Here is a 288,358-nt window from a genome sequence, read left to right as displayed (position 1 = left end):
AGAACTCTTCTGTCGTCATTGGCTCGTCATCATACATATTTTCAGTCTCGAACTCTGTATTGTTACAATCAACACTAGAGCCTTTGTCGTCATTTTCACTTTCAAAAACAGCATCATCTTCCATGCCATCTAGTTCGTTGCTAATACAACATTTTTTAAATGATTTTATAATCATTTCAGAGGGTATTTCGTTCCAAGCATCTTTAACCCGAGCAATTAATGTAATATCGGGCTTTTTAATGTTGCCTCCCTTTGTAAATGTTAGTCGACTTATCTGCATTTTCTCTTTTTAAAAGTTAAAAGAAATATTCAAAACTGCTCAGTTATTGCGTAGGCTATTTCTTTAAATTTTGACGTGTACGCCTGTTAACAAAAGTATTTCATGAATGAACAATAACTATTATAAAGACTTATACGTACGCAAAAACTATCTGCATTTCTCTTTTCTTGGTGTGTTGGCGAAACTTTTTATTGCTCGATATTGATCGGTTGTTCGGGGGCCGAAAATTCTTTGGTTTAATCAAAACTTACTCTAGTTAAAGTATGAAACTCTGTGATTAGTTCATCACATAATTTAAGTCATGAAATTACTTCAAGTAAGTGACTTATTTGATAAGTCGTCCAATTTGAGTGCGGGAAGAAAACAACTGCATTATATAAAGAAATTTTTGAACTTCTGATTCTTTTAATTTTTTATGGCCTCACGTATAAGTCGACCCTCCCCCCGCTTTAATGTCTTTTTTTTTTTTTTTTGTCCAAAATATCTCGACTTATACGCGGGTATATACGGTAGTTCAAACACTGAAACTAAACAACGTTTCAGTACTTTTTGCAAATACAAAATAACTGTTCAAACATAAAAACTTTTGTCTGCTAAAGAACTAACAGTTCTGCAAATGCACTAAATAAACCGCTTTATAAAGTTTTGCAACCTAAATATACAGTACAAAGTCCGTAAACCGGACTCGTCGGGACTTAGGCGATTCCGGATTAGGAATTTTTCCGGATTATAGATCATCAATTTAAATCTGGTAAGATGGCATGCAGAAACTATACAATTAAAAATATGAAACTGTAATTTATGAAATAAAGAACAATTATGATCTAAAGGGTATCAAAATTTACAAGAAAAAGCTTAATATTTGTTTACTTTATTAAACATGTCTTTCAATGTAAGTTGTTTAAGATACTTCCACAAAAAATTCAAAAAGTTCCTTTTTCTTATGTCATATATGGTGGACTTTCCAATGCCATACTTCTAGCATAATTTTGAGATGGATAGGCCTTAATCTATTTTTTGCAGTAATGTAGATCCTTTGGCAGCTCTAGAATTTAAAACTCTTTTTGACATAATCGAAAGTTCAAGCTTAATTTTTATAAAATTGTTCTAACAGTCTGCAAAAAATAATAAGCCAGATCCAATTAGAAGATTAAGGAACAGCGCAATCTGCAATATTAACTAAAATGCCTTAGATAATTTTAGCCTAGCTTATAGCGTCCTTTATACATTAAACGTGCATGCACAAATGCATTATGCGCATGCGTAAATGCATATGTGCATGCGTAAAAGCAGTATGTGTTTACACATGCGCATAAAGTTTGTAGCTATCATTCCAGATTATGGAAGTCCAGATTAGAGACTTTGTACTGTACTTTAGTACAAGCTCCTGCTTCCATACAGCATTAACCTGATCAACACCGCATTTTTTTAAGAAACTAAAGACCATGCTATGAAAATGAACCAGTATAGTAATACATAAATTAACTGGTAGCTATCAAAATCTTAAACTGCTGCTTCACTCTAATGCACATTATTCCACAACAGCATAACCAAAATGCCTTTTGTTTTTCCTGCAATAATTTTTAAAATAGCACTTATTTTTGAAAACGTTGAAAAAAGGTAAGGGGTTCATTTTTTTTTAAGTGTGCTTACATAACACATTTTTTTTTTTATAGAATATGTGTTCTTTCATGCCAACAATATTTATAAAAACTTGTAGCTTGTGAATAAATTAATGCTCCTCCAAGTCATTTTCACTCACTGGCACTACTAAAACACTGTTTTTAAATTTGAACATGCAATAAAATGCAAGGGAAAAGAAATGATTAAATTTTAGTGTCACCAACACAAAAATAATTAACTAACTAAAAGTGGTAGATTGCATATTACATGATTACCTAAACTTCTATGTACCACTTTAACAAAAAAACTTACCACCAAAATGTGGAACATGAAAACACAGATGAAAAGCAACATTAATTACAGTCAAAAATCTTTAATCCGGACTCATCAGGACTTCGGCGATTCCGAATTAGGGGTTTTTCCGGATTATAGATCATCAGTTTAAATCTGGTAAGACGGCATGCAGAAATTATAAAATTAAAAATATAAAACCGTAATTTATAAAATAAACAGCAATTATGATCTAAAGGGTATCAAAATTTACAAAAAAAAAGCTTTATATTTATTTGTTTATTTTATTAAACATTTTTTTCAATGCGCGCATGCATAAAGCATGTGTTACGCATATTCGAAATTAGAAAATTGCAACCAGAAAACTATTTGATGTGTATTCGTGATATTTATAATGACGAGGAATTTGCTTTAAATCATATCAGAGTTCATCGAGATGAAATACTACATTTAGCAAGGAATTCTAAGCCGAATAAAATGAAAAATCTGCCCTGAAGATAAGGATAGTGCTGACAGATTAACTTCCAGTTCACTGCGCGCCGCGACGCCCCCCCCCCCCGCAGAGCAGCGTGAAATTGATAAACATATTTCAGAATGATTAGAGAATCAAAGGATATACCTTTAACCATTTTTTGCAGGAATTCCACTTTTTGTTTGATGGACCTCGGAACATGCTTTGCTTTGTAGATCCTTTGGTAGCTCCAGAATCGGAAATTCTTTTTGACATAATCGAAAGTTCAAGCTTACTTTTATAAAATTGCTCTAACAGTTTGCAAAAAATAATAAGCCGGATCCAATTAGAAGATTAAGGAACAACGCAATCTGCAACGTTAACTGAAATAGATAATTTTAGCTTAGTTTATACCGTCCGTTATACATTAAACGCGCATGCGTAAACGTATTATGCACATACGCAGACGCATATCCGCAGCATACAAATGTTATGCGCATGTGTTGACGCATGCGCAGAAAGTTTGTAGCTTTGAGGTCCGGATTATAAATCATTTCGGATTATGGACGTCCGGATTAAAGACTTTTGACTGTATACAACAGCTCTAATACTACCAGTTTTCATTACATTCAAAAAGGTTCCACATGCAGTGTTTGTTTGCACCCTAAGAATTTCGGATGATATCTAGAAATAGGATCAATTGGGCAACACACAATCAGAGACAAAATTTGATAAAAGTACTTAACTATGTTCCATTGAAAAGAAAATGTTCATTCAGTATGAGCTTGTTTATGCAGTTTGGAGAGAGTATTTTGAATATGAACTAGGCTCATTTGTGACTACTAGGGGGTAAAAGTACTTGCATAAAAACATACGAAATATACCTACACGATACCTCTTGGCTCTCCAAGATGTTGCATACGTGTCCAGATGGCAACAATGAGCATAATCACAGCAGCTATATCAATTTCAATGCTAAAAGTCACAGGTTTGATATCTTTATTAAAGATAACATTCTGTAGCTGATCTGGAGTATCTGAAGAATGATTATTTGACTGAGTGCAATAAGTCTGTAAACAAATAAAATTTCAATTAGAAATAATTAAAAAATAACACTAATAATCAATAAATTATATTATTAAATGGTCAAGAAATTTTCTTTTGAAAAATGTAATGCAAATGGTTAAATTTGTTAAATATTAACATTCAGCTTAATATGCAATTTTAACTTCTGTTAACTAAACTATTGCTCTAGTAAGGCTGCTCAATTTATCTGTCGCAGTCAACTATTTTCACCCACTAAATGCAGTCTGGAGTTCAACTTGTGCACTAAATTCATTAGTACAAATTCCGAGATCCGGACTTTTTGGGATTCAGGAATTCTGGATTTGGGATTTTTTCCGATATTAGATCATCAGTTTAAATCTGGTAAGATGGCAGGAAGAAATTACAAAATTAAAAATATGAAATCATGATTTATTTAATAATGAAGCATTTATGATCCAAAGAGTATCAAAATTTACAAAAAAAATTTAATATTTGTTTGTTTACTTTATTAAACATTACTTTCAATGTAGGTTGTTTAAGTTGCTTTGTTTTTTGTGCTATTAGCACAAACTTCCTGCCTCTTTAATTCTACAGACAGAATTTCTTGTATAGTTACAAAGTTCCACAGTTCAAGTCCTGTAATTGCTATGTCAAGCATTCCGACAAAGTCGTCAATAGAAATGTTTTCGTTTCCTATTGGAACCTCTCTGTCACTTTCTTCACTATCGGTAGTGGTATTATCTGGATCTAGAACTATACTACGGATTTCGCCATCTGTTAATTGACTGATGATTGGGGTGTCATCACAATAAAACATTTCTCTTATATCATCTTCATTTATTACCGCTTCTCATGTTTCTTTATGAAATCCATTAATTGGAAACTTTCACCTTTGATTTGCAATATCCAAAAAACTTCAAATTCGCAGCTACCATCTTCATCAATACCATGAAATATGGTAGATGGCCATAAATTATGCCAAGCATTTTTAAAAATATCTGGAGATACATCCTCTTGCAGTCTTGCGATGCTTCACACAGCAGATTTTCTGCTAAAATATTTCAAAAATTCTTGAATAGTCTTGCCATTATTCAAGAAATTTAACATAGATTTTAAAAATGCTAATTTATATTTGCATTTCAATTTCAGCACCTGCACTATTCCAATATCCATAGGCATACAATTTGTAGAAAAGAAGAATATGGATACATTATCTTTCCCCAAAACTTTAAATGAAGTGTGATACGAACAGTTGTCTACATTTAGGGCAATTTCTGCATCATTAGGTAAACCAACCGAATTCAAATATGGCCGAGCCTCGATTATGAAATGATTTTCAAACCAATCATTCATTAACACTTCTGTCATCCATGCTGTTTTATTTACATGATATACAGGGTGGTTATAAATAAAGTTCCACTTTGAAATGGTCATAAAAAGGAACACTACAGGACCAAATATTATCAAACTTGGTAAAAAAAAGGTCATAGAAATTTATTTTCCGCGAAAAAAAAAGGTTAAAAAACTCACCACTAGGGGGGGAGAGGCACTGCATGCAATATTGTTAAACAAAATAAGACATGAAGACATCGGTTTAAAATGTGTTAATCGTTTCTGAAACGTGTTACAAAGCATGTTCAAAGTGGCATCAACCATTTTTCGAAAGAAAGTTAAATCGTATTACTGCATTCTCAACAGCAGCTCCTAGCATATGAGAAGGAACATTACGGATATGTCAATGTATCGCATCTTTCAATTAGACCAAATTCTTTAGATTATTTGCATAAATAATTTGCTTCTTCCTACCATTAGCCAATGACAAGCCATTTCGGTTTTTCAACACCCCACAAACAATTTCATTTTAGAAATGATTAAATATGTTTTAAACCAATATCTTCATGTCTTAGGATTGAATTCAGGCTTCAAAAATCACAAATTAGCGATCTGTAAGAAAACGATTTCCAGAAACACTTTTGAGAGCGATTTGCGATCTCGAAATTTCTGATTGCTAATTTATGGTTTTTACGGATGGATTTCTTCGTTACACGGATGGCGCACTCGACTTATATTGCCTTTAAATGGTAATTTTGTTTAGATTAATGTTTTTTAAGGGTATGCAACATGTTAAACCTGTGTAACAAAAGGTTAAGTTAGATTCTAGCCTTTATTTCATTTAACAATATTGCATACAGTGCCATTTCCTCCTGGTGGTGAGTTTTGAAGTTTTTTTTATGGGAAATAAATTCCCATGACCTCCTTTACATGATTACCAAGTTTGATAACATTTGGTCCAGTAGTTTTCCGTTTATGATTATTTGAAAAAGGAACATTAATTACAACCACCCTGTTCTGCTCATTTTAAGCGTCCCAAAGTGTAGCAGAAGAGTAGCGCCATCTTGCGGTCAGTAGAAATTTCATGGAGGCCACCGAAAACACAAAGGAATAGTTTCACACTGAGAAGTTGGCCTTGGTAAAATATAATGCGCAGAAATTTGTTTTGAGTGTGAAATACTGTTCGGCTACGAATAACTCGATTGCATAAAATACTCGAGGTCATGTATTTTTTCCAATTACCAAAAGTTTACACTTGTGCATTTTTGCAGCATTTGTGCATGCTAAAACTGTTGGTCTCGCTTTGAAATCTTCGACACCAGTTGGAGGCTTTTCTGTAGATGTTTCCAAAGTGTTATGCGGTTCCAATCCGTGGCCAGAAAAGACTGATTTCATCAGAGCTGTAAATTTGTTCTGGAGATAGCAACTTTTCACTATTAATGAGTTCAGTGAAAATAGTTCAGCAGCTTCAGTATCAGTTGATGCTTTCTCACCTGAATAATTTAATTGTCTTTTATCATGGCAGTTTTTAAATTTGGTTAACCAGCCTGTCGAATATGTTCATTCATTTTTTAAGTTAATTTCTTCATGAAATATTTTGGCTTGAGCCATTAGCATCAGACCAGTCAATGGTACATCTTTGCTGCAATGCTGTCTCACCCATTCAGTCATCATTTACAGCATTATGAATAATTTTTCAGTTTAATTTGTTAAATTTTTCCTGTTTTCATTGCAAGTAGTGTCGGAATCCACAATATATTCAAACAATTCCTTTTTCTGGTTTCTTATATCATATACATTTGATTTTCTCAAGCCATACTCCTCGAGATTTTAAAACAGATATACCTTTATCCTTTTTTTTTTTTTTTTTCCCCAGCAATTCCACTTTTTGTTTAATGCACATCGAAACATGATTTTACTTTGTAGATCCTGTTGCAGCTCCAGAATTATTTCGACATAATCGAAAGTTCAAACTTTAATTTTCATAAAATAGCTGTAATAATAACAGCCTGCAAAAATAATCAGCTGATCAATTCAGAAAGTTAAGGAACAGCGCAATCTGCTATATTAATTGAAATTCCTTGGAAACAGTAAAGTATAGTTTTAGGTAATAACAAAAAAATATATAATATCAATAAACTACATTTTAAATCAAACAATGAAATAACATAAAAAAGGAAATTCATCTTTGCACTACACAAAGGAAACATCCACTTACCTTATTTCTGAATTAACAAGTCTTCAGTCAAACAAAATTACTTAACAGCATCCAAAAACTTCCTAAAATTACCTGATGTAGAATCTGTATACTGACGTCACCACATAAATTCTCAAAATAAGAGTAAAAAATGTCCTCCATAGTGCCGTCATCGTCCGACGTTCGATCATACACGTTTCCTTCCTACAAACAGGGCACTTAATAATGGCTACTAAGTAAACCTTTATTTGCACACCAGTCAAGTAATGCTCTTTTCCCCTTTCTTTCCAAATTGTACAGAAACTTCAAATTAATCTTACCACATTCAGCCATTTTACCATCTAAACCTCAAAACAAGCAATATACTTCCTAACCAACACACACACACAAGCACTTACGAATTTACCGCAATCATCCTATCGATTATGTCATAATAGGGTTTCCATAACATTCAACTACTCAGGCTACCATAAATGAAACAACAACTTGGCGATAAATGAAACAACAACTTTACGATAATACAAGGAGTACCCTTCTCTTTACTCTAACCAAAACAGCATATTTAGATGAGGCTTTTGTGAAGAAAGCTATGCTAGCAATGTCAGTCTTTATTTCACAAATTTAAAAAACAAAAATGAAATAATCACAGCTATAAAAGATGTGCCTCTCTCACGATACACAGCAGCATGACAAAGTGATGATACAGCGAACAAAATCTATGTACAAGTGAAATATTATTTGGAAGAATGTATACAGTTTTCCCTGCAGTTTGACGAATCCTCCTAATATTACTGACTCGCCACAACTTCTGGTGATCATGAGAGTGGTATTTCCCGGCTTCTCTGTGAAAAAACATACATGATCCAGTTAAAAACTATATTCAGGCAGAGAACATACCAATAAAAATATTTCTTGTAACCACAATCAACAGTGCACAGGCTATGATCGAGAATAATACTGAGTTTATTGGGCTCTGTAAAGCAGGATGATACAATTTTCCATATTTAATTCATACCACTGTGTTATTCATCTAGAAAATCTACTCACAAAAACTCAACCTCAATCACATAATGACTGTTATTGAATGCACAATAAATTTTATATGAGGACAGCCTTTGAATCTTACTTAAACATTTTAAATCTTTTCTCGATGAGCTAGATAGCAAATATGGTTATATAATTTACCATAAAGAAGTAAGATGGCTGAGCAAAGGTAAAGTTTTACAGAGATTTGTTAGAATGCTGTCATAGATTAAAACTTTTCTCAGTTCTTTTCCGTTTCACCTGCGCAAATCTCGCCAAGCAGACTTTGTTGGCGACAACATACAGTATACACATAAAAAATGTTAACAAATGTTAGTTCTAAGAATTTTTTATTTTGAAGGTATAAACACTTTAATATAGTTTAAAATTTTGTAAAAAGCCAATAAGTTTGTAAAAAGATATTAATTTAAGAATTTACTATGCTATCATGGTTCAACATCCTGATTGCCGGTTTGTATCACGTGACCCCAAGTGATCTCATTTCACGTCAACTACACTATAAAAATATAATTCTCTTAATTAATTATCTACATTAATTTCAAGTTAAATCTTAATTTGGAATACAAGTTTAAATGCAAGAATTATTTCAATTCGTACGAATAGCTTACTCAGAAACTATGTAAAACCGCAGTGCTTTACTTCGCTACTGCATTCTCATTAGAATTGATGAATTTAATCCTTGATTTTGCACTTTCTATATTTTCGCCTTCGAATGAGTGGAGTGATTGCATCCTAATTGACTTTAATTAACTGTGAATGGTCTTAGAGCATAAAATTTAATTATCTTTCTAAATATTCTATGTAATTGCATACCAGTATAGAAAGAAACAATCAATCTGGTAAGAAATGGATGCGACTTGTTTTGAAAATGAGGCGTAAAAGGTTACCAGAGAAGATATTCCGTTTGGCATCAGTTGTACTATTATTATTGGTGACTTTATCTTTTGTGCCGGCAAAATGGAAAAGTACCTTTTTCTCATATCCAAAGACAATTATGATCAAAAACTGGATGACATGAAGTGGCTTAGTGACTTCTCATTTTTAACCCATAGCACTGCAAAACTTAATGGCTTGACATCCTGAAACCACCAATTTTCGAAATTTTTTTCCCCTTTTCTTTCCGAAATGCTTTTAATTAAAAACTGATTGATTATTTATCTTTTACTTCTAAATAACACAAAATAACTCCAAAACCATACATTTTTTAGGTCTTAGTGCACCATATCTGCCTTTTAAAATTTGTTTTCAATGAGACAAAATAACTTCACTTATAACAATTATAGCCAGAAATAGTTATTATTAATAGTTTCCCTGATAACTTCCCTTTGGGTACACTTTAAAATTTTTTTGCACTTCGAGCATATTTCATTTTGTGGGCAAGTAAGAATAGTAGATTTTATGCAAGAATTAATTTATTTCATATTACAGTACAAAGTCCGTAATCCGGACGTCCATTATCTGGAATGATCTATAATCCGGACCTCAAAGCCACAAACTTTTTTTTGGTATGCTTTACACATGCATGTAAAGAATGCGCGCGCTTACATTACATGCATTGCACATGCGCATAATGTATGCTTTTTATTTGCTTATGCGCGCATTGAAAGAAATGTTTAATAAAGTAAACAAATAAATATTAAGCTTTTTTTTGTAAAATTTGATACCCTTTAGGTCATAATTGCTCTTAATTTTATAAATTACGGTTTCATATTTTTAATTGTATAATTTCTGCATATCATCTTACCAGATTTAAATTGATAATCTATAATCCGGAATCGCCAAAGTCCCAATGAGTCCAGATTACGAACTTTGTACTGTATTCATTATATATACTTCCACATAATATTAAAATAACTTTAGACAGTTAGTATTACAAAACACTTTTAAACAAATAAACTCTAGATATAATAAATAGCAAATTATCAATAATTTTGAAGCATGTGATATTTTGCAAAACAGGTTGGTAAACGCAGTGGTACTTTGCATTCTTTGCACTGCCATGTAGTATCCTCCCTAATTTGGTGTTGATGTATAAGATAATGTATCATAATGTCACGCATGTCTTTGCCCAAACAAATGCAACAAATGATCTGATGACGTATCAGAATGTCATGTGCATGTCTGCCCAAACAAATGCGCAACATACTGATATGCCAAATGTAGCCATTGCACATCATGACTTCTATCACAAACAACAAAAATATAGAAATAATAAAATTACATATATAAACAGCCTGTGTATATTTATGGCATCTGCTTTGCGGTTTCAGGACATTAACCACTGATCCGCTAGAACATTATATCACTAAAACATATTCTCTAGGGGCTCAGTGGTTGTACTTTAAAATCACTGCTCTTCACAATGGTGTTTGCTGCTTTCATTTAGGGGTGTTTATTATTACCCAGATTTAGATAAAGCGATCTGAAACCACAGAGTTATTTTATTACTAATATATGCACATGCCCAGTAAAAATGTGATTCATTTCCAGAGATTTTTCCCTGACCTCGACATGCTTGCTTCCTATAATAGTACTATGATTTCATAAATTATTTTGTGTGGTTTAAATATATTCTGCTATAATTATAAATAGAAATCATGTAAAAGTTTTATTTAAATTAAAAATATTTTATAAATATTTGGGATGAAATATAAATAAAATAAATATGAATGGGAAACGAAGGATTTGTACCAAAGCCAGAAAGGCCAACCCCTCCCCCATATTAACATAAAAACCAGAAACTTCAAGTGCCAGACGAGACTAAAAAACGTGGACATATCTATGCCAATAAAATGCACATCCTGGCGGATACAATACAAAATGGATGCCTTGTGCTACAAAATGGATCCTGATGTAATTAAATGGATTAGTAATGTGCTTTTCTTCCTTTTTCAACCATCTACCAAAGTAGCACTTATTTTTTTAATTTGAAATAATATTAGTGGTTAATCTTTGGATTAAGGTAACTTGGCAATTTTTTGGCGAAAATTTAGCAACCAACCCTGCTACAGCAACCTGCTAGTTTTTTTTTTTTTTTTTTTTTTTTGGGGGATGTCATTTTGTTTTCACGAAGTAAAGGCTTTTTTTTTTTTTTTTTTTTTACTCAACATTTTTTTTCCAACAATCTGCTAGCCGAATTACGCTTATGCTAGAACTTTCATGGAACAAAAGTGCTTGATCATGACCAAGATTAGGTGCGAAATTGAGAGAAAGTGCATAATCGCCCACTGCTTCCCGCGTTTTTAAGAATTGCACACACACGGTATCCATGTACACGTCGAACTATTTTCACTTAAAAAAAAAAACCCAGAATTGCACAAAAATTGCATTGCGCACACTCTTGACTTTATCCATGTACACTGCTAAAGTCCTAGCTAGTAACCTTTATCGAATTACCAAAATGTCGCCAAACTACCTGTTACTATATTCCAAAGATTAGCCAAATTAGTTTGAACCTACACTACATTTGCCTTATATTAGAATGTTTTCTCAGTTTCTATTAATTTTTCTTATTATATGGAAATACAAAAAAATCAAATAAAATCATACATTTTGGGGAAATTTTTATTTTACAAACATGAAACTGAAGGGGGCACCACAGAAATTTAACAGTAGCCCTTAAGCAAAACCGGCTGGACAACACTACACTATACGGGTAGAGTAGACTTTGAGGTACCCCTTGTATTATGGCGAAGTTGTTGTTTGATTTATCGCCAAGTTGTTGTTTCATTTATGGTAGCCTGAGTAGTTGAATGTTATGGAAACCCTATTGTGAGGTAATTGTGTGCATGATTCTGGGAATTTTTGAATCATGGGATGTTTTGTAAGCGTTTTTGTGGTGTGTGTTGGTTTGATTCTTTAGACAGTAGAATGGCCGAATGTAGTAAGATTAATTTGAAGTTTTTGTACGACTTGGAGCGAAAGGAGAAAAGAGCTTTAATTGACTGGTGTGTAAATGAAGGTTTACTTAGTAGCCATTATAAGTGTCCTGTATGTAGGAAAGATATGCTTCTAGTCGAATGTAAAAACCGTTTAGATGGATTTAAATGGGTTTGTAGGAAGAAAGGTTCAGATGGTCACTATGTGAAGTGTTCGATCAGAAAGAGTACCTGGTTTGAAAAAAGTCATTTGAGTATGATTGATATTTAATTTTTACATGGCTCTGAGTGTACGAAGCGAATTCGAAAATCATAGTAAGTGAATTTGCTTTTGGTAGTGCTTAAATGTATAACATGTTTTTCCTTTCTTATGTTATTTTATTGTTTGGTTTAAAATGTATTTTATTGAGATTATGTAGTTTTTGTGTGCCTATATTGTAGAATTTGGTGCTCCTTTGACTTTTAAAGTGAAAATATATCGATGTGTACATGGAGAAAGTAAAGGGAGTGCGCAATGCAAGTTTGTGCAATTCTGGGATTTTTTTTAAGGTGAAAATATGTCGACGTGTACATGGATAAAGTTAAAAGAGTGCACAAAGCCCTTTTTTGCAATTCGGGAATTTTTTTTAAAGTGAAAATAGGTCGACGTGTACATGGATAAAGTCAAAGGAGTGCGCAATGCCATTTTTTTTTTTTTTTTTTTTTTTTTTTTTTTTTGCAATTCGGGGTTTTTTTTTTTAAGTGAAAGTAAGTCTGTTGGAAAATATAGCTTATTTTTAAACCTTTTACTGCATCATCTTTCCTCCTTGAAATGTTTATTTAGTTTAGACCTTATTTTAATGTAATATAGTAGTTACTTCTACTTCTTTTCTTGCTGCCACTGTTTGCATTGAGAACGGACTGTTTCAACCTAATTGAGATGCAAAAACGAAACATGATGTTACGTCATCTGAAAAGGCGATTCGTGCCGATAGCTGATTGGTTACCGTGAGATGACGTCATTCCTACTTCTGCTATAAGTATCTCGCGTCGCTCTGGCTCAACCCTTCTAGTTCCTGCTTTCCCGGCATTTGAGTGAGCAGTTTCCAGCCCCTTCAAAAGGATGCATGCAGTCTGGTGAATAAAATGCCTTGATTCCGGTTTGTGAGATGCTGGTTCCAGATTAAAGTTCTTCGGTTCCAGAGGCTACCATATGAGTGACTGCCTTGGGCGGCATCCATGTTTCTTCAATGAAGGCGGAATTAAAATACGTGAGCGGCGACTCCTTGTGCAAATGGGGTTAGGCCTGTTTTAAGTGCTTTCAAGAACTTCATTTAAATTTTCAGGTGTTTTTCTTGACCATTGATTATGGACTTATTGAATGAGTAGCCAGCTTTATTTTTAGGCCGCATAGTCACTGTTTAGGACATTTCTTGTTTGTATAGAATGCAGGTGTTTTGGAGTACAGGTAAAAATATTTGATGAATGATGATTATATTATATTTTTCCTAATACTCTAATATTGTTGACATTTATTTTTGTGTTTTTATTCTTTATTATATTGTTAATAAATTGGTTAAGTTCAAAATCTTTTATTGTCTTCAATGTCTGCACAACATATCTCAGGGAGCTTTCATTGCTACTACTGCTAAATGTTTAATTTCTTTAAACTTTAAACTTTGCTTTAGCATCAAAGTCGATGTGTACATGGATACCGAGTTTGTGCAATTGTTTGTCTTGTTATTTTGACTTTGCGTAGCGGCGATTTTTGGCGCAAAAATAGCCACTTCGCAAGCCAAAATAACGAGTCAAAGAATTGTACAAAATCGGTATCCATGTACCACCAAAAATCGCCAAGTTTCGCCAATGGGTACCCTAAACTATACTTTTACCCACTATACAATAAAACTAAAAGAGCTATATCATTTGTATACTAATTAGGTAAATGACCAAAATATAAATATATGGCATTTTTCTTTTATGTAACTTCTAACAATGATTATTTAATGAAAGTGGATTATAACTTTAGACATGACGACTAAATATTTATACACATAAAAAAAATGTAGTACAATTCCATAACACGTCTTGAATCAAATATGGAAGCACTTCCGTAGAGAACCGGGTAAATGTACACATCGCCAACTTTGGCGATAATAGTTCAAAACTGGTAACCCAGTGGATTTATCCTATTCGCTTGTTCGAAGTTTGCAACCATTCCTCTTGCGTTCACTTTGTTGAATCAAGGCCAACTTATACGCAAGGCCTGGCAGTGTGAAAATATTCTTTTGTGTTTTCGGTTGCCTGCGTGATATTTCTACTGACCGCAAGATGGCGCTACACTTTGCGATGTTTACAAAAATCGGAAAAGTACCAAAAATGAATTCTGTCTTGTTATATGCAAAGTTTAAAAATGATTAATCCATAGTAGTCAGAAATTGTTGATTTCTTATTAGTAAAAATATTTTAATTAGAAGAAAAGCATGGAATTTTAAGCTATCTCACTTTTTTTTTCACACATAAACACCAGCTATTTGATCTCGATTTTAATTCCTGCTTTCATCTAGACATGTGCTATTCTGAATTGCGAAAATTTTGCGACCAACTCTGCTACAGCAAACCTCTGTTTTTTTTTTTTTTTTTCGCCGCCATTTTGTCTTCACGAAGTAAAGACATGTTTCTTTTTTTTTTTATTTACTCAACACTTTTTCCAACAATCTACTAGCCGAATTACACTTATGCTAGAAATTTTATGGAACAAAACAGCTTAATCATGACAAATATTAACTGCAAAATTGGGAAAAAGTGCAGAATCGCAAACTCCTTGCCGCCTTTTTCAAAATCACACATACACAGTAACCATGTACACGTCGACTTATTTTTACTTAAAAAAAATCCCAGAATTGCACAAAAATGGCATTGCACACACTCTTGACTTTATCCATCTAAACTGCTATTTTCTCATAAATTACAAAAATTTGCACGAAAATGCAGGAAAATATTGTGAATCTTTAAACTCGGTAAAAAGCACATATATGAAATTACCTGATCGTGAAAAATTATATACCCTATCCAAGGATGAACATTTCTACGTATAATATAAATAAAATATCCAAAAACTTTTACCTCTAAATTATCTATTATAAACGTCACCAACGAATTCATAACAAAACATTAAAAATGGTTACAAATACTTAGTGTCAAATATTTAAATTATTTCCATGCACGTTTACTTCCACTCAAACGTATACCAAATTGCTACAAACATATAATTCACAAAATAACTATCATTTAATTAAAATATTATTAAACCATGTACACATTGACTTATTTTTACTTAAAAAAAACATCCCAGAATTGCACAAAAATGGCATTGCGCACACTCTCCACTATATCCATGTACACTGCTTTTTTCTCATAAATTAGAAAAATTTAACGAAAATGCATGAAAACTTTGTGAATCTTTAAATTCGGTAAAAAGGACATATGAAATTACTTGATCGCGAAAAAGTATATACCCTTTCCAAAGATGAACATTTGCACGTATAAAATAAATAAAATATCCAAAAACTTTTACCTCTAAATTATCTATTATAAACGTCACCAACGAATCTATAAAAAAACATTAAAAATGGTTACAAATACTTAGTCTCAAATATTTAAATTATTTTCATGCACGTTTACTTCCACTGACACGTTTACCAAATTGCTACAAACATATAATTCACAAAATAACTATCATTTAATTAAAATATAATTAAACCATGTACATGTCGACTTATTTTTACTTAAAAAAACATCCCAGAATTGCACACACTCTTCACTGTATCCATGTACACTGCTTTTTTCTCATAAATTAGAAAAATTTCACGAAAATGCATGAAAATTTTGTGAATCTTTAAATTTGGTAAAAAGGACATATATGAAATTACCTGATCGCGAAAAAGTATATACCCTTTCCAAGGATGAACATTTGCACGTATAAAATAAATAAAATATCCAAAAACTTTTCCCTCTAAATTATCTATTATAAACCTCACCTACCAATTTCTAACGCAAACATTAAAAATGGTTCCAAATACTTAAATTCTTTCCACGTACATTTACTTCTACTCAAACGTATTCCAAAATACTACAAACATATAACTCTCAAAATCACGATCATTAAATTAAAATATAATTAAATTAAAAAACACTACTTAAAATATAAATAAGCACATACATTAAATTAATAAAAATTAGCTTACGATCCTAATTACTTTAAACTAAATCATTGCTAATAACAATTTTCCAATAATACCAAATTAATTTATTTACTCCTTACATTTAGAACAAAGCATAAAAATAATATCCTCAAATAATTAAAAATACTAACTTTACCTAATCTTCTACAGAATCTTGAGTGCATGGCGGATCACAAAATGTCCATTTTCACCAGATTTCTTGCACCGCCATTCAAACTATCTGTAATATTCTTCCTTTCAGACAATCTCATTTCATACCCACATGTTGGACATTCATACTTATCCGCAATTAAGCAATTTTTTTCAATTACACATAAACGGAATAAAAATATCCGATTTACTTTATATAGGGACATGGAATCCAAATATTAAACAACACTGTTTCACAGAACATAGAATGAAACTAATGCTGTATGCTGTACAGCAGATATTTTTACAAATTTACACCCTTTTCTGATTAAAGAACAGTGATTCGTCCATTAATGTCACATGACATATCTCATGATCTCTCATTTCCCTCACACAAAATAATGCGTAATCGGAAAAGAGTACTTCTCACATTATTCCCAAAGTCCTAGGTAGTAACCTTTATCGCCTCCAAAATGTTGCCAAACTACCTGTTACCATATTCCAAAGATCAGCCAAAAAAAGTCTTACTGTGGCATAGATTTTGAATGAAACTCACACCCAAAGTTGCTTTTTTGATTAATTTTAATATTACACAGGTGTGTTTCGCTTCACTTTCATTTGTATTCTAAATTTCATTGATGTAAGCATTAAGAAACTGGTAAATGAATTAAGTGCATTGCAGCAATTTACATTTTCAGTGTTAGAGAAACTTCAATTTTTCAAATGAAAATAATGAAATTTTTGATAAAGCTATTGATCAAATCATTGTTATAAATAAAAGAGACACAGACATCATAAAATATATTTTAACAGCACACAAAAAATGATAACTCTCATAATCACAATATATACTTAAGAAAACGTTCAGTTCTATATATCAAGGATAAAATTTGAAAACTTGCAATGGCTGAATATAAATAATATATCCATCACACATGCCCACAATGCTAAGAAGAATGAGGTATATTCTTCTTAGCATTGTGGGCATGTGTGATGGTAACGTTTACTTCCACGATTCCGGATTATAGATCATCAGTTTAAATCTGGTAAGATGGCATGCAGAAATTACAAAATTAAAAATATGAAACCGTAATTTATGAAATAAATAACAATTATGATCTAAAGGATATCAAAATTTACAAAAAGAAAAAGCTTAATATTTATTTGTTTACTTTATTAAACATTTCTTTCAATGTAAGTTATTTAAATTGCTTTGTTTCATGTAATAATACTTTCTCTTTAATTCTATTAAACAGACATAATTTCTTTTTTAGTTACAAAGTTCCGCTGTTGAAGTCCTATAATTGCTGTGTTGAGAATACCAACTAATTAATTTGTCAATCGAAATTTTTTCGTTTTCAATAACCTCTGGGTCACTTTCTTCACTATCGGAAGCGAATTATGATGACGAGGAACTTGATTTAAATCATATCAAAGACGGAGTACATCGAGATGAAATACTACATTTAGTAAGGAATTATAAGCCAAATAAAATAAAAACATCTGCCCTGAAGATAAGGATAGTGCTGACAGATCAACTTCCAATTCATTGCGCGCCGCGGCGTGAAATTGATAAACAGATTTCGGATTTCGAAACATACTTTCGCTTTGTAGATCCTTTACATATTAGTAAATATATATCGGAAATTCTATTTGACATAATTGAAAGTTCGAGCTCACTTTTATAAAATTGCTCGAACAGTCTGCAAAAAATAATAAGCCGGATCCAATTCAAAGATTAAGGAACAACGCAATCTGGAACATTAACTGAATTAGATAATTTTAGCTTAGCTTATACCGTCCGTGACACATCAAACGCGCATACCCACACACATATTCACAGCTGTAAAGGTCTTATGCGCACTCGTAAACGCCTATGCGCATGCGTGAACGCGACGCATGCGCAGAAAGTTTGTAGCCTTGAGGTCCGGATTATGGGTGTCCGAATTAACGACTTTTGACTGTATATGCATTTAAAGTTAGGCAATAAAACAAGCTTATTAAATGCATCACTTAAATATACAGCAGGTAGACATTTTTACACACATACAACATTTATCAGAATGACATGTGTACAAAATTTTATAGCTGGCAGCGTGAGATACTGATATAGTTCATTATCAAGAATAATGTATAGATGAAATAAAATTACTGAATTTCACAAAACAATATTATCACTATTAAGCACACATACACATGAGTGCCATCTTGATACATTACCTACATGACATAAATCCATGAGTAGCATTCCAATTCCAGATTAATCAGAAGAAAGTTCGACACAAAGTTTTGAAAGTATCAGCATTAGATGCACAAAGATTTCAGAATTAAATAAGCAGAATGAAGAATTTCAGAACTGAGTTCAATAAGGTATATACACAATTTTAAACCTATATGTATATAAAGTTAGGCAAAAAAAAAAAAAAAGAAAAAGAAAACAAGCTTATTAAGTATAGCCCTTAAATATACAGCAGCTAGACATAAAATACACTTTTTGTTAATAACGAGCCACGTTAAAAATAGTGGGTGTATAGCAAAATTGTAGCAGAATGCGAGCGCCACCTAGTGATGAATTTCGCGAAAGCCACTGAAAACTGGGAACCGAAATTTCGTTCAGTCTGGCAGGCCTTGAGTATAAGTTGGCCTTGGTTGAATTATCACTGTCGTTGTTAGCATTTGCAGATTTATATTATTCTTCTCTTATTTATTATTATTTTTTCAGAATTTTTTAACAACGAATAGATAGAAATATTTTCGTAGATAGATGCCGGTTCTCAGTTCGGGACGAAAGGAAGAAAATACGGTGGGAGGGGTGAATGCTCATTTGTAACACGGCTGTTTACGTTGTGTTCTTAATTATTAACAGCTGTAAGCATGCAGAACTATGAGGTTTCCAACCCCTAAAATAATTTGTTTTCGTAGGCCACAAAAATATGCATGTGCATTTTAAATAATTAAGTAATGCTTTTATTTTTATTATTGGTTATTGTCATCTAAAATTATGAGAATAAATCAATTTTATGGTGTAAAATTTTAATAAGATAATATATTGTTAATGCTTTTCTAACAATAACCTTTCAGAGGATAGCAGGTGTTACATAAATAGATGATTAAATTCAAATAAAAAATATGATTGATTATTTAAGTTGACAGAATAGTTTAATGCATCACCATCGTCATCAAAATTAGCAAACCACTGCTGGTGTAAGGAATATATTGTTTTCTGTGTTAACTGGAATTTAAGACAAATTTTTTTCTGTTATCACATTTAACCGGGTAATTTCAGTACATTAATACTAATTTATATTTTTTATTCCCATTATAAATGCTTATATATTGCTTATGCTTAATATAGTGTATTTACATGCACTAAAAATTACATTTACAAAATATCACATTTACGGCTCGGCTCATCGTCGAAGAACCGCGAGCTTCGCAAGTAAAAATGCAACGTCGCCAACGGGTTCTTTCCCGAAGCATCAACGGGTTCTCTGCGGATGAAAACCCTCAAATATTTATGAATTAAATTTCTGATAAGCAGTATGATGTAAGATCAATAGGCGAAAATAAGCAGTATTTAAATAGTATCAGCATATATATATATATATATATATATTAATCAGTACAGTCAAAAGTTGTTAATTCGGACACCCATAATCCGGACCTCAAAGCTGAAAACTTTCTGCGCGTGCGCCGCATTGGCACATGTGCACAGGCGTTTTACGCGTGCGCGTAAGACCTTGACTACTGCGCATATGCATGTGCGCAAGTGCAGAATACGTTTTCGCCTGCGCGTTTAATGTATAACGGACGATGTAAGCTAAAATTCTCTAATTATATATTTCAGTTAATGTTAATGATTGCGTTGTTCCTTAAACTTCGAATTGGGTCCCGCTTATTATTTTTTGCAGACTGTAAGAGCAATTTTATAAAAGTAAACTTGAACTTTCGATTATGTCAAATAGAATTTCCGATGCTGGAACTTCCAAAGGATCTACAAAACGAAAGTATGTTTCGATGTCCAACAAACAAAAAGTGGAATTGCTGCAAAAAAATGGATAAAGACATGAAGAATGTGACAGAGAGGTTAGTGAAAACGAAAAAATTTCGATTGACAAGTTAGTCGGTGTTCTCGGCACAGCAATTAACGGGACTTGAACAGCGGAACTTTGTAACTAAACAAGAAATTATGACTGTTTAATAGAATTAAAGAGAAAGTATTATCACATGAAACGAAGCAACTTAAACAACTTACATTGAAAGAAATGTTTAATAAAGTAAACAAATAAATATTAAGCTTTTTTTTTTTTTTTTTTGTAAATTTTGATACCCTTTAGATCATAATTATTCTTTATTTCATAAATTACGGTTTCATATTTTTAATTTTAGAATTTCTGCATGCCATCTTACGAGATTTAAACTGATGATCTATAATCCGGAAAAATCGATAATCCGGAATCGCCGAAGTCCCGACGAGTCCGGTTTAACGACTTTAGACTGTATATGAGTTTTCTTCTGCAAAGGATCCGTTGGTGCCAGTATATATATAATGAATGATAAATGGTTTTACGATATCTACTCAGCATATACAGTCAAAAGTCGTTAATTCGGACACCCATAATCCGGAATGATCTATAATCTGGACCTTAAAAGCTACAAACTTTCTGCGCATGCGTCGCAATCACGCATGGGCACAGGCGTTTACGAGTGCGCGTAAGACCTTTACGGCTGCGAATATGTTTTTGCGCATGCGCGTTTGATGTGTAACGGACTATATAATCTAAGCAAAAATTATTTAATTCAGTTAATGTTGTAGATTGCGTTGTTCCTTAATCTTCGAATTGGATCCGGCTTATTATTTTTTGCGGACTGTTAGAGCAATTTCATAAAAGTAAGCTTGAACTTTCGATTATGTCAAATAGAATTTCCGATATATATTTACTAATATGCAATTTGTATCTACAAAGCGAAAGTATGTTTTGAAATCCGAAATATGTTTATCAATTTCACGCTGCGGATTGGAAGTTGATCTGTCAGCACTATTCCTTATCTTCAGGGCAGATGTTTTTATTTTATTTGTCTTATAATTCCTTACTAAGTGTAGTATTTCATCTCGATGTACTCCGTCTTTGATATGATTTAAATCAAGTTCCTCGTCATTATAATTCGCTTCCGATAGTGAAGAGAGTGACCCACAGGTTATTGAAAAGGAAAACATTTCGATTGACAAATTAGTCAGTATTCTCTACACAGCAATTATAGGATTTGAACAGCAGAACTTTGTAACTAAACAAGAAATTATGTCTGTTTAATAAAATTAAAGAGAAAGTATTATCACATGAAACGAAGCAACTTACATTGAAAGAAATGTTTAATAAAGTAAACAAATAAATATTAAGCTTTTTCTTTTTGTAAATTTTGATACCCTTTAGATCATAATTGTTCTTTATTTCATAAATTACGGTTTCATATTTTTAATTTTGTAATTTCTGCATGCCATCTTACCAGATTTAAACTGATCTATAATCCGGAAAAATCGATAATCCGGAATCGCGGAAGTCTCGACGAGTCTGGATTAACGACTTTTGACTGTATACAGTTGGTACAAAAAGTATTTGCACACATACATTTTTGTTCACAATTCATAAGAAAATGCATTAAGAAATACAAAAATTGGCATTTAAAAATAGAATAAGCTTATTCATTTAAATTAATTACAAAAAATATAATAATATTAATAAAAAATATTTTTTGCAACAATATTAAAATAGCTTATGTCAAAAAAAGTATTTGCACACTCAGCTTTAGCAAATTTGCATTTTTATGCTATTATTTGACAGTCATCCCGTAGTAAATAACATACGTAAGATGACTGTAAAAGAAGGTGTTGTCGAAACATTATCAGTTGATTGTCGATTCAAATTGTAATGGCACCTAAGAAATCTGAATTGCCAATTTCGTTGCGAGAAAAAAAATTTTCTCTACGTGAAAACGGCCTAAGTTATCAAGAAATAGGTAAAAAAGTAAACGTTTGCTTCTCTACTATTTGGTATGTTATAAAATGTTATAAAGAAAGAGGATCTACATCAAATAACTTGCGCTCTGGATGCCCAAAGAAACTTTCACTGCGAATGAAGCGAAAAATCATAAGAGAAGCATAAAAAAATCCATTTGTTAGTGCAATTACTTTAGCCAATGATGTCGCTTCAACATCTGAAGTTCAAATCTGTGCACAAAGTGTTCAAAATGTCCTGCACGATGCACACGTTTATGGGAGATAACCAAAGAAAATCCTCTCATAACCGAACGAAGCAGACTGAAGAGACTTGAATTCATTAAGGAATATATCAATAAGCCAATTTATTTCTGGAAAAATGTCATATTCTCCGACGAGAGTAAGTTCAATATCTTTAAATCAGATGGCAGAAAAGTAGTTTGGAGAAAACCTTGTACTGCTTTTCATACCAAAAATGTGTTACCTACAGTTAAACATGGAGGAGGTTCTGTTATGATTTGGGGGTGCATGGTTGGCAAAGGAGTTGGTAATTTGTGTTTTATTGATGGGAATACGACAGCTCGAACCTACATAGATGTGTTGCGAGATAATTTGCCACAAAGTGCAATAAAATTGGGTATCAGTAATTTGTACTATTTTCAGCAAGACAATGATCTCCTAAGCACACTGCCGGTATAACACGTATGTGGTTGCTTTATAATGTACCCAGAAAACTTGCCACTCCACCACAATCACCAGACTTAAATCCCTTGGAAAATTTGTGGAATTCTTTGGATTTAAAAAGAAGAAAAAGGAAGATTTCAAGCAAATCTGCCCTCAAACAAGTCCTTATTGAAGAGTGGTCGAATACTGACCCTACTGTTACAGAAAATTTAATTAAATCAATGCCAGCAAGATTACAAGCAGTAAAAGATGCTAAAGGCATGCATACTAAATATTAGTTGGAAGCACTTCCACAGAGAACACGGTAAATGTAAACATCGCCAACTTTGGCGATAATAGTTCAAACCTGGTAACCCAGCGGCTTTATCCTATTTGCTTGTTCGAAGTTTGCAACCATTCCTCTTGTGTTCATTTTGTTGAATTATTACCATCGTTGTTCGCATTTGCAGATTTATATTATTCTTCTGTTCTTTATTATTATTTTTTCTGAATTTTTTAACAACGAATAGATAGAAATATTTTCGTAGATAGATGCCGGTTCTCAGTTCGGGACGAAAGGAAGAAAATAGGGTGGGAGGGGTGAATGCTCATTTGTAACACGGCTGTTTACGTTGTGTTCTTAATTATTAACAGCGCTAAGAACTATGAGGTTTCCATCCGCTAAAATAATTTGTTTCCGTAGGCCGCAAACATGTGCATGTGTATTTTAAATAATTAAGTAATGCTTTTATTTTTATTATTAGTCATTGTCATCTAAAATTATGAGCGTAAATCAATTTTTATGGCTTAAAATTTTAACAAGATAATATATTGTTAATGCTTTTCTAACAATAACCTTTCAGAGGATGGCAGGTGTGATGTAAATAGTTGATTAAATTGAAATAAAAAATATTATTGATTATCTAAGATGACAGAATAGTTTGATGCATCAAAATTGTTATTGTTTTTTGTGTTAACTGGAATTTAAGACAATTTTTTTTCGTTTATCACGTTTAACCGGTTAATTTCAGTATATTAATACTAATTTATATTTTTTAAATGAATTTTTATTTCCGCTATAAATTTTTATATATCGTCTTATGTTTAATATATTCTTTTCTGTGCTAACTTGAATTTAATACAAATTTATTTTCGTATATCACGTTTAACCAGTTAGTTTTACATCTACATGCTTATTATCTCTGAATTTTTACTACCATATGTTTAATATATTGCTTTGCCTGCTAATTTCAACTTACATGCACTAAAAATCACGTTTACGGCTCGGCTTGGCAAGTAAAAATGCAAACGGCGCCAACGGGTTCTCTGCGGATGAAAACCCTATTAGTTATTTGAAATTTGCTTATATATTTTATTTCTTTTGTATTCATGCAGGTGTGCAAATACTTTTTTGATAGGAGATATTTTAATTCTGTTACAAACAAGCATTGTTATTTATATTATTGTAATTTTTCTGTTTGTTTTGGATGATTAAACTTATTCTGATTTGGCAATACCAATTTTTTATTTCTTAATGCTTCTTTTTATGAATTGCAAACAAAAATGTACTAGGTGTGCAAAAACTTTTTTTACCCACAGAACATTCACATTACAGAATAAAAATTCAAGAAAGAAATTTACCTGTTTCTTTTTATTGAGTAGGCGCCTATTATTGTCTTTAAAATCGCTATTACTAACATCTGGAAGATCTGAAATTTGACTGATTAAGTTTTCAACATTACGACCAGTCGCATTTCGCGACACGTCGCCCAGAATTTCATTTGAATGTGTTTCATTAACAGTTTGTTCGCTAAATCTATCATCGTCTTTAACAGATTCATCGCCCTTCTTCCTCTGTCTAACTTTATTAACCATCATAACATATAATCGGCAATCAGAGCTTTAATCATATTTTGAAATTTAAAAGGATTAAAAATTTTACGCGTCAAAATCACAAATGTAAATAAAAAAAAAAAAAAGATAACAGTTACAGTTAGCACTTCTGTAATTTATAAAAATCGCTTTTTGCATTACATTTTCGTTGATCTTTTAATTTGAACTCTCATTGTGTCAATTTTAAATGGTTTTCATATTTCGATAAAGCTGAGTGAGTAATTATTTGTAATGTGTTTTTGAAACAGCAAAGTGTGGTATAATCAAAACAAATTGATTTTCCCTGATAATATGCAGATAAGGAACAAAAACAAACACTTTTATCACGTTAATAGATATATTATTTATGGATATGACAGTACAGAATGGAAAGTTTTGAAATCATCTGTTGCTATACATATTTAATCAAAGGCATATATATTCATATCAAAGGCATATATATATATATAAAAGTACACCGAAACTTTCAAAGAATTTCATTCAGAGGCTGCCTTATCTGGCAATTATTTGAAGAATAGGGGGAAAAATGCATTTTATTTGACGGCATTGGAAGCATTCCGTTTAATGTTTACTTGATTATGTAAGTAAATCTGTTAGTATTTATTATTTTAGTATCGATGAACAGTGTGTTAGTGAATTGCTTTGTCCTGATCATTTGTGTAACATGCATATCATTACAACCCGCCCAAAAAGCGCGTTTATTTTGAACCGAGATTATGATATTTTATACAGATAAGAATTTGTAAGAATTTAATCTAGTTCTTCATTTGGAACGCATTGCCACTGTTAATTTTTAAGAAAATGCGTTTTTTGATTATATATACAAACGTAATCAGAATTAAATATTATAGACATTTTGAAATATATTTATAATTATTTAAAATGCTCTTGTGTACTGCCTGATATTTCGAATCTGCCAAAACAGGTTGCCTTATTCCAGTTAAAGTAAACAATTTTGATTTGCATGATCTTTTCTTCTTATCCAGTTATATACAAAAGCTAATTAAGTTATCATATTTTTAAATACTCTCTGTCTGTATTTAACATTTTTGACATAAAATATATGGGTTTTCTTCCGCAAAAAAATATTAAAATGTCCACTATAGTTTATGGAAAATGTTATGTTAAAGAACTGTTTTTATTTTTATCCTAAATTTTATTTCAGCAAAAAATGCAAAAAAAATTTTTTTATCATTTTAGAAATGCAAAGTAAATATTTTTATATTCATAACTAGTGACATTCTTTAAATTTAGCTTTATCAATTATTTTTATCATTCCTTTACATTTATGCTTTGGCTGTAAATAGCTGTTTATTAAACTTCTAATCATTAAGTAAAGCACATTGGGTAGTATTATGGCGAAGTTGTTGTTTGATTTATCGCCAAGTTGTTGTTTCATTTATGGTAGCCTGAGTAGTTGAATGTTATGGAAACCCTATTGTGACATAATCGGGTGCATGATTCTGGGAAATTTTGATGTTTTGTAAGCGTTTTTGTGGTGTGTGTTAAAACCGTTTAGATGGATTTGAATGGGTTTGTAGGAAGAAAGATGGTCACTATGTGAAACATTCGATCAGAAAGCGTACCTGGTTTGAAAAAAGTCATTTGAGTATGATTGATATTTTGATTTTTACGGGGCTCTGGGTGTATGAAGCGAACTCGAAAATCAAGGTAAGTGAATATTTGCTTTTGGTAGTGCTTAAATGTATAGCATGTTTAGCTTATCTTTGGAATATGGTAACTGGTAGTTTGGCGACATTTTGGAGGCGATAAAGGTTACTACCTAGGACTTTGGTAATAATGTGAGAAGTACTCAGTTCCGATTACGCATTATTTTGTGTGATGGAAATGAGAGATCATGAAATATGTCATGTGACATTAATTGACGAATTGTAGTTCTTTAATCGGAAAAGGGAGGGAATTTGGAAAACTGTAGTACTATATTATTTTGTATTAAGCTTCATTGTGTGTTGTGTGAAATAGTGGAAGTGTGCTTGCCACGTAATGAAGATTCTGAAGATTAGGTAAGTTAGTATTTTTAATCATTTAATGCATTGTTCTAAATGTAAGGAGTAAATAAATTAATATCGTATTATTGGAAAATTGTTATTAGCAATGATTTAGTTTAAAGTAATTAGGATTATAATCTAATTTTTATTAATTTAATGTATGTGCTTATTTATATTTTAAGTAGTGTTTTTTAATTTAATTATATTTTAATTTAATGATCAGGATTTTGTGAGTTATGTGTTTGTAGTATTTTGGAATACATTTGAGTAGAATACGTTGAGTATTTTCATGCGTTTTTGTGAAATTTTTCTAATTTATGAGAAAAAGCAGTGTACATGGGTATAGTGAAGAGTGTGCGCAATGCCATTTTTGTGCAATTCTGGGATGTTTTTTAAGTATAAATAAGTCGACGTGTACATGCTTTAGTGATATTTTAATTAAATGATAGTTATTTTGTGAATTTTATGTTTGTGCAAATTTGGTATACGTTTCAGTTGAAGTAAACGTGCATGCAAGTAATTTAAATATTTGACACTAAGTATTTGTAAACATTTGTAATGTTTGCGGTATGAATTCGTTGGTGACGTTTATAATATAATAGATAATTTAGAGGTAAAAGTTTTTGGATATTTTATTTATTTTATACGTGGAAATATTCATCTTTGGAAAGGGTATATACTTTTTGCGATCAGGTAATTTCATGTATGTTCTTTTTACCGGATTTAAAGATTCACAAAATTTTCATGCATTTTCGTGAAATTTTTCTAATTTATGATAAAAAAGCAGTGTACATGGATATAGTGAAGAGTGTGCACAATGCCATTTTTGTGCAACTCTGGGATGTTTTTTTAAGTAAAAATAAGTGACGTGTACATGGTTTAGTGATATTTTAATTAAATGATAGTTATTTTGTGAATTTTATGTTTGTAGGAATTTGGTATACGTTTCAGTTGAAGTAAATGTGTATGGAAATAATTTAAATATTTGACACTAAGTATTTGTAACCATTTGTAATGTTTGCAGTATGAATTCGTTGGTGACGTTTATAATATAATAGATAATTTAGAGGTAAACGTTTTTGGATATTTTATTTATTTTATATGTGGAAATGTTCATCCTTGGAAAGGGTATATACTTTTTCGCGATCAGGTAATTTCATAATGTGCTTTTTACCAAGTTTAAAGATTCACAGAATTTTTTTGCATTTTCGTGCAAATTTTTGTAATTTATGAGAAAATAGCAGTGTAGATGGATTTATACTTAAGAGTGTGTGCAATGCCATTTTTGTGCAATTCTGGGATTTTTTTTTTAAGTAAAAATAAGTCGACGTGTAAATGGTTTATGTGTATGTGCTATTCTGAAAATTGCGCAAGGAGTTTGCGATTGTGCACTTTTTCCCAATTTTGCAGTTAATATTTGTCGTGATTAAGCAGTTTTATTACATAAAATTTCTAGCATAAATGTAATTTGGCTAGTAGATTGTTGGAAAAAGTGTTCAGTAAATAAAAAGAAAATAAACATGTCTTTACTTCGTGAAGACAAAGTGGCGGCGAAAAAAAAATAGAGGGTTGCTGTAGCAGAGTTGGTCGCCAAAAAATCGCCAAGTTACCATAATCCAAAGATCAACCGCATGTTTTTCCTTTTTTATGTTACTTTATTGTTTGGTTTAAAATGTATTTTATTGAGATTATGTATTTTGGTACTTTTCCGTTTCGCCGGCGCAAATCTCGCCAAGCAGACTTTATTGGCGACAGCATACAGTATACATATAAAAAATATTTAAAAAATTTTAGTTCTAAGAATTTTTTTTTTTTTTTTTTTTTTTTTTTTTTTTTTTTTTTTTTTTTTAAGGCATAAACATTTTAATATCGCTTAAAATTTTATAAAAATCCGATAAATAAAGACAATAAATTTGTAAAAAGACAATTTAAGAATTTACTATGCTTTCGTGGTTCAACATCCTGATTCGCCGGTTCGTATCACGTGACCCCAAGCGATCTCGTCTCACGTAAACTAATCTACAGAAATCTAATGCTCTCAGTAATTATCTACATTAATTTCAAGTTAAATCTTAATTTGGAACACAATTTTAAATGCAAGTAATATTTCAATGCGTATAAATAGCTTACTCAGAAATTATGTAAAACTGCAGTGCTTTACTTCTCTAATCATTCTCATTAGAATTGATGAATTTAACCCTTGACCTTTTCTATATTTTCGGCTTCGGGTAAGCGCTGTGATTGCATCCTAATTGACTTAATTACCGAAAATGGCCTTAGACGTAAAACTGAACTATCTGATAAAAATTCTATGTAATTATATGCCAGTATTGAAAGAAACAATCAATCTGAAAAAGCTGCGACTTGTTTTGAAAATGAGGCGTAAAAGGTTACCAGCAAGAATATTCCGTTTGGCATCAGTTGTACCATTATTGGCGACTTTATCGCTTGCGCCGGGCTTTATTTGGGCAAAACGGAAAAGTATGTGTATTTTTTGTTTGCCTATATTGTAGACTTTGGTGCTCCTTTGACTTTTTAAGTGAAAATATATCGATGTGTACATGGAGAAAGTAAAGGGAGTGCGCAATGCAAGTTTGTGCAATTCTGGGATTTTTTTTAAAGTGAAAATATGTCGATGTGCACATGGATAAAGTTAAAAGAGTGTGCAATGCCATTTTTTTACAATTCAGGAATTTTTTTTTTAAGTGAAAATAGGTCGACGTGTACATGGATAAAGTCAAAGTAGTGCGCAATGCCTTTTTTTTTTTTTTTTTTTTTTTTTTTTTTGCAATTCGGGGTTTTTTTTTTTTTTTTTAAGTGAAAGTAAGTCGATGTGTACATGGATACCGAGTTTGTGCAATTGTTTGTCTTGTTATTTTGACTTTGCGTAGCGGCGATTTTTGGTGCAAAAATTGCCGCTTCACAAGCCAAAATAACGAGTTAAAGCATTGCACAAAATCAGTATCCATGTACCGGCAAAAATCGCCACATTTCGCCAAGGGGTACCCTAAACTATACTTTTACCAGCACATTAATGCAGCGAATTTTATTTGGGCTAAAGTGCAGAATCGCCCACTTGTTTGTTTGCCGCTTTTTACAAGAGCAAGACGAATTGGATTTTTGTCAATTTGCTTTGACTCTTTAAGTGAAAATAGGTTGATGTGTACATGGATAAAGTCAAGAGAGTACACAATGCCATTTTTGTGCAATTCTGGGATGTTTTCTAAAGTGAAAATAGGTCGATGTGTACATGGATACCGAGTTTGTGCAATTCTTAAAAACATGCCAAGCAGTGGGCGATTGTGCACTTTCAACCTTTGTTTTCTTTATCCGCATTTTTTTAGTTCCTTTTTTGATAGTTGTGTTTTTAAATTTTTTTTCAAAGAACATTTATGAAATAATAGAGAATTGGTTAAAAATTTTGGTACTATTCTGTTATCAGGACCGAATTTATACACGCATATAAGTGCATACACACCTACTTTTCTGAATCCGAACCCAATAACAAAAGAGTACCAAAATGTTTTTTACGTATGTTTTGTCTCAAATTTGGCTTGTTATGTAAAAAAGTATGTTCAAAATCAGTGACATGCTGTAGCTTTTATCGAAGAGGTACAAAGAAACATTGTACAGTCAAAAGTCGTTAATCCGGAATGATCTATAATCCGGACCTCAAAGCTACAAACTTTCTGCGCATGCGTCGCATTCACGCATGCGCACAGGCGTTTAATAGTGCGCGTAAGACCTTTATGGCTGCGAATATGTTTGTGTGCATTTAATGTGTAACGGAGGTAAAATTATCTAATTCAGTTAATGTTGCAGATTGCGTTGTTCCTTAATCTTCGAATTGGATCCAGCTTATTATTTTTTGCAGACTGTTAGAGAAATTTTATAAAAGTAAGGTTGAACTTTCGATTATGTCAAATAGAATTTCCGATGCTGTACCTCTCAAAGGATCGAATATGTTTTGATGTCCATGAAACAAAAAGTGGAATTGCTGGAAAAAAAAATGGATAAAGGCATGAAGAAAGTGACAGAGAATTTAGTGAAAACGAAAAAATTTCGATTGACAAGTTAGTCGGTATTCTCGACATAGCAATTACAGGACTTGAACAGTGGAACTTTGTAACTGAACAAGAAATTATGTCTGTTTATATAGAATTAAAAAGTAGAATTAAAAGTAGAGAGTATTAGCACATAAAACAAAACAACTTAAACAACTTACATTGAAAGAAATTTTAACCCGTAAGAGGGGACGTGTGGTCTGACGAACCGCGCCACATGTTCCTCCCATCACCCCTATTGTATGCTTTGTCCTATTGAATGGATTCTTTCCCCTAGCTTCACGTTTTGTGACCTTCTTTCTGACCCCTTCTTATCGGAATGCTTTGGCAAGTGTATCTGTTGAAATTCTTCTAGAGCAGTCTGTGAGACCTCGGTAGTGAACACATGGCTCTGACATTAGGTCCGCGGAGATTCATTTATCCTTCTGATCCGCATTATGCAGAAGAACTGAAAAAAATTCTAGACGAAGATGGAAGTGATTTTAGTGAAAAAGATGACTGTGAAGAAAATTTCTGTGAAAGTGCCCACTTAACAGACTCTGAATTTTCTGCAGACAGCAATGATTTTTCTGATCTAGAAACAACTAATTCCGTAAAATACTACTATGGAAAAAATCGTTTCAAATGGTTATCCGTTGAACCAAATCGAAAAGTCAGAAGGCCAGCTCACAATATCATAAGACTTCCTGGACTAAGACCGTACGGAAAAATTGATAATTCAGATCCAAAAAATGTATGGCAACTACTTTATACTGACGAACTTTTAAACATAATTGTGAAATGGACAAATCTAATAATTGAAAGAAAAATAAAAAATATATGTGGTCCGATTAAAGGTGAAATTGACTACACCTGTGTTGATGAACTGAGAGCTCTTTTGGGTTCACTTATTTACACATCAGTCTTGAATGAAGATATTGAATGTTTATTTGCCACGGATGGAACTAGCCGCGATATTTTTCGTGCAGTTATGTCAATGAAACGTTTTAAATTTTTACTTTCAAGTTTGTGATTTGATAACCCAGATGATAGGGAAGAACGAAAGAAATCTGATCCGGCAGCACTTATTTCTGAAGTGATGAATTTATTCATTTATAACTCTCAGAAAGCGTACACATTAGGCACTTGCGTCTGCATTGATGAAATGCTTTTTGGATTCAGAGGAAAGAGTCGCTTTAAAATGTATATGCCCCAAAAGCCTGTGAAATATGGATTAAAAGTTATGTGTTTGACTGATGCCCGGAATAATTATGATTACAATGCATATTTTTATTGTGGAAAAGACCCTGATGGAATTAGCGTAGAAAAGAGTTGGAAAAAATTCAGCAAACTAAGTCAAGCTGTTCTGCGTTTGAGCAAACCAATTTTTGATACGAACGTGAATGTAACAGCAGACAATTGGTTTTCCTCCATAGAACTTACCACAGAATTGTTGAAAAATGGACTGACATACGTTGGAACTGTTAAAAATTCAATTCAATTTTCAATTGTCTGTTTCGGCGAAACGCAATATGGAGTTAGCTGGATTCGAAAATCGTTAAAAAAAAGTTCCCCTGAAGAGCCTTAATGAGATTCGAATTGGGCTAATCTATCATTTACAGCTTCTTTGTTTTTGTATTTTTGCTTAAGTCTTTTGTTGCACTTTAATTCTAATGTTTAAAATATGCCTTACTTTGATCAGCATATTGCTTACAATTAGTATTAAATTTTATTTATAAATATTCAAGTGTTTATATTGTTTATTTAATCTTTTATGCAGTCAAAAGTCTTTAATCCAGACTCGTCGGGACTTCCGGATTATAGATCATCAGTTTATGCAGAAATTATAAAATTAAAAATATGAAACAATAATTTATGAAATAAAGAGCAAGTATGATCTAAAAAGTTTCAAAATTAAAAAAAAAAAAAAAAAGCTTAATATTTATTTGTTTACTTTATCAAACATTTCTTTCAATGCACGCATGCGTGAAGCATACATTACGCATAGTCGAAATTAGAAAATTGCAACCAGAAAACTATTTGATGTGTACTCGTGATATTTATAATGACGAGGAATTCGATTTAAATCATATCAAAGACAGAATACATCGAGATGAAATACTATATTTAGTAAGGAATTATAAGCCGAATAAAATAAAAACATCTGCCCTGAAGATAAGGATAGTGCTCACAGATGAACTTCCAGTTCATTGCGTGCCACGACCCCCCCCCCTCCCCGCAGAGCAGCGTGAAATTGATAAACATATTTCAGAATGATTAGAGAATCAAAGGATATACCTTTAACCATTTTTTGCAGCAATTCCACTTTTTGTTTTAATGGACTTCGAAACATGCATTCGCTTTGTAGATCCTTTGGTAGCTCCAGAATCGGAAATTCTTTTTGACATAATCGAAAGTTCAAGTTTACTTTTATAAAATTGCTCTAACAGTCTGCAAAAAATAATAAGCTGGATACAATTCGAAGATTAAGGAACAATGCAATCTGCAACATTAACTGAAATGTATAATTAGATAATTTTAGCTTAGCTTATACTGTCCTTTATATATTAAACATGCATGCGTAAAAGTATTACACGCATACAAGAACGCATGCGCAGAAAGCTTGTAGCTTTGTGGTCCGGATTATAGATCATTCCGTATTATGGGTGTCCGGATTAAGGACTTTTGACTATATTTACACATTCCATTGCACTTTATTTTACTTATATTAATATTGTCAACGGAACCACAGTATTTAAGCAACTTTTTGGCATACGAACTAGGTATTTTCTTTTAACTTTTTTCTAAATTTTGCAGCTCAATGCTCAAAGTTTTTGATTACATAGGTCTTTTTTAGTTTTTTCTCATTTCTTTAATTATATATATATATATATAATTTCTTTAAGTACTTAACACAGCCATAGTGCTTTTGATGAAAGCTAAATTATCCACATTAGAGGTGGCAGGAAATCTCAAATCAGTATGTTTCCATCGACTCAAATTATGCCAGATATTAAATTTTGTAATTTTGGGTGAGAAATTTATGTAGAAATTTAAAAATTTATCTTGAAGCATTTTTGCAGTTTACGCCAAGAATAATTCATTTGCAAACCTCTTAATTTTTAGCAATCTGTTTTCCTTTTCTTTTTTTCACTGTATGGGAGCAGAAAAAAGTCATTTTTCATACTTTCAGATAATTTTAACAAAGTGCATAATGCCCATTTTCAAATTTTGCTTACATATACGCTGTTCCAGAAGATAAGAAAGAAAATTCAAGATAAATTATGTTTAAAGTTTAATTTAAGTAATGCATTGCATAAAAATGACTATAAATATATTTCTGCAATTTAAAGTATAAAAAAATAAATTGAAATTTTTTTAGCTATAAATCTTTAAAATGTGTAATCATAGGCATTCCTCTCCCTTTCAAATTTCATGTTATTCAACCTCTTTGTTTCATAACCTAATTTATTTTTTTAAATAAAGAAGTTTCATTATTTTAAATATGAACTATTAGTGTTTTATATTCATGATGAAAATTAATTACAGATGTTTTTTCTCTAGCAAATCAATAGAAAAATAATTTGTTTTCATGTCAAGTCACCTTTATGTTATTTTACCCCAAATTAGTTTGTAAATCTGTCTGAAAGGGGCAGTGCATATTTAGTGACATAGATAAACTAGTCAAGCTAAGTTTGACTACTTTGAATATGTATTGCTAAATTTTTATCTAAAAATATTTTTTATACATTAAATTGTAGAAATATATTTATAGTCATTTTATGCAATGCATTGCTCAAATTAAACTTTAAATATTAATTTGGTACTTTTCCATTAGCCAGGCACAAATGTCGCCAATTGTGAACCAAATGCGGGCGAAGTTGCCAAGCGAAGCGAATGACAAAACAGTCAACAGAATAAAAGTCAAAAACGTTCAACTTTAAACAAATATTTATTAATAGTAAGCAAAACAAGTTTAACTATAATACTGAAAAGAATGCGTATAATTATTGGTTTTTCCAGAATACGGTGATGTCCTTGAGAATTTGCTCAAATGGATTGTTTACTCCTCGTCCCCACATAAATTTAGCGAGGTGTGACTCCAAATGATGGCAAGAAGCTCGCTGATGTTTTGTATTTCTCCATTTGGCACTGCCCCAAAGTCATTCAATTTTTTTAGTGTTTACACCAGTGTCGGGATCAACAAAATTGCACCTATGATTGACTTTGAAATGCTGAAGACCAGCTTCTTCCATTTTACTTGTACAGTAGCCCTTCCAGGATTTGGAATAGATGATTGACCCTTCTTTGATGTGATTTGTTACCGCATCTAACAGTACTGGTAAAGAACGGTTTGGAACTTTAACTTGAAAGCATTCGTCCATTTCACGGCAAACGCCACCAAATATCCACTGTTGTGGAAGAATTTGATCGGCATTGTTCTTTCGTCTTGTAAATAAGCTCTCGTCTATCTCAACTGTTTCTGAGTGTTCAATGAGCCATAAACCATATTTGGTGTTATTATTGCTTATAACAAATATGCCAAATTTCAAAACATGCCAATATATAAATTCACATATTAGGCAGTTTTGAATTCACATACTGGGCAGTCTTGAATTAAAAACTCTTAAATTTTTGCAAGTATGCTTAGCAATACATCTACTTTAAGCTGGTGGTAAAAATTTTATAGGTTATAATTTAAAAGTTTTTTTTTTCAAAAATTTTATAAAATTATTTAAAAATACAAATTTTAAAAGTTAATCTTAAAAAATGGGGAAATTTTATTTGGAACGAATCTAAATTTCGAAATGTGAAAGTAAGAATCAAGCCAGAGCCTGACTAAGGCAGGGGCATACGGATAAGTTGCCCTGGCCCCCACATCAGAGGGGGGGGCCAAATCGAATAGAAAGTTTATTTTATGTTTCCATCTTTAATGAGCTTCTTTTAAACAAAATATCACGCCAGTGTAAAATCTGTCAGTTTTATGTTAACTTCTTGATTAACTCTTTGAAATCCAGACCCTTCGCTAACCTGTATCCTCAGAATACCGAACCGCCCGAAATACTTTTCCAGTTTCACACCAATTTCCTCCCCTCCCTGTCCTTTAACGCAGAAAATAGATGTGAAGATTTTGAATGTCGTCCTTTGTACTTTCTAACAGATTCCATTAGTCTTTGACTCCGTTCTTTAAAAACCTATTTTGAAGGTTAGACCAACAAGCCTTTCTGGCTTTGTTATGAACATGACCGAGATTTTGTTTACTTCCTTTATTTTTGTAGGAAGGAATAAATTGATTAAAAATAAATTTAATCCTTAAATTTTTAAACTGCACTCTTGTTGTTGTTTCATTGCACACTGTACCAAAAAAAGAATCAACAACAAAATATCACGAGCAACTACAAGATAAGAAAACTCTTAGGACAAGCTGTCTGCAGTAAACTGATACAATGCATTTGGGGAAATTGCACCTGCTATTGCATACCTTAGGGGAAGGGGGAAGAAAACAAGATTGCAATCTCGGCTGTTTTCAGGCGGTTCTGGTTGTCTCAATGTAGGGCTGTGGGAGGCAGATTGGTCGTGAAAGAGTCAATCTATCACATGAACACAAAAAAAAATCTATATTTCATAAATCCATGGCTTTCTAGGGTGGAATTCAGCTAACTTTTCGCAATTACTATGGACAAATTTGGCCAATCAAAAGCCTGTATTTTTACATATCACAAAATGAGATATGCTTACAAAAATACTGGCTTCTGATTGGCATAATTGAGCTATCGTAACTGCAAAAATTAGCTGAATTCCACTCTGTCAGCAAGGATATAAATTTTTCACAGCTAGATGATAAAGTTAGCAATGAGAAAACTTCTTCGTTACTGAAATAGTGAAGCAGATGGGAGCCCCCAAAGAAGTTTTTGCCCTGGGCCCCGATTAGGCTAAGTCGGGCCCTGAATCAAACAAGTTTAATAAAAAAAAAGAAGTGTTAATAAATATATATGAAAGTCAATTAACATTGAGGGGCTAAATTTTTTAGAGCTAATTTTTTTTAAAAACTGCTTGTGTGAATTTTTACGAAACTTGGCAGTTTGGCATAATTTCAGTCATAGAATCGAAATATGGAAAACAATTGGCATGTAATATCAGAAAAATCCGATTTTGTATCCAAGGACCTGTATTAGAACAATGCTATATATGGATGTAATACATATTGTAAGTTGCGCTTTCGAGACATGAAAAATACAATTTGGATTTCGTTAATTGGCCCAGTAGAACAGGAAATATAGAATTGTCTTTTTTTCTGTATGTGTGCAGTGTACATTAATTAGGCAATAGTTGAAGATGCCATTATATGGGAAAGTTTGAGAGGGTAAATTTAAATACAGATATGAAGTGTTTATAATATTCATGGGGTAAATTTTACAATATTTATACTCCTATGGCTGAAACAAGACGAATAGCAGATGGTGAGATCTGGCATGCTGTCAGATGCATTGAAACAGGCACTCAGAGATGTAGCTTGCTTCATTTGCCTTGATCATTCAGTAATTTGTTCTTGAATGTGGAAACAATTCCAAACAATGTAAATAATCATCAGGAAACCTGTGCCTAGCAAACAAAGTGTTACCAGCCCTTCTAAAGGTAAAGTCTATAGTAGCCAAGTAAAATTGATGTGTTTTATCTACAAGTATGGTACAAAGTCCGAGATCCGGAATCGTTAGGACTTCAGTGATTTTGGATTTTGAATTTTTCTAGATATTAGATCATCAGTTTAAATCTAGTAAGATGGCATGTAGAAATTATAAAATTAAAAATATAAATTCATGATCTATGAAATAGTGAAGCATTTATGATCTAAAAAGTATCAAAATTTTCAAAAAAAAAAAAAAAAAAAAAGCTTGATATTTATCTGTTTACTTTATTAAACATTTCTTTCAATGTAAGTTGTTTAAGTTGCTTCATTTTTTGTGCTAGTACTTTCTCTTTAATTCTGCAGACAGACATAATTTCTTAATGTCCATTATTCAAGTCCGGTAATTGCTGCGTCGAGAATTTCAACTATCTTGTTGATCAATTTTTTTTTCATTTTCAATAACCTCTCTGTCACTTTCTTCACTATCAGTAGCAGTATTTTCTGGATCTAGAACCATACTATAGATTTTGCCATCTGTTTATTGATTGATAATTGGGGCATTGCCATCAAAAGATCTGTTATATCATCTTCATTTGTTACTGCTTTTTCACATGTCTTTACGAAATCCATTAATTGGAAAGTTTCACCTTGGTTTATTTGAAAACCTTCAAATTCATGGCTATCATCTTCATTATCCTTACCATGAAATATGGTAGCTGGCTATAAATTATGCCAAGCATTAAGGTATCTGGAGACACATCCTCCCATGATCTTGCTATGTTCCTCGCAGCAAATTTTATGCTAAAATATTTTTTAAATTGTGGAATAGTCTTGCCATTATTCATGAAATTTAACATGTATTTTAAAAATGTTACTTTATATTTGCATTTCAGTGAGTTACTTAATATTTGCATATTCCAACATAAGTAGGCTGAATGATGGATGTACAATTTGGAGGAAATAATAATATGGATACATTATCTTTCACTAAAACTTTAAGTGAAGTATAAGCGAAACAGTTGTCTACAATCAGAACAATTTTTGCATCAGGTAAACCAACCAAATTCAAATGTTGCTGAGCCTCGGGTATGAAATGATTTCCAAACCAATCATCCATGCTGTTTTATTTGTACGATATGTAACAGGGAAAATCTTTAGTCCTTTAAATGCTCGAGGTCATGTATTTTTCTGATTATGAGTTTACACATGTGCTCTCTTGCAGCATTTGCGCATGCTAAAATTGTTAGTCTTGTTTTGGAATCTTTGACACCAGTTGGAGCCTTTTCTGTAGAGGTTGCCAAGATATTTCATGGTACATATTGCCAGAAAAGACTAGTTTCAGCACTGTTGCAGATTTGTTATGGTGATAACTTTTCAGTATTGATGATTTCAATGAATTCATCTGCAAATAGTTCAGCAGCATCAGTATCAGCTGAAGCTTTTTCACCTGAAATTTTGAAATGCCTTATACCATGGTGATTTTTAAATTTGGGTAACTAACCTCTCGAATATGTGCACTCTTTTTAATTTCATTTCTTCATGAAATATTTTGACTTGAGCCATTAGCATTGGACCTTTCAATTGCATGCCCTCGCTGCATCGCTGTCACCCATTCAGTTATCACTTTGATATGATCGTCATTTTAGCATAATGAATAATTTTTGTTATTCATTGCAAGTGAGGTGTCGCAACATACAAAAAAATTCAAGAAGTACCATTTTCTGTTTTCTGATGTCATATGCTGTTGACTTTCCACTGCCATACTCCTCCCATAATTTTGAGACAGATATACCTTTATCCATTTTTTGCAGCAATTCTGCATTTTGTTTAATGCACATTGAAACAGGCTTTCGCTTTGTAGATCCTGTTGCAGCTCCAGAATTAGAAACTCTTTTTGACATAATCAAACGTTCAAACTTTATTTTTTCATAAAATTATTGCAATAGTAATAATCCAAAAAAAATAATAAGCTGGATCAAATCAGAAAGTTACAGAACAGCACAATCTGCTGTATTAACTGAAATTGCTTGGAATCAATAAAGTATTTTAGCCTATGTATTATTGGTGTACATTGTTGGCTATGTATCATGAGATTGGCGAGGAAAGACAAGTTCTGCTAAATTTTGCCTTGCTTCTATCATACACTGAGATAATTAAGCCTGAATTTTATTAGTTATTTATGATACTTGTGTCTATATTTTGCATATGCTTAAGGCTTATTCGAGTCCTGAATAAGTGAATTCCCACATATACTTATGGTTTATCAAGGGCTGGCTAGATATCTATGCAGTCTCTGCAGGTCCTAAGTTCTGCTACCAAGTGCATCCCTATGCTCTAAATTTTTTCCTGCCCCTAAATTTTGGGTCCCAGTGCTTTCCCTAAATTCTGCTGCCTGGTGCGGCCATACAAGCTCTGGCACCAGTTTTGGGTGTATGTGAATAACAAATCAGTTATTCTTAATTTAAATAGCACTAAATGTAATCTTCTGGCCTATGAATATCATTAATAAAATCTATTTTTAGCATGTGGAAAGAAATGTTTTTAAAAAAATTTTTCGTTTTTAATATTTCTCAGTGCATTGAACTTAAATCTGTAATCATCACCAAGCATAATGTCAATATAAAAGGTTACCATACTCTTTGTTATTCAATTACTAATACAAAAAAAATTGTTTAGGCATTGCTGCATGAGTCATTACTCAAGATGTCATGTGTTGATAAACATGCAGTGATGAAAGTAAAATATAATAAATAATGATTCGTCAGGTTGGCATCAGAGATGTAAAATATTAGTATGTGTAAAATCAGTGATGTTTCTTTTCAGTTTGAGATGTATGCCAAGCGGATGCACACCTGCGCAGCCAAATTGTTGATCACACAAATTTATGCTAAAATGATTTTTTTCTTCAATAATGAGGTATTTTATTTAGTACCAAAGTGAAATTGAATCAGGACTCTCCATATGTTTTGCTATTGGGGCGGGAATCAAATGCACATGCATAAAGTATTAAGAAAAAAGAGTTGGTGGTTTCTTTGAAGTCCGGATATTGAACATCTGAATCTCGGACTTTGTACTTTATTACATCTGTGATTGCAGAATCACCTGGTAAGACAGTGTTAGGCAGTATTGTGTGCTCAAGGCTTCACATAAAGGGACTGTATGCTGAGTACCAAAAATGTGTGTTCCACTAACCACCCAATCAAGATAGCCATGATTAAAGTAGTGTCATCAGTGTCTCATTGGACTGTCTCATGTTGATTCAGTGTCTGTTTACAGAGCAACTCCAGATTTCGTGTGAAAAGCATATAAGGCTGTGGAAAGAATAATGCATAATCAGGCCCAGAGCATCATCGAACATCACTCATTCAGAGGTGCATCATCATATTGTGAGCTGGATTTTCAATGAATATCTCGTGCAGCTGTGCATTCTTAAAGATGGTTTTGTAAAGCTTTGTTCAGACGGGGGCGTAAAGGGCATAAGTGGTTAAAGCTGAGCTTCATTGCCAAGGCAACCAGTCTGTGCTACGTCACGAAATCTGGTTTAGTGCTCGTGGCATAGGGTTCAAAGTTTTCAACTTTACGCTGAGTTTGGAATAAGCGTTGACCAATCGGAGTGAAGCTGAAATGAAGTGGCATTCTACAGAAGATTTCGCTGTCACAAAACAAGCAGAGCGAACGCGGGAAGTGAATCAAGCAGGAGAACAGCGCGGGAAAGTTGTAGATACATCCACGCATGCGTAAATTTAGCTTCTTCTATTGGCCACGGCTTATACCCCGTTCTTGCAAGTGTGAACGGAATTCCCATATTTTATGCCCTTATGACTACGCCTCTATGCCCTTTATGTGGACGTCTGAACGCAGCCTATGAGTTGCATAGTACTAGCTCCACCCCATTATGAGACGCTGCTGTACAGCAGTTAGTCCTGATTTCCTCTTTATGGATAATAATGTCCATTTCCATTGTGCCAACATTGTAAAACAAGTATCTGGAGAGTGAGGGCATTTCTTGTTTGAAGTGGCTCCCATATTCTATGACCTTAATCACATTGAAAGTCTGTGGGATGCCCTCAAGTGTGTTGTCTCTTCATGTTAACCTCAGCAGCTAGACTCGAACATTTGTAAACTGCTCTAATGGAGGAACGGCCTTTGCTAGCATTTATCATAGTTGGTCGTCTCATTGAAAGTATGGGCAGTCATTGTAAAGTTTGTGTAAAAATTCAAGATGGTCGCATACCTTATTAATACAAGTTTTGTTTATTTGTGTTTTGCTTTAAACATCAATTTGTTAATTACTTAAATGTGACATCAACATGTAATTTACTAAAATTAAATATTGTTTTCATTTTTGTACAAGTCATTTATGCATAAACATACTTGCTACCTTCATGTGCAATTTGGTGTTAACCAAAACTTTACTTTTCCATTTTTGTTGATGTTACCATTGAATCCTTAGTGTTTTCAAGCCAGTGTATTAATCTTTAATGAAATGACCAGTCTTAACATATTAATTGTAATTCCAGTATTCAACTGTAATTAAGGAAGTTTAAATGGTTATCTTTAATTTTACTTCATTACTACATTTTGCATATTTTAATTCCATTTAATTCTATATTCCCATGAATAAGTCCGCTATATATTTGTTGCTGTCTGGTTTCAACAAATGAACATGTAAATTTAAACCTTTTTAATATGCATTAAATTTTACCTCATTAATATGTATTCTTTAAAAAACAATAGGTATAACAAAATGCTAGATCAGCAGAAATGTGTAATTGTTAAAAATATACCTTTTCAAACAATCAGTCAGCCATTTAATATCAGGTTAGAATTCTGCTTCATATCTCTGATAACTAAAATTGCCCATATTAAGTAATGCCTATAAATATCCTGAGTGTAATATGTTTGTATGATATAAAAAAATCGTAAGTACTAAGTATTTGCACTAGAAACATGAAAAATCAGAATGTCATTTTCTGATCGTCGTTACCAACATGCTTATTATAAAATTGCTGCTGAATAATTTTATGCATAAGGTTAAATTATCTACATTTTCCAAGGTTATGAAAACAAAATTATTTGTTTGTCTTTGCAAATTGTGAAACTCTCAGCTACATCTTTTAAAAATACTTTCAATAAGTATTTTAAAAAGATGTAGCTGAGAAATAAAGATTTTAATTATATTGTGCTCATCCATTTTTCATATATATATTATATTTCCTTTAAGGGATAGTTCTTCAGGTTTTTAGTCTCTTGATGATGAAATCTTAATGTATTTAACTCTCAGTGCAAGGCACAGTAATGTCTTTTACTCTAAAAGTAAAGGACATTGACGGAAAATAATAATGAAAAAAACAGTAAAATCTTGACTATCTAGAAAGTTTGGCAAATGTTAGATGTGTGAATTCCAGATAGTCAACTGTATAAAAAGTGCAGTTTATGGTAGAATAGCCAAATGAATGGGAAAAAAAAAATTATAGTCTAAAATTTTAAAAAAGTCATCTTATTTGTTCTTAGTTTAAATATAAAAAGCTTATATTTAATATTATGTAAGGTTTCTGAGGGGGGGACATGCATTTCAACATGTGAAAATAGGTGTTTTCATAGGCCTTAAACATAAAGTAAAACAACTGATTTGTTTATGAAACACAGCAACTGTGAAAGATGCCAGAGATCCCATCAAGATTGCCCCAATTATTCCAGCAGATGTTTTCTTACTTTATTTAGTTTAATAATTTAGAGCTGCAAGTTATATATACAGCTGTATTAAAATGCTTGTCATAATGTACTATATAATATAATGAAAAAGCCTATAATTTTGTAAATACTTCACTACATGCTGCTCTGTTTAGCACAAGGCCAAGTATTATTTATTTTTCAAAATGCACTGGAAAAATTGATAAATAGCAAGTACCTTATATCCTTTGTCACAAAATCTAAGTTGGCTTATTAAAAATTAATCAGCTGTATATAAAACCAAAGCAAAGATCTTATAGTTGCATTGCAATCTTAATGATTATCCATAATTTGAGCTTTAATCATACTGTTGATGACAGTTTTTGTGTTTTCTGAGTCATAGACCTGTATATGCTTTGTGATGGCTTCACAAGTCTGTCATTGCTTGATTTTTCATTTTAAAAAAAGTTTCTAAATTTTTAAAATATTCTAGTTAATAGAATGCTGGTAAATGAAATGATTCCATAAAAAAGGTAGAAAATAGTGAGTTCCTACAAACTTTAGAAGCAAGCAATGCTTGAAGGTGATCTACTGATGCATAAAATTATTTTGGTTAGCAGTATCAAAGGCATTCATTAATCATGAGTGAGGACCTTGTTAAGCACATCACATAGAAAAATCAGGATGTGAAGAGAAGAGGTCAGGTTTTATCTTACTGAGGTTGAGAAAGAAGCTGTAGCAAAGGTGAAAGATATGACTCGGATATTTTTAATTTCGCAGGATTAATTTTGAAAAGATTAGCTAAAAATAAAATGGAAGAGTTTTTTTTTTTTTTTTTTTTTAATTTTGAGAAATATGATGCTTAAAAATTAAATACCTATTCCTAATACAGCTCTCCTTAAGACACTAGCTAAATTGATCATGCAGTCAGCAATTAAATAAAATTATTGATATGATTAATTTGTACAAGAAACTAAAAATGCTGGAACCAGATCTCAGTACAGTTATTCCTTCTTAAAGCATGATCTGAAGTAAATAAGGCAGAGCATTCTCAAAATAATTCCAGTGAAACAGATATAAGAAATTAGTTTGAGAGTTGCTGTGCACAAAACAAAGAGAGATAAGAAAGATAAGTATGTGTAAACAGAAAATAAAAAGGTGTGCAGAATGATAATACTGTGTAGTAGAACAAATTTGAAAAAGGCTGTTTTTGAGCTGATAGTGTTATCTGTCAAAATAGGAAATTAAGTTTAGGTGCTTATTTTGTCCTCACAAAGACATGGCATTGAAGCATTAAAAGTTTCTTCTGAGAATAAAAAGGTTTTGGTATATGAAAGATTGAAATCTTAATTCAAAACATTTAAGGGGAAAATGTAGAATAAGCAAAAAATGAATGATACATGAAGTGAAAAAGATGAAAGTTAAAAATGCTAATTTCTAATTTTAATGAAAGTTCCAAAAATTTAAATATAGAAAATATGATCAATTTATAAGACATTTCACTAGTCCTCCCCCCTTCTTTTAGAAATGCAAAAAATATTTATGTAAGTAGAAGTGCATTTCAAGCTAAATCATAAGAGTTTGTTGAAATTACAGGCATTAACCAATGTATCAGATGGCTAGCTATAGATATTTGTGTTCAGGCATAGTACTTTTTCAATTAATTTGTTTAGCAGATCTGTGAACTGTGGGTAAATTGTCATTAGAAAAAAGGGCTCTTGTGAAGGTTATGAAGTGAAGAATATTTATAATTTAGATGACATTGAGCTTTACCTTTGAGAAAAAAAGTTTTTTGGTGGTTTCTAATTATCTGTGCACCTACTGAAAAGTCCTGAATTTGTTACTGGCTTTGAAGATAGTTCTCAAACTCATTAGCACCTTTGCAGAGAAATATTTGTTTGAGTATCTTTATAGCTGTTTCAACAATGCATATAAAGTGCTGCATATTCTTTCGTACATTCATTAATAAAATTTAGCACTTACCTTATATACCCATGTAAAAGTCTACAATTTTAAGAAAAAAATCAAATTGCGGAGTAGGAGTTGACTTACACGCAAAAACTGTGGGGGAAAAAAACTGTCGTCGCTGATCGATGACACGTTGGTGAACTTGATTATTAAATATATCATTCATACAGAAAAAAACACAAAATTGTTATTTATTAGAAAAGTCCCCATTTCATTTCATTATCTGGCATCACAGAGCAATTCAGACTGTACAGTATCTGTGAGGCACTCTTTGATTATTATAACCATATCGAATCAGTAACTGTAATCATACAAAATATCTGTCTATTTATCTTGATTGTACGTGTGCTTTTTTACTTTCCCTCCTTTTTCATGGTGTCTGATTTAGCAGATCTACAAAAAGTGGCTGTTTTCAGAGCCACACACTCCCTTCACTATGAGTTGTGTAAAACAATTAAATTTTAAAGAAAACCCCTAAATCTAAAATATCCTGTGTCATAGATTGGCTTCTTTTCCAGAACTGGTAAAAGCTTTAAGTGACTGGATTCTAGATAACAAATGGCAAGGTTATGTAATAATCCTAACTGCGAAACGTCTACGAGCCATGAAACTCATGAAAGATAAAAAATTTGTGCTTGTAAATAACTCTTTTCGTGCATCACAACATTGGAGCACAATGTTTATGAATAGTTATGGACTATGTTTATGCCATCGTGCCAGAATTTCACAGAAATTGCCAACTCAAAGATAATTTAAACTTCCAAAAGTATGTGATTAAAGAAAAATAACTAATTTTGAAGTGTCTCAAATAGGAAACATAGATGAAACCTCCATAACTTTTGATATCTCTGAAAATTTCAGTGTTGATAAAAAAGGTGAAAAAACAATTCATGTAAAAACAACTGGTCATGAGAAAACTCGTTTTACAGTAGTTCTTACCTGTTTAGAAAATGGCAATAAGTTGCCTTCCATGATTATTTTCAAGCGAAAAACATTATCATCGAAAGAGACAGCATTTCTGGCAGGTGTTCTTGTTCACACTTAGAAAAATGGTTGAGTGGACGACACCCTAACTGTTGATTGGTTTTAAAATGTACGATGCAAAAAACCAGGTGCAATTTAAGGAAGCCTTCACTTTGGATTTGGGATATGTTTCGACCGTATTGTTTAGAGGTTGCAAGAAAGCATACAGAAAGTTCAAAAACAATACTTTCTATGACTCCAGGATTGCTGACATCCATTTTACAACTACTGAGTGTCTGCATAAATAAGCCGTTCAAGGTGAACATGCGCTAGTATTGGGCAGAATGGATACAATCCAATTTGACTACTAAAACCAAAGGTGGCAATATTAGAAAGCCGGACATAACTTTAATTGCACGGTGAGTGAAAGACGCTCGGGACAAGATTCCAGCTGAAATAATTTAATCATTCAAAAAGTGTTGCATTTCCCAGTAACTTGGGTGGCACAGAAGATGATGGAATCTATCCAAGTGGACAATACAATAATGACACTATCTTGTAATGAAATTTATGATGACTTGCAAATGACTGAAAAAGAATTTCAGGATTTATTATCAGATTCTGAATTTAAAGGATTTGAATGAAATTCTTTGAAAATTTTGTATGTATTTTAAAATTTTATTATGTGCTAAAATCAGGGTTCATAGGGTCCTTAAGAGTCCTTAAAAGTCTTTATAGATTTTTTGGAATCAATTTTTGGTCCTTAAAAGTCCTTAATTTTGGCCAAAATCAGCAGGAGTTCCTTAATTTTAATTATTTGAAATTTCTGTCTGTCTTTACGACTGCCATTTTGAGTGTGAATTAGCATTTCGGAGGAATATTTTTGGCGATTCACTGACATATATAGTTATCTTTTGAATGGGTTCATGGGTTATAATTTGTTTCTATTTATAATATAAATGATAGTATACTCGAGTTTCTAAGCAAGAGTGAAACATAAGCATTTAGAAATTCATTTTTTCTAATAAAGAGCTCTTAAATAACCTTTCGCTTTGGGGATGTGAATTGTTTTATTAAACAATTCTAAATTTGGCGACTTATCAACATTTTGGCGATTTTAAGATCAGTTTCTGTAGAAAATGTTTAATTACGAGATCTGAGAATTTTTCAACTATTTTTTTTTTTAAACATCGTAACATTGATAAATTTCATTAAAATAATGGTAATACATTGAAATTATATTTAAAAAATAACATTTAAAAAAATTTGATTTTTCGCTGTCATATTATTAAAGTTTCATTTTGGCAACAATATTTTGAATCTGAAAAATAAACAGGGTATAATGCTATAAAGCACAATTTACGAAACAGCTCTTATCAAAAGCAAAATTAGCTATGTAAATAATTAAAAATGTCTTCTTTTTAATTTTTTCATAGTAAGAGTTTTTCCCGTGTAATTATTTCAGAATATTTAAAATTCTCAGAATATGCATCAATTTTCTCTATAAAATTAATTTTACACCTTTTCCTTCCCCCCCCTTTTTTTTTCAAAGTATTTCTGGCTTTTTGCTGTTACAGAATTGGTAGGGATAATTTTTCTTTAGGGGTTTAGGCATTGCAGCCTGGAAAGTTTAGAAGGACTTGAAAGCAAGATTTATAGACCCACGATTCTAGAAGATTCGAGAACTATGTGACAAAATGAAAAATGTCTTCATGGCATCAACATGTAATGAATGTATTTTACAGTATGCGATGAATTTCTTACTTTTTGGAGAACCTCTGGAAGAACAATGGAAACATAATATTTGAATGTTTTATTTTTTGATACTAGAACGTTTTTCTTAACATATTTATCTCCCCTTTATTTTCTCTACTTTTCACTAGACATAAGCATGGAAAATATCAAATCTTATCACAATAGGCAGGCATTATAGAAAGGGATTTTTTTATTAATAAAGAAATTGAAAACTTACAATTTAAAAGATTCATCTAATATGTCTTAATGCATCATAAACGGAGCTGGCACTAGGCATTTTCTCACATGATGCAATTTCAGTGGATCCTAAATTCTGCTGCCTAGTGTCTTTCTAAATTCTGCTTTCAATTTCTACTCTAAATTCTAAAAGTTTTGCCATTTCTAGATTTTGTTGTTGAGTGTGTCACTAAATTCTAAAAATTCTGGCACACCAGCTCTGTAGCTGGCCTTTACTATATTTATTTCATATTTCTTCTGAATGAACCAATTTTTCTATGCATTCTAAATGCATTTAGTGTTTTTAGAATAAAAGAAATCCTTAATTAAATCCAAAAACTCATGAAAAACTCTAAAAACATGAAAATGAAATATGTTGAAGAAAGAAACCGTATACATAAAAAAAAAATTATTTTTTGAAGATATGTGCAGTTTAATGTAAATTACCCAATTGTTTATGATTTCAGCCTTATTATTTTATAATTTCCCATTTCTATTTTCTCATATGATAGAGTTACTGAGCCAGATTAAATTAAAATTAAATTGTATAATCTTTGACCATTAGTCTACATTTCTAGTTTGAATTTGACTGTTCTTGTTTAATTACGTCACCGTGAGCTGTAATTGATTTTGTTAGAATCAGAACATGCCTTTATGTTCTAAGTTCTTTTAATATAAGAAGCTTATTTAAACCTTGTCTTGTAGTTACTTTTAGACATAGCGATAATTTGCTTCACATATGTCGGGGGTTTTGGACTATTTAACTTTTATCAGATCAAGTAAACCCTCATAGGTACATTGTGAAGAGGTTGACAAGTTAGGAGATAAAGCATGCAGAAATTAGCGAGAGCATTGGTTTGCATATCGAGACAAATCTCTGATTGTTAGAAAAGATGCTTAAAGAGAAGGAAATCAATATAAACTAGTCAAAACGTCTGGGAAGGCTTCAAATTGAAATGACGGATAAATATTTTGTTGATTGTTGTTGTTACAAAACATAAATGTTTTGTAGCTTTTGATGTGTATCTTAATATCGTTTAAGCATCAATGCCATAAATTACATGTATTTTAAACTGTGAAATTTTATTAGATTTTGATTTTAATAGGATTTTTTTGTTAAAAAAATTAAATTTAATAATGGCCATGTAAATCCATAATGACTAAGGTTATCTAACTACTTAATTTAATTATTTATACTAACTCTTTACCCTTAAAAATTATCTCTACATATTAAAGCAAGTTATTGCCCTTCTTAATACTCACTATGGTCACAAGATAAAACATAAAAATGTAAAATTCAAGTAAAACTTATTCTTTGCACCTAGCGAGACTTCAAATAATATAAAACAACTTATCACTTCTGGTGCTTTAATGGCTTATTGCAACTTTAAAGTATATTAACTGAGTTACAACCCCTGGAACTCTACACAAAGCTACAACACTAACTGCATCAAACAGAGCCTGACTATCTTTCAACATTTGCCAACCATGCCTACATCAGGCCTTTCAGGTTTGTTCTAATCAGCAGGTCTCTCTGTAGGCAAGCAGCTGTGGTGACAACATTCAGTCTTTTGTTATGAATCATGCTGATTATGATCTTACTTCTCATTTTAACTTATGTGTTTGACATAAAGTCTACCTGTTATTTACTAAACCTCTAGACTGACCAAATATGTGACAAAAGTTAGTAAAATGTAAATGTCACTTATCTTCTTTCAAATAAGTCCGACTGTTGTAAGTGTAAAATATTTGTTACTTGATAAATTACATAAAGTTTATTTTATTCTCAAATGTATTAATGATTATGCTAATTAATCCATGTTTAGTAATAATGCATACTACTTAGGGATCTATTTTATTTTTAGGATGGTATTACAAAAGTGAAATTCAAGCATAGATAATATTTTTAATTGAATTTATTCAGTTCCCATTTGCTCATAGGTCCTTAATTTTTTTCATTAATGGTCCTTAAAAGTCCTTAAAACGTACTTAATTTCCATGTGCAGAAATGTGTACGAACCATGTAAAATGGAAATAAACAAAATTTCACTAAAGTGTGAGTGTAATTTTATCAAGTACATCAGCATGCTGTTTTATCTGAAGCATATGACAAATTTGTTTTTCTGAAAATTTTTCTCAAAAGTTGGGGGTCGACATATTTTATGCAAGTATAAACTTTTCGTATTTTTTTTTTTTTTCACTGTTGTTATTTCCATGTACTCAGTGATCTGTTTTCATTAAAAAAAATCATATAAATTATATATAGAATTATATAAACTTCAGCTTCACACACAATCGTAGCATTGTGCACCTGCCACAATCATGATCACTGAAGAACAGATGAAACTTAAATGTAGACTCCAATGTAATGAAAATAAAAGTAGGCAAACTAACAATTCCATTACAACATGTTATGACAAATACAAATGTTCTCAATACAAAAAGGTATACTAATCGGGAAAATGAACAGAGTTTCAAAAGTAGAAATCTGCATGTATTCCTAAACATATGTGCTATCTGCATACCTGAATTGCCACATAGAAACTTTTTAGTGACTTTATGAGTTGTCACATAAAAACATTTTGGCAGCTTAGTGGGTTACTTTAGCAGTACTTTTCCACAACTGTTGAATATTGGGGGCCAGATAAGCAAAGTACCAGTTTTCCTAATAAAACGCTTCAAAGGTGAGACATGCAATAGAGGGAAGGTTTCTGAAGAGTGTATTACCATTTAACTCTGCTGTAGTGCAGAATGAGAGTTCAAAATGTCATGGTGAAAAAAATGAAAATGCTTGAAAAACTTCAATTTGAAAGTTATAACAATGCAATAAGAATTAGTGCTTAATGACTCTGGAGTTTAATGTATGCACAGTTAATTTTTTTAGAGCAAAAAGTATGAAATGAAGGAAGGCATTTTGCTTCTTACAGATGTAACCATCTTTTTGCAAGGTGTGAGAATAAATGTAGGAAATTATGTTATGCCTTCAAATCAGGGATATTGTTTCACCAAGGCATAATTAGAAGTTTCACTATTATGTACAGAAAGCTTTTTCTATTGCACGTTCTTTCTCGGAATTCTTTTCATGCAAATAGTAAAGAGTTATCAAATCTTTTGTATCCTGAATGCAACCATGCTACTAAATCTATATTCCATTGTTTATATTAACGACTGTTTTAAAAAAGCAGCCTTCACTATTTAAATTTTGTTTTAAAATGTAAGAGTTAGTGGAATTAGTGAGCTGGATAGTCACATGGAGAAAAGTACTTGGAAACTGAGTGCTTTAATTGCACTTGAGGCATCAAAATATTTATGCAGTGATTTAAGCAGCACTTTAAAGCACTCACTTTCAAAAGTGGGAAATAATTCATTAAAAAAAGGTTTTCTTTTGTGTGTGGGTGGGGGATGTAACAGTATAAATAAAGTGATTATGCTCATTTCTTTTTTTTATTCTGTAGCATGTTACTCATATATAAAATTTACATCATCTTAATTTTGTAGGCATTTTATTATGAAGAATCTATAGGGATGATATATCAAGTTCCATGTGTGTCCCTTTTTGGAAGTTACTACTGTATTTCATTAGATACACATGATAGAAAGTCCAATACTTCATGTGTAAGGCTTTTCAAAGTTGAATTCTTCAATATCTTTTGACATAATTACATCAATATTGATTCGTTTTTCAGATAATGGTTTCATTGTTTTTTGATGGTGTAGTGATCAGGACGATTCCATTTGCTGAAAATCTGTCTGGTTAAAGTACATTCTGTGCTCTTGATCTGGCATTAAATGGTTAGCCTTTTCTCATCATAAAAAAGAAATGCATAAATCCTTTATTCCTTTATGCATAAATCAAGACTTTTATGCATAAAGGAAGCTATGAGGGCCAAGGTTATGCCATCAGAATAATGAGAGAATAGAATACACAAAAATAATATTGGGGCAACATAGGAACTTTTTTTTTTTTTTTTTTTTTTTTTTTTTTTTTTTTTTTTTGAAGAAATACATCAACATCAGTGATGATTGCATTGAAAAGTGTTGATTAAATATGCTTTAAAGGGAGAACTTTATATCTAAATTATTTCTATAAAATAAAAGAGTCTTGTGGATGCTTCTCTCATGTAATATCTGTTTTTGTACATTTAGGATGTTTGAAGATGAACATTACATTTACTGTTTTAATAATATAAGCTTATATTGCGGATATATGTTACGGATTTGGTTAAATAACTAATGTTAGTTGAATTATAAATTAAATTGTTTTATTCCCCGTGCAGTGCAGCGCGTGATGAATATTAAAGGAAAGCTAAACCGGAAAATTAAAAATACAAGAGCACGTGCATTTAACATTTAATAAATAAATATCTCTTTTTAATTTCGAGAAAGTTCCAGAAAATTCTTGTGCACGATATAAAAGCTTATAAAAGGAGGAAAACCTCTCAATTCATTTTTATTTTAGTTAGCTTGTTGTTGTTTTAAGAGTTTGTTTTAGAAAACTGCTCTTGTTGACTGCAGCGAATTTGTGGATTAGCTTTCTTTAGCTGTTTTGAATTGAGTTCTCTTGAACATTTGAATAGTTAAAAGATAAATACTGTGAGATATTGTTTGCTTGGATAATAATAAATTTTGTTCATTTTTCATTAGACTTGTGCATTCATTTCATAACGAACCCGTACGCACGCAACAATTTTTGGTGTCAGAAGTGGGATTTGAATGCCATTAACAAGAGCGACAGAAGAACAGTTAAGGCAGTTGATATCAGTCTTTGCCTCGTTTAAGGAAGAACTGAAAGTGGGACAGGAACAGGACCAAGAATCTGTTAAAAAGGAGATGAAAGCCATTCAAGAAAAGATTGAAGCAGGTCAGGAGGAAATGGAAAGAGAAATAACCTGCATAATAGAAAGTAAATTTGAGGCTATGTAAGACAGAATAGGAGCTGTCAAAAGTAAAGTCGGACAAATTGTCGGCTGTGAAGTAACGAGTCAAAGGAAGAGTTTTGGCCGCCCAACAACAAATTGAAGAAAGTGTTTCTTACCTCCAAGGACATATCGAGCAACAAATTGAAGACAAAATTTCTGCTGTCATCGGCAAAGAAGTTCACACTTTAAAGAAATTCGTAGAGACGGCAGGGAGCAGTTCGATGGTTTTAAATTCTTACCCATGCCTGCTCGTTCTTCACTGAAGCTATCTACCTATGATGGGAAGACCTCTTGGCATGTCTATAAGACACAATTTTCAATATTGGCAGAAGTGAATGGATGGGATTCCCAAGCTAAGGCCTGTCATCTCGCCGCTTCACTGAGAGCAGATGCAGCGGATATCCTTCAGACTCTTCCCGAAAACCAAAGAATAGATTTCGAAGCTCTGTCTGGTGCATTGGAGCTGCAGTTTGGAGAGAAATGTATGAAAGACTACAGTAGGCTTCAGTTAAAATCCCGTCAACAGAAGCCTACCGAAACACTCCAGGAACTTGCCACAGATGTTGAAAGGCTATCCCATCTCACCTTTCCGGAGTGCCCGACAGAAACAAGGGAAATCCTGCCCCTGCACCATTTCATCGACGACATCCGGAATTTTGGAATACGGAAAGCTCTGCAAGTGGCAGATGTTAAAGATTTGAAAAGCTCTCTAGTGTACACCATGAAATTCGAGGCTACTCAGCAACCAACTCGTAGAGATCGCTATCCAGTCAGAGCAGTGCGAGTCCACGAGCCAGTGGATCAATTGATGGCTCATTTACATGATTTAGCCAGAGAAGTCAACGCTTTGATACGGAGTAGTAAGGAGAACAAAGTGGCTCTAAGGTGTTGGAAATGTGGTACTGAAAGGCACATACGACAGCATTGCAGAACATTCCAGGGCACGGATAATAAAGTGGATGACTTGATAAGACCAGTGAATGCCTTGAGACGGAATACTGGTGAGAATAAACCAACCCTAAAGTATTGGAGCTTCAGTGTTGAAGGCCACATATGAAGGAACAGCAGAACATCCCAGAGCATGGAAAATAAGAGAGGTGGGTCAAACAGACAGTTAAATGTCATGGGACAGAAAAAGATTGACAAGAAACTAAAGTGCTGGAACTGTGGAACTGAAGGCCACGTGCCAAGAAACTGCAGAACACCCCGGATCACGGAAATTGAGACCATTTCCTAGCAACGATGGAGGAAACAAATGAATGACCATATCGAGGAACGGAGGTGGCAGAAAATGAAAAACCTTGTTTTAAAGCACTCAAGATTTCTACAGTGAGTGGCAACAGCAACGGACTGTCCATCAAGGGGCATATCCATGGAGTTCCTTGCAATATGATCATTGACACAGGAGCTAATGTTACCATCATTCGGAGAGATGTAGCTCAACAGTTTAAAGATAAACTTATTTGGACGCCATCCTGTGTTACCCTTCAGACTGCATCTGGTGATAAGATCAACATAGCTGGGAAGTTAAACGTGAACATCACGTTCGGAAATGCTGCCTACCATTACACAGCATATGTGGCGGATATTACAGATCCATGAATACTCGGATTGGACTTCTTAAGGGAATACAATTTTTCCTTAGACTTCAAAAACAACAAGTTGTTGACTATCCATCCTGAAAAGGGATCATTGCCTGGAAATGCCGACGTCTCATGTAAAGGACCCTACTCAGACAGCTGCCGAAATCATACTAGGGTCAGAGAGAAATGTCAGACTACCAGTTATTCTCCATCCCAGATGCTATTCGGTCGAGACCTTCATCTGCCTTGTGATTGCCTGTTTGTTTACCCTACGGATGCACCTTCATCACCTGAGGAATACAAGTTGTCCAGGCCCGGTTTGAAGTCACGCACTGTTCCGCACAAAAGCGAGTCAACTTGGCGAAGGAGAAAGTGAAGATCAGATATGACAAGAGAGCTACTGGACACAGATTAAACGAAGAAGACAAAGTGTTGTTGTGGAACATGTTTCGACGAAAAGGAGTCGGGTACACAGTCCTAAAAAGGCTAGAGGATTTTGGCTTCCCTGCTCCAGGAACTTAAGCCCACTACAGGTCTACTCCCCCTTTGGGCATGTCGTGGAGGTTCAACCTCCACTATTACCCTCCAGGAGAGCAGCGCACCTGGGGACAGGCCCCAGGCAGCACCGGTCGTCTAATGCTCCTACCAGTCGCTTGGGCGAGCCTGTCGCAGCGGGACATTACCCAGTGACCCCAGGGGAGACCCCCGGGTTACTAGAACCACGCCGCACTAGGACGTGCCAGACTCCGGGGCCGACCAATAAGTGACCTTTCCCAGAGCCTTCAGAACCACCAAGTTCATAAATTTTATACCCCCGTGGCCGAGACTGCCTAGGTACAGATCCTAGCCAGTAGCTTCGCAGAGTTCTCTACGTCGAACCCCGGGGATCTCCTAAAAAGGCTGAATGACGTCATGGTTCAGATCAGTAAGTCTTTGAACTCTAAACCTAAAGTCATTCATTACGACAGGTTAGCTCATTACTATGGCCATAGTACATAGTGTAAATAATTGTAAATAGTGTAAGACCATGGTCCTTTTTGTTTCTAAATGTGTATTTAGTATTTGTTTTGTATTTTGTATTTAATTTGTATTTAGTATTCGATAGCATTTGATTTGTTTAAAGTTAGTTATTGCATTTATTGTTCATGTTGTTTGTTATTGTAATGTAATACTTAGTATTACATTTATGCCTTAGTTGTAAGTTTGGCTTCCTGTCCAGGGATTGTACTGCCTGGGATGTGCAGTCCTTGGGAAGGGGCAGTGTTACGGATTTGGTATTTAAATAGCTAATGTTAGTTGAATTATAAGTTAAATTGTTGTATTCCCCGTGCAGTGCAGCGAGTGATGATTATTAAAGGAAAGCTAAGCCGGAAAATTAAAAATACAAGAGCACGTGCATTTAACATTTAATAAATAAATATCTCTTTTTAATTTCGAGAAAGTTCCAGAAAATTCTTGCGCGCTATTTAAAATTTTATAAAAGGAGGAAAACCTCTCAATTCATTTTTATTTTAGTTAGCATGGTGTTGATTTAAGAGTTTGTTTTAGAAAACTGCTCTTGTTGACTGCAGCGAATTTGTGGATTAGCTTTCTTTAGCTGTTTTGAATTAAGTTCTCTTGAACATTTGAGTAGTTAAAAGATAACTACTGTGAGATATTGTAATACTGCATGAATATCTGAGGAAATTTAAGCATTTTTGCTTGGATAATAATAGATTTTGTTCATTTTTCATCGGACTTGCGCATTCATTTCATAACGAACCCGTATACATGCAACAATATGCTTTAAAAGGAGAACTTTATATCTAAATTATTTCTATAAAATAAAAGAGTCTTGTGGATACTCCTTTTGTGTAATATCTGTTTTTGTACATTTAGGATGTTTGAAAATGAACATTACATTTACTGTTTTAATAATTATACGTAGACTTTCTTAAAAAAAAAAAAAAAAATTATGGGAAAGGTCCCAGTATTATGTATAATATTTTTTTATGATGCTTAAAAGTATTTTTATATATAGTTTATATTTATTTTCTCTGAAAAATATTATTTTAGAAAAGTATAATAACTATGTTCATCTCTAATCCATTTATAGTTTGTTTAACAAACTAAAAGAAGAAGTACTCTTTAAACTTTGAAAATGACTGATGAAAATATTTCCAACTTTTCTAAACACTGTGATTCTTAAGGTAAAATTATCTTTCAAATTTGTTATTTCTGTATTGTTTTAAAAAAATAAAAAAAAAAAAAAAAGTTTGTACTTGAATGCAATAGTACTTTAATTTTCAAGTGCTTATTTTAAGTTTCTATACTGTAACTGTACTGTAATTTTAAATTTCTGTTCTTTACTGTATTTTTAAGATTTAAAGCTAGGCCAAAAAAAAATTAATGGGGATTTTGAATAAAATTGTAGTAATTTCGTGGGTGATCAGGCATTGATTTCTTTTTGGTTCTGATAATTTATTCAAACTGCATACCAAACTAAGATTGCTGTTTTCCTCTCTCTCTCTCTCTCTCTCTCTCTCTTTTTTTTTTTTTTTTTTTTTTTTGAGGGCCTAACTTTAAATTTTACAGTAGCATATTTATAGCTTCCCTTTCAGTTACTACTGCAATACGCATACTAAACTGCAGTTACTACCCAATACGCATACTAAACTGCAATAAAAATTAAGCATATTGCTTGCTTAGATATGTTATCAGGACCATATTCAGAAATGTGTGTATGTATGTATGCATGTATGTGTTCATGTATGCATGAACAAATGTATGTGTGTATACATATACACATATATGCACATACGTACATTTACACAAACATTTTTTAATCCAATCCCAATAACAGAGCAGTACCCTTGTTTATTTCAGGCTATGCTAAATTGGAAGCAGAGAATTTTAATAAATTTTAGGTTCTTTCTGATTATCTGCATTCCTGCCGAAAAGTCACAGAAAAGTATTCATGAGGCAAAGCACTATACTGCCAAAATAGTTATGTGATGACCCACAATACATTTATGTAGCTACTCGGGTATCTGTATAATACACATCTGTTTAATCGGTATGCCGTGTTGAATTGAACGGATGCCAAGTTTGTGCAGTTCTGTGTAATGATATTATGTAAGCAGAAACTAATCGCTAAGTTATAGGAAGAACAAAATTACAAAAGAAGGATTTTTTGAAAAAGGATCTTATTACCAGTCTTTTTCTTTTACTTTTATTAATTGATTGTTCTCATATAGAAATCTTAGTACGCTACCGTTTGAAAATGGCCAACCATTTGTGACTGTTGACCATCTCGCTAATGGACACAATGTGTGTTAAGATAATTTTTTGGGCATTAGGAAGCCTGGTGAAAAATTAGTCACCAACGAATTTATGAATACTCTCCAAAATTGGCAAGGAGTGTGCGACTTTTTGGTGAGGTGCGTATAATCAGAAGGTACCAGATTTTATGCAAGAAAAGTTTGTAATTTACATTCCATTCAATTTTTGTTATTCAGTCTTTTTGTTCAAATGTAGTAAATATGTTTTGTCTAAGTGGCAGAACTAAAATTAGTATTATGTGAATTAAAAATCTTTCAGGGAATTGTCGCTATTATTTCAGAATATAATAAAATTTTGTCTTTGAGTAACATTTATGCCATGTTACATGAGCTCAATATACATTTCTGATGAGAGTTAAATATTCTTTCATTGTTGTTTTCAAAATCTTTATATTTGTGAGAATTTTTATGGTTGAATGTACTTGGTAAAGATTGCTCAAAAAGTATTTAAAAAAAAAAAATATTGGTACTTATCAGTTATACAGGTGGTTATTTTCTTGGTGATTATTTTTTGGTTCCCAAAACTTTTTTAGTGATAAAACTTCTCTTGCAACATTTTGTTAATCCTAGTGCATATTTCTAGTTATTTAGTCTGTAAAAGGATCATCCATGGCTACAGTGGTTTACATTCATATTCTGATCTTTCCGTACATCAGTTTTGCTTGCTACATTTTCTTCATTTCATTAGCTAAGCATTTAATTAATAATGACAAGCAAGTACTTACAAAATTTTCTCTGGTGGAACCAAGAAGTATAGGTAATGTGATGTAATATACGAGTATCTTTCAGGAGTTTGATAAAGTTATCAAGTAACCAAAAGTTCACAGGAAACATTTTATTGCCAAAAAAGGTCAAGAAAATATTAACTGGGATAACTGATAGGTGCTAATACATTCTTATATGAAAAAAATTAGTTTAAAAAGAATTTTTTTTCCTAGGTATAATTTATTGCAAGATGAACAATAGCGATTCTCCTGATCATATTGAATATATTCGTACTGAAGTGGAAGGCAAAGGATGGATTAATGAAGAAATACAAGAACTTAATTCTTCTCTGAAAATCTGTTGTATACCTTTACCAAGAAGGTTTTTTTTGTTTGTTAAATATATTGCTCCTACACTCATATTACTTGTCAGTTTTGCTGCTGATATCTTTAGTGGAGTTGCTGTTTCAGTTAGGCATTATCGTGATGGCCACATTTGGTGGTTTAGCTTAACTGTTGTCTTTATCTCTGCTCCAGCTGTTATGTTTATAGCTCATGCAATATTGCAAACCATCACTAATCCAGATATTCAACTGTCTAAAAAATTATTATGGGTTGTTCTTTATATCTGCACTGGAGGAGGCTTTCTGCTATGGCCCTTGTGGAGGTAAGTCATTTTCTTTATATATGCCAACATTTACTTAAACCTATCTTCGTTTTAAAAAGTTTTACAAAACTAAAAGACATGTTATCCATGTCTAGAAAGTAAACTCAAGATTGTATTATGACAGGAAAAAAATATAAAGATAGTAGTACATTAAAAATTGCATATAATATTTATGCATAGTTGGATCCAAGAGTTTTGAGACTTAGTGTGTTATTTCTTGCTCTGAATAATTTAAAATACTGATAAGCAGTAACTTTTAAAATAATCCTTATATGTGAAAATGTATTGTGGCCAAAGAGTTGCATTCAATAGTTTTTTGAAATTTTCCATGATCAACCATTTAATGTGGCTTTTACTTCATTTATTGATATAAATTAGTGTCCCTATTGGCTTTATTTCATCAACAGATAAAGGGAAAGCTGGATTGGGTAAGTAGTTGGAATAGGGAAGCACTTTAGTGTGATTTCTGGAGAAAAACTTTGCTACCATTTGAGATCAGTGTTAAACTGTATCATGGGAAGGTACTGTTATTTATTTTCCCACATCTGTATCCATTGGAGATATTGGAATATGAAAGCACTTTAGTATGATTTCTGGAGAAAAACTTTGCTACCATTTGGGATCAGTGTTAAACTGTATCATGGGGAAGGTACTGTTATTTATTTTCCCCACATCTCTATCCATTGGAGATTAACAGTTTTCCATAAATGAAGTAATGTGTATAGATAATGCTTGTTCTTTACTCATATTTCCACAGTAATAAATTCTGAGTTGAGAGTGTCGTGAGAGTAGAGGAAAAAAAACCCTCTAGCATGACTTCATGAATATTATAATGTCAAAAAGTTATTTTGATCACACTGAAAAATGTTATTTCCTTGTTAGTAACATACTTTGAATAGGAAGTAAGTTCCACTAAGTTTTATCATCTGTGGTAATTTTATCCACAAAAAAGTTTTCACTATAAGCATTGTCAATTAATGTATCTGAAATTAAAATCCATTTCTGTTCTTTTATATGGAGGTCAAAAAGTAAGAGATATATATGTGTGTTAAGATCCTTTGTCAAGGTATATTGAATGATGACCTACTAAGTAAATTGCCATAATTATTTCCTTAATTGGTGCAGTCTCAGATTGACCAAAATGCTCAATATTCAATAAATTATCTGTACTCTATGAAATACTAATAGACCTTAAACCACAAAACTGCGGATTCATTGTACATCTTTGTAAACATTTTTAAAATCTCTGCCGCTATTTAACACAAGGCCTGAGAAAATTTAATGTTGTAACATTGTTCTTGAAAATGTGTGATCGTTGAATCACGGAACAAAGGTGACTAATTACAGAATAGTACATCTCTATGCGCTGTTCAATTATTTTCCATGGGAAATAGGCTCCTGACTTTAATCTTTATAATTACAACTGCATTTCTTTAAATAATTTTAATTTAAAAATAATCTTTATTAAAGCTCGTAGTAAGCATAAACAATTCTTTAGAACAACAAAATTTAATAATCTTTCTATTGCCATTCCAAAAAATGTTTTAATTTCAGACTTCTTTATCGGAACTTTTAGGGTGCTACTTTGGTAGACGGTTGCACGGATTTTGGTGAGATTTTTTTTGACGAGTAATACGACTTATGGTAAACCCATTGCTGGATAAGTTATTTATGGTAACCAATACTTTGTTGTCATTTTCTTTAAAAAATAACGCGTTTTATTATGCATAAATTCTGTGTTTTAAATATTATTTATGGCTTCTAAATATTAAAAATCAATTTAATTTTGCAATTTCATTTGAAATAAAAATTTTGTTGTTTATAATATTTTATATAATTTTATGTTGTGGGTGATGTAATCAATGACGTCACCTTACTTAAAACGTAATTGGTTTTATTAATATCTATAAATTTAATCTAAAGTTTTAAACATTATTTATGGCTGTTAAATATTAAAATACAATTTAATTTTGCATTTGTTTTAAAAATGATTTTATTGTGAATGATTATTTAAATAATTTTAATTCTATGCGTAATGTAATCAGCTCCTTTATTGGTTACTGAATATTTGTGTATTACCGCACCATTTTAAAATTTTATTATTCATCTCCTCGAATTCTTCAGATTTCAAACAGAATGGATATGTCCGTTTCGAAGATGAATGTTGTTATTAGTAATTACCAAGAATTATTGGTATTGGAATAAAAAAATTGCCCTTGAGACCTTATTTTGGCCAACTTGGCTTTCCTGATCAAAGATTTATTTATAAATTGTTAATAGCATCAGAGGAAATTTATTTTAAATTTTTGGAGAAAACCTCGCTAATTGCTTCTCCAATGAAGTGCAAGAGATGTAAATCACAGATGAAGATCTCTCTCTCTCTTTTTTTTTTTTTTTTTTTCCCCTGGTACTTATCACTATACGGCAGGTAAAATACTTAAAAAAAATGTAAGTACATAATTTTCTTTTACTTTATAATTGTATACTTCAACTTTTATTAAAAAATTAATACAATGTTTTCAAAAATTCCTGAGATATTTATTGCCACATATGTTTTAATGTTAACTAATTAAATCCTATAAAACTTATTTTAAAGTATTTAAGTAATATTTTAATTCTTTTAAACGTTGGTATGATGTTTTTAATTCAATATTCAATTTAAGCAATATTTTAATCCAATTAAACGTTGGCGCAATGTTTTTATAGCGGTTTTTTATTCTGTTATATGAAAGTAATAATTTAACCTTACTTTAGCATTTTATACTCTTAGTAAATGTATTTATTTACATTTACCAGCCATCTTAAAAAACAACGTTTTCAACAAAAAATTAATTCATTATTTTTAACGATATCTATTTTTTTAAAGTTTCTTTACTATATGAGTAAAATAGGTAAAAACAGCATTTTTCAAGATGGCTGATGACTATAAAAACCGCACCAACAATTGCCAAAAATCCATGCAACCATCTACCAAAGTAGCACCCTAATTTGTACTCCACGATCTGTGATTAGGTGACATGGTGTATCAAATCTTGAAATCCACTTAGAATTAAATGCTTTTGCAACTGTGTCTGCTGAAATGTTGTTAAGCGGAATCACTTCCATCCAGTTAGAGTACCGGTCAATGCAAGTAAGACAGTAAGTAATTCCCATTTGATAGCGGTATGGGTCCAGTGAGATCAATATGCACATCACAAAATCTTTCTGAAGGCAGTTGAAAATCACCAAAACTTCGCTTTGTGTGTTCATTAATTTTGCTTTTTTGGCAAGCTTTGCAGGATAGAGTCCAAAGCTGCACATCTTTGCAGATACTTCGCGAAATAAATTTAGATGATATGAGCTTTACAGATGACTTAATGCCAGGATGGGCTGCATTATACATTTGATGAAATATTTTCTTGCAATAACTGTCAGAAATATATGGTCTGATATTATTTGATGAAATTTCACACCACAAAGACTTCCCAGAAGGTAGCGGATGCTGCTTGACTTCAAATTAATTAGTCTTTATAATTGGAACTCCGTTTCTTTAAATAATTTTAATTCAAAAATAATCTTTATTAAAGCTCTTAGCAAGCATAAACAGTTCTTTAGAACAACAAAATTGAGTAATCTTTTCGCTGCCATTCCAAAAACAACAAATAAAACAATATTAACCATTATTTAAAATTTCTGTACAAGTTCAAGCCACAAGTCCTCGTGTACTTTGCCATGCTCAAATAACCTACCTTCCGGTTATTAAAATTTATTTTCTGCTAAATATTTATGTGCTACTAATTTTATACTTTTAAAATAATTTTTGCTATCAAGTTTTTCGTATAAATGATGAACTTAGTCTTTCACTGTACATTTTGTAAACATAGCTTTTCTATTTTTTAATATGTTTTAAAGTATGAAGATATAAACAGCTGTATGTGTTCATTAAATATTTCTTTCCTTTTTTAGTCAGATTGAGCAGCTGTTGCATAGCATTTAAGCAATGTAAAATCTTTGAAGTGTAAAATACTTAATTTATGTGCATATGTATATTTAATTGTAAATTTTAAAAATGTGCAATTTTTTTATTTTAAAATCATTTTAACAATATAAAAAGCAGATTCAAACAAAATTTTGTAGACTACAGAATTACTATATGAAAAATTAAATTTACAAGTGTACCTTGTGTACTCCAGAGTTTAAAAAAAAAAAAAATCCTAAAAATTAGAATGCAGATAAGAACAATCAAAGTAAGCATCTTGCTTTGTTTATTCTTATTTGCACCTAAATTTTCAGCAGTTTATTTTGTAAAATTAATAAATTTGGTTAAATCCTAGCTGCAATTTCATTATATATTTAAATTTTTAAGCTATAATGTCACACAGTTACATTATGTTAATTAAACTGAGATATGATATCTGTCAGTTAACTGTAGTCTGAACTTGAAATTTAGTGAGTGCATAATATTCTGTGTTAATATTTTGTTAAATAAGTTTAGCTTTATAATTTTAAGGAGCATCCTTTCATTCTAGTTATGTGAAGAAGTTAGTTTATGCAATAAGGGCATTTGCTGATGAAGAAAATAGTATGATACATTTGGAAAAGTTCCATAGCATTGGAGCAATAGGTGACAATATGCATAAAATGCTCAAAGCTTTTCTTCAGTCGGCACCTCAGTTATTATTACAACTGTATATCTTACTCTCTTTTCCTAAACAAGATAGCCATACAGGTGGGTAATTTTCTGTTGAATTATCCAAATTATCTTATGAAGGGAAAAGTTTTACATGTTTAAAACTGAAAATACCTGATTTCTAGCTTAAAATGTTATATATAGTTTTATAACATATTTCCTTGTTATAGTTTAAATAAACATCTCAGAGCCAATAATTAGGATAACCATGTGTGATTAACACCACTTTATTATCAAACCCACATAATATAAAAGAGATTTGAAGCTACATTGCTCATGCAAAGTCCAGTCCAACTCTTAACCGAATATTCATTTCGTTGCATGACCTGTAAAACCAAAGAAAGTTTATATTTGGATTAATCATACAGCATGTGATCTAGAGCAAGTTCTCTGTTTGAATAAAAATTATGCGCGACATTTGTTGATGGTCCAGATTCTAATCTGAATTTATCCTCAGCTTTTAAAGGAACTATTTCTTAGTGTTTGTTCCTTTTTTCGTCAATAGATCGCACCTGCAGATATGATTTTGTTTTGTTGTCGAAACTTTCTTGAATTTTCTAGTCTATTGTTTTTACTGGTATCTCGAAGCACAAGTTTATCGTTCATCATTTTTACTCTTGCAGCTGAAGCAGAAGGTTCTGCAGTAAAACTTTTAAAACTAGTACAGTCAAAAGTCGTTAATTCGGACACCCATAATCCAGAATGATCTATAATCCGGACCTCAAAGCTAAAAACTAAAATGCCGCGTTGACACATGCGCATAGGTGTTTACGCGTGCGCATAAGCTTTTTACCACTGTGCATATGTGTGTGCGCAAGAGCAGAATACGTTTTTGTGTGCACGTTTTATGTATAACGGACAGCATAATCTAAAATTATCTAATTATCTATTTCAGCTAATGTTGATGATTGCGTTGTTCCTTAATCTTCGAATTGGAGCCGGATTATTATTTTTTGCAGACTGTAAGAGCAATTTTAGAAAAGTAAACTTGAACTTTCGATTATGTCAAATAGAATTTCCGATTCTGGAGCTCCCAAAGGATCGTACAAAACGAAAGTATGTTTCGATGTCCATCAAACAAAAAGTGAAATTGCTGCAAAAAATGGATAAAGACATGAAGAATGTGACAGAGAGGTTAGTGAAAACGAAAAAATTTCGATTGACAAGTTAGTCGGTATTCTCGACACAACAATTAACGGGACTTGAACAGCGGAACTTTGTAACTGAACAAGAAATTGTGTCTGTTTATAGAATTAAAGAGAAAGTATTATCTTTACGGCTGCCAATATGCGTGTGCGCATGTGCAAAATACGTTTACGAATGCGTGTTTAATGTATAACAGACAGTATAAGCTAAGCTAAAATTATCTAATTCAGTTAATGTTGCAGATTGCGTTGTTCCTTAATCTTCGAATTGGATCTGGCTTATTATTTTTTGCAGACTGTTAGAGCAATTTTATAAAAGTAAGCTTGAACTTCCGATTATGTCATATAGAATTTCTGATATATATTTACTAATATGTAAAGTATCCACAAAACGAAAGTATGTTTCGACAATTAACAATTCGAATTAAACAAAAAGTGGAATTGCTGCAAAAAAGGGATAAAGGCATATCCTTTGTTTATCTAACCATTCCGAAATCTGTTTATCAATTTCACGCTGCTCTGTGTGTTTGGGGGGGGGACCTCGTGGCACGCAATGAACTGGAAGTTGATCTGTCAGCACTATCCTTATCTTCAGCGCAGATGTTTTTATTTTATTTGGCTTATAATTCTTTACTAAATGTAGTATTTCATCTTGATGTACTCCGTCTTTGATACGATTTAAATCAAATTCCTCGTCATTATAATTCGCTTCCGATAGCGAAGAAAGTGACCCAGAGTTTTTTGAAAACGAAAAAAATTTCAATTGACAAATTAGTCGGTATTCTCGACACAGCAATTATAGGACTTGAACAGCGGAACTATGTAACTGAACAAGAAATTATGTCTGTTTATAGAATTAAAGAGAGAGTATTATCACATAAAAAATGAAGCAACTTAACAACTTACATTGAAAGAAATGTTTAATAAAGTAAACAAATAAATATTAAGCTTTTTTTTTTTTAAAATTTTTTTTTAATTGTTCTTTATTTCATAAATTACGGTTTCATATTTTTAATTTTATAATTTCTGCATGCCATCTTACCAGATTTAAACTAATGATCTATAATCCGGAATCGCCGAAGTCCCGACGAGTCCGGATTAATAACTTTTGACTGTATATTAAAGTTATATACATGTATAGCAAACCCTTTCTAAAATGTTTATTCACAGTTTCTGATAATTTTGATTTTCTATGGTTTTCTAAAGAGCTTATAGTTAGCATGTATATTTCTTTGTATTCAAGAAAATACTTTCAGGAGCTTCAAGTGTAGCTGTGAGAAGACTGATAATACTTTATTAGCGTCTCAAATACACAAAATAAAAAAGGAACTTTTTCTACTAAACTGATAGATAATAAAATCATTCGTTTTCATATAGATAGCACATCATGTTTAATCTCTATACATGTTTAATTTCTTATGACAGCGTGTCAACAGTACTTGCTTGCAGAAAATAAAATAAAGTAACGATATTATAGAAAATATTAATACCTTAGTTGGTACTTATCGTACAGTTATTTTCTCAGTTCTTGCACATAAAAGTAGGCTATTTGAAGTATATGTATTTAACTTTGGTTTCTTCATCAAGAATGAATTTATTCAAAGTACTTCATATGAAACTCTGATCAAATTTAAATTCCTATTACTTACTGACTTTCTGTTGTAATTCTGCAAAAGTTGGAAGTTGCTTTCTTAAAGCAATTCTTAAAGATCAGTCTGATTAGTTTGTGTTATGAAAACTCTCTTTAGTCTTATTGTAAAAAATAAAAATAAATAAATAAATAAATAAAAGCCTATTTATAGTCTTAATGCTAACTGCAGTGGAGCAAAAAAATTCAGCATCTGCTAAAACACTTATTCTGTTTCACAAAACTGAATGCAGTACTTTAAATGGAATGAAATTTAATCATTTAAGTATACTTGTTAATGTTTTGAAAAGACGAGCTGTAGATATGGATAAGTTATTTTACTCAGCAAAAAGAAAAAGTATATTATTTTTCACACCTTAACAAACATGTATATACGTAAAAAATATAAATTTAAAGTTAAAATAATTAAAAGATGTGTAAACATATTGGTATTTTCCTTTTAGACCTTTAATTTTTAATTATTAATTTCTTAAGGTACCACATAATTGGTAATTCTTTTTGGACATTCTTCACTTTACTTTTGGTTTTGACTTTTACCCTTGCTTGCATGAATGACGAAACACGAATTGAATGATTGAAGAGTTAGGTTTGGAGGCAACTTCCCCTTGATAAGTCTGTCTTCTACCTGCTCAACGGTCATTCACTTACGCATTTTTAAAAAAAAATTTTTAGATTAATTTTAATTTGCTAAATTGGTGAATTTATTTTTATGGTTTGGTTTTGCACTTGATTTACTTATGCTATCTGAATTTAAATGATATTGTAGATTAGTTCCAAAATTAAATCTTTTATATATTTGCACATTTTTAAATTATTTTAACTTTAAATTTGCTTTTTTTACGTATATACATGTTTGTTAAAATTTAAATTTCATTCCTTGCAGCAATAGCGCAAAGAATTAACTAAAAAACCAATGGAAAAAACACCAAAAACGCATGGAAAAATACTAAAAAGCCAATGGAAAAAACACGAAAAAATGCATTTAAAAATACTAAAAAAAAATTTAAAAAACACCAAAAAATGCATGGAAAGAATACTGAAAAGCGAATGCAAAAAATGCATGGAAAAAATACTAAAAACCAATGGAAAAAACACCCAAAAAATATTAGTTAAAATTTATAATATTTCAAAGACATCATGGCATCATCATCAGACAATAATGGCCTAGTTGTCACTACTGTATTTTTAATACTATTTTTTACATTTTATGGGAGTTAATTGTACTAGAAATTGTGGTAGTGTATTTCATGTCATTTCTTTATCTATAATAATTTAATTACAAATTCATAAAAATTAATGTTGGTAAGTGTTGTTTGATCTTCAAATAATTGTTGTTTGCCGTGTTATTTTTACTTCAATTTGTTACACTCTTCCCTTCAAGCCATATAAGTTGTCCTCAGTTTACAGCTTGCTGTTGTTGACTGCCCTCTGGAAGGAACAGCGCATGCATCAGGTTCAGCTATTATTCTTGGTTACCCCTTCTTCAAACTGAAAGTAGTCTTGCACTTTGTATGGCTACTGCGCAGATACATGGTCGTTACCTGTGGAAGAGAAAGGATTATCATCATATGAAGTTAGCGATCACTGGTGTAAGAAGATGTAAGGACCGTCATGCCTTGGCGTGAATTTAGAAATTTGATGCTTCTCAACATTACTAACGAGGTGAACTGTAACCCACACTTTGTCACTTTGTTTGAAGAGAGAAGCTTTCTTTAATTTCTAATCAGCATAGTGCTTATGATTATTCTGGCTTTACTAACGGGGTGAACTGTAACCCATGCTTTGTCACATTGTTTGAAGAGAGAAGCTTTCTTTAATTTCTAATCAGCATAGTGCTTATGATTATTCTGGCTTCCCTCTGTTCGTTCTATTTTATAAAATTGGCAAATTTCTTTAGATATGGCGTTATCTCAACAACAAAATTATAATTTTCGACTTGTCTGAACGGTGGAGTTATATTTTGCTGTGTTAAGAACAACTTTGATTGCTGATACCTTCTTGCTCCAGAAAAGTATGTTCATTTCCAGCTAACAAGAACAAACAAAGCTTAAGGTCTTTGTTTTTCTTTTCCATATAGCGGATTTCTGCGGATGGTAAACTGGACTTAAGGTTTGCTTAGTTTTCAAAACAAAACAGCACTAATAAATTGTGCTTCTTTGTCACTAATGACGCATCTAGATAGATCACATGGCAGGAAAGCTTCTTCTATTAGTATAATAACACGTTCTTTAGCTGTAACAATGGTTAATGCGAATAGAAGATTGTGCCATGATGAAGGCCCATCTTTTTTCATCTCTTTGATAAATATCCAGGTAGATCTATTGAAAGAGATTCAAATTTTTGATTATAAATTGGTGTTTGCATTAGTCCAGATAGCTTCTGTGGACTGGGTTTGTAACGATTGCAGTCATGGCAATTCTTGATATAATCAGTAATATGTTTATGCTTACTAGTCCAGTAGTACCATTTATTATATATTCCTTTGATTCCTCAATGTCCAGCTAATGGAACAACATGATGCTCATTTAGTATTCTTTCTCATTCATGAAATGCAATTTTTTTTATTGGGCTTCTTTTGTATCTTTGTAGTTCCTACATTAATACTTTTAGTATGCCAACATAAACAGTCAAAAGTCTTTAATCCGGACTCGTCAGGACTTCGGCGATTCTGGATTATCGGTTTTTCCGGATTGTAGATCATCAGTTTAAATCTCAGTAAGATGGCATGCAGAAATTATAAAATTAAAAATATGAAACTGTAATTTGTGAAATAAAGAGCAATTATGATCTGAAGGGTATCAAAATTTACAAAAAAAAAATGCTTAATATTTATTTGTTTACTTTATTAAACATTTCTTTCAACATGCGCATGTGTAAAACATACATTACACATAGTCAAAATTAAAAAATTGCAACCAGAAAACTATTTTATGTGTATTCGTGATATTTATAATGACAAGGAATTTGATTTAAATCATGTCAAAGACAGAGTACATCGAGATAAAATACTACATTTAGTAAGGAAATATAAGCCGAATAAAATAAAAACGTCTACCCTGAAAATAAGGATAGTGCTGACAGATCAACTTCCAGTTCATTGTGCGCCGCGACGTCCCCCCTTTCCCCGCAGAGCAGTGTAAAATTGATAAACAGATTTCGGAATGGTTGGAGAAACAAAGGATATGCCTTTATCCATTTTTTGCAGCAATTCCACTTTTTGTTTGATGGACATCGAAACATGCTTTCGCTTTGTAGATCCTTTGGCAGCTCCAGAATCGGAAATTCTTTTTGGCATAATCGAAAGTTCAAGCTTACATTTACAAAAATAGTCTGCAAAAAATAATAAGCCGGATCCAATTAGAAGATTAAGGAACAACGCAATCTGCAACATTAACTGAAATAGATAATTTTAGCTTAGCTTATACCGTCCGTTATACATTAAACGCGCATGCGCAGAGAGTTTGTAGCTTTGAGGTCTGGATTATATATCATTCCGGATAATGGACGTCCGGGTTAAAGACTTTTGACTGTATAGGTTTTAAAATATTTTTATGTGAATTTAGTGCACATGAAATGTACATATTCAAAAGCAAAACATGAAACAAAATAATAACTCATTATATATCATTTTCTACTGATTGTTTGAAATAACATTTTTTAAAAATGCCATTTTCAGAACATAAACTGTCACAAAATAATTTCAGTAATTTTGAATTAGTCCAAAATACAACAACTTAGGACTGACTATATTTTTATACCTTTTCTGTTCTACTTTCAACAGATTCAAAACAGAATTAAGATTTTGTTTAATATGTATTAACTATATTTGACATTTATTTTCACTTTTTTCATATGGAAACTTTCATAGAAGGAAATACTTGCATTAGAACTGAAAGCAACGTATCCAAATATTTATTTATATAAATTGCTAAAGTAGTGGGTGCTACCACAGAATTACATATTTAAATTGCAGCAGTGTTTGCTTAACAACTTTTTATTTACTATATATGAAATATATGAGAATATAATTATATTTAAAAATTTATCTTTCATAACAGAACCTTAGTATGCAATGGAACTCGTACAGTATGATCACTGTGATCGTACTTCATATAAAAAGATTTAAATTCAACATAATATATAACTGATTTGGAAAATTTCTGAACTTTTCCTTTAGCTGCAAATTTACTTAACATATCTTATACCAATCACACAGTAAAACTTCCAATTTTTTATTTATCTGAATCTTTATTATCTTTTTTAAATGTAGTTTTAGAATAATTGTTAATCTCATAAAAAACAGTAAGATAGTGAATTTTGTCATTTGTTAATGGAACTCAAAGTATGCAAATTGTGCTTCTCTCAAGTAATTTTTAGTAGAATTTTCCTGGTTATTTTTTCTGTGATCTGTATTGTTTTAATGGATTATAGACAACTGTAGTATTTTTTTTTAAATGTAATTACTTTCAGTAGATAATTTTTTTAAATTTAAAATCTGTTAGTAGTATATTCTCAAGTTTATCCATTGATTATATGCACAATAATTATTAATTTTTCCCATCATATTTATAAACACTATGCTAAATAAAAGCTTTTTTCTCCTGCTAGAATTTGAACCCACTTAAGTTTTCAGAAAATTACAAAATGTAATGAAAGTGGTTTAAAAGCATAATTTTTTATTAAAGCCATATTTTATAATTAAAGTCATATTATATATAGTTAAATAATCTGACTTATACAATATAAAGTTACTGTTAAGTGAAAATTATCAGTTTTTACAACTTGTCTGAAGTTATATTGCCGACTTCTAACATTATAAATGTTACACAGAGCTTTATTTATTTATTTCAAAATTTGTTCTTTGTGCAACTAAACAATTTTAATTATTCGTACTAATGCATGATGGTGATCAGAAACCATGACTGATTCTCTTTTCACTTGAATATAATTAAGGATATTTTTGAAAATACTGCATATAACTACATGACTTTTATATATATCATGTCAAATACTTCTAAGAATTTGCATATTTCTTTTATGTTTGAAAAATTATCACTAGAATTTCAGATTTCTCATTTCATAAAATTATATAAATAATTTGCCATTTTAGTTTAACTATCCACGTGTTTCAAATGTCTTTTTAGTTAGTAGCATTTTACCCATCATATTTTTCATTAAAATGTTTGATAATATATTATTCATCTTCAACAGTTGATCATAAAATACTTAGGTTTAATACATTTATATGTCATCTGTGGACATATCAGTTTGTATTATAAAGAGTTTTATATTTTCTTTGAGTAATCTTGCTGTAATTATATAATACGAACATGTAAAAGCAATTCTTTACAAAATACAAATTCTGGAAATTAAAGCCCTTGGAGAAATAGCCAATGTTTCTTGGTTTATAAGTAATAGTACATTGTGTATGGATTTTAAAATCAAGGCCATTAGAAAATACATTTTGAAAAACCATTCATATATTTTACTGCAATATTAAATGTCACCAAAGCGCAATAACTTCAAAGACAAGAGACCACAAGAAAAAACATGCACATCCAGCCAGTATCCTTCTTTTGTAACAATTAGTACCATTTTAAGGTCATGTTGACAAATTTAAATGCCTTTCACAGACATCCACTGTAATAATTACACTTAACTTTTATTGTGTGCAGTGAAGTAGAGACTTTAGCTTGTAAGGTGTTTTTTTTGGGGGGGGAGGGGGGTAGTGGTAATATATCATTAACTATAACTACAGTTAATTACCACTACCCCTAAATTACCTACTTAAATTAATAATTAATGATATATTCTAACTATACTACAGTTAATCAGAATTCATCTTTATTTTTAGAATAAACAGTTTTTACCTTTTTTTTTTTTTTTTTTTTTTTGTTTTGTTTTGTTTTCTTCGTATGGGCTGGGGGGAAAAAACCTTCTTATGTATACTTGTTAGTTTTCAAAACTAGTTCATTTAGTACTATAACATTATTGATCAGTTGTGAAAATGTTAGCAATGATCTCAAGATAAACATATTAAACTCGAAACTTGATTCATAGGACATTTATTAATACAGCATTTTAAAATTATAATCTCTGGAATACTGGTGTTCCACAAACAGTCACAAAGTATTCTTAAAAAAATTCTTGAAACAGATTAGAAAATAATGAAATGTTGTCTGCTTTTATATAATTAAAAGAAATTTAAAGAGAAAATAAAAATTTCACTTCCTTTTGCAATAATGTATTTGTATTAGGTAGGTTTTTTACATTATGCTGTAACAAAATTCAAATATGGAAACTGACTTAATGCTGCATCTGGTATACGAATTCAGGTTTCTGACATTATACCGAATTCATAATTCAAAGACTCAAGTACATCAGAAACATTGAAAACTGAAAAAAAGGGGAAGTGTGTAATTTTTTATATTACTTGATTTATTTTATATCTCATTCCTTGTAAAATTAAAAATTTAAAAGCATTTCTTTTATATAAAAACTGGAATAAGTGTTTATTTTGTTTTATTTAATATATCTGTGTTATCATGTATTGTAACTAAAAACTCAAATTTAATCTGGGTTCTTTAACGATTTTAGAATTTAAAAGTGTCCCTCAATGAAAAAGTTATGGAAATGCTGTATTAATATACCTATTCTATACTATAAACTTTTTTTAAAACTATTTTTCTAGTCCTTCTCAATCTTAGCAAATAATTTATCCTCAATCTCTTCCTTCTTTCTTAGAATACCAAAGCAAAACTTTTTACCAGTTACTCAGTTTTTCCATAACATACAAAATCACTATAAATTATGTTTTAATTTAGGAATCCTGCCACTCACCCTTTTTGTGTGTATGGTTAATAAATCTTGTTAGCAAGGAAAATGTACTCATTGTAAAACAATTTTGTCTGTTCATTTGTGTGTAAATTAGACATATTTAAATTACAATGATGAAGTTTTTGAGCATTTAAAATAGTTAAATGTAAAGTAGCTTAATCTGTATTATTTGAAAATATCTAATTGACGGGCTGGTACTTACATATTAACGCAATCATTTTGGCGCAATTTGTCGATTTTTTTTTTACTGATGAAAAGATAAAAGTTGCTTACCAAGTGTAAGATTTTTTTTTTTTTTTTTAGATTTCCAAACTCTCACTATATATCAGTAAGTCGGTAAACATTATCGAGATATGAAAAGAAAATGCACTTTAGCAATTTAAAATACAAAGTTGAATTATTAAATAAGGATTACATGATGCATTAAAAAAATAAAGCACTTATATTCTTCTTCAAATCTTTTCTGTAATTTTTCACGTTTCAAAAATGCACAGCGAAGTCAGAGAATGGTGGACACTCGGCTTCATGCAAACCTCAGCGACAGCAGTTATCCAGAAAATGCATTTCTTCATCATCATCTTTAGAAAATTTTTAGTAAAATTCTGTATTCCTGCAGAAATTTTACTGCAGTTTCTTCCATTGTCAGCAAATTCCATATTTTTTTAATAGAACAAACATCAGAATGAAATTTTTTTTCTCTCGATTCATGTAAAAAACATTTCTCAAATTACGTACACTGTGGGGGGGAGGGAAATGGGACAGTCCTATATCTCCTGTTTTAAAGGGGTGATTGACAAATTCAACTTGCATTTTTCATGTCTCGAAAGTGCGACTTAAGGATATATATTAAATTTATATATAGCATCATTCTAACATAGGTATTTTGACACAAAATCGAACTTTTTCTGAAATGACATGCCAATTTTTTTCCATATTTCGATTCTACAACTCAAATTATGCCTAAATATAAAATGTTATAAAATTTGGTGCAAAGTTTACGGAGAAATTAAAAAATTTAATTAAAAAATTTATTTTGGTGTATTTTTTCAGTTTTCACCAAAAATAATTTACTTGATGAACTGCTTAATTTATAGCAATCCAATTTATAGTTTTGTTTCCTTTTCTTTTATACATTGTAAATGAAAGGGTAAAAGTCCTTCATACTCTCAAATAATTTTAAAAAAGTGTGTATTATCGTTTGGCGTTATTATTGCTAAAAAAATGTGCTAAATTTTAAAACGCTCTAATATGTAAATTCATGTAGATCTTATCTTAGAAATTTTGAATAAAGAACTGTAATTTTCTGCAGGTGTGCCAAATACATCTACTTTAGGATGATGTTAAAAATTTTGTAGGTTGTAATACAAAATTTTTTTCAAAAACTTTATAAATATATTTTAAAATACAAATTTTAATAATAAATTATTAAAAATGTGCGAATTATATTTAGGTTAAGCCTAAATTTCGAATTCTGGAAAAATGAATGAAAGGAGTTTAATAAAAAAGAGATATTAATAACTATATATATCAGATTCAATTAACACTGAGGAGCTAAAATTTTGAGAGCTATTTTTTTAAAAACTACTTGTGCGATTTTTACAAAACTTAACAGTTTCACATAATTTGAGTCGTAGAATCGAAATATGGGAAAAAATAGGTATGTCATTTCAGAAAAAGTCCAATTTTGTCTCGAAATACCTATATTACAGCAACACTACATATAAATCTAATACATATCCTAAGTCGTGCTTTTGAGATATGAAAAATGCAATTTGAATTTCATCAGTCAGCCCTGCAGAATGAAGAGATATAGAACTGTCTCTTTTCTTTCTTTCTTTCTTTCTTTTTTTTTTCAGTGCACATGCTTACCAGAGTTTGTTACATTCTGAAAATTTGGCAACTTCTACTAAGGTGGTTGCGTTAATACATAAGTACATGATAGGTTTATAAGATGTATATTACACCTTTTCTAAAATTCTTGCTTAAAGTTTAATCATTTTCATTATCTTACTTTGTAGTTATTGCTGAAATTGTGTCCATCATCTTTTCACTTAATGCTTTGACTGTTGTCATTGTTCATTTTGAGGTCAACAGTAAGCATCATCCTAGCAGAACAGCAAGATCAGAACAAAGTCCTGAAGTAAATGATTTATGTTGTGTCATAGTGGAATATTTATGGTGGCTGTTTTCTATTGCTTCACGAGTTCTTGCGCTTGCATTTTTTGCTTCTGTTTTCAAATATTGGGTTTTTGTCATATGTGCCATTCATGCTGCCACTTTATCAACTTGTCTGATTTTTAACCATCCTAGTTATTCACTTAATAATTTTATAATAGCTATATTCATGGGTTTTGTATATATATTTTGCTTTGTAGAATATAAAGTTGATTTTGGAACACTGGGAAAAGTTATTGGACTCTATATCTTATATTATGCTTTTACATTCAGCCAGAATATTTGTATGATATTATCAGCATATTTCTTAGCTGTAGGGGATTATTTTTACCATCTTCCTATTGTAATAGTACATTTTGTGTGTTTTTTCCTTGGAATAGTGTTTATGCTATTTTATTTGGGAATGCTGCGACCATTTTATCTGTATTTAATTAATAAAAGTAAGCTTCCAGTAGCATAATTAGGTTGTGTGTGATAATATATAGTGCCAATTAATGTTTTATTGCATGCCTGCCATATCATTCTTTTATTTAATATTCACAGTTTTATTTGCTCATTCCTGGTCATTCCATTTTAGTGTATGCTGCACTGTATGTTGATTTTTAGAAATGTTAATTTTTAGTTTATATTGTGTGTATTTGATTTCTGTGTGTTTCTTCTGTCCACTTAAGGCATCAGTTTTTTTAATTATTTTTTTGGCATAAATTTATGTTCTTTTTTTTTTCTTCTTGTTGTAAAATGTTATTCTGTTGTTGATTTTTAGTAGAATGTAAATTTCATCCCCCCTTTTTTTGTGTGTGTAAAGTATTATTATTATTTGTAAAATAAGCCAAAACATTGGGAAAACTCTCCCATCTTGTCTGATATACCTATACTAAGGTAGTAAATGAAATGAGGGATACTTGATCACAGTAAATTTTATGATAAATCAATCTTTCTGTTATGCATAATGTAAATTTTGAATTTTTTGTATTTTTATTGTTCACAGAAAATTGGAAATGAAGGTGTTATCAAAATAAAAAAAAGTATATAGGTATTTTTTCATGGCTCTGTAAGGAAGTGTACTCCGTTAATGATTTTCCTGAGAAAATTTATTGCATAAACATTTTAAACATAAGGAGCGTGATGAAAAACCACATTTCATGAAGCCACTAGCAATTTAATTTGCAGTAATTTCATTCAGTAATTTTATCACTTGGCCACCTAGTAGACATTTTAATTTCAGAAAGCCCTGTGGTGCATTTAGTGGATGTGCTTTTCAATTATTAATGTTGGCAAACTTTGTCTAGAATCTTGTTAGCAACTCAGTGAGACTATTGAACACTGGGAATTTTTAGTCTGGTTTTTGTCTGGTAAATGTTATTGGCTGCTTGATTTCTTTTGTGGCTTCCTATATGTGCAAAATGAATATAAGACAGTCTTTCTGAGAAAATCTTCTTTGAAGTCATTCTACACAGCAAAAAGCTCTTGAATACTTCTTTTCTATAGTGAAATATCTATTTGCCTTTGCACAGTTTTTGATTCTTAGGAGTATTTGTAATCTTGTATGTCTATCTACTTCAGGCTAAAAATTTCTTAATAAACAATGACTGTTCCAGCATCAGAATATAATTAACTAAATTTAGTCAATTATATATATAATTAAACTGTACTTTCATTCAGTTTTCATGGTTTCTACAACTGAAGCTGTTAACATTCTTGGAATTTGTTTACTTCCTACAATGAGAAAAAAAAGGAAAATGTAAATTTTTTATACCTTGGCTCATTTCTGTTATCTGTCGTAATGATGTCTTTATCTGTCGTAATTGAAACTTTTTTTTAATAATTGGAAGAATCATGAAAGCAGATGATGAATAAGAAAGTATAATTTACTGTTTCAATGGTTATTTCATAAAATTTTAAATATCAGTAAATTGAAATGGAATGAACACAGTATCGAATATTTTCCAACCATTTTTTTGCCATAAGTTATTTTAGCAAGTGAAAAGAGGGGAGGGAAATTATACAGTCAGATTCATTTTTAATAAAATCTTAATGAAAATATCAAAAATCATCATAAATATCTGTTATAATTTCTAAGACCTTTTGTTTTTTAACTGCCCAGTAACTGAACAACCTTTCTTTTTTGCTTTGATTTCAAACTAAAACTAAACATAAGTAACAGTATTTTTGTTCATTCCATTTTTAAAATCTTGGCACTCTCATGCTACTATATCAACTGATGAAATATGTAGAGTTTCAGTTATCTTGCGTATCATATAATACACAAGATAATAATTAGTGCCAAAAGCAAACAAGCTGTTATATGACAAAATACATCCAATATAGTCTTCCCTTGGTAATCCTTACTGCAACCCCAAATATGGAGATGGGATTCTAACTGATCTTCCATTACTTATGGAGTACTTTGTTGGAAAATATAATTTTCATTGCTTTGTAATTCCTTGAAGCTGTGCATATTATAATGTAGCACAATGCAGTTTTTTTTTTTTTTTTTTTTTCTCTCTCTCTCTTGGAGATTAAGTTAAGATATCAGTATCCCTTTCTTTCATACCCATGGAAGAAAAGAAAAATCACTGTAAATATATTAAAGCTACTTATGATACACTTTATTTCTTTATTAAATGTTAAGTAATGCCTTACTGTACATTATTTATTAATCAAACTGTATTACAAGTATGTATGTTACATGGTAATATGAGATGCATTATTTGATATTACCCTTCATACAGAACAAGGAGTGTGTTACTTGCAGTTACAGAAACTTTATTGTACTGAGGTTTTAAAATATTGATTAAATTTAAATAGCATTTTTAATTATGCCCATGTCTCTACTATCCATCTATACATTATTGCTATGTTTCTACAACTTCTTTTTATCATTATGTATAATTTTACTAGTACTTGTTAGCTCAAAAGGGGATATTAGTCTGGAAATGGGATTTGGAGCATATCGCTATAAATGTCAATTCACTTCATATGGCTCATTCACTTTTCACATTGTTGCCAACAAATTGTATCGCCCTGTATTATTTTTAAAGAAATTAATTATCAAAAGAATCTACACTTATGCATGTATGTTCCTCGTATTGTGAAACAACAGTACCTAGAGCTATCAAATTTTCAATAATGATATCCTTTACCTAAACATATACATCTGGAAATCTGAATTTTGAATTTGTTTTATTATTCATTTCAAATTTTGTAAAACTTTAATAAATTTTTTATTAACAAACTCAATGATTTGAAATCGAGCAGTGGCAAAACTGTTTGAAATAAAACATTTTTGTGTTCAGCATGTGACACTGTTGCCATACAAGAAAAATTTAAGATATTCATCTTTCAGTTTTAATTAACAAACTTACCTCTATGAAAGCAATGTGACCAGAAATAAAATATTTTTATCTTCCATATGCCACTCCAGGCTCTACTGAATGTTGCCATTCAGTAGAGCCTAAGATTCATTCAAATTTCATCTGAAAATGTTATGAGTAATAAACTAAGCAATTTGAAAGTGAACACACTTCTGAAGAATATATTTTCTACTTTTTAATAGGATTGACTTAAATAAAGACGTATTAGAATTATGAGATGTCTAATTAGAAATATTCAATATTTTTATGAAATTACACTATCTAGACTCACTGAAATCATTATATACTTTTACTTTTTTATATAACTATTTTAGTAAGCTGTGGCTAATTTTTAAAGAAATAATATAGCGAATACAAAAATATATATGGCAGCTTCTAACACTCTATTGGGAATTCTAAAAGATATGCTGTTTTTAAATATTTTGTGAATGTGCTGTTGAATTTGTGGTGTAAATGTAAGGAATGTGATATTTAATAAATAAAATTAACATGCAAAAAGTTAATAGTCAAAAGACAAACAAAAAAAATTTTTTTTTTTTTTTTTTTTTTTTTTTTTTTTTTTTTTTTTTTAGGAAAGCTGTTTCGCTAAGAAAACTGAACATTGGTATGATGAACTGAGAAAAGACTGGGGGGGGGGAATAGAAAAATGTGTGCGAACATATAATACTGTAAAGGGAATTCTAAACATATGCTTCTGTTAAAAATTTTGTGATTTCGCTGTTGAACTAGATGTGGCATAAGTGTGAAGAAAACAATGATTTAATAATAAAGCTAAAAAGACAAAAAAAAGAAAAGAAAAGAGCTGAAAGCAGTGATTAGTAGACTATGAGCTCAGTAAGAGTGGAAAAATCCTTAACAAACCCTTTTTGGGCGACCATTAAAATCTGAATTTTTAAGATTTTCCTTAAACACTATTCTGAAATAACATTTTTCTTTCTAAGCACTTGAAGATGCATGTGCTTTAAATTTATACAACATTTTAGTTACCTTGAGACTAAGTAGAAAATTTTAGATTTCTAAAACTTTTAGTTTGTATGAATGTTCCTATTCAAATTTTTTTTTTTTTTTTTTTTTTTTTTTTTTTTTTTATGTCTTCCAGATTTTTACACTTAAATGTACAAAAACTGATATATTTTTTTTTTATTTGTTATAAAAATACTTTTTGTGTTAGTTATATATTATTTTATACATATCGTTTTATAACTGTATAGCTTCTATTTCCTGAGTGTATTTGTTCTCTAAATAATTTTAATTTTTAAAACATTGTGTTTGTTGATAATATTCTACTTCTTATCTATGAATTTAAATCTGTGTATATTTAAGAATTTATTTTTCATTTATGTGTAAACTTATTCTAGATATGAATTATTTGTCTGAATAAGAAATTTGATCAAATTCCTTTATTGTAAGTGTTTTGTAGTTCAGTGTAAGGAATAATTGCATATCATTTGGACCTTGGTTTCTAAAAGTGCTCACTTTTCACCGATCCATGTACATATATTGCTATAGAAAACTGCTATGATTTATTCTTTATTAAATGTGTAGTAAATGTTTTATTTGATTTTAATTTTTTTTAATTATATGTTGTTGCTTAGTGTTTCTGAATTATTATGTAATGCAAGTCAAAACATTTGCTTTAATTGTGTAATGAAAAGCATAATCTGCATCTGTAACTTAATGCTGCTGTTTATTTTATTTTATTTTATTTTATTTATATTTTTTTTTTTTTTTTTCCCTTTCATGTGTGAGTTAATCATGTGCTTTGTGAGTCATGTGACTAATTTTGATTTCACACGATTCCTGTAAATGTATTCATAGTTTTGTTATTGAAATAAGACTGATTTGTAAAGATAGTTAAATAAAGTATTATATTTAAGAACTGTACAATATTACATTAAGAAAGAGAGACTTATGTGTTTGTATGTGTTGTCCCTGTATTCTTATTTGTTTAAATGTATTTTTATGTATTTCCATGCTGTTGATTTAACATTTGCATAATTGTTCATAAATATATATATCATTCTAAAAAATGTACAAGAACAGTATGGAAGCCTTATTTGTTCTCAGATTCTATGAAAAGTATATTTAGTAGCTTATTGATTCTATGAAAAGTATATTTAGTAGCTTATTGTGAAACAACAGTACCTAGAGCTATCAAATTTTCAATAATGATATCCTTTACCTAAACATATACATCTGGAAGTCTGAATTTTGAATTTGTTTTATTATTCATTTCAAATTTTGTAAAACTTTAATAAATTTTTTATTAACAAACTCAATGATTTGAAAGCGAGCAGTGGCAAAACTGTTTGAAATAAATAAAAAAAATAAAAGAATTTTTAAATAAAATAAAATAATTTTTATGGATATTAATTTTTATATTTAATTTTTCTTGTTATATAATGCAGGAAAATGTTAGTATAATTTGTATTATATTTCTTAAATAAACCCACTTGAAGAAAAATCTTATTATTAATGTTGCACTAATTAACAGATTATTTCCCAAAACAGGTTGTGTTGTTCCTAAATTATTCATTCAACGAATATTCTGGTAATAAAAATTACTTGAGTAAAAAAAATCCTAAGAATTTAATTGATTACATTTTTTTCTGATGACTGAAATTTACACTCTTCTGTAATAAAACAAGGTTGTTTAACTCATTGTGAGATTAGTATTTGAAACAAATCCCTCAGTCTACCTCAGCTGCATAAATAGGGTTTTTTGTTTTTGTTTTGTTGCTTGAGTGAAACTAGATATCTTGATAACTTTGCTGTGAATTTAGTTCTAAGTACTCTTTTGAACTTGTTGGTAAGCTAAAGGTTAAATAAACTTGACGGTCAAGATATTACAACTTCTGTATTTTTAATTATATTCATGTGCATATATAAAATTTGTTTCATTGACAAATAGATTATTCTAATAGTGTATTTTGTATTTTAAAAAGCGCTGTAATTATTAATACTGTATTACTGTTGGAAAAATACACACATTAAAGAAGTACTAGGTATGTGAAGTTAATACTGGTTTAAGGTTTATTAATTAAATCTGCTTTTAGGCTACAATGTAATAATGAAAGCAATAAAGTTGATGCTCATTACACGAGTAGTTATTATAAGAAGCAATGGTATTCTTCTGTTATTGAGACCGAATTCAGAAATGTATGTATGTATGTATGCATACCTACACAGATATATGCACATACATACATACACACTTGCATTTCTGAAATGCATACATTTCTGAATTCGGTCCCAATAACAGAAGAATACTGAAGCAGTTGCTATAAATGGATTTTTAATATGTCATCAAGTTAGGATTTTTTGTACCTTTCCATAATCACTATAATGAAAAAAAAAAAAAAAAACAAACAATAAGCATGGACTGTATAAACAGTAAATGCACTTTTGTAAGGCATGCCCATATAAGGTGATACCACAGTTTTAAGGCACGTACGAAAGGTGATCTGTAGGCTTCCTAGATCAAGATGTATATTGTTAAATGCATGTTTTTATCTGAAATGAAAATTAATGTACTGCATAAAATTCAATTTTGTCTACCTCAATATACAGTCAAAAGTCGTTAATCCGGACTCGTCGGGACTTCGGCGATACCGGATTATCGATTTTTCCGGATTATAGATCATCAGTTTAAATCTGGTAAGATGGCATGCAGAAATTATAAAATTAAATATATGAAACCGTAATTTATGAAATGAAGAACAATTATGATCTAAAGGGTATCAAAATTTACAAAAAAAAAAAAAAAAAAAAAAAAAGCTTAATATTTATTTGTCTACTTTATTAAACATTTCTTTCAGTATAAGTTGTTTAAGTTGCTTTGTTTTTTATGTGATAATTCTCTTTAATTCTATAAACAGACATAATTTCTTGTTCAGTTACAAAGTTCCTCTGTTCAAGTCCTATAATTGCTGTGTCGAGAATACCGACTAATTTGTCAATCGAAATTTTTTCGTTTTCAATAACCTCTGTCACTTTCTTCGCTATCGGAAGCGAATTATAATGACGAGGAATTTGATTTAAATCATATTAAAGACGGGGTACATCAAGATAGAATACTACACTTAGTGAGGAATAACAAGCCAAATAAAATGAAAACATCTGCCCAGAAGATAAGGATAGTGCTGACAGATCATCTTCCAATTTATCGTGTGCCGCGGCATTAAAGATAAACAAACGATTAGATAAACAAAGGATATGAATTTATCCATCTTTAGCAGCAATTCCACTTTTTGTTTAATGGACTTCGAAACATACTTTCACTTTGTTACATATTAGTAAATATATATCAGAAATTCTATTTGACATAGTCGAAAGTTCAGGCTTACTTTTATAAAATTGCTCTAGCAGTCTGCAAAAAATAATAAGTCGAATCCAATTCGAAGATTAAGGAACAACGCAATCTGCAACATTAACTGAATTAGATAATTTTAGCTTAGCTTATAGCGTCCGTTATACATTAAACGTGCATTGGTAAACGTATTTTGCGCACACGCATGTTCGCTTTGACGCATGCGCAGAAAGTTTGTAGCTTTGAGGTCCGGATTATGGGTGTCTGAATTAACGACTTTTGACTGTATATTACTTTCTGTATCAAATAATACAGAAAAATTGTGTAAAAATATAATTTTTTCATGCGTTTTGTTTTTAAACAGTTTACAGTTATTTCTCTTGCTATTACAATAGGTTCGCTAATTATCTTTGGCACATTTTATTTTAACTGTTTTAATGTTAAATTTGTTTCCAAATCATTTAGATTTATAGAATGACTTCTGAATAATCATGTATTTCTTGATTTAAAATGAAATGAGAAAAAAGCAGCATATCTGCCTTTTGATTTTGTCAGTTATTGATTTTTTAAAATACAAAAAAATTTTTTATCATTTATTCTTATTGTATGATATATTTAAAGAATATTTTAATCGACAGAGTGGGTGGAAGATTGAAATTTTATGTTAAATTTTAATGAAAATGAGTGCTTTAACTTTGTTGTATTATATTTGTGAATTAATAAGTGTCCTATTTTCTTGAACCTGTTTTTATTTATTTATTTTTTTTTTAATTCCTCTAATTACTTTCTCAAGTTAGAAAGTCAGTTTGTTTGTTTGTTTTTTGGTGTGTGTGTGTGTGTGTTGCTGTGTTTTATTTGTTAAAAATGTGTTTAAACCTTATAATTTGATGGTAATAGGTAATATCAACAAATTGCATTCTTTGTGAAGATGAAACAACTTGTAGATAATGGCTTGGTTAGTATTTTGAAATATTTATTGTTTTTTTAAGTAAAATATTTACGGAATTACTAGTGATAGTCTTCCAAAGTAATGTACAAATGGAACTTCCATATATTTCTGTTTTACTGGATGATTCATTAATCAAAATGATTTTGAATCAGCATCCCATCCTTTTGCCTTGATCATAAAAGCCCACTAAATGTGTCACTCTTGTGTCGAGTATATGCTTTTCATAGTGGCAATAATGTAGAGTTGCACATTGAAATATGTAAAGTTCCTGTTTCTTCATCATTATTAATTTATTTTTTACTGTGAAAAATATAATGATTAACATTATTAATGGGTCTTGCTACAAGAAAAACATTTTATGTTAAAAAAAATATTGATGATAAAAACTACTAATCAATGTATTTACTTTTATCATTAAGACTACCCTTTGATTTTTTTTTTTATACTTAACACATACATTTAAAATATTTTAATTATATTGCTGGTTGTAAGATTTCTTGAGATTTAAGCATAAGAATTTGAAACAGGAACTTAAGCTACAAATATTTGCTGTATACATTTAGAATCTTTTTATTGTATTCAGATTTACTGAATCAATTTGTATATTATTATTAATGCATTGAAGACATTTTAAACTGATACATTATATATACTTTCTACATTTTAACATTCATTAGTAAAAAGTAATCATAGAAATTTTATACTACATGATCATGTGAATGTCTGAATTTTTTAATATGCAAGCAAAAATGCAATGGAAAGAAATGTAAATTTTAAAATATATGCCAGTGATTGATTTGAAACAAAGTAATTATATCTTTGTAATGTTGCAGGTTGTGTCTGTGTTAATTGAATATAATGGTATATTTCTATTAGCTGAAATGAAATTTGTATAATTTTTGTATTATTTGTATTAAGCATTTTAACTTTAGAATCACCATTTTGTATGAGAAAAATATGGATTAAATAAAGAAAATAGTGTAGTTAGTTATCATTTGCTATCTTTCATACATAGACCTTTTTGAGAGGGGGATTTTGGGGGATATAGTTCCGATATGTAGTTTTAAGAAATTTTGTAAATGCTTTCTAAACAATGCAGTATGGTGCATAAAAATGTAAACTCATTAGAAGTCTGCTGTTATATAAATATCAATATTACGTTTTATATAAACATTTTATTCAGTATATGTAAACTGGAAATCAGCCTTTCAAAAAGGTAATATATTTACAAACTTCTTCAGTTTTGAAGGTACATCCTTCAATTTAATTGCCATTAAAGGAAGAAAAAATAATTTGATTCTAAGCAAATTGATAAAAGTAATTGATAACCAAATAAAGTAAATCAAATAGAACATTCTAGTAAGAGTAGCAAATTTTTTTAATAATCAGTTTCAATTCATTAACAATACTATTATATTGAAATAAGCATTTTAGAAAATTATTATTGATTAATTAGTAATACACTTTCTTTTTAATGGCATTTATATTGTGAAAAATGTTATCTTGAATATAGAAAAAATGGGTTACATATGTAGAAAAGAAATTAAAATACTGATAATCTTATAATTGTAAAATAATCAGCAGTTGTCAAGACTTATTTAATTACCATTGTTTGCAATTTTTTTTAGAAAGTACAAGAAACACAGTGACAAAGAGTCAAAGTTAATTTAGCATAATAAAACATTTTTACAAGTTTTCTATGTTATTGTAGAAGTATAGGTTTATCAATGCTGGAGATGTGAAAAATGTGCAGTGTTCTTGCCAGAAATCAAACTTCGGACCTCCCAATTAAGCATCGGATGTGCTTCCAGTTACACCGCAAAGGTATGTGGAAAGGAGGGAGAAAATACTTTATGATATATATTTTTTAATTTTAAGAATAGAGGTTGATTTAGTTGTTAAAACAATGAATGGACATTATACATTTAGCTTTTATCATATGGAACTCAAGTCAGTGGTCATCACACATGTTTATCAATTTGTATATTATTATTGGACTAAATTATATATTTACTTTGGACCAAAACTTGAAAACATTAACCCTTGTAGAATGTGATAATGTTTGTTTAATCCATATGCAAAGCATAGAGAGCTAATCTGCCTAAGAGGACATGAATGATTTTTTAAGGGAAACTATATTATTCATATTATGCATGAGTAAATCACACATGTGCCTAAGTAGTTAACTTAATTGTGATTCAGATCTGGGTGAATGTCAGAGCAAAATTATCGAAGGTTTCCTTTGCTAGGAAAAGGAGCTGTAATTTAACATTGACTATAATATGAAGTATTTCTATCATGAATGCATATATTATTAATTTGAAACAATTTTTATTGAAATTTTATGACTTAAGAAAGTTTACTAATTACTGCTATAATATGCCATAGCTTTTTGAAATTGTTTCAAAGAATATCATCAGAAGCAGCTGTAATTTTAGATAGCTACCCAGGTAAACTTCATATAAGCCCTTGTGTATATATATTTCCATGTAGTGTTTAGTAGTAAAAACCTTTGTTAGTTACTTCAAATAGTTGCCTGGTTTCTGAAATAAAGAGGGCATTTTTTCCCTATACTGCAAAAATGTCCCATTAAATAAATTTGTTTACGGTGACATTATTGCATTAAAAAAATTATTTTGAAGAATTATAAAATGTAATATGAAAAGGAATTTGTATTTTCTAATTACTTATTAAAGAAGAGAAGGGTTACTAGTACTTCTCGTCACTTTGAGCTGCTTCGATCAGAGCTCTTAAAAATTTGTTATACGTTGCAGTGTACAAACTTGTTTCAGACCAACACTCATCACTATTTTGTTCATAATTTGAATAAATCAGAAGTTCTGCTCATCAATAGAAAGTTTTTTTTCTAGTATGTATCTGAAGAGATTTCATTTTTGAAAATATTCTTTCAGATTTGGCATTGCATTTAGATTTAGAATAAGAAGCTATCATTTTATGATTTAAATTTATAGAAAAAATTTTCCTTAAAAATTAGTGTTTACTTTTCTTCATATGATGTATCTTGCTGTAGCTTCTCAGATGACATTATTTCCTTAACCTTCTGAGCAGCACAGGATTTTAGATCTATCATGAAGACCGGTATTGAAAGAGCATTTATTAATTGAGTTTGTATAATTACTTATTTTAGTCTGTATTTTCATAACCTTACATTTATTAAGATGATATTTACATTATTACAGAAAGTAAGAAAGCAAAATATCTTAAATTATAAGCTAATATATGCCAAGTAGCAAAACTTCTGATGACCGGATAAAGCTGGTCATAATGATCAGATGGTAATCAAGCAATAAAATGACATAATTTCACTTATTAAGGAAAATTCTTTACATGTACGAGTCCTCAAATCTTTTTCTCATTACTTTTGCTTATATGAAGGTAAATTTTTGATACATTTGATTGCAGAAAAGCTCAATAAATGTATTCTTTATTCTATTGTTTAATTTACTTATTTAGATTTTTCATGAGTTTGTGTGTGAGAGTAACAAAAAATGTCTTATTCTTTAAAACTTCAGTAGTATCAACCAGAATTTTCATAATTCGCTTACAAATGAATAGTATGTTTCCTACAACAAGTTTGAATCTCCATTTTCTTTTCCTAATGTATCCCCCGTAATCTTTGTACAATTTTTACCTGAACTTTTGGAATATCTTATATCGAATCTTATATAGTCTTGAGTCAAATCACTCAAAAGTATGTGATAAACTAGCCACATATTGACACACCTAAAATGTCCAAATATTGCATATCAACAAAATTACAGAGCTGCAGTGGCATATTGTAGGCATACTATTACTAGCATAATTGCTGAAGTTTGAAAATATTTTTAATACTAAATTTTGGTACATCTACTGTTAGCCATGATGTTGTATATTTGTATGCATTATAAATAACATGAGCTAAATAGTTAACCAGGAAAGAGTTATTCATTCAGTTTGCATTTAAAAAAAATATTATGCTTATCATATTTAACACTACATTATATGCTACGAAAACTGATAGCTTTCAGTTGAATAATTTCAGTAAAGATTTCAGTTGAATGACAATTTTTCTTTTATTGTTTAATAACAGCATCCACTATTTCCTGATTCTTGCAAAATTCTAAAAGTGTCAAATTATATTCCATGCTGAATATTAAAAAAATTAGAGAATGCTTAATGTTGCTCCATTTGGATGTATCAGTAGCTACAGAAAAGTAAACACCGGTTGCTTTTAATGTATTGTGTATGGGCTTTGAATAGGGTGCAAAAATATTAACATGCAAAACTTTACCCTTTATTTTTCCATATCCAAGATTTGCAATTTCAATATATATATATATATATATATATATATATATATATAACATGTATTTGGAAAAGAATATTTATAGTGGTAATTCTTGTGATGTTTTGCACAGCTCTGTGGCTGTAATATTTTACTAAGCAGAAAGTCCTGTGGAAAATATCCCTAAATTCTTCAAAGCACTTCAAATTTTGATTGTTAGAAAACAAATGCCACAATAATATTTCATGTCTAAAATGGTTTCCTTTTGCAAATACAAATGCTTTCTCTCACAATTCAGAATAATTAGAATGTCGGATTTCATTTATGATTGCAAACTTGTGGGTATTTCATAGCTGCTCGCTGCCCTGCTAAATCACTGAATTTCATGGTTTTTTAATTTTTAGTTTTTATTGAAGAAAAGGTTTCTCAGAAATTAATGAAACTTAAATTGTCCAAATTACATTCCATTAACTATAGTAATTTTCAAAGCATGTGAGGGCTATCTACCTAAAGGGGTGGATGCCTTTGTGGAAGACTTTCTAAGGAAAACTGGCTCTTATCTACATTATAAATGGGGGGAAATCCAGCCTGTTTGCCTGGAATTGAGCCGAGGTCAAACTACCACGTTCATCAATTTCACGACATGGCTGCTGATGAAACTCATAATGTTTCTTACTAACTTTTATGACCTACATTGTCTTAATCTGTTTTATGCATTCGTAGAACTTTTGATGAATATTCAAGCAGCAGCATTTAATAAGTTCCGGACTTGTCGGGACTTCGGTGATAAGATGGCATGCAGAAATTATACAGTTAAAAATATGAAACTGTAATTTATGAAATAAAGAGCAATTATGATCTAAAGGGTATCAAAATTTACAAAAAAAAAAAAAAAAAAAGCTTAATATTTATTTGTTTACTTTATTAAACATTTCTTTCAATATAAGTTGCTTCGTTTTTTGTGCTAATACTTTCTCTTTAATTCTATAAACAGACATAATTTCTTGTTCAGTTACAAAGTTCCTCTGTTCAAGTCCTGTAATTGCTGTGTCGAGAATACTGACTAATTTGTCAATCGAAATTTTTTCGTTTTCAATAACCTCTCTGTCACTTTCTTCACTATCGCAAGTGGTATTTTCTGGATTTAGAACCATACTACAGATTTCGCCATCCTGATTGATGATTGGGGCATTATTGTTGCAATGAAAAACTTCTGTTATATCATCTTCATTTATTACCGCCTCTCCACATTTCTTTACAAAATCCAATAACTGGAAAATTTTACCTTTAGTTTGCGATGTCCGAAAACCTTCAAATCCGCGGCTTCACCATGAAATATGGTAGCTGGCCATAAAATATGCCAAACATTTTTTAACGTTTCTGGAAACACATCCTCCCAACGCGCATGCATAAAGCATACCAAAAAAAAAAAAAAAAGTTTGTGGCTTTGAGGTCTGGATTACGGACTTTATACTGTATTTGTACTTAATTTTGTTTTACGTGACTATATGGTACATTACTAAGCATAACCATATAATAGTATATACATTAATTATTTATTCTACTTTTATCATATTCAAAAGTACTTAAATATAAATAAAATGCTTTTTTCCCCTACTTGGAAATTTTGCATTACGTTTTTGTGATATAAAAAAACTGGACACCTACAGCTTAATGCATTCATCGGGAATGGCCAACACATCAGTTGTTTAGCCATGTCATTGTCCAGGAAGAAATTCTTAAGCAGGATTTTTTTTTTTTTGACACTTTTGCGGGTTACGCAAGCGCTTAGATTTCCACAACTACAACACAGAGAATTGATTTATGTTTCATTTGATAGATGAGGTTACACTACAGAATACAAAAAGAAATTTGGGATCACGGTTCAGCTATAGCTGAGCGACAAAAGTAGCGAAATCACAAGAATTTTGATGATTCATCTGTTGAGCGTATGCACAGTGAGTGGCCATGCATCCCTGCTCTTGTGCATTCTCATCTGATAGGCAACTTCGGTGCAGCTGGCACTCGTGAATGGTTGTACAATTTATCAATTTTGTTTCACTGAAATTAACCCTTTGTTGCATCATGTCCACTCTAGTAGACTTAAGTTTAAATTTGTTTATTCTTCTGTAAATACCTTAACAGATTCCATTCCTGTGTTTATTCATTCTATATTATTAGAACTTTCAACTGTCGATCGTAGATGGCTGTATAGCATCACTAAGTAAAGCATTGCTATTTGGAAAATGGCTGCTACTTCTGTTTCCAAGTTAGTACAATTTCTCATAGTAAACATTATATAATATTGCTTACATTTTCTTATACTGCCATTTTTTATTCATAATTAATAATTTTAGGCATTTTATTTTAAATGTCAGTTTGAGAAAATTGTGGGGTAGATAAAGATCTACCGAAAAGAGTCAATTGAAACCAAAATGTACTGCTTATCAAGCCAAAACACCACTCGAAATGTTTATGTTTCGCAAGGAATTTCTAGAACATTTGAATCCAATAGGTACAGGTTACAAAATCGTAGCAAAATGAATTCAATCACAATCGATGAAATGAAGGTATTTTGGGGGATCTGTATGTACATGTCCAGTTGTAGGTTTACCATTTAGAAAATTGTGATGATCACTGCAAACAAGGCAGGAAATGATTTCAAATGCAATGACCGTAAATCGTTGGGAAGAGATTTGTATGCATGTACGTATATGCATGCTGTCCACTGTAGTGAACAAACTGTAGCAATTATTTAAAACAAAATTTGAATAAAATTGATTTTTTATTATTACTAAGATTATTTTAATTTTAAAAAATACAAACATTTTCGTTTAACTTCTAGATTATTTGTATGCAACAAAGGGTTAATAAAATTTTAAAATGAGTCAACGAAAGAGCGAGCAGCTTATCTGCTCACTCTCTTCTCCTAAAAGAAAAGGAAAAGCGAGCAAATAAATTGTGCAGAGAATGAGCAAAACACTCCTATGAAAAGAAAAAAACAAAGGAATTTCAACATCATGAACTATTTTCAAAGAAATGAAAGAGCCATTCAGGTGGAGGGTTTTGAATTGAAAGTGCTTATGAACACTGCAATGAAAAATTGTTCTGAAGATAGACAACAAAAAGGCCAATGGTGTGGCTATCTATTCATCTGATTTAAAATTGTTTCTCTTTAGTGCACTTATGAGTTACTTAGAGTCAAGTTTTCTCACTGATGAAGAGTTCTATGTAGATACAGATGTACTGATTATTATGATGAGAGATTTTAATGTAGATATAAAAAAAGTGGTACTTTTGAATTATCCAAGTAAATTGGCAACTCACTTATAGACCTTGCTTTCACACAAAATATTATTATACAGTTATTGAATTATGTTTGTTATTTCTCATATCATTGTCTTATATGCATAAAATAGTTACAATTAGAAACTGTACACAAACATGAATAAATATTTATTATTTACATTTTGCAACAAACTTTTTTAGAAAAAAAAATTCCAAGTCATGAAACGAACAGTTATGAATTAAACCCCAGTGGCCATTTGGAACAGACACCTTCTGTTAGATTTTTTTTTTCCCCTTCTTCTCCCGGCAAAGAGGGCTCTGCCTTGAAATAGATAGAAGTTTTGTTTAAAATCTAAACCAAACATAAGGTTACTGTTTTGCCTACCCTTCTCTCTTGCTTAATTTATTTATTTGTGTGGGCTGTTTTGTTTATCAGATGAGAAAGTACAGTTTAAATGATAAAAGTACAGCTTTTAAATAAAATTGTGAAATACATTTCACTCTGGTGTTGAGGATGTTATTTTAGATTATGGGTTGTTTGGAATAAAAGGGAAATTATAAAATTATTCCTGAAAATATTTTGATATAATAACTAAAATTTTAAATAATATTTGAATGGCATAGTGATTACACTCATTAGTTTTTAATATTAGTCTTCACAACAGCTGTGAACAGAATGTTACAAAATTAGCAAATAAAATATTAAGACTTCTTTATTACAAAATTTCATGATATACTGGCCTTGCTTTTAATATAGTCATGTGCTCAGGAGAATTTTCTCCGGTAAGTACATTTAGGATATTTCATATTTCTGGGATTGATTTGTGATATAAGATTGTCCTAGAATTTTTTTAAATAATCAGCATATTATCACACATTTCAGTGCTATTATAACTGTTGAATCATTGTTGTAAAATGTACAAGAATATTCAGACAAATTAACTAAAAAAAATTTAATTTTCATTATCAAAGTACATTATTCAAATATTTTTGATTAAAAATGCAAAATTTAGTCAATGTTCATAAATAGCAAAATGTCACTTAATGAGAGTTTAGTCATGAATATCTATTAAGAAAGAACCTAATTTACTTATTTTAAATAACATAAAACATGGGAAAAAAGATGGTTAATATGTTTTCAGTCAGTAAATGTTGGTATAAAAATGCAGATTTACAGAGTTACTAATCGATATGTAAAATCTTCTACTTAAATTGACAGCATTCAAAATTTTAAAAACAAACTAAAAAATAATTTATTCATTTATTAAGGACGGAACTAGAGACTGGCATCATACATCATAGTATGAATCATTGCAGTATTTCTCTTATTTTCTGTAACAAATATATATATATATAATTTTTAACTTCACCGGGGGTTTTATTTAAGGAATTACATTAGATTATGGCAAGGTATGCAGAAGCTGTCTGGCTAAGGGTAAGAATGCCTTCAAAGAGGATTTTCTATGAGATACTAGCTCATATTCCCATAATACAAGGAAAAAAAACTTCCATGTATCCAGCTCACTTACCAGGATTTAAACTTGGATTGAATTACCAGCATTTAGCGATTTTATCACTAGGCTGCTGGTGGGCATCGAAGTACTAAGAATGCAGAAAAAATCTACTAGGCTGAACATATGATTCTGAAAGACAGGTTGGTAAAAAAATCTATCTTTAAAACTTTTAAAATTCAGCTTGTATGTTAATAATAGTATTTTTGAACAAATGATTCACATAAAAAGCAACTTCATTTCACATTTAAATTTAAATGTGCAAACTTTAAAGTGTATTTATTACACTGGAGATGAAAAACTTATTCATAGTTTTAATCTGCAATACGAGCAAGCTGGTTCTAAAATACGTTTTTACATATATGAACATTCACTTTCATACATTTTATAAAAACTTACAGCATAACATCAACTTTTAGTTTTTTTTAATGAAGTACTTTTTAATATCAGATTCTTTGCATCTTTTTCGAACATTACAAAGAGATTCTTTAACTTTTTTTTTTGAAAATTTGCTGTGTTCTCCTTCACTTTTTCTTTCCAAACTTTGTCTTTTAGAAGACTGTGTTACTGGAGGAAGTTCTGATTCTGGCTTTGAAGTTCTACTATTTTTCAAATCTGGTGCACTGATTTTAACTTCAGCACTGGCTAGAAAACAGAAAAAGGCAAATTCCGAAATACTTTTATTAACCACCACCTGTTACTTAAATACTAAAAGGGTATAGCACTGACCACCCAGCAAAAATATTTCATATTAATTTATGCAAAAAAAAGATATTAGATTCTGAAAAAAAGTACTACTTCCTTTTATTTTATTCTCTAGGACATTTTATGACATTGCTATCATAATGTCATAGATGAACTCAATTTAAAATTGCTAAATTAACACATGTCTATAAAAATGTCAAGAGTCACTCACTGCAGTCTCATCTATAAAGTTTATATATTTAATTATTTAAGTTTTTTATTCATTCTTTGCAATTCGTAGGAAGTTGATCATGGCAATGTATGTATTTTTGGCACTAATATTTTCATATTTAAATAAAGAACACAATCGCAGATCTCTAAATGAGCACTGAATTCATTGGAAACATGACACTGCATTTTCTGTTCCCGAAAATATTTTTATTGCATACTTTAGACTGCCAAAATTCATTCTCATAATAATATGTGCCAGATGGTAATATGGCACAGTATTTAGAGGGATTCAGAAAACAGGAATATGCTTGAAAAATAGGTTTCTTTATACGTTTTGCAAAATGAAATACACACACACATATATACATATAAATGATAAAATTTTTCTGCAGCTTAATGTGCAAAAATACTAGACATGTTTAAATTTTGTTTTCAAAAGAATTATTTTGTTGAATTTAACAAATATTCTCTACTTGAAAAAGCTGATATAAATTTAAAATTTAATTAAGAAATTTTAATTGCAAAAATAAAAAAAATTAAATTGATTAATCTGCGAACTAATTAAAATATTTAAATTCTAAGAGCATATGTAAATTAAGTGCATGTATCTAAAACCATGAAAAAATATATAATATTCCAAAAATTAATCTCAAAAATCTTTTAAGGAATTTTTAATATTATATATATTAAAATAGTACAAATGTAGGTATAAAAAAGCCTACATTTGGCTACTAAGACACTAGCCTTGATCTTACTTCCCAATAGTTAAGAACAATAGGATTAAAAGATAATACTGCAGAGAATTCGTCAATATGCTCTTTATCCATAGACTATCCAGTTACAATGAGTACAGAGAGAAAAGTCCTTAAATCGAATTTTAAAAAGATTGGCAAAAGACGAAATAACGCTACAGCTACAGGACAAGGAAAATCTGGAATAACTGGCTTTGAACTAGTGAGACACTCCCTTTCCATTAGCTTCATTTGATAGGTAGGAGACAAATCTCCTCTTAAATTCTAATTTAATTAGAAGTTTTTCAGAATTTAAAGTCCTTTTGTTATTGTGGTTTGCAGAACAGTCGTTTTTTTGCCAGGAAATCGGCTCTTTTATTTCACTGGATGTCACAATGAGCAGGAATCCACTGCGACTGCATCAGCCAGAGTGTTGAGAATCTTCCTACATCCGTAAATTTGTTTGGAAGTACAAAATTTATTGTTAAAGATAGCCTGCAAAGCATCTTTTCTATCAGATAAAATAACAACCCAAGGGAAATTATTTTTCCGAGCACTTAATTGATTCAGAGCAATAAATATAGCGTCAACTTCACCATCAAAACTGATAGTATTGCTTCCCACTGCCTTATAGAATGCAAATGATTACAATTGATTCCTGCACCAGCTCCATTACGTAGCTCAATCATGAATCCATCGGTGTAAATATGGGTCCAGAGGATACTAGGATATCTTTCAATAATTTCATAAGCAGTGGCTCTGATCTGGGCAGTGGGCATCATACTCTTATCAAGTTTAAGATATCACCATAGAAGTCACCATAATCAGAGGACACAAAGATACAGTCATTACACTCATTTCTCAAACAAGATTTTTCTTCTGCTAATTGATAACCAATTTGATCCAAACCCACTTGTGTCTTTAAATTTTTATCATTGTTAAAACTGTAATTCCTCCCATGTTAGTTATTTGGGAGCCTGCAAAGTTTTTGAAACAAAAAGCATTTTTACGAATGCCATGCACGACAGGAGAAATATTCGTTAATGTTTCCGTAGCCATTATGTGGGTGGATTTAACTGATATATAGATATATATATATTCCCTTTACAATAAGAGATAAGATTGCCTTTTTAAGATATATATACATATTTAAGATACAAGATATATATATATTATTATTTAAGAGGATTATAAAATGTAAAATTTTTGCAATTATTATGATACTTTTGTAAATTATTTTTATTTGTATTTTTATTATGATTTAAAACTAATTATTGATAGTTAATATATTTTATTTTAAATAACATATTGACATCACAAATTTAAATTAAAAAGCTCTTTTTAATTCTTGCAGGAATTTTTGCAGAGGGTAAAAGAATAAATCTGTTTGAAAGACACATTGACCATATATTTTCATGGATCAATCTGAAAATAAATGGTCACTGTGTCTTTCAAATAAATTCATTATTTATTACTAGTAAATTATTAAATGATTAAAAATTTTAACCGTGAATTTTAAAAATCTATTATGATCAGCTGACATATAATAAATGAGATATACTAAAAGTAAGGAATTTAAAAATATCAGTAAATTTCAAACTTTGTCATGTTTTATTAAAATGATATCTGCCTATGAAATATTTGTATACATATTTTATAACTGTATAACTTATTGTTAGGTACTAAGTTTTTTAGCAAGATAATACATTGCTATTTTTATTATATTATAGTGTAACAATATTATAAGACTGAGGCTTTCTTCATAAAATAGTAATTTTTAATCTATTAATACTTTTTAAAAAAATTGTTTATCTGCAAATTTATAAAAAATTTAAATTAAAAAAATAATTGTTTATAACATAGTTATATCATTTATGTACTGTAAAAGAGATACTGTCTGTTATTACAGTTTTCTGTTATATTATTAGATGTATACATATACACATGCATAAAAAAACATTTTAATATGTTAAAATGATAAAATGTAGGTTGCTCATTTATCCTCTTTTAAAAAAGTGCTGTTTATCGCAGACTATCACAGAGAAAAGATTATCACATAGGCCTATAAGATTTTTCCTCTAAAAAGTTATTATTTAAAAACTAGGCTGAATGCCCCAAACTAAATCTTTTTTGGAAACCTCTTTAGTGATATATTAGCCTTATTTTTATGGAAGCCTTCAAATTTTACATGGTATGTTAACTCTTGGAAAAAATATTAAATATCAGCTCCAGAAGTAGCTTTGAAGTATAAGGAATTAACTCACTGAATTTTAAGAATATATCGTGATAGAAAATAACATCTTTTTTAACAGAAAGTCTATTCTTCTGAAAAATATGAGTGAATTAAGAAGTGAACAAAAGTTTACTCCCCTCCCATGTTTTTCTTTTGGGGAGAGAGAGATCCATAAATTGATTTTAAGAAATATATTAATATTAATATTTACTCAACAATGATGAAAATTAAAGACAATTGAAAAGTTATAATGAGAAAAAACTACGCAACACTCATACATAAAATCATGAAGAATGCATTATCGTTCAGCTTAAATGTCCTAAAGGTTGACATTTCCTCCACTATTTCAGTAGTTCTGAAAAAATCAATTCTCTCTTCTGTTAATATCTGATATAATCTTACAAACTAAAAATGAAAGTTTTCTCCCCCCTCCCCCCCCAAAAAAAGAGATTGCAGATTTTGCTTTAGCACACTCAAATGCTGTACTGTATAGTATGGCTTTGGAAAATAGCATTTCATTATACTATGATAAATATTATTTATATCATTACATAGGAACTTAAGAATAAGACAATTATAAACAAAGAATTAAATCACACTAGGTAAATAATAATTTTGATTTAATAAGATGAATTAAAAACTATATTCAATAAAAAGTATACCAGATATAACAATTCATTATAATAAAACATTACTTACTAACTTGAAAGTAGAAATTTGGTCATCAACTAAAGTATTTATAATATAAAAGGTAAGAAACAGCACATTTTGTAGAATTATTATAAAGGCAATTAATAAATAATTATTAATCACCAGAAATAAGCACAAAATTTGCAGACTAACAGTGTCATAAATAACAAAATTTTTGCATCTGGGGATTTATTCTAATAACTTTGCAAAATATTAATGGTCAAAGATTTGCTTTTAACATTTTATAATAAAATTTTAAAAATATAACACATATTTAGTATATATATGAATACTGATATATACTAAATATGTGTTAAACAATTTTAAATTTGAATTTACATTTATATACATTCTAGCAATAAAATCAACATCATTACGAAAGATTAAGGCTTCTATTTAAGTAAAGGTGTTTTGATATACTATTATACTGTTCATACAGACTTTTCGTAATGTAGAATGATTTTCAGTATTGTGACATTTAATGATGGGAGATAACATGTAACTTTTGAAAATGATCTTTTCTGTTGTTATAGCAAAACTTGGGGGAAATTCAAAGCTCAATATTCTGATTTTGAACCTCGACAATGGACCAAGATTATTTTACTGAGTATTTTTCACACTAATTCTGATAGAAAGGAGCTCTAAATTTCTTTAATATAAAAAATTATTTTAATTGTAATAGAAACTAAAAATTTATTTTTAAAATGTAAAATTCATAAAGTTATTTAATATTTGTTTGTGAAAATAATATTTTTAAAATCTACGGAAATGTTAATTATTTAAAAATTACAATTAATTATTTAAAAATTACAAAACAATTATTAAAAAGAGTCATGGAAATCCACACTGAAAAAAAATTAGTACTTAAATTTATATTATCATATATGTTTTCATACCATTTCCACTTTTTCCTTTATATGCAGCATCCATCAGTCTGAGATTCTGAACTCGAGCTTCATCGTGATCCACAATACGAGCAGGATAATCATTTCCAATTACACAACCTAACTGTTCTTGAAGCTGTAAATATTTTATTCATTTATTAATCATTTATTGTATACTGTTACATATATCTAAATTTAAGATAAAATTTAAACTTTTCAACAAAATTCAGTTGTGCATTTTTTTTTTTTTTTTTTTTTTTTTAAATCCTACATGTACACTCTGCACCAAAAAAAAAGGGCATACAGTTCTATATCACCTGTGGGCCTTATTGACGAAATTTAACTTGTGTTTTTTACGTCTTGAAAGAGCGACGTAGGATTTATATATAGCATTTTTCTAATATGTATTTTTGTCTCAAAACAAGACTTTTACTGAAATGACCTACCGATTGTTTTCCATATTTCGATTCTACAACTAAAATTATGCCTAAATACTAATATTTATAAAATTTGGTGAGAAACTTTCTGAAAAATTTAAATATTTATCTTAGAGCTCTTTTCTCAGTTTGCGCCAGGAATAATTCACTTGGCGGAATTCTTCATATGTGGTAACCTATTTTTCTTTGCCTTTTATTGTGCATGAGCAGGAAACAAAAAGGTGCATCGTTCATTCTTTTAAATAATTTTTAAAAAGTGCATAAACCACATTTGGCATTATTATCGCTTACATTAAATATGCCAAATTTCAAAAGGTACCAATATCTAAATTCAAATTTTGAATAAAAAACTACAAATAACTATAAAATAAATATAAATCTTGGGAAATTTTGAATAAAAACTCTAATTTTTTGCAAGCGTAACTAGAAATACATCTACTTTACGGCGATGATAAAAATTGTATAGGTTATAATTCAAAACTTTTTTCGAAAATTGTATAAAAATTACTAAAATATACACATTTTGAAAACAAATCAGAAAATTGTTGCAATTTTGTTCAATTTGATTTGAACCTAAATTTCGAATTGTGAAAGAAGGAATTAAGTAAGTTTAATAAAAAAAAGAGATATTATTAAATGTATACCAAATTAAATTAACATTGAGATGCTAAAATTTTGAGAGCCAATTTTTTAAAAACTACTCGTGCGATTTTTACAAAACTTGGCACTTTGGCATAATTTGAATCACAGAATCGAAATATAGAAAACAAATTGCATGTCATTTCAGAAAAAGTCCGATTTTGTGTCAAAATACCTGTGTTAGAACAATACTATAATATCCTAAGTTGTGCTTTCGAGACATTAAAAACACAAGTTAAATTTCATGAATCGGCCCAGTAGAACGATAGATATAGAGCTGTCTCTTTTATTGTGTGAAAGGTGTACATATAGTATACACGTAGCGTATTCGGAAACTAAGTACCGTTTCATTCTAGTGCCGTCGCAGCGCTGTGGTAGGCGTCCCGCGCATGCGCACTAGTCTTTCTTGTTCACTGACTTTCAATTGTCGCCATTTTGGTTGCTCTATGTTGTGTTTTCAGTTTGCTGTGCACATTCAAAATGTTTCAGACAATTAGTTCTCCCACTGACTGTGAGATTCGTGCCGTGATTAAATTTTTTAACGCGATGAATGTTAAACCGGCCGAAATTTATTGTCAAGTGACAGAAGTTTACGGTGAATACGCGATAAGTGATGGAATGGTGAGAAAGTGGGTAAGAATGTTTAATGCAGGTCGAACAAATGTCCATGCCGAGGCTCGGAGTGGTCGGCCTTCTGTTGTCACCGATGATTTGGTAAGGAAAGTTGATGAAGCAATTCATGAGAACAGACGCTTCACAATGACAACTCTTTCAGAGGCATTTCCACAAATTTCACGTACTGTTTTGTTCGAAATTGTGTCTGACCGCTTGAATTATCGCAAACTGTGTTCCCGATGGGTTCCAAAAATGCTCACTGATGTTCACAAAACAAAGCAACTTGGTAGTGCTCTGACATTTCTCACGCGGTACAGTGATGAGGGAGAAAACTTTTTAAACCAAATTGTGACAGGTGATGAAACTTGGGTGTGTCATTTCACACCAGAATCGATGGAGTGAAGACACACTCATTCTCTGAAAAAACAAAAGTTCAAAGTGACAATGTCATGACAAAAAATCATGTGCACTGTCTTCTGGGATAGGAAAGACGTTTTGCTTACTGAATTTCTTCCCAGAGGTGAAACCATTAATGCGGCACGATATTGTGAGACTTTAACAAAACTGAGGCGTGCCATTCAAAACAAATGAAGAGGAATGCTCAGTAAAGGAATTGTGTTGTTCCATGACAATGCTCGGCCCCATACTGCTGGTGTCACTCAATCGTTAATTCGACAGTTTCAATGGGAGCAGTTCGATCACCCGCGGTACAGCCCGGACTTTGCGCCGTCCAACTATCACTTGTTCCTGCACATGAAGCGCGAGCTTGGTGGCAAGCACTTTGGATCTGACGATGACACGAAAAATGCTGTGGAGTCGTGGTTATCGAAACTGGCGGGAAGTTTCTTTGACGATGGTATACAAAAACTGATCACCCGCTATGACAAGTGTTTGATCATTGGTGGAAACTATGTTGAAAAATAGTTTAAGACATGTATTTTCATGTAAAAATAAAATTGGATTCGAAAAAATTGTTTTACTATTTATTTCTTTTCTTTTTTTTTTTTTTTTTTTTTTTTTTTTTTTCAAAACGGTACTTAGTTTCCGAATATGCCTCGTATATTTAATTGTACAGGGTGTCCCCACTCAAAAGAGAACCTGTGAAAAGTGTGATAAAACATCTTTTAAAAAGAAGAAATTAAACCATATTTTTACATGCTTTTATGTTTGAGAAATGAAAGTACATTACAAGAGGTGCTGGAAGTGACCTTCTCCAAACCTTTATACACAATGCCGCATTTTTGTGCATGTTGCTGCCAGAGTGCACATGGTATAGTGATGAACCATGTTTCCACTTGTTAGAATACATGAATTAACCTCTTCCCGGGGGCTGGGACATATATGTCCTGAGCAAAGTGTACGGCAACTGGGGGCTCAGGACAGTTTTTCCTTGGTCGCAGGGGTAGGAACACTTGAGGTTTGACAACTATTTTACGATACCTTTACAAGTGCATTCTTTTGTGGGATTCCGTTAATGGGTAGGGGTAATTGTCCGTAATTTGAACCCACATGGCTTGTTTGCGAATTCGGTGTCTTCCGGGAAATATTTTCTCAAGAGGAGAAAATGCAAAGAATAATTTGTTACTTCGATTCTCGCACGTTTGCGGTTTGCGTTTTAAGATCTTTCTTCAATTTTTTTTTTTTTTTTTTTTTAACCTTTTGCAAATATTGTTATAAATTCTTTGAGTTAATATTAATAATTTTTTTGGAATTCGGTATTAAATAATGGCTAAACATAAAGGAAATTTTCTTTGTTTCATTCTTTTTGTAATTGTTTATTTCAATTTATTCCAGTTTTTAATGTGGAACGTTTTTCCGAAGGCCACTAGATGGCATCCTGTGTCCATTACTTTTGAAATGAACACAGTTTTAGGTTCCTGACCTTGAGTTTGATATATTTTGCTTGACTTTGTCATTTTACTCATCAGCTGTTCAAGGGTGGGAGGCGGAAGGAAAAACGTAAGCAGAGGTGGGCTCTTTAAATCGCTGCATGCTAATGAAAACATTCTCGTATCTAATTTATATCCAATTCCTTTTTTCATTCTAATTTTTTCCTCTACTATGTACGGTCTTTTAGGGTTACTATGTGGAGTTTTTTTACGTTTTGCATTGCCTTCAGATATATTTCCGCTCCTTCTTTTTTTATTTAGGAAAGCCTCACCTCCAGTCTATTATGGCGGGAAGGCGCTATTTATCAGAGGAAGAATACCCTCGTATGGTTAGTGAACCATTTACTAACGCAACTGATTCATTTTCTAAAGAGTTAAAAAGTGATACTTTTCTTAAGAGTTACAAAGTGATACTTCTCAGTGCTTCGAGATTTACCACACTCATTTTCATTTTAAATTTTGTTACTTCTTACTGTAAATAGTCTTTATTGGGTTCTTTTTATTAATTTTAAACTTTATTGATGGATTTTATCAATTAAAACATTGGAATAATTGGAATAGCGCTTCCGAAAATTATTTTAAAAGATAAGCAATTTTTTAAGTATATTTTCATGTAAAATAAAGAAAAAAATGTTTTAAAGGCTAATTTTAACATATATAAGAGCTCAAGTAATAATCTAAAATGATACCAAAAATTATGATGCAAGAAGCGAAACTTTTGTTTTTCTGATTTTTGTTATAAAATTAGGCTTAGCTATGCAAAACCTCCATCCTGTACGGTGACTGTCTTCGATTCTCTTCAGTCCCGCACGAGCGTCTTAAACAAAGGTGCGCCGTCGCGAAAAGGTTAAAGAAAAAATGCAGCAACAATATAAATCGACAAACAACTATTTCCCTTCTATTCTAAGGTAAAAGTAATATATATAATATCTCTAAGTTGTAAAGCTAAATTTTTGTTATTGAATACACTGAAACTCAACAAGGATTTATTTTCTAAACCTCCAGCGTTTGCTTCTACATTTCTTTACCAAACCAAAAACTGTGAAGCGGTTAAGAAATTTAAAGATCTTATATCCCTAATTTGAAGGCAGATCAAGCCTGGGAACACTATTTGCAACGTCAATTTTTCGTCAAACAAGAGCTTCAATTGTCTGTTTCGGTGAAACGCGTAATGGTGTTAGCTTAGTTCGACATTCAACTAAATTTCCCTTGAAAAGCCCAGTTGGAGGTCCAATTGGGTTAATTTACCATTTTCCGCTTTGTAATTTTTATATTTTAACTTGTTCCGTCAATCAGTTTTTATATGTGTTAACTTTTCACATATCACGTCGATAGGTTTTGCTCTTTTTTTGTGCATTCACATGTTTCCAACAATAGATTTTAACAGTTTTATGTTCTTTATTTTATTTCGCGTGTAAGCTGTTTTTTCATCTTTCCATGTTAATATTTTAACAAATACTTCCATGTTGATATTTTAAAAAATACTGCGTTGAACTTTTCTTGGAGCCACAGCTCCTGGTAACTTTTTAGCGAGCTCACTACAATATTTCTTCCTATTATTTCATATTTTTGCAGCATTTTGCGCAAAAAAATTTTAAGACCAAATAAGTCTTACTACACATTACTTGTTAGCTTTCAATTTCTATTTCAATTATATATATATATATATATATATATATATATATATAAAGACATGAAATATATATATAACTGAATATATGTATGTATATACATTTAATTAAATGACTTTCACATTAGATATATTGTTACATGTGCACGTGTTCATAATGGATTGAATGCGCACAAAACTAATGCTAGCTTGATAGAATTCATTTTAAAAAAAAAACTTTACACTTCTGGATATTTTCACAAAAGTAATCACACAGCTCTTCTCAGAATAACAGAGTATAGTCAGTAGTTACCACTTCAAACAACTAAGAATGTTAACCACAATGTAATGCAAAGCACAAATAGAAAGCATAGCTCACACTGAGATCTCTTAATATTTCAACGTTACTCTGAACTGGAAAAAGTGAGAACTAATGCTTTCTCCAGTCATACATTGTTCTTCCCCAGCTGCCATGAAATCTCTAGTACCTTCCATTTCTCAAAATTGCTGGAAGGCATATATTGTTAAAGTTACATATAAGACATGGATATGCTTACATATAGGGATCAATTACAGTTATTCAGTTACAGAGACCAAACCAAAATGTCACCAAATGGCCGCCAAGTTTAGCGCTTTTTTGGCAATTTTTCACCTAATTTAGTAACAAGAATTAGTCACCAAAACCATCGACAGCTTGGTGACACCTCGCGAATTTAGTGAGATAGCCATTTACCTCAATGTTAAATAAATAGACTTGCCCCTGTTCTCTTACTTTTCTGGCTTAAGCTTCACTTTCTTGAGATATGATTTCTTGATTTATGTTACATTATACAAGAGATACCACAATTTGACTAAAATTATTTACATATATACAAAATTTGCAAGAATATATAGAGAGAAAGAGAGAGAGTATATAAAATATGAAGAGAAATTAACACTAAGAGGTAATCTCATAGAAAACCACATATAAATTAGAAGAATGTTGAAAAAGAAAGTATATGCTTTGCAGAGTTTCCACTGAAGTTTAACTTTTAATTTCCTTGACTAAATATGTTAAACTAGTTATTAGGTTAAATATAAGCAAATGAATAATTTACATGATTACTACAAAATATAATGCAAAAATTAAGAATTTACAAAAATGTAATTTATTTTAGTTATCACTGTGAAGTAAATGAAAGAAATACATACAGGAAACATGTATCTAAAACCATTCAATAAAATACACAATTTTTTTTTTAAAACTGAGCAGGAAAACTATTGATTCTGTAAATAAATTTTATACTCTGTCTTAAACCCTGTTGCAAAGGTGTGAACGGACTTAATATCTTTCACATCTTAAGCCAAAAAGCTGTGTGACTAAAAAGTCTTTATCTGAATAAAGCCTTAGTAACTGCTCTACATCTTCAAAGTTAATTTCATGGTTAAGCTAATTTTGCCTATAAACACAATCATAGACAATCAAAGTCTTTACCTGCAACACTGCCTATCTATCCATAATTTCCTCTCAGCCCAAATTTATGTAACTTGCTGTCTGGCTTTTACAATCGAAAATATTAAAATGATGCTTTCAGAAGTCTCTGAGTTTTAACCATGTCAAGGGTTACCTCAAAATATCATTTGTTGCAAAGTTATGTATTCATTATTGAAAACACTGCTCATCATTCAAGACATATTTTGTTCAAAGAATTTATTCCCAATCAGAGGTATTTTACTATAAATTATTAAGCTGATAGCACATGAATTTTACATGAAGTGATTTGGATTACACAAATTTTTATGTATTTCCTATTTTTTACACAGTTCAACTACTTAAATTTTTCTATTTTTGTTACTTGTTTTATTTCTATAGTTGTTACTGTATCTCTGTAAAGGCTTCTTACTAAAGGTAAATGATGTGGGTTTTGACTAATTTTTTTCTTTTTTTAGCAAGTATAAGAAAAGGTGAGATTGGGTAATAAGGACTTTATATAACATGCATGTGATACATATACATAAAAAAACTTGTATAGACTTTACAAGCATTTTTTTTTTTTTTTTTGTATGCAAGTTTTTACATGTTAAAATTTGATATGCAATGAGTGAAAGTATTAATTTATTTTCAAAATGCATTGTAAAATAGTTTTTCATGTTATTTCTTATAAATTATGCAAATAAAAAGAAAAAAAAAGGAGAGAAATAATCACCTTTTTTGGAGCTTTCCACGGTTCATAGATATATTCAGGAGGAAACCTTTTTAAAACTGGTATGTATTTTCTGTTAAAGAAAACCTTATATCAATAAAACTACATGCTACTGAAATATTAAATACGCTTTAGTTTAAGTAACAATTAAATTTCCAATCATAAACTAGTTGCTTAGAAAGCAGTTTATTGTATGCATTAAAAACATCTAAAATATTTAATCTTTTCACTTAAAATGAATTTCAATTTGAATATTTCAACTGCTTTATAAAGACAGGGTATGGAATAACATTTCATTTACAATTTTAAAAAATAGCGAATTAAAAAAAATAATAATTACAAAATATGCAAAATTAACTAAAGCAAATACAGTGAATTCTCTCAAAGGAGGAAAGCTGTCAGACCTCCTATTAACAATCACCACAAAACTTAGTGTGCACAAACATGTAAAAAAAACAACGGGTGCACTGAGCGACATTTTGGAAATATTGCAATTTCTAGAACATAGCATATTTAATGAAGTATGAACTTGCAATATCTGCAATCATAGATTCGGAAATACAATACATCTGTAGAGTTTAAATATTCTATCAAGCATTACATAGGTCAAGCAAAATGAAGTTTATATCTAGAGCAGAAGGGTGAGATGGTAAAGGAAATATGTGCTGGGTTTAAAACTGTTACAGCTGTTTCTTTGACACACTTCTTTAAATGGCAATAGTGAGCTGCTAAGTTCTATGTTAAACATCTTCTACAATTTAATTTATATATACTGGTGAGCCCATGCTACTTGCTGCATTGTACCACTTATCTCAAGAGCAGTTACAGTTTGTCACACTTTATTTGATACAATCTTGTACACTGTTCATTAAGTTTCATTACACTATTCAAGTCTCATGACTCCCCTATGCCTATGTGCCTTTGGTCATTTGAAAAGAGCTTTTTCTAAGCACAAGCCCATCACAATTGATGGACTCTGGAAAGAACAGGAAGAAGAATGTAAATCAATACTCCTGGTAAGTTTATAAAAAGCCCTTCTATCGTGGAAATGACAAGGTAGACTTATAGTCCAGAAAAACCGCTATCAGAATAAACATTTTAAAAAAATACTCTTTACCTTTTAAAAGTTAATTAAATAGCCCCAAAATCATTCTAAAATGTGTAAACACAATCTGCAGGAAATTTACAAGTTGGTACACAATGGACACGTTTAAAGATTCTTCTGTGTAGTGATATTTAGAATTAATGAGATTTCTCATAGTGATTAGTATTCATTAGTTGTGACTCAATGCCATTATTTAAATTAAGGGCAAAAGTAGCGATTGACTGGTAGACTTGAGGGCCAGGCAAAATACAACTGAAGATCATCCAAGTACTGAATATACTTAAACTTTAATATACTGCTTGGAATTGCTTTTTAAACACTGATCAGTAATTAGATAGTCTGGTCAATGGCACCCAAGGGCAACAAAAGCATTCAAAGACCATTTTCTGTCATTCTCGGATCAAAGAAATGCAGAGTTGAAAGTAGAAAGTTGGTTTGGGGCAATCAGACTGCCACAAGAGTTTGAATCAGCCATTTTATTGCTGTGCGAAGACTTCATGAAGTTGGATCTATACATGAAAGCCATGGTTGTATCCCACTCATTCCATCTTCTAAAGCAGCCTGTCTAAGCTGATGTCATTATTTTGTTCAATGGAGCCAGGAGGAATAAAACTGTGTACTGTTACTGGATACTCAAATTTTTTAAGCTCACCTTAATATCAGTTACGTTAGATAGTAATCATCTTTGCGACAAATACTGTAATTAGTAATACAAATGTTTATTTATGTTCTTAGACCTATTTTTCACTTTTAGATTTTGATTATCTATAGGAGAGTGTCACCATGAGAGAGTTTATTCTAATTCTATTGTGTTCATGTTTTTTTAACACCAAAGACACATAACCATTGGTAGGTATATAACTCAAGTGGATTTTGCTGCAAATTGTACTAAATATGTTCAAATGCAATCAATTATAGCAATATTCTCTAGAGCTATCTGATGATGGAATGCTTTCCTGAAAGATTTTCTAACAGAAAATGACTCACACATGCAGGCAGCCCAAGAATAACTCAGGATAAAACTATCACACTTTTAAGGCTTCAGTGACTTTGCATTTGGTCAGCTTATAAATAGTTCAGTATGCTTGACTGAAAAAACAATACACATGTATTGCTCTTCTTCTGAAAGAATTAGATATGAATTATATTCTTGTCTGCAGCAAAAACATATACAGTACAAAGCCCAAAATCTGGACTCGTCAGAACTTCGGGGATTCCCAATTTGGGATTTTTCGAGATATTAGATCATCAGTTTAAATCTAGTAAGATGGCATGTAGAAATTATAAAATTAAAAATATGAATGTGCGATATATGAAATAATGAAGTATTTATGATCTAAAGGGTATCAAAATTTACAAAAAAAAAAGCTTAATATTTATTTGTTTACCTTATTAAACATTTCTTTCAATGCAAGTTGTTTAATTTGCTTCGTTCTTTTGTGCTAATACTTTCTCTTTAATTCTGTAGACAGACATAATCTCTTATTCAATTACATTTTTGAAATCCTGTAACTGCTGTTTCAAGAATTCCGACTAATTTGTCAATTGAAGTTTTCTCGTTTTCAGTAACTTCTCTGCCACTTTCTTCACTATTGGTAGCAGAACTTTCTGGATCTAGAGCCATACTACAGATTTCGCCATTCATTAATTGATTGATGATTGAGAAGCATTGTCATTACAATGAAAAATTTCTTTTACATCATCTTCATTTATTACCGCTTCTCCAAATTTCTTTACAAAATCCGTTAATTGGAAATTTTCACCTTTGTTTTGCGATGTCCGAAAACTTTTAAAATTAGTGGCTATCATCATCAAATTTAGCTATCCTTCACTATACATATTTGACTATGCATTATGAGCTTGGCGACTAACAACAAGTTGTTCTGTTAAATTTTATCTTGCTTCTATCGCACATTGAGACAATTAAGCCTGAATTGTATTAGTTTAGTTATTTATTATAGTTATGTCTATTTCTTGCACATGCTTAAGGCTTATCAGAATTCTGAATAAATAAATTACCACATATACTTAAGTCTTATTGAGGGCTGGCACTACATATCTTACCACCTGATGCAGTCTCTGTGAGTCCTATTATTCTGCAACTCGGCAGGGCCATACGAGCCCAGGCGCTGGTTCTGGGTTTATGTGAATACCAAATCAGTTATTCTTAATTCAAATAGTCCTAAATGTAATCTTTGAGTTTATGAGTATCATCAACAAAATCTATTTTTAGCATATGAACAGAAATTTTTGGTAAATGTTTCCTCGTCTACACACTTTAGCGCATTTAACTTAAATCTGTAATTATTGCCAAGCGTAATGTCAACATAAAAGGTTACCATACTGCTTTATTATTCAATTACTAACATAAAAAAAATTGTTTAGGCATCACTACATGAGTCATTACTCAAGTTGTCATGTTTTGATAAACATGCAGTGATGAAAGAAAAGTATAATAAATAATGATTCGCCAGGTTGGCGTCAGATCAACGATGTATCCATGTGGAATGTTTCGGTTTGAGATATGTGCCAAGGAAATACATAGCAACGGATCCAAATTACTGATCGTACAAATTTATGCTAAAATGGTTCTTTCTTCAATAACAAGGTATTTTATTTAGTGTCAAAGTGAAATTAAGAATCGGGACTCTCCAGATGTTTTATTATGCCCGGAAGGGGGGAATCAAATGTGCATGTGTAAAGCCTACTAGAAAAACGTTGGTGGTTTTGAGGTCCAGATTTTAGATCACTCCGGATAATGGACATCCAGATTTTGGACTTTGTACTGTATAACTATATACCTTAAGGAGAAAACTGATTCCGAACTGTGATGAAAATTACACATTCTAAGATATTAATTGCATTAGTAACTAATTAACTAAGAACTAAATAATTCATGTGTATGATATTAATATTTAAGTAACTTTAATTAATTTTTACATAAGCATTATATAATCTTCAAAAAAACAAAAGCCATTTAAACTTATCAAAGAAGCTAGCTTCATAATGAAATCTGTTTTTAAACTAACTTTTTATGTTCTAATGGACCGAATAACTATGCATCCTACAGAACGAGTACTACACAGGTTATTTAAAGTATTGTACTTTAATACAGCTATCAAAATTCCTAATTAAAATATCTGAATATATTTTAATATAATCTGTACAATAATAAAAGTTAATAAATAAAGTTTATGCACAAATGCTTCTAAGATTACATCATAATCTTATTAAGTATCTTTAATATATCTTGAACATACAAGGTGAAACCCTATGCAGAACATACAGAACCATCACTTAACCCCCAAGTAGCAGGATGGCCTTTATCTGGTCATGAGATTTTTTATCAAGCTTATAATTTGAAATATTTCAGTCTCTTAATATATTTAATAATGTTAACAATATCATCTTAATGAATGAAAGTTTAAAAAATAAAAACTAAAATAAGTAATCATACAAACAACTAATAATGCTGTTTAAATGAAAGTCTTCATCAGCAGATTCAAAACCTATGCCATCCACAGGGTTAATACATACATTAAAACATGAGAAACTAATTTCAGTACATAATGATCAAATGAAAATAATAAAATTAATTTAATGAACAACTACATCAAAATACCTGCAATTAAGTTTAGCATTAGTTTAGCATTAACAAGCATTCATTATAAGCTTTTAAACTTAAAATGAATTAAATTACTAAAATAAAAGCTTAAAAGTTCTATGCATTTCAATAGATGACATGGCACAGTCTACAATTCAAAATATACAGGGTGTTTTAAGTTTTATTATTGTTATTATTATTATTGATAATAAAATTTAACCTAATCTAATTTTAAAATTTAAATTGATGCGTTTTTCTTACATCTATTATGAAATTTTCTTCTGAAATAACTCATTACCTTATATAATCACCATTCTTATCTGTCTTTTTCCCAAATGCAATTGGACTGTAGACACGGAAATACTGATGAAAGAAAGCACTACAAGAAAGCCACATCCAATTTCCAGCATTTAAACTCCAATCAGCATCCAAAAGTAACTCTTCAAAAACCTCATTAAAATAAAGACAATTTTAAATTATAAACTTAATTCATACTACTTATTTTTATATACATTTTTGAAAGATTTTTAATACATTTTATTTCCTCTTTCTTTTTCCATTTATATAAAGTTACAGCAGACAAGAAATATATATTTATAGGTTAAATTACCTCATCTAACCCCTTAATCAACTGCACATATTTCAACATTAATATACTGAATATTAAACTGAGAAACATAATTCATAATAATATAGTCATGAGTTTCAATTAATATGAAATAAAATTAAATATCTCAAATTTTTAATTACAACTGACTAAAAGAAGTACTAATATCTGTTTTTGTAATTACTGAATTTAAAATATTTTGATTCAATGAATCTAATTTCAGCTTGACATTTTGCCCTACATTTAAAAAATGCATCATTATTAAGGCTTCAGAAATAAAAGAACACTGAGATTTAGAGTCAAATTTATGTCTCAACATTTAATTTCAATTCCGAATGCTGTTTTAAATTATTCATTTTTAAGATTATATATTCAAAATTTATTTAACTTTAGTAACTATCTTTGCCATTTTTTCTTACATTTAGAGATTACTATGCTATAACATAGAATAGAATACATAATGGATCACTTTAAATGATTCTACATTAAATTTTTATGATCCATCCTTGTATTAATAAAATATCTTCATGTATAAAAAAGTATTATAAAGAATTATAAAACTATCAACACATTTTTCTTAATAGTTACAAACTGTGTTTTAGTACGGGATGGTATGTTTTAATAATGTGAAAACAATATTTTAATCAAAGGCAAAGTTAATTTTAAAAGGCTTAATCCAGCTCAGTTTTTAATACAGAAGTAAAACACTTTTGTGAAAACAAGATAGATATACATTAGAATTATCTAAGACGTTAAGATACCTTCATCCCATGAACCCACGAGACCCAGAGATCACCACGTGTCAAAAAACAGGCAACTGCATGCCTCGCCAAGTGATGAACCCACCCTTCTTGTCTTAATTGTGTCATAATAGCATCAATAAAGGGGTAACCAGTTTGAGCCTACAATATAAAAAGATAAAATTAGCAAAATTTACAAAAATAGTAATATTTTAAAAAAAAAAAACAATAAAAATTCTGTATGTATGGACAGAATAAAGGGCTTTTTTACCCAAAATGGATTGTGAAATGGATTTAAAACATATTCGGAAGAGAATTTTTTGTGACATTTGTATGTACATGCGTACATATGTTTGTATGCGTCTAGCATAACTGAAAAACGAGTAGCTTCAAAACGTTGAAATTTTGTATAGGGGACTGCTATAACATGTAGATATGCACCTCCCATTTTGGTTGCAATCGGCCACACCAAAAGTAAATAAATATATGTATATTTGTATACCCACTCTGTTAATTGGCTCAGTGAGCTTTTTTATTCTTATATGTTGGTAAATTATGTGTTTTTTTGTTTTAAAAGGGTTTGAATTACATTGTTCTTATGTTCCAGTTCATATTTTTACGTCTTCAGTTAATCTGCATGCAATAGTTGTAGAATTATCAATAATTTAAAAGTTGTTCAAGTTCCACTAACTACGCCATCATTTGTTTACACTTAAAACTTAGTAGCATAGTGAATTACGTCAGGTTCTGCACCAACTTGTCTGCCCTTTTGCTAGTGGGGCAAAAGTTCTGTGCACTGAAAAATCTATCTTTTTGCCTAATTTTAATTAATTTAAATCATAATTTTAACTGCAAAAATTTTTTTTAATAGTTTTGAACTCTATTTGGTGTTTTAGGTTTTTCTGTATTTTACAGTTTTTAATGAAGATGTTTTGAGTTTTTATGCATTTTTCCCTTGCCACAAAGTGAGAACTAATTGATTGAATGAGAAATATTTCTCTAATGAAATTCAGGGAAATAAGTTTAAATGAAATATAGCACAAAATTTGCATAATTTAATAGGTTGTACAAGGAAGTCATGTGGTGTCCACATCAGATTTTTAGTTCTATAAATTATTATTTCTATTAATAATCATTCTGTAATTTTAAAATAAAATGAAAAATTTCATTCAAAAGCTATTTTAATTAAGCAAAACCTTACAGTTAAATACATCAAAACTCTCAAATGCCATCCATGAAACATGCATGTCTTTATCTGATGCTTAATCTCTACATATAACAAAAGAAAGAGTCTATGTGTCTTTCGTTTGTGCTGCGTGCAAGCTAGTAGACCCAGGGCTACGAAATTTGGTACATACAGTGGATGGACAAAAATATGGAAACACCTTGTGAAATGCATGTTTGAAAAGAAAGATTGATTTTAATGAAGTATGTAGGTGGCACTGGCGTTTTTGACGCCACCTATACAACTTTGTAAATGTGCTAAACAGTTCAGTTGTTGTCGGAGTACTGTTATGTGAGGTTGTCATTGCATTATGTCAGAGTTAACAGACTTCGAACGTGGGCAAATTGTTGGAGCACGTATGGTAGGTGCTTCCGTAAGCAAGGTAGCCGAGGTGTTTAGTGTTTCAAGAGGTACTGCATCGAAGATTTATTCCGCATGTTTGAAACATCATCTGCTAAATCACAGCGCGGAAAAACATCATCTGCTAAATCACAGCATGGACGAAAGTGTGTCCTGAGTGATCGTGACAGACGATCATTAAGGGCAATTGTGACGAAAAATAAGAAGACCATAGCTGCAAAAGTTACTGCTGAAATGAATGTTATGTTACCGAACCCTGTGAGTACCAAAACAATTAGAAGGGAGCTTCATAAACAGGGAATTGCTGGCCGTGCTGCAATTGAGAAGCCAATGCCCATAACAGGAAAAGGTGGTGTCATAAAGCCTGGACTATAGAGCAGTGGAAGCAAGTAATATGGTCTGACGAGTCTTCTTTCACATTGTTTCCCACTTCTGGCCGAGTTTACATCTGGAGAACGCCATCTCAAGCCTATAATACAGACTGCTTGTTGCCAAGAGTGAAAAATGGCGGGGGTTCTGTTATGGTTTGGGCAGCCATATCTCTGCTAGCCCCATGATAACTGTGTCAGGGCACATGACTGCCAAGACTTATGTGAACATTTTGGCCGATCAAGTTCATCCCATGGTACAAACTTTGTTCCCCGATGGTGATGGTGTCTTCCAAGATGACAAAGCCCCTGTTCACACAGCTCACATCGTCCAGGACTGGTTTTCTGAGCACGAGGATGAGTTGTCCCATCCCTGGCCACCACAGTCACCAGACCTGAATATTATCGAACCTTTGTGGTCTACATTGGAACGGAAAGTGTGTTCTCGTTATCCACTGCCAACATCGTTATCTGAACTTGCCACCGTTTTCCAGGAAGAATGGTATAATATTCCCTTGGCAAACATACAGGAACTTTATTTATCCATTCCGAGAAGACTGCAAGCTGTTTTGGATGTCAACGGGTTTCCTACACCATATTAAGCAAAGAAACATGTTTTTTTAAAGGTGTTTCCATATTTTTGTCCAACCCCTGTGGGTGCATTTAGACAAGAACCAGTGCACCTCGAAGCAATTTTTTTTCAAAATTTGAAGCAAATTTTTTTTCATTTTATCTTTTCAATTTTATCGCATCATTTTGAATAGTTTCAATTTTATAGAAATGTGGTTTTGGCAACAGTTTTTCATTCAATGTTTTGTATACTGGACTGTTGAAAATATGAGATAAAATGCTGTTTTTTTTCATTTGATTTTTGGACACGCAACACGCACATTGCAATCTTCTTATTCTGATATGCATGTTTTGCGCAAAGCACAACAGAAAGAATTTCTTTTTTTCCCTCCTCTCTCTCTTTATTAGCTAATAGCAAAGAGGTTTGTATATTTTGAATTATGTCTTCCACAAAGCACAATTTTGGTTGGTTATTGTTTTCTGATGATAGTTACATTCTTTTAGAAATGTGGTTTTGGCAACAGTTCTTCATGCATTGCTTTGGATACTGGACTGCTGACTGTTTTCCCTCGAAAACATGAGATTTATTGCTTACTTCATTGTAATTTTTTTATATTATGTTTTAATTATATAAAATTTTAATTAAAAGCCAGACGAAGGCTGGCCACATAGCTGCTAGTATAATTATAAAAAGATGTATACGAAATTTAAAAATTTCCTTTCTCTATGCCTTAATTTTTATTTCCCACAAGTCTGAATACAGATCTAATTACCAAACTTAATCTTATTACATTTAAGATAATTAGTAAAATTATTACATGACATTATGAATTAAAATTTAAACTACTGGGGTTCGCTATCCTCAAAATGAGTGGTTGGGTTTCTACACTAACAGCTCTAGGTTAGAGAGAACATGCAGTGCTGGAGCAGGTATACATTGCGAGTTTTAGTTTCTACTTACCAATGGGTCCTTTTATTACTGCCTTTGATGGGGAAATTGAAGCCATTTTTATAGCTATTCAACAACTGTTGATTTGTAGCCACTCTTTGGTAAATGTAGTCATATAGTCAGACTCCAAAAATGCACTCAAGTCCTTCTGAATAATCAAAATAAGTTCCAAGGAATCTTAGACTGTAGTCGTTTGCTTAAGGCAATGGCACACAGAATTTCTTTCTAACGTGGAATTATGGGCAGTGTAAAAGCTGACACATTGGCTAAGAATGAACCTCTGATAATGCAACGCATTAATCAACTGCTTTCTTTTCATCTAACTAATTGTTTGTTAAACTGACTCTTAAGAAAATTCAGCAGTATATGATTCAATGTGCTGAGAATAAGAGATGGAGAATTCTGGGTGAAGAGACAATTTTCATTCCCAGTTTTCTAAGAAAGACAGCAGTAGCTCTATTTAGGCATTTGACCGGATATGACTAACCACCTCTACAGAATTGGAATATTGGATTTCCCAAATTGTGATCTGTGTAACTCAAATCAGCCTATGATTTTTAATATTTAAATAATTATATTGCATTTTTTGGTATGTGGACATTGTTAAGCTTAATGTTTGGCTTAAGTGTTAATGTTTGGCATTTGTAAAATAAATTAATAAATTAATTAAAATATTATGGATAATTATGAAATGATATTTTGGATTTTAAGCAAGTATAAACGATAGAGCTAGTGAAAAATTCAGATTGATTTTTTTTATGTCTAAAAAATAAAAATAGTCTTTCTTTCAGACAGTTTATATCATAAAGAATTATTATGGCTATTAACTATAGGAAAGAATCATTATGATTATACAAAAGATCTATTATGACTATTACCATGAAGCAAGAATTAATCTTAACTAAGCAAAAATGATAGTCAAGAATGGTTCCTATTTAATGCTATGCTGCCAAAACTAAAATTTGTACACAGCTTCAGATTACATAAACTTCAAAATAAGAACAAAAACAAGAAAACAAATTAAAATTAACTGTTAGGAAAATTAAGATATTTGTCACAATATAATCAAAGCAAGTACAGTTCTTAATTAAATTGGAATTCAAACCTTTATGTATAACAAAAAAAAAATTATTCATACCTTTATGAAATAGATAAATATCATATATAATTTACATTTTGTAATTATCTTGCTTAATTCACTATGAGTAATTTTTATCATTTGAGCTCATCATCATTTTATCATTATCATAAAAATATTTATTTAGATGTACTTAAATTAAAAATTTTACCTCTTAATAAGTAATTCTAGCCATATGATATTACATAGTACAACAGGAAACAAAACTTTCCTCTCTTCAAAACAAGCACTCAACAAAATTATTTTTAAAATATTTTCTTTTAAACATAACATAAAAAGAATTACAAGCACATTTCAAAGTGAATTGTATAAAATTATCCCCTGGCAGTTTAGACAATAACTGCATAATCATCTTTTCTGCTGTCTGCCAATGGCAGCACAATTCAAATTCAAGGGAAATGGAGAAAGCAAGGGGGAAAAAAGCAACATCCTTCCAAACTCAGAATGAGTGAGGAAAAATTAATGCAGTTTGTGATTTGTTAGCATAGCCCGTTCCTGGCTATATAATATACAACAAACATACTGTTCGATGTTATGCAAAATTACTGGAGTTTCAACTAAACAGAGGTTCTTCTGAGTTTGTGTTGGTAAGCCGCCACTGAAGTCGGAGTTTGTGTGGTCTTCGCCGTTCCTCAACTAACTTACTGTTTGAAAGTCAATAAAGAAGTTTCGGTCAACGTTATGACTCTGAGGTTTTTTGGGTTCTATACTGAAGTAATATCAAGTCAATTTACAGTCCACTATTTTTAACAATGGATCGTACACATACATATATAATTTCATGTATCATTTTCCAAATAGTATAATGCATTATCAGGGATATTGAAAGCTTTTAATTTATTTTTATTAAATCTGACGATATTTTTCTAATCACACATGCCAAAATTCAGGAAAAACAATTAGTCGTGCCCAAAAAAATACATTGTTTATATAGTTAAAAAAAATATCTTTTGAGCATGCAAGTATGAGAGCAAGAAAATAAAATGAAGTTTCAGTAATCAGGCTTGTTGAGATCAGTAAAAGAAGTCTTCAAAGCACTAAGCACTGAAAGCTAATTCAGTCTTTTCAGTTTTTGACATCCTATATATTTATAGATATTTGATGTAAAAAAAATTGCTAATTTTTGATATAATGGCCTGTCAACCAACCAAAACGCGAACAAAAAATTATTATTATTATTTAGAAAGTATTTCCTGGTGTGTAAATATTGTCAATATCTTTTTTCAAAAGAGATTAATTTTAAATTAGGTGTCAAATTTGAAAAATTGGTAAAAAGAGGAAAATATAGTGAGCAGAACAGTTTTAACACGAAAACTGTATCTATATTTGGAAACTCTGAACGAAGTTTGAACTCACTTTTTACAATGAAATTACTGAAAAGAAACGTAACCATTTTAGAACTTGTTGTAAATATGAACAGAAAATTGACATCTGTGAACCTGTTATTCCTCTCAAACACTTATAATGTTTTCTTTTATTTAAACTACATTTAAAGGACATAGATAATTCACTGATTTTGTTTTTTTAATTATATCCTGAGTTTATCATAATGCATAATTTTTCATACAAATTTGGAGCTGTTCTATTTTCAAAATGCTCGCAGGGATACATTGAAATGAATATAACCATTATTATGAAATAACCTGTGTTAATAATTACAGGATGTACTACTAAATATCACCTTAATAAAATACATTGTGTGGCCCATGGTGCCAATGTATATCAAAATGGTCTTGGCATATAAAAAAGAATGATCACTTCCAATGTAAATAATGCAATTTTTAGAGTACAAATGTATTATAGTATAGCGTTACAAATCCTCCCCTTGAAAGTACATATTACCTCCTGACTCACTCATCTCCATTAATGCAAATATAACATTATTTTTACATAAAATATTTTTTTAATTCGTTGCTTTATTAATATTTTACACCTCTGATTTTCACTTTAGGGTGAATATGTGAAAATCTAAAGATTACAAGGACTTTTTAAGATATTTTAAATGCCAGTAAAATTTTTGGTACTTTTCCGTTTTGCCGGCGCAAACGATAAAGCCACCAATAATGGTACAACTGATGCCAAACAGAATATCTCCGCTGGTAACCTTTTATGCCTCATTTTCAAAACAAGTCGCAGCCATTTCTTAAAAGATTAATTGTTTCTTTCAATACTGGCATACAATTACATAGAATATTTAGAAAGATAATTAAATTTTATGCCCTAAGACTATTCACAGTTAATTAAAGTCAATTAGGATGCAATCACACCGCTCATCCGAAGGCAAAAATATAGAAAATGCAAAATCAAGGATTAAATTCATCAATTCTAATGAGAATGCAGTAGCGAAGTAAAGCACTGCGGTTTTACATAATTTCTGAGTAAGCTATTCGTACGAATTGAAATAATTCTTGCATTTAAACTTGTATTCCAAATTAAGATTTAACTTGAAATTAATGTAGATAATTACTGAGAGAATTATATTTTTATAGCGTAGTTGACGTGAGATGAGATCACTTGGGGTCACGTTATACAAACCGGCGAATCAGGATTTTAACCATGATAGCATAGTAAATTCTTAAATTAATGTCTTTTTACAAATTTATTGTCTTTATTTATTGTCTTTTTACAAAATTTTAATTGATACTAAAATGTTTATGCCATCAAAAGAAAAAAATTCTTAAAACTAACATTTGTGAAAATTTTTTATGTGTATACTGTATATTGTCGCCAACAAAGTCTGCTTGGCGAGATTTGCGCCGGCGAAACGGAAAAGTAACAATTTTTTTATTTCACAGTTTCATAATTTGTATACATTATAAAGTAATATATGTAACATATTAATATGATTAAGTAAAAAATTTTCATATTAATCTTCAAATGAGGGAAAAATACAAAATTTTTAAAAACTTGACAGAATATTTTTTTTTAATTTTAAGCAATATTTTTAATTTTAGCTATTTTGAAACTGAATCTAAAATTAATTTATTAATTCTTTTATTTCCAACACTTCCCCTCCCCTGAATGGCAGGGCTTCAGTAGTGGCCAGCTTTAGTAGTGGCCTCCAGCTTTATTAAGGAGGTACCTAACAGGTGGGCCAGTATTGCCTCCAATGAAAGAACATACAATTTAGATCCATGCCTTCTTCCACGATTCGAACCCGGCCCTTCGGTGTGGCTGTAAGAGTCACTAACCACTTTCCCATTTGGGCTTATTTCTAGCAGCTAAATTACACAATAAAACCTACGCATAGGTACAAGACTTCATATTAATTAGGATTTATAAAGAAGTAACTTAATGAATCAATAATTTTTTTAAAAAATCTACCATATTTCTATGCAGTTTTTTTTGCATCCTTATTTTAAGAATATATAAGAGAGTAAAAAAATATATATATCTGTGTTAAATATTTGCATAATCGCCTGTAGTAACGGCAACTGCCATCAATAAAAGGAGGTGCTTTCCTTAGTGGCACCGCAGTTCATTTTAGTTCAAGCCAGAATAGACTTGCCCGGGGGAGAAGCCAGGGGATGAGAGATTCCGGTTCCCGTCTTGTTCCGGATCCAGTCCTGTTCTGGTTCCCGTCTTGTTCCGGTTCCAGTCCAGTTCCAGTCCTGATCCAGTCCAGTTCCAGTTCCAGTCCGGCCGTTTAAGTCCAAAACACGTAGGAGCGGAAGTCTGAATCCAGCGAATGGAGATATATGCCGAAAGGGCTAGATGGATTTTGTCTTTTAAAAGAAAGTGTTCTTCACTGTTCCGCATAGCTGTTACTTTAAAGCATTCTGAATATTTCCACCTAAGATGTTAAGTTTTCGTTTATGATGTTAAGTTTTCATCAATGTTGAAGTTCCAGTTAAATAAACCTTTAAGTTTTAGACAAGGTATTTGTGTTCTTCAGAAAATTTTAGATTCGGAGTCAGATATATTACATAGGATTTAACGGAAAAATCAACATTTGGCGCCAAGCGACAGGACATTGTCTGCAAGGTAAGCGACTCTATTTTTGAACCATGGAAGCCTTAAAGTTAGCATGAACTCAATATAGAAGATTATTTAGTAAAGTGTGTAATGAATTTGACAATGAAGAAATTAAATTTAATCAAGAAGAAAAATTAATTAAAATAAAAGTTATTGCCGAGAAAGCTAATACTGAAATGAAATGATATAATGATACTGAAATGAAAATACGAGAATTAATGTTTAAAGAAATTACAGATGAGACTTTACTTATTAAGGAAATAGATGAATCTGAATTATATTTTGATAGGTGGAGACTTATAGAAAGTAAACTAAAAGATCTTACTTCTGGTACCCCGAATGTAACTTTCATTTATCCATCCTTTATTCAGAATAAAATGTTACATTATCCGAAGATTAAATTGCCTGTCTTTGACGGCAACGTGAAGAAATGGTTAGGATTTTGGGGTCAATTCCAAAAGATTGATAAAGATCCTACATTAGATAATAATGATAAATTTGCTTACTTGGCACAGGCTATGGAGAAGAATTCTCCCGCAGAGGAAATAGTTAAAAGCTTTCTGCCAACTGGCGATAGTTACAAGAGCGCAATTGAAGCATTGCAAATGCGTTTTGGTAACAAAGAATTACTAACGGAGATTTATATTCGTGATTTGTTAACCCTTGTTATTCAAAAACAAGGTACCCACTCTTTGCGGAAACTATACGATGAACTCGAATCTAATCTAAGAGCCTTGGAGATATTGGGAATAAATAGAGGCAAATATTGCGCGATATTATATCCATTGGTAGAATCAGCATTGCCGAATGAAGTCTTAAAAACGTGGGAGAGACTTAGGTTTTCGCGTAAAGGATCAGAAAGTTAAACCGGCAAAAATGCCGAGTTAAGAGAAAGGGAATCTGACCTTGAGCGCCTTTTATGTTTCTTGTGCGGTGAAGTTGAAAGTGATGAAAGAATTTCTTTAGCAGCTAAACCTTTTAATGTTTTCGATAGATTGGCTCATGGTAATAAGAAAGGAAATTCGGGTTTAAAGATAAGAGAACCTCACTTAAAACCTACGGCAGCTGAACTGTTTACTTCTTCTCATGAAGCTAGAAAAGGCTGCATATTTTGCTCCAGTATAAATTATGGTTCTGCGGAATGTTTTCAGGTGCGTAACTTATCGATGTCGGAAAGAGAAGTTTTGGTCCAAAGGACACGCTCTTGTTATCTGTGTCTGAAATCTGGACATTCTGTCAGGAGGTGTAGATTAAAAACAGTTTGTTTTACATGCGGTAAAAGGCATCATATTTTTCTATGTAAGGGCCATTCACAAATGAGTGAGACAAGGGCAACGGAACAGCCTCCAAATCAGGCTGAAACACTCGCCAACATTTCTTCAAGGTCTCCTAAAGTTTTGCTGCAAACAATAAGAGTAATAATTAAAGGAGATAAAAAATCTCGTTCGGCTCGAGCTATAATTGATACTGGTTCTCAAAGATCATATATTCTGCAAAGCGCAGCTCAAGATATGGGTTATAGGTATACGGTAAAGGAATACCTTAGCCACGCATTATTTGGCGGTACAACGACCAGTTTGTGTGAACATAAAGTTTACAAAATTCATTTATCTAATACGTCTGGCTCGTACAGCTGTAACTTTGATACGTTAAGTCAACCTGTTATTTGTAATAATATACCTTCTATTGGACGAGGAATATGGCTTAAAGAGCTTGCTGACTGTGGAATAAGTTTAACAGATTGCTTAGAAGGACCTATAGAAATTTTAATAAGAGCCGATGTTGCAGGACGATGACTAACGGGGAATCGTAAACAAATTTCAAACGGTCTTGTAGCTATTGAGACAAAGTTAGGATGGACGGTTATGGGAAAAACCGGGGAGTTGAATAGTGAAGGTTCAACATTCTTAGTTACTTCAATGTTGAGTAAAGAGGCTTGTATTTCTGATTTATGGGCCCTCGACTCGCTTGGTATTACGGACCCATCCGAACAAAAGAGTAAATTGGAATTGTATGAGGCTACCAGGCAACATTTTCTTGATACTGTAAAAATAGAAGATAACCGCTTTGTAGTGTCTTTGCCTTGGTTGGAAGGGCACCCTCCCCTGTCGGATAATTTTGAGTTATCGCTTAAAAGGTTGCACGGTACGATTAGGCAACTTGAACTGGATAATCTTCGCCAAGAGTATGAAAATATATTCCAAGAATGGCTCAAAGAGGGCATAATAGAGGAAGTACCCGTAAATGAATTGGATTTACCCCATCATTATTTGCCACATAGACATGTTGTTAAGGAACATAGTACTACGAAGTTACGACCAGTATTTGACGCTTCGTCTAAAGCAAAGGGTTCTCCGAGTCTCAACGATTGTCTTGAAAAGGGATTAAACCTTATTGCATTTATTCCTACAATCTTAAATAGATTTTGTCAAGAAAAAATAGGGGTGATTTCTGATATTTGTAAGGCCTTTCTACAAATTGGCCTGAATTCTAGTGACAGAAACTTCCTCTGATTTCTTTGGATAAAGGGTGAAGATGGCTTGAAGCATTTTTGTTATTGTCGAGTCGTATTTGGTATAACCAGTAGTCCATTTTTGCTTGAAGCTGTTATTCAATATCACTTAAATTCAATTTTAGAGAAAAATGATGCAGATGTAAAATATCCTTCCAACATTATTGTTAAATTAATGAATAGTTTCTATGTTGATAACTGTGTAACAAGTGTCAGAAGTGAAGATGAATTACAGTGCTTCATGAAAGTATCTTCAGATGTGATGGCAGAACGAAAATTTGAATTACGGGGTTGGGAATATACCGACTGTAGTTTAGAAACCGAAACTATTGTGAATGTATTAGGTTTGTTATGGGAAAGACAAGGCGATACTCTTCAAATAAATGCTGCTAATTTACAAAATCTTTGTTTCGAGAAAGTCACGAAAAGAAGTATTTTGGCAATAGCCCATAAAGTATTTGATCCCATCGGTATAACATGTCCAGTCCTTATATTACCTAAGATGTTATAACAGCGTACGTGGGACACAAAAGTAAAATGGGACGAAGAAGTTAACACTGAAATTAAAAGTAAATTTTTGAAATGGGTAAAAGACATTTCTCTTTTGAAAAACATTAAAATTCCAAGGTGGATACGATATTAGCCAAAACAGTGTTCAATACATGTGTTCTGTGACGCCAGTCAAGCAGCATATGCAGCAGTAGTTTTCATTCGTGTAGAAGAACCTGAATCAGTTAAAGTCCAGTTGCTTCAGGCTAGGTCTAGAGTTTGCCCTTGTGGTAAAAAGGAAACGACTATTGTAAGATTAGAATTGTTAGCAGCAACTATTGCATCTCGTCTTGCTGCAGACATTCTAAAAGACTTTGAGGCCAGAAGTACATTTTTCTGGACAGATTCAACTACTGTCCTTGCATGGATAAAAAGGGAAGACCTATGGGGGACATTTGTACAAAATAGAGTACAGGAAATAAGGCTTTTGACACGTGTGGAGGATTGGAGGCATATACCTGGTCACCTTAACCCTGCAGATCTTCCAAGTAGAGGGTGTTCAGTTCGCCAACTCTCCCGGTCAAAATGGTGGGAGGGTCAGAGCTGGCTTTTAAAATCCCAAGAAAATTGGCCGAGTGCCGAATTCATAAATGATGAAGCGGAAATAACCAGCGAGAAAAAAAAAGGCAGTGGTTTCATCTCTAGTGTCTACTGAAAGGTTTAGTTTGAGTGAGCGATTTTCTAGCTATCGAAAAACAGAGTTGTTGGTTGGATTCAACGATTTCTCTTTAATTGCAGAAATAAGAAAAAATGGAAAGGTTAACTCACTGTTGATGAAATTGATTTTGCAGAAAAGGTTGTTATTCACTTGATATCGGAATCTTTTCAGGATATAGAAGACGCACGCTTACGAACTCTTAGTGCATTTTATGATGCGGGAATTCTAAGAATTAAAACTGGTGCGTTTTGAAGAGATGACACGTTAGAGTTTAGAACACCTATAATATTATCAGGAGAACATCCATTAGTTAGGAATATAATTATGGAAGAACATAAAAGGAAAGGACATGCAGGTGTACAATATATACTGAATACCTTAAGGGAAAGGTTTTGGTTGTTATCTGGCAGAAGAACTATGCGTTCTGTTTTGAGTAAATGCATTACTTGCAAGAGATATTCTGCTGTACCTGTTGACCACATATCAGCCCCACCACCAATAGAGCAAGTAAATGATTCAGCAGTATTTCAAGTAACGGGTATAGACCTTTGTGGTTCTTTATTGCTGTGAAACAAAGAAAAGGCATGGATTTGTGTTTTTACATGCACCGTTTATAGAGCGGTTCGAACTCTGTATCCTTTAGAGGTAGCACAAAATGATGTACCCGTGAAGCTGCAGAATGAAAAACAAGATTCGTTGTCTGAACTTAAACTCAACGTAGATGATAAATCTGTGAGATCTGTAACACGATCTGGTAGAACTGTAACTCCGCCGGACAGACTGGCATATTAAGGCTCTTTGGCATTGTTTTACTTTGATGTGAAAGTTCACTTTTTTTTTTTTTTTTTTCCCCCTTAGATGGAAGGATGTTAAATATTTGCATAATCGCCTGTAGTAATGGCAACCGCCGTCAATAAAAGGAGGTACTTTCCTTAGTGGCACCGCAGTTCATTTTAGTTTGAGCCAGAATAGACCTGCCCGGGAAAGAAGCCAGGGGATGAGAGATTCCGGTTCCCATCTTGTTCCGGTTGCAGTCCTGTTCTGGTCCTGATCCAGTCAAGTTCCAGTTCCAGTCCGGCCGTTTAAGTCCAAAACACGTAGGAGCGGAAGTCTGAATCCAGTGAATAGAGATATATGCCGAAAGGGCTAGATGGATCTTGTCTTTTAAAAGAAAGTGTTCTTCACCGTTCCGGCATAGCTGTTACTTTAAAGCATTCTGAATATTTCCACCTAAGATGTTAAGTTTTTGTTTATGATGTTAAGTTTTCATCAATGTTGAAGTTCCAGTTAAATAAACCTTTAAGTTTTAGACAAGGTTTTTGTGTTCTCTAGAAATTTTAGATTCGAAGTTGGATAGATCACATAGGATTTAACAAAAAAATCAACAATCTGTGTAGTTTTTACATGTGAAACACAAGATTAAATACACTACACAGTGGCATCTAAATGTAGTGAAAAAATTACCTGAGAAGAATGAAAAGATATAGTTATATCTATCTTCAATCTTACAACTCCTTGAAAAATAGTGTTATGAAATGTCCAGCTGCGGTAAGATAGAACCACAGAACATGTCCAGCTGCGGTAAGACAGAACCCTAAACCACAAGCAGGTTTAGGGTTCCCAGAAAATAGCAAAGGGAAGACAGAGTTGCCATATTTGGGGGGAAATTGCCCATTTGGTGACATTTGGCAACATACCAGAGATGGATGGAGAACCTTCTAGAATGAATTATTACCAGTTTGTACCAGAATGTTCTCGAAGGCAGCCCAAAAAGCTATATAAACCCTGCTAGTACACGGAGAGTCTAGTCAATTAATAGTCAGTGAGTGAGTGTCTCGTACTCTAGAAGTGAGTTGATCACAAGTTAATGCCTTGTTGAGTTTACTGTTGAGTGTTTTGAATTCTGAGAACAACTGAACCAAGTTGGGAGCCATACTCCGTTGCTTATCGTCGAGTGCATCACAAGTTGTAGCGTGGAGAGTCTCGAGAGTACGTCGAGTTCCGAGAACGACTGAACTGAGTCGAGAGCTGTATTCTGGTGCTTTGCCATGAAGCTGTCTCTACCATTATAGCCTGATAGCCTGAAGGTTGTGTTGCTGATTATTTCAGCGTGCTTATCGTAGTTTTTCGATGACTGTAAACATGTTCCTGGAGCTGTCTTGAGTAATGCTGGCTAAATAAATTCTGATTTGATACTTCATCAAGTGTCATCATCAATCACTCCAAATCCACAAACCTGTACAGAAACACAACAACTGGTGTCAGAAGTGAGATTTGCGAGTGAATGCCAGTGACCCACCTACAGGAAAAAGCCATGACGAAACTAGAAGAGTTGAAAGCTGGATATGAAGAGATGAAGGCTGAAATCAAAGCCGGATATGCTGAGATAAAAGCAGGATATGAAGAGATGAAAGCCAGACCGGAAGAGATGAAAGCTGGACAAGAAGAGATAAAAGTCGGCCAAGAAAAGCTACAGTAGTAACTCCAACAGATGAAAGTGGAGCTTACAGAAGAAACTGAAGACATAAAAGAAGATGTGGAAATGGACAGAAGTGGCATCTGAAGAATCAAAGGATGAAGAAATGAAGGAAGTAGCTGGTGGAGTATCTGAGAAAGATCAAGAAATGAAGGATGAAACTTCTTACAAGACTGAAGATGAAGAAATGAAAGATGGAAAAGAAGCTCTTGATTCTCAGATACCTGAAGTTGAGATGGAAGAGAGTGATAATCCTATTTGTAAATATGAAGAAATAAAAGAAGTGTCTAGAATAGCATCTGAAAAAGATAAAGGAATAATTCATGGAAATAAAGTTCCTGACTCTCAAGTGTCTGAAGTAAAGTTGGAAGAAAGTGAAAATGTGACTGTTAATTTGGTAGAAACTGATAGTGAAGTTAGCAGGTACTGAACCATCTGAAAGTGCATGTGATTAAGAGCTGGGAGAAGCTGATGTACAGCTTCCAATATTGCAAGAAAGTACAACCACTTCTTAAACTAAGTGTGTGTCTTATAATACAATTTGTACAGACACAAACTTGATTCTAACCAGGATACTTGTGTTTGCAAAGAATCGGATTCCATTCATAACTCTAATGCTGGATTAGAACTGATTTTCAGGAAATAGAGGTAAATATGCACGTAGTAACTGCTAAAATTACTGAGGTGAACTGTACATATGATGTGAATAAACTATGGAGTGGTCAGCAAACTGTTTTATATCTTCCTGTGGATGAAATATCTGAATGATTCTTCAGACTATGATATGCAAAACAGAAATACGTCTGAGAACTGCAGTGAAAAAGTATTTAACCCAGGTATAACTTAATAAAAAGCTTGAGACCGCAATTCATTCTGAACTTTAATTTGTATAATTTAAAAATGTTATGTGGTTAATTTGTGTATATAACTTGTACATAGCGTAAATATTTGTTTCTTTAATTCTATGTTATTTGTTTGTTTTATTACGTTTTGTTTGTATCAAATTTGGCGTCTGACCAAGGATTGTACTGCTCGGGACATGCAGTCCTTGGGAGGAGACTGTGTTACGAAATGTCCAGCTGCGGTAAGATACCTTATTATGCAAGCAGGTATAAGGTTACCAGAAAATGGCAAAGATAAGGCAGAGTTGCCACATTTGGCACAAAATCACACATTTGGCAACACTTAGTGACAAAACTGGCGATATGCCATAGATGGATTGAGGACCTTCTAGAACAAATTCCTACCGGTTTGAACCAGAATGTTCTCGAAGGCAGCCCAAAAGTTATATAAACCCTACTGGTATGCTTAGAGTCTAGTCATAGTCAGCGAGTGAGTGTCGCGTAGTCTAGCAGTGAGTTGATCATCAGTCTATCAAGTTGATTGCGAGTTATACGTCATAGAGCTTTATCTTGAGTTCCAAGAATGACTGAACCGAGTCGAGAGCTGTACTCTAGTGCTTATCATCGAGTGTAACACGAGTTGTAGTGTGGAGAGTCTTGAGAGTGCATAGAATTCCAAGAATGACTGAACCAAGTCGGCAGCTGTAGTCTTGTGCTTTGCCATGAAGCTATCTCCAGTGTTATAGCCTGATAGCTGTGTTGCTGATTGTTTCAGCCTGCTTGTCATAGTTTTTCGACGACTGTAAACATGTTCCTGGAGCTGTCTTGAGTAATGCTGGCTAAATAAATTCTGATTTGATACTTCTGATTGATGACATCAAGTGTCATCATCAATCACTCCAAAACCACAAACCTTTACAGAAACGCAACAGTATTTTTGAAAGATGGAATTCAAAGGTTTAATTTTAACTGAATGGTTAGAAATAATTATAGTTTGATGGCTAGGGGTAAAATACAATGGCAGAGTTCAAAAATAGGGATCACAAGAGACATGGAATTTGATTTCATCAATAACAATTGAGAAGAATTAAGAAAATCAGATTTTTCAATGCCATGGATTATTCTGACTATAACTTAATTTAGCAAGATACTAGAAATAATGCTTCAGAATCCCTGTTATTGAGCAGAGATAATGATGCATCAAATCTCAAAAATTAAGAATTTATTGAACAACAGAGTTAATTCTCTTTTTTAATAGTTTATCTTTGAATCTTACAGGGACCAGGATAATTCAATTTTTGAGTACTAAGCAAAAATGAAATATTTAACTGTCATTTACTAAGAAAAATTTTATTTATTTTGAACACACCAGTTAAATTTAAAATACCAGATTTGCCTAACAAATATCATGACTTCTATTATTTAAAGTACCCTGTAAGAATACATAAGTATTTTGAGCAGAATTAAGGTAATTAAATCCACTTACATTTTCCCAAGCTTCAAGAAGCATTTTATTTTCTTTCCATGGAATCTGCTTACAAATAGGATTTCCTATCATCTGATCAAAATAAGGTGTAGCACTTCCAACAGTGTAAAAAAATTCTCTCCAAAAAAGCTGACCATGAAGAGAAACAGGAGGTTTGCTGTAACCATGCTAAATAAACAAAATTATCTGTATTTAGTTCTGTTAATGATTTAAATGTTATCTACATTCTGAATTCCAAAGAAATAAGAAAAGCCAAAATTCTAAAACGTTTTTACCAGCCATAGAAATTAGTACAATTTCACTTTTAAAAACAATACAGTCCTTCATCTCATTAATAATGTGATAAACTTATTTGATAATATAAGGCATAACTTCTCTAGTCACTCTAGATAGTATTTATACTTTGTATTCACAGAAAAATTGTGCTATTTAAATACTAAAAAAATTCTAAGCTTTGCAATTAAAATACATCTGCATGCCATCATTGTAATTTAGTTCATACACAAACATATTTTCTATCTTTGGCATTTTCAGCAAGACAGTGTAATATCAAAAGTAACAAAATTAATGTATTAAAATCATACAGCAACTCACATAGTGATTAAAATTTATTTGCAAAATTGCAGATGCAATCAATATTATTTGATATGCTAAGTTGTCTAATATATTCAGTTAATAAAATCAAATACAAATCAAGCAAATACAGAAAATTAGGTAGTCAATTAAAATGTAAAAGCTTGTTTTATGCAATACACAACTTTCCAATTAGACAATACATTATGCCTTACATATAGAATAATGGTCTTATCATACAATGTATTTTAATGAAGTGAAATTTAAGAGATTAATTTCAAGAAAAATATAAATCTCATTATTTTCAAGTTATGATTAAAATTTAGTTTGATTCAAATACCTTTTCGAATCAGAGACTTTTAATCAGAACCTGAAAATCCTTCCTTACAAAATTGAACTTTCTATGAAATAAAGTTTATCAATTCTGGAAGAAAAATTTAAAAAATTATAAGTTACTTAAAAGGCTGAAGAAAATTTTCAGAAATGATGATAGTTAAATATAAAATGAATAAACATTAAATAAAAATATTTGGTTGATCTTTACAATATGGTAACTGATAGTTTGGCGACATTTTGGAGGCGATAAAGGTTACTACCTGGGACTTTGGTAATAATGTGAGCAGTACTCAGTTCCGATTACGCATTATTTTGTGTGGGGGAAATGAGAGATCATGGGATATGTCATGTGATATTAATGGACGAATTACTGTTCTTTAATCGGGAAAAAATCTGGCAATTTTGTATTTGGCTTTATTCTGTGTTGTGTGAAATAGTGTTTGTGAATTTTTGGATCCCATGGCCGTAACTAAAGTGAATTCGAAATGGGTATTTAGTGGTATTGAAAAGGATAGTAATAAATGTTTTTTAAGGTTGCGCGAGAGAGAAATAAAGATGTTTTATTATGTTATTTATTTTACCTGGTATCTTGCTTTGAAAGATAAGTATGATTTTAAAGATTCTGAAACAGAAGGAAGAAAAGTGTATCCGCCACGTAATCCAGATTCTGAAGAAGATTAGGTAAGTTAGTATTTTTAATTATTTGAGGATATTATTTTTATGCATTGTTCTAAATGTAAGGTGGAAAGGAATTTGGTATTATTGGGAAAATTGTTATTAGCAATGATTTAGTTTAAAGTAATTAGGATTGTAAGGTAATTTTTATTAATTTAATGTATGTGTTCATTTATATTTTAAGTAGTGTTTTTGAATTTAATTATATTTTAATGAAATGATAGTTATTTTGTGAATTTTATGTTTGTAGGAATTTGGTATACGTTTTAGTTGAAGTAAACATGCATGGAAATAATTTAAATATCTGACACTAAGTATTTGTAATGCTTGCGGTATGAATTCGTTGGTGATGTTTATAATATAATAGATGATTTAGAGGTAAAAGTTTTTGGATATTTTATTTATTTTATATGTGGAAATGTTCATATTTGGAAAGGGTAAATATTTTTTTGCGATCAGGTAATTTCATAAATGTTCTTTTTACCGGGTTTAAAGATTGAGAAAATTATCATGTATTTTCGTGAAATTTTTCTAATTTATGAGAAAAAAGCAGTGTACATGGATATAGTGAAGAGTGTGCGCAATGCCATTTTTGTGCAATTCTGGGATTTTTTTTTAAGTAAAAATAAGTCGGCGTGTACATGGTTTATGTGTATGTGTTATTTTGAAAAACGCGTAAGGAGTATGGTATTGTGCACTTTTTCCGTTGTACAATAAAGATGTTATAGCAAAAGTTTGGTTTCTTTTTTAGCACGCCTCATAAGTTGGGCAAGAAGACCATTTTATCTATGCTTACTTGTCACTTACTTTTAAAACACCCTGGAACTAACTTCTGAGTATTTTCATGCCATGACTTTTATGACTTAGATTGGGTGACTGATAAGTATCTTAAATAGTTACATGATATTTTTGTGAAATTTAACCTTTCCAAGCCACAGTTTATAGAGGGTTCAATGAATTCAGGAGATCAAAACATTACACTTGAACAGATATTAAAAGAAGCGAATCATATAACTCATGCTCAGATTTAAGGCTCTCTAAATACTGGGTTGGCTAGAAAAAATATACTTCATGAAAAACTTGATGTAAGTTTTGTAATCACTAAATTTCTATTTATCTAGGCTATATCAATACTATCCCTAAACCAAATGCTTAATCCTGCTATACATATTTTTGTTAGTGAAGGTTCTCTTACCAAGATCACGAAAAGACGAAATGTCAGGAAGAAAACAGTATGCTGTTTCTTCCCTAAAACTGGACATATTAAAACAGTGATGCTAGGATATCCAAAAAGCAGCAGTTGTCAAATGTTATGTCCCAAAATACTTGTCTAATGTAATTAGAAAAACCAAAATTAGATGATCATAGCATTATGTCAATGCAACAGCTCTTTTAAAAGTACACTGTGCAAAAAAAAAGGGGGGACAATTCTATATCTTCCATTCTACTGGGCCAATTGAAGAAACTCAAATTGTATTTTTCATGCCTCGAAAGCACAACTTAGGATATGTATTAGATTTATATATAGCGTTGTTCTAATATAGGTATTTTGACACAAAAATCGGAGCTTTTCTGAAATGACATGCCAAAATTTTTCCATATTTTGATTCTATGACTCAAATTAAGTTTCTGTAAAAATCGCACAAGTAATTTTTAAAAAATTAGCTCTCGAAATTTTAGCTCCTCAAAGTTAATTTAATCTGATATAGATTTATTAATATCACCTTTTTTATTAAACTTACTTGATTGATTCTTCTAGAATTCGAAATTTAGGCTTAATCCAGATGTAATTTGCACATTTTTTATTATTTATTATTAAAATTTGTATTTTTAAATATTTTTTATAAATTTTTTGAAAAAAATTTTGTATTATAAACTATAAAATTTTTAACATCTTCTTAAAGAAGATATATTTCTAGGCACACCTGCAAAAAATTAGAAATTTTTCGACAAACTTTTCTAAGATATACATGAATTTACATATTGGAGCATTTTAAAATATGGCATCCTTTTGGGGGGGCGATAATAACGCCAAACGATAATACGCACTTTGTTAAAATTATTTGAAAGTATGAAGGATTATCTTTTTTTCCCCACTCATTTACGATGAAAAAAAGAAGAGGAAAATAGATTGCTATAAATTAAGAAGTTCGCCAAGTAAATTATTCTTTACAAAAACAGAAAAAAATATGCCAAAATAATGAATTTCTTTATAAATTTCATACCAAATTTTACAAAATTTAATATTTAGGCATAATTTGAGTCATAGAACTGAAATCTGGAAAAAAAATTGGCTTGTCATTTCAAGAAAAGTCTGATTTCGTGTTAAAATACCTATGTTAGAATGATGCTATATAGAAATCTAATATATATCCTAAGTTGCACTTTTGAGACATGAAAAAAGCAATTTGAATTTCCTCAATTGGCCCAGTAGAACAGGAGATATAGAATTGCGCCTCCCCCCCCCCGACAGTGTACATATTCTTCAGTTCTAAGGAATTCAGAGGTTCGAGTTCTTGGTCATCTTCCCTGAACAACCAGATTTAACTCCATATGATTTCTTATGTCATGGAAAGTATTCTTGGACAAAGATTTGGCTCTCATGATATGCTGATCTATAAGGAATTCAGGGACAGTATTCCAAAGGAATAATGAAATCAGAATTTAAGAATTAGATTGAAAGGCCAAGAAGCTACATTTGGTATAAGGATAAGTGTTTTAAGAAAATGTAATAGGAATTAATTTGATAATTATCTATTTCTATACACAGTTTCAAGAATTTTATTGAATGACTCTACTGCGTCTTTCAACTAAGAAGTAAGAGAATTAAAAAAAAAAAAAAAAAAAATTAATTGAATGAATTATTTATGATCAACAAGTAAACTAAAAAATACAGAAACGATTAAAACCAGATCCTCAATTATCAATATCCTTATAATAACTTATAATTATAATAACCAGATTCTCAATATCCTCAATTATCGATTAAAATTAGATGCTGCTCTAATAAATGAGGAAAATTAAACTTACCTTGCTCTTCATGTATACTTCTCTTATCTTGAAATAAAATGTTCTAGCAGAAAGACATCCAAACTTTACATAAGGACTTAAAACAGTTGTACTTGGTGATAGAGAATTTGGAGATGTATTTGGTTTTTCAAATTTACATATCCATTCCTACAAATGGAAGGTCAATAATTAGTGTTTGGCATGAAGAATACAATAAAGAATGGAAAACTTTTTAATTAATATTTTATGGCTTTACTACATTATTAAATGAAAAAAAATTACAGGAGAAAATGCTGCACAAAATATCTTGGAAGAAAATATAACAGAAGCACCAAATATTAATCGTACGAAAAAAAAAAAAAGCAATTAAATATTCTGTTGAATTTGAATTCTTTTATATGAAATGTGATCAACCTAATCACATTGTATGAATTCTGTTGCCTATCAGTTCTTTTAATATTCACAGATAAATTTTGAAGTATTGTTGAAATTTAAATGAGAAATTTTGTGCTAGCATCCGCTACATTGGCAATTTTATAAAATAATATTTGAATGAATTTTTGTATAAAACTCAAATATTTTGTTCTATATAAATTTCAATATGAAGCAATTAAAGTAAATGTCAAATATGCTAAATACATAATAAACAGCTTAGTTTTTTGGGGGTGGAGGAAAAGAGAACAGAACAACAGAAAAGGTATAGAAATATCTATATATAGTCTCAAGTTGCTATATTTTGCACCAATGCAAATTACTTAAAGTATTCTACAATAGTTTATAGTCTGAGAATGGTTCAAAGTCCAAGGAAAGTGGTGTAAAATGAGTTATTATGTTGGTGTACATTTTGAGAAAATTTATCAACTTTCATTTAAGAATGGCATACTAAGCCAAATGGAAGAAAAAGGATTTAATTGAATTAGCAGGAACAATAGATATAGTGATAGAGGAAAATGTTAGAATTCCTGACATAAATAATGCTATAATCACTAGTTCCATGTATGATGTAGAGTTTACAAAAGAATGTTTGAACCAAATCTTAAATGGTAGCAAGGAAATGGAAATAGAATCACATGCTGAGAGAAAGAAAATGAATGGCTGTTTGAATTGGAAAAATTTAACTTGCTATCTACTGATAGTAGAGCAGAGTCTGAAACAGTATCTTATTCTGCAGATGCATAAATGCTCAAGTTAGACCTGAACAAGTTAATTCTTAATGTTGATCCTTAAACAGCCGATATGAGTTTATTTTTGGACTTGTTTGAGAGACAATAAACCCTTCTAAAGGTAGCTGTTTCAAAATGGATAATGTTCATCTTCTGCCAACAGACTTTGCAACAATAATTGCTAAGGAATCTTCTGATGATGCTCAGATTATATCAGAAAATTAAAGAAATTCCCTGAAAGTACGTCAAATTGAGTGCTGAGAACAACTGTTTACCCAACATAAGAACAATCCTAAAATACTTGGGTTTTCTGGGTTTTTCTTTCATGTAAATTAACAGGAATTTTGACTTATTATTTTAACGGGTGGCTTGAAGAATCAAAAGTCATAACGTCTTTACAATTAAATAATATGATACTGGAAGATCAGATTAAGAAGAAAGACCCTCCAGATTATATAAACCACTGTTTGGATAAATGAGTGAGTGGAACAACCCACCTCACTTGCTGACAAATTAGATCTGTTTGAAGAAGTTAGAATGTAAGAAATAAAAATGTTAGGAAACCCCCAAGTTTCAACAATGAGATTGCCACAAAAATTATAGAGGTAATCCTCAACATACTAAAAATGCCCTATCAAGAGATAATACAAAAAAAAAAAAAAAAGAAGAAGAAGAAGCTCAACTACCTGTTAGTTACTAAGGATGTGGGAAGTCAGGCTAAATGATTTTTTAGATACTTTTCCAATTTGCCGGCACAAGCGATAAAGTCCCCAAAAATGGTACAACCAATGCCAAACTTAATATACTCGCTGGTAACCTTTTACGCCTCAATTTTCAAAACAAGCTGCAGCCATTTCTTATCAAATTGATTGTCTCTTTCAATTCTGGATACAATTATATAGAATTTTTACTAGATAGTTCAATTTTATGCCATAAAACCATTCTCAGTAATTAAGTCAATTAGGGTGCAATCACACAGCTCATCCGAAGGCGAAAATATAGAAAAGGCAAAGTCTAGGGTTAAATTCATCAATTATAATGAGAATGCATTAGGAAGTAAAGCACTGCGGTTTAACATAATTTCTGAGTAAGCTATTCGTATGAATTAAAATAATTCTTGCATTTAAACTTGTATTCCACATTAAGATTTAACTTGAAATTAATGTAGATAATTACTGAGAGAATTATATTTTTGTAGCGTAGTTTACGTGAGATTGGGGTCACATGATATAAACCAGCAAATCAAGATGTTGTACCATGAAAGAATTGTAAATTCTTAAATTATTGTCTTTATTTACTGTCTTTTTACAAAATTTTAATCGATACTAAAATGTTTACGCCATCAAAAGAAAAAATTCTTAGAACTAACATTTGTTAACATTTTTTATGTGTATACTGTGTGTTGTCGCCAATAAATTCTGCTTGGTGAGATTTGCACCAGCAAAACAGAAAACTATTCTTTTTTATTAATAACAATCATCTTCAAAAATTTGAAATACTTTTTAGTAATAAATAAAAAATAAAAAGAAAGAAATTTTAAATTGTAATTTAGATTAATAAATAATTACATTAACATTTTATACACAAATATGACTTCTACATAATTTGCATTTTGAAACAAGCATGTCAATATATGTCAATCAAAATATACTCTTCATGCATATAAAGATACATTTGTAACTTTTAATCTTGTAAAATGCATAAAAAGTAAATCCAGATAAAAGCAACTGATAAAATCATACATTGCAGATGTCCAAAATTTCTTTAAATTGCAGCAGGTATAATTAAAAAACACAAAATTTCTGTTAATTTACATGAAATATTTCAAAAGATGTTCCACAAATTTTAAACCAATGTAAATATTTAGACATGATTTTTATTTATTTTTGGAGTCTTATATATAGCTTCCCTGGTAAGCATTGTCAAAAAATAGGAAAAATGAATTTAATAACAAAACAGTTTAAAATCATTATTGTTTCCTAAAGATAAATCTACAAGGATGCTCACTTCACTCAAGATAATAACAAATCATATTAAAACGAAGATTATGTTTCTGAAGCTCAGCTAATACAGTAGCAATTTACCCGCAGCTCAGACAAATCTAGTGTCAAAACAATTTGAAGGAAGAAATTTGCTCTGATTTTGTAACAAAAGAGCCAAAAAACATTTTGCAAGATGATATATTATTTCTGTGAATACAAAATTAAAAGAAGTTAAAACAATTGAGAAAAATCTGTCATTAATACAAATTTTATTTATGAAGTTTAATATAAACATGAAACTGACTACTAGATAACACATATTTCTTTTGAAAGGTATATAATGAGGTAAATTCCCCTAACTCTCTTGTCTATTCTTTACAGAGAAATTCCATCCACTTATTTCAGTAATGTGTTACAATGATACAAATAGTTAAAAATGCACACACATGGATGAAATCAAGACAACAAAAAGAATTAAGCAAAGAAAAAACAAAAAAAAAAATTAATAAATGCCTATAGGCCTTTTCTTCTAATATCATTCAAAAAGAAGAGACAGCCAAGTCGACTTATAGAACCTGCCTGATCATGGAAACCACAGATCATGTAATGGAAGAGAGGAAAACAACAAAAAGAAAAAAAAAGACTAGGAGATAGACATGGTACCGGGACATGCATATATATGACATGTGATGTACACGGAGGAATGTCAGAAGGATATAAAGCACACAGGTGAAGTACACTCAGCAATCCAGTGAAAGCTATTGCACAATGTACACTGTGCAAATAATAATAATAATAATGAGGCAGTTCTATACATTCTATTCTCGTTCTACTGGGCCGATTGATGAACTTCAACTTGCATTTTAATGTCTCAAAAGCGGGACTTAGAATATGTATTAGATTTATATATACAATTGTTCTAATACAGGTATTTCGACACAAAATTGGACTTTTTCTGAAACAACATGGCAATTTTTTCCCATATTTCAATTCTATGGCTCAAATTATGCCGAACTGCCAAGTTTTGTAAAAATCGTACTAGTAGTTTATAAAAAATTAGCCCTTAAAATTTTAGCTCCTTAATGTTAATTGAATTTGATATTTATCTATTAATTTCTCTTTACACTTACTTGATTTCTACTTACAGAATTCAAAATTTAGGCTTAATCCAAATAAAATTCGCACAATTTTTATGATTAATTTTTAAAATTTGTATTTTTAAATCATTTTTATAAATATTTTGAAAAAATTTTGATTTATAACCTACAAAATTTTTACCATCATCTTAAATTTGATGAATCTTAAATTCTAAGCATACCTGCCAAAAATCAGAGTTTTTATTCCATTTTTCTTAAGATATATGTGAATTTACATATTGGCGCATTTTGAAATTTGGCATATTTGTTATAAACGATAATAATGCCAAATGTGGTTTACACACTTTCTGAAAATTATTTGAAAGTATGAAATATGACCTTTTTTCTGCTTGTAATCAATGAAAGAAAGGAAAGGAAAATAGGTTGCTATAAATTAAGATGTTCGCCAAGTAAATTATTCTTGGCGCAAACTGAAAAAAAATGTACCAACATAAATCTTTAAATTTCTCCATGAATTTCTCACCAAAAATTACAAAATTTAATATCTAGGCATAATTTGAGTTGCAGATCAAAATACCTATATTAGAACAAAGCTATATATAAATATAATATGTATCCTAAGTCGCGCTTTCGAGATATGAAAAGTGCAATTTGAATTTCGTCAATCGGCCCAGAAGAACGGAAGATATAGAGCTGTTCCTTCCCCCTGCAGTGTACAGTGATTTCAATGATATTGAATTGCTACTACCACATGATATGGCCAACAAGCAATCCAGGAAATATCCTGTGGATGACTTTACCTAATGTCACGTCATTGAGAAGTCAGAAGACAATTAAATGTTACAAGTTTGACCAAGAAGTTCAAGATCACTCACAATATCATTTTGTGAGCTTGGAGAACATTTCAAATGGCAGGAACAGTGTCTGAGGATTCAGCATTAGCCATTCATGAGCAAAAACGGCGGCAGAGGATTGACAGCAGACTCGTAGGACAAGTATGTTTTCCTAAAAGTGAGAAGAAACAAGTGGAAGACAATGGAAGAAATCACAAGGCACATGTAGCAGACTACTGAACTTCCAACATCACATTTTCCTATGACCAGGAGGCTTCACAAACATAGTTTTAGTGCATGATGATTAGTACAATGTGTAGTATTAATACCTGCTCATCAGAAAGGCTGATTTCTGTGGTGCCAGGAACACATGAAATGGACATAACAGGAGCAAGATCAAGTGCTCTTTTTGTATGAGAGCTAATTTAGTCTGACAAGTGACACTAGACATATACACATCTGGAGACAGAAGAGAACATGCAATCAACCCTCCAACATCATTGAAAGGGACTGTTTTGGAGGTGTCGGAGTTCACGTTTGGGGTGGTGTCATTCTTGGCAGCCTTACTGACCTTCACATTTTCCAAGGAAGTTCGGTCACTGATGTCTGCTATTGCACTAAGGTTCTTTTACCTCACGTGCTCCTGTTTAGCAGATCTGAACTTCTTCTTCATGGACGAAAATTATACACCTCATCAGGGCTTAAATTGCGCCGGAGCCCACAGGAGCCTGGCTCAGGTACTTCTTAATTTTGGGGATAATTTAAAATTTTAGCCAGAGTGCACCGGAGCCCTAAATAAGAACTTCTTTTATGTAACTGAACAATAATTTCGGTAGAAATTTGATCTTGAAAACTTTATTTTTACTAATAAAATTATACTGAAAATTGCTTATTAAATTCTAATTTATCTCTCTGCATTTTATTAAATTTTAATTATTTAATTATTTTAATAATGAATTATTTAACTTCTTTAATTGTTAATGATTTTATTAATCATCTTATTCTTTATTTATTCTTGTTCCTCTTTCCTGAAGGTCTTCTATGGGGCTCCGGTACTTCTAATTCTTGAAATTAAGCCCTGCACCTCATTGCACAGTAGCTGTGGCAGAGCTCTTGCAGAAAGAAGATATTCTTCACATGGATTGACCTGCAAGCCCCCTGGACTTAAATCTCAATGAACACGTGTGGGATGCTTGACAGCACATCATCAGCCGCATGCAATGATAGCACAGCTAAAATTGGCAATATAGGAGGAATGGGCTGTGAAGCTTAAACAGCTCTTTGACAACATGGTCCTCAGCATGAACAGACACTGCAAGTCCTACATTGCAGTCAGGAGTGTTGTAATTCCTTATTAAGACTGGATTTTTCTGGCCAGCCACCTGCCGTATAAAAGTTTCTGTCTTCTCTCTAGTTGTGTTCAGTGATACCTTTTCAATAAAGTGCCATTTTATCCTTTTGATTCCCTGTTTTTCTGGTTTTGCCTACTTTTCACATCTTGGGGATCGTTGATGCAGAACATTTCTGCATGACGTTACATTCAATGTTGCCTGTCTTAAAATTTTGCACACCAGGCTATGTCTTGAAGACTTAGAAAGATGTTAGTTTGGTACATTTATCTTTGCCATATTGGCAACACCAAGTTCTCTTCTCTGTGTGCGAGCTATGGATGCCGATGTAATGTTGTGCACGTGTTGTTAAGTTTCAATAAAAAATGTGAAAAGATAAGTTTCTTATTTTTCGACTTGCTTCTTCATGTGACATCGATTTATTTAACATGGTAGCAGTTCTCGTGGTTTGTGAATATGAATGAAGAATTTAGTAGTTATAATTTGTTTTAAAAGTTACCGGTACTAGCGTAAAAATGGCATGTACAAGAAGCAGCGATATCGGAATACCGCTATTTGATGGTTCGGACTATTTTAATTGGAAAGTGCGTATGATGAAATTTCTTCAATTTAAAAAGTGTAAAGATGTGGTTCAGCGAAAAGTCAGTGAAAATGATGACGTGGAAAAATGGGAAGAAAAGGATATCCAAGCTACAAATTACATTTACGGCGCCATAACAAACAAGCAATTGGAATATATTCACGAGTGTGAGACTGCATTTGATATAATTACGAAATTTGATGCAATGTATTTAAAAACTTCAACATCTCTACAAATTGTTTGTTGAAATAACTTAGAATGTGTTAAACTGAAAAATTATCCTGATGTAAATATATTTTTCGATGATTTTGAGAAGTATGTGAACGAACTGAAACATGCCGGCGCCACCGTGACAGAACAAGAAAAATTGAACTATATGCTAAGAGCATTACCTTCAAATTACAGTCACATTGGTGACTTAATAGATGTATTACCAGAGAAGGACAGAACAGTCGATTACCTAAAGAGCAAAATCAAATCAAAATTACTTGAAGAGAAAAATGATGTACCAGCAGAAAAATCAAATGCGTTCAAAATTGAAACAAGCAAATTGGGCTCACAAGGGAATGTCTGTTATAACTGTGGAAAACCTGGTCACATTAAAAAGAATTGTTGGCTTGTCCATCAAAGGAACTATCTTTGTAATGGCTCCACTAATTATCGCGGTCGAAGTTCTTCAAACAATCGAGTATGTAGTCGTGCTTTTAGTGGACATCGTGAACAGGGAGCATATTCTAATCAGAGAATAAACACTCATCAAGGCAATAGTTTTCACACCACTGTTATGGAAAGTAACATGACAAGTTCCAGTGCAAATACTGTGATGAATAAAAATGAAATTGATTGGTTACTGGATAGCGGATGCACAGACCACATTATAAACAGTGATGAATATTTCAAAGAGCAAGTCACTTTGAAGGATCCTATTCAAGTGAAAGTCGGTGACGGAAGGATTTTGAAAGCTACAAAGGTTGGCAATATAATAGTTTCTTTTCCTGTATATAACTCTGAATCTATTGTAACATTGAAGAATGTATTTTATGTAAAAGAAATGAAAGCAAATTTATTAAGTTATTCGAAAATTACTGATAATCATAAAATAGTTTCAAAAGAAAAGTTTTCTAAAATATATGATGTCAATGGTTCATTAGTAGCAGTAGCAAAGAAAGAAGAAAGATTATATAAAGTAAAGATTTATGTTAAAAATAGTAAAATATTTGCAAATTTGACCAACAGTAAGTTAACGTTAAAAGAAAAATTGCACCGTTCATTTGGACATGTAAATTTTAAATATCTGGATATTATGTGCAAAGATCAGCTATTAAAAGGAATCCCTAAAGAAATAGAAACCGAATATATGAAGTGTGCCATATGTATTGAAAATAAAATGCACAATTTACCATTCAAGAATAATAGAAGAAAAGCAGAAGATATTCTGGAGATTATACATACAGATGTAAATGGACCTCACAGAACAAGTGGATGTAATGGTGAGAAATACTTTGTGAGTTTTATTGATGATTATAGCAAGTTGGCAAAAATTTATTGTATCAAATCTAAGGATGAAGTCTCTGATTGCTTAATTGAATATGTAAATGAAATTCAAAATTTAACAGGGAAGACTATCAAAGAACTAAGATGTGATAATGGTAGTGAATATATGAATAGCAAGATATACAAATTTGCAAGAGGAAAAGGTTTCAAGATAAAGTCATGCCCACCATATGTACACGAATTAAATGGTACTGCTGAGCGTTACAACAGAACTATAATGGATATGGCAAGATGTCTTTTAGCCGAAGCAAAAGTTGACAGACGTTACTGGCCTGAAGTAATTAAAGCTGCTGCTTATTTGAAAAACAGGACATTAACAAATACTATTGTAAAGAAGACACCATATGAAATATTTTTCAATAGGAAACCATCTACTAATGAACTGAAATTATATGGAAGTAGAGTGTATGTAAGAATACCAGAAGAAAAGAGAAAGTCGAAGTGGAATAAAAAAGCTGAATTTGGAATTTTACTTGGGTATACAGAAGTTGGATATAGAGTTTTGATGAATAACAGAATAATAGTTGCCAGACATGTTGATATTATTGAAGAAGACATAATGTGTGTAGGTTGTGATGATGAAGATAAGAATGATGATACAAATAAGAAGAATGAACCTCAAGAAGTGTCGTGTGAATCGAGTAATGTTAACTCCAAGGACAGTGTGATAAATGAAGATGAAACAAAAAGTGGAATGAGACCAAGAAGGCAAATCAAACCACCAGTTCGATTTCATGAAGAATTCGGGTACTACTGTGTTAGTGCAAATTTTTGTGATGCTACAGTTCCAGGTAACTTTGAGGAGGCGACAACATGCAGTGAAGCTGGACATTGGAAAGAGGCAATGGACAGTGAAATGAACAGTCTTGTTAAAAATAACACTTGGACACTAGTGTGAATGTGAATACCTTCAAATTAATCTGTTGCTGGTTCTTTCATTAAATACAAATTTTAGCCCATCTTCCATGTCTGTTAAGTCTTTTCTCAAAAGAATTCTTCCGTTTTTTTAAGTAGACAAAAGTTTTCTCTGAGAAGTTCATAATTATCATATATTTAAGTTCAATCAGATTATTGAAAAATTTAAATTTGTAACTCATGAATGTAAGGAATACAAGTTTATAGCTTTTAGTTCAATATTTTGCTATTAAAGTGGTTCTATGAATTATATTTATTAATTAAAAATTATTATAAGTTATATTTATTAAAAACATTTTAAATAACAAAGATAATTTTTGTTTCTTTAAATTAAGTAGTTACTGAGATTTTGACTTTTCATCTTCGTAATATTAAACACAAGACAGGATCTTTTTTTTTTTTTTTTTTTTTTTTTTTTTATTTTTTAAATTTTCCAGAATACAAGCTAAATAATAGTGCTGATAATATTGAAACAAGAAGAGGACATAACAAAATACATAACTAAATTATAGGAAGCACCATTAGAATTAATGTAAATATCATGATTCATAAAAGAACAGAATTAATCTATTTTCATTCTCCATGTATACTGTCCTTCTATTCTTGTTTGGGTTCATTAAAATACTTATCTCAGCAAAATGGAGCTGGGAGTAAATAAGTCGAGTTATTTTATGAAAAAGCTATTGACTAATTTGACTACTTTTCTTTGATTCATTCAAAAAAGCATTAAAAACTGTAATACAGTGCCAGAGAAAATGAAGTTATCTCACCAAGATAAATAAATAACAAATTGCTGTCAGTTGTTTTCATATTTAATTTTGCTTACAACCTAGCCAAAAATAGTTTAGAAATAGTCTAATTGTCATCAGTTGTTTCTTACACATTTTAATTTTGCTTAGAACCTAACCAAAAATAGTCTAGAAATAACAGGTATATTTTATTAAGGCCATCCTAATTTATATATAGCACAGCAATTTATAAATCATAATGCTCCTCATATTACAAGTCTGAGCAGATTATTATCTATTTTTGTTAAAATAAGTGTCCAAATTTTCAGCATTAAAAAAATCTATTCCAGGTCCTGTTTTAAAATATGAAAATTTCTCTCAAAATACTGAAGATGCATAATAAAGATAGAAAAATAATATATGTATCAAGAGTCATTCATTAATGATAATAAATAATTAAAGATAAAATTAATCTAATATCAATTAAATCATAATGGAAGAAACATTTCTGGATACTTCTTTATTTTTACAGGCCCAAATATTTAAACAGGATAAAGATTATCACTAGATTTTTATTACATTATTGTTGTTAAGTTAATCAATGTTGTTTTGATTAATTTAATGTTGTTAATATTTGTACCTAACAAACATGCTTATTTTGCAGATGTTGAGTAGCTTCTTTCACCACTTACTAAATGTCAGCTTCTCTGCTCAACACTAAATAAATCACAAGGCTGTTACAAGTGATATTCTAAAACACTAAACCAGTTATCATAACATATGCTTTTCATGCTTGTAATTTTCAAGCCTGCTGCACTTCCAAATGCTTTCATTGATATGCAGTTTCATTTTGTGGTCATTTTCATACATTCAAATGCAAGGTAAAAGGCAAAATGCCTCTTTTTTGGAAGAAAAATATAGTATTTTCCTCACTCCTTCGTAAACCAAAAACCGTTAACATTTTTTAGGGGGAAAATACATAATGCAACAGAAATACAGTGACTAAGAGCTCTTCTCATGACAAGCGAACTGCAAGTGACTATGGTTAAGACTGCTCACTATTTGGGGACAATTTGTGACAATTTCTGTTGAAAATTTATCTCAAGAATATAATAATAAGAAAATATTCATTTTTGTAACTTTTTTGAAAATATTTAAGCAGAACACGCATATTTTTGGTTATTACATTTTATTGCTGCTTTATTTTGTAAAGTTTTGCAATTATTTTGCTTTTTAATACATTCTTCTTTCCCAGAATGTTTTAACTGAAAACTTTTACTATTAGAAAAAATGAGAAAATAATAATAATAACCTCATCCTGAAGCACATGTTCAAGACGCTTCATACCTTCTGATTCACCCCCTGGATATAAACAAGGATAAAGAATTTCAGGATTTACTCTTAATTCTTCTAATGTTGGTACGGCATACTTCTCTTCATAATCACTATCTATAAGTGTACTTGCACCTTTTAAGAAAACACAAAGGGTAAAATTTGACATATATAAATAAAATATAACTTGAATTGACTGTATTATACAAAGTGCAAAGAACAAAGGAAGAAGATTGCATTATACATAAAATATTTTTAAATATATATATTTCACATAACTTTATAAAACAATTTCACAACTGTTATTTAAGGTTAAAACACTAGTAAAACCAACATAGGTTACAATTTTTTTTTTTTTTTTTAATTTCTAATTTTTGATATGCAGTGAGCATTTCATTTCCACCTTTTTAGAGGTAACATTTACAATAATGCTTATTATATAACATAAAAAAAGATTTTTTGCTGAGTTGCAATAGTTCTCTAAATATCAGGTTTTAACAAAAATTTCCCACTGCCAGTAGGCTGGCAAGTTTTTGTGCAGACAACTGGTTTAGTCTGCACAAACAGTTTGCGTTGATGTGTTTAATCATATTTTGTCAAATAATTTTTGGCATTTCAAAAGAAAAGACTTGCTTTAGAACACTAAAAAATAGTGTTATCATTAAGTGCAAGGTGTCTGAAATGGAACTATCACACTACCATATTAGAACCAACATTTACTTCTAGTTCTGTTGCATAAAATCAGCTACAAAATGTCATCAAATCATGTACACAGCTTTAGGTACTAATGTTGTATCATATGGCACTGTGAAAGTTCAAAAGCAAGCCCACCTATGAGAACTTGTGAAAAGAGATCAGTATGCAACCACTCGAGAGCTTGCTAAGGAATTAGACGTTAGTATCATGTCCATTAGTTGCACTATGCATCGCATAAACACTTGACATACAAGATCAATAGCTGTGGGCTGCATCAGCTAAATCAAGCAGATAAGGATAGATGTGTTGAGGGCTGCACTGATATACTCAAATATAAACACAAGGGCAAATTTCTGGACCAATTGTCACTGATGATGGAAAGTGTGTTTACTTCAACAGCAGGCTGAAAACGGGGTTGGTCTGCGCCTGATGAGCCCGTTGGCAGCATCGCAAAATGCAATTTGACAAATGATAGGATCATACTTTGTACCTGGTGGGACTGTCATGGTATTATCAACATAGAGTATCTGGGAAAAGGTAAAATCCTTGACAGTAAGGTGAACAGCGAGATGTTAGTCCGTGTTGACGCTACTATCAAGAAAAAGTGTCGAACTGAGTTCCTGCAGAAAAAGGTAATGTTCCATCAAAATAATGCAAGACCACATGTGTCTGCATTCACCGGCTGGATTCTGAACAGGCTAGAATGAGATCTTTTGCTGCACATTACCATATAGCCCTGACATCGCTCCTTCGGACTTCTGCCTTTTTTCACACCTGCAATTATATCTTGCTGATCAGGGTTTATACACATTTCTGCACTTGGAAATTAAGTACTTTTAAGGAGCATTAATGAAAAAAATTAAGAACCTATCAGCAAATAGCTGAATAAATTAAATTACTTTTGTGATACCATCTTCAGAATAAAATATATCCACAAGTAGAATGCATTATTATTAAACATAATTATAAAACAAATTTAAGAATAAAATCAACTTTATAAAATTTATCAGGTAGCATTAAATATTTTACCCTTATAATAGTTGGACAAATTTGAAAGAAGATTAGTGACATTTTATTTACGTTTTACTGACAGTTAGCTTTATGCTGATTTTTTTCTTTTATGTCTCATTTTTTCACATACTTTCTCAGTTTAGATGTTTTGTAAATAACTTCATTTAGAGTTAAAGGGGTTGTAACCCAGTTAATATATTTTAAGGTTCCAATATGCCACTAAAACACCAATAAGCCACTAAAGCACCAGAGGTGATAAGTTGTTATGTATTATTTTAAGTCTCAATAGATGCAAAGAATTCAGTTTTACATTACTTTTTACATTTTTGAGCTGTACCTTGTGACCACAGTAAAGATTAATGAAAGACAATAACTCACTTTTATATGCAGAGATAACTTTTAATGGTGGCCAGTTGGTTACAAATAATTAAATTAGCTAGTTAAACACCCTTAGTCATTATAGATTAACAAGGCCACTATTAAATTTTTTTTTTAAATATTTGTTAAAAAAGCACTCTTAAAATCACAATTTATTAACATGTCACAGTTTAAAATTAATGTAATTTATGACACTGATTCTTAAATGATACTAAAATTAACACATTAGAAGCTACAAAATATTTACATTTTGTAACAACAATACTCAACAAAATATTTCTACATCTTTTTAATTTGAAGCTTTTCTAGACATTCTGGCTAATTTATATAAATTTCCTTCTCTTTAAGTCTCTTTTCTATCAATTAGAATTTTTTTTTTTCAGTACGCAAACCAATATTCCCACTAGTTTCTGCATGTTTGTTTTATCTATTAACTTGTCAATCTCTCGACTACGTACCTGTGAGGTGTTACTTGATCTGATAAAAGTTAAAAAGTCTCAAACCCCTGACAGACATGATACAAATTATTGCTATGTCTAAAAGTAACTACAAAGTCAGATAAAAGTTTAAATGAACTTCTTATTTAAAAAGACCTTAGAATATAAAGGTATGTTCTTAAGCTAGCAAATCAACTACATCTTATGGTGCTCCAATTAAATTGGAACAGTCAAATTCAAACTAAAATTGAGGACTAGTAGTCAAAGATTACACAATTTAATTTTAATATAATCTGGCTCAGTAATATGTTGTAACAAACTCGTAAATTAGTTATCACATAACAAATTCAAATATAGGCAGTGATACCACAAACACGAATTATTACAAATTACCAGAACTGGTGGGAACTAATGCAGCTTGCAAGAGGAGGACAGAAACAAATTCTGTCTTACAACCCCAATACCTTAGTTTAAAAACTAGTAAAGTGATTTTTATTCTGGGGAGGAAATGGAAAGGGAAAATTATAGCAAAGGCTGAAATTTTAAACAACTGCTTAATTTACACAATAATAAATGTATATATCCTTGAAGAAAAAATTTCTTTCTCTTTATGTATTCGGTTTGTTTCTTCAATACCTTTCCTCATCATTTTAGAATTTTTGGATTTAATTAAAGATTTCCGTTATTCTAAAAAACTAAATGCATTTAGAATGTATAGAAAAATGTGCTAATTTTATTTATTTAGTAATCTGAACATTCAGAATAAATATGAAATAATATATGCTAAAGGCCGGTTACAGAGCCAGTGTAGCAGAATTTTTAGAATTTAGTGACACACCGAGCAAAAAATCTACAAATGGCAAAATTTTAGAATTTAGTAAGGCAATAGGCAGCAGAATTTAGGATCCACAGAGATTGTATCAGGTGGGGAAATGCATAGCTCCAGCCCTGTGTGTGGTGCACAAACCTGTAGCTATGGTTTTCAGTGCCCAGGGACAACTGAAGCTTTTGCGCCCCCTTCTGTATTCCAAGAATGAAAAACATTTTATCATTCATTTCATTACAGAAAAATTCCTTTCTATAAATGCCTCTCCATGTGATACGATTCATTTTTTATATTTTCCATGCTGTGTCTAGTGAGTAGAGAAAACAAAAGAAAGATAAACATGTTAAGAAAAAGATTTCTAATATCAGAAGTAAATCATTCAAATACTATGCTTTCATTGTTCTTCCAAAAATTCTCAAAGTCAAAATTCATCACAAACATAAAAATTCATTACGTGTAATATATTCATAACGTGTTAACACAAAGACATTTTTCTGGAATCTTCTAGATTTGGTGGTCTATAAATCTTGCCTTCAAATTCTTCTAAACTTTCCATAGTTGCAATGTCTAAAATCCTAAAGAAAAATTACCACTGCCAATTCTATAACAGCAAAAAGCCAAAAAATATGTTGGAAAAAAAATTTAAAAAGTGTGGAAAAAAGTGTAAAATAAATTTTATAGAGAAAACTGATGCATATCGAGACAATTATATAGGAAAAACGCTTACCATGAAAAAATTTAAACGAAGGCATTTTTAATTAATTACATAGCTATTTTGCTTTTGCTAAGAATTGTTTCCTAGATTGTGTTGAAGTGCAATTTAAGCATTTATTACCTTATTTATTTTTCAGATTCAAAACATTGTATAATAAGTTGCCAAAATGAAAAGTAATGTCACTTTATAATATGATAGCAAAAAATAAAACGTTTAATATTATTTCTTGAATACAATTTCAATATATTTGCATTATTTTAATGAAAATGATTGATGTTATAATGTTTTAAAAAAATACTGTTGAAAAATTCCCAGAATTCAGAATTAAAAATTTTCTACATAAACTGATCTTAAAATCATCAAGATGTTGATAAATCACCAAATTTGGAACCGTTTAATAAAGAATTCACATTCCCAAAAGCAAAAACTTGTTTAAGAGTTCATTAGAAAAAATGAAATAATTTCAAAATGCTTATGTTTCACTTCTTGCTCAGAAACTCGAGTATTCCATTGTTTGTTAGAAAGAGGTACAAATTATATTCCATGAACCTATTCACCCATTCAAAAGATTCAAAAGATATTTGCCAATGACTCGTCAAAAATATTTGTCCAGAATGCTAACTCACATTCAAAATGGCAGTCATAAAAAACAGACAGAAATTTCAGATGATTAAAATTAAGGACCCCCTGTTGAATTTGATCGAAATTAAGGATTTTTAAGGACCAAAAATTGATTCCAAAAAAACCTAAGGCCTTTTAAGGACTCTTAAGGACCGTACGAACCGTGTCAACCGGTAGTAGGAAGAATTAATGAAAAATGTACTACATTTTTCTTATAATTTAAATTTCATAATTTTTATTTTTTTCTGAGCTATAAATTTACTTTTTTAACTACTGCCAAAAAATTTTTTTTTAATTACTAAAATCTCTTCAGTAGTTATCGTAAGTAGTTTCAATAGTTTTTTATTTTTATTCCTTGTAACTCTTTAAAAAATAATTGTAAGACAGTTCTATTAACATAATCTTAAATCATACCTTATTTTGATCCCTTTTACAATTTATATTAGCAATTAAAAATTAAAGTGTTTTAACATTTGGGGGGCACACTGTATACAATAAATATACCTGCGAATGGAAAATCCTATCATAAGTAATCCCTCGTTTCGGGCTTTTACCAGAAGGCATTGTTAACTCCTAGGATTTACTGCAAAAGTTTGGTAAAAGCTCAAAATGGAATCATATTAAAGCATACTTCGGACTTTTACTAAGCCACTTAGGTAAAAGCTAGGTTTTACCTGACTTCAGGCTCTTACAGTAACATATATATATTCTCTGATGTTTCTACTTAAGCTTTTGCTTGAAAAACATCAGAAAATTACACAAATTCAGCATCACACATAGCGTAGGCAATGTACACATAAAATATTACACAGCTATTCATTGCAAAACTATTCATGACACGATATTAACAGGCTACCACATTTTGCGTTTTGATGCACATTTGACAACTTGCACTCAATAAGCAGAAGCACTAGATTTTGCAAATGTACATTTTTAAATAATAAATAAATTTCATTTTCTCAAATTATAAAAAATTACACAATTTATGTCTTCAAGTATCAACTAAAATACTATAACATCAATAGATAAAAGAGATTAAATTAATATTTATATTGCTATAAAAAGTAATTAAACAAAAACCTTTTGCAATTTTCAGTTCTTTAAGCATATCAAAAGAAGGAACTGGTTTTGCAGGTAATCCTATTTTTTCTACACTTTTCAGAAAAGACTGATATGTCAGAGGCACCTTACCATTATAATCAATGATTCTAAAAATAGAAAAATTTCTTATCTTTATATAAATACTTATATATAAAATAAATAATTATAAAAAATCAAGTCATCACTTAGTAAAACTTTCATAACTTAAAAAATTTCATAACTTTATCAGCATTACAAAAAGCAGATAGATAAACGATAGTGAAATTAAATATAGAAACTCAAAAAAATTATTTCTAGTAACAGAATAACCTGCTCACATAAAGTATAAATACAAATACATATTCAAATAGCTCAAAAATGGTAAGAAATAAGTACAGAGACATGTCTCCCAATACTGCAATCATGCAAGAAAATGCAAAATATAATAATGTCATAGATATCTTATGATATAAAGTAACGAAACAAGAACTTGGAAAATGATTCTTTATTACCAGTTTAATATCTAAACAAGATTTCTTTCTTAGATTACTTTAAGAGTACAAGGTTCTTTTTTTCGGGGGGGGTCTATCTATTATTTTTATTCCATTTGACAAATAGCTATGGTATCCCTGTATCTGTAAATACTGTATTAACTGTTGCATTGTCTATCATGTATTGTTTTAGATAGCAGTTTCAATCATAATTGAAACATGTTTCCAAAGAATATTTTTAGTGATGTCAAATTATAGCCTGTAACCTTTGTAAGATGGGACAAAATAAATATGCACTTATATTATAAAATAGTAAAATGATATTAAACACTATACATTTATACTCACTGCTCCGGTGAATACAGCGTGTTAGTGTAGCCTTTTGTGACTATAACATTTAATTTTTCCATCATTTTATCAATGTCTTCATCTCTCTGTTTTGCATAAGGTTCAGTATCGTGCTCATATGTTAAAAGCTTTATATTCCATCTCTTTACTGCCTCAGGTAAAACGTCCATAGGATTGCCTCGAATAACAAACAATCTAAATTCAAACATTCATAAATCATATATAAAACTTCATACATCGAAACTACATAAACTATCATTAAATTCACCAGTTATTTAAAAAGAACTTAAATTAATATTTGAATGTCATTTAAATCATAAAAAATATATTTTAAACATAAATACATTATACAAAATATTATTTGAAAATTAAGATACTCATAAATTCATTTTGAAGATCTGATAATTCTATTCTATAATGTGGATGTAATAGCTTCTATCATATATTATCAACCATGGATTAGTAACATATTTAAATAGAAAATATCAGACTTGGAGATAAGGTTAGTTTTCTATATCAGCAAAGCATGCTAGAAAAGAAAACTCCAAAATATATTTTTATATCGTGTGACAACTAATTTATTTTAAAATTAGATTCTTTCCAAAATACAATTTTATATCATGTGACAACTAATTTAGTTTTAAGTTGTCTAGAGAATATGATATTTACCATAAGACAATACAAATTTTGGCATTCGCCTACGACATTGTTTTGGTGAGTAGATCCAGAAAGTATGTCACAAATTCATTCAATCTATTAGAAGCTGAGGCAAGAAAATTAGGCCTAACCATAAATGAAGATAAAACAAAATTTTAGAAGTTGCCCATAAATCAACTAATCTATCACCACTGACTATGAACGACTAAACTTTCGAAAATATGGCAATTCAAATATCTTGGAACTATTGTTACTAATAATAATGTTTTATCTATGGAAATTAATAGCAGGCTCCTCATGCAAGTAGATCAGGGTTCGTACACATTTCCTTACATGAAAATTAAGGACTTTTAAGGACCATCAAAGAAAAAATTAAGGACCTATCAGCAAACAAAAAAACAAATAGAATAAAGCAACTATCCATACAACCGACTTTATGCTTGTAATTTCACTTTAAGAAACTAACAGAAGTGTGTATTTATGCACTATTATTAAATTCACTTTAATACTTACCATAAAACAATTTTGAAAATTAAACTAACTCCCTACAAGTTATGAAGTAGATAACATTAAATTAGGAACATAATTTCTTTAAAAATATGCATAAGTGTATTTTACACTAATAACAGTCACTATTTTAGAGATTTACATGATTATTATTAACTTATTTGATATTTATTTAAACACAGTCAACTACTATTATAATCACAATGTAAGAATATTTTGCTGATTAAAATAACTGATTTGTAAACATACAATTTATTTCCTTGGTTTTTTGAAAGATACTAGAATAATAAACTGTACAATAAAAAATACAAAACATTTGTGCTTTTTTTAAATCTGAAATATTTTCAGCTATTTTAACATCTAATTTCTTTATGTCTATTTCCTTTTCTTTAACTATTCTTCTAAGTTCATTTGCTTTGATAAACAAATCAATGTTCATGCTGGTCTCAGCTTCATCTGCTAAAGCATCTACTTCTTCATTAATATCTTTAATGTCCCTTTGAAGAAATTTTTTATTCTGCTTCATATAATCAATTTCTTCCTCAATGATATTTCTTTTCCTCTTTGAATTTTCAGATTTAGTTAAAGATTTTTGTTCTTCTAAATACTGCATATATTTAGACCTTGCAGAAGCTGCTGCTGATATCATTTCTTTTTATTAATTTCGATATTAAGAACAACTCCAGAGATTTAAAAGAGTAGTGGCTTTTGATGCACTTAAAAGCCCACAATATTTCTGCATCTGTAACTTCAGATTTGAAAAGAAAAGAATTTATTTTATTATTTTCTACACTTATTGATGTTGAATTAGCAGTTACATCTTTTCCTGAAGTAGATGGTTCTTCTAACTTGACAAAATTCATGATACTGTTAGAAGAAACTCTGCAGTTGAGAAGGAAAAGATGTTTTGCAACTAAAAGGGGCATTACATGCAAGGCATTAGTAAAATTAAGTATCGCATATATATGATGGATGCACACTATTAAAATAATTCTACTTTAATTAAACTTAGGAGATAATATAATCAATTAATCAATACTGTTTAGAAAATAAATTATTATATAATAAGAAATGTATACTGAAAAGATACATTTTTTACTATATATATATACAGTACATATATATATACAGTTAAAAGTCGTTAATTTGGACACCCATAATGCGGAATGATCTATAATCCGGACCTCAAAGCTAAAACCTTTCTGCGCATGCGCCGCGTTGACACATGCGCATAGGCGTTTACGCGTGCGAGTAGACCTCTTACGACTGCGCATTTGCGTGTGCGCAAGCGCAGAATACGCTTTCGCGTGCGCGTTTTATGTATAACGAACGGTATAAGCTAAAATTATCTAATTATCTATTTCAGTTAATGTTGATGATTGCGTTGTTCCTTAATTTTCGAATTGGATCCGGCTTATTATTTTTTGCAGACTGTAAGAGCAATACTATAAAAGTAAACTTGAACTTTCTATTATGTCAAATAGAATTTCCGAATCTGGAGCTCCCAAAGGATCGTACAAAACGAAAGTATATTTCTATGTCCATGAAACAAAAAGTGGAATTGCTGCAAAAAATGGATAAAGACATGAAGAATGTGACAGAGAGGTTAGTGAAAACGAAAAAATTTCGATTGACAAGTTAGTCGGTATTCTCGGCACAGCAATTAACGGGACTTGAACAGCGGAACTTTGTAACTGAAAAAAAAATTATGTCTGTTTATAGAATTAAAGAGAAAGTGGTACTTTTCCGTTTTGCCGGCGCAAGCGATAAAGTCGCCAATAATGGTACAACCGATGCCAAACGGAATATTCTCGCTGGTAACCTTTTACGCCTCATTTTCAAAACAAGTCGCAGCTTTTTCTTATCAGATTGATTGTTTCTTTCAATGCTGGCATATTATTACACAGAATTTTATCAGATAGTTCAGTTTTATGTCTAAGGCCATTTTCGGAGTTTAAGTCAATTAGGATGCAATTACAGCGCTTACCCGAGGCCGAAAATATAGAAAAGGAAAGTCAAGGGTTAAATTCATCAATTCTAATGAGAATGCATTAGTGAAGCACTGCAGTTTTACATAATTTCTGAGTAAGCTATTCGTACGCACTGAAATATTTCTTGCATTTAAACTTGTGTTCCAAATTAAGATTTAACTTGAAATTAAGGTAGATAATTACTGAGAGCATTAGATTTTTGTAGAGTAGTTTACGTGTGATGAGATCGCTTGGGGTCATGTGATATGAACCGGCGAATTAGTATGTTGAACCATGAAAGCATAGTAAATTCTTAAATTAATGTCTTTTTACAAATTTATTGTCTTTATTTATTGGCTTTTTATAAAGTTTTAAACGATATTAAAATGTTTATGCCTTCAAAAAGAGAATTCTTAGAATTAAAATTTTTTAAATATTTTTTATGTGTATACTGTATGTTGTCGCCAATAAAGTCTGCTTGGCGAGATTTGCGCCGGCGAAACGGAAAAGTACCGAGAAAGTATTATCACATAAAACGAAGCAACTTAAACAACTTACACTGAAAGAAATGTTTAATAAAGTAAACAAATAAATATTAAGCCTTTTTTTTTTTTTTTTTTTTTTTTTTTTTGTAAATTTTGATATCCTTTAGATCATAATTGTTCTTTATTTCATAAATTACGGTTTCATATTTTTAATTTTAGAATTTCTGCATGCCATCTTACGCGATTTAAACTGATGATCTATAATCCGGAAAAATCAAAAATCCGGAATCGCCGAAGTCCCGACGAGTCCGGACTAACGACTTTTGACTGTAGTACATATATATATATATGTATATATACAGTACAGATTCCGAGATCCGGACATCAAATATCTGGAATGATCTAAAATCCGGACCTCAAAGCCACCACCAACCAATTTTTAGGGCTTTTTTGGAGGAAGGGGTATGCTTTACGCATGCGCATTAGATTTTTTTCCTCATCATAAAAAAACATGTCGGAAATTCCGATTCTTAATCTCAGTTTAGCGGTAAATAAAATATCTCATTATTGAAGAAATAATTATTTTAGCATAAATTTGTGTGATTAGTAACTTGACTCCATAGCTGCGTATCTGCTTGGCATAATCTCAAACCGAAACATTTGTTAATTTTACAGCAACTAATATTTTATATCCTTGATGCCGAAATCGCGAATTATTATTTATTGTATTTTGCTTTCATCACCGCAGGATGACAATTTGAGTGATGACTCATGCAGGGACGCCAAATAAAAGAGTATTATCCGATTACAGATTTAAGTTTAATGCGCTAAAATGTTGACTAGGGGAGATTTAACAGAAATTTCTTTCCTTATGCTGAAAATAGATTTTGTTAATGATACTCATAGAACAAACGATTATATTTAGTGCTATTTGAATTAAGAATAACTGATTTGTTATTCACATAAAGCCAGAACCAGCGCCAGAGCTCGCATGGCCGCACCAGGCGGCAGAATTTAGGGAAGTTAAACAGAATTTTTTTATTGCGATGACAATGCCCCAATCATCAATCAATTAACGGAGGGCGAAATCTGTAGTATGGTTCTAAATCCAGAAAATACAGCTACCCATAGTGAAGAAAGTAACAGAGAGGTTACTGAACGAGAAAAAATTTTAATTGACAAGTTATTCGGAATTCTCGACACAGCAATTACAGGACTTGAACAATGGAACTTAATAACTCAACAAGAAATTATATGTCTATAGTATTAGTCTAAAGTATCAGCAGAGAAAACAAATCAAACAACTCACATTGAAAGAAATGTTTAATAAAGTAAACATATAAATATTAAGCTCTTTTCTTTTGTAAATTTTGATACCCTTTAAATCATAAATGCTTCATTATTTCATAAATCCCGATTTCATATTTTCAATTTTATAATTTCTACGTGCCATCTTAGTAGATTTAAAATGATCTAATATCCGGAAAAATCTCAAATCTGGTATCGCCGAAGTCCCGACCTCGGACTTTGTACTGTATAAATATATATATATACGGAATGTATATTTTCAGTTAAACTTCTACCCAACAACTTTTTAGTAATTCATGAAAGTTAATTTTGCGTCTAGTTAATTCAGGAAAATTAGTTTCAATTAGTTGTTTTCAGCTTTAAAAATATTAAAAAATTTTTAATTAGTTAGTTGTTTTCAACTAATAATTGTATCGCCATTAGCAAAAATAATGCATTACTATCAACAGCACAGGATTAAACCAAATACTTAATTGTCTATTGAAGCTTCAAAACGTATTTCCGAACTTCACTTTTTCTCGGCTAACGTTACCGAATTTGCCCTTGGCGACCTAAAATCGAAATGGAGCCAACAGATTTCCCGCGAAATCGATAACAGACCCTCTGCAGAAATAAACTCATAACCCCGATATCCCATACATATAGTATGTGAAAAAGAGAATAAACTCCGTAGAAAGTGATAAAAAATTAATTTATGGCTTAATTGAAACAAACACAGAAATTAAGCTAAGCAAAACCGTGTAAAAACAAATTGAAATGATAAAACGAAACTTAATTTTCATAGGAATTTTCAGCGCTGACTCTCCCATTATAGAAATTTCAATTTGTTTCAAACAAAGACCACATTTAGCTTTATAAGGATTGTCATCCATCAATATCCAGTCTTTGTAGTCAGCTTGATGAAGCCACAGTTTATTGAAAATGCACTTTCCAGGCATCTCGTTCCTATTGGCGTCGGAAGGGTTGTGGCCTTCCAGGTTGGGATTGCTCTAATTTTGGCAAATATTTTCAGAATCCCCCCCCCTTTTTTTTTTCTCGAGCACCTTCATCATCACTTTCGCCTCTTAAAGAACTTCCGGCTTCCCGCTTTCGTCACAATCTGCCTAAATTTCTAAATTTATGGATAACACCTGTTTCGAAAGATTGAGTGAATAGCCAATCAGACACCGATACTTTCGTTCGAGTAGCTGTTTATTTTTTATTTTATTTTTTTTTTTTTTTTAATCGTTTGCAACGCAAATTCGCCAACAGATTGGTTAAGAGCCGTGCAATTCCATATTCATGAGAAATCGCAATTCACACATAGAATGGCAATCATTAGAAATGATAAGAAATGTCAAATGAGCAAAATTAAGGACCGTTTATTCATTTTGACCAAAATTAAGGACTTTTAAGGACCAAAAATCATTTTTGAAAAAATTAAGGACTTTTAAGGACCGTACGAACCCTGGTAGATGCTACCATAGTCTTAAAAATCAGTTCAAATCTTAATTTATCTGCCATAATACTAAACTTAATATATATAAAATCCTGTTACATCTCATCATACTATATGGCTGCAAGTGCTGGGCAATGACTAAAATAACTGAAAGTAAATTATTGATCTCTGAATGTAAAATACTAAGAAAAATATTTGGCACTGTTTGTGAAATTGGTGTTTGGAGATCAATGTATAATCATGGAATTTCCAAAAACTTAGACAGCCTGATATTGCCAAGGTCATAAAAAACCACAGGATTTGATGGTTGGGTCATTTATACAGAACTGAAGACACAAACCCAGTAAAACAGCTCACATTTACCAAACCTATGTGAGCTAGAAAGCAAGGAAGGCCACCAATTAGGTGACTTGATGCTGTTGAGAATGGCATTAATACCATACATAAGGGAGACTGGAGGAGTATTGCTATGAATAGTTCCAGATGGCGTAGACTGACTGAGACAACCTTGGCCAGCAATAGGCTGTAGTGTCTCAAGAAGAGAATATGATATTCTACACACTGCGGTAGGCCAACTCATCAACTGCAAGCTACTGGTTGATTGCTGCATGCTTTTGAGTTGATCTTGAGCAGTCTTGTTATTTTATACATTTCCCATATAGCAGCAGCTTTCAATGTGGTTAATACAATAATAATAATAATAAATAACTCAAAGGTAATGAACTAATTAGAAATTCCTATTCTATCTGATACCTTTTTCTACCTCTGGAAATATGCATATGCATATACACAAATAAATCAATTCATATATGAAGAAAATTGTTCTTTAAATGATATAAACCAGTGGTCCTAAATTGGTAGCCCCAGAAGCTATTTTATGCAGCCATGCCTATGAATACAGTTTAATTATGTATTTGTTGTTAATGCTGTGCTTATAGAAATGTTACATCCCAGGAAATGACAATTAAAAATATAAACACTGTAGACAAAGATATAGACTGCAAATTGCTTGTCATTATTTATTCTCAAATTTTGTTACACTCAGAAAGTTTTCATGAATCATTTATTTTCAGTTTATATCAAATATAAGTGATTAATTCAAGATATTAGAATTATTTGAAATAAATGGCAGTCTGAGATTTAATATTTAGCTCTTAGGATGTTTGAATTACAAAATGCAACCAACAGAAATTTCTTACAAGTATTTTTTTGCAGACAGAAAATAAAATATTATAAATTTTAATCTTTCCCTTTGCATTATTATTACTGCTATTTATATATGTTTTAATAAATATTTAATAAGTCTGTAGAGTGTTCAGACTTATTAAATTTATTATTATAAATTAAATATTATTAAACTCATTTATTTTTATTGACCAGTTTTATGTTAATTAGCTTTTCTGCCTTTCTTGCTTTCCATTTTCCTACCAGAAGACTAATTCCTAGTTCATGCATATTCAAGTGAGATAGTATTTTAAAGGAAGGTTTTAGATGGTAGAATTAGAATCAACCTCCTGAAGGCCACATTGCTATTTGATTCTCTTGAGAACAGTTTATCTGTGGTGTTGCATTATTCTTGCATTACGCTTGTCACGATAATATTAGGTAAGGGCCAACTTGTATGTCTTTGCCTATGTAGCCTTTGGGCTAACAAAAAGTTAAGTTCAAATCATTACATTTTAGTTTATGTCATAAATACTGACTGATTCTGTAAGCATGAGCAATATCTTCTGTTAACTTTATGTTAAATAAAAGGGTCCTTTTCACCTTTTCCACCTTTACGTCTGTTCTAATATCCAAGATATAGGGATAAGTCGCTTCCGACTTTGTAGGATTTTCATAGTTTATGTTACTAGAGAGATTGAGACTCTACAAGTTTGTTGTTAAGTTAAAATTCCAGGTCAAGTATTCGACCCACATGAATTTTGAGCTTGAGACCACTGATATGAATGAAAAAGAAAATGAGAAATGTTTAATGCACAAATTTTTTTTAAAAAAGGGGGGGACTATGTTATAATGTCATAAAATTTCTTTTTTCTCCTAGTTCTATAATTTTATTCTACCTCCTTTTATTTTGATATTTGAAAGTCTATTTTTTTACTGTATTTCTTACACATGCAATGCATTAAAATTTCCAGTTAAAAAATTCAAATTTATGTAAGAACAATTAAAGAATTTCATTAAATGCACATTAATAGCAAACAGTTTGAATATGAACACAAGCAAATGATATTTCAAGCTATGAATATATAATTCGTAATTATTTATCTTATTAATTAAAACAATTATAACAAGTAAATAAATTCACTTTCTATAACTAAAGATTCCAGAATACATACTTGCCTTGAATTAAATTCTTGTAAACTGGCATCAAGATCTGCTAAAGACTGCATCAAAAATCTCCATCTGTTAGGACCTACTCTCATATTTTTCACAAACCATGGGTCCAAAATAAAAATTGGCCAAAAATAATTGCCATTCTTCACTGCTTCAACTAAAGCCGGATTATCATGTAGCCTCAAACACTTGCGAAACCAATGTATGCTATTGCCTTGAATCTTCTGAGTAGTATTCATGATTGCAGTTATTGGGAATTTATCTATAAAATTATATCAGATTTTGAATAGGTATTAATTATACTATAATTCAATTTATTTGTAAAACAAAATATGATAAATCCATTTAAAAAGAATCTTTTTCAAATTCGTTACTAAATAAGTTTAAAATGTTTATTTTATGAACAGATTTTAGAACAATATAGGCAAATAAGAATCGTACATTTTTATTATTCTAGAGATATGTAATGTTTTGTTCGTGATTTCTTTCCCACTGTAACTAGTTATTAAGGGTTGGCTAAAATTTTCTATTAATGGTGTTTACTTCATTCTCCAGCATATACTATATACAATTTTTAGTTATATAAAATTTGTAACATTTTTAATTCCTAATTTTAGTTATATAAAATTTGTAACATTTTTAATTCCTAATGTGCAATAAATGCTCTTTTGAAAGTTAATTTTTAGTTATAATTTTTTATTCTCTCTTTTATTTACATATTGGTTTAAAATCTACCTATTAAAACTATAAGGTATTTCTTGCTCCTTCTTGGCATGCCTTCGTAGTGTGGTGGTCTGCACGCTGGAAGGGTATTCCATATACGTATACACGGTTCGATTCCTGGTGAAGGCATTTGCTCATTTTTCATCTTGCCTGCTTAAAAAAAAAAATACCTAATATCTCTACAGTGGCACCCGAACTAAAAGGGTGTTAGATGATGATTCTCCACACCCAGGATTTGGCGATTGGATTCCCTAAAAATCCCAGTCGCCCGTTAAAAGTTGAAGTATATAAGGTATTTCTCCCACTTTCTTGGCATGCCTTCATCGTATGGTGGTCTGCACGCTGGGTGTATGTTCCATAGGTCCGTGGTTCGATTCCCGGTGAAGGCGTTGCTAATTTTTTACCTTTCATGCTTCAAATTAACCTAATGTCGTTACAAAACTATTCTTTAGAGAAATCATATTCATAATATGCCTTGCTTTGGCTTCTATGGCAAACACAGGTCAAAGTAAAGTGTACCAGAAATTGAAGCTCAACTTATATGTATTCACAGAAAAACTTTTTCTTACTCTTTTAATATTTTATAACTACCATTATGTTTAAAATAGTATGTCCTAAAGATTTTTTACCTTTCCCTTTCAGGACACCTTTTTATTGATACAGTCAAAAGTCGTTAATTTGGACACCCATAATCCGGACCTCAAAGCTAAAATCTTTCTGCGCATGCGCCACGTTGACGCATGCTCATAGGCGTTTTACGCGTGCGCACAAGACATTTACGACTGCGCATATGCGTCTGCGCAAGCGCAGAATACGTTTTCGTGTGCGCGTTTAATGTACAGTCAAAAGTCGTTAATTCGGACACCCATAATCCGCAATGATCTATAATCTGGACCTCAAAGCTACAACCTTTCTGCGCATGCATCGCGTTGACGCATGCGCGTAAGACCTTTACCGCTACGAATTTGCGTGTGCGCGTGCGCAAAATACGTTTACGAATGCGCGTTTAATGTATAACGGACGGGATAAGCTAAGCTAAAATTATCTAATTATCTATTTCAGTTAATGTTGCAGATTGCGTTGTTCCTTAATCTTCGAATTGGATCTGGATTATTATTTTTTACAGACTGTTAGAGCAATTTTATGAAAGTAAGCTTGAACTTTCGATTATGTCAAATAGAATTTTCAATATATATTTACTAATATGTAAAGGATATACAAAGCGAAAGTATCTTTCGGAGTCCATTAAACAAAAAGTGGAATTGCTGCAAAAAAATGGATAAAGGCATATCCTTTGTTTATCTAAACTTTAACGCTTGTTTATCTTTAACGCCGCGGCGGCATGCAATGAATTGGAAGTTGATCTGTCAGCATTATCCTTATCCTAAGGGCAGATGTTTTTATTTTATTTGGCTTATAATTGCTTACTCAATGTAGTATTTCATCTCGATGTACTCCGTCTTTGATATGATTTAAATCAAATGCCTCATCATTATAATTCGCTTCCGATAGCGATGAAAGTGACAGAGGTTATCGAAAACGAAAAAATTTCGATTGACAAATTAGTTGGTATTCTCGACACAGCAATTAAAGGACTTGAACAGCGGAACTTTGTAACTGTACAAGAAATTATGTTTGTTTATAGAATTAAAGAGATTGTATTATCACATAAAAAACGAAGCAACTTAAACAACTTAGATTGAAAGAAATGTTTAATAAAGTAAACAAATAAATATTAAGCCTTTTTTTTTTTTTTTTTTTTGTGAATTTTGATACCCTTTAGATCATAATTGTTCTTTATTTCGTAAATTACGGTTTCATATTTTTAATTTTATAATTTCTGCATGCCATTTTACCATATTTAAACTGATGATCTATAATCCGGAAAAATCGATAATCCGGAATCGCAGAAGTCCTGACGAGTCCGGATTAACGACTTTTGACTGTATAACGGACGGTATAAGCTAAAATTATCTAATTATCTATTTCAGTTAATGTTGATGATTGCGTTGTTCCTTAATCTTCGAATTGGATCCAGCTTATTATTTTTTGCAGACTGTAAGAGCATTTTTATAAAAGTAAGCTTGAACTTTCGATTATGTCAAATAGAATTTCTGATGCTGGAGCTCCCAAAGGATCTAGAAAACGAAAGTATGTTTTGATGTCCATCAAACAAAAAACGAATTGCTACAAAAAATGGATAAAGGCATATCCTTTGTTTATCTAACCGTTCCGAAATCTGTTTATCAATTTCACGCTGCTCTGCGCGGGGGGGGGGCGTCGCGGCGCACAATGAACTGGAAGTTGATCTGTCACCACTATCGTTATCTTCAGGGCAGATGTTTTTATTTTATTCGGCTTACAATTGCTTACTAAGTGTAGTATTTAATCTCGATGTACTCCATCTTTGATATGATTTAAATCAAATTCCTCGTCATTATAAATATCACGAATACAAATCAAATAGTTTTCTGGTTGCAATTTTCTAATTTCGGCTATGTGTAAGGTACGCATGCGCGCGTTGAAAGAAATGTTTAATAAAGTAAATAAATAAATATTAAGCTTCTTTTTTTGTAAATTTTGATACCCTTTAGATCATAATTGCTCATTATTTTATAAATTACGGTTTTATATTTTTAATTTTAGAATTTCTGCATGCCATCTTACCAGATTTAAACTGATGATCTATAATCCGGAAAAATCAATAATCCGGAATCGCCGAAGTCCCGACGAGTCCGGATTAAAGACTTTTGACTATACTCATTTTTCCATTCTTTAGGAATTTCTTTTCTTTAACAACATCTATTTTGCATCTAAACTTTTTAAACTTAAAAAAGTGTTCTCATTTCAGAAATTCTTAGCACACTTCACAGTCTGCAGATTCATTAAATATATAAATAAAGTGCTTGAAAATAGGATCCTTTAAGCTGAGAAATGAAATACTTATCACACCCACTTGACTCGAATTCAGTTGGCATACATTCAATCAACTTGAACCATGGCATACATTCAATCAACTAGCTGATGCTCCTAATTTTGATATTAAATATCAAATGTTTAACCACTTGCGCTATGACTAAACTTCACAGTTGCGGTGCCATGCGCTACAATATAACAAGCGGTAAAGTGTCTAATTACGACGCTCCACGTCTGCGAGTGCAATCCAGATGTAACTCAAGAAATAAACAATTTCATTGTTAGGCGAAGTGTTCACAGCGTTATTTTCATTTTTGCGATAAATGCCTATCGATGTGGTGTTCACATCGCTCGCTGTTTGAGACATTTTTAGCACAAGTGGTTAAAAGAAACTTAGCGAAGTTCATGGGAAGATGGTAATATGTGTTACGAAATATTATCTGGAATTCTTAAGTGCTTGAGAATATTCTAGAGACAGTGGCAGATTGGCTGGCAGATTGGCCAAAGAAATCATCCCTGGCAGGATAAAAAATATGCCGGCTCTAAGACTCCATATGAAATGTCATATAAGTTATCATTCTCATCATCATGAAAAATAATTTTATAAAATAAAAATATACTTTTGCAGAAAAGTAACACTTTAATCCATACTAGTAAGTTATATTTTGAAAGATGTTTTGAAGTAACTTGAAAGTAAAACGTTAAAAATGTTTAAAAACAAAATAGGCGATTGATTCATAACTAGCCATTTAAATATTTTTTAGTTTCAGGCACTTGAGCAAATATTTCCTCCATTATAAGTTAAATTTTTTCTTTAGCCAAAATATCCTTCCTCATGTTCGTGAATAGCAATGACTCCAAATTAGCTTGCTCATAGTACTCCTTAATCCAATTTTTAAATTTGAAAAAGTTCTTTCGCATTCAACTTGTAGTACATATAAGGTGAGTACAAACTCGCAAAAAGAAAAAAAAAAAAAAAAAAAAAAAAAAAAAAAAGACATTGACATATGTGTTTCTATATAAATTATATTTCAAGAGTAATTTATATACACACAAGATGCAATTTTTAAAAATCTAAAGCTAAAATTCATTTTTTTTTAATTGCATCTTAGCTTTAGATCATCATTTAGCTTTGGATGAATATTCATTAATAGATAAAGCACTATTTCCTTCTGACTTGGTATCAGATTCAAAATAATGACTTTTAATTGAATTTTCTAGTATTTCCCATTTACTTACTAGGTCCTGATATTCATCCTCAAGCTTATCAACTGTTACACCAGCATAATGCCCTAATAATATAGATAAACAGTCAAAAATGTTCAGCGACAGTCACAATAAAATTCACTCGAGAATCTTTTTTAATTACAGTTATAATGCAGTATTTTCAATTTCACAATTAAATTAGAATGTGACTGTACTGTATTTTATAAATCTACTTTACGACTGTCGACCACTATTGACTATAAGCTCTACTCTACCTCTACCCTACAGCCTATAGCTACCGTATCTCATGCGAGTTTGAGTGCGATATGCAGTCCGAGCATCCACGTCTCTCTCATGCACAGAGCTATCTCGCAAGCCATCTGTCTCAATTCGATCATTCGAGTTTCTTGATCGGCCCAAAATCATTCCGGCCCATCGGGCGTCTGCTCAGTTGCCCCCCGACCCTATCCGCCACTGTCTACAGGTGAAGACTATACTCAGATGTTGGTATGTTGGTTTTTATGCTTTCTATACCAAGCTTTCTTGGGCTGCAAGATTTTGTCCTTTCATAAATTAACAAAGTTTTATTTCCAAACCAAAGAATCAAATATAAAAAATGTCATATAAACTCCACATTCTAAACATTTGTAACTTATAACTGATATGAACTAGTTAACAGTTCAGTAAAAAACATTCAATGATACAGGAGCAGTCATGGCTCATTGGGTTAAAGATAAGAAACTGATAACAGGTTCTCAGAGCTTAAATGTGCTTCTCAGTTTTTTAGATAAATCATAATTCTAGCCAAACCTTTTATGCCTCTGAACCACAATTTCAGGTGAAAATTCTTTTGATCTTGAAAATTTTATTTTAATAATAAGTATTAAAAATCAATGTATTCCTGCTTTCACTGGGACACTAGAAGCTGAGACTTTTAAGAGAAGAAAAGACCCCATCCGCATTTCAATGATTTATTTTTCAAGAAATGCAATAAATTTTTTACAGGATGTACATTTTTCATTCGTAGTACTAGAACTAATTCCCCTGTCTGTGCATGTCTAATGCTAGTGACTTCCCATGGAAAAGAGCCCCTACAGACATTTTGGGATGATATAACTAAATATGGACGATGAAATCTGTCACTAGTACAGTGCCTTATGTTAGTTCTAATCTTACAAATCAACCTCTGAATCCCAAGACAATCCTGTCACATTCTGCTCCAATCAGACAGTATAGTGGTTAGTGACACTGACTGCAGTACTGATGGGCAAAAGTTCAAATCCTGAAGAAAGCATGCATTTTTATAAGTGTTTGTGCCACAAAGGCACATTCAAAATAGATGGCAATCCAAAAATCCTCTTGAGTGGTTAGTGGTAGAGACACCCTCAGACCATCCCCTTGGGGTGACTCCTCAAACCTGGAAGGCAGAGCTATACAATTAGTGTGAAGGGACTATACCTATACAACCTATGGTGAAATTCTGGTGCTCCACCCACTTATACTTATACTTATCACATTCTACTTGACAGCTAGAATTATACTGGCACAGAATTGTGGTCAGACTTCACTTTCATTAAAAGTTTCTTCCATATTCTCATACTGTTGCTAACATTCTCTCTAGTCTCACTAGTGACACTTTAATCATTTTACCTTTTTTGTTGATAGGTTAGAAAAAGAATAGTCTTTGTTTCTATCATTATTTGAAATAGTACATTATACTGCAGATTCAGGGCTTAAATTCAGCCAGACCCCAGATGAGCTATTTCTTAGTTCTTATGAAACTGTACTTGCAACAACAGCCCAGGATACGATAAGCTCTGATTTTTTATTATTTAACTATTTGTCATTAATTTAATAATTTATCTCTTTACATTTTATTAAATTTAAATTATTTTATAGTTAATTATTTTATTTACTGATTATTATTTTTTGTTTTGTTTCTCTTTTCTGATGGCCTTCCATAGGGCTTCAGTACTTCTAATTTCAGAAATAAATCCTGGATATGCTGTTTATGAAATTGAACAGAGGAAAGAAATGGCACAGAGTAATCAAACAAATCACAATGACACTTCTAATGATTTATAAAAGTTTTTTTTTTGAAAGAATATTTGGAGTTTGCTTATGAAATGATTTTTAAGCATGGAAGGATGCTTGATTTGAACATTTTTGCAGTTTTTTTCTAAACGTACAATCTTAAGAAATTAGTTTTAAAAAAACTGCAATACTATTGCAAATTCTTCTTACAACTGTTGTAAGCATTATTAGTTGTGAAAGGAATTCTTCCTAAACAAAAATCAATTAAAAACTACTAAAGATCTATGAACAAGAACTGAAGATCAACAACTGAAAGATCTACTTTACATTTAAGAATTCTTATCATACAAAACAGCTGAATAATACTTATGAATATACTTCTTGAACATTGTCAACAAATTTGCTACTAAATATATAATAAAAATAACAATTTAGAATGTTGGAATCAAAATTTTATTTTAAAAATTAACATAGTGTTTAATTTCCTTTCCCTACATTTTGACAATTATCATATCTATATGTACACGGAGAGGAGTGTCGAACTCAAAGACCAAGAGGGGTGTCGAACTCAAAGACCATCCTCAGCAGAAAAGCTCTAACTACATGACTGCTTAGACAGTTGTAGAATTTACAATTTCTGTAAAATAACATGCATATTAAATTCAGAATTTTTATCTAGAATTATCTAAAAATTTAAATATTTGAAGATTAGCTCTTTAATGTAATATTTTATCATCAACATAAGAAGAGGTTGTACATGAGGGCTGTTGATAAATATTACATTCCTAAATAAGAATATTAATTATATGAACTGCCAAAATTATACTGTTATAGTTATCTCTAAATTAAAGCATTACATGTTGCCACCTCATTATTAAGTTGTGAAAGTGCAGATATGCTAATACAGAACCACAGGTAAATTCTGAAAAGTATTATTAAATAAATGATCGAATAAAAATAAGTTTGTCTTCAAGCCAGAAGACTTCTATGTGCAGTTTTTTATGAGAAATTCCCATTCCAGTCCACAGTGCTGGTTCAAGGTTCTAATGATTCCAAGTAAATTAGAATTAAGATTTCTAGGAATAATACAAAATAATAAGCACACTTTTATATCTCATATTTTAAATTTAAGGAACAAATGTCTCAGTACAGATTATTTTAAAGGTCCCATCAAATATTTACTCAGCATCCAACTGTATTTTGATGCCAGGTATTCAGATATTTTGATCAAAACTGGATAATGGCTTGGGTCTTTAAAATTGATCCAACCACTGTGTTATTAAAATCTGATCCTATTCAACCTCAAATTCAATAGCTTATATTAAAATCATCAAAAATTCCCTTGGCTAAGCATACATGTAATTCATACAATTCTACTTACCCATGAAAATATTGATTTGATTATAAAGTAATCATAGTTCAGTAATTATAACTCAAGTACTCATGATTGTAAATCAAAAGTTCTCAATCATGGAAGAATTCGCTCCAGGGAGGATTTAAGTTTCAGGAGGGAATGTGGTCAAAAGGTGTGTTAAATATTTAGTTTTATCTTATGAATATAAAAAAACTACTTTTATATAAGTTTTGTAATTCATCAACATTTTCTATACTTTTTTTATTTAATTGATTAAAAAAGTTAAAAATCATCAAAATTTAAATAAATGATTATAAGTTTTTAATTTTGCATTAGGGGGATGTTCTAGCAATGGTGAAAGGAATACATGGAGCAAAACAAATTGAGAACCACTATTGTTAATATTCATATTATGATGAAAATCATTAATGAATTCTACATTAAACAATGCCTTTCTGAGCCTACTGACTACATCAATACTATTTAGCATACTCTGCAATACCAATAAAGTGACATCAAGTTTATTATAGAGTTTCACTCTGTGTTAATGCTCACTAGCTTTGAAATTAAAATGATGGCAAAATCCTAGTATACGGCAGAGCCTTAGCACAATTTTGAAATTTGTCAGCAACACCAAAATGACTCATTTACTGCTTATCATCATGTCGCCAAATCACGTGTGTACCATATACTAGGATTAAGCCAAAATGATTACTTCAATGAAACTAAAATAAAATCAAACATTGGTTGATCTTTACATTATGGTAACTTGGCGATTTTTTGGTGAAAATTTGGCAACCAACTCTCCTACAGCAACCCTCTATTTTTTTCCCCCGCCCCCATTTTGTCTTCACGAAGTAAAGACATGTTTCTTTTCTTTTTATCTACTGAACACTTCTTCCAACAATCTACTAGCCGAATTACACTTATGCTAGAAATTTTATCAAACAAAACTGCTTAATCATGACAAATATTCACTGCGAAATTGGGAAAAAGTGCACAATACCATACTCCTTACGCGTTTTTCAAAATAACATATACACATAAACCATGTACACGCCGACTTATTTTTACTTAAAAAAACATCCCAGAATTGCACAAAAATGGCATTGTGCACACTCTTCACTATATCCATGTACACTGCTTTTTTCTCATAAATTAGAAAAATTTCACGAAAATACATGATAATTTTCTCAATCTTTAAACCCGGTAAAAAGAACATTTATGAAATTACCTGATCGCAAAAAAGTATTTACCCTTTCCAAATATGAACATTTCCACATATAAAATAAATAAAATATCCAAAAACTTTTACCTCTAAATCATCTATTATATTATAAACATCACCAACGAATTCATACCGCAACCATTACAAATACTTAGTGTCAGATATTTAAATTATTTCCATGCATGTTTACTTCAACTAAAACGTATACCAAATTCCTACAAACATAAAATTCACAAAATAACTATCATTTAATTAAAATATAATTAAATTCAAAAACACTACTTAAAATATAAATGAGCACATACATTAAATTAATACATACATAAATACCCATTTCGAATTCACTTTAGTTACGGCCATGGGATCCAAAAATTAACCAACACTGTTTCACACAACACAGAATAAAGCCAAATACAAAATTTCCAGATTTTTTCCCGATTTCCCCCCTTTTCCGATTAAAGAACCGTAATTCGTCCATTAATATCACATGACATATCCCATGATCTCTCATTTCCCCCACACAAAATAATGCGTAATCGGAACTGAGTACTGCTCACATTATTACCAAAGTCCCAGGTAGTAACCTTTATCGCCTCCAAAATGTCGCCAAACTACCAGTTACCATATTGTAAAGATCAACCCAAACATTTTACTACTACTAAAACAACTTTACGCATTATATCAAAAAATCTCTTTCATCATATAACATACTTAATTGTATTTTTTCTTCTTTTTTTAAAATAATTTTTTACATTCGATACTAGCAATATACCAGTTCTTTATATACAGACAGAAAAGAAAAATATCGCCATATGACACAGAATTTTAGAAAATGTCATTAACTTTCAAAAAAAGTCAAAGAAAAAAATTTCATTTAGAGCTGCTTGAGGTAAATGCACTGAACATTAAGAAATAAAGATACTTCCGTAAAAAAATTACAGCTAAAATGTACGCGCAAAAGCGCCAAATCTAGCAAACGCGCCCATTTAACAGCGCACCAAATCTACAGTACGCATTGATTTCAGATTGCATAAGTTTATATAGTTCTATATTTCTTAAGACGTGACTGAAATATTAGTTTAATTTTTAAATCCTTTTTTGATATCCTATGGATTTAACAATTTGGGAATTACCCATGACGAAAAGTCTGCAATAGAATTTTGGTAAAGTGCAGAATCACCCACTGCTTGGCGCGTTTTTAAGAAATGCACATACTCGGTATCCATGTGCACATCGACCTATTTTCACTTTAAAAAAATCCTAGATTGCACAAAAATGGCACTGCACACAGCCTTGACTTTATCTATGTACGCATCAACCTATTTTCACTTAAAAAGTAAAAGAAATTTGACAAAAATCCAATTGTTTCTACCCTTGTAAAAAGCGGCAAACAAATGAGTGATTCTGCACTTTACCGAGAATACTTTCAAAGGAAAGGCACCATTCATTATAGAAAATTACGTTTGAACAACCAATGAGATGAAATTATGCTTTAGCGATAAGTCAGTAGCGAAATAGCGATGCAGGCATCCATTCAGTTATGTTTAGCAATTTTTATATAAATTATGATAATGATCTGAAATAGTTATTTACTCTTATGCTTCCATTCAGTCATGTTTAGACTTTTTCATATAAATTATAATAAAAAAGTATTATATGAAATTAACCTTTCATCTAAATTAAAACATCAATCTTAGATAGTTATTTAATATTATACTCCCTTTCTTGCCGCAATTATTTTTGGCAGTATCGGCATCAACAATAGTTTGGCAATTTTTTACGGCCCTCGAAACCGAATAGCACCAAAATGAATAATTTGAAAAATATTAAGAAACTCAAATATTTATTTAACAAAATTAATACAAAATATATACAAAATCAAAATAAGTATTATACATATTTACAAAAGCAATTAAGTCTTTTTTGCACTTTTCCAAGGTTTTTTAGGTTTCTTAGTAACATTAGCAACAATAACATCAGCTTTCACACCTTCATTTATGCTAGTCCAAAGTGTTTTTGCTGCAACAGAACTGCTTAACATTTTATTAAATTCTTCTTCAGAATAATTAACTAAATCTGAAATACTTTTTACATTTCTCATAACAGACCACATATTTTTGGAATTTAGACCCGGTAACTTCGATATAAAATCAAAAGGAACAGTATTAAATTTATTTGCTGGAATTTCACCATCGCTACCTTCTGTTTTCATTAAAATTGCCTTTTTCTCATCTGGTTGTTCTTTCTTCATTTTCAGAAGTTCAAACATTTCAGCAGTGGAATAGGGAGAAGGGCACCATAGTATGCGTAACTCGGGAAAGTGGCATGTAAGCAAAATGAGTTTCGAAATCACATTTTGAGCACTATTATTGAAATAATATTTACCTTGTAAAGAAAATGCTTTATTCTGATCAAACTCAATAAGCAAAATTGGTTTTTTATATAACCTACACATCGATTGTGTTTGTGAATATAATCGCCCACTATTTAATGATCCAATTAGATCACTTACACTTTTTCTTTCAACAACCATTTCAGGTGTTAGGACATAATCACCAATTTCTAATGTTACAGGTACAACTTCTATACCCCTTCTGTGAATTAATGCTGGAAGTTCACTACGAAATTCTCGCATATCGACTATAATTTTCTGATCTTCCAGCTTTCTACATTGTCCTCCTGCTTTTCTAGAATTCACAGTCTCACTTGCCAAATCAGAACCTCTGACTAAATCAGGATGATCTCCTGTTTTTCCATCAATACCTTCAGGTAAAACTATGTGCGCCTTTTCTTTTATCAAGAACTCAAAAGCTTCTTTTTCTCTTCTCAAAGTTGTTAAAAAACACTGCTCTTCAGCAGATCCACTATATACAAGAAAATACACTTTCACTTTCACACTAGGATTAATGGCCTGGTAAAGTTCGATCCTGCGAATAATTTCCATGTCTCCATCATATAAAATCACATATTTAGGATGATGGAGATCACAGATGTTTTGGAACTGAAAATGGTTTCCTGAGTGATGTCTGATAGGATAAAATTCAATACTTAAACTAGGAAATTTTTCAGATAAATCACAATTTGAAGATTCTAATTCTTTTTCTGAAGCTGAATTATTTTCATCTGAGGTGCAATTCATCTGAGTTAGTGTTTGTTCATCAGCTTTTAATTTCCTCTTACGTGTTTTTTTACTCATCTGCGTTTTCTCTTTCGCTTCTTCTGGGAAATGTTTGGCAAAAATTTTAAACAAGTATTCTTGCCCACCATACATTATGCATTCTTTTAACTGTTTACTAGTAACATCATCATTCACTATTATAATAACCATCTGTTTTTCTCCACTCTTATTTTCATCATCTATCTCGTTTAAAATTTCAAGTAATGCATCCCATTTAGCATTTTCTTCAAATACCCACTCCTTTTCTGACTTTTCACCTGAATTTTTTTTCTTAGCATTACCAAATACCCGCTCTTTTGCATGCAAAAACAAATTATCAGATGCATCCAAAAATAACCAGTCTGAAATCTGAGTACTGATAGTTACATTATCTTTAAAGGTTTTAAGTAGATTATAAAAAGAAATGCAATCAAGTTGTGTTAAATATTGTAAAACAGATCTAAGAAATTTAAGATCTGTTAACAACCTTTTTGTTTTTGCACTGAGCTGATGCCATACTGGATCAAGCTGATACTTAATAATTTTGTCAAATGCTCTTGCTACAGCATTTTCTACAGTTAATTCATCTGTGTCTAGAGATGGGTTTATGTGTTTCAATTCCTTTACACAAAAACTCATGAGATCCAAGAGAGCAATTTGAATTGATGTCATCGCACTTGTCATAGAAACATGAATTTCAAATACTTCTGGTTTTGCTTTTTCAATACTGCTTGCAACTACAGCATGAAAACGAGGCCAAAGAAACAGATTTTTAACGAACAGATTCCTCATTATGCGCTGCACTTGAGAAAATCCTCTAGTAAATGCACAAGCATTAGAAGAAATTGCTTTGATAAAACCTTTATTATTTTTCATCCGATATAAACGAACAATGAATGCTTCTTGACACGACTCTAATATTTTATGAGCACGATAGACAATTATCCCTGTCACAAGATCAATAGGCACTCGATCAACTAACATATCCACAACGAGAATTCTTGAGGATACAAATATTATTCCGCCATCCATATACACTTCATAGCGATCTTTAGTACTTACTTCAGAGGTTATCACTCTAGGAAGCGTAGTCACACCAGAATCCTGGAGTTTGTTGATGACATATTCTTCTTCGGTCGGTGCTGTACCAATAACCAAAACTAAATTACCAGGATCATTAAAGGTTTTTATAATGTTAATGAGTAATCTTTCGACTCCTATACCTTTAGCAATAACTACTAAAGCATCATCGTGAAATAATTCAAGAAACATCTGATTCTCGAAATCTAAAAGAGCCATTGCGCACATGCAAATGTATAGCAGATTAATAAATAGAAGATGATTTTCTAACTAAAACTTTAATTACAAACATATTAGAATTATACAGCTTTCTACGTCAAGTTATTCATCACAGTACAAATAAGACAAAGCAAACTTACGTACTGACGTTAGAGAGAGAAATAATCCAATGTACTCTCTTCCGGACGTCTGGATGATTGAAAAGTCGGACTGATAGATCTTACGTAACATAAATATTTATTTCATTTTACTGCATGCAATAGTTTTATTTTCGAATACAAAATTTTCTTTAGGATATATATAGCAGGCTTAAAAGCTATAGAAAAAAATATTTTTTATTATTCGAGATTTTCAACATAAAAATTGATAATGAAAGCGAAACCTAGAATAAAGGTATAACCGTAACTTTGTGTGAAAAATGAAAGCCTGCGAAAGTTGAATGTGTTAAGTTACTTTTGTGTATTTGATATCTTTAAGTCATATCTTTCAGTTTATAAACATGGATAAGCCTCAGATTATACTTCATGCAGAAGTTTCATTGAATTATACTGTTTTTGACACGAAATGGATTCCAGTCAGTACCAAATTTATTTCCTTGGGTACGCATAGTAAAGGAACAGGAGCATTTCAAATTTATGAAATTTCTGGTGGTAAAGTTCATCTTGTATCAGAAGTAAGATAAAAATATTAGTATATTTAACAATGTTGCACGAATTTTATTCAAAAAATTTTGGAAGCACTTCCGCAGAGAACCCGGTAAATGTAAACATCGCCAACTCTGGCGATAATAGTTCAAACCAGGTAACCCAGCCAATTTATTGTTTTCGCTTGTTCGAAGTTTGCAACCCTTTCTCTTGCGTTCATTTTGTTGAAATATCACTGTTGTTGTTCGCATTTGCAGATTTACATTATTCTTCTCTTATTTATTATTATTTTTTCTGAAATTTTAACAACGAATAGATAGAAATATTTTCATAGATAGAGACCAGTTCTCGGTTCGGGATGAAAGGAAGAAAATACGGCGGGAGGGGTGAATGCTAATTTGTAACACGGCTGTTCACGTTGTGTGTTCTTAATTATTAACAGCTCTAAGAACCATGAGGTTTCCAACCTCTAAAATAATTTGTTTCCGTAGGCCGGAAAAATATGCATGTGCATTTTAAATAATTAAATAATGCTTTTATTTTTATTATTGGTTATTGTCATCTAAAATTATGAGAATAAATCAATTTTTATGGCGTAAAATTTTAACAAGATAATATATTGTTAATGCTTTTCTAACAATAACCTTTCAGAGGATGGTAGGTGTGACATAAATAGATGATTAAATTGAAATAAAAAAATATTATTGATTATCTAAGATGACAGAATAGTTTGATGCATCATCACCATGGTCATCAAAATTAGCAAACCACTGCTGATGTAAGGAATATATTGTTTTCTGTGTTAATTGGAATTTAAGACAAATTTTTTTTTTCATTTCTCACGTTTAACCGGTTAATTTCAATACATTAATACTAATTTATAATTTTAAATGAATTTTTATTTCCGTTATAAATGCTTATATATTGTCTTATGCTTAATATATTCTTTTCTGTGCTAACTTGAATTTAATTCAAATTTATTTTCGTATATCACGTTTAACCGGTTAGTTTTACATCTACATGCTTATTATCTGTGAATTTTTACTACCATATGCTTGTTTTGTCTGCTAACTTGAATTTACATGCACTAAAAATCACGTTTACAAAATATCACATTTACGGCTCGGCTCATCGTCGATGAACCGCGAGCTTGGCAAGTAAAAATACAACGGCGCCAATGGATTCTTTCCCGAAGCGCCAACGGGTTTTCTGCGGATGAAAACCCAAAATTTTCAGTACCTTTAAAAGCTGCATGAACTAATTTTGTAATTCAAGAGTTGTATATTCTCTCTTGAAATATCGAGGCTTTGGGTAAATTATGCGTATGAAAGTTAAATACTAGGATTTCTGTATGTATGAATTTGAACTATTAAACATGTAATGAAGATTACCTTTCTTATACATAGTGTTTGGAAGTTCATATTAAACTTTGTATATACACATTAAAAATTATAAAATTCCGCAAACAGTACAACTTATACTTAAATATATAAGTATTAATTAATATTTTATTATTTATCTATGTGAAACTTTATTTTTACCAAATACAGTAATTTTTTAAAACTTGCTTTTTAATTTTCTTTGTGAATGCCTAATATTTTTTAATTTTGTGAATTCCAGTCTGCTTTTAGTTAATTTATATGTCTTAATATATCCTACTAGAAAATTAATAATTTATAATAAAAAACTTGGCTAATCTTTGGAATATGGTAACAGGTAGTTTGGTGACATTTTTGTAAGGGGATAAAGGTTACTAGCTAGGACTTTAGCAGTGTACATGGACAGAGTCAAGAGTGTGCGCAGTGCCATTTTTGTGCAATTCTGGGATTTTTTTTAAGTAGGTCGATGTGTACATGAATACCATGTATGTGCAGTTCTTAAAAACGCGGCAAGCAGTGGGCGATTCTGTACTTTCTCCCAAATTTGCACCTAATCTTCATCATGATTAAGCACCTTTGTTCCATAAAAGTTCTAGCATAAGCGTAATTCAGCGAAAAACTTTCCATATACCATCTCCAAAGAACACAAATTTAAAACTATCAATAAAAAAAAATGGAACTACTCTGATATGCACCCTCAAGTCGCCAAATTTCGCACCAAATATTTTTGGCGAGAAACTTCACGCTGCCATATTACTATCTAAATTTTTTGTCTACATTTCGAACTTTTAGCCTAAAATGTCTCCAAAAACGCGGTTTTCGCACATGCAAAAACTACGTTTCAACATACAATTTAGCTAAAAATCTGAAACAAAAACAATAAATTTAAATAGCAAAAACGTAAAGTTTCTAACCAAAAATATTTGACAAGAATCCATGTACACAGCGACATTTTTTAACTTAAAAAAACATCTACGAATGGCACAATGTAGGCAACGAATGTATCTACAAACTACGCACACCTCGCTTTAATAAATTAACGTAACAACAATAAATTTCAAAGAATACCGTGTACACAGCATCCTGTTTAAACTTAAAAAAAATTCTACGAATTGCACAATTTAGGCAAGGAAGGAATCTACGATCTATGCACTCCTCACTTCAATAAAATAACATAACAACAATAAATTTCAAATAATACCATGTACACGGCGTTCTGTTTCAACTTTAAAAAACATCTACGAATTGCACAGTCTAGACACTAAACAACAAAATAAACTATAATAAATTTCAAACAATTTAAAAAAACAACAATAACGACAGAAATTCATACTAAAGAACCAATGAACATAACATTCTACAAAATAAGAACAAGGATAAAATAAAATGCACTTACCATGAATTAATGCGTTTTCGAATAGCAGAAATATAAATTTCATACCGCCTTTAACATGCCGCCACGTAATCACTATCGTATTTACATGACAGCCAGACACACTATCCAGAAAATTTATACTATGGTTCACAAATAAATAAAATCACAATTCTGGTTACCATGATAGTTTTAACATTGTTTTAGCTTCCTGATTTTATTTAAAGGAAAATAGATCATGGACAAATTTGCACAATGCCTAGTTTGTGCAATTCTAGAATGTGTTTTTAAGTGACAACAGATCAATGTGTACATGGACACAGAGTTTGTGCAATTCTTTGACTTCTTATTTTGGTTTTGTGTAGTGGCCATCTTGAAATTGTGCCTTCCTGGCGCCAGTCTTGGCGTTCAAAAAGAATCGCAAAAAAAACAAGGGGTACCCAATTGTAAAATTTTACCAAAAAATCTTTAATTGCAAAAAAAACCAAAAGTAAATTTTAAATATTGAAAAAGTAGCTATTGTCATTGATTCCAGATTAATCGGCTTATCAAGGGGATAAACCAATCTACCAGCACTAAATTAAGAGAGTGTTTCATCTTACTTCTAAGTAAGCATCAAATTATTTGCTAGATTCAAAGCATAAGTCACATAAATATTCAGTCCAAATAAAGACATTAGTCCCTTTAATCCAAAAGAATCTTGTAAAGCAAAATAGCAAATAATCTTAAAATTAAAGTTTCTCAATAAGAACACAATCTGAATGAGATGCTTACTTTAGAAGACATATCCCCTACGCTCTCATTTTCAAATTAAAAAAACAGAAGTAAACATATTAGAACATTGAAAGTTTATTCTAAATCATAAGATTTTTTTTTTTTTTTTTTTTGGTCATTTTATTTACAGTTGTTTTTTACAGGATACTAAGCCAAAAGGTTTCAAATGTGGGACATTTGGTGCATCTGGGTTGCATCAACGTCAATTAGCTACTGGTGATTTTGAAGGCAATTTACAAATATGGTAATTTTGAAGCTGTTTGCACTAATTTACAAATTGTATTGTATCATTTTCAGTTTAACCTTTTCACGTGTGCTCGAAAAACAGTTGTGTACCTTCACTGGAGGCTCTTGGCTCAGCGGTTATGCAAAGGGGGAAAAATTATCGAATAGAGTCTTGACGACTAGGTGATTAGTGCTCTTTTGTCGAGCAGACAGGGAAACTGTCATGATTTCCTTTCAATCTAGTTCCAGTGCCCTAGGCGTTAGAATGGGATGCACTAATCGCTTTCACACTGCAAGTAGATGAATGCAGTTTTCCCAAGGGGGGCAATATTTTATCTTCTTCAGATGAAATGTATGCTACAACTGTAAAATTTTGCTCTAAAAAGTGTTCCATTTTATGATTTAAATAGTTTTTTAAACTTGCGCATAGATTATGTACTAAAAAATAAGCGAAGCAATCAGAGTTAAATATATTCACTTGTCATCATATCGAAAATTCAGTGAGTTAAAATATTCAAACATTTCCTGCAAGCAATATATACATTTTCATTTTTAATAGCATTATTATTCTGATGTTGAAGAACAAACTAAATAGAGTTTATTTACTACAAAGAAACTAAAAACTCTACTAAAAAGCATTTCCGGATTCCAAAATGAGTGTTATTACTTTTACACCTCTGGTAATATTCATTTCTGGAGAAATAGAAATTGGTCACTGCATTTGTACTGCACTAAAAATTTATAATGAACCAAGAAATTTTTTATTTATTTTTCTTTCATGTGGCGTTGCAAATAGCGATCCCAGAGTTGATCTGCCTTTACATCAGGCATATGAGATGTTTAATTTTTTTTAACCGCTTCATATAGTTTTTGGTTCAAGAAAGAAATGCAGATGCAAACTCTGGAGCTTTAGAAAATAAAATCCTTGTTGAGTTTAAATGTATTCAGTAACAAAAATTTAGTTTTATCATTTAGCGATATAAGATATTACTTTGTTTGATAGCTGTTCGATAATTTATATAGCTACACCATTTTTGCTTTGAATGCAGAATTGCATATGCAGGAACGCATTGATATTTCAGAAAGTAAACATCTTTGTCAAATAGCGAAATATTTGTTCCCTTTTTTATGATCTACATTTTCAGAATACTAAAATCACCTTTGAGGTATCAAACTGTTATGCGAAATTTTCAGATCTCAAGCTGTTTGCACTTTCTTTCTTTGGGAGTAATGAAGCTGGGAATGAAGATTCATACTGAGTTGATGAATATTAATGAAGATTCGTACTGAGGATTAAATTCAGGGAACTAAAAAGTGGTACCCATCTGAATTCCTGTATACATGCATGGTATTTCAATATCTAAATTTGATTCCCTCCGAAACACAATTCTCATATAAAATTAATTACTTTCTGAACACTACTAGCAACTGAGTGGTTAAGGCCGCTGAATGCTGTTAGTTCGACATCAGTCGATCGAGCTGGCCGTATGGTTGGTTTTTGTTGTTTCCTCCATGTGAAACGTGAATACGAGCCAATTTCCTCTAAAAGATCTCCTCGAAGGCATCTTTTTCTTTAGGTAGGCAGCCTTCATGTGCTTCTTCATATTCAATTAACCTAAACGGTGTTTAATTTCTGAACTAATAGACATAGATATGACATTATAAATGCGAGTGGCGTAGCAAGTATAACTGGCGCCTGGGGCAAAATACCTTTTTGGCGCCCCCTTAAAAACTTTCAGTAATATGATATATAGAATATATTCTCAATAAGAAAATAATGCAAATAATAATAAAATGCTGAATCTGCCATAAAATACTCAAAAATATATTAAGAATAATCACTACCTAACTACTAGCCTTGGATTAGGAAATGCATCTGTGTCGGCACAAAAATCAGACGTACGATGATCTAGAATTAGTTAAAAAGGTGTTATTTATTTTACATATTTATATAAGTGTTTTTAAAAAGTACAGTTTTTAAACAATTAAAAGTTTTATATACATTATAGATAAATAGATATGTGGCAACTTGCCTACTACAACTCAATTCTGCCAGTCTGGTAACCCATAGCAACCAAAAACAAAATAATATTTATTCTATTCAATTGTTATAATTATTTAACGATCTGTCTCAAAAAATTGTACTACCATAATTGGTGACACGTATTTATTACGAATAGCAACCTTCAATGTTGCACGAATATGGAGTTTATATGTCAAAATTCTGAGCAGCAGTAAGTTATTCAGTGTGATGAGATGCAAGTAAGACATTTCACCTGTCATTTCAAGCGTTGTGCCGCATTCCGGCGATTCAACATATTTCTGTCATAATTTCAGCGGATATATGTATCGTCTACTGTATTTGAGCCGCCAATTTCTCTGATTTCAAGTACCAAGAAACTGTGTCACTATATACATAGTGATTATTTTTCTATACATATTATTACTGTGCATATTTGATTGATCTAAAGTGGATGACAACGATGCTGCTTTACAATTTTCGCGAGTCGCAAGCCACCGCCTTTTTGTCGGCAAGACCCATCGTTATGGTTCATTCAATTTTATGCGCAGTTGAGTCACATTACTGCCGACGAAACTCAATTTTATACAGCGATCGCCGTGTTAGAATCAGAGGTACTGCAATCAGCTTGTGAAATAATTCTGAATTCACTGGCGACGGATGAATACAAATCTTTAAAAAAAAAATTAATTTCTGTTTATGAAGAATCCGAGACAGAATCAAGCAGTTATTGCACGATTTACGGTTGGGTGATATGAGGCCTTCTCAATCGCTGTCTAAAATGTAAAATGTCTAGCCGCCGGTAACCTAACGGATAACATTCTCAAAACAATATGGATGAATAGACTCCCATCTAACATGCAAACCATTTTAGCAGCCAGTACGAAGCCACTTAAAAATCTTCCCGAAACCGCTGATAAAATTCACGAGCTGACCATTCCAGCTCAAATAAACGCAGTGCAGGCTCCTGCTATTGTGGCGTTACAGGCTCAAATTGATGATTTGTGCAAACAGGTTGCTCAGTTAGTAGCCATCAAGCTGAAACATTTCAGCGCAACCGCTTCACATCACGTGGTCGAAATACACGTCGTAGCCCACTGAGGAAACGTTATGAAAGCCGGGTATTCATAACCCGAGTATTTGTTTTTAATCACCACAAATTTGGAAACAAGGCAAACAAATGCCGCCCACCGTGTCGTTATAACGACCAGGGAAACGAGAAGGGCCGTTGCTCGAAGTTGTGAACGACAGCGGCCGGAATTTTGCACGCCTTTTCGTTATCGAAAAGAATTCGGACTTGAGGTTTCTTGTAGACACCGGGGCTGATGTTTCTGTCATTCCACCACATTTTCACGAACAAAAGCGCCTTACCAACTTACAACTTTATGTAGCAAATGGAACTCCTATTCAAACTTTTGATGAACGCCTGATATCTGTTGATTTAGAATTGCGCCGCAACATCCAATGGCCATTCATTATTGCTACTGTTTCAAGTCCTATTAGTGGCGCTGACTTTTTTCAAAAATTTTCTGCTTGTCGATCTTAAGAATCCCCGTTTGATATATTCCGAGAGTAATTCGCATTAGTCAAGATTTGAGCATTAAACTGATTTCGGGTAACTCCCCATGGCATCAACTCCTCAGAGAATTCCCTACAAACACGCGCCCAGTTATAGGTATTTTCGAACCCAAGCACGATGTACTACATTATATTGAAACTACCGAACCTCCAATTGCAGCTAAACCAAGACGCTTACCTCCGGACAAGCTTAAAGCTGCCAAAGAAGAATTTCAATACATGATAGAACAGGGAATTTGCCGTCCTTCAAAAAGTTCATGGGCTCTATCTAATTCAGAAACGAAATGGTAACTGACGCCCGTGTGGCCATTATCGTCGGTTAAATGCAGCTACAATTCCTGATCGTTACCCAGTCTCTCACATTCAAGACTGTATGCAAGTTTCAGAGGGAAGAGCTATTTTTACAACCCTTGATCTTTGGCGGGCGTATCACCAATTGCCCGTTAACCCAGCTGATATTCCAAAAACTGCGGTTATTACGACTTTTGGACCATTTGAGTTTCGGGTCATGACTTTAGGCTTATGCAATGCTGCTCAAACGTTCCAACGCTTCATGAATCAGATGTTAATCGGCCTCGACTTTTGTGTACCTTATTTTGATGATGTCTTAATCGCCTCCTCTTCAGAGCAAGAACACCTACCACATTTGAGAACAGTTTTTGAACGTTTTCAAAGGTACGGTGTCGGTCTTAATCCTTCTAAATGCGTTTTTGGCCAACCGAGAGTATCCTTTCTTGGTCATGAAACTTCCGCTGATGGTGTTCGACCGCTTCCAGACAGAGTCACAGCTATCCCCGATATACCCGTACCATCTTCAGTGAAGGACTTAAGAATCTTGCCATGCTCAATTTTTATCAACGTTTCTTACCTTATGCAGCGACCATACAAGCTCCTCTAAATTCTTTTTTGGTTTGAAGTAAGAAAAACTATAAACGTGTTACATAACCTGGACCACAGAATCCCGCGAAGTGTTCCAAAAATGCAAAAATGATTTAATTTCGGCAACAAATTTTGCAGTATCCTTCCACATCTAAACTATTATCACTCTACGTTTATAAGGTATTTTTCCCTCTTTCCTAGCCTGCCTTCGTGGTGTAGTGGTTCTGCACGCAGGGCCGGTACTCCAGACGTCCGCGGTTCGATTCCCGGCGAAGGCGTAGCATATTTTTCATATCCTCTGCTTCCCAAAAATAACCTAATGTCTGTCCACGTTGACGTTTCTCAGCGTGGATCAACAACAGCTATAGGAGCAGTTTTACAACAGAAAGATCAAGAATTATGGAGACCACTTTCACATTTTTCTAAAAAAAACTTTCACCAGCACAAACCAGATACAGCACTCACGGTCGCGAATTGTTAGGAGTTTATGAAGCTGTCAAATATTTTCGACATATGCTAGAGGAACGCATTTTCATGATCGTAACAGATCACAAACCCTTAACCTATGCTTTTCAACAGCGTTAGGATAAAGCTTCTCCTCGTCAAATGAGACACCTAGACTTCATAGGGCAATTTTCAAAAGATATCCGTTATATCGAGGGTTCGCAGAATATTGTTGCAGACACCTTGTCTCGTATTGAACAACTAGCCGTTCCTTCGCGAATAAACTTTGCTGCCCTTGCGGATGAACAACACCTGGATTCAGAACTACAAACCCTCTTGAAAAGCATATCTTCCACCAATTTGTCATTTACTTCATCAAAGTCTTGAAAAGCAAATTTATCATTACTTCATCAAAGTCGATCCTTTCAAATTTTTTTCCTTCCACACTTAAAAATGCTAGATGGCTTAGGGGATCTTGTCCCATTGTTGATTATAAATATGTGAAAATGTATTTTAATTAGCTGAACGAACGTTCATAGCTAGCATTTGATAATGAAATAGTAAGTAGTATTTGAAGTGAGACTCTTAGGTTTGGAAAAACATTTTCTCTATAGATCTGTAGTGGAGTTTTAGGTTCCGTTTCTTTTCTACTGCGGAGTAACGTCATGCAGTCACATTCACTGCTCAAAACAATTAGAGGATGTTGTGGGTTCGGTATGAAATAACCATATAATCGACAATCTTTTTGAACAAAAGGAAATAGAATAGATTATAAAGGAAAATTATATTGTTTACAAAGTTGGGAATAGGCAAATTTAGTCTGTGACGTCGAAAACTATGTGTTTAAGATAAGGAGTGACAAGCGACCTGCAGCATTCCTTTTGTAGTAGGAGATTTAAAAACAATTGAAAAGTGGTGTGGTGGTGTATTTAATTATGGCAAAGCAAACTAGGGCTATCTGCCTAAGAGGAGGGATGCCTTCGTGGAGGACTTTCTAAGGGAAACTGGCTCGTATACACGTTACACATGGGGAAAACCACGAAAACACCCATGTAGCCAGCCCGTTCGCGGGATTCGAACCTCGGACCGAACTACCAGTGTTCAGCGACTTTACCGCTCGGCCGCTGGTGGGCAACAATTGAAAAAGAGTTGACTGTTTGTAGCAGTCAGTCCGATGTTTTAGCAAGATGACTTAGTTGAATCGGTAGACTGGAAGGCCATCGTTTACAGGAGAGTCAAACGCAATCCATTGTAGCGGAAGCGTTAGGATTTTCAAAAAATGTCATTTCCAGATTATGGAATCGGATTTTGGAAACTGGATATGTTTGAGAAATTCGGGACAAGGTCGTGTTATCGTTTTAAAATAAAAAGCGGGAGATATACGTGCATTTCGTTTAAAAAAATAAAAATATATCTCTACTTTGGAGAAATAAAATGGTCAGAAAGAACGTTTTGGTTGATGTACTGCAAACATTTTATTACACATCTTATCAGACAAATCAAGAAAATAAATAATTAATTATATTGCAATAGTTATTAATTTTAAATATATTTTCCAGAAATCGATCAAAATAAAAACTGAAATTTTCCAGAAAGTATTGTTTGGAAACCATTTGGCGCCCCTCTAGGAGCAGCGCCCGGGGCATCATGCACCCCCTTGCCCCCCCGTCGCTACGCCACTGATAAATGCAAACATATAACAACGGATAAATTAATAAGTTTTGAAACTTTTTTGAATTAGAAAATGTTCCATAATAATTGCTTTAGTAAAAATGTGTATTTCATTTGTCGCACAATTAAAATTCATTTTGTCATCAAAATTATTCATAAAAGGAAACGCTCATAAGTTTAGCTTTCTTCTTTCGAATATAATTTTATTTTTATTTGTCGGATTAAAGAAAGAGTTATCTGCCTAAGCGAAAGGGGCTATCATGGAGCGCCTTCAAAGGAAATTGGCTAATATACCCTAATTATATGTGAGAGAACAAGAAAAGTTCATGCAGTCAGTCCGTTCATTGGAATTTGAATCCAGGTTAAATTATCAGAGTTAAATAAATATTATACGCTCGGCCGCTAGTTTTCATTTAGAACATAACAAACCAAAATTTCACTTAAGTAAGCAGTAGTCGTGGAATGTATGTCATTTAGAAATAACATTAAAATTAATTTTCATCACCTGAAACATTTATATTTATTTACACTGCCTTAACATGCATATTAAAAAATGGAATAATGTGGTAAAAGCATTTATGAAAAGAATGAAACAAAGACAATTTCAAATTCGAATTGAAACCAAATTATAAAGAATTTAATCAGAAATAACTGAAAAATTATACATTTTTAACTACATTCAAGTTTTTAAAATAATTTCTGAAGAATTTTAGCAGTCGAACTTCTGAAAATAAAATTTCTTTGATATTTGACCTCCAAGCCGTATTTGCACAGGAAAAAACCTGAAAACGCAAACGCGTGTGAATCGAAGTAACAAATTATTCTTTTTATTTTCTACTCTCAACAAAATATTTCCTAGAAGATACCAAATTTGCCAGCAACACATGTGAATTCAAAACACGGACAATTTTCCCCAATCCATTAGCAGAATCCCACAAAAAAACGCACTCTACGGGGTGTCATAAAATAGTCATCAAGCCTCAAATGCTAGAATTCCTACCCCTGCCACCAACAACAAACTGTCCCGAGCCCCCAGTTGTTGTATACTTACTTCGGGACACATATGTTCCAGCCCCCAAGGAAAGGTTAAGGAGTAAATTTAAGAAATCTGATTATTTTTTTGGTAAAAAATCATATTTATGGTTTTTTCCTGTGTGTAATGTAAATGTAAGTCAACTTCTGTTGGAAAGTCTTAGGCAGAAAGTTCTCACTAGCTTGGCCAGGTAATTAAATAACTTAGAATAACCATAATCATAATCATAAGCCTGTGATTTAAAATAAAATCAAGGAAAGAATACTTGTGTTAAGTAATGTGAAAATGTTTATTAAATATAAATATGTAATGAAGAACTATGTTAATAAATAATTGAATTCTAGTGTTAATAAATAATTGAATTCTAGTTCTAATCTCATGTCTTAAGTTACCATAAAAATTATAAGAAAATGACACACAACAAAGTTTTTTTTTTAAAAGAAAAGAAAGAAATTCAACTTTAGGTGAACACTGATTTATTAAAAAGTTATTGATTTTGAGGGACTCATCGATGTAAATAAATCCCTCTTCAAAAGTATTCTATAGAATGCTTAAAAGAATCTTCTCTCAAATTTAAAAAATAAAAAAAAATCTGATTCCCTTGAAATCAATTGAATTTTTATATAAACCAATACTAAAATATCTATGAATTTCACTTATAATCGTAAAAAAAAAAAAAAAAAAGAAAAAAAAAGGTTTGAATAATAATTTTGTTTCATATACATTATTCTACATATGCAATATTAAAAGTTGAGTGTAATTTGGTATATCATAATGCTTCAGTTATATATCATTTGATTTGGTGCAAAAACGTATACAAAAACTTTTTACCTTATTCTTTGTTTTAATTAAAGTCTCGGAAGTTTAGAAACTTTTTTAAGTTATTGATTGTTTAAGAAACTGAAAATTTTTATTTGCAGTAAATAAAGTATTTTGCCACTCTTTTTGGGTCTTTTCATCATCTGAACATAATACAGTCAAAAGTCGTTAATTTGGACACCCATAATCCAGATTGATCTATCATCCGGACCTCAAAGCTAAAAACTTTCTGCACATGCACTGCGTTGACACATGCGCATAGGCGTTTACGCGTGCGCGTAAGACCTTTACGACTGCGCATATGCGTGTGCGCAAGTGCAGAATACGTTTTCGTGTGCACGTTTTATGTATAACGGAGGGTATAAGCTAAAATTATCTAATTATCTATTTCAGTTAATGTTAATGATTGCGTTGTTCCTTAATCTTCGAATTGGATCCGGCTTCTTATTTTTTGCAGACTGTAAGAGCAATTTTATAAAAGTAAACTTGAACTTTCGAATCATCAAACAAAAAGTGGAATTGCTGCAAAAAAGGGATAAAGACTTGAAGAAGGTGACAGAGAGGTTAGTGAAAACGAAAAAATTTTGATTGACAAGTTAGTCGGTATTCTCGGCACAGCAATTACGGGACTTGAACAGCAGAACTTTGTAACTGAACAAGAAATTATGTCTGTTTATAGGATTAAAGAGAAAGTATTATCACATAAAACGAAGCAACTTAAACAACTTACATTGAAAGAAATGTTTAATAGAGTAAATAAATAAATATTATTAAGCTTTTTTTTTTTTTTTTTTTTTTTTTTATTTTGATACCCTTTATATCATAATTGTTCTTTATTTCATAAATTACGGTTTCATATTTTTAATTTTAGAATTTCTGCATGCCATCTTACGAGATTTAAACTGATGATCTATAATCTGGAATCGCCAAAGTCCCGACGAGTCCAGATTAACGGCTTTTGACTGTACATTTGTATCGCGAATGACTGGTTATATGTCTGATAAATTAAAGCAACTATTTAGGGTTGTCATCAAGGAAGATTTTCTGTTTCAAATTCATATCGCACCTTAAGAGAGAATTGTAAAAACCCTTTACAGACAGCCTATTGCTTTGCCAGGCTATTATTTATTTTTATAAAACCCAAATGCAGCAGCCTTTAATCCATGATTTCAGACACTTGGTAAGAAAATACAAAATATGAAAAGAAGTATGAAAAAAGAAAATGTGAAAAGAAATCTGTAGATAAGCTAACCTATAATTTAATGACCGTGTCGCCAAACTTAGCAAACTGGTACCTAACTGAAGAAAAAACTCATAATGATTGGGGGGGAATATAACATAAATACAGAGCAATTTGGCCAGACCTCGTTCTCGAAAGAAGATTCCTTAGCCTCACCAGTAAGATTATGTTGACCTTTATTTAGAATAATGTAATGCCCATAGCCAAAGGAGGAGAAGGAAAACCTAGCGAGAAAAATAATTAGTCTGATGGAGGGAATCATTGGCGAGCACCAGGGGTTTGTTGGACAGAAGTAATAAAAAAAAATGTAAAGAGAAAGACTGAAAAGGACAGTGAGGGCAAGAGGACTTTTGACTCAGGTTGTCGGAGAAGATCAGACTTTTTGGGAGGGAGGACTGTTGCCCATTTTTTCATTATGTAAAGATTGTTTTTTCCCTCCGGTGAGAACAATGCCAGACTTACCTATCCATGACTGTACCTATAATATATAATAATCAAGAATTGTTTTCTTATTAAAGTTTATTGTTAAACAATCAAATAAAAAAGTGTCATCTAAGCATCGATCGACAGAAACGTGTGTGAAAGAAAAGAACCCGACGCTACAAATAATACAGTATTCTTTGTTTCCATCTGTACGACTACAGCAATCTAACACAAAAAATTTATAGAGAAAATATAAATCAATCATGAAGTAGCATAAAATATTTTTGGGGTTAGAGTAGATTTAAGGGTGGCCCTTGGATTATTGCTAAGTTATTGTTTCATTTATGGTAACCTGAGTAGTTAAATGCTGAGGAAACCCTATTATGATGTAATTGGTTGCATGATTGTGGTGAATTTGAATGATAGGAAAAAATTTGGAAAGACGTGTTTGTGTGTCGGATTTTGGATAAGAAGTATAAGTTGTTATTTTGTGGTTTACACAGTAAAATGGCTGAATGGGGTAAGATTAATTTGAGACAAAGAGACAACTTGCTTTATTTGCCGCGATTAACCTGCGAAATCGCAGGTTGTGTTCCGGCTATCGAACTTTGGTGCTTCTAGGAGCGCTGCAGGTAAGGAAAAGCCGAACGTAGTTCTCGTGGAGACAGGATAGCAGATGCAGGGGGTGTGACCAATGTCACGTGATGAGCGATAAGACATCTGGTTGGCGATGAGGTATCCAGGCATCGTAGCGCTGTAAATCTGAAGTTTTACAATAGTTATACATAAAATAGTACTAAATCAGTTCATAAAAGGTGTGTGTTGCAGTCATAAATGCAGAAATGATTAATTTGAAGTTTCTGTACGATTTGGAACGAAAGTGGAAAAGCATTGACTGGTGGGTAAATGAAGGTTTACTTAATAGCCATTATAAGTGTCCTGTTTGTAGGAAGGAAATGCGTATGGTCGAACGTCGGGGGATATTTTTTACTCTTATTTCATGAATTTATGTGGCAGTGCCAGTATGCAGATTCTAAATCAGATCATTTTAGGTAATTTTTGGATGCTGTTATTTTTTTTTTTTTTTATTTATTTTTTTTTTTTTTACACTGAAGACACGGAAATTTGTAATTAAGGTAAATGGATATTTCCTTTGTGTAGTGCTAAGAATTTTCTTTTTTATGTTATTTCATTGTTTGAATTAAAATCATTATAATCAATAAATTTCATTGTTTATTGAGATTATATATTTTTTGTTGGCTGCTCCTTTGACTTTTTAAGTGAATATAGATCGATGTGTACATGGACAAAGTCAAGGAAGTGTGCAATACCTAGTTTGTGCAATTCTCTGATGTATTTTTAAGTGAAAATAGGTCGATGTGTACATGGATACTGAGTTTGTGCAATTCTTTGACTTGTTATTTTGAAATTAGCAAGTCAAGGAATTGCACAAACTTGGGTGTCCATGTACAGCCAATTATTGCCAAAGGGAACCCGTAAATGTATTTTAACCCTTCTTTTTTTTTTTTTTTTTTTTTTTTTTTTGTGCTATCATGCATTCCCACAAGGAGGGAAGTAATGTTACTTGTGCGTACAGCTTGATTTTTCATAGTACAGTAGCTGCTGCATAGGTCTCTTGGGGGAATTTCACTTCCATGAAGGCTTTACTAGCAAATCGCAACCAATCCTCTGGTCTTCAGGGGCAGTCATCTGCAGGACAATTTTTTACTGTTACTTTAAAGATCCTTATAAATTAACATTTATATTATATCCCAATATAAATATTATTATATTACAAAATTTTCTCGTTTACATACTTTTAGGAATTTTGTATATATTAAAATAATTTTAGAGTGAAGTTATAGTATCTTTTGCACAATGTAACATGAAAAGTCTGAAGCCATGAAGCATTGCCAGAAAAATAAAATCACAGGGGCAAATCTGTTTAACATTGAGGTAAACTAAACTGGTGAAAACTATCAACTAAACTGGTGAAATATCGCCGAGCTAGCAATGGTTTTAGTACATTGCCAATAGCTGCCAAACTTGGCAACCATGTGGTGACATTTGGGTCAGGTCCCTATATAGCTGTAATTTAATAACTAATTGATTGCTATATATAAGCTTATCTGGGCCTTATATGTAACTTAAACAGTATATGCCTTCCAGTAATTTTGAGAAATGGAAATTACAAGAAATTGCTTGGTGGTCAGGGGGGAAACTGTATAAGAGCAAAGAGAGCATCATCTTGTAGTTTCCAATGCAGTGATAAATTCGAAGTAATGGGAAATCTCCATGTGACTGTCACTCTTTAGATGCACTTAACATTGCACTGTCTTAGTAGTTTAAAGTAATAACTACTGATTGTGCTCTGTCAAACTGAGCAGAGCTCTACAAATACTTTTATAGAAAGTTCCAGAATTTTGATGTGTTTCTTTTGGGAAAATAAATTTTGTCTAGGTATCTTTGGTTCTGGGTGCATTCAATCCATTATGAATCCATATGCATACAATTTTTAATGTCAAAGTGTTGGGATTGAATGATGGTGGCAAGAGCAGTGGAGGAGTAACTAAGACATTTGGTGTCAGGCTTTGCTACATTCCAAGAAAAGATCGAAGGGGCCATCAACTCTCTTAAAAAAAGATGAGAACAGTTCAAGAAAAGATTAAAATAGGCCAAGAAGATATTGAAGTAGGTCAAGAGGAAATAAAAAAAAAAAAGAAAAGAAAATACTGCCATAATAGAAAACAGATTCAAGGCTAAGGAGGGCAGAATGGACACTGTTGAACATAGAATTGGAGAAATTCAAGAAAAAGTTTCTACTGTTGAACAACAAATCTAAGAAAGAGCATCTACTATCAAACAGCTAGTTGAAAAAATGTTTCTGCTGTCCAACAGCAAATCGAAGAAAAAGTTTCTATTGTCAAACAACAAATTAATACAATAATTTCTGCTGTTGCAGTCAAGGAAGTTGACAGCTTAAAGAAATCCATTGATATAATTGGACACAATTTTGATGCCGTTAAATTCCTAACCATGTCATCTCGTCCTTCTCTAAAACTATCCACATATGATGGAAAGATCTCCTGGCAAGTGTACCAGACTCAGTTTTCTATAGTAATGGATGCAAATGGAGGGGATTGCAAAGCCAAAGCCTGTCAGCGTCTCGCTTCTGTGAGAACAAACGTAGCAGATATCCTTCACACTCTGCCCAAAAAACCAGAGGCTAGACTTCAAAGTTCTGTATGCTGCATTGGAGTTGCTCTTTGTTGAGCCTTGTTGAAAAGACTATAGCAGGCTTCGGTTTAAATTTCACTAACAGAAGCTTACAGAAACACTTCAGGAGCTTGCTACGGATATTGAGAGGCTGTTCCATCTTGCCTTTTTGGACTACCTAACAGAAACAAGGGTAATTCTGTCCCTGAAGTACTTCACTGATGGCATCCTGAGATACTGAAAGCCCTGCAAATGGTAGATGTTGAAGATCTAAAAAGTGCTTTAGTGTATTTTTATGAAATTTGAAGCAGCCCAGCAAGCGGCCGATAAAGATCAGCACCTTATGAGAGCTGTTCAGGACCCACTAGCAGTCAGGGAATCAGGTGACTGCTTGTTTAGACGATTTCACCAGGTATCTTGTACAGTGGTGGCCCAAATTGTGGACATTTTTGGAAAATTTTATGTTTTTGAAATTTGCGTGCTTATAGAAAACGTTACATTTCACAAAATGCAAACTTGTATATATCATTTTAAAGAGAATCTATTACTGAATTCAATACAAAACATAAAATTCAATTATTTGCAATACCAAAAAAGTTAAACCATAATAGTTATCGATATACATTAGATAGTGATGATTGCAGTGAGTTATCAGTACTTAGTAGGGTACCCTTTATTTTTGATTATAGCTTCACATTGACGTTTCATTGAGCTGACAAGAGTTTTAAGCTCTTCTTTCGTTATTAGATGATGCCAGGAAAAAATTATAGCCTCAATTAGTTCCCTTTTATTTTATTTTATTTTTTTATTTAATTTGGTGCCTCATTCGGACAAGAGTTTTCAAACGGTGCCACAAATTTTCGATAGGATTGAGGTCAGGACTGTTTCCTGGCCATGACAACAATTTAGTGCTCTTTGTACGAAACCACTCTTTCAATATTTTGGCCGTGTGGCAAGGAACAGAATCCTGCTGGAAAATAAACAAAGCAGTGTTGGGAAAGAGATCTCTGATGGAAGGTAGAAGTTTTGTTTCTAGAATAGTGTCAATGTATTTTCTGGCATTCAGTGTCCCATCGATGACATGAAGGCGACCAATACCATCTGCTGACATGCATAACCAAATCATAACACTAACTGGGTTCTTCACAGTTGCTTGAATGCAGTCAGGATGTAGCTCTTCTATTCTACGTCTTACATATTTTCGCCCATCACTACCGAATAACAATATCTTAGTTTCATCACTCCATATAACTTGTGACCACTGATCATCTGTCCAATTAATGTGTTCCTTTGCCCACTGTAGTCTTTTTTTCCGTTGCTGAAAATTAAGATAAGGCTTTTTTCGTGGAATTCTACCTCTCAGTCCAACATCTGTTAATCTTCTCTTGATTGTTCTTGAACTGACAGAAACACCAGCATCATTCAGATCACTTCTGATGGCCGCTGATGACATTTTTCTATCTTGGAGACATAGTCTTTTTATTCTTCTGTCATCAATAGATGTGCACCTTTTTCGGCCTTTTCCTTCTTTGTTTTTTATTGAATTTGTCTCCTGATATCGTAAACAAAACTTTCGGACTCCAGATGTAGTCACTGAACCACCCACCTGTCTTGCAATTTCAGCATAGGAAAGACCACTTTCTCGTAACACAATAATATTACATCTCTTTCTAGGTGTCCAATCTACTCTTTTATTTGGTGTCATTGCTTCTTGATTAGATATTAAAAATTTTTACAAAAATTCCTACTTGTAGTTGCAGTGTATAAGAAACAGGTCCTCCTTCTACAGAACAAAGCAAAATAATGAATTGTTTCAAGTGTAAACATGATGTCAGCTTCTACTGGCAGTTACTAACATTTGATTGGTTCTCAGAACAAGAACAGTGATTGGCCAGAAAAGCTAGACATTACAAACCACTTCATAACTGTGTTTATTTATATTAAAGTACATATAACTTTTTTTTGTATTGCAGATAATTGAATTTTGTGTTTTGTATTGAATTCAGTAATAAATTCTCTTTAAAATGATATATAAAAGTTTGCATTTTGCAAAAAATAACATTTTCTATAATAATACAAAGTTCAAAAACATAAAAATTTCCAAAAGTGTCCACAATTTTGGCCACCACTGTATTTCTTGAATTATGAAGTCAATACCTTCATAATACAAGAAATGCTGAGGATGAGTATAGCAAAATTAGAAAACAGAAAAAAAAAAAAAAAAAAAAAAAAAAAAAAGATTATTTAAAAGGAAGAAGACATTATATTGGGAGGAGATTTATATGGAAATGGAATGTCTCAAAAAACAGAAAGAGGCAAGAAAATTTTATAATCTAGTAAAAAATATCAGTAAAGACTTGTGTGCTAGGATGCACACTTGCCATGATAAAAATAATGAACTTATTAGTGAGAAAATTGAAATACTTAGGAGATGAAGGGAACATTTCAAGACTGCTGTTGACGGAAAGGATATGTTGGATGAATTGAGAGGAGAATCAGGTATCTCAGAACCATCACGACAAAGACCTAAAATCACCATTTCTGGATGAAGTGGCGAAAGCAGTGAGTAATTTAAACAATAACTGTTCGGCAGGACCGGATGGTGCCAGACTAACTCATAACTAAACTGACTAGAGAAATACAGTCTATTGTCTCCTGTGTTTGGACTTGAGGAAACGTGCCCATTGAATGGGAAAATTGTTGCGTATGCCCATTATTACAGAAAAGGAGGTAAGGTGAAGTGCAAGAACTACACAAGAATCACACTTTTGAACACATGGTATTAGATATTCTCAAACATTTTATCAGTATGGCTAGCTGCTTTTGTAAAAATATGATTGGAAAAAGCAGTGTGGGCTTCAAAAAAATAGATCTACTACTGAGCAAATACGCAGTATTAGGGAAATACTTAAAAAGACAAAAGAATATGATTCAGATACATACCACATTTTCATCTATTTTTAAGACTGCTCACAATAGCACTAACAGGAAGAAACTGTTTCAGACGATGCTGAAGTTGGGTGTGCCTGAAAAATTGGTGAATGTGATTAAGATGAGCCTTAGTAGAGTAAAATGTAGAGTAAAACTGGGAACTGAATTATCAGATACCTAATATATTGAAAAAGGATTAAAGCAAGGAGGTTCTTGCCATCCACTTAGAAAAGCAATAAGAGACTCAGGCATACAAATGCAAAAGGTTATACAGTCAAGAGTCGTTAATTCGGACACCCATAATCTGGAATGATCTATAATCCGGACCTCAAAGCTAAAAACTTTCTGCGCATGCGCTGCGTTGGCACATGTGCACAGGCGTTTTACGCATGCGCGTAAGACCTGGACGACTGCGCATATGCAGAATATGTTTTCGCCTTCGCGTTTAATGTATAACGGACGGTGTAAGCTAAAATGATCTAATTATCTATTTCAGTTAATGTTAATGATTGCGTTGTTTCTTAATTTTTGAATTGGATCCCGCTTATTACTTTTTGCAGACTGTTAGTGCAATTTTATAAAAGTAAACTTGAACTTTCGATTATGTCAAATAGAATTTCCGATGCTGGAATTTCCAAAGGATCTACAAAACGAAAGTATGTTTCCATGTCCATCAAACAAAAAGTGGAATTGCTGCAAAAATTGGATAAAGGCATACCTGTCTCAAAGTTATGCAAGGAATGTAACATTGGAAAGTCAACTGTATATGACATAAGCAAAAAGAAAAAGGAACTTTTTGATTTTTTTGTGGATTCCGACACCCCACTTGCAGTGAGTAACAGAAAAAGGGTTCGTTATGCTAAAAGTGACGATCATGACAGAGTGATGATTGAATGGGTGCGTCGCAGCGAGGGCGTGCCATTGACGGGTCCAATGGTAATGGCTCAAGCCAAAATATTTCATGAAGAAATGAACTTAAACGGAGAGTGCACATGTTTGACAGGTTGGTTAACAAAATTTAAAAATCGCCATGGTATAAGACAATTAAAAATTTCTGATGAAATATCTTCAGCTGATACTGAAGCTGCTGAACAATTTGCAGATGAATTCATCGAATTCATTACTAGTGAACAATTATGTGCAGAACAAATTTACAATGCTGATGAAACTGGTCTTTTCTGGCAATATGTACCGCGAAATACCTTGGCAACCTCTACAGAAAAGGCTCCAACTGGTGTCAAAGATTCCAAAGCGAGACTAACAATTTTAGCGTGCGCAAATGCTGCAGGAACGCACAAGTGCAAACTTTTAGTAATCGGAAAACATGCACGACCTCGACCGTTTAAAGGAGTAACGATTTTCCTTGTTATATATCGCGCAACTAAAAGAGCATGGATGACACAAGTGTTGATGAATGATTGGTTTGAAAATCATTTTATACCCGAGGCTCGGCGACATTTGAATTCAGTTGGTTTACCTGATAACTCAAAAATAGTTCTGATTGTTGATAACTGTTCGGCGCAACTTCACTTAAAGTTTTAGTGAAAGATAATGTATCCATGTTATTCTTCCCTCCAAATTGTACGTCTATCATTCAGCCTATGGATATGGGAATAGTGCACGCGCTGAAATGCAAATATAAAACAGCATTTTTAAAATCTATGTTAAATTTCTTGAACATTGGCAAGACTATTCAAGAATTTTTGAAATTTTTTAGCATAAAATCTGCTGTGTGGAGCATCGCAAGATCGTGGGAGGATGTGTCTTCAAGTACGTTAAAAAATGCTTGGCATAATTTATGGCCATCTACCATATTTCATGGTGAGGAGGATGAAGATGATAGCGACAAATTTGAAGGTTTTCGGACATCGCAAACTAAAGGTGAAATTTTTCAGTTATTGGATTTTGTAAAGAAATGTGGAGAAGCGGTAATAAATGAAGATGATATAAGAGAAGTTTTTCATTGCGACGACAATGCACCAATCATCAATCAATTAACGGACAGCGAAATATGTAGTATGGTTCTAGATCCAAAAAATATCGCTTCCGATAGTGAAGAAAGTGACACAGACATTACCGAAAACCAAACAATTTCGATTGACAATTAGTCGATATTCTCGACACTGCAATTATAGGACCTGAACAGCGGAACTTTATAACTGAACAAGAAATTATGTCTGTTTATAGAATTAAAGAGAAAGTATTATCACATAAAACGAAACAACTTAAACAACTTACATTGATAGAAATGTTTAATAAAGTAAACAAATAAATATTAAGCTTTTTTTTGTAAATTTTGTTACCCTTTAGATCATAATTGTTCTTTATTTCATAAATTACGGTTTCATATTTTTAATTTTAGAATTTCTGCATGCCATCTTACGAGATTAAAACTGATTATCTATAATCCGGAATCGCCGAAGTCCCGACGAGTCCGGATTAACGACTTTTGACTGTATTCATAAAATCTGTACAATTGTTGGTCTTTGCTGATGATGCTGACATTGTGGGAGGAACAAAGGTAGCAAGAGTTGAGGCTTTTTGTGCTCTCGAGTTGGCAGCAAAAAAAAATTTGCTTCACCGGCAATGAAGAAAAAACTAAGTTCATGACAGTTGCAAATAGAAGACATAATCTGATACTGCTGAAAATAAATGACTGTGTTTTTGAGAAGGTGAAACCATTTAAATATTTGGTTACAACTATAAATAGTGATTATAATATAGCTATGGAAATTAAGAACCGAATCAATATGACTAACAGATGCTGTTGTGGATTATGAAACCAGTTTAAATCAAAATACGTAAGCAGTAAAATTAACATAGAGCTGTACTAGGCCTATAGTGTTGTACTGAAGTGAGTGCTGTAGTGCAGCACTCACTTCTTTAGCAAATGAGGATTCTGCACTACTGTAGCAGATAAGGAAAGAGTAATGACATTTGAACAAAAGATTCTGAAAAGAATTTTTGAGCAGTAAGGGAAGATGGAGTATGAAGAATGAGATATAATTTTGAACTACAGCAAAAATTTAGAGAGCCAAATATAATAAAAGCTATTAAAGCATCTCAACTAAGATGTCTAGACCATATGTACAGATTTGGAGATGAAAACCCAGTGAAGACATTGACATTCCAAAAGCCAGAGAAAAAAGGAGAGGAAAATCACTAATGAGGTGGCTAGACAATGTGGGAAAAGTGGTTAGAGAACGTTGGTGTCAATAGGTGGAGGACTGTGGCATTGGATGAGTCAAGATGGCAGAAGATGGTTAAGACAGCCTTGGTTGGAAATCAGCTGTAGAGTCTAAGAAGAGGAAATCAACACCTTGAGGGCAGAATAGGAGTGACAACAAACTGATCCTAAAGTTCTGGAACTGTGGTGGTGAAGACCATGTGTGAAGGAACTGCAGAACACCCCCAAGGCATGGAGTTTAAGACTGCTTCGCAGCAAGGAGGCAGGAAACAAATTAGTGACCATCTTGCAGAGAGATTGCCAGATATTGCAAAGCCTTATTTTAATTGCTTCAGATTTCTACAATCAGTGGTGGCAGTTATGGACTCTTCATCATGGGACATATAAATGGAGTTACTTGCAGTATGACCATTGATACAGGAGCAAATGTTACTATCATTCGAAAAGATCTAACTTAATGAATGGAATGTAAACTGATCTGTAAACTTTGCTTTAACCTACAGAATGTATCTGGTTTATAATTGAAATTTAAGCCTTAACATCACATTTGGGAATGCCGCCTACCATCGCATAGTGTATGTAACAGATATTACTGATCCTTATGTACTTTGATTAGACCTTCTAAGCAAATACAATTTTTTCCTTGGGTTTTAAAAATAACAAACTGCTATCTGCCTCTGAGGACATAACCCTTTTCAGAATTAAAGATAAATAAATTAAATCCGTTCACCAAATAATAAATTACAGCACCAGCAAAAACAGAATTTTTGCTATCTGGATCCATAGCTTAAAACAGAAATTTACTGTATAGCATTATTGAATATCCTAAGAATTGTAATAATATGAAAGGAGTACTAATAGTCTCATCACTCGTTGACTTATTGAAGATCTTCATCTTGGTGAGAATTACTGACGTCAGTGATAAAGCAAAAGTCATTAGGAAAGTCCAAGTGGGTGTGGCATGTACTCCAGTGAGCTGCATTAAATGAACCAATAGTCCATTCTGTGTATCTTTAAAAAATCTAACATGGGAGTTGTTGCAGAATTCACAGATAAATGAACAGAGGAATGCTGCCAAGCATGTTATTCAAGAGTTTTCTCCCACACATTTCAAGGTGTTTTCTCCCATACATTTCTGACATAGATCGAACCAGTTTGGTTCAGCATAGAAATTATATGGGAGAACATCCACCAGTCAAACAACATTCAAGACATCTACCGATTGCTAAACAGAGGTAGGAAAACTACTAAAGCAGTAAGTAAGCAAGTGACATTATCAAGCCTTCGTCAAATCCTTGGGTCTCTCCCATCATTCTGTTCTTGAAGAAACATGGTTCAATTAGATTTTTTTGGCTGTCACAGGATGAATGACATCACGAATAAAAACTGCTGCCCTCTTCCTAGAATTGATGACATTCTAGACACTCTTTCTCGAAGCAAGTGGTTTTCCACCTTGATTTTAAAGTGTGGATTTTGGCAGGTACAGATACACCTTGATGATCAAGAAAAGATGCCATTTACCTCTGGTCAAGCACATTGGCAGTTTAAGATGATGCCGTTTGAATTATGTAATGTGCCGGCCATATTTGAATGCCTCATGAAGACCATGCTTAGAGGCCTTTCCTATGAAGCTTGTCTGATATATCTGGATGACATCATTAGTGTCGAGAAAGTCTATTTTGAAGAGCATTTAGAAAATAATATGAAAATGCTTCAGAAATTGAAGGAAGCAAATTTTAAATTAAATTCTGCCAAATGTAAATTGTTCAGAAAGGAAGTGATTTACTTTTGACATTTCAACTCTGCTAAAAGTGTGTGTACAGTCCAGAAAAAAGTGTCAGCAGTTAAGGATTGAAGGCATCCTGAAAATGTGGATCTGCTGAGAAGTTTCTTGGGGCTTTGCACCTACTATAGGAGATTTATGAAAGACTTTTCATTCATCGTAAGACCCCTTCACAAGCTGACAGAGAGCAAACAAAAATCTCTTTGGACCAAACAATGTGAGGATGCATGTAATAAACTGAAGGAGCATTTAATATCTGCAATAATCCTGACATATCCTCAGCTCAACAAACCACATTCTTGACATGGATTGAAGCATTGAGAGTGTTGGTACTGTTTTGTCCCAAGAAATAAAAGTTCAACAATATGTTGTGGCATACTGAGCAAGTGTCTGTCTAAACCGGAGAGGAATTATTGTCTCACCAGGGAAGAATGCATGTCATAGTTAAAGTCATAGAACAGTAACACCATTATCTATACAACTGAAAATTCCTGTTCCACCCAGATCATGTACCGTTGAATTAAAACTATTAAATTTCAAGAATCCCGAATGCCATATAGGCAGATGAATATAGTAACTTCAGAAATATGACATAACTATCTGTCATAAGATAGAAGAAATATCACTATGCCAATGCCCTCTCAAGAAGACCCTGCTCAGAAAGCTGCCGAGTTGAAGTGAAATATGAGCTGGTTAATCCGGTTGCTCATCAAGTTACAAGTTTAGCATCATCTTACCTAGATCATGGAATGATGAGGCAGTCTAGAAAGACCAGCTAGAAGATAGCAACATTAAAGCCGTAATTGATTTAATGCAGTCTTCAAATAGGACATTTAAATTTGTAGTTCTACGACAAAACAATGTTGGGCTGTCTGGGACTCTATCAGTATTTGAAAGGGCATCCTTTACTGGAAGTTCAAATCAAAAGATGGTAAGGCATTCAGATGGTGCCTGATACTTCCAAGATCCTGGACCACGGACATCCTTAAAGAACTAAAGAGCAGTCCATCAGGAGGCCACTTTGGAATAATGCATACAGTTCGAGAATTCTTCTACTGGGGTAATGCAAGGGCTAAAGTTAAAAAATGCTGCCAATCATACGATGTTTCTGAGGGTCAGAAAAAACCAAAGTAAGGCAGCCGAGGGAAGCTTCAATGGTACAATGTAGGAGTGTAATTTAAACGAATCATCTTTGACATCCTGGAACCCTGCCATGAAGTGCTGATGGCAACAATTACACCATCGTTGTCATTTATTACTTTGCAAAATGACGTGAAGCATATCCTATCTTTGATCAAAAGGCTCTTACAGTAGCAGAGGTTATGATACAGCATTGGATTTCCAGGTTTAGAGGGCCTCTTCAGTTACATTCTGTTCAAAGAAAGATTTTTATCTTGGCTGTATTGAAAAACTCTGTGTAGACAATACCTAAATGAAGCCTTTATATCTGCAGTTAGACAGCAGTATAGAGAGGTATAATTGAACCATCCATAACTCCCTTTAGTTGAAGGCTTCCAGAAACCAATAGAACTGGTGCCAGAAGTTACCTCTATGCTCACTGGCCAAACTGCAGTGCTGTCCATGAGACCACCAGCTATTTCCCATCCCAAATGCTCTTTGGTCATGAATTTCGCCTACCTTGTGATCTGTTATTTGGTCATCCTCCAGATGCACCTTCATCACTTTAGGAGTAAGTTCAAGATCTGCAGGCACGGTTTGAAGTGATGCACAGTTTTAACCGAGAGCAAGTTAACTTGGCAATAGAGAAGGTGAAGGCCCAATACAGCATAAGAACTACACTGCATTGGTTCAACGAAGGTGAGGTTATAGAAGATTCAATGGAGAGGACTTTTCCTAAACTGCAGTCACTCTGGGATGGTCCTTACAGAGTCCTAAACAGGCTGAATGACGTTGTAGTTCGGATCTGTAAGGCATCAGATTCTAAGCTTAAGGAGTCATAATGAACAATTTTGACCCCTTACTATGTCCATATTACTTAGTCCCCATAGTATAATGCAAATAATATAGTATAATGCAAAGTATAATGCAAATAATAAACTAAGCCAATTGCCCTGTTTGTATATAAATTTGTAAATTCATTCATTTAATTACTGTTTTAGTATTGCATTTATTTGCCTTAATTATAAGTATGGTATTGTACTGTCGGGGACATGCAGTCCAAGGGAAGGGTTTAATGTTATTATTTTTTTATATAAATGCAAATAGTTTTAGTAAAATTGTCGTATCTTGTGTATAATGTAAGATGAAACGTCTGAAGAAATGAAGCTGTGCCAGAAAATTAAGATTGCAAGGTCAAGTCTATTTAACATTGAGGTAAATGCCTTTCTGTTCTTGAACGAGTTAACGAAGTTAACGAGGTAATGCAAAGCTGGGGAGGGTTTTAGTGACTAATTTTTGTAGCTAAATTTAGGGAAAAAGCTTTAAAAGTTGCCTAACTTGACAATCATTTGGCAACACTTGTGTCCAGTCCCTGTATAGCTGTAATTGATATTGCAACTGAACAAATAATTGATATTGCAACTGAACAACTAATTGATTGCTATATGTAACTATAACCATATCCAGCCCTTACGTGGAACTTTAACCGCATATGCCTTCCAGTAATTTCAAAAAATGGAAATTACTCGTAAGTTTTTGGTGGCCGGGGAAAAACTAAATAAGACTGATGGGAGCATCATCAGTCAGTTTCCAGTTCAATGTTAAATTTTTATTGTGTTTTTAATTTTAAAAAAAAAATGTCTAGTTAAGTAAATTCAGAACTAAAGAAAAAAGGTTAAGAAGTTTTGTTACCTTGACCTAATTTCGTTTTTGCTGATCATTCAAATTAATTAAATATTTTGTTGAGTTTGAGCTGTTTTATAGGAAGTTTGATCATCCTGATCATATCGTACAAGTTCTATTGCATAATAGTACCTTTAGAACCAAAAGATAAATTTTGAAGTATTTATGAAATTTAAATGAGGAATTTTTTGGTAGCACCCACTACTTTTGCAACTTTAGAGAAAATATTTGAATGAATATTTTGTATAAAGCTTGATTATTTTGTTCTATACAAGTATCAATATGAAGCAATGATAATAAATGCCAAAGATAATAAATATATGATAAATGACTCTTAGTTTTGTTTTGAAAACAGAACAACAGAAAAGGTATAGGAATATTTAGCACTAATACAAATTATTGAAAGTTTTCTATAACAACTTATAGTCTGAGAATGGTATTTTATATGTTATTTCAGAAAATCTATATATAGCAATATAAAATTATAATATTTAAAAGTTTTAGGTGTCCATTTTGAGGAAATTTATCAACTTTTATTTAAGTAGGGGCTTATTTAGCAAAAGGAAAGAAACAGTATTTAATTGAATTAGCAGACACACTAGGTGTAGCAATAGAAGAAAATTTTAGAATTCTTGAAATAAATAATGCTATAATCACTAGTCCCAGATATAAGGTGGAGTTTATGAATGAATGTTTGAACCATATCATAAATTATGTTTAGGAAATGGAAATAGAACAATAGGGTGAGAGAGAGAAAGAAAGTGAATAGTTATTTGAATTGGAGATGCTAAAATTACAATCTAGTATTATTGCTAGTAGAGCAAAGTCTGTAAGTTCTTCAGTAGATGCAGAAAGAAGAGTTAGAACTGACCCAGTTAATTCCTAATATCGATCCTAAAACATCCGATATGAGTTTATTTTTGGACTTGTTTGATAGGAATTAACCCTTTTGAATGTAGCAGTTTCAAAATATGTAGTCTGCCTTGTTTATCTTCTGCCAACCAATGTTGCAAAAATAATTGCAAAAGAATCTTCTATAGATGCTCAGGATTATCAGAAAATTAAACAAATTCCCTGAAAGCACTTTTAATTGGATGCTGAAATATTTCAGCAACTGTTTACCCAACATAACTAACAAAAATTCAGGGAGCACTTGGAGAGACTTTCATTTTGAGGGGTGGCTCAAAAAATCAAAAGTCACAACATCTGTGTAGTTAAAGAATTTGATACTGGCAGATCAGATTAAGAAGAAAGCCCATCCAGATTGTGAGAGTCACTCTGAAATTTTTTTAATGCGCATAGGTTTTTAAAGTTGTACTTACGAAATTTTAGGAGTGTTCAAAGTAGTCTCCTCCAGCATCAGTGCACTTCTGCAGGCAAATTTTCCAAAGATTAAATGCCTCAATCCATTCATTTCTTGAAATCAATAAAAAATATGAATTTATAGAGTCATCAGTCTCATCTTCAGAATGAAAACAATGTCCACGTAAGTTCTTTTTTAGATTAAAAAATAGCCAAAAGTAACACATAGCTAGATCAGGTGAGATCAGGTTCTATCACTTTGATGTGTTTTTGTTCAAGAAACTCAGCTGTCAATCATGCTGAATGAGAAAATGCATTGTCATAGTAGAACAAAAGTCCTCTAACATTCACTTCTTGAAGAATTTCTTAAAGGCACTTATTAGTATACCAGTTAGCTGTGACTGTCATCTGTCCTTCTACCTTGATGCCTTTGAGTCCTATACTTCTGAAAAAATGGCATATATTACTTTTTTCATGGCATGTTGTCCTTTCACCATTGTGGACATGAGATCATCTCGAAAGACCCATACTTTCCTTTCTTGATTTGTTAGAGCATCAAAAAATTATATGTACATTTCATCAGCACTTACAGTTTTAGAAATAATGCAGTTTTCACCATCTTTTAGTAATTTAAGGTTTTCTTTACTGGTTCTGACATGCATATCTTTTTGGTGCTAAGTTAAATTATGAGGAACCCACCGGCAAACTAGTTTTTCATGCGTAATTCTACATGAATAATTTTATGTATAGTGGCAGATCCAGTGTTAAGTTTCTTCTGTATCATTTGATAGGTGTAGCGATTATCATCGATTAACATTTTCCATGTGGCAGACATAATATCCGGGATTATTGCCGACAATGGCCTTCCTGCATGTTCTTCACAATGAAGAGTTGTTGTTGAATTACAGTAGCATGAAATGGACATTCATGTCCAAATGCCAATTTTAGATATTGAATGCATTCTTCTTAATTTAATCCCATTTTTAAATGATAGAAAATTCATAGTGCAATAACATTCACGCATCAACTCCATTTTTTCTTCTGCCTAAAATTTGTTCTGCACTAATCTGCTCGCAGTTGGCCAATGAAAATTGTCTGCTAGTCTAAAATTGCTCATATTTTTAAATCTAAGTTTATTTTTATTTTATTTTTTTTTTCCATACCTTAACAATTTCAGAGTACCTCTGTATAAAGAACATTTTTTGGATAATTGGAGTGAGTAGAACAACCCACTTCATATCGCTGACAAATTAAATCTGCATAAAGAAGTTAGAATGCAAGAAATAAAAACATTAGTAAGGGAACCCCTAAGTTTCAAAAACAAGATGTTCCCAAATATTAGAGATAATTTTCAACACACTAAAAACACCTCATCAAGAGAGTGTCCATGTGTTCCAACTAGAGGGAGAAGCAAATCCCTATATTGAACACCAAATAAATGCATTAATAATCCTCCAATTTCAGTAACCCCTTATCCAATGTCTCCAGCCAAGAAGGATATTTTAAAGAAGGAGCTTGATGATCTGCTGGAAAAGAAAATAATAGAAGAATGGAGTCTCCAACCACTACACAAGAGGTTCTTATGTTTAAACCAAACAGAAAAGTCTGACTTTTCGTTGATTACTGAATGCTGTTATAATGTCAGACTCGTGTCTCTTACCTAGGATGTATGACTTGCTGCATGCTGCTAAACATACACCATATATGACAACCATTGATCTATGGTCTGGGTACCATCAAGTCAGTGTTTGCCCTACAGACACAAACAAAACAGCATTTATTTGCCTTTTGGAACTTTCTGATTCATTTGAATGCCTTTCAGACTGAAGACTGCACAAGCCACATTTCAGATATTAATTTATAAATTCCAAAGTGGCATGAAAGATATGCTTGTTCTCTCTTACTTAGATGACACTGTAATACTATCAGAGACTTTTCAAAAGCATGCAGCTAATCTAGAAGCAGTTTTCAGCAATTTAAACTTAATGCAAATCACTAGAAATGCAGTTTTGCTTGCAGTGAAGTGAAATATCTTGGTCACGGGATTACTGGGAAAGAAGTAGAAGTAGATCCAGGAAAAAAACCTCTGTTGTACAGAAGATACCTTTTCCAAGAAACGTGAAAGAAGTGCAGTCTCTCTTGCAGACCTGTTCCTGCCACGGAAGATTCATGCGGAAATTTTCAGTGGTAGCTAGACCTCTAAGTAATCTTAACTAAGAAGAATGTAAGCTAGATGTGGGGATGATAAAAAGAAAATTCTTTCCAGACATTAAAACGACTTCTCATTAGCCCTCCCATCTTAAAGCAAAATGATATAACAAAGCTGTACTTTATTTGGACAGATGTGCTAGTAATTATGCTTTGGGTGTTGTGCTATTGCAAGGAAAAGGTCACAGGAGCATCCTGTAGAATATGCTAGTAGTTTGTTGTCCGCCATGTAGAAAAATTACTCTACAACAGAACGAGAAGCCTTTGCCATTGTATGTGCCTTGAATGAATTCCGTGACTGTATTGATGGTCAAGAGATTACTGTGGCATCTGATCACCAACTGTTGAAATTGATTTTAAGCTTAATGTCACTTATTGATAGACTTTCTAGGTAGGCTGTGCAATTACAGTTTTATAATTTGAAGGTAGAATACATCCCTGGAAGAACTAATTTTATAGCCGATATGTTATCGTGCCCTGTGTGCAACCATGAAGTAGAATCATGTGACATTTGTACGATAACCATTGATATGCCAACCAGAAGTGTAGCACGAATTCATGAAGAACAAATGAAGGATACAGGTTTTAAAAATATCATAGAATCTTTCGGAAAGTGAAACAATAGATGAAAGTTTTTTGAATTGTACCAGACGAGGTTATGTGATGAATAAAGAAATTTTGTACCACTATTCCCCAGACTCTGAATCAGAGAAAGCTCAACTAGTAGTACCAATACATGAATGATAAAGAATTCTTAAATGGATGATACTTCTGCAGTAAGACATTATGATGTTGAAGGATCATATCATGGAATTTTCCAAAGATATTATTTCAGAGCAATTTTCAAATACAATGCAAATTACATAAAAAGGTGTGATGAATGTAACCATTACAGACCTTCGCGTTGGAAGCTTTTGGGTTGTTCCATTCATCAGTGTATGGCAAATGCTTAAACACTCGCTGTTAATTTATTTGGTTCGTAATACCTGGAAGTAATAATGAAAAATTGGATTTTTATTGATAAAGATTGCAACATCAAATGGGTGGAACTTTTTGCTTTACCCACTGCAACTGAAAACGAATGTGCCATTAACATTAATTGAAGAGGTTTTCTTTTGATGTGGATTGCCTCAGTGCTGTTATGAAGCAAGTGTGTTTTCTTCATAATATTGACCAAGTGTTCACTGCAGTGTATCACCCTCAAGCAAATCCAGCAGATTAAAAATGAGAGAAGATTAAAACTAGATTAGCCATGTGTGCAATAAACATTCGTCTTGGGCAGAAAAGCTTCTGACAATTTGTTTCGTAAATACTCAAATGTGAAACCACTGGCCAAACTGCTGCATTCCTCCAATTTTTTAGAAACTTACATATGCCATACAATGTTACACATAATCTTAGGCATGTTTTCTCCAATGATAATTTTATAGAAGAGATTACCCCATGTATGAAGAGATTTGTCACCAGTCAACCAGGTAAAGGAACTGATTGAAAAGAAACAAGAATATTGAGAACAATCTGCTTATGTAAATTGAAAACCTGGATGCTTCTTAGTTCGCTATTTTTTTAGCACTTTCATTATGACATTTTGTAATTTTGAATTATTTTTCTTATTTCTAGTTCCTTTATTTTCTTTTTTGTGAGATTTCCTAATACAGTAGAACTCCAAATATTTGAATTGATTGGGACTGAACCCCATTCGGATAATCAAAAAATCGAATAATTGGATTTTTTTCTGAAGAAAGGGTATACATACACTTTAATTAATTACTGTATGTTGAAAATGGGAGAAAAAAAAACTATTTTTAAGAAAAAGAAGTTTTGATTAATTAAAATGAAAAGACAACACCTTTACGTGCATGTTATATAATGTACTGTAGAGTACTTACAAGGGCTGAAAGCCATTGCTTGCTGAACATCTCAGTCAAAGTAAGCAGTTTGACTGTCTTCATCCGTTTTCGGGCAGCCAAGTCTCGCATCCACTTGACAATGAGAAGTTGCATGTAGTTACACTTAGGCTGACGCTCCATCCACTTCAACGCAGTTTCAAGGCCAGCAAACGCTTCACTAGTTGATGGTCCTGTGCCTGCTACAACATCGACATTAAGGTTATCTTCTTCCTTGACACTTTCTTCTCTCATTCTTTCAATAAGTTCATCATCATTTAGAATTTGAAACCCAGAGTCTAACGAATCACACACCATGCATTCTGCTGTAACGTCAGCACTAACTTCTGTACATCCAGGAATTTTCAAAAGAATATTTTTTAATTTCTCGAGTGACATGTAATCCTCATCTTTTCCTGTCTCTTCATTTTCCTGTTCTTGAGCTTCCTTTTTCTTTTTCTCCTTTCCCTTCCATTGATTCTGAAAGCTGTTCGGATAATCAGCAATTCGGATAGTCGGAGTTTGGATAATTGGAGTTGTACTGTACTCTCTCAAGCTCTCTCACATGATTATTGAAGAATGATAGATGTTATGAGTGTAAGATTATCATGTCTGAATCTAGTGATTCATTTACATCAGTATCTTTTTTCCTTACCTTTATCTTCGAATCTGTCTTTTAGTCCTTCATTTCTTTGTTTTATTTCTTCATTCTTTTCCTTTCTCCCCACCCCCCTTTTTTTTTTTTTTTTTTTTTTTTTTTTTTCTCCATTCACTATCCCACACCAGCTGCTTATTATTTTGAAGAGATTTAACTCCTAATATGGAGAGCCGAACTAGGAGAAGGTTTTTGCCGATCATTCAAATTTTTTGTCGCATGACGCGGACAACATACAACAGTACATGAAGGTTGGGAAATATTTATAATAAATTCTCAAAATATCTTACTGTATCTCTTCATAACAAATATTCTTTCCCTGGGGAGGGTTCTGTAGATAAAAAGAATATGATATATGCAATTTTGTATTTTTCAAATGTTGAAATGTTTTGTCGCATGACGTTGAAATGTTTTGTCGCATTGTATGTCAAGGTTTAAATTATAATAACTGCATGAAAATAATATTTATGATTTGTCAATTTCCTATGGAATGCATAGTTAGTCTTTAAAAAATAATAACTAATTTTATTTATTATTTAACTTTATCCTGAAATATGTACAAATTTCAAGTAAACTGACGAGTAAACCTTCTCTTCTTTGATACCGGTTTGCCGGAAGCCCATATATTTTACGAAAGCTTATGTCACTAGTAGAAGAAAAACTGTAAAATCTTAGGAGCAGAGGAATAAGCGTTTAGGAGCTATAAGACCTGCAAACTATCAGTAAAGTGTTGGAAACATGATACCAAAAGTTGCTAAAATGTATTTATATGAACACATAATATGGTAAGAAGGTGGAGATCTCAATATAAAGAAGCAATATACGTTGGAATGTTGAAAATGTAACTTGTTATTGACTTCAGATGAAATCTATTACAAGAAACAATAGATATGCAATTCACCAAAAAAACTGTGAGATAGGCAGAAAGACAGTTCACAAATAGGCACATTTTACAAAAGAGTTAGACTCTGACTTTGTACACTCAATCATTTGTCAGTGAATCGAAGCAGTAATCCATTGGCGCAATCCACATTCCAGGTTCGTCATCCAAGTATCTGTCCTTATAAAAAGCGTACTTAATAAAGTTTTTGAAAAACTGGAGAACTGAACTGATATAGTGAAAAGGACTGCAGGGCCAGAAAACTATTGCCATGCCAATTGCCCTCCTGTGTCTCGATAATGATTGTATCTGTTATGTAACGAACAAAAGATTTGTAGTGTCTGAAGAAATGAATATTCAGATGCTTAATCTTTCCCGTACATCCTTCAGGTACCAGTTCTTTTTGTAGCACTTTACCATTAGGTACTTTAGAAGCAGACAATGCATGAACATACAAGAAATAGAGATGTCATTATGGGAATATGTCCATCTATACACACTTTAGGGATACTGAGTCCTATAGCTCCTAAATGCTTGTCCCTCTGCCCCTAAGACTTCACAGTTTTTCTACTTGTGACATAAGCTTTTAGAAAATATATGGGTTTCTGGCAAACCGATATCAAAGGAGAGAAGGTTTACTTGTCAGACATTTCCCTTTCTAATATTTAAAGATGATTTCATACGAGATCATCATCACTATATGTCTTATGTGTTTTTAATCCCAGAGACAGACTAAAATACTAGTCATCTGACTTCAGTATTACGTGCCCTACATGATCAACACATTTTGTGCCCTTTATATGATTTCATATGAGATCATCATCACCATCTGTCTGATATGTTTTTAATCCCAGAGACAGACTAAAAAATTAGTCATCTGGCCTTCAGCATTATGTGCCCTACACATTTGGTGCCCCACATAAATTAATGATATTGATAATTCAAAGCAAAATATGCCCTTTTTTAGTTTTCACTTATAAGGATCACAGTGGTTGATGCTCTTCAAAAATGAGCACCTTAGGCAGCTGCTTATGCTTGCACTTAGCCTTGCATTTGCCAGATTTCTATATGAAAGGTCTATGAAAAATAAAAGTTTCGTATGTATAAATTTAAGTTTCGTAAGCGAAGAATAGTTATATAAATATCAGTGATATTAATAATTTTTTTAAACAATTTGTAAAAAAGATGTTTTAATTTGCATGTTTATAATTTAAATTCAAGTATCTCATTATATTCAGCTTTGCAGTTATGCTTTTTTACATATTAAAGGATTTATCACAATTTTTGTTATAAAGCTGTATGATAAATTTTTGACTGCTTTATTGTTTTGATGTCATGTTCTAATATTCTCAGAATATTTCAAGTTGCTCAAAATTATTATTTGAAAATTGAATAAAATAAAGTCATGATGATATCCATGTGTTCATTGACTGATATTACGCTTCTTGTTTAATATGATGAAAGATGATATTTAATTTGGCTTTCTGTTAAAATTGTCCATTTTGGAAATGGGACCTTTCATGAATAAGAGAATGTAAGTTGCACGTTCCTCACTCACTCCATCTCAAAAACACATCAAGAATCACCATTCAGAGTATATATGGACTTGTCATTAAACAGTAAGAGGTCCTATTCCTGTTGCCATTATTGAACTTGATGACAATACCACCTTAACCTGGCCCTTTTGGAAGACGAAGTGAATATAATGAAAATTATTGATATTCACATGTAAGTCCAACCTCATGAAGCAATTATGCATAGTAGAATGACTGATCTGAGTTTCTATGATAACCTGAAGATATAAAAGTAAATCTTTTGTAGTCATTTCACAATCTGTCTGAGCTAAAAGGGATAGAAAATAGTTATCAGATGCAGTTTGTTTCTCTTGACCACCCTTAACTAGACTGTCTACTGCTTTAAAAAGCATTTCAAGTAACTGATAACTCACTTCAAGGGATAATCAGATCCTGAATAATCTCCATTTTTGTTTGCCCTTCTCCCTTTAATTTTACCAATTAATTTCCACTTTTGCCCTTCATGTAAATAATACTTTTGAGTAATAACTAATTAACACAGATTATTATCAGAAGCTATATTAACTTTAAACAACATGACACATCCTAATTCCAATATGCATCCATTGCATAACATGTTGTCAGTTACCTAATTTTCATGCTTTTGTGCTACTCTGTTAGTCCAGTTTGATAGCCTAGTTCTGCATTCAGCTAAAGAAAATCAGGCAAATGATTACACCAATGAACGTAGGTTAAAACGTTAATCAATGATTTTTTCCCAGATTATCCTTTAATTTTGATGAATAGTGTATTTTCAAGATCTAGATATTATTTTAATTTTAATATTTTTTGATAACTTATGAGTTAACTAAACAATTATATTTGCTTTGTAGTAATTACAGATATATTTAATATTGTAATTTCACATGTGATTTATTACGATTCTTCTTTTAAGGGATATTGATAAGTCTGAAGTCCCAGTCTATTCTGTCAAAGCTCACTCTCAAATCATAAATGCTATTGATGGTGTTGGTGGCCTTGGCATTGGCGCTGGAGCTCCAGAAATTATTACTGGAAGTAGGGATGGTATGTTTATTTATTGTTATTACTTCTCTCTATTTTGTTCACTTAAACAGTAGCGGAACTTGCTATAAGCTTCTGAAAGTTACCCTATTTATAAATAAATATATACAAGGTAAATTTGAAATATCTGACAGAACTGTTAAAGCAGATAGAGAGAACTAAAGCAGAATTTTTAATGGAATGTGTGTGTGGAAATGGTGCTTTGAGGTGAATAAAGGCACTATTGAGATCAAAATGTGAAAGCAATCCACTACTGTAAATTGTTGATTTCAGTGTAGATTTTGAGTGGTATGCATCACTACATGAATGTGAAATTTGCTGATTTGCATTTTATTAATATGACAGAAATAGAGCAGCTTTGGAATTCCAACACTGGTGTAGCTAGAAGGGCAGTCTGTTTCGGACGGCATATTTTCTGGGTTGGGAGGGGGGTCATTTTTTGTGTGAAACATAGGAATCAATCATATTGATCATTGAGACAGATGAATAATGAGTTTCTGAACTGGCCATAGAGAACTAAATTGAGTAAAAAAAAAAAAATAGTTTTTGCTTTAGGTAAAGTATCCAAAGAAATCACCCTGAGATTTCAGTAGTGTTTACATACTCTCCCATACCTTTTTTATTACATCAAAACTTTTGGATAAAAATTATGATCACAGTGATATTAATAAGGAAAAATTCCTTATTAAGAGAGAAGTATTCTAGAGTTTTATTTCCATTACTGCTTGGGAAAATAAAATGGGGGTGTGCAAGACAATCCTTTTGAATTTTTGCAATTTTAAAGTACAATCTGCAGAATAAAGTTCCAAATATTGTATACTACTACAAACTCTCCTCACAGTTGCTGTAAGTACTGCTAATCCTGAGAAGAGTTTTTAAATAAATATCATTTAAGAAATATTTAAAAATAACAAATGTTTTTTGCATTTAAATATTGCTATACATGATAGGAGGTGGCGGAATCAAGTAGACCTGTACATTGTCCTGCCCCCCTCAAAAATGGGACAGTTCTATATCTCCCGTTCTACTAAACCGATTGACGAAAGTCAAATTGCATTCTTCATATCTCGAAAGCGCAACTTAGAATATACATTAGGTTTATATATAGCGCTATTCTAACATAGGTATTTTGATGCAAAATCGGACTTTTTCTGAAATAACAGACCAATGTTTTTACATATTTCGATTCTACGACTCAAATTATGCCTAAATATTAAATTTTGTAAAATTTAGTGCGAAATTTACGGAAAAATTTAAAAATGTATGTGGCACTTTTTTTCAGTTTGTGCCAAGAATCGTTCACTTGGCAAACCCTTAATGTATGGCAACCTATTTTTATTTCCCTTTTTACATTGTGCGTGAGCAGGAAAAAAGCCACAATCATTCCTTCTTTCAAATAATGTTCTTTATATTATATGCAAACATTTATTTTTTCTTCTTAATGGCTTGCTCTTTTTCTTCAGGCATTCTGCAAGTATATTAAAAAGCATCCAACTTTTCGAAACATCTTGTTATTTTTTACATTCATTTTAAATAAAGTTATTGCCCTCCATTTCATAAAGACCCACAAGGGGCTGAGCGGTAAAGTCACTGAACACTGATATTTCTCTCTGGTGTTCGAATCCTGGCAAATAGGCTGGATGCATGAGCATTTTCATGGCTTTTCTCATGCGTAACGCGTATACCTGTTGGTTTCCCTTAGAAAGTTCTTCATGAAGGCATCCTTCTTTTTAGGCAGATAGCCCTGCTTTGTCGTAACTTAATAATCCAGTTCAGTTCATTTCATCAGTATTTAGTCAGAGCCTTTATCAGTCTTTAGAGGCTAAGCATTTTGAAGACATGAGAGGAAAGAAAAGACTGGTTTCATCAAGGGGGAAAACGTCTTTAGATGATATCCATATACGCTTTAGAAACATTAGAATTTTTTGGAAGTAGGAGACTTGAAAAATGAGCAATGCCCTCGCCTGTAATCAAACCACAGACCTCTCGAATCTGCACAAAGCCTGCAGACCACTACACCACTAATGTATGCTAAGAAGGCGGGAGAAATACCTTATATACTCCCCCCTTTTAAACTGCGATTGGAAATCCTGGTGGTGAAGAATCGTCATTCACCACCTTTTAGTTCGAGCGTCACTGTACAGTCTTTTTTTTTTTTTTTTTTTTTTAAGCAGGAGAAATGAATAATGCCCTTGCCGGAAATCGAACCGCAACCTCTCAAATATTAACTGAGCGGACAGACCACTACACCGTAAAGGCACACTAAGAAGGCAGGGGTAATACCTTATAATGTCACTGGATAAATACCTGAATCTTCAAATAATTTGACTGAGAAATGATGGGATGTTCTGTTTATGATGTGATGTGATGTTCTATGATGTAATTTAAATTTATACAACCGTATACTCGAAAGCCAGTCGCTCTTCAGTGTAATCTGCAATGACATGGTTTTTATCTTTTCCATTAGTACTAACTCAATTGCTGCTGTTTGCTGGTGTGCATGTCCAAGTGTTTTCATTTTGAACACTCAACTTCCTTGAAGTAGATTCCCCTTTAATTTTTTGCTTTTTCCCTCCTAATTTCCTTCTTTACTTCTACATATGTTTTCAGTGCTGACACAAGAAAATTAAGATTTTTCGATTATTACACTTCCATAAATTTTGCATTCTTGTCAAATTTTTTAAAATATCCCTTGCATCAAATGCATTTCAGCTGAAGATAGCTTTTTATTTCTGAGATATCTTAACTATAAATAAAGTTTAAAGCAAAGTCCAAAGGATAAATATTTGAATTAACTATTTTTGTTAAATGAGAAAGAAATAAACCACTCCAGCAGTGCTTATCCTGTACCACCGAATGGCCAGATCCTTATATCAGGTGCAAACAATCTAAATCATATTATTTAGAGTTTTTAAGCCTAATAATTTCTATATTAAAGAACATGTTTTTATTTAATCTACAACATGAGAGAAAATTACTACTTAAAACATTCTTTCTAAGAGAATTAATGTAAAAATTTATATATATAATTTATTTTAAGCTGGGGCATGACCCAAGCTGTCAGCATCCTGTTTGCTTAAAAAGGTTGTGAAAATAAACATCAAACGAACTTTCTCAGTTTTAGACAGTTCAATTTAAATGAAGTTGAAGTAAAGTCACAGACGATAACATGGTGAAGGTAAAAATTTACTCTTACAAATATTTTTAAAAAAGGAAGAAAGAAAGAAATTTTTAAAAAAAAAGTTATAATTTTGAATAATATCATCTGTAACTTTTAAAAAAATAGCTTTTCATATAGTATTAATAAATATTTATTATGCATCATTGAGGGAAAAAATTTCATATAATTAATTTTTCGCAAAAACTTATTTGAAATTTAAGGTTAAAAATAGCTGTGGCAATTCATTGTAACAAAATCCATAAACCACATTTGGGATTATTATCGCTCAAAAAAAGATGCCAAATTTCAAAACGCGAAAATATGTACATTTTTGTATATCTTATAAAATTTTAAGTAAAAAACTCTTAATTTTTTTCAGGTACCCTTAGAAAACACCTACTTTAAAATGATGGTAAAAATTTAATAGGTCATAATTCAAAATGTTTTCGAAAAATTTATAAAATTATTTCAAAATACAAATTTTAAAAATAAATCATAAAAAATGGATGAATTTTATTTGCACTTATATTTTGAAATGTGAAAGGAAGAATCAAAAACATTTCATAAAAAAGAGATATTAATAATTGTATACCAAATTCAATTAACATTGAAGAGCTATTTTTTTAAAAACTACTCATGCGATTTTTACAAAACTTGGCAGTCTGACATAATTTGAGTCGTAGAATTGTAATATGTAAAAAAATTGGTATGTTATTTCAGAAAAAGTCCGATTTTGTATCAAAATGCATATGTTAGAATAGTGCTATATATAAATCTAATATGTATCCTAAGTTGCACTTTCGAGACATGTAGAACGCAATTTTGAATTTCAGCAATCTACCCAGTAGAACGGGAGATATAAAACTGTCCCCCACCCCCACCCTTTTTTTTGCAGCAAAGCATATAATCTCATTAATGGTTTTGGAAACCAAAAAAAAAAAGAGCAAAATGATATAATGTTAAAATGTTGATATTAAATTTTTCTCCAAAAGTAAATGTAGAGAGTGCTGGGCCAACAGCACCCCTAAGGCAGTCTAACTTAGGGTTCCAATACTTCGTCTATATATCTTCAAGTGGTTACAGAGTGTCCTTCTTGAAAGATATGTAGCTCAGTGTGGCCATGTGTCATGATTCCTCCCCAAACCATTAAACTGCAGTCACGGAAATTGAATATTTCAAAGACAGGGGAAGGCAAGTTGCATGTTTTTTCATCTCTTCATATCAAAACACTTCTAGAATCACTGTTCAGACTATATATGAAGTTGTCAATAACTTAACCAAGTCTACTTGGCTCCATTGAACATGACGTTGGCACCAGTTTAAACAGGCCTCTCTAGAAGTTGTAGTGAGGGGGACAAAAACCACCCCCTCACTCCCATACAGTCAAACTTTGTTAAGCCTTTGTGCAGCAGTAGAAAGGCTAATTTGAGTTCCTTAAGTGGCAGCTTTAAGGTCTAAAAACACATCTCTTGCAGTCACTTCATCATTTCTTCGAGCAGACAACAGTAGAAAATGGTCTTCTGATGCAGTTTGCCCTTGACCAGTTTGTCTATCAACTGATCCAGTGCTTAAAAAGTGGCTCCAAACTCTTGATGGAGAGGCCAACCGGCGGCCGAGCAGTAAATGCCACTGAACACTGGTAGTTCAGTCTGAGCTTCAAGTCCTGACAAGCAGGCTGGCTGCATGGACGTTTCGTGGTCCATGTGTAATGTGGATACGAGACAATCTCGTTTTTCAGCGACGTGTGCACCACGTTATTTTCATTTTTGCGATAAATGCCTATCGACAAGGTGTTCCCGTCACTCGCAGTTTGAGACAAAAGCATCTCGATGTGCGTGGCACGTCTTTTTAAGCACAAGTGGTTAAAAAGACCTCCATGGGGCATCTCTCCCTTTCCATGCAGTACCTAAGCTGGAGCACATAATAAGTATTAAAAAAATCTCTTGATATGACACTTTGAGGGATATTCAGATCTTGGCGACCTTCATTTGTGTTTGACTTAATGATGCCTTTGAACCATAACTACTGAATACTGATCACTCTCAGAAACCACATTCACTTTAAACGCCACTACAGACCTAAATTCCAACATGTATCCATGCGTTAAGCACCGAATTTGCATATTTCCAGTGCCTAATGTATGTGCAGAAGGGCAATTTTGTGTTCAGTTATATTTATTTAACATAAATAATTACAGTATGGGACATTGGTTGCAACATTAATTTTGTGAGCATATTTTTTCTCATTATCCTTTAGTTTAGACCAGTGTGCTTTTTATATTTTTAGAGGTTCATTTTTGTCAGTTGAACTGCTAATTTTTTAGCATTAATATGTTTCTTAAGTGAGTAGAATATTTTGCAGTTGTTTGTGCAAAAGATTATACTCATTTAGATTGTCAGCTAATATTGATAAAAAGAATGTCTATAAATCTTCTTGCATGAACTGTTGAAAAATCTGAGCAAAGCCTCAACGGAAACAAACATGTAGGTAAGCACAAGTAATAAATATAGTATGAATGCATAAAACTCATAAATTCATCATTATGTCTTCATTCATTATTTCATATATTTTGGCTAGGTAACCACTCATCTGGAAGCTCAGTAAAGAATATTTTGAAATTTTAGAGAATCACAGAAATAATGCAGCATCACCATTGTTGTTTTATATAAATATGTAAGATATAACAAAATATGATAGCTGCTTTAAAAATAACTGGTGACTTCAAAATTAACTATTCTAGATTTGGTGCTTTCCCCTTAAATTCATCTAGTCTCCAAAATTCGAGAACCTTCTATGTTATGTAACAACTTAAAATTAACCAATCACAGATTAACTGTACTTATACATCAGGCTTGGTATAAATACGTCATTCTTTTCCTAGCTTCGCCACTGCTAAGATATCCCCACTGCTGTGCTTGTCCGTCTAAGATGATGCTGCTGCCGTTAACCTGTGTATAAAGAAATTTTTGTAATTCATTATGATTGGATAAATGTCTACTAAGATAGCTTCATATGCTTTAAAATAAAGATTGGAACTTCTTCAAAATTCATTTGTGTCGGCGTCATCTGTTAGTCTTACCACACAGCCAGCATGACTACACATTAAAAATATGGCATATATATATATACTGGCTTTGAGAATTTTTGGTAGATAATTTTTTATCATTATGTATTTTTAATGAGCAGTTCTTTTCTTTTTCTCCCTTCTCCCCCCCCTGAAATATAGAGAATTTAAGACTAAAAACTTTTCTTTCCAAGGTTGGGAAGGAAAGGCTGAAGATCTGCAATTAATATTTCATTTATGTTTAAAATTCCTATGGCTAGTTGTCACAGTTTTAAAAATTGGTGTGCTTTGGCTGATGTGAAAAGTTTGATTAATATGACTATAACTAAGCACACAAGAGCTATCTGTCTCAGGACCAAAATGCTTTTGGAGGAAATGCCCAAACAGCAACTCATTTTCAAGACTTAAACTCATGTCCAGTGAACTTAAATAGCAGTGTCCAGCAGTTTTATTAGCTTGGCTATAAGTCTGCTCATGATGTGAGAGACTTTAATTCTTAAACTGTCATGCTATTTGTATCATAGGAAATGAAATGTATTGAAAAACTATCCTATAATATGCATGTTGTACACAATTAAGATCCTCCTTTAACCATTGTACAATAACAAGGGGATGGTAAAACCTTGTTTTCATTTTTGGTTTTTCTGCAGAAGTAAAAAATCATTTTTGTATTTCTTTCATTAACCAAAATGATACTAAGGTTTTTCATAAAAGGAAAATGGCATAAACTGTGGGAAGTTTTTGTATTGTACTGAAATTCTGATTTCTCACCATTGTTTAATATAATTCGTAATGTAATAGTTCTGCATATGATGACTGGATAGTTAGTTGTGATAATCATGAGAAAGATAATACAATAAATTTTTACATCATTGTGCATATAGTAACTATTGGTATATCTCAAATTTCAAAACTTAATATTTTCACTTCATTGTATTTCAAAGACTATTAAAAGCATGTTGTTGACTGTAATTCTTTTGAGTATTTTATATAAAGTATTCATAACAAGCTTCGACTATTCTATTGATTTTATTGTTATATTTTAAAATAATTTTTATGATTAATAATCATATAAAACAATTTTTGGTATGTATATTGTTTATTAGTGTAGTTACAGGGAAATTAGCAGTCTGTTAAGGGAATTATTCAAGCTTTCTTGCCTCATACACCCTTTTCACCATTGCTAGACAATCATCCCCCCTTTTTTTGAAGCTTGGAAAATACATATATATTTATTTAAATTTGGATTATTTTTTAATGTTTTATAAATTAAACAAGAAAAATTATAGAAAATGTTAATAAATACCGAAGCTTGAAGAAAAGTAGTTTTTTTTATATTCATAAACTAAAACTAAATACTTAACAGGCAAATAAAAGGCTGACCATATCCCCCCCCTCCCCGAAACTGAAATTCTTCCCTAGGGGGTAATGATAACCTTTATATTATATTACATTATTAGTGATGTATGGATAAATCTGAAAATGATTCATTTTAAATTATTTTATAGGTGGTGTTAAAGTTTGGGATCCTCGACAAAAAAATCTCCCTGTAGCAACAATGGAAGCAGAGGCTGGGCAAGACAGAAGAGATTGCTGGACTGTAGCGTTTGGTAAATGTTACAAAATTTCTTAGAATTTGTATTAGGTTCTTTGTGAAAAGGTTATAAAAAGTAAGATACGTAACTTGAAAATAGATAAGAGTTAACTGCTTGGAGTACTTTCATTTGCTATGATACATATTGGTAGTAAAATTTATTATGATATAAAAATTATTGAGCATTTGTCTATTTTTTTAAGAATTTTTTTTTCCCATTAAATTTGTTGTAATGCTTAGGTAACAAACTGTTGTATTGCTCAGGTAACAAACATATCATATCTATACCTCATACACTCCAAAAAAATATGTGTTGAAGTTTGGTGAGGAGTAACTGTTAAGCAGCCCCTATACTATGGAAAAAATCTGATGTGTACACCACATGACTTCCTTGTACGGAATATTAAATTATACACATTTTGTCTTGCATTTCATTTAAACTTATTAGACTGAATTAAATCTACTTAGCGCATAAACCACAATAGAATAAATGCATTCTTTAAAATTCACTCTAGTATTTGTTTACCATAGCGACACTCTGGCGCTAGACTCTTTTAACAGTATTAATAATTATATAACAGTTAACTTATATAATAATTATATAACAGAAACTAAGTTAACTGTTATATAAACCAATAATTATATAACAGTTAACTTATATATTTCGTTCATATTATAACTCATAATGCACAAAATTTATATCATTTAAAGAATAGAATTATCTAATCGTTGCCACATGTTCTATTCAAATACTATAATAAGGCTAGAATGATGTATAAAAGAAATTAAGCAAACAAAAAAAAAAGAAACAGTTTTTCACAGACGGTTGAGTATTTCTCATTCAATTAATTCAGTTCTTACTTTGCGAGATGGCAGAAATACATAAAAACTCAAAATATCTATATTAAAAATTACAAAGTAAATCTTAAACACTTATTTCCTCAAAAAAATTCCAGAAAGAATAAAGCATGATTTAATTGGCAATAATAAATGAATGCATTATCTTTGTTGTTGTGAAGCTGTTTCTCTAGATTGGCAACAAATCCACTAGTCTCCTGTTTCAAAAAAAGGCTTAGAGGCTCCTGCCACCATAAAAAAAAGGCTTAGAGGCACTTAGACAACTTTAAAATTGTTGATAATTCTAAAAATATTGCATACAGATTTACTAAAGGCATAAAAATCTTAACCGGAAGATAAAAACAACATAATACAATCATTTTTAAAGCAAAAAATGTGCAATTTACAAACATATAAGAGTAAAGAAACTGAGATCACTGAGCCGGGTAACAGAGTGGATGTATCTATAAATATATTTATATACGTTTGGTGCGGCCAATCACAACCAAAATACGAGGTGCATATCTACATGTTATAGCAGTCCTATATACAAAATTTCAACGTTCTGAGGCTACTCATTTTTGAGTTATGCGAGATACGTACGCACGTACGTACATATGTTCGTACAGACGCCACGAAAAATTCTCTTCAGAATTAATTTTAAAGCAGTTATATATATATATATATATATATTTGAAGGAAAAGAGTATTTTATTCTGTCCTTATGTACAGATATCATGCAAAAACTTCGTTAAGTTGCATTCGATAGCGGTCAAAATGGATATTTTCGTTGAAATATGCTGCCTGAAACTTTTCGCGATTACAATACTTCCTTTTTACTTCATACAAGGAAGTAAAAATGGAGCAGGAGTATTCTGTATATAATGAAAATCATATTTTCAGCAAAGCAGTCTATAATTTTATATTTGGAGGTGCAGGATTTCTGTACTCCATTGTATGTTGCACAGCCCCAGGTAACATGCATTCGTAAGTTGCACGAGAAAAATACGTGCAATTTACGAATGGCCTTTCGTATAAAAAACGTTCAAGTTGAACATAAAAATATCATAAAAAGTGTCCAGTGGCAATTACTAAATATTTATGTATATTTTTACGTTATACTATACGTAACTTTTACGTAAAATTTAGGTGTATTTACGCCAGAGACTGCTGTTCATTCGCAACTTTTACAAGATAATATACGTAAATTTCAGGGATTTAGGTATATTTTTACTAAAAATTTACGTATATTTATCGCATATATGTGAATCTCAATTTTTTGCTTTACGTATGCGTATATATTTAGTAAAAATTATGTAAATTTCCCCAATTTTTTCTGTATATAAACGTATATATATGGTAAAAATTAAGGTAGATATTCCCCGTATTTTACGGTACAAAAACGTATATATTTGATAGTAATTGACCTAAATTTTCCCTATGTTTTCTTTGCATATGCGAATGACTGGTAAAAATTTAATCCGATGTCTTCTCCACTTTACTGTGTATAAATGCACATTTTTTGGTAAAAAATTTGCATAAATCTCCAATTACCTTTTCACTGCATTTTTCATAAAATGTACTTATTTTAATCTCATATTTTTTATATAAATCTATGCAAAAACTTTCTGCATGCTATGATTAAAAGGTAAAATCATTTTTATAACAGCAATATGGAATATATAAGTGGAAAAATAAAATGCACTAGTAAATGCAAAAAAAATTTTCTATTCAAAAATTACATAACACTTAAAGGCTGAAAATCTCTTTTAATATTTCATTTCAAAGTGACTACAAAATATGCAATAAATTTCGTAAACATCAATTCTGTGTTTTAAATCAATTAATGCTATCGTTCATGTGCATTTTTGTTTACTAAATTCATTTCATAAATTTAAATTTAGTAAACAACTGTAGCAAACAGTTGTTTACTAAATTTATTATTACTAAATAACACTTTAAATAAATTATTTACTTTTCCGAAGGACATTTTCTTATGCCATGTAAATGAACGATAGCATTAATTGATTTAAAACATAGAACTCAGGTTTACAAAATTTATTGCATATTTTGTAGTCACTTTGAAATGAAATATTAAATGTGATTTTCAGCCTTTAAGTGTTACATAATTTTTGAATAGAAATTAATTTTTTTGCATTTAAATTTTCCAGTTATATATATTCCATATTGCTGTACATACCTAAAAGATGGATATGTAAAAATTTGATATCAAATTAACATTTTATCTTTTAAATCATAATATGCAGAACATTTTTGCATAGATTTATATAAAAAATACGAGATTAAAATAAGCACATTTCACGAAAAATGCAGTAAATAGGTAATTGGAGATTTATGCAAATTTTGTACCAAAAATGTGCACTTATACACAGTAAAGAGGAGAAGACATCGGACTAAATTTTTACCAGTCATTTGTATATGCAAAGAACACATAGGGAAGATTTAGATCAATTATTATCAAATATATAAGTTTTTGTACCGTAAAATACAGGGAATATCTACGTTAATTTCTATCTAAAGTACAATATAGTTAATTAACAAATTCAGTAAACAAATGTAGGACAAAAGAAAACATATGTTTAGATTATTTGAATGAGTGTGCTAAATTTTAAAATTGTTAAATATAGACCAGGAAATTGTAGAAAACTTACCTTTTCCAATAGTTTACCAAGTTGACTTTGTTATTTTCCTTGAAGATGAATGTTTAATGTCATAAATATTTCATTCATATCTTCAGATAATACACAAATATATACATATTTATTTATTAAAATTCAGTTTATCCCAAACTGTTAAAGAAAATATTAATTTGCATGCAAGTTAATCGAGTAACTTCTGTTTTAATTACACACATAATTATGATATGTAAAAATTTTACATTTATCAGTCAATCTTGCAATGTATTGTAATCTATTATTGTTGTCTTTCTCAGTTTAAAATCTTATAAATATATTAGATCAGTACTAAAAGTTCACCTCTACAAAAGAAATGCTTTATTGAGGTATTTTTAAAAAGTTCCCTTTTACAATGTAACTGTTAATTTCATAAATAAGTTCATAAAATTACGCAAATTCAAAATTACCTAAATATGTTCTTTATTTTATCTTATATACCAGATAAAATTTTAAAAAGTTAATTTGTTTAGGAATATTGAAGTTTTTAAATATTTATGTCATGTGACTTTTTTCTATAACATCATTATAAATGTACATGTTGATGTGGACATACCAATTATTTTTTTTCATCAAATAGCTTTATGGTATTAAATTATTTAAAAGGAGGCAGCTGGACAAAAGAAAGCAATTAGAAGTTGGCTAATTTTTTATTAATTTGTTGTCAAATGTTGTGCATTTTAGATTATGCTCATATGATGACAATGAGTTATTTAAATTATAAAATTATTATGAACATATCCCACTTAAACTAAGCAGTATCAAATTTCAAGTTGTTTGAAGTATTATGAACTGTAATACTTGCAAAAGAAATACACATGAAATTAATTTAAGAATTAAGTTTATTTTACAGGTATTCAAAAATTGCAATTACTGTTAAACAATAAAAACTAACATTAAATCTAAAGAGCATAATTTTTTTCAATAATAAAATTCAACATAGATGTCATTCATCTTCACCATATTTGTTCTATAGTTCGCTGTCTTTAATATCCTGCTCGATTTTTGTAAAAGTGAATTCTTTGTCACCCAATGTTTTGAGAACAGCTCCTAAACAAGAAAAAGAAAAATTTGTAATAATTTCACACTTCAGATGTTTTCAGTTTTTAAATATAGTTGAAGTATTAAAAGATGCATATAAAATGCACTGAGTATTTCATATTTAAAAATTTACATTTCAGTATATAAAAATTTAAGTTCATACTATGACACAGTAAACTTCAATTATATACCTTATACAATGCCTATAATTTCAAGTAAAAAATACCTAAAGATTTGTTTAGAACTGCAAGGTTAAGAAAGTCTTTAATGGCTATGTTTGTATTTAAGTACACGAGAAAAAACTTAATTTTGTATTAATTATATTGCATTAGCCTTTTCAATTTTACTCCTACATATAGTAAAGAATATTCGCTTTCTTACAGATAACTTTTTCTTAAATAAAGAGTACGCAGAAAACTAATCACAACACTATATACATATAACAGAATACTTCATAAACATATACATGTCATTAACATACGTATATGCATTAACAGGCTATTTTACACATTTCAATAAACCAGAAACCAATATACAATCAAAAGTATTATCAGTAAATTCCTCCAAAATCAGAACACAAATCTTTAATTATGATAACAATGGCATCTCAGTTTGCAATATAAAATATTTCAAGTCTACATTCATGTGCATTCTAAGCAAACAGAAAGCTGAATAACAATAAAATTATAAATACCATAAAAAAGTTAAAAGCCACGTAGAATGATAGCAAGACTAAATGAAGTCTTCCTTCAAAAATCAATTTAAATTCAAAAATTTGCCTTTTTGTTTAACATCTCAAAATAGGGTTACTGCTTTCACTAACTAAATTTCCTGTCTTGGCAAAATAAAAATTGTCACTTCTGTTGCAGGAAATATTTGCTGCAAACTTTGTATGCAAATAATCCAGTGAAAAAAATTTAATTGTGGCTTGAATATTTTCTTTATTAAATAAATGAAAAATTCCCACATAATATTAATTTATGATCCACATGAAGCTTTTTACCTCTACCATATCATGCAGCTATTTTAAAATATATACTCTCATATAAAAGCTACAGAATTTTTTTACCAATATTAATATAGTATAAATCATTAATAAATCTAAAAACAGCCCAAAAATTTCTGAATTTGATACCCAAAACATAATTCTACGTAACTTAATGTATGTATGCATTTGCTTGCACATACTTAAAAGGAATTATAAACACAAAAACTTAACATATTAACTTTAATAAATTCTTAATTAGCAGGATGACTCATTTAAGGCAAAATATGAAAGAAATCTACCTGATGGAATAGTTGTAAAAGATATATTTAAAAAAGGCTAATACTGTTTACCTTACACATGGCAGAAATTGAGTAAACTGTATGCAGCTGGATTATTTATTAGGAATAGAAGTTAGATCAAAGTACCAGTTCTGGAAGGCTTTAACCATTTGGGTGCAAAGAAGCATCTCAATTTAAAAAAGCTAATAGAATTTTATAACTTTTACAATCTAGTACAAATAATAGACACATAAACAACACTAAATGCCATTATTTACTTGCATATTTTCCTTCTTTGTGTACTTTACTCCTTAATTTTTCAGGATATGATTTAGAAACAGAGTTATGGTAAAAATGTATACTGGTAAAAAAAATATTGTTGAAACTTATAAGTCCTTTGAATTATATACTTTGTGCAAAGAGAGATGGAATATGTGACTAAATATGATAAATCAGATTACAATAACATTAAACAAATAACATGAAATACTGAAAAAAGAAATTTTATTTGAAATTATTTTTTAACTCATGGAAAGACAGACAGTATTTCCAGCTTATTAAAATCAATTATAGTATCTTACTTTTGTCAAACCAATATTGGTACTTTTCCAATTTGTCTTGCAAGCGATAAGGTCACCCAAAATGGTACAACCGATACCAAACAGAATATCCTCGCTGGTAACCTTTTACGTTTCATTTTCAAAACACGTCGCAGCTATTTCTATCAGACTGAATGTTTCTTTCAATACTGGGATACAATAACATAGAATTTTTACCAGATAGTTCAATTTTATGTCCTAAGGCCATTCGCGGTAATTAAATCAATTAGGATGCAATCACACACTCACCTGAAAATATAGAAAACGCAAAATCAAGGGTTAAATTCATCAATTCTAATGAGAATGCACTAGCGAAGTAAAGCACTGCGGTTTTACATAATTTCTGAGTAAGTTATTCATACGAAATGAAATAATTCTTGCATTTAAACTTGTATTCCAAATTAAGATTTAACTTGAAATTAATGTAGATAATTACTGAGAGAATTAGCGTAGTTTAACATGAGATGAGATCACTTGGGGTCACGTGATATGAAACAGCGAATCAGAATGTTGCACCATGAAAGCATAGTAAATTCTTAATCTCTTTTTACAAATACAAATTAATGTCTTTCTACAAATTTATTGTCTTTATTTATTATCATTTTACAAAATTTTCAATGATATTAAAATGTTTATGCCTTTAAAATAAAAATTTCTTAGAACTAACATTTGTTAACATTTTTTATGTGTATACTGTGTGTTGTCGCCAATAAAGTCTGCTTGGGAAGATTTGCGCCAGCGAAACGGAAAAGTACCCTGATATTTTGAATTTTTTTTATAATTTTAATAAATTTACTATTTTAGGGAGGCTCGATAGCACAGTGGCTAGTGCGTCATGCAGCAGCACCAGAGGTCCGGCGTTTGATTCCCTGGCTGGGCAAGCCTTTCATCCCTTGAGTGGGTCGATAAAATTAGTACCAAGTTCCATTGGGGACTTAATACCAGGGGGCCTGCAATAAGCTGACCACTTATGCACAAACACCACAGAGCTCACCATCTAGAAATTAGATATCAAGGCATTGCCAGCCATGGCTCTCTAAGGGCTGTTTATGCCATCCAGTTTAGTTTTAAGTTTTACTATTTTAGTAACATAAAAATACATCTGTAACAGGTTTGGTTTAGGTTAATTTGATTACTGCAAAGCACAATAGGGCTATCTGCCTAAGGTGAGGAATGCCTTCGTGAAGGACTTTCTAAGCGAAACTGGCTCGTATACATGTTACACATGGGGGAAACCACAGAAACGGCCATGCAGCCAGACCGTTCGTGGGATTCGAACGTCGAACCGAACTGCCAGTGTTCAGTGACTTTACCGCTGGACCGTTGCTGAGCCTTATATTACACAGGACCTGTGTGTGTAGGATCACCTTTGAAATTAAGAGAGTTGTATTTAAAATCGGTGCTAAACTAAAGCTGCTTTCTTGCGTAATTTTATACTATTGAAAATACCGGTAATTGTCAAAATTATTCGTATTCAATATGTGTAAGATTATTAATGAGCTGCCAAACCGCAGTTAACCATCTAATATACTACATTCAACGTTATTATTTTTCTTTTTGAATGTCAGGTTTTCATTATTTCTGCCAATATATCTGTAACAGGACATAAAGATTGAGTTAATGTAGAATAGAAAATTACCTTGCAACATATCCAATACGACTTAGTGGCAGTACTTCATTCTCTAGAAAAAAACATTTTAAATTATTTTACTTAAACAAAAAATTCATATTTGTTACAGCAAAACATCATTAACACAATAAACCAGAGTTGAATGCAAATCTAGTGTAACTCCATTCTTGAAAACTAGTCTATTACTTTCAATTTAATTTAAAAATAATAAAAAATAAGGTACGTATTATGATGACTAACTAGATATCTCACCTAAACTAAAAATCCTTGTAGGTTATACAGGTTAACCCTAACATAGGTTATAGAGGGCACTAAGATAGAGAGTATTAATCCCACACTAGGGACTCTAACATTTGGTAGGAACACTTTGAAAAGTGAAACAGATATTTATAGTGAACCAACGCAAAACAAAAACAATAATCCTTTAGGGATAAAGCCCCTTTGGACTAATAAATAAATTAAAAGCTTTTAGCCATTTTTTCTTCTTGTAAAAAATAGACATACAGAATATTTTTAGAAAATAACAGTACTTTAAGCATGCATTTTCCACATATTTAACACAATAATTCATTCTAGCTCTGTTGCAATACTGGCAAAGGTACTCCTCTGTTATTAGGATGGGATTCAGAAATGTACAATGAAACCTCGAGATACGAGGAAAGTATGAGCAAAATACGAGCATTGACTCAAGTAACGAGCAATGACCCAGGCTGTTGGTATGGGTGGCGCCATTTCCCTATCCGGCTCAACTCAGGGAATCTCCTCGTCAGATCACTCAGTGTTCTTTTATATACGTGTTTGTGCACTTGTTAAGTTAATTGTTTTGACATTTAACATGAAAATAATTGTTTCAAGATGCCTCGCAAGAAGATTGTTGCCTCAAATAGTGCTGCAAAGAAAAATAAGGAGGCCATGCCCGTCGATATCAAGAAAGAAATCATAGATAAACATAAGCATGGTGACAGAATTGGCGAAGACTTGTGGCCTTTCAACATCAAAAATCTATACTATTCTGAAGAAGCAGGAAAAAATTAAGAAACCTGATGTAGCCAAAGGAATTATCGTTGCTTCCAAGCACCATAAAAGTACTCCTAGATGTTGAGAAGCTGTTGTTGGTGTGGATTAATGAGAAAAAGTTAAAATGTTGGTAACAAAGTTAAACAATGGTTATATTATTTACCAGTGTTATTTATTAGGAAAAATTGACTTGATATTAAAATGTTGATATTTTTTGGGGGTGTGGAACAGGTTAACTGAATTTCCATTATTTTCAATGGGGAAGCTTGTTTCTAGATACGAGAAATTTGCTATGCCAGTTGAATGCTGGAACGAATTAAACTTGTATCCCGAGGTTCCACTGTAGATATGTAAGCATGTGTATATGCATGTATGCGCATGTATGTGTATAAGTATACACATACATACATAAAGAATATACACATGCACACACAAGCACATACATTTAAAAATGCATGCATATAAACATACATTTCTGAATCTGGTCCTGATAACAGAAGAATACCTACATGAATCATAGGATTTACATTAATCAGTTTTATTAGAATTCTTAAATGCAGAGGATTTACATTAATCAGTTTTTTTAGAATTCTTAAATGAAATCTTCACTATCCGAAAATTCAGTTTCCTTTCCAGCTGAAACTATATCAGGAAAATCTCATTTATATTATTTCCCTCTAACAACTGAACATTTTTAAAACCTTTTCTATTCCATGGAAAACTAATGCTACATTAAAGATATATTTTCTAAATCTGAAAATTTTAAGTTAGCTTAGAAACTGTAATCATTCTTAAGTTTGATTTATGCAGATGTTAGATCAATAAAATTACATTCCTGTAAAAAAGTAATATGGCATTGAACAACATGATTTTACACATCAAGATATACCGAGTGAAAATCCCTGAAATGTTTTATTTCTTGGTATCTCTGCAAGAATTGTATAAATAAGACTACCTCCTTTTTTTAAAAAAAATTTTTAGTAAATACTATGAAGAAAATTGGTTACATTATTTACAGTTCATAATTAATAGGAAATAAATCATTTCTTAGCTTATCAGAATTTATTTTTATCACATTCATAAACAGTACTAATTTAAACAAACATACCATTATGATTTCAATAACTATGAAATAGAAAATCCAAATCTGCGTCTTTGATGGTCTAGTAGATTGGACGTCTCGTTCACTACAATTCAGCAGGGTGCTGACTCCCCAGACTGTAATATATATATATCTATTTAATTTACAAAGGAAAAAGCAAAAAATATATATAAACAATTTCTTGGTTTTATATAAGCATTTCTGCACATTTACAATTTTCATTTTTTTAACTATCTAGTTATATCAAAATGCATGATTTAGTAAAATATAATTCAAATAATTTAAGGTATTTTAGATCAAATACTAACTTTTCAACAATTTTTTTCATGCAAGTCTAATAATCAACATAACTATCAAGATTTGACTTCGAAAATTATGTTTAGAGAAACTTGAAGCTGTAAATAGTAATAAATTTATTCAAAACTGAAAGTAAAGCATTCTTACTTTATTTTCTTTCTTTAGCTATGGCAGATCTTTTAAAACAACAAAATCAAGCAAACAAAAAAGAAGTGCATTCATGAAAGGAGTTAGGACTTACTTATTATTCATGAAAGGATATATTTCAGTAATTACAAGTGCATGAAAATTCAGTATATATATATATATATAAAATGAACACAGATTTGGAACAAAGTACCTGTGTTTCTATCGCATAAAATTTCCTTTTTTAATAGCACAATATCTTTGAGTTAAAGATTATATATTAAAGCAAATTTATAAAACTAAATTCAAAAATAAGAAATTAAATTATTTTTAGGGAAAACACTAAGCAAATAAATAATTTTGAATTTCATAAATAAATGAAAGTTACATGCTTTATTTTTTGGCATAAGGTAGATAATATTTCCAGAACAAATTTCTGAACAATTAGTCATGTTAACATTGCCCTTTTTTTTTTTCCATTAAAAGATATTTCCTGCTTAATTACAGTATGCTTTAAGATAAATATTAAAATGTTTGAGTAAAAATAATATAACTATAAAAAGGTGAGACACATACAAACAGCAGTGACACAAACAGTAAGAAACAGACTAGTGCAAATTTTTTTCAATTTATTGATTTGGTATTCTGTGTCATTAACAGTACCAAATCCTGAAAATGAATCATTAGGCACGTGCACAAAAGAACAACACATGGAAAACCACATTTCCTACACAGACGTTATTTATAAAATTTTATATAGGTGAAGAAAGTATGAGTATTAAACACTGAAAATATAAAATATTCACTTACTTTCTTCAAATAATTAGTAACATCGATGGATTCAGTCACAAACGCCAATCCACGAACAAACAGTATTCTTTGTGACTTTACCATTCTTTTCGACCGCCATTGCTGACTTCACAAATATCCCGCCACAACCAGAAGTAGAAAGTGGGTCAGTGAACAAGAATTGCAACGCTTTTTTTTTTTTTTTTTTCTTTATAATTAAACATATTACGAAAGCCTCTAAATTAGCATATGAAATAAACTTACTTTTGCATTATATAAATTTATATTCACAGCATCTCTGTATTAAGGTAATAATTTAATTTGTCTACAAAAAATAAAAATGTCTGTGTATGCGCATGCTCAGTGTATAATTGTAAATCTGGTTAATTTTTATAAGTTAGCGTAAAATCAACTAATTTGAGTTCATTTAACTGGACCCTTGTACTTATTCTGTAGATCTCCATATTAAGAATGTCTTTAACTGTTTCAGGAAAAATATAAAATATAATATAATTATTTATTTATATTATTTATTTATTTTTCCTCGTATAAAAATTATTAAAATTGCCATATCATTTTTCCCGTACATTAAACAAAATTAAAAAATGTTAGCCTCGTGATTTTTATAACAAAGATTAAAGGAACTGAAATATATGCAAAATATCAGGATTCAGCTTGCAATTTTATAGAGTTATTATTATTATTATTAAATAAAAATATTAGTATATCTTTGATTATAATTAATGATCCTTTGGTCTACATTAAACTATTGTTGAAGAAGTTAAACATTTTCAAGCATCTTCTGCTCTATTTATTATTCTATTCCTTGACATGAAAGATTTGCTAGTCTTATTCCAATTTAAATGCCCACATTTGCTAAATAAAATAAGGCAAGTATTGTACCAAACTCGGTAAGTACACAAATTTAATATACAGCTTATTCCAGTTAAATGGGTAATAGGATTTTCATAAAAGAAATTAAATTGTGTAAATTAATGTAAGTGTTGATATGAATAAAAATAACAAATTTGATATAAGAAAATAAATAAGTTATTTTTAAAATCTTTAAATTAAGAAAATATAATTTTTTGCAAAAATGCACGTAAAGATTTAGCTCACATTTTAAAATTCATAGAAAAATTTTATCCTCATATATGAATGCCCCTTTTTTCATGTTCGTGGAAAAGGAAAACAAAGGGAAATGCCAAAAATGCACTAAATATTTTGAATTAATAAACTTCATTTTCAATCTTTTTAGACTTCATATAATATCCGTAAAAGTGACGAATGAAATATACCATAAAGGCAGTAGTTTCTTTCAGAACATTCGGATTCGTATAATATGCGTAAAAGTGACGAATAAAATATACCATTATGGCGGTAGTTTTTTTCATTACATTCGGATTCGTATAATTTTCGTAAAAATAACGATAAAGAGTCAACAGTAACTTCAGCCTTTTTCATTCGTATAAATTTCGTAAAAGTAACGTGCAAAAAATACCATACGCTTATTTCACCAAAATTATACGTATATTTTTGGAGGCGTGCTGCCTGGGGCATATGTGTTTGATAAGGTTGAGATCTGGTAACTTGAGTGATTGTTTGACTCGCACAGATGAGTAGCTCTTTTAACCAAAATTTGATTCTCTATATTTGTATGGTTACATATTTTCTGTTAGAAAGAGCCAGATCCACTAAAGTACATATAAGAGTGCAAGTCATCAGAAATAGCATGCACATAGAGCTCACCTATCAAAGATATTTGAGACATTCTAGAGGTCCTATTGAATACCAGTAAAAGAACTTTGTACCGTAATACAGCCATCATAGCTTGTGCATGGGGCCCCAAACCTAAGCCCATAGGTGACATTGGGCCCACCAACAACTGAAATTCTTCCCTAGAGGCTATTTATGTGGGTCCGCTGTTGTATGAGCGTGGTAAAAAATTATTCAAGTTTTCGATAAAATTTGTGTAAAATTTCTTATAGTTAGTAATTTATTAGAGAAATGTAAGCATGATTGTTTTAAAAAATTATTTGTTTATAATAATGTTTATCATCTTAAATGGGCTTACCAGGTGTCCCAGTTTGGCTGGGATTGTCCCACTTTGAAATTATATCCTAGCATCCCAACCATTTTACCAATTTTGTCTCAGTTATTTGTTAAAGATCAAAAAATATCAAATATACATGTATCAAAAATGTTTTTTAATGTCTTTCTATATCGTTTTCTTGTGTGTCACTGTCCTAGATGGTTCCATACGCAGAGCATAATGATTTGCTCTGCATTGTGATGCTATCTATGAAGGGGAGTATCCATTTAATTAGCATTTAACTTTATTTTTGGTGTCATCTACTTCATTGTTTCTGCATAGTTTGTTATTTTAATCCTAAAATGAGTAACTCTTGTAATTTATTTTATTTAATTAATTATACTTGTGACTATAATTTTAATACTGACTGAAAAAAAATCATACTGTTTCTTCAATTTTAAAGATAAATTGTTTGTTGTGTGATTACTTTACAGTGCTGAAAAAACATAATGTTCAACATCGCTTTCAGACAATACATGTCATATTTGATAAGACCTATTCACTTAAATCTGAAGCAAGAAAGAAGAAAATACATCAGTTAGAATCAAACCTGTTTACCCAACAGTCAGTTTTCACTGAGCCTGTGCTAAAATTTAAAAATTCTTCTATTTCTTTTTTTAAACTCTCAAGAGAGGTATGAAATGAAAGGTGATTTCACATGTTTTGTAGAAAGGAGGCTAACTTGGCTTTGAAATACCCTCGGAATAGCCTGTGACACAAACCAATTTTGTTTATCTAAGCTACTTTCACCCCCCACCCCTACAAACGCCACACAAAAACATATCATCTGTCATCAGTTGGCCTTGGAATTCGGTGACGAGTACATCGCAGTGTGTGTAAAAATCAGTGAGATTGGTTCGTGCCAAAAGAAATGGAGAAGGAGGATATTGAAACTGAGCCAAAACTTAATGAAATGTTTGAGATAGTTTATGTATTATTGGACTATTCTTCTATATCATTGGAAGCATTTGTTGCAGTAGATGAAAATAATGCGTGTACAGCCCCAATTATGGTAGACAAAGACATTTTGGATTTTGTTCAAAGCTAAATATATCATTGATGCAGAATCCAAAGACGAAAATGAAAGGAATAATGCAGCTCCTTTTCCCACGTTATCCGAAATGAGGAACATCATGAAAAGTACGCACAGTTATTCACATTCCAATGAATGGTGAAATAAAAAACAAAATGGATGACATCAAACAATTTGTTGACAATTTGATGCTAAAAAAGACAATGCAAAGAAAAATATCAGATTATATTCCAAAAACTCAGTAAAAGGTTTATTTTTCAAAAAAACTTGAAAATTTTGCATTAAGTTCTTGTAGATGTTTTTGTTTCATTGATTTTTATTAAATACATGTATATATACATATCTATGTAGATAAAATGTGCTCTAATAAACTTAATTCTTCCTTCCAATAATCTTTAACACAAAAAATATTTTAGTCCCTCTTTCAAGCTAAACGATTTTCGCTGTATAAGTTACACCATAGAGCTATGCTGTTTATTTGTACTTTGTTAAATTTATCCAATTTATACTTAATTTATGTGAATTTTGAGTACTTTAGTGGAAATGTTATCCTTTTCTATTTTGATGTTTTTGCAGGTAATGCATACAATAATGATGAAAGATGTATTTGTGCTGGATATGATAATGGAGATCTAAAATTGTTTGATTTAAGAAACATGTCCATACGATGGGAGTATAATCTCAGGAATGGAGTATGTTAACTTTCTTTCTTCCCCTCCCTTTTTTTGGTGGTTGTTGTTTTGTGTGTGTGTGGGTTTTTTTTTTTATTTATTATTATTATTATTATTATTATTATTAATATTCTGTGTAATAGCACTAAGTTTGCGCAGTAAAGTCAGATAAATAAAAATGCATTTTAATATTTAATATGAATGTTAAATTTTCTTTAAAATCCTAGATTTTGTTATCTAAATACAGAGTTGCCAACTTTCCCAATTTCGGCGGAGATTTCCGATTTCTGACCATACTCCTGCCAACCCAATTTTCAACATATTTCTCCCAACTTTCTCTTATTCTTAAAATTTCTCACAATTTTTATGCAACTTGGCTTTATACTTCGTTATTTGCACCCAAAAAAGTTATTTTTGGCATCTAAAAGCACTTGTTTTTCGCTAAATGCATAGTAAAAAAACAATGTCATTTCATCAGTGAAAATGGCATGTTTCTACTTTGTGTATGAGAGTCCAAAACACATGCCCAGAAATGTCATGTCCTAACTCTGTAATGAGAATCAAGCGCAGCTGCGGGTCATCTGACATATATTAGCAAATGAACACAAAGTAAGATCAAGGCTGTTTATTTTGTTCGTCTTGCCAGTGGGCAGCGTAAGTTTTGCATGCTTCCCAAAAACAGTTTCAGAAACTGTAATCTTTTGTCTTAATTATGTGTACGAAAAATATAAAATACTCATGTACTTTTCAAAAATCGTACATATTTGACTTCATCAAGGAAATATAATATTGCTATGTGTATTGTTTGTCATCGTGATTCTTCAATTTCACAGGGTGGAAGAGCCGATGTTCTTAAACATGTGGATAGGTGTACTAGGACAACGTGAATTGTAGAATTGTATTATGAAAGAAAAAAAAGGAGAGAAATTTTTTTCTGTTCTGTTTCTGATTTTAATTTTTTTTAAACAAAAGACCAAAAAGTTATTAATCCAGAAAGCCTGTTCTCTGCCTTTTTACTGGAGGACAACCTGCCACTAAATGCATCAAATCATGCTGCAGCTTTTTCAGAAAAATGTTTCCGGGGAGTAAAATTGTTAAGACATACTCAAGGACAAGGACAAAAGCAGCTGCAGTTGTAGAAGAAATTGATATAAAAAATAAATCTTCAGTGATTGTTTGCTTTAAAACAGTTTCATTCTGCATGTTCACGGATAGAAACAATAATACCAATTCAAAACTGTATCCAGTTTTTTTTTTTTTTTTTTTTTTTAAATCCAGAGTTTTCAGAAATTGAATGTAGTTTACTTTCTGGTCCCTTACTTTAGAAGGAGATGCAATAGGCATTAATATGTAGCACAACTAATTATTAAAACTCTTTAAAAGTCCAGCTCTTCAGGATAATTGCTTAGCACTTAATTACCAAGAAGTAAAGCTTCTAGAGTTAATATAAAAGGCTCTGTTGAAATTTATAAAAAACCATGAGTAAATGGAGATGCAGTTGTTACTTTCACTGTGAAAAATAAGTGTGAGAAAAATGAAGTTATTTCTGCAATTTCAAGCAATTTAATTGACAATTCTCAAAATAATACTACAAAATAAGCATAATAAAATAATTTTGTGCTAGCATCCGCTACATTGGCAATTTTATAAAATAATATTTGAATGAATTTTTGTATAAAACTCAAATATTTTGTTCTATATAAATTTCAATATGAAACAATTAAAGTAAATGTCAAATATGCTAAATACATAATAAACAGCTTAGTTTTTTGGGGGGGAGGGAAAGAGAACAGAACAACAGAAAAGGTATAGAAATATCTATATATAGTCTCAAGTTGCTATATTTTGCACCAATGCAAATTACTTAAAGTATTCTACAATAGTTTATAGTCTGAGAATGGTTCAAAGTCCAAGGAAAGTGGTGTAAAATGAGTTATTATGTTGGTGTACATTTTGAGAAAATTTATCAACTTTCATTTAAGAATGGCATACTAAGCCAAATGGAAGAAAAAGGATTTAATTGAATTAGCAGGAACAATAGATATAGTGATAGAGGAAAATGTTAGAATTCCTGACATAAATAATGCTATAATCACTAGTTCCATGTATGATGTAGAGTTTACAAAAGAATGTTTGAACCAAATCTTAAATGGTAGCAAGGAAATGGAAATAGAATCACATGCTGAGAGAAAGAAAATGAATGGCTGTTTGAATTCGAAAAATTTAACTTGCTATCTAGTATTACTGATAGTAGAGCAGAGTCTGAAACAGTATCTTCTTCTGCAGATTCATAAATGCTCAAGTTAGACCTGAACAAGTTAATTCTTAATGTTGATCCTTAAACAGCCGATATGAGTTTATTTTTGGACTTGTTTGAGAGACAATAAACCCTTCTAAAGGTAGCTGTTTCAAAATGGATAATGTTCATCTTCTGCCAACAGACTTTGCAACAATAATTGCTAAGGAATCTTCTGATGATGCTCAGATTATATCAGAAAATTAAAGAAATTCCCTGAAAGTACGTCAAATTGAGTGCTGAGAACAACTGTTTACCCAACATAAGAACAATCCTAAAATACTTGGGTTTTCTGGGATTTTCTTTCATGTAAATTAACAGGAATTTTGACTTATTATTTTAACGGGTGGCTTGAAGAATCAAAAGTCATAACGTCTTTACAATTAAATAATATGATACTGGCAGATCAGATTAAGAAGAAAGACCCTCCAGATTATATAAACCACTGTTTGGATAAATGAGTGAGTGGAACAACCCACCTCACTTGCTGACAAATTAGATCTGAAGAAGTTAGAATGTAAGAAATAAAAATGTTAGGAAACCCCCAAGTTTCAACAATGAGATTGCCACAAAAATTATAGAGGTAATCCTCAACATACTAAAAATGCCGTATCAAGAGATAATACAAAAAAAAAAAAAAAACGAAGCTCAACTACCTGTTAGTTACTAAGGATGTGGGAAGTCAGGCTAAATGATTTTTTAGATACTTTTCCAATTTGCCGGCACAAGCGATGAAGTCCCCAAAAATGGTACAACCAATGCCAAACTTAATATACTCGCTGGTAACCTTTTACGCCTCAATTTTCAAAACAAGCTGCAGCCATTTCTTATCAAATTGATTGTCTCTTTCAATTCTGGATACAATTATATAGAATTTTTAATAGATAGTTCAATTTTATGCCATAAAACCATTCTCAGTAATTAAGTCAATTAGGGTGCAGTCATACAGCTCATCCGAATGCGAAAATATAGAAAAGGCAAAGTCTAGGGTTAAATTCATCAATTCTAGTGCGAATGCACTGGTGAAGTAAGGCACTGCGGTTTTACATAATTTCTGAGTAAGCTGTTTGTACGAATAAAAATGATTCTTGCATTTAAATTTCTATTCCATATTAAGATTTAACTTGAAATTAATGTAGAATGAATTAATAACTGGATAACTTAAAATTTAATAATTTGAAATTAATGAGAGAATTAGATTTTTGCAGCTTAGTTTATGTGAGATGAGATAACTTGGAGTCACGTGATATGAACCGGCGAATCAGGATGTTGTACCATGAAAGCATAGTAAATTCTTAAATTAATTTCGTTTTACAAGTTTATTATCTTTATTTATTGCCTTTTTACAAAATTTTAAATGATATTAAAATGTTTATGCCTTCAAAATAAAAAATCCTTAGAACTAACATTTGTTAACATGTTTTATGTGTATACCGTGTGCCGTCGCCAATAAAGTCTGCTTGGCAAGATTTACGCCGGCGAAATGGAAAAGTACCTAAAACCTTTTTCTTTTTGGCATTAAGTATTTTTGCATTATTAATTGCATTCAAGTTCTATATATTTTTATTATTAAAAAAAATCTGTTTGTTTTGTTAGAAAATTCTCCTCATTTTTGAGTGTGACAGGTTGGCAAGTATGTAAATATATTTGATGTAAAATTACATGATCTTTGAAAAGTTTTATTAGCAGAATAATTATAAATTCCATAACAATAAAAAATACTTAAAAATCAATTACATTCCTGAAGTAATCAAATGCTTAAAGAATTTTAACAGAATTGAAGATAAAAATTACTTCTTTTAAACTTTTCATTTATAATTTTAAGACAGAAAATTTGTTTAAAGGTTGTGTTGTTAGATTTTAAATACAGTCAAAAATCATTAATCCGGACTCGTTGGGACTTCGGCAATTCCGGATTATAGATCATCAGTTTAAATCTGGTAAGATGGCATGCAGAAATTATAAAATTAAAAATATGAAACCGTAATTTATGAAATAAAGAACAATTATGATCTAAAGGGTATCAAAATTTACAAAAAAAAAAAAAAAAGCTTAATATTTATTTGTTTACTTTATTAAACATTTCTTTCAATGTAAGTTGTTTAAGTTGCTTCATTTTTTATGTGATAATACATTTTCTTTAATTCTATAAACAGACATAATTACCGACTAATTTGTCAATAGAAATTTTTTCGTTTTCAATAACCTCTGTTACTTTCTTCGCTACAGGAAGCGAATTATAATGATGAGGAATTTGATTTAAATCATATTAAAGACGGAGTACATCGAGATGAAATACTACAGTTAGTAAGGAATTATAAGCCAAATAAAATAAAAACATTTGCCCTGAAGATAAGGATAGTGCTGAAAGATTAACTTCCAATTCATTGCGCGCCGCAGAGTTTCGGCGTCCCCCCCCGGGCCGCAGAACAGCATGAAATTGATAAACAGATTTCAGAATGGTTTAAGAAACGAAGGATATGCCTTTATCCATTTTTTTTCAGCAATTCCACTTTTTGTTTAATGGACTTCTAAACATACTTTAGCTTTGTAGATCCTTTACATATTAGTAAATATATATTGGAAATTCTATTTGACATAATCGAAAGTTCAAGCTTACTTTTATAAAATTGCTCCAACAGTCTGCAAAAAATAATAAGCCGGATCCAATTTGAAGATTCAGGAACAACGAAATCTGCAACATTAACTGAATTAGATAATTTTAGCTTAGCTTATACCATCCGTCATGCATTAAACGCGCAAGCGTAAACGTATTACGCACATGCGAACACACATATTCTCAGCCGTAAAAGTCTTACGCGCATGCGTCAAAGCGACGCATGCGCAGAAAGTTTGTAGCTTTGAGGTCCGGATTGTAGATAATTCCGGTTATGGGTGTCCAAATTAACGACTTTTGACTGTATAGTGTTGTTTTATTGCATGTTGAGCATTATAAAAGTATAATTTTTTTTCCCATGGTAAAATATGGTTGTTTTTATATAGTTGAATTATTTCATCAACTAGACTAATATTTATTACACGTAGATAAAACTGTTTTACTGTAGTAGTCAAAATTCCATTTTAGTTCAATTTTATTATAAATCATTTAAGTACTCGCCTAAATTTTCTAAAATTCCAAAATTATTAGTGTTTATTTAATTTCTATATTAGTTCTGTTAATATTTATATAGCCACAGTGTTGTTATTTCTTACATTTTGTGCATATGAAGTACCAAAAAGTCATTTTCATTTTCAAATAAATACATTAAATATCATAGTAAAAAAAAATTCACGAGATTGAAATAGTTTAGTTAACAGTAATTTTTTCTACAGGTATGTTGTGTTGAATTTGACAGGAAGGACATCAGTATGAATAAATTAGTTGCTACTACTTTAGAATCTAAATTTCATGTTTTTGATATGCGCACATACCATCCAAAGAAAGGCTATACCTCATTAATTAAAAAGGTTTGTTTTTATACTTTCATTATATATTCCCTTCCATGAATTGATGTAGCTAAAGTTATGGAAGATAGGAATATTCAGTAATATTTGCCTTACAGTTTTATAATTATTTTTAAATGTGATTATACTAATTTTGATCTCCATGCACATGTATATTCGTATGTATACCTTGAAATTTCAGAAAAAAGTACTGAGAAGTACTGGAGCTGGCCTCCGGTACTTCTTAGTTTTTGAAAGAAATTGTACTTCTATCTGAAACCTTAAACAGAAAAAGGTCTGACATTTCTTTTATGGGACTGAATCAGAATTTCAGCCGTAAATTCTTTCGGTCTCATAAAATTTTATTTCAGTATAAAGCAAGTCTTAAAAATTGATTCTAACTTATTAATTATGCCCCTTTCCCTGAGAAACATGCACTTAGATGGATATTGAGACTTCTAAGTAAAGAAAACCCCCACTCACATATCAAAACTTTATTCTTTGATAAGTACAATTAATTTATGCAAGCTTCTTTGAGAATGAGTAAATTTTTCATTCCCAAAAGTATTAGAAGTGATTCTCTGGTCACACCATCATATCTGCTGATTTAATATTGATAGTTTGTTAATTGTGATTTACAAAAGAAGATGAACTATTGTTTATGTTCTAAATATGCTTTAAGTAACAGTGTAACTTACTTTAGTAAGACAAATGGCTGCAAAACATCCAATGACTTCCCACAGAAAACAACATTCTGTAAAGTTTCAGAGCAATGTCTACCCATTTCATAGGTCAATGGGAGTTTCATAGGTCAATGGGAGTTTTCATATATAACCATTTTAAAAGTGTGCACTAACTATAAAAATTCCAACAACAATTTGAATTTATGGCAAGGGTAGGGTACGAACTGCGCCAAATTTGATCGAAAATCCCCGTCCCCCTCTTTTTTAATCCACGAACTGCGCTACGTTTCCTGTCCCCCATTTCTTTCCAAGAAGATTGGGTGCTACAAAAAGTCGTTTATCGCCATTAATGGGACATTCTATTGAGACTGCAAGCCTTTATTTTCGTTTATCAATATTGTAAAAATTGTGCATGTAAAACAAATATTAATTTAAAGTCTGGCGTGTGCTAAAAAATAAATTTCTTTTACACTTATTTTAAAGTTTTATGATGCTTAAAAGAATGATAAGCCAGTTCTTTTTTATTCTCTGTAAGAATTAAAAACTTTCCAACTTGTAGATTTTAGTCGCTGATATATATATTAGTTTTGAATAGTAAAATTGATAGATTAATGACGTACACAAAACTGATACATAATCAGCGTATCAAATATCGGATTTGTAGCTCACCTTAAATAAGTTTCTTGTCTAGATAAATATTAACAAATCTTCTTAGATAGCAGAATGGTTTTAACTTTCAAATTTACCATTTTAGGTAAACAGTTCTAATTTAATTATAAAAATTATCTTTATTAAATCTAAAAATTGGACTTCTTAAGTGGTTCTAAATTCACACTAATATTATTGCAATATATTCCCGTATTAAGCTTTCCATTTTTAATCATTGAAGTTATTTTAAGGTTATTTAACTTTGTTACAAATTCCATATTTTAATACTAGAAATGTTTAAATATTTATTCTGTTTTCCACCTGATGTACTTTGGCATGCATTTAATTTCTAATACACATTTAATTAATAAATTGATAATTATGAGCATCATCAGAATTTTTATAATTAACAAAAAAAAAAAAAAAAATCAAATTCCCTTATATTCATATCCTGGGATTTTCAGTCTCCCTTTTAATCCATTCCTTTTTCACATATTGTTGCACTGTACTCAAGTTTTCATGTATGTAAAATTTATATAATTTGTATTGTATTTATGCCAATTTATAATTAAATAATAATTTTTACAAATTCTTGCTTCATAACTCTAGTTAATAGAAGATGTTTCGAACACATTGGCAAAGCTTAATCTTCAGCATGCAGCTTATTTTCTAATCTAGTTTCAGGCTGAATTATTTGTAAAATTAGTTACTTGAAATTATTTGTTAACAAAGATGGTCGCTAAATCACGCTAATAATATTTCTAACTGTTGTAATTTATAATGCAACGAGTTCATACGATTTATAATATAATTTGTTTATAATTTTTTCAGCAGTATTGAAATTAATAGCAGATACTGATAATGTTATACATTTAGATTACAATGATTTAGATTGCAATTGCCTTCTTCACTCATGCTTTTATGCTACTTCCTAATATTTCATAATGGCATGCAGGTAAGTTTAACTTATTCATTAAACATGTAAATCTCTAATTCAGCCCACTTTTGTTCTTCACTAAACATTGGTAGTTCGACCCGAGTTTCTAGTCCCAGTGATCCCCTAGCTCTTTTTTTTTTTTTTTTTGTACTTATTTACTCTGTAAAAATGTATAGTAAAAATTTCAGTTCATGAAGTAAAAATACTTTTAAAATTTATTCTTTAAAAATATTGCAAAATTTTTCACCTTAGCGTATCTTTTCACAAATCCCTCTGATAAGAAAAAGTAAGGAAAGAAATTAACTTGATTTCGGTGATTGATACCTGAGTGCAAATTATGTGTAACTTTTCCAAAAGCATACAGTTTAGTATATGGATATCAATAAATTATGGATTATTTCTCATCTAATTTTCTTAACATTTTTATTCCAGAATTTTCCTTTCACACTGTAGTGTTTAACTTTATGCGTTTTGTATAATAATTTACATTTGTTTATAATTTTACGCGAATGAAAGTGATTATTTAATTGTATAAGCTTTGCTGAAAGATAAACGAGAAAACAAAATTCTATCACTTGTGGTCAAGAGAGTATTTGATGTAATAATTCTTATATATTTTTTGATAGTTTTTATTTAATTTCTTTCATTTATGCATTACTACATAGTTCTTTTCAAAAATATTTTTCTGTGCCATTATGTCCGTATTTGTTTCAAGGAATGCGTGCTCCGTGTAGGGTATATAATGCTTAATAAACTTATGATATGAAAGATATCTAAATTCTCTTCTCATTTCTACTGTATTTTTTAAATTTCAACCCCTAAGAAATTTACTCTAGAAATCGTTTTCATGATTTAATATTTTATACTTATTTATTTATTTTATTCATACTTTAGCATTTTCTTTAAGTTTATCCTTTATCATGCTAACCTGTTTTTAAATATTTTTCTTAACAAATATTCAGAAGCAAATATATTTTTCACCAAGATAGTCAAAGAATCGTTCGGAACTGATTGAAAATTTACCTATTTAAGTAACATACAGACTTCTGGTTGTAGGGGTGAAAAAGGTCAGAGCCAATAGTTGTGCTCATGAAGAATGCCTTGTAGCCCCAGATGTTGTTACAAAGATGAATTTAATGCCTGCAAGAGTATTACGAAAATCGTCTGAAAATTTCTTTTGTGTTACAGAACAATTAACAAAAGTAAATCTAAAGTGATGTATAAAAGAAATTAAACAAACAAAAAAGAAACGATTTTTCGCATACAATTCAGTGTTTCTCATCAATTAATTCAGTTCTTACTTCATGACAAGGCAAAAATACATAAAAACTCAAAATATCTGTATGAAAAATTACGAAGTGAATCTTAAATACTTATTTCCTGGAATAAATTCCAGAAAGGATTAAGCATGACTTAATTTGCAATAATAATAAAAGAAGGCGTTATCTTTGTTGTTGCCGAAGCATAGTTTCTCTAGATTGGCAACAAATCCACTATTCATTTATAAAAAATATATTTCTTTATTTTTATTTTCCTCTTGGCTACAGTTGGCTTCGAAAAATAAAATTGTAACCCTGTAGGCAACAGGGGAAAGAAATTGTGATCAATGTAGTTGGACTATAGCAGGATGAGGGGGGGGGATTTTCATCAGCGCAGTTGGAGTACATCCATGGCAAGAGTATGGCCATAAAAAGATAGTAATTACAATTACCTTTGACTGGCAGGAAACATTTCATTTAAGAAACATGTAATACTGTTGCTGAAACTTCAGCAACCTTGCAATATAATGCTTGAGCTCAGTAAACTAAAGTGGCATAGCTAGAGCTTTTATCTCCTGCAACAGGCTATGAAATTGCCACCTTATCTCTAAATTTGCAGCTTGTCTTGATATACAAGCAAATAACTTTAAAAAGGCTCAAATGACATATAATGAAATGAATTACTACTAAGTACTACTTATTTTGCATTTATTTTCAAAGAAAAGGTTTAATTCCAACATTTTAAAAATTTTATTATTTTGCTTGCTTTTTAATTTCTCCGGTTGCTGTTATGTAGACAGTATAGAAAGCTTTCCTAAATGCAAAAGATACATTTTCAGTTCTTTAATGATTTTTGTTTAGAAAACTCTTTTCACAACTAGCAACATGTACAGCTGTTATGAGAAAAGTATGTAATAGTATTACAATATTTTTTGTTCTGGAGAGTATATTTTGGAACAAACTGCAACTATGAAATACTCCTGTGTTAAAGAGGAGTTTTTCATTATTAATGTCACCATGATCATAATTTATTTGATATTCGTAGTTTACAAAAGTTTTGATAAAATAAAAAAGATATAACAAATTTAAGATCTTGTGGTGATTTCTTTGCATACTATTTTTCTTTTACTATTTTCTATGCTATTTTATAATGTATTTATATACTACTATCTATATTTTCTATACTATTTTTCGTATTACTTTGAATGCTGTTTACTAAAAAAACTGTTTCTTTTCTCAATTTATTTCCATATGCCAATTCAGAATCTCTCATTACTCTTCACCTACCTACATAATCCACATAACTGCTATAAAATAATGTTTCATGTGAAAATATCATCTGGGGGTCAACTCCTTCCTCTGGCTACACCTTTGAATATGAGAACTCTGTAACACTGACTCTGTGATATTGGTTTTCTGTCTTGAACAGCCTGGCAATTCAGTGTTGGAACTCAACAAACCTCAGTATGAAGACTCTTCAACTATCTGTTCCTTGATATAGATTTTAAGAGCCTCTGCTAAAGCTAAATATCTCCAATAAATCCACAACACAAAAGTATTTGCCTTGCTTGGTCTTGGTAACACCACTTGGTCTTGGTAAATGGATGCTTCCCAACAGAAAATTAGTATCTAATGTGAGAAATAACATTTCAACTGTATCTTATAGATAGAAAGATGCATACATGGAGAAAACCATATGAAACCACTTATCCTATCCTACATGTAAACAGGAATTTTACATTATGGTGCTAACTTCATAACAGTATATCATGAATTTAGTTTCACTAAATGGAACCTTTGAAATGTATATAACATCTGTGATACTTTAACTGTGTGTATGGATCCTTCTTGAAATTTTTTTATTCTGATGTGTTTGACCTTGAAGCAACCACTAAATAACTTAACAACTAAAAATAAACAAATTACAAAAATTTCCCGAGAGAAACAAAACTTGAGAAAAGAATAATGGCAATAATGGAGAAAAAATAATGGCTTTTATTTATTACAATTTTCTTTGATGCATACAACAAAAATATACATATATATATATGTAAATATTATTTCTTACTACAGCTTTCAACTAAACACTTCATGACTTCAAAAAATTACCATAAAGTATTTTCGTTATGAACTGTAGACACTCATTCACACTTAGTTTTTATTAATATTTTTTTCTTTTCTTAATTTTCAGCTACTGAAAAAACTGTTCACGTGGAATTGTACTCCCAAACAAAGCATTTTTTCTAATAGCAAAAATTCGTAATTGATGCTATTCATCTTTTCACAAGTACCAATAAAAGTTAATGAACTTGTATGAGGATCACTCTGAAAATTTTGAGATACATGCAGATGATAAGTGGCAGAAAAAAAAGTGAACCATTACATTTACTATGAACTATTTTAGCTCAGCAGACGATTTTTTATTGGCCAACTGTAAGTAGTTTAGCATAGAATAAATTTTGGACAGAATGAAAAATGGAGTTGACGTGAAACATTATCACAGTATGATTTTCTATGATTTTAAAGTGGAATAAAATTGACAAGAAAGCATTCAACATTTGTAGTTAGAATTTGGAAATGAAGGTCCATCTCATGCTACTGTATTCAGATGGTTTACAGAATTTTACAAAAGTCACAACTCTCTTCAGGATGAAGAACACACAGGAAGGCCATAGTCAGTAGCAATCCTGGATAATGTGTCTGCCATACAAAAAAAATGTTAATCTATGATAATCTGTGCACCTACCAGATAATACAGAAGGAACTTAACATTGGATCCATCGCCATTATGTAAAATTAATCATGAAGAACTGCATATGAAAAACTAGTCTGCCATTGGGTTCCCCATAATTTAACTGAGCCTCAAAAAAAGCAATGTGTCAGAATCAGTAAGGAAACTCTTAAATTACTTAAAGATGCTGGCTACTGCATTATTTCTAAAATTTTAACTGGTGATGAAAGATACTTTCCATTGTTTGCCGTTCCAACACATCAAGAAAGTAAAGTATGGGTCTTTGATGATAATCCCATGCCCACAATGGTGAAAAGAGAACATGCCATGAAAAAGCAATGTATGTCATTTTCTTCAGAAATACAGGACTGGTCAAAGCCATCAAGCTGGAAGGACAGAAGACAGTCACAGCTAAGTGGTAAACCAATAAGTGTCTTCTAGAAATTCTTCAAGAAGTGAATGTTAGAGGACTCATTCTCCACCATGACAAAGGATCTTCTCATTCAACAAAGTTGACAATTGAGTTTCTTGGACAAAAGCACATCTCGGTGATAGAACATCCACCCTATTCTCCATATGTGTGACTATGTGTGACTTTTGAGTATTTTTTAATCGAAAGGGAGGAGACTGCTTTGAACATTCCTAAAATTTTTAAAGTATAACTTAAACACCTATGAGTAGCACAGAAATTTCAGAGTGACCCTCATATCTTCAAATCTTTGAATAAGACTTGAAACACAGTGTAAATTCATTAGATTTTCTGGGGGATACTCATATTTGTTTTGGTAATAAAAATAATGTAAAACTGGACTCTAAGTCATTAAAAGCTCAAATTTTTCCTTCAAGTTCTTGTCATAATAATGCTAAGTAATTTATATGAAATGTATTTCCAGGTTGTTTAAAATTATTTCAGGGCCTGCATGTAGCACAAAACCAAAAATTTGAGACCACTGCCTTATATGACCTTTCTTTTTGCTGCTGTTTATCATAGACATAAGCATAGGAAGATTCAAAATTTGCCATCTCGAGTATAAAATTTTGTTGGCAATAAATTTCTCTTGTAGCCATGTTGTGATGATACTAAATGAATACATTTTACAGTTTCATTAGTGAAATCATCTGCATTCTTTTTTGACTGTATGCTAATGTATGAAATATTATGCTAGTTTTTACATTTTAAAAATTCTTGTAACTATTATAATATCTTAATTTTTTTGCAGTATCCTAGTCCCTGTCTTTATGTTTAATAAAAGTGTATGCCAACTGTAAAATTTAAAATATGAAAACTTTAACTTCTATAACACAAAAATTTTCCTAGATATTTAATTTTAAGATTTCATATCATATTCGGGGTTTGTTGTAAAGGGAAAATTAAACATTTGCAATTGCACATAACTAGAAAGGAAATATCGGCTTTGGAAAAGTTTCTAATGTTTGCAATTAAGTAACAAGCTTTGCTATGCAAATTGTCACAATCAGTATATATATTTCAAAAAGATTTTATTCATACAGTCTTATGGAATTTATATTCTAGAAAACCATAGCATACCACAGTATTGGTACAGAGCAACTTGTAACATAAATTAAAAATTAAAAATATTTTTAGTTTAATTAATTTTATATTACTATTAGATTATGATTATGTAATAAACCTGTGTTAGAATAGTAATACCTTATTTTCAGCATTTGATAGATTATAAATCACTTACATGAAAATACCTTTGGCAGACCATATGTAATAAAATTATAAATTGAAGAATGTTACAGAAAAGTAAATCATAAAAGAATATCACTGAATCACATTTAGTTGGGGGAAAAAATCATCTTGATTTATTATAATTCATTTTTAAACTGAACCAAGGCAAGTCGGTTAATGACATCAAAAGTCCTATATTTTGAAATTAAATATCTCTGTCAATTTTTGGTATATCTGAATTAAACTTTTACAATGAGTATAAAATTTTTCTTAAATACAGATTGGAACTAAAGAACCATTTTAAAGATTAGATGTATTTTATTTTTTACTTTTCTTAAACATAAAGATAGAAACTGAGGGACTGTAAAAAAAAAAAAAAAAAAAAAATAGATATTGCAATATGTACACAATGAATTTTTTAGTTTAAAAATGTCAGAACATGAATATTTGCATCATTTCAAATTATCCTGTTATTGGAAATATATATTTACGCCAAGGATTGGGGAAATAAAGGCCACTTAAGCGACTTTTGTGGATAATGTGTATATACATAAATAGATAAAGTGTTGAGAAAATATGTATTTATATAAATATTTATTCTTCTTGATATAGTACCTCCTGTAAAGGACAATTCTGTAGATTCCTTTGAATAGAGACATTAATGTATTTACCTCCTACTAAGAAACACTGATAAAAAGTTTCAAAAATAAGATAGAGAAATAAATAAAAATGGAAATACTCTTTGTCAGTAATCTTCTGAGGTTTCAAAGGCAAGTTTGTGTTCTATGAAAGTTAGTTTTGTGACAAGGAAACAATAAAATGAAAACATAATCCTCTCTTTTTGAAATTGTTTTCAGTAGGGGAAAGGGAAACAATACATTGGTAAAAAAGCAACTTGTGTTGCAATCGACAGGATAGTTTACATTCACAAAATTCAAAATCCAGTTTTTCTTGCTACATTTCTAAGTAGGGAAAATAAAACAGTGTTAGCAAGTGGTAAGACAAACCAAGACAGGAATCAATGGGAAAGAAAAGTTGGTAAGATGACTGAAGCATCTGCCAAGGCACAGGGATCTCGTAATGTTTAGTGAGTGATAATTTTTATCATTCTTAGTTCTTATTAGAACTGGGGAGCAAAAGAAGTGTTGTCTGTATTTGTGTGTTATTTTTACATGTGTTATCTAGCATGGCTTCAAAGAGGAAAAGATTAACATTAAAACAAAAAGGTTGATGTAATTGATGTAGCAGAAATTAAAAAGCTTGCTTTGAGAAATTTAGAGTCGAAATTTGGAATAAGTAAAACTCAAGCAAATTATGTGCTAAAAGAGAAAAGAAATAAAAACGTTATGGATTACTAATTCAAAGGAACATTACAAGACTAAAATTTAGAAAAACTGAAGCAATTGAAATTGATACAGTAATGTACAACTGTCTTTTTTGTGTAAGAGCAAACAGTATTTCTGTAAGTGGCATATAATTGCAAGAAAAGGCAAAAGAAATTTCGGAAAGTCTGGGACTACAGAACTTCAAATCATCAAATGGTTGGTTAAACAAATTTAAGCAAAGACATAATATTGCTTTTAAGAATATTTGTGGTAAGGAAAAGTCAGTAGCTATGCAACACGTAACAGATTGGATAAAAAAGCTAAATGAAATTTGTGAAGGATACGAGGCCATATGAACATCTACAGTGCTGATGAAACTTGTTATTTTATCGAAGTTTACCTAATAAAACTCTATGCTTTAAAAGAGAAAAGTACTTCATAAAAAAATGGCTGATAAAAGCTTCAAGGAATGTCTCACTGTGCTGCTTTGTTGTTGAATGAAAGGAAGGTTTGAGCAACCACTTATAACTGAAAAGGCAAGAAAACCAAGGTACTTCAGAAAAATCCAAAAGCTTTATCAATGCATTGGTATCACAATAAAAAGTCATGGATGACACAAAGCATAATGTCAGAAGGGTCGATTGTTCATGAGGCAACTGTGTCTAGAAAAAATAAGAATCTTTTGACAATTCGCCAGCCCACCCACCAAATGTAAAACTGAGATCAGTGAAATTAGTATTTTCTCCACCTAATACTACACCCAGTATTATAACCTTTGGACCACAGTATAAGCTTCAAAGTTCATTACAGAAAACTGTTGTGGTGTGTTCTTTGTCAAACTGCTTGCGGAAACAGCGATTAGTTTCCAAATACATCAATGTATTGAATGCCATTCAGTGAATAACAAAGGCTGTTAAATCCATATCAGTAAGTTGTGTTCAGCAATGTTTTAAGATATCAGGGAAATTCCAGTTTTGAGTGCTTTAGTAAAAATATTAGTCATGGAAATGAATTGTTTGAATTTGTCAAAATTAATGGCAGTGCTCAAATGCAAGACTATTAAGAAACTGATGAAACTTGTGTACTGAAGACACCAATGATGACATGAAATTTTTTATTTCAACTGTAGTTAATGATGTGAGCTTTAACAAAAATAAATTGGAAAGCAGTAAGAAAGATAAAAAAGAGCCAGATGAAAAGAGTGACATAAACTATACAGGTGCCTTAAAATATGCCTCCCAATTAAGAAAACTGATGATAACTGTAAGTGACAGTGAAGGACTTAAGATCGTCAGTGACTTTAATATCATTGTGACGAAAAATGCTAGCAAGGCACAGACTTTCAGATAAACCTGTATGATGTATTATTTTCAATAAATTTATGTAAGTACAAAACTCTGTTGTTATTCATTTCATGCATTTTTGCAATAATTAAACTTTTTTTATTAATATTTTTCATCAACTTCAAATTCAAATAAATACTTATGACTGTTACTTATTTATGTATAATTTGAATTTCTAATTAAATGACATTATTGTAGAATGTGCCTTCTAAAGAAGGGACACCTTTATGTAAGGGACAAAATGTCTGGTCCGCTAGGTGTTCCCTATTGGAAGGTACAACTTTAGTTTATAAAATTCCATTTAAAAAATTTTATGAGAATGATTTCAAAAATGTAAAATTTAATATTTAAATTGTCCCCACAGACTAAGATATCCAATTAGTAGAATGAATATTTTAAATGTTTAATGCATTTAAATACAAGAAATTCCATACTTTTGTGCACAAAATTTGTGAAGCCATTTTGAAACAAATTTGATGACTTAAATTACTTTTCATTACATATCTTCAACCAAAATTACATTTTCACTGAAGCTTAGAAAAACTGCAATCATAAAACTAGATTGGGTAAAATCTAGTTATTAATTTATGGTAACTGCCCCCAGGAAATTATCAGTTAGCAATATTTCACTAAATTTTGCATGAAACATTTTGCACTTAACTTACTAGGATGTAATGCACATTTTATAATTGTATTTTGCTCTGTTAAAACCATATAAAAAATTATATTCTACCCCACCCCCCAAAACTGTTCTGTCTCCAATGCTGAAACTCAGGAAATTCGCTGTTTTAAAAAACTTTATAGTTGTGTTTTGTTATTAATGGAAATAAGATTTTGTGCCACCTTATTACCACTTGAATACTTTGTATTATATCTGAAACTGTATGTAAATGTTTGTATTCATATATTTCTAATTTGTTTTTATTTGTTCATTTAGCATTTTGTATAATTTTATGGTCATTTATTATGTATTTTGTTTAATCTTGAATTTATGGTAACTTATTATGTTCATATTTGTTTGAAGTTTAATTTTGTAGAACTTATAATTCTCAATCAAATCATGTGGAAAATTATAAAGATAGCTTAAGAAGAAGTGGATATATGGGCAAAACATAGCATACCAGTGCTTGTTGATGATTTTTGTAGCCAGATTGGTGACATTTGTTGATTTCTGAATTCTTAAACTTTCTGGAAGGTTCCAGTGGTATAAGGCAATGATGTAAATATGTTTTGGAATTTGAATCAGTTTGATTCATAATCTTTGCAACTTGCTATGCTGTTAAGCTTAGGTTGCAAATGTGATTACTGCTTGAATTTTTGCTGTGTGCACAATTTTGTGATTCTGTGATATTCTTCTTATGTTAAGTAAGATTTTAACATATATCTATGTTCTCATTGAGCTGCTTATAGATAATTATGTTATCTGAGAGAAATATTAATCAGTTCAAGCTGATATAAATTTTCATAGTTCCCCCCCCCTTCAAATGGTTTGACTAAACCCATAATTTGCAACATTAGGTTCCAAATGCATGCTATTTTTCTTTTCTTGGATAATTATTCATTATTGAAACAAAATGAACATATTAAATGTGGTCTGTCATTAACGAAGTCAGTTTTTACAGTTTATATCACTTATGCTAAACCTACATGACTATATTAGATGTTTTATATAATTTTTTAATATTTTTGTAAGGCTCATAAATCTACTGTCTGGCTTGCACGTCATCTCCCACAAAACAGAGATATATTTATGACAACAGGTGGATCAGGATCCCTTTGTTTATGGAACTAGTGAGTATTCTGTGCTTTAATATGTAATTTAGAAGTAGATTGAATACATTAATAGAATTTTATTATCATAAATTATATATCTTCGTCTAAAAATTTATTAATTTATACGTTTTATGTTAGATATTTACTCTTTTGTCTGTTATTCCTGATAACGGTTTAAAATGAAACCTGAATGTGTGCTTAGTATTTCAGTCTCTACAATCAATTGTTATTTCATATTCTTTAAAAAATATCATTTCTGCTTTTTAAAAAGGAATAACCCCACTAGAAGAATTTTATTTTAATTAATATTAGCAGAAGTACCCAATGGCAGTTAAGTTAGATTGAGAACATCTCAGATCTCTAACAACAGAGAGAATGATACCGCTGTAATCCTTCTCTTATAACAATGCAAAATATACGATTCATACTCATACATTTTTCAGTCTGATGCATTATGGAACCCACATAAAAAATTGTGATAGGAAAATAAACTATTTCCTCTCTTATTATATCAGCAACAATGGCATGCAGTTTTTTAATTATTTTCGCCTTTGTAATCAAATGGTCATAAAAGCTCAAGTTTTGTCCAATATTTCACATATATTCAATTTTAGTCGATTAAATGTGGCAAAAAATTTATCATAATTAATCAGAAAGCAATAACGTGAACAAACAAACACAGAAACAGACATTCTTCCTTATATATATAGATTTTGTAAAATTTACAAATTTTTTATTAATAAACTCTACAATTTGAAAGCGAGCAGTAGTAACACTTTTCAAAATAAAGCATTTTGATCTCCAATTTATGAGACTGTTGCCACTCGGAAAAATGAGTGCAAAAATTAATTAAATTTATCAGAGTTTTTAATTAATATCTCAGCTGATTAAAGTCGTGCACAGTCAAAAAATGGCTTCCCACGAATTTTTGGAATTGGGAATAATGTATTTAATGTTTGGCAAATCAATTTTTATTTCATTGTAAAACTTGGAAATTTTCTGTTAACAAACTTTTATTGAAAAATTTTTATTTGAAAGTGAGCAGTGGCAATAACTTTTGAAATAAAGAAGATTTTCATCTCCAGCTTGGGAGACTGTTGCCATTTGGAAAAATGAGGGCAAAAATTATCATTTTTCCAAGTTTTTAATTATTATCTCTAATTTTAGCTAATTTTTTTGGAAAAAAGTGGACGTTGACCTTTTCCAGGAGCAGAAAAGAATTGTAGAAAGTTTGGTGATGATAGCTATAGTAGTGACTGAGTTATTAGAAGACAAACACAGAAACTTTCTTCTTTATATATATATAGAGAGAGAGAGAGTAGATTCTGCTTATAGCCCACTTCTTACTCTGGAAACCTTTTTACCTAGATTTAGTTTAAATTGAGGTCTGTTGTGTGAGGAAAAAGTATATATATATTACACTGTTATTTAAGTCAAATATATGATCCATAATAATGTAATACAAAATGATAATAATAATGTAAAATGAAATAAATCATTAATCTCATGTATTACACTGTTATTTAAGTCAAATATATGACCCATAATAATGTAATACAAAATAATATTAATAATGTAAAATGAAATAAATCATTAATCTCATGTATTACACTGTTATTTAAGTCAAATATATGACCCATAATAATGTAATACAAAATAATATTAATAATGTAAAGCAAAATGAATCATTAATCTCAAGCTGCAAATCTGCATTAAAATTATATCTGTTAAAAATCTGCATTAAAATTTAGTCTGCTTATAAAAACTCAGTGTTGCAAACAGCCCTAATGGGCCAAGGCGTGCAGTGCCCCGAAATCTGCTTTCTTGACCCTGGGCCCCAGGGTGCGTAAACATATGCCCTGAACAAATGGTCAGCTTGTCACAGGACCCCCATTGTTTAGTCCCCAAGCGAACTTGGTACTCATTTTATCGACCCAAGGGATGAAAGGCGGAATCGAACCTTGCCCAGCCCAGGTTTCGAACCCCGGACCTGTGGTGCTGCTGCGCGATGCGCTAGCTACTGCGCCACCGGGCCTCCAGTCTGCTTATGGTGGTTGTTATTTATTCAATTCTTCTTTTTCATACAGAATATCATTGATAATCCTATATAACAGGGTTTTCCAACCAGGGCTGTGATGTAGCATTCTAGGCGATATGAGATAATATTTTTATTTATAATTTAAAATAACATTATTTTGCATTATTAAAAGAAATTAAATAATTGTTAAAAATTACATGAAATGCAGTTTAAAAGCAATACTTTGGAACAATATTCTGTTTGCCTGTGAATGTATTTCCAAAACTTAGTGAAAAGGTACTAATGGTGTTCATCCCATTTGTGGTGACATGCAAGTCTTGATTTGGTGCCCTTTTGTCAATCGAAATAAAATTCGGAATTTTCTTAGATATACAAGCAGATAAGCAAATTGCACTAAAGTGCATTATTAAATCATATTAGCACTAAAGTGCCACAATTTGAAAAATATTTATCCAATAAATAGGAACAAAAGCTTTAATTTCTTTTGAAATATTTTGTTTTCATGTTTAATATTTATTTATCATTAAAATATGATTCTAGAACTTTGTTTTCTTGCTTTCTCTTCCCCCCCCCTTTTTTTAAAAAAAAAGCTACTTTAATAGGTGCGAAAACATATTAAAAATTTTGGGGGGATGCAAAAAGTTGAAAAGTTTGCAAAATATTTTGCTATATAATGATGAGTCAGAGAGTATTGCATGATTTGGGACAAAACATTTTATTCCCATGACAAGAAATAAGCATAAGGGGCATGTTTGGAAAAATAATTTCACTTTGCTTACCATAGAGACTGCTGGCCTGACTATAGTGTTTCTTTTATATATGTACATGTATATAAAAAAGTGCAGGAGTCATGATAGTAGTGAATAATATTCATTGTATCATTGGGATAACCTCTGCAAATATTATGATAAAACATATTTAATTTTCAGCGAATCATCAAAACAAATGGTAGCTAAGTGTACTAAAATTATTACTCCATTTGGCCTAAATTGGCCGCTTACAAACATGTAAAATATAATAGTATATACAGTCAAAAGTCGTTAATTCGGACACCCATAATCCAGAATGATCTATAATCCAGACCTCAAAGCTTCAAACTTTCTGCGCATGCGTCGCGTCGACGCATGCGCGTGAGGCCTTTACGGCTGAGAATATGCTTATGTGCGTGCACAAAATATACGTTTACGAGTGTGCGTTTAATGTATAACGGACGGTATAAGCTAAGCTAAAATTATTTAATTATCTATTTCAGTTAATGTTGCAGATTGCATTGTTCCTTAATCTTCGAATTGAATCCGGCTTATTATTTTTTGCAGACTGTTAGAGCAGTTTTATAAAAGTAAGCTTGAACTTTCAATTATGTCATATAGAACTTCTGATATATATTTATTAATATGTAAATGATCTACAAAGCGAAAGTATGTTTCGAAGTTCATTAAACAAAAAGTGGAATTGCTACAAAAAATGGATAAAGGCATATCCTTTGTTTATCTAAACTTCAACGTTTGTTTATCTAAACTCTGTTTATCTTTAACTCTGCGGCGCCACGCAATGAATTGGAAGTTGATCTGTCAGCACTATCCTTATCTTCAGGGCAGATGTTTTTATTTTATTTGGCTTATAATTTCTTATTAAATGTAGTATTTCATCTCGATGTACTCCATCTTTGATATGATTTAAATCAAATTCCTCGTCATTATAATTCGCTTCCGATAGCAAAGAAAGTGACAGAGGTTATTGAAAACGAAAAAATTTCCATTGACAAATTAGTCGGTATTCTCGGCACAGCAATTATAGGACTTGAACAGCGGAACTTTGTAACTGAACAAGAAATTATGTCTGTTTAAAGAATTAAAGAGAATGTATTATCACATAAAAAATGAAGCAACTTAAACAACTTACATTGAAAGAAATGTTTAATAAAGTAAACAAATAAATATTAAGCTTTTTTTTTGTAAATTTTGATACCCTTTTGATCATAATTGTTCTTTATTTCATAAATTACGGTTTCATATTTTTAATTTTATAATTTCTGCAGGCCATCTTACCAGATTTAAACTGATGATCTATAATCCGAAAAAATCGATAATCCGGAATCGCCGAAGTCCCGACGAGTCCGGATTAACGACTTTTGACTGTATATTAATTCCTATATTCTGTTGTAGCACCAAGGTCAGTAACTCAGGCAGGAAGGAGCCTGTTATGTAAACTCTCTCATTATGCCAGATAAAAGAAATTTACATTGCTTTAAGATTAAGAATAAGGAGAAATATTGCCAATCTTGACAAAAAATCTTTTCCATACCACCGTGCAAACTGAGTTAACTTCTCGAAAAGTAATGCCATTTCATATACCGTACGAAGTAATCTGAAAATATTAAGGAAATTACATGAAAATCATAAACATTTGTACTTAAATATTAAACACAAAGCAGAATTTTGAGTTTCTGATTTTTTCCCCCTTTTATAGAAAGGAAAAAAAAAATCATCTTCAAAGAACAAAAGAAGGGTTTAGAAGTCTTAGGAAAGTATCACAAAAGCTGAAGTATAGCAAGATTGTTCGTTTTATCTTTTAAAACTGGTAAATAACAGTAATTAGAATTATATTCTATCCTATTGTAAAGAAACCCATACCAACAATGATAAATTTGTTTCAAATTACTGAAAAGCCCCATAACATCTTTATTTTCATTCTAAATTTTGTTCAGAGGTACTACATGAAAATTATTTTCTTATAGATCATTTCTCATATATTTTACAACAGTGAAAATGTATTTTCAAAATAATTTTTTTGATGAATTTGCATGTAATCAGTAATAAAGCAACAAGTTTTGATTTATTTATTTATTTCTGGAATGTTTGAGGAATATCTGTTAATTTAGTATATAAGTAAATCATTTTGCAGAGAGAGAACAGTTAATTTTTCATTGTGTTTTTAAAAATATTTTGTTTCTACAAATTTAATTTAATGGTGAAACATTTTTTAAATTCTGCACAGTTACTTGTTATTTTTAAATGCTCAGCTACACTGAGAGAATTTAATTATATGGATCTGTATAGAAAAAAAAATAATTGTTTAAGCTTTCAGAAGCTCAATGAATTTTATTTCTGTATTTATGTGTGTGCAACTAACTCCAAATTAGAATATGTCTTGGAAGTATACTTTTCATATATAATATCATTAATAAAATATTAGAAAATTTAAGCAAAAATTGCTGGCTTTATTGAATGAATATAGTTAAATTCTTCCAAAATGTGAAGTAAAGTTAATCCTTCCATCTTGGAATATTTTTATGATAATAGTTTTACTGATTTTGATTTGAATATCAAAATTTCTTATAATTATGTGATAAAAATACTACATAATTTATTATTATAAAATATAAATATTTAAAATTTCTTGATTAGTTTTTTTTTTTTTTTTTTTTTTTTTTTTTTTTTATTAGAAAATAAAAGTAATGCAAAGGTATTTGGAAAAAAGCCAAATTCTTAATGCTATAACTATGAATTTTAACTTGTTCCCAATAATTTTTTATTTTTTTAAAGTACAACACTCAGATTATTTTCATAATTTATCATATATATGTAATTTTAAAATTAAATTCTAATGAATTGTGAAATGCAGAAATGGAAGGAATTTTTTTAATGATTTTCTAATTCATTTTATGCAACAGAAAACTGGTAATGATTAATATTAATAATTATGGAATCAGCGGATTGATTAAGGATTCTTCATATAAATAAGTTTTATCTTTTATATATTTCAGTGAATATCCCCCTGAAAGATGCAGCGAAGATACCTCCTCTAAAATTGGTGTGATGGGGGAAGTCCATTTGCTTCAGAATAACATTGTTTCGAATCAACCAATATCAGGGTTTGATTGGAATTCTGATAAACTGGGACTTGCTGTATGCAGTTCCTTTGATCAAACATTGCGTGTTATAATTGTTACAAGATTAAACACTTTGTGATATGTGAAGTACATGCATATTGTGATGACTAGAAACATTGTAGTTCTGATATTCCAGAAAATTCCCAAGACCAGTTTTTGTATTTTTCATTGCCATACTAGTCATTAAGCTGACAACAGTATTAACTGTGTGATGGAAAGCACAAGATTTTATGTTTTTATCCTTATTCATGATATACACTCTGTTTTAATTGTAAATGTTAGAAATGGTGAAGGCAGTAAAATAAGCTGGGTATTAAGTTATGGGAGCAAAAAATGTGATATGTAAACAAGATTAAAGGGTAAAGATTGTACTGAAAAAGAAACGGTTGTTTCCAAGAACAGTAAAGAAAAAATGCATCGAATGAATGATTGTGAAATAAAATCTGTCATCTGTGGTTTTAAAAGTTTATTGTATAAACATTCTTATTTCAGTTAGTAATACATATTGTCATATTTTAGAAACCTTTACTTCAAACTAATGCCACAGTTTTAATTCTTCGAATATGTATATAAGAAATATGGTTGAAATTGTTCAATATGTATCATTGAAGAAGAAGTAAAATTATTTTTGCACTTTTTTTATTTGTAATTTTCTTGTACTAAAAACTTAGCATTTTTATGTTAATGACTTTATTCATTACTTTCTGGTTTTCAATGAAGTCAAATAATTTATATGCTTTTCTTTAGCCTCAGTAGTTACTTCTATAATAAGTTTTATTTCTATAATAAGCTTTTGTGCTTCTCATGGATTTTTAAGAATTTAAAATTAAAATAATCCATTTTTTTATTACAAAAAGAAATCTTTTGATTTAAAACAAGTGCAAAACTACTGTTGGACAATGTGCAAATGGTTAATCTGTATTGCGGTTTGTAATATGCGTATTTCCTATCATTTAAAAAAGGGCATAAATATTTTTTTTAATTACTAGTCGTCTATAAATTTTTTTAAAAATTAATAAATTATTGTATATTGTTTTATAAGTAATGTTTAAAAAACTACTTAAAAAAGTCTTTCATGGCAATTCTTTATTTCTTAGCTAAATTTTGCCTCAAATTAAAATGTTGCTTTTCAAGATTTAGAATATTTTCACAATTCCTACTGCTTCCACTTTACACATAGAAAAATACTTCATAAGTCTGTGAACTTCAACAGCGATTTTGGTTCATTTTTATTTTCTTGCTCTGTATTCTTCATAGGTGCAACTGAAAATTAATTCTGAAATCCCTGAAAAGCATTATTAATGAACTTTTGAAAACTTACTACAACTTACAAAGAAGTAACTTCCAAGAACTTATGTATTATAAATGACATAAATAATATGGGTGCAAATCTAAATTTGAAGTTTACTGTGTTATTATTTTGTAAGGTGTATGGTACAAAGAAAGAGTAATGTAAATAAAAGAAAATGTTTTGGCTTCTTATAGAGGCATTAGGTTATTTGGAAGCAGGAAATGTGAAAAATGAGCAGTGCCCTCGCTGAGACTCGGACCTCTCGAATACGCGCTGAGTGTGCTGACCATTACACTACAAAGGCATGCTAAGAAGGCGGTGCCCTATGTACTTCGACGCATTCGCCAAATCCTGGTGATGGAGAATCATCATGTACAACCTTTTTTTAGTTAGAGTGCCACTGTAGAGACATTAGTTTATTTGGAAGTGGAGATGTGAAAAATGAGCAATGCACTCTTACCTCGGACCTCTCGAATACGCGCTGAGCTTGCTGACCTTTACACCACAAAGGCATGCTAAGAAGGCTTGAGAAACACCCTATAATCTTTTATACAAACAATTCATGCCGTAAAACTATGATGAATGTAGAAATAATTTATATAGAACTCCATTTGAGACCACAAACGGTGACTGTTATATGTGAGAAAACACTCATTATGAGAATGATAAATTGAGGTTCTACTGTACATGATTTAGAAATGTTATAAAGCAAGATAGATACAAATTATTAGAAATTATATTTATTATTTTAAATAATTTAACTGACATTTAATGTATAATTTAAAAAATAAAGGATTTATCAACTTTTGAATGGTTAGAACTCTGTGAACTAGCAACTGGTCAGGCCATAAATGAAAAAATCTTTTTATTTTTGTAAAGCTGTGTGTATCATAAATATTTTGGCTACTGTATTGTCACAAAAAATTTAAAGACTGAGCTATACAGGGTTCGTAGCGGTCCTTACAAGTGCTTATAAGTCCTTGTATTTGAAAATAAAATATAAAAGCTCTTATAGGTGCTAATTTTTTCTCTAAAGCACTTAATTTTTTTGTTTTTAGTGCTTATTTTCTGCTTTTAGTGCTTTTTTTTTTTTTTTTTTCCGAACGCACATTTTTTTTCTCCGTACCAAAGCTGAAACTAAATAAACAACTTTTCTTCCTCATATGGAACGTCAGATGGTGAAATAGCTTTTTGCCGCTTTCCCTGCATTAACATAACCTTTGGTGCGTGCGAGTACTGACAGATGCATGTTGTTCTATTGGTCAAAGAAATGTGAAAGCGGTAGAAAATTCCAGTACATTCCGTATTCTTTTGCTCTCACCCAATATTACACATGTTTGAATTTCTATCAAGAATTTTATTAATTTACATTCTCATTCCGCGTGGTCAGTTCATATTCGTGTTTATTATGATCGGTGTGCTTATATTATGAGCATGTGTATGACTACTTATAATAATATATTTGCAGTAACTGCTGAAGTGTAGATAAACTCCAAAAACGGGTAAGTGTGTTTTAACACAGATTAATTTTCTAAGGAATAATTTGGGGTAAAAAAGTAATCAAATAGTCAAAATAATTTTTTTTTTTTTTTTTTTTTTTTTTTGGCCAATGCATTACACAGTACAGAAGTTGGGGGTTCCCCTTTCTCCACAAAATCTCGAATATTGAAACCGGTACTGTTTGCAGCAAAGTAAGCAATGGACTTTTCTTTTTTTGGGGGGGGGGTCACATTTTAACCTGGTTTGAATAGGACTAAAAGTTCTGCAGTATACCAACTCAAGCGAAGAATGATTCTCTTCTGGAAATTTAACGCAGTTTGTTCAAAATTAGAATGAAAAACACCCCAAATTGGTAAATCTCTTTATTAATCAATATGAGCATGGCAGGGATATTGCTTTGAGCACGACGTGTTCTGCTCATTGATAAATATGCCACATGCGCATGATGGTGAAAACCGGACGAAGCAAAAGGGCATTTTCCTTTATTTAGTTATTTATTCTCCGAAAACTGGCAGCTGTTGATTCTGATTGCATAATATCACGTGCGGAAGGATTAAGGCATACGTATTGCGCAATAACATTTGCGATATTTCGCAGAGATAGAAGAGTTATACTATGCTTCCTAAGAAGATTATTTCTCAGTTCCATTGGGCTATTTTTTATATGATGCACATATCGAAATGTCAAAAGCATTACAGTGCAAAGTCTTTAATCCGGACTCGTCGGGACTTTGGCGATTAAGGATTATAGATCATCAATTTAAATCTGGTAAAATGGCATGCAGAAATTATAAAATTAAAAATATCAAACCATAATTTATGAAATAAGCAATTATGATCTAAAGGGTATCAAAATGTACAAAAAAAAAAGCTTAATATTTATTTGTTTACTTTATTAAACATTTCTTTCAATGTAAGTCGTTTAAGTTGCTTCATTTTTTGTGCTAATATTTTCTCTAATTCTATAAACAGACATAATTTCTTGTTCAGTTCCACTGTTCAAGTTCTGCAATTGCTGTGTCGAGAATACCGACTAACTTGTCAATCAAATTTTTTTCGTTTTCTAATACCTCTCTGTCACTTTCTTCACTATCGGAAGCGCTACATTGAAATATGCTTTCGCTTTGTAGATCCTTTGGCAGCTCCATAATCGAAAACTCTTTTTGACATAATCGAAAGTTCAAGCTTACTTTTTATAAAATTGCTCTAAAAGTCTGCAAAAAATAATAAGCCGGATCCAATTAGAAGATTAAAGAACAACGCAATCTGCAACATTAACTGAATTAGATAATTTTAGCCTAGCTTATTCCGCCCGTTATACATTAAATGCGCATGCTTAAATGCATGCGCAGAAAATTTGTAGCTTTGAGGTCTGGATTATGGATCATTCCAGATTATGGACGTTCGGATTAAAGACTTTGTTCTGTATTTAGCTGAAAAATCTAAAGAACGGCTACATAATCTACCCCCCTTTCCTCTTTTACCAGTTACGCTTGACTATCCGGAATTTTCAGATATTCGGTAATTTCCGAGTAAGCCAGTTAGTTAAGCTTTTACTGTTAAAGGATGACTGCATGAAGCAATTTTCCATCTTCTGATTTCAGAAAAGAAGGAACTTCTTTTACTTAAATTATTTTGTTTGCAATATCTGTTAAGGGAAAACTGTTATACAAGGAAAATTTAGGAAATGTTCAGAATTTTGATTCAAGTTAAATTATGTTTAAATATTGATAGGAGCGGAAAAATAAATTGTATTTATTTTTAGGTGCCAAGCGAATATACGAGGGTTGGAACTTTAATAGTGGCAACACAGCTGAAAAAACACTACGCAACAAAACCAAAGAATATCGCGTATACCACACGTAAATTACATACCTACCTTACCTCTCAGCAAAAAGACTCGTCCTGCCTACGTCACGCGCATGCGGAGTGACGCGAAGAACGGATCCTTGTATTAGCTCGCGGTCTAAAGTATGTGTTGTCAGGATGTTTTCAAAACAAGAACAATGTTGTTGGATAAAAATTGAAAGTGTCAGAGGTCGTACAGCAGGACAGTGTCATCAAGGGCTTCAAGAGGCTTGAGAATCTGCATTGCCTTACAAAATCGTAGCAAGATGGGTGAAAGCATTCAATGAAGGACGCCAAAACGTGGCAGACATGCTGCGGCCAGGTCGTCCTAATGTCAGCGATGTAGACATGCAAGCTGTTGCCGCTTTAATGGACAGTGATCGCCGCCAAACGATTCGTCAGCTGGCCGGACAAGCAGGATTAGCGCATACAACTGTGCTGCACATTCTGAACGAACGCATGTCCATGAGAAAAATTGCTTCACGATGGGTTCCACATCAATTGACGGAAATGCAGAAATGGCTACGATACGATGCTGCCCGAATCCACCTGGAGCGCTATGAGCGCGAAGGAGATGCTTTTTTACGCTGTATCATTACGTTGGATGAGACTTGGGCCTGATTGTACCAGCCAGAACTGAAACGCTAATCAAGCGAATGGCGTCATCACGGGTCACCACGATGTTCGAAATTTCGTCAGAACCCCAGCAATGTGAAAGTTATGGTGATTCTCGTGTACGACTGTGATGGTGTCATCCTAACGCATGCCGTTCCCCCATAGCAGACCGTCACTGCGCAGTATTACTGCTCATTTTTGGAGCACAATCTCCGACCAGCTTTGAGAAAAAAACGGCGATACTTTCTGCAGAGCTCTCCTCTCATTTTGCATCACAATGCTCGGCCGCATGCAGCGCGAGCTGTGACTGATTTGTTCAAGTGATGGGGCTGGGAAGTGCTTTACCATCCACCATACTCCCCAGATCTAAGCCCTTGTGACTATGACTTTATTCCTAAGATGAAGGAACCACTTCGTGGCACTCGCTTCCAAACTGTTCCTGAGATTCTTGCGGCAGTAGACCGGTCCATTCAAACTATCAACAAAGCAGGCGCTGCTACAGGTATTCTACGACTTCATCGTTGGGAACGGGTTGTACACAATGCTGGCGACTATATTGAAGGACTGTAAAGCATGGTGACATGAATCCCTTTTGTATTCCTTGTAAATAAATAGTTGCCACTATTAAAGTTCCAACCCTTGTAATAAATGTGGCTTATTATTATTTATTTTCTCTCTTTTGAACTGAACTTCCATCATTAAATCTTAGAATATAATTTAGTTCTGCATAGTCCCCCCCCGTCTCATTGTAAACTAGTTCTGTAAATTGAACTGTTATTTAAAATTAAAATAAAAGGTTATTGTTTTCCATGGTTGAGTAATGCTCATTCTCTCTTAATAAATACTAAATTTCTCATAATTTAAATTACAAGTCTAATTTTTCTTTTAAGGTTATGTAGTTGAATATAATGTAATTAGACATCTGTTTTTTTTTTTTTTTTGTTTTGTTTTTTTTTCTTAAAATGTGCTTGGAAAGTGCTTATAAACTAAAATGAGGCGACGAACCCTGGCTATAGCTATTTCTTATGTCAACACTCATATGATGCCTATACCTTAATTTTCAATGAGAAATTTTTTTTTTAAAATCTAAACTATTGTTTCTGATCTCTGAACTAGCACTTTGATCTTTGACCAAAGTGCTAATTCAGAGATCAGCTTTTTGTGAGGTGAAAAATCATGCCCTCACATTTTCCACCCAACCCTCCCGCAAAGTCACCAGACATTGATGACTTAATTAGTGAAAAACAGTTAACTATTTTTAAAAAATTGCAGCTTACTGGAAATTACATAAAGTAGCTACTAATTAATGAAATTAAAAATGCAAGAAACATTCATAATGAAACAGTAAAAATTGCATAAAACAAACATCTTAACGAAACGCTCAAAATTTCATAAATCAATAACAGATTAAAAATGCAGCAGACATCCATACTAAAACATTTAACTTTCTATTTTCTTGGTCTTCGGTTCACAGTGATCTGTTTTAACTTGGAAAAAAATCAGAGAATTACAAAATTATTGGCACTGCAGAATAACTTGACGCTATTCTCCATATATACATCAACCTGTTTTAACTTTAAAAAAAAAAAAAAAAAACATGAGAGAATTGAAAAATTTTTGGCATTGCTGAGCAACTTGGCACTGCTGTGCATGTGTACATCGATTTGTGTTAACTTAAAAAAATATCACAGAGTTATATTTTCTCAGAGAAAGCTGTTATCACAATCACCCAAGAAAAGTTCATAAACTATTTTCGAGCTGCAAGATTACTATAATAATGTAACATCAGAAATAAATAATGCTTCCATCCCATTCGAACTCTTTGCTGGCAATTTTTAACAGTATCATTCAATCATTTGTAAGTTACAGTTTCATGGGATGCACATTCCTACATTCATGATGCTGTATTTCTATAAAAATGCAACACTTTGTTTTTCATTAGCAGGCAAATTCCACAGTTGCATTATGAATTTTTTTATTTATTTTTTTTTTAAGTAAAATATTTCACTAAGCACAAGCAGGTGAGGGAGACGCCTGGTGTTTAACAGGTAAACAGCCATATGTCCCGCACCCTCCCCTAGCTACCGTTTATTGATATCTTAAGAGAAGTATTACATTGCCATACAGGAACAGATGAGAGATACATTGGCTATTTATACTGTATTACAGATTTTAGGTTTGCAAGGTATACATTGAAAGCGCAAACTTAAATTACAAAATCGCACTGACCTTGCAGACTGTCAGATAAAATACATTTTCGTAAAATTCTAGATTGCCTACTTCAGCAACATAGTGTTTTGCCCTGTGATTCTTATCACGGTTGGGTGGTTAATGCGATAGTACTGAAAAAGTACTTTGCCTACTTCAGCAACATAGTGTTTTGCCCTGTGATTCTTGTCACGGTTAATGCAATAGGACTGAAAAAATACTACTTGTAATTATTGTGCGAGTGCAGACGAAGAAGTGGATGGACCTTTTTACAAACAATAAAATCTGTGAGCAATTACTGACTAAAGGAAGTATGTTGCACTATAACATTCAGAAGAGTTTTAAAATAATTGACACCTCAAATGCAGTGAATGAAACTGGAGTTGACTTTTACTGTGGGAAGGGGATATTCCTAATCATAATATAGCGAAAAAACAATGAAACTGCTAGTTCATCAGAAGGATCAGGAAATGCACATGCTTCGTGCCTCATTCCTGTTGAATGTGCTTCATGCCTATTTTGAGAAAAATTACTCAAAGCTATGTAGTTATGAACTTTTCAAGTTTTAATTTGCAGTATACATATCTAATGCAAGAGTATATGACTGCTCTTGCGAAAAAAAATGTGTGTATCCCCATACGTTATTTATATAATACATACACCGAAATCTCCTAATCTGGTTCCAGAATCTTTTGGTCTCTTGTGAAAATGATTGCTGTAAAAAATATGACTACTGGTTATGTTCAATGCTGTTGATTTCAAAAGTACTTCTTCCATCATCTTTCCAACTCTTGGCTGTTTTAGGCGATTGCTCTACTTAATGGAAAAACTGCTTCTGACTATGTATACTTTTGTTTGGCCTTTTTTACAGGTACCTTTAGAGAGTTAGCATCAGCTTTCAGTAGGAGAATAAATGAAAGTTTTCAAATTTAAAACTAAGTAATTTGTAAATTATCCGCACCTGCAAATATGCATTAAATTCTTGTAATAAAATTGATGACATTACACTAGCATATAGGTATTCTTCAGAAAGATTTTTAATGCACAGCATGATCTATTATATGAAGGTATCTATTATATCTTGCGTATTATATGTAGGTAACTGTAATGAACATCAGTTGCTGAAAAAATATTTTTTAAATCCCATTCATTCTACTCAATTAATTGGTAAATTATTTTTTTAAATATATGCATATATAAAATATTTTAAATATATACGTATAAATAAATTTTAAAATGATCAGTTAATGATATTTCCAAAATTCTTAGCCGTCTTACATGTCACCAAGCCTTACAAAGTGGTTTTCGACCTGTATCTAACGTTGCTTAAACGATTTGCGCAATTCCAAGGTCAGTCGACTGAGAATTGTAAGTTGGATAAAATAATACGTAAAAACCAAAATACAAACGAATATTTACGTACATTACGAAATAGCATCTCCTTAAGAACTGCATGTTTTGAGCAATGCTGTCCCTCAAATCAGGGACAATTGACCTTCATTAAAACGATAGTAGCAAGTCTCTTGTAATGTGCTATTTTGGATTTAGAATTTCTTTCATTCTATAAGCAGGTATACTTCACTAAGTTTCTTCCTAATCATTTTTTCCTTTTTTTCCGTGCTTGCTGGTGTAGTGTAAGTAAAAAATCGTGGTTTGAAATCCCGTTGATAATAACGCAGATTTTTCACACCTTGTAGAATGCCTTGGGTAGAGATTCATCGATAAGAATTAGGGTTCCACAATCAGACTTGATTTTCTTTGTCATCCATCGGCATGGTATCTTCTTTCATTCCCTCAATCGCTGTATTCATCCTCTCTCTGGTGATAGCGAGCGGTAAAATTCCGGAACAGTAGCAGCTCGAAACCCGATGAACGACTGACTGCGTGGGCGTTTTCGTATTTTCTTCAATGCTTAACGTGACGAGCTAGTTTCCCTTAGAAAGTCGTCCACGAAGGCATCCCTCCTCTCAGGCAGATAGCTCACGTATGCCTTGCCGTAATCAAATAAACTAAACTCAACCCTCTAGTGAATTGAAAGATTTTTATAAACACAGGCGTAGATTACGACCAAAAAATTATCTGGCCTAGTTATTAAACGACTGAAGGCGTAGTTTTTGTTTCAAATTGCTTTCAACTTGTGCATTTGTCGGCAGTGGCTAACACCAAACAGTCACAGCAGCCTAACCAATCAACCAAACAGTGCGGCGAAGGTGGAGTTACAAGCACAAGTTGTTTCAGTGTATTATCTAGAAACTTCTGATTTATGTCAATAATATAAAATGTGTGCTCCAACTCCAACTTGCTTTATTTGCCGCGATTAACCTGCAAAATCGCAGGTTGTGTTCCGGCTATCGAACTTTGGTGCTTCTGGGAGCGCTGCAGGTAAGGAAATGCCAAACGTAGTTCTCGTGGAGACAGGATAGCAGATGCAGGGGGTGTGACCAATGTCACGTGATGAGCGATAAGACATCTGGTTGGCGATGAGGTATCCAGGCATCGTAGCGCTGTAAATCTGAAGTTTTGCAATAGTTATACATAAAATAGTACTAAATCAGTTCATAAAAGGTGTGTGTTGCAGTCATAAATGCAGAAAATAAAATACGATTCCAAAAAGTAAAATAGTATATACAGGAAAAATATAAGTAATATCTTGTGGGCGTGGCTGTGTGTGTCACATCATCCGGCTAAGATTTCTAAACATCATTATTTACAAGTCAAATAAGTTTTTCAGAGTACTACATACTTAAAAACACAAATTATGTTGGAAAATCCTGGTTTCCACTGAGTAGAAAAGCGGCATATGGACGGAGGTGCCTGTCCTCGTGTAAAATTTCATAGTGAAATAGGTTGAAAATGTCCATATGTTGGCATTCCTTAGCGGCGTCATAAAATGCCGTGTTAGTTCTTCTTAAATATTTCACTATTGTATCCATTTTTAAATCTCCATGGAGACGTTTGTTCTTCACATACGGGTGTGCATTTGTGATAATTCTTAAAAATTGGTTTTGCACAACTTGTAATTTTTGGATTTCACACTTCGTAGCGGTAGTCCATGCTGGCGAAGCGTACGTCATGATGGGTCGGATTGTGGCTAGATAAATAAGTCGTTTCTTGTCCAACGAAAGTTTTGAATATTTCCCTATCATAGGATATAAACATTTCATGACTTTAATCGCTTTATCCCTGATTTGTTGGATGTGATGCTGCCATGTGAGCTTGTCGTTGATGGTGATGCCCAGATATTTGGCTTGTTTCACGATAGGCACAGCCTCGTTAAAAAGATAAACACTTTGCCTGATCGGAACATTTTTCTTCCTTTTCGTTATGAGTAGGAGCTGCGATTTTTGAGCGTTAATTCGTATCTTCCAATATCCACACCATTGTTCTATGGAGGGAATAGTGTCTTGGAGTTTCCGAATAGCATGATTGATGTTAGCAGACTTCACTGCCAGGGCAGTGTCGTCTGCATAACAGGCTAGCATAGAATTATGATTTAAATGCAATCTCGGAAAGTCTGAAACGTAGAATAGATAGAGTATAGGGCCAGTCACAGAACCCTGTGGAACACCGCTAGTCATTATTTTAGTGCTGGATAATTTTTTTTTACCGAGACTCTGAATGTCCGATCCCTGATAAAAGAATGGATTAGCAGAATGAGTTCTCTGTCCAGTTGAAGGTCAATTAATTTAGCAATTAAGCCCTCATGCCAGACGCGGTCGAATGCTTTCGCCACGTCTAGCATGAGTATAGAAACATTAAGTTTGCAGTGCAGAGCTGCACCAGCGAATTCGGTTATTCGGACAAGTTGCTTCGTTGTTGAGAGGTGAGCACGAAACCCAAATTGTTCCGGCGGAAGATGCTGAAAATATGGTTTCAGTCTATTCAGGATAATTCTCTCAAAAATATTGCCTAAGCCCGGCAGACTAATAGGACGATATCCGTCTGGTCGGGTGTGATCTTTAGACGGTTTAGGTAGTAAAATAATTTTAGCAATTTTCCAAGGTGTTGGAAAGTAAGAAAGAGCAAGACAAGCATTAAAAATACTTGTCAGGCTGCAGATGATGTTAGGCGGCAAATTTTTAATTGCTGTATTGCTGATTTCATCAATTCCTGGAGATTTCTTTTGTCTCAGGTGTTTGATAATATTAGTCGTTTCAGTAGGAGTGGCATATTTAATCGGAAGTCTGACTGAAGGGGCGTTGAGCCAATCCCTCACTCATAGGAGGGTCTTTAATTCGAAATCAGAGTCATTTGGCCAATCATTTGGCGAGAACTGTTCTTGGAGGTGTGCTGCGAAGATTTCTGCCTTTTCCTGATTGGAGATGGTAATATTACCTCTGTCATAGAGGGGTCGATTACTTGTGAAGGAAGTTTTAAAATTTTTGATTAAAGACCAGAATGTACCTTCTCTAGAATCCAGATTTAACATTTTATCATTGTCGCGTTTGCTTACTAGAACTTTACTTCCACGAACGCCCTCTGGCGAAAAGAGACAAAAAGTAGTCAGTTGAACGGCTGACGCGTCTAACAGATATATAACGATAGACCGTCTCCGTATAAATTATGCTTGTAATCATTATAACTTGTAAATATTTTGTAGATATCTTTCATACGAATTAAAATTTCTTAAAAAGTTTATAACTGTGTTTCGAAGTGAATCGAAGTTCATCATAGAGACGGATACCTACAAGAAGGAAAAGCAGGCAGTTCAGGGCAGCCCTATTTAGAAGGTAAGTGAACTTTCACTTATCTATTTAATAATCAAAAAATTTTAATAGTACAAAGTTGATAAAATTTTTTAACATGGCGCCCGAACAGGGACTGCCAGTAACTGCGGTTTTCCTAACTATTGAATCTGTCTAAATTGATATCAGTTATATAGATAATACATAAGCATAAATAATTAGTGAATTGCTGATAGTTGTTGAATTATTGAATATTAAACAATGACGGAATTCATCGATACATTGAAAAGGAAACGCGGCCACATAAGGGCTGCCGTTACAAAATTAATTGGCCGAATCGAAACTGAATTACCAAAAACAGAAGTGAATGCAGAGGAACTAGAAATTTCCTTAGAACTCTTAAATGAAAAATCGAACGAGTTAAAACAAATAGATGCCGATATAGAAAAATTAATAGTCATAAATTATCTTGACATATATATCTTGTGGAGTCACTTGTCAATTGATACAATCTAAAGCGAGAGTTGCTTCCCTAAAAGCACTCACCATAACTCGACTAGAGATACTCCCTTGCACTATTGGAGCCAGGCTCTCTCATACAATAAGAGAAGACTTGAAATTAAAAGAGGTACCAGTTTTTTACTGGACGGATTCCACAGATGCTCTCTTTTGGATAAAACAGAAAGAAAATTGGTCCACTTTTGTAGCCAATCGAGTAAATGAGATTCGAAAATTGAGTAACCCAGATAACTGGCATCACATTCTCGGAAAGTTTAATCCTTCGGATTTGCCATCTCGCGGTTGCTCTGCAAAAGAATTGAGGAAATCCGAATGGTGGAAAGGACCAGATTGGATTTATCGACCTCCAGAAGAGTGGCCTATTGCAGATGGAGAACATCCTGACTTCGATATAGTAAATGGAGAGAGAAAACGAACTGTGGTTTCAGCAAGCAATAACACGAAAACAGATAAATTTAACCTTTTTGACAATATTTCAAAATTCGAAAAGATCATAAAGGTCGTATCTTGGATCTTTAGATTCATTAAAAATGCTACAACACCACCATCTGAAAGAACTCATGGGAGAATTTCAGTCGAAGAACTAAAAGGAGCTGAAACAGTGGTTTTCCGACTCATCCAACGAGAATCTTTCGAAGGATTGAAAGATCAAAGAATACGTGCTCTAGAACCTATCATGGACTCCAATGGCCTTATAAAAGTGAAGACACGTATCTTTCAGAGAGACGATGACGCTGACTTTCGTTACCCAGTTTTACTTCCCTCAGAACATCCATTAGTATTAAAACTGATCAAATCTGAACATGAAACGCTAAGTCACGCTGGAGTACAATTCGTTATGTGCGCTTTGCGTGAAAAATATTGGATCATAAAGAGTAGGAAGACCGTACGCAAGGTTATCCAAAACTGTGTACGATGTCGAAGGTTCGACTCTGATTCATATAAGACTCCTCAAGCGCCACTACCTGAAGACAGAATAAGAGATGCTTTAATTTTTGAGATTATTGGTGTTGATCTGACGGGTCCCTTAATTTTAAAAAGAGGCCAAAAAACATGGATCGTCATTTTTACTTGCGCAATATATAGAGCAGTTCATTTAGAGCTAGTCTCATCTCTATCAACTGAAAGTTTCCTGCACGCGTTCAGGCGATTCATCGCTCGAAGGGGTAAACCTGTCACTGTATACTCTGACAATGGAACCAATTTTGTTGGATCAAATAATTTGTTTAAGACCATAGATTGGAATTCTATCTTAGAAAATGCAACAGTTAAGAAAATTGAATGGAAATTTTTTCCCCCTTCCTTGCCATGGTGGGGAGGGTGGTGGGAAAGATTAATTGGAGTGCTAAAGAGAATTCTTCGAAAGGTACTAGGAAAATCTCTGAACTACGAAGAATTGTTGACAATCATTTGTGACTGCGAGAGCATTATGAACAACCGTCCTCTCACGTATTTGTCAGAAGACGTAAAGGATTTAAGAGCTCTCACCCCAGCAATGTTTCTAACAGAAATTCCAGAGACTGGAGTTCCTGAATTAGATCTTTTGGATTCTAAATCCATCAATAAAAGATACCTTTACAGAGCCAAATTGAGAAAAGATTTACGAAAAAGATTTCGATCACAATATTTAGGACAACTAAAACAAAGCTCAAAATTCATCCGCGAACCATCTTCTGTGAAAGTTGATGATCTTGTAATTGTGTCCAACAATGAAAAAAGGATAAACTGGCCCTTAGCTAGAATCGTGGAAATTTTTCCATCCCACGACGGACACATTAGATTAGTGAAACTGAAAACTGCACAAGGGGAGATTATAAGACCTACTAAGAACCTCATACCTCTTGAACTCAACTTTACACCTGAGTCGGATATGCTAGTGAGGTACAGAACTCGACGTATGACGAAATCTCAAAAGACTTGAACTACAGGTCAGTTGAGGTCCATCCTCTGCTGATACTGGACCTCAAGGTGGGAGTGTCGCGTTTGCTTACTAGAACTTTACTTCCACGAACGCCCTCTGGCGAAAAGAGACAAAAAGTAGTCAGTTGAACGGCTGACGCGTCTAACAGATGTATAACGATAGACCGTCTCCGTATAAATTATGCTTGTAATCATTATAACTTGTAAATATTTTGTAGATATCTTTCATACGAATTAAAATTTCTTAAAAAGTTTATAACTGTGTTTCGAAGTGAATCGAAGTTCATCATAGAGACGGATACCTACAAGAAGGAAAAGCAGGCAGTTCAGGGCAGCCCTATTTAGAAGGTAAGTGAACTTTCACTTATCTATTTAATGATCAAAAAATTTTAATAGTACAAAGTTGATAAAATTTTTTAACAATTATCCCATAGTTCTTCTTTGAAGGTTTTAATGGCCTTCTGAATTTGCTTATTTTTACGATTTATTTCACGTTTAAGTGCCGGGTCCCACGTTAAATGATAACATTTCCTGAGTCTATTTCGCTCTCTCATAAGCTGTCGTATATTAAGGGGCAGTCTTATCACGATTAGTAATTTCAGTACTGGCTTCCTTAATTGCACCTTGAATGCTTTCACTTACGGCATTAATTACGGTGTTTATGCCTTGTTTGGTATTGAGATTTTGCAGTCGAGGAGGTGAATTTTTCATGATATTCCATATCATTATTTGTACGGGAGTACACTTTTTCATGTAATTAGCCATTAACAGGGGCTGCAGGAGTATGATCTTGAGATACGTTTGATTTTGCCATCAGAGTAAATCCAGTTTCTTTTAGAGCAGAGACAAGCATACGTAGCTCAGCTGCAACTTGTTTTGCTTCAGTTAGAAATTCAGGAGCGAGGCCGGTGTTTAAAGCTTGTGCATAAGTTTTATTATGCACTACCCGATCAGAGAACGTTTTCACAGCCGGAGTGGTTTTTGGTTTTGGAAAACGCACACATAATCTGTAGTTAGCTGTATGACCTATCTCATGACAATTGGCACATTTAGGCGGAGTTGCCTTATCCTTGTCACAGTTAAATGATTCATGAGGTTCACCGCAACGAACACAACGTGGTTCGTGATTGCAGTGCGATTGGGCGTGATGGAACCCTTGACAGCGATAACATTGCAAGGGTCCCTTACGGCCACGGTATCTCTCAACACTAATCTTCATTCCCAGCACAAATTTTAACTGGTGTATCTCCTTATTTTTCTCCTTGCGGGTGAGAGTAACGAGAAACAGGGGAAGCTTAATAACTTCTCCGTTACGCCTGATAGTGAGTTGGTTGACCCGCACGACGTCGAGTCCATGTTCTTTTAGATCCATCATAATTTCCTCAGGGTCCATGTAAGACGGGAGGTTACGTATCACAGCTTTTATATGTTTAGATTCGGGAAGCGCATAGCAGTGATACCTGATGCCTTCTTCTTCTAACACTTTTACCATTTCCCGATAAATGGTGGGCAATTTCACTTTAATCTTGATTCCGTTCTTCATGTTTTCTCCATGGAAATCGTGCAGAGAAAAATTCTTATTATTAAACAGCGTTTTTAAGTCATTCCATGTGAATCTGCTGTCTTTGATTATAATCGGCGGCAGTTTTCTCGCACTGTTGATCGGAGCGTTCTGATTGGTTGGAGGTGTCTGCACTAGGGCGGGGTCTGTGTCCATATTCTGTTTCGGAGTGAGATCAGCAACAGGGTGAGTCTTTGGAATTTCAGGAGCAGTCGCAGCAGCCAGGGGTGCAACAGCTTTTTTCGCAGGTTTTCTGGTGCGTCTGGTTCTGTCTCCTTTGGGTTCTCCATCGGAGTCAGAGCTGACATCTAAAGCCTTGTATTTTGTAAAGTCCTCATCCGACCTGGCGGGACTCTCAGCACGTCGAGCGTTGATCTTTGGGAGAGGCGGGAAGCCAGGGTTGTCATCAGTTTTGGTCTTAGCACGGTCGTCCTGTGTTCTGGAGTTCACAAATTCCTGGTCAGCAAGAGCTCGGAATTTTTTGAACAAATTCAGGTCTCTTGTTTCTTCAGGGGTAAGAAAACCTTTGTCTTCTTGACGGAGTTCCAGCTGAGTAATCTCAGCTGCAATGAAGTCCAGGAAACGTTCCATGATGCCGGTTGATGAAGTAGTGAGATGCAGAAAGTCTATGCTTAAAAAGCACAGGGTAAAAGCAGGTCGTTTTACAGCATACTAAACATAGTGGTTTGCATGCTGACCTGAATGCACAATCGAGAAAGCACAGCAGTTTCTCAGTCACAGTAGTCAAACTCGGAAAAACGAGAGGTTAATACTGCAGAACAGCGAAAACGCAGAGCGAGGGGACGAGCACCTTCACGCTCAGGAGCAAGCAGTCGAATGAGGAGGAAAATGTGTGCAATTATATGAAGGTATTTTAGTGATCCTCAGTAGCCCTCTCACATGGACCCCACACATTACATCTATTATCCAGAAGTTTCGAACCTGTAAAGCACAACTCTTCACCTTATTTGCCCGAAACAGCGTTCTATCTATCAATAACAAGTTACTCATGTACAAATCCATCTTGCGTTCATTGTTACGTTATACATACTCTACATACTCTGTATGGGCCTACGCTTGTCGTTCTAATAGAAAGAAACTCCAAAAGGCACATAACTGCGTTTTGTGCCAAATAACGGACTCGCATGGTATGTGCGAAATAATACGATTCACCAGTAACTGATGGTCGAACTACTAAGAACTTATTATTATCGGCTTGCTAAAAACGTTTACGAAAGTAAAAAACTTATCAATAACCCTGCTGTCAAAATCTGTGTCACAATGATATTATTGCCCTCTGTAACAAACAACCTACGTCAACTCTCAACTTGAATAATGATTTACTCTTGTTTATGAGCTTGTATGCCTGTTGTGTATGATTCTGTTGTAATATTCGTGTTCAATTCTCATCACATTTTGATATGTTTACTTTTACTTTCAATTAATTAGATTTTATTTTGCAAGCTAACATTGTACGTTGATTTATTGCATGTCTTGTTTTCCCTATCACATTACTAAAAAGCACCAAAGCATTCGTATTTTGCCTATTGTTTATTATTATATGTTTTCAGCAATAACTTCAGTTATATATAAAAATAATAATTTGGGCTTTTTAATGTGCCGATTTTATCAATAAACCATCTCTTGAGAATTAGAATACACGGCGTATTTTCTTCCTCCTAGTTAGCCCACCAGCGGCCGAGCGGTAAAGTCGCTGAACAGTGGTAATTCGGTCTGAGGTTCGAATCCCGCGAACGGGCTGGCTGCATGGGCGTTTTCGTGGTTTTCCCCATGTATGACGTGTATACGAGCCAGTTTTCCTTAGAAAGTCCTCCACGAAGGCATCCATCTCCTTAGGCAGATAGCCCTCGAGGCTTTGCCATAATCACACACACACACTTCCTCCTAGTTTCCAAGTGGTAAAATTAGTAGGAAAAAGGGGTATATGTGAGCAAACACGATAATTGCTCTCAACAGAGAAAAACATTTATAAATATCGCAGAAACGAAAGAAACTCCTCATCATCTCTCTGTTTGATGAAGGGATCCATGGCACCAAATGCCACTGTAAGAGGAATAATGGCAATAGAAGAGTATGCTGAAATGACAACTTCTGCAGTTTCAGGAAAGCATCGGAACTAAAAGAGAAATTATTAGATCACACAAACTTTAAAATTGATGCTGTAGAGCTAGAAATAGCCATTGTTAGTGAATAAATCAATTCTGCCGCCGGTGCGGTTGCACGAGTTGTACACTTCATGGCGCCGGCACTGCCCTAGAGTCTTAACTACCAGCCAAGAACTAATTAATATTGTTTTGAGAATACTTGTTATTACTGTGTTACTTTGCAATAACAATGTATTGATAAATTTCTGTCAGTATAATTAATAGCATGTGCACTTTAAATTTCTAAATTGAATAATTTTAATTATCTAAATTGAATAATTTTAATTATTACTGTGTTACTTTGCAATAACAATGTATATTAGATATGTAGTACAATATTCTTTTTTAAACATTAAGATTATTATTATTAGCTGAGAAAGATCTTCCTACTACTAAGAAGTTATAGTGAATTAGAATTTCAGAAAGCAGTGTTTCCTTTTACTCTGCATGTGATGAAGACCATCAGTAAATAAAGCAAAAATTACTGATTCGTGCTGTTGAATTTGGATGTGAAACATAATTATATTCTATTTGAGCCCATCGCCAATCTTAGTAACATAATTATTTTCTGTTCACTATTTGAAACTCTATGAAAGGGCTATTGGAGTGTCTTGTAGGTTTCTCAAAGTATAATTCGGATACAAGATAATTTCATTACAAAGTCCTCCATGAATGCAGCGTACGAGAGCGAGCTCCCTTTCATAGATGTAATTCATAAATTAGTATTACTGTATTTATGCTCCCGTTAGGCAGATATCTGTTTGCGGTTTTCCGAAATTAATAGATCAATCGATTTTCATTCAATAACTGAGGAGGTTAAACTATTTCGTGAAAACTAAAAATAGCGTTTCTTATTCTCAAAAGAAATTTCATTCTGTTAATGTAATGCTGTGTCTGCGCGCCCAACATCAAACAATTAGCAACTTTCCGTTCAGATGGGCTAAATGATTAAAAGATCTTATATTTAAAAAAAAGTCTGTAGAGCAGAAATTTGGTTTATTTTCGCTAAAGGGGGAAGCTGCGTCCTCATGAAATGCTGTAAAAAGATTAAAAAAAAAAAAAAAAAAAAAAAAAACAGTGGAATAAAATGGCGCTAGTGAGAACCATTGATTGACCCTGTTATGCGTAGATATCGAAAACGTAGTTTTGCGCAACTAGTCGGAGTAACAGCAATATCGTCACGAGATTTAAAAGTCGGATGCCTAACGTCAGTTTTTTTTTATTATTATTATTTCCTTTGCTCTGTGTTTAACCGTCATCGTATTGTCTATTGTATGTCTTAACATTTATATTTATGATTTGATCGTGGTTGATGAGAATGAAACAGCGGACAATGTGAGGATATACTACGAAAGCCTGGAATTGTAAGATACGTACTCTTCTTTCATCTAAATTAAACCAAATTTCTATAAATAAGTGACTTTAAATCAATAAATTTTAATTTTTTTTTCAATTTTTAGCATTAAACAATACTTGAAATTGCTCATTGCTTGTGGCTTCCTTTGTGGTTACAATTCCAGACGCCAACGTGATCAGTTCACGTCTCTCACCACCTACAAAGCTCCCCCTTATCTTGTTTTGAGGAATCTTGTAAGAGGGAAAATTGGGGATTTGGGGCATCGCGCTAGTTCCCTCTTTGATCTTTTGGTTTCCGTTTTTTTTAGATCGCTTAAATATATTTTCGCCTTTAAATAATATTATACATCACCAAATTTTTCTTTTTTTTTTCTCATACTGTTCCTTGCTATCTGTTCAGTGCCCAAATGTAAGGGATGGACTATTCTTCATTGCCTTAAATAAATTCTTAGAACTATGAGTTTATATAAATAACAGTGTGCCTCAATATGTTAAATTGGCATTAATTAACTAGTAATAAATTATGATAGTAAAATAATTAAACTTGTACTAAATTATGATAATTAAATTAATAAATACTATGTTTAATTTATGTTTTTAATACATATACTCTGTAATTTACACACACACACATACATAGATATATATAAACATATTTAATTTTTTGTATGTGTGCGTGCGTTTGTCGTCTTGTATTGTGTATGGTTCTATGTTCTTTGTCAGCTGCTGTTTTTTGAAAAATTTATGAAAATTTTGGGAACGAAAATAGCATAAGTTACTTTAGTTAAATTAATATATACTTCTGTCTGATGTTATGGGTCTTTTGCTGTTGTGTCTCAGGATGCAAGCATACATAATACTTTGTATTCCATGCTAAATACCTTGATACGAAGCATTTTAACACTGTCACCTTTTTTTTTTATCCCCAGTATTACATCTATTCAGCGTTACCAAACACACTCACTACACACACACACGCGCCTGTGGCGTATTTCCAAACCCTACCCTAAGGCTCGAATTTTTGACGTCACGGAAATATCGATTAGTTTCACCTGGCAAAACGACGTACCCCACTTTTGACTACTACGGCGCTCTTTCGAAAAAATTGTGGTGCCGACTAGTGTGTTTAGATGGTAATTGTGAGATTTTCGCAATTTAAATTATTATGAGTGGAAATTTACGCAAAATCTTTAGTGAATGGTTATTGTTTATTGCCGTAGTATATCTGAGGAAAGAGGAGAATAATTCACTGTTAATATATACATTAACAGTATGAAAAATCTGAAAGGTGATACTCGGAAATAAATGTGATGCATTCATCGCAAAATTCAGCGACGCCAGTAAAACAAACGAGAGTGCTCGAAAAACTTATGCACATCTGAAGTCACTATACAAACATTGTATGTGTGCCAATACAAATATTTTAATAAAAAATTTAAAAAAAAAAAAAAAAAAAAACCACTTGCAGAAAACTTCAAATCAAGGAATAAGAAAGAATTGCAGTGCCTCTGTGTGCTTAAAAACTAGGATGCATTCTGCAGACTTTTATGCCAAAATCAAGGTTGACAAATATATTAATAAATTTTAATGTTTCTTTCAATGTATATATTCCAAAGTATTAAAATAACATGAGCAGTTATTTAATTGTTAAAAACAACAGTAAAGTTCATTTATAAAGATATACAAGGAACTTTATAATTATCAAAATATTTCATTGCTTTGGTGAAAAACTGAAATTTACTAAATTAACTAACTTTTATAACATTAAATTTGTTCATAACTGTAGTATTATGCTATGCTTTAAAAAAGCTTAAATACTTTATTCATTTGTTATACATTAAAATATTTTCTGATTTTTTTACTAAATGTGTAATCAATTATCAGGATTACTAAATGTGTTAAGAATTTCCATTCATGCTTGTGCAGTGTGATTGCATGTTTGTGTAATGAACTTTGATTTTCATGAACGAAAAAGAAATACAATCTCCGAGTAAGTACTTTTTCGTTTTAAACTAGTAGTCTAAACTCATAAAAACAGTTCATCTTATTTGTATCAACTTGACTATTTAATATTATGCACGATTTTGAAAAAAATGTATGCTCCTGATCTTTGGAATATGATAATGGGTGATTTTTACAATGGTTGTTATGTGGATTAAGACTGCAAGTTGAGACTTTAAATATGAACAATAGTAATCTGAAAATTTGAAGTAGTAATTTTATATCCAACAAATAACTTCCATATTTTAAGCAATTAAAATATATATTTTTAACCGTTTGTTATTAATTTTATAAAGTACATTCTATAATTTAAATTTTATTTACTTTCATCTATTTTAATGTTTGCCATTATAAATTTTATACTACTTTTTTAAGATTTCATAGTTGCTAATTAAACTTCCTTTAAAATTTATTTAGTTATTTTATACATAAATTTATATTTTATGTAAGAAAGGGATTTATGTGCAATAGATATACAGTGAAAATCATTTAACACAAAACTGAGGGGACTGAAATATTTTTTCGTGTTAAAGAATATTAATATATACATATATATATATATTCAACAAAATTAAGCTTATTAGAGTACATTTTATTTACATATATATGTGTGTATGTATGTATTTAATAAAAGTCAATGAAACAAAAGCATCCACAAGAACTTAATAGAATTTAATACAAAATTTTCAAGTCTTTTGAAAAACAAAACATTTATTGAGTTTTGGGAAAATAATCTGATATTTTTCTTTGCATTGTCTTTTTTTAGGCATCAAATTGTTCAGTGTCAAACGTTTTGTTATTCATTTCACCATTGGAAAGTGCGTCTGAATAACTGTCCATACCTTTTATGATGTTCCTCATTTCGGATGAGGTGGGAACAGGAACTGCATTATTCATTTTATTTTCGTCACCAGAATCTGCATCAATGATATTTTTTTAGCTTTGAACAAACTCCAAAATAACTTTGTCCGCCATAATTGGGGCTGTACACACATTATCATAAATTACTGCAACAAATTCTTCTGATAGTACAGTACGACAGTTCATTAATACAGAAACTTTCTCAAACATTTTATTAAGTGTCAGCTCAGTTTCACTATCCTACTTCTCTATTTCTTTTGGTGCCAAAGAATCTGATACTTTTGAGAACTGTGTGTAATGAAAATAATTTTCATTCATCCTTGGAGTCGCTGAATTCCATGCAGTGCAACATATGAGCCAAACTCACTAATTTTTACTCGCACTGCCATGTACTCGTCACCGAATTCCAAAGCTGACTGATGAGAGATGAGATGTTTGTGTGGCGTTTGTAGAGGTGGAAGGCGAAAGTAGCGTAGATAAACAAAACTGACTCATGTCGCAGGCTATTCCGAGGGTATTTCAAAGCCAAATTAGCCTCTTTTCTACGAAATATGTGAAACCACATCCCGCTTAAATCTCGCCTGCGAAGCCAGTGTTCATTTCCAGAAAGGATATCTTTTCGTGTTATGAAAACGAAATGCATGAAAATACATAGTAGTTTGTCGGGACCGTTGCATTATTTCGTGTTAACCGATATTTCGCGTTAAACGTATTCCACAGCACACAGATGCGTTTGGACTAAGTATATACAAATAATTTTTTAAAAGGAAAATTTATAATCCTTCCAAAAATTTTCATGCATTATGCTGTTAAAAATTGATCAGTAAATATATAAAGAAAGAAATTTAGAACCAATTTTTCAGAAAGAATAAAAATTGAAATTCAAATTAACTTGATAAAATTCTGTAAATGAGGAATATCAAATATTCTTTTTAGACTAGTAAAATATTTTTTAAATTGTAAGATAATTTTAATGATTTTACTCCTCCCCCCCCCCCCATTTTTCTTTGTTACTGCTATTTGATAAGAGGTTCTAGTAAAGTTTTGAGTTAAGATTATTTTGAACTTTCAAAGATTTTTCACTGCAGGATTTTAATTTTTTCCACATGTTTCCATTTTTTTTTAAAAAGATTCTTTTTAGATTAGAAAAATATTTTTAAATTAGAAGATATTTTTAATGATTTTTGTTCGCTTTGAGGAGGAGGACTAGAATTTTCGGGTGAACTATTAAGATAAAAAATATATTGAAATGGTTCGTCAACTGATTCTGGATACAGAAAAGACAGGATTTTGTTTTAGAAGGGGAAATGTAATTAAATTTGACATACCTCGTCTTGATGATATTATGTTGAAGTTGGTTGGATTCCTCGCCTTTCTTGTTCTTTTATACTATTTTTTGGTTTTTCTTGTGATGGTGTTTTTTAACACATTGACTGCCGTGGGGGTCACCGGGGACCAGCACTCGTCTTGGCTACAGCGCCATGAGTGATACCGGATATAATTAGAATAAATATCGATACTGATAAATTTTTAAATAGTACTATTGTTACTATAATGATTTGAAGAATAATAAATTGTAAAAATTTAAATTATAAATCGCAAAAATGATCTACAGATGTTTGGGGGTCTCCGGTGACCCCCAGCATGAAAAATGCATTAAGCACGATTATATATAACATCTGCAGATAAAATTTCAACATAATATATTTCGCATAATAAAAATTTCAAGTTGGCATCATGGGCAAATCTTGTAAAATGCGCATGGCCATCATCGTGTTAATTTTTACATTTTAAAGTATTCTTATTCTACATTTATCGGTTTTTATGAATTTCAATTTTTTTAGTCTTTGTGAAAAGTTGGTTCTAAATTTCTTTATATATATATATAAGAACTCCTACACTCCTAGAAAAAAGTAATTTATATACAGTACAAAGTCTTTAATTCGGACTCTTCGGGACTTCGGATTATAGATCATTAATTTAAATCTGGTAAGATGGCATGCAGAAATTATAAAATTAAAAATATGAAACAGTAATTTATGAAATAAAGAGCAATTATGATCTAAAGGGTACCAAAATTTACAACAAAAAAAAAGCTTAATATTTATTTGTTTACTTTATTAAACATTTCTTTTAATGTAAGTTGTTTAAGTTGCTTCGTTTTATGTGCTAATACTTTCTCTTTAATTCTATAAACAGGCATAATTTGTTGTTCAGTTACAAAGTTCCGCTGTTCAAGTCCTATAATTACTGTGCCGAGAATACCGACTAACTTGTCAATCGAAATTTTTTCATTTTCACTAACCTCTCTGTCACTTTCTTCATGCCTTTATCCATTTTTTGCAGCAATTCCACTTTTTATTTGATGGACATCGAAACATGCTTTCGCTTCGTAAATCCCTCCAGAATCGGAAAGTCTTTTTGGCATAATCGAAAGTTCAAGCTTACCTTTTATAAAATTGCTAGCCTGCAAAAAATAATATGCCTGATCTAATTAGAAGATTAAGGAACAACGCAATCTGCAATATTAACTGAAATAGATAATTAGATAATTTTAGCCTAGCTTATACTGTCCGTTATACATTAAACGCGCATGCGTAAATGCTACGCATGTGCAGAAAGTTTGTAGCTTTGAGGTCCAGATTATAGATCATTCCGGATTATGGACGTCCGGATTAAAGACTTTGTACTGTATTTATTTATCCCACATTTTCATTTTGAAACATTTTAGTACATGCTTTTCCTCAATATTTTAAAAGTTGATTTTTTGTTGAACTGAAATATGTCATATGGAAAAATTCTATCAAAAAACATAATTCAACTCAGAATTGAAACAGGAGATAAACAGAGATAATAATAATGTGGGGTATTTGATCCTCTTCCCCTAATAGTCATTTGAAACATTTTAGCGTGTTTTCCCATTCAGCTGAAACAGTAAAAATATAGAAAAATTCCCACAAAAACATGATTCGGCTGAGAAACAAAACAGGCAAAAAAAAAATGGTTTGGCGTCAGGAAACTGATTGGTCTAAAACAGGGCTTCTTAAACTTTTTTTCAGTTGTGACCCTATTTTATCACGGATTTTTTTCACGACCCCAAAATATTTACGAAAATTTTGTGGGACCCCATAAGCATTGCGAAAATCCGACACGCACGTGAGTGAAACTGTCAATTTTTTCACTTGTACTGTAAGATAATATTGCAGTTTTAAGTCATTAACTTTAATTTCTCATTTTAAGACATAAAACAATGTGAAAATTTTAATTAAGTAACAGATGAAATGACAGCGTCATGTGCAAAGCAAGTAAAATGAACATTTATATTATAAAAAGAATGCATTGAAACATTTTTGTTTTTCTCTTTGTCTGTATTGTCTTATCTTCATCTATTTTTAGATACATTGTGTAAATATATTGGGTAATTATAAAATTATTATATTAAGTTTAAGAAATACCAAAAATAATAAAAATTTTTGCGACTCCCTGCTGTAGATGGGAGTTGCGATCTACAGTTTAAGAAAGTCGTCTGAAATAATGTTACAATATTTGATTTTGCTACAACTTTGGATAACTGAAGCCACAGCCAGTGCGGTTATGGCAGGTGTGCAAAATTTTGGAATTTACAAAAATATCAAGTAGCAAAATTTTTGAAATTTAGGAGTGGAAAAGTTTTTAGAATTTATGACCGACTCCAGTGCATGGTTATATTCTTGTTAGGAGTGTATGCCTGAATGCAGAGATGCATTTTGAGTCATCATCGCTAGGTCACCAGCCTACACAGCATTGTGTGATACGTCATTCATGTAAATAAGGAATAAAATTGATTGCACTTTAGTTAAATAACCTAACTTATTCCTTGTAAGTATTATGCGAGTGTACTGTAATTTTTGAATAAGAATAAAACGCTTTCTGTTCATCTGAAATGGAATAGATTTTCTAGCAGTTATTCCAGCAGAAATTTGAAGGAACTGATCATTCTGTATTCAGTTAAATAATCAAAATACACAAGCTATGAACATAACATATTAAACCGTAATTCACTTTTCACATTGGACAGCCAATGTTTATCAATTTTCACATAAGTCGTACTTTCCCGTAATTTTGAAAATACTCCATTGCATGCTGTTCTGTTGAAGACAAGCCCGAAATCAATTTTTTTTTCAAAATGCAATAGATAAATTGTATTGTGTTTTTACGACATTTAAACCTTGGAGTCGTGAACAAATTTGTGGGGGGGCACCAAATTCAGAGATATTTATTTGGAATTTGAAGAGAATTTTGGATGTTTCTTAACATTTCCATATTTTAATTTTGATTTTATTGCTTTCCACTTGATTTGTGTGTTATGCTTGATGATTTCCAAACAGCTCGAATTGAATTTCAAAGCAATTGCATACGCATAGCTAAGATGTAGTTTTTTCGACTATGTTAGTAGTGTCTTGCATATAATTGTAATATGCATCATTCATAAACTATGTTTCTTGATCCTAATCAAATTTGTTGTCAAGTAAGCACATAACATTTCCTAAGTATTGAAAAATTCAGTAGTGTCTCAAAGGATAATAAAAACAATTTTATTTTAGGTGCAATTTAGTTCATGATGGTTAAATGGCCCAAAATAGATACCCAATGTTCACAAGAGAAACGGGATGGATGAACCAACATCAAATAAACTTAGAGAAAAACTATTAATGAAAATGCAAACAATAATGAATCCACTGGCTCTCTTTCTACACTGTAAATATCAAGAAGAGTTTAATTTATATCAGAGTCGTAGCTAGGGTTTTCAGCGCCCAGGGACAACTGAAGATTTCGCGCCCCCTACTGGTTGCCGAGGATGGAAAACATTTAATTCTAAAATGTCGTAACATCAGTTTGGCGCCCCTTGGATTCCGCGCACGGGGACAGATGCCCCCCTCTAACTACAACCCTGTTTTATACTGTTTTACATGTTGCATTATTAATGGAAAATGAATATCCATTGTGTGTTAAATGCAGTGAAAACTTGGCACATGGAAAGTATGAAACCTGCGAAATTAAAAACACATTTAGAAACGGTACTTTTCCGTTTTGCCGGTGCAAACGATAAAGTTGCCAACAATGGTACAACTGATGCCAAACAGAATACCTTTGCTGGCAACCTTTTACGCCTCATTTTCAAACAAGTTGCAGCCATTTCTTATCGGATTGACTGTACTGGCATACAATTACATAGAATTTATACAAGATAGTTAAATTTTATGCTCTAAGACCATTTGCGGTAATTAAGTCAATTAGAATGCAATCACACTGCTCATCTGAAGGCGAAAATATAGAAAAGGCAAAATCACAGGTCAAATTCATCAATTCTAATGAGAATGGACTAGCGAAGTAAGGCACTGTGGTTTTACATAATTTCTGAATAAACTATTCGTACGAATTAAAATAATTTTTGCATTTAAACTTGTATTCCAAATTAAGATTTAACTTGTCATTAATGTAGATAATTACTGAGAGAATTAGATTTTTGTAGCGTAGTTTACGTGAGATGAGATCACGTGATACGAACCAACAAATCAGGATGTTGAAACATGAAAACATAGTAAATTCTTAATGTCTTTTTACAAATTTATTGGCTTTTTTACAAAATTTTAAAATGTATTAAAATGTTTATGCCTTCAAAATAAAATATTCTTAGAACTAACGTTTGTTAAAACTTTTTATGTGTATATTGTATGTTGTCGACAACAAAGTCTACTTGGCGAGATTTGCGCCAGTGAAATGGAAAGTACCTCAGAAACTAAA

At 31.7% G+C, this 288,358-nt stretch overlaps 5 protein-coding genes across 10 annotated transcripts in view; 2 read left to right on the top strand and 3 right to left on the bottom strand.

The window, feature by feature from the left end:
- rt (Protein O-mannosyltransferase rt) overlaps positions 1–25,126 on the bottom strand; it is a 118,227-nt gene extending 93,101 nt beyond the window's left edge. For both annotated transcript variants that reach the window (XM_085824856.1, XM_085824855.1), the window contains exons 1-2: positions 24,795–25,126; positions 3,534–3,715 (exon numbers count right to left, since the gene is read on the bottom strand). In XM_085824856.1, the coding sequence (XP_085680982.1) occupies positions 3,534–3,715; positions 24,795–25,031 (419 nt within the window). In that variant the 5' untranslated portion in view covers positions 25,032–25,126. The remainder of the gene's footprint in view (positions 1–3,533; positions 3,716–24,794) is intronic.
- A 193-nt stretch (positions 25,127–25,319) lies between these two features.
- Positions 25,320–85,591, top strand: LOC118190930 (XK-related protein 6-like). 4 transcript variants are annotated; one of them, XM_085824853.1, is made up of 6 exons: positions 25,323–25,626; positions 56,899–56,992; positions 59,062–59,494; positions 64,003–64,202; positions 75,812–75,933; positions 79,915–85,591. In XM_085824853.1, exons 3-6 carry the CDS (start codon positions 59,079–59,081, stop codon positions 80,041–80,043), a joined length of 867 nt encoding a protein of 288 aa, XP_085680979.1. In that variant the 5' UTR covers positions 25,323–25,626; positions 56,899–56,992; positions 59,062–59,078; the 3' UTR covers positions 80,044–85,591. The 4 variants fall into 4 exon arrangements, with proteins under 4 accessions (XP_085680977.1, XP_085680978.1, XP_085680980.1 ...); XM_085824851.1 differs by lacking the exon at positions 79,915–85,591 and having other exon boundaries at positions 25,320–25,626; positions 75,812–79,907; XM_085824854.1 differs by lacking the exon at positions 75,812–75,933 and having other exon boundaries at positions 25,321–25,626.
- Positions 85,592–94,103: 8,512 nt separating this feature from the next.
- LOC118190929 (cryptochrome-1-like) lies at positions 94,104–175,231 on the bottom strand. The gene is made up of 13 exons (XM_035361728.2): positions 175,162–175,231; positions 161,111–161,366; positions 152,403–152,597; positions 151,564–151,691; positions 145,780–145,934; positions 134,288–134,434; positions 129,674–129,841; positions 112,587–112,727; positions 111,517–111,668; positions 106,513–106,582; positions 99,150–99,273; positions 98,263–98,291; positions 94,104–94,329 (listed from the first exon to the last, which is right to left on the bottom strand). Exons 2-13 carry the CDS (start codon positions 161,341–161,343, stop codon positions 94,294–94,296), a joined length of 1,578 nt encoding a protein of 525 aa, XP_035217619.2. The 5' UTR covers positions 161,344–161,366; positions 175,162–175,231; the 3' UTR covers positions 94,104–94,293.
- On the bottom strand, positions 172,392–175,155 carry mei-9 (DNA repair endonuclease XPF mei-9). The gene has a single exon (XM_035361723.2). The coding sequence runs from the start codon at positions 175,028–175,030 to the stop codon at positions 172,478–172,480; it is 2,553 nt and encodes an 850-aa protein (XP_035217614.1). The 5' UTR covers positions 175,031–175,155; the 3' UTR covers positions 172,392–172,477.
- A 179-nt stretch (positions 175,232–175,410) lies between the features above and the next one.
- Positions 175,411–260,683, top strand: Wdr92 (dynein axonemal assembly factor 10). 2 transcript variants are annotated; one of them, XM_035361732.2, is made up of 8 exons: positions 175,411–175,694; positions 179,334–179,434; positions 212,842–212,972; positions 220,702–220,803; positions 235,886–236,001; positions 241,610–241,744; positions 254,036–254,133; positions 258,623–258,723. In XM_035361732.2, coding segments are annotated over exons 1-8 (858 nt in total). In that variant the 5' UTR covers positions 175,411–175,520; the 3' UTR covers positions 258,624–258,723. The 2 variants fall into 2 exon arrangements, with proteins under 2 accessions (XP_035217623.1, XP_035217622.1); XM_035361731.2 differs by lacking the exon at positions 258,623–258,723 and adding an exon at positions 259,920–260,683 and having other exon boundaries at positions 175,414–175,694.
- Positions 260,684–288,358: the final 27,675 nt, after the last annotated feature.

Source organism: Stegodyphus dumicola, chromosome 10 (genome assembly GCF_044657685.1).
Source record: "Stegodyphus dumicola isolate Sdum_Otavi_A_Nest chromosome 10, ASM4465768v1".
Lineage (NCBI taxonomy): Eukaryota > Metazoa > Arthropoda > Arachnida > Araneae > Eresidae > Stegodyphus > Stegodyphus dumicola.
Note: the sequence above shows the minus strand (reverse complement) of the source record. Positions and strands in the feature narration are given on the sequence as shown.

What these genes read in the sequence shown, in the direction of transcription:
- mei-9 (XM_035361723.2), bottom strand. Translation starts at nt 175,030, where the DNA reads ATGTGCGCAATGGCTCTTTTAGATTTCGAGAATCAGATGTTTCTTGAA.
- LOC118190929 (XM_035361728.2), bottom strand. Translation starts at nt 161,343, where the DNA reads ATGAATACTACTCAGAAGATTCAAGGCAATAGCATACATTGGTTTCGC. An exon ending in TAAAGGAAAAAGTGGAAATG is followed by an intron (nt 98,292 to 99,149) that starts GTATGAAAACAT and finishes TAAATACTTTAG; the next exon opens with TTGATGACCAAATTTCTACT. An exon ending in AAATTTCTACTTTCAAGTTA is followed by an intron (nt 94,330 to 98,262) that starts GTAAGTAATGTT and finishes TCTGTTTTCTAG; the next exon opens with CCAGTGCTGAAGTTAAAATC.
- Wdr92 (XM_035361731.2), top strand. Translation starts at nt 175,521, where the DNA reads ATGGATAAGCCTCAGATTATACTTCATGCAGAAGTTTCATTGAATTAT. An exon ending in AGTATAATCTCAGGAATGGA is followed by an intron (nt 236,002 to 241,609) that starts GTATGTTAACTT and finishes TTTTTTCTACAG; the next exon opens with GTATGTTGTGTTGAATTTGA. An exon ending in TCCCTTTGTTTATGGAACTA is followed by an intron (nt 254,134 to 259,919) that starts GTGAGTATTCTG and finishes TATATATTTCAG; the next exon opens with TGAATATCCCCCTGAAAGAT.
- LOC118190930 (XM_085824852.1), top strand. Translation starts at nt 59,079, where the DNA reads ATGAACAATAGCGATTCTCCTGATCATATTGAATATATTCGTACTGAA. An exon ending in CTGCTATGGCCCTTGTGGAG is followed by an intron (nt 59,495 to 64,002) that starts GTAAGTCATTTT and finishes CTTTCATTCTAG; the next exon opens with TTATGTGAAGAAGTTAGTTT. An exon ending in TAAACAAGATAGCCATACAG is followed by an intron (nt 64,203 to 75,811) that starts GTGGGTAATTTT and finishes CTTACTTTGTAG; the next exon opens with TTATTGCTGAAATTGTGTCC.